We start from the raw sequence: 239,429 nt of genomic DNA on the forward strand, positions 1-239,429 counted from the left end.
TGGAAGACCTGTAATTGATCAATTTTAATGGAAAGAAGGGGCAAGGGAAGAAGACAGGAAAAAATGCGCCACCTGAAGACACATGCTGCTTTTTTGAAATTGCTGTCTGGCTTTATTACAGAGTCATAGAATGGTTTGGGATGAAAGGGACTTTAAAGGTCACCCAGTTCCAACCTCTCTGCCACAGGCAGGGACACATTCTACCAGGACAGACTGCTTAAAGCCCCATCCAACCTGGCCTTGAACACTTGCAGGGATGGTGCATTCACAGCGCCCCTGGGCAAACTGTGCCAATGCCTCACCACCCTCACAGTAAAGAACTTCTTCCCAATATCTAATCTAAAACTGCCTTCAGTCAGTTTAAAGCCATTTCCTGTGGATCCGTCACTGTATCAAAAATCCTTCTCCCAGCTCTCTTTTAGGCCCCCTTTAGGCACTTGAAGGGTACTCTAAACATTTTGCCAAAACTCATTGATTTTCGAAAGATGCCAATAAAGAGGTTTTTATTTGTTTCAACCCCTTGAGAACATCCTGTTAGTATTTCTACCATGCCTCTATCTTAGAGTAAATGAAAACCCGTAAGCCCTTTTAAGTGTCTCATCAAGCAAGTTTTGGGGCCTTACGGGGTCCCAACCGCCTCCTTCTTGCACGTTAGAGCACCTGACTACATGCTTAGAAAGATACTCACCAGAACCTGTCAGTGAGGTAGCAAATGTAGAGAACAGCTCTTCAGGAGAAAGGGGGGAGCTGAAGACACCTGATGGAGTCCCTGCCTGTGTCACAGTCATGGGTCAGACTGCCATGAGAGCTCAAAAAAAAAAAAAAAATAAAAGGAGGGAGAGTAATTAAAATCCCCTCAATATAGTCCTTCTCGTCCTGTGTCAATGTTTTCCACAGGCTTAGGAGTCTGATTCAGCAGCCTGTGCAAGAAGGACTGATGATCAGCATGACACCACCATGCTTACCCTATTCTTTCTCTGTGGGACATTTGAAAAGAGGATTTATCTAATCTCTTCCTGCAACAAAATATTAAGAATATTTTCCTCCAGTCCACAGTGCCCTGCATTCGGACTTTTCCTGAGGCTGTAAGATGCCTCTGCTCAAAAAGGGGCACTGCTGGGGCAAGTGAAAGGCAGCCATCACCTTCCTGCTTACCTGAAACATATGCACACACACACAGAGGGAGGTCCACCCCTCTCAGCCCTTCAGTGAGACAACACTTCATCTCCCAGTCTCCTGAATCTGTGAGCTGGTTATTTCAGCTGCACCACAAAGTCTGGCAACCAAGCCCTTTCCCTGGTCTTTCAAGATCCTCAGCATGGGCCAGTGTGGAAGGGGCTAACAGCGGGCCTGTTAGCTAAAGGAGCGAGAAGAAGCTGAGAAGCAAGAAGAAGCTGATAAGGAGCTCTCTCCAAGGCTGTAACCAAGGAGACCAAGAGAAGTGAGGAACAGAAGAAAGATAAGAACTTCGCAGCTGGATGAAGTATTTTTAGAAAGTTAGTTAAGTCACTGTAACTTTTCACCACTGGTGTTATGTTGATTTATTGTGTCCAATAGTTAGGGTAGAAGAAGCATAAACAATCAGAGAGTGTATAAAAGGTCAGCCATGTTTGATAATAAACAGCTGCCAACTGAGACTGCTTGTGGTCTCTGCTTTGTGTCGCGACCGCCTCGACAGCGACAGGCCAGCACTGCCTAGAGAGGATCTTCCAGAAACCAAGGACTTACACTTGGATAATAAGGATAATTCAACCATAGAACTGAAAAGCTCTGCAAGCCACAGAGAGACAAAATACCCCTCTGCCCCTGTTTTCTTCTTTCTAGATATCACCTAGAAGAAAACTGATCCTCTGTAATGCCGCCCTTTCCTGTTGTCATAACACCTTTTATAAAGGGAGGGTGTGATGCTCTACCACCAAACCCAAAATGTTTTCCCTACTGGTATTGTTCTACACAGCCCCCTTGGGGAGGTACCCCTAAAACTTCCCCATCTCCCTCACCCAAACTTCACATCTCCATATCAGGGGAGGCACACTGGACCCATCATCTCTGTCAGGTGTCCACGCACAGCTGCACAAATGCAAGCCAAGCGCCACATCCCCAGGGCTCATTGCCTGTTTCTTAGGTATGAAGTTTCCTTATGATCCTTAAAGCACATGACTGTAACTCTGCTCACCCCCACACCCCTTTCCAGTGCTGTGTCACATGTATCTGTCCACACTTCTGCCCAGTCCTCGAGGATCGCAAAGCAAAAGTCCCTGTCTCATGCAAGACTGGTGCTGCTGTCACCAAGCCACAGCTTTGTGGCTGGGCTTCGAGGTATGTGGTCATCAGCAGGAAACAAAGTCTGCATCAGAGCTGTGATGATTCAGGGGGTTTTAGGGTGCTTTTTTTCTTCCCCACCAGCCAATAAGAGCACTCACAGAAACACTTCTCTGGCAGGAAGCAGGGCAGTTACTCCTCTGGCAGTCAGGCTCCTCTTCTGGAGTGGTGGAGATGGCAGTGAACTTCCCCTGCAGCTTCACTGCACTTTGCTGTTTGGCACTCTGGAGCTTCACCAGGACTTCAGGTGGTAAGAATGGAAAATAATTGCTGTTTTCCTTGTGGTTTATGTTCTGTGAGTGCTGCTACGTAATGCTGTGGTAAATAACAGCCTTTCTCCAACTGCTGCCCATGCTGGCTCAGCACTGCAGGGCTCAGACTGCAGCTGAAAACCCAACTGCTCAAAAGACTTTCTCCTTGTGTAGTGAACCATGCTATCCAGGGATATCATTTAGGGGTGTTAAAGTCAATTTATGGTTTTAACTCATTTGTCAGTGTTAAAACTCTGCATGACCTTGATTATTAAATCTAAAGGCTGCAGGTAACAATCTGACTGCTAAGTACAGATGGACACTTGAGTGCAGATTAGCTGACTTTTAATGAAGCATTAACCTGTTTCATTTCTTTCTTTGCTGAGCAAGGGAACTCTCTTGATTGCAGCTGGCCTTAAATCTTTAGAATGGGAGCTGCAGACATGAGTGTTTTTCTCTGAAGGTTTTGGTCCAGTACTACTGAATATATTTCAGCATTACTTTGGTTCACATAAATAGAAAGAACTCAGGGATGGTATTTGGTTAGCCAGTAGCTTTTTGTTTCTGCTGTGGTTTCCTTTGGGGGCTGCAGAGGCATGCAGGAACTCTGCCACATCTTAAATGTAAAGATAAAGCCCTAGCCTTGCTAGGGGGAGGAAGTTTTTAAAGGAGGGAGAAATAGGGAAGAGGTTTTTGAAGCATCTGGTGGGGGGGAAAAAAAATCAACACGTTGCAATCTGCTTATTTGTTCCAGTGCAGCCTGGGAGGGAGCAGCCACAGGATTGCTCTCTCACACTGCAGGAACAAGGTCCCCAAAGCAATCCTCAAGGAGGAAAGCACAAGAGAGAGACTCTTAATACAACATTCAACTCATATCTGCAAAAACAGCCCTTGTTTGCTTAATAACAGATGGTTGCCAGTTAATTTTGAGCAAGAGAAAGGTCTAACCCTACTATTGCCCAACAGAAGGAGCAGGAGGAGGGCTGGCTTTTCCATCTCTCTCTTCACGTTTCCAAATCCAGGAGCAAGAATGGGCTCTGAACATGAATGCTCTGGTCCTAAACATCTCTCACTAGAGCAGCACGAGTTGTCTGCTCAGACTGTGAGATCACACGCTCGTGGCCTCTGAGTATTGTAGGTGCCTGGCCAAGTTATGCTGTGCCTCTGCTCCCACACAGCCTGGATGCCTCAGGAATGCTGGTATACCTACAGCCCTGCAGTGCTACCTGACCCTCTGAGCCAAGTCTGCCTTGTGCCTGGAATGGGGCCATCACCTTACACAAATTCTAATTTTTAGGAAATGGCACTCAAGACAAGCCAGAGATGAAATGGTCAGAAAAGGCTGCAGAGAGAAAATCAGAATTACAGGTCCCTAACACCACAGAGTCTCTGGGGTTTGGAAATAGAGTACTACAAACTATTCCAAACACTGAAAGTGATTTCAGACCCGTGTGATTGCCAAGCAGTGACCACCTTGAATGGGAATGAAAGCACACAAAGAAAACCAGATCCTAGCCTTAAGGAATCTAAGTGCCCAGAGGAAAATGGTGGGATAAAGATCTCCCACAAGGGCTCAGTAGATTTTATACCCACTTTGCTCTGGTATGAGTCATTTTCAACACCAAGTTACAACAGGTGAATGAGGTAAAATGCCCGGTACCCCTTAGTGAAAGCTGAGGGAAAACTAGAACCTATAACCTATCCCCTGTTTACAACACATGGTATATTGAGTCTACCTGTCTACAACACCTGTCCAGCTTGCTCACCTCTCCAGGTGATGCATTTCAGAGGCCTGGCCATGTGTGACACTGCTGGATCTCCCAGGCACTGGAGTCAGGAACAAGGGCTCTTGGACTCTGACTCTTGGTTTGAATAACACACGTAATAGTTTTCTTTCCATCCACACAAGTGTGATTTCAGCCAGCCTCATTCACCCCATGCCTATAAAAGACGTCAGCATGACTCAAGAGGTGTTGAGGGTTCTCAAAAGCCACAAAAGGACATTGTGTAAAGATTGAAAGAGGCTGTGGTTATCACCCCCTTCTACAAAGAACAGTATCTGATGTAAACACCCCCACTACTGCAACACCTGACTTTCCAATAGGCGTGAGAGCACATATTCAAGCAAGGTGCTGGGGAGCAGCAAGAAGAGCCCAAGGCAGCAACCTGCTCTCAGCCTGGCAGAATATCCCAGCTGCTAGGTGAGCTCAGGAAAAAGCTGGTCCCTATTGCTGTTGGGTTGGTATTGATGGCACAGGAAAAAGCATGGCATTTCTGAGGAAGAGGACAGCTGGCCTTGTGGACGAACCAAGGCCCTGCTCTGCCTGGAGCTTCATTTCTGCCTGCAGACTGGTCCTGCATGGCCCTCCTCAATCACCTGTGGATGCCAGTGCTTTAAACTCCTGTGAAAAGTTTTACCCATGAGCTGAGCATTGGGTGAGATGTGCTCGCCTGAGAAATACCTTTGGTCCAAGGTTGCATGGTCACAAGCCTCTGTGACTCTCGAGTCCCACCCTTGCTGCAGTGGGAAAACAGCATCCCACAGAGAATAGTCTCACCTACAAGTGGACCTACAAGTGGATTCTGGGCTTTTGGGTGAAAAAAACACCACAACACTTGTCCAGTGCTGGCTGCACACCCATAGTGCCCACACAGACCAGAGCCAGGGCACAGGAGAGCTCATCATCTCCACAGCAGACACAAAGCCACCTGCAGAACATCCACTCCTCTCCAGCACATGGCCTGGGTCTCTCAGCTCCCACCTGCAAGAAAATACAGGGTTCATTAAGGTAGCTGGGGTATCAGCCAGGAAGAGAGATGGATTTGGACATCCTTGGGTTGAGGAGGGATGTGGAAATGAATCTCTCCTTTGCAGGTCAAGGCGTAAATCCCTGAGCACTGTTACAAGTGGGTGCAGCAATTACAACCTGTGAGGAGGATGTGACAGTATAAGTAGGGTGTGCATAAACAACATGTGAGATAAATTTTTGTCACCTTCCATGCTGATGATGTTACATAATTCTGGTTCGGATCATCAAGCTGCCCCTGCAAACTGGCCTATGTGCACAGCCTATGCTCTGTGCAGCTGGCTGGGGGTGAGAGATCTACCTGTGAAAAAAGGCTAGAGGTGACAAAAAGCTTGACTTTCACAGCAGATTTAGTACAACCTCTGTGTGCATGTGTGTGCACGAGCACACCCAGGCTTGCTGCCTGCACACACACAGGGTCACCTCCTGCACCAGCAGCCCTTGGCATCAGCACTGGCTGGATGGCACCTTCTGCAGGATTGGGGATTTTTTCATCTTCTTTGATTTCAGAAGTGGGAAAATGGAGAGGAAGGGAAATGTAAATGGGGGTGAAATAATGACACCAACTGTAAGCTATGAGTTTCTTTTAAATGATTGAAAAATAAGTGATGCATGGGTAAAGAGCTACACAAGCAAGTAAAAATATACAGTAAATGGTTTTATGAACTGCTTTCATGTGAAAGGTTATGGGTTAACCCCCCATACTCCCCAGTTTCCATTTCCTGCACACCTTGCTTCTCCACTCCATGACCTTGGTAATCATAGAATTGTTTGGGTTGGAAGGGACTTTAAAGACCATCTACTTCCAACCCTGCTGGCACAGACAGGGACACCTTCCACTAGACCAGGTTGCTCAAAGCCCCACCTAGCCTGGACTTGAAAACTTCCAGGGATTAAACATGTACCAGTATCTTATCACCCTTTCAGTGAAGAATTTCTTATGAACATCTGAATCCTTCTAACATAAAAATCTCAAGATGCTATCAAAGGTTTAAGGGTGGGGTGTGGGATAAAAACTTGTATCTGTAAGGTAAGATATGCAAATGAAAAGTAGCAGGACTCTCAAGCCAGTGTTTGATATGTTTTCAAAACTATACAGCACTCTGAGCAACATGACCTATCTTTATAAGCAGTTTCAAAGCTGGTCCTTCTATAAACCAGGAGTTATACCAGAGACATTGAAATAATATTTGTGATACTCTGGCTTCTTCTGAGTAATTCTGAGCTCTGCTTTCACTTCTGGCAGCATCTCTTTATGTCACTTCACTTCCTAGGACTGTTTCACCATTTCAGACATGTAAACAAAAGCTACTTTGTGACAGATGTGAGCAGAGACCTTCTGAGGTACAAATGCATTGGACAAGTAAAAGGGCCACCCTTTCATGCCCCTGATGGTTTGTGTTGTTTCAGGTACACATGTTACACCACCCCACTCAACCATAAAACCTGGCGTCCCTGTCCCAGTGAACACCAACAACCCCGAGGTCCGCAAGGCCGCTCGCTTTGGGGTCTACAGATACAACAACAGCTCCAATGACCTCTTTCTGTTTAAGGAATCACAGATAAAGAAAGCCATGGTACAGGTAAGAGCAGCAGGCTCCTGATGGCTCTCCAAATCATCTTCTAAGTGAACCTCCTATGACACATCCAAGACACAACATCCCTGATCCTCCTCAGGGCTGCTAAAGCTGTCCCCTACAGCACTGCTACACAGGAGGGCTCTGTGTGGGTGACACATAGTTCTCAGCAGTAGCACTTGATTCTTAGCCAAAGTTTTGGCATCTCTTTCCCCTGCCCTCACTCTAAAGGAGGAAACTGCTTTCTCTAGATAGTCAGAGGGCTGAAGTACATGCTTCACGTGGAAATCAAACGCACCGTGTGTGAGAAGAGGGATCACCCCAGCCTGGACAGCTGTCACTTCCAGAGGGAAAAAAACCTGCAACGGGTATGTGTTCAATTTATTTGGAGTGCCCAGGAACTGCAGGGGATTCTTGGTCATCTCGAGCTGTACAATCCCTTTTAGACCAGCTCTGCCACGTCTCCATATGTGTACAAGCCTCTCCTCTGCAGAGGCAGGTGGGGTGAGGCCAGGTTATCACCTTTCATGCATCCAGGGCCAGCTCCTGTCTGCAGGGAGTTGAACCAGACTCATCCACCTGGTCCATATTCCTGGGTGACTGAGGAGAGTGTGCAGAAATAGAGTAGGTGCAAAATAGGTTTCCTGGGTGGGAAACACTTTACACAGGCTTTCCCACTAGACAGGATTACTTAGCAAACAGCACTTTTCCAAGGATAAAGTGGGCAGACAAAAGGATGCTGTTTTCTTCTGCCCCATCGCAGCCTGCAATGGCGAGATCAACCAGCAGACACCTGAACTTTCTCACCTATTCCCCTTTTATTCACCTATTCCCCTCTTTTTCACAGACGCTGAGATGCTATTTTGAGGTCTGGATAACACCTTGGACACACAGAGTGCATATCCCTGTTGCCCACTGTCACCAAGACCTTTCCCCATGAGAGTCTGACTTACAGAGAATCTCCTACCCTGAGTTTTCCTTTGCCTGGACTGCTGAGGTCATTACTGAAATGGGGAACAGCTGTACAGAACTGCCACAGAGCTTTTCTCTCAAAGCACATGGTTGTTTTTTCCTTGAGAAAAACACTCAAAAGACAAGGCCTGCCTTGACTGAATGTCTTGCTATCCAGTTGTGTATCTGTTTTTCCAAAACTAAACTGCACATGAACATGTGTTGTCATTCATTTGCCATCCGTCCTCTGGTTGAATTCCCAAGCACTCCCAGGAAGCTCTGTTGCACTTGCTTTGTGATGAACTTTCACAAAGCCATGATGGAAACAAGTCTAAATCACAGCACGTGTGAATGCAACACCTAGCAAGGCTTGACAACAGTGGGGTGGTTTGCCTGGTTATACACATACACACAAGTTTTGAGATTTTCCAGTGCCAGGGAAACGGTCAGACACGTGTCAGGAAGGCAAGAGGGAGAGCTGTTCCTTTTTTTTTTTTAAGATAGAAGTATGGATAAGGATTTCTTGAAACACAGACATCCCAGAAATTACACAGTCCGACGAGTGCTTCCACTTTAATTAAAGCTAAGCCACACTGTGAAAGGGCATCACTGCAAATGCCAAGGCTAATAAATCTAATCATATTCCCAAAGAATAATTCTGAGGTTAAACAGCATAGTTCCATTCAGGTTAATGTACAACATTTAATCTCTGGCAGACCACAGCTTATATTCAGGCTCAGTACAATGATGGTCTTCTCTAGGTGGGCATCTAACCACTCCTTCAAGTCTCCACTCCTCATCCATGGGCTAATTATTGCTTACAGTGGACTAAGATTCCTATTAGGAAGGATTTGGCTAGCTGCTCCCTTAAAACAACCATAAAGTCTGAGCCCATGATCAGTCATACACAGATCAGCACTTCTAAATGGACAGGGCCCTTATCTAAGCCACAAAGAACACTTTTCCACAAATATTCATTTTTTTCTCAAAGCTGTTGACTTTCTGCAGCAATTTTGTAACTCCTATTAGCATAACACTCCCAATTTCAGCCCTTTTAACAACCATTCAGTCAAGAAAGGCCAGTGAATGGCCTGGCTCCAAGCCAAGGTCTGGGGATCTTAAAACAGATTGTATTAATAGTACAGCTGAGTATCTGCTCCAAGTAATCCCAAAGCTGGGCAAGTCTCAAGTTCTGCTTCAGAAACAACACTTGTGATGAACAGGTGGCTCAGCAGCAGCTCAAATTCAGCATCCAGTGCTGGAGAGGCAGCTGTGCTGCATCTTATCTTTGGGAACAGCAGTGTCTTGGCTGGAATTAAAAAAAGAAAAAAAAAAAAAAAACCAAAAAAAAGGAAAAAAAAAAAAAAAAAAAAAAAAAAAAAAAAGCAGTGCTCTAAAGAAAGCTCTAGAAGGGCCACAAGAGGATGTAATGTGATGCTACATTCAGCCATCACCAACAGCCTGGTGCCAAAGACAAGGAGAAAGAAAGTCAGCAATGGTGGCTTGGGCTGTCCACAAAGCAGGAAAGCCAAGCCACAGCTACGTTTGTAGGAGAGCAAGAGAAGCCAGGAAGAGCTGCTCTTTGCATGTCAGAGGGGTTAGGTCTCAAGCCCTCTTCTCCTTCAGCTGCACACTTCACACAATGCCAAGGGCTTCCAACCAGGCTGTCAGCTCTAGGCAGTCTGGGCCAGAACAGGCTGGGCAGATCCACGTTCCTTCCTTCAGCCAGCAGGACAGCCTGGTGTTCAGGAACAGATGTCATTTGCCTCTCACATGCCACCAAGGGGGTGAGCAGGCAGCAAGCTGTCACTTCAGGTCTGTGCAGAGATGCATGCAGGCAGTGAGCATGTCACACAAGAGTGTCCCCTGTGCGACTCTCCAAGCCCCTGACACACAGTGCTTCATCTCAGTCACCTCACCAAGCCCATTCTCAATTTGTCAGAGCAACAAAAGTTAAAGCCAGGTGAACTTGGCACCATGCAGGCTGACAAACCCAACAGGCCTTTGCTGTTCTCCCAAGGAAAATGCAGCATGACTGTTCAGACCTCTCTATCCAAACAGACAAGCTCCTGCTGAGAAAGACAGATCAGCCTTATGTTCAAAGCTGCATCCAAGTGTTCACTGTGACACAGAATTCCAGTGTGCTTTACAAGAAGAAAGGCACACTGGAATTGTAGTAGTCCTCATCCCCTCAGCTACGGTAACAGAGCTTTCATCAGCACCAAAGAAAGGGGCAGAACTAAAGTCCACTGAGCTCTTTGTATCACCCCAGAGGGCTTAACTCAGGAAGGATTTGGGTAATTAAAGAGGAGGACACTGCTAGCACTGACCTAAAGAACTGCACTAAATACCACTTCATCACAATGACATGCAGCAGCCAAAAAGCCAATGTCTCTGCCCTCTGCATCTTGGCTACAGTTTACACCAAGGTTAACAGTTCACCAACTCACTCCAAGGAGTTCATAGCCCTGCAGACCTTGCTGGGTCTCTGACATCTATTTCAGATTACAACGGCAATTCAATAATATTTTTAGTAAAGATTTAGGGCATGAGGTGAGAAGGAAAACTTGTTTCTGCCAGCTCTGTACGTTGAAGAGAAAAAAGGAACAATCCCAGCAGTGACATTAAGAGCTTGTGGGACAACCACAGCCTGAGTTTTACCAGAGCTTCAAAGTGGCCAGCAATCCTCAAATGGAGATCTGCATTTGCTCAAAAGCTCTGCTCTGCAAATATTTCCTCTCATACTCCCACTTTTTAAATTGCACAGGATACAAACTGCCTGCCACCAAAATATAAAGCACTGCTGACTGACAGACTTCCCACTTCGCATTCTCTTGACATCAGCAGCTCCACATGAAGGCCTGGGAGCTCTGCCTGTACCAGATGCACCCAATTTCACAACCTGACTGCCTTTCAGAGCCCACTGACAGCTGGGGGTGTCACAGCTCCATGGAACCAACACAAGGTTTAGCTGGCAGCAGACAGATAAGGAGACACGACAGCTACTGACTGTGAGGAAAAAGCCTTTCACACATAGCTAACTACAACAACTTACTGCTGAATTTTTCAGTCCCTGCCTCAAAAAATCAGCATATTAGCAAAAGTCAGCTGCCCCCTGTGCTCATTCTTTTGCAGCACTGTTCTTGAGCAGGCTACATGAGAAGGCCCGAGTGCCAGCATCATCAGATCTCTGTTGTGATCACTGAGACAGACCCAGAAGCTTAAGAAGTCATTATCTCACCTACAAAGTTTTTACTGGCACAAAGGAAACACAAATTTAAAAGAATAAGATTTATGTAAAGGCTTTGCAATCACTTTGATCAGCTGTTCACACTGAGAAACCAACCTTTGCATAAAAGTGTCAGGGGAACACAGGTTATGTTCCAGCAGCCCTAGTACAGAAGTTTGCTCCAGACAAGAAACAAGGCAATTAACTGTGGAGTAACATTTTAAATACTTTCAGCAAAATCTTCTTGATACTTGTGCCCTGCAGAAACATCTGTTCAACCAACAAGGCAAAACAAAACACATTTTTTAAATGCACAGCTGTGGTGTACTCCACCTCAGTTCCTTTCCTTGGATAGTTTTGCTGCAGGGCCTTACATTAAATCAAAAATTTCTCCAAGCCTTTCAGGAGACAGGGCAACATTCTCTCGTATGCCATAGTCTGTTCCAAAAGAAACTTGGGTAAGACACAGGAAGCAGCCTCAGGCTTCTCTGGGAGTTATGCAAAGAGGACTTCCTCCCTTTTTAGGGAACCACAGCCCCTTTCTTCTGCCACCAGAAGACAATCATGCTCTGTCAAGACCTTTGGACACCTCTGTAAATGCTCTTGCATCCAGTAAGACTTCTCATATGAGAGAAGAGTCAGAGCTCAGAGCTGCAGAGGTGTCGTGTTCCTGCACTCACTGGCTGGCTTTTTCCAAGCCTGACTTGTTCCAGGTTTCTCCTTGCTCAAGGCAGGTGTGTCACCATCCATCTGAAATCAACAAATCACTGACTCAGCCTCTGTGGAAGTGGAATGATCCTGTAAAACCAGTCCTCACAGGAGCATCAAGAGGACTTGATGCCAGTTTGTTTATTTCACAGGCATATTAGTGCTGCTGCTTTACTCTTCCATTTGAAAGCAAATCAAATATTAGAGATTTTTTTTTTTTTAGAAAAAAATAGTTTCTATAAAAATACTGTTCTTAAGCACCCCTTATGCTGAACAATGAGACCTGTGTGTCAGTCAACCTGTTTCATTTGGGTTTTACTACAGATCTCCCCACTTCTGCATACCATGGATGGATTATCAGGATCCAGCACAACACCAGGAGTGGGAGCCAGCTAAAATGAAGTGTTAAGACTCTTAGGACAAATGGAACACCAATGGCCTGGTTAAGCAGCCTGTCACCATGCAAAGTTTGTTGCTTAGCATTGTGCCACCCACTACAGTTGGGACTTTACAGACTTCAGACAGATTTAATCTCTCAGACTGAATAAAGCCTGTCTGTCCAGCCTGCACAAACAGAGGGAGCTTAACGGGTACAAGGCCAGTCAGTCTGCAGCACCCTTAAAAAAATTAACTGAGAACTGCACTCTGTCCAAAGGTTACTTGGTGAAATACTTTGGCAAATAAATCACTAGTGAAAACTGTGTACCAAGAGGCAAAGCTGTGCTTGCCCCAAGGGTGCCAAAGCATCAGCAAAAAACAATCACCACAGCAGATTTGCTTTTCCAACCCCAACTTGAGATCCCATCAAGTTTAAGTTTCATATTCCACCAGAAGAGGACAAACAGCTGCAAGGGCTGGCAGAGCAGTGCTAACTAGCTGGTGCTGAAGCAGCCTACCCTGCACTGGGTTTTCCCAAGAAGAGAAGCCCCTGGCCTGTACAGGAACAGGTCAGCCCGATCCAGCAGCCATCAGCTACTCACCACAGAACTGCTGCAGCCTGGCAGTAACACAGAACAAGGTGACAGAGGCACTGACAGGGAAGAGTCATTTTCATTTGCATAGCCCTCCATTAATAGAAGAGCAGAAGGCCATTGAAATCAGGAGACATTTTTAGCATCACCGTCCCCTTTTCTGGTGCTTTTCGTTATGTATTTATAGCAAATCTCTTTCCTTTCCAAAGGTGAAGAAATGCAGCAATAGTGTAAGTTTAGGTTGGATTGTCACCCAGTGGCAGAAAAGGAGAGAGCAGCAAAAACTTCAATTCCAGAGTATCAGTGCACCGAATCACACAGCTGCTGAAGCAATCCCTTTAGTTCTTCAAGATGCAAAAGCTCTTATTTAAAATTATAGCATGCTTTGGGTTAAAGGGGACCTCAAAGATCATCAGGGACACTTCCTGTGAGACTGGGTTGCTCAGAGCCCCCTCCAGCCTAGCCTTGAACACTTAGCCTAGCCTTGAACACTTACAAGTGTGGGGCATCCACAACTTCTCTGAGTAACATGTTCCAATCTCTCTGCTCCATGATCCTGCTGGGCACAGAGGTGATACTGATAGGCTGCAGTACCCCAGGACTTCCTTTCCTCCCTTTTTTAAAAAGGGGGTTATTTTCCCCTTTTCTAATTGGTGGGAACTTAAATGGACTACCACAACTCCTCAAATACAATGGACAGTGACTTCATCCATCAGTTCCCTCAGGACCTGTAGATGCATTTTAACAGGTCCTGTGCACCCTCATGTTCCTCAGATGATCTAAAATGTGATCTACAGTGGGTGATTCTTCAGTGTCCCAGTCCCTGCCTTTCCTTCTGCAACTCAGGCAGTGTGGCTGGAGCACTTCCTGGTGGAGAAGGGGGCAAAAAACTCAATGAGCACCTCAGCCTTTGCCATGTCTCAGGTAATGAGGTCTCCCCTTTCCTTCAGAGAGGGTCCTCGTTTTTCCTAGTGTTCCTTTTTTATCACCCACACACCTGCAAGAAGCTTTCTTTGTTGTCCTTGATGTCCCTGGCCACATTTAATTCTCTCAGAGCTTTATCTCCTCTAACCTCTTTTATCTTTTCCTTAACCTTTATCTCCTCTCCTCCCTGGCTGCTTGGACAACCTCTCTGTATTCCTGCCAGGCTACAGCTCCTGCTTCCAACCTCCACAGGCCTCCTTTTAGTGTCTAGGCTTGTCCAGGAGCTCCCTGTTCATCTACACAAGGTCTCCTGGCATTTTTGCCCAACTTCCTCTCTACTGGGATGCATCACTCCTGAGCCTGGAGGAGGTGATCCCTGAATATCAAGCAGCTTTCTTGGCCCCTTCTTCCCTCCAGGGCTTTATCCCATGGTATTCTACCAAGCAGATCCCTGAAAGTGCCAGTCTGCCCTCATGAATCCAGGGCAGCAAGTTTGCTCAACACCCTCCTCCCTGCCCTAATGAAGTTGAACTCCACCACCTCATGATCCCTGCAGCCAAGGCTGCCTTTGAGCTGCACATTCTCCCTCCTTGCTGGTGAGCACAAAGTCCACCACAGCCCCCTTGTCCCTGGCTCCTCTACAAAACTTGAGTTCTTGTCTGGAATTCCTTTGTGCTGCCAGCCATTCCAGCCACAAAATGTAACAGCACAGGCCTTCCTCTGCAATAGCTGGCAGCAAAGCATCCTCCACATTTACCAAGCAGAGTATCTGCTAACAGAGGAAGTCCCTGGACATGCATCCATCAGCTACTACTGCATTCCAAAAACTGCCCCCAAAGCTTTCCTCATCCACCACCAGTAGATTTTACAGGGTCTGAGTCCATATCCACCTTCAGACACCAATCTTCCCCAAAATCTTTACCAGTTCTTCATAAAGAGCATGTTGAAGAGGATTCCTGCAGCTAGCCCTCTTCTCCCTGGAATGGTCACATAGATAATGAACAGGAGACTTTCACTATCATCATCATCAAAAGGACCTGGTAAAACATGGAAGAAATACTACGAACAACCCTTTTCAGACCCATTGGAACTAGTCCTTAATAACACAGAAAATGCAACTTTCATTCATCATCTGACCTCAATGCTGTAAAGAAACACAGGAGTCCACAGGTAACGATCTAATTTGATTCTGCATGTTGATTAACAGTTAATTGCAATGTCTGATGTTACTTACACAGGTTGGGACTGAAGAAACCCAATGGCATAACTAGATTCCTAGGCATGTCCTGGATGTTGGTGCCTCTGCCACAGCACCATGGTATGACATTAGAACATGCACCGTAATCACTCCTGGACAGGAGGCACTAAAACAGAAATTAACACATGCAAGCCACCCTCTTCCACCCAAATCACACACAATTAAATTCCATCCATCACAATTCCTTCCAGAGTAAGAGGACACACAGTTGCATTAAAGGCGACATGATGGTGTCTGTTCGAGATGATTCCAAACAAGGCTGGGCACAGGAAAATCAATGGATTTCCTTGGAGGAACAAAGAACTGAACGAAGATGCCTCACCACAGTCCTCAGATATGAACAGTAATACAGGCCAACTCCAGAGCACGAGCAGTCAGCCAAGACAGAGGGCAGGTACAGCAAACTGTATCTCTTCCTATGGCCACAGTGCTCCTGCACCGTAACAGACTGTCTGTCACTTTTTGTCACACTTTTCGTCACTTGGTCACACACTGCCTCAAGCACATGCTTCCTTTGCACCTCTGCAGTAGTACAGGACAGTGGGACTTCATCATGGGTGGGCAGTTAAACATGCTGGAGATCAAGTCTGCCAATATAGGGAGAGCGGAATGATCCCAGGTAAAGGTGCCCGTTGTGCTCGTGTGCCTCGCTGACATAAGCTACTGTCACTCCAGTGGGATCATGGAAGCTTCTTTTGTAGGATCCTGTCTCACTGAGTTCAACAACAAGGCTATATTTGGGTACAAACTTCATCACAGTTTCCTGACTCAGCAACTGGAAGAAAAGAAAAAGAAATAAAATCAGCAAAAGGTTTTGCTCTCCACAATCTGATCTCAGACATTTATACAGGCAAAGACCACTCCACGCTCCTCAGAAGCAGCAGCTAAGAACACAAGGACACATTTTGAGTGAACACTCTCACACAGGGTTAACACATCAATATCTGTAAAGCCAACTTGAGAAGAAACAAAAGGATCAGCAGAAGCTCACTCTACTCCAGAGGCAGGCTGAAAGCCTGCCCACACAAGAGACAGCAGCTTGCTCTGGTGCAGCTGATGCCACGCTCCCCACAGCATCACTCAGAGCTCCTGCACTGCACCAGGAGAGACAGGGACAGCACAGACCTTGTTCAGCTGGAATGAAATCCTAAGCACTGCTTGATCTTTTTTTTTTTTTGAGGACAGAAGTATTTTCAAGTCTTTGCATTGTTTAAAAAGCACCATGCTGTTTCTTTAGCCCTTAAAAAAACCACATTATCCTTGCTCATCCTAAAGCGGGGTGACACAAAAACAGGCAGAAGTGAACCAGAACAAAATGTCACCTAACACCATCCACAACGTACACACTGTCTCCTAGGGTGCCTAGGGCAGTCATGGGAACAGCTCACACTTCCCAAATGCTCTTCAGACACCTGGCAATAAGCAGTTTAGGCACTTCAGGTGAAGTCTTCACATATCCAAATGCAGATCCTGTCTTGCTGCATGGTTAGAGATAGTCTCTTTTTCTTTCCTAAGATCAAGACGGAAGGCAACTTAAGAGATGTGTACCTGCTACTCAAAGAAGTAAATGTTAAATTTTACTACCTATTAATATATAAGGGCTGTTCTACCAGGGGAAAGAAACAACACTTTTAACCACAGCACCTAATGATTTTTTAAATCTTCCTGTGAAGAGGAAGAAACAGAACAAATATTTACCACTTCCATTCCTCTACTAAAGGTGATATTTTTCAAAAAAAAGTTATTTTTAATATTTTTTTTTACCTTAAATATCATCCTTTTAATCCATGTTTTTTCAGATAAGAAGTCCAACATGGAAAATCCAGGATTGGGTCGCACAGCTGCCATAGCTACCCAATATCCTCCAGAGCTGCTTAACCTGATATTGTCTGGAAGACCAGGCATATTCTCAACAAACATATCTGCTCCACCTTTCATCAGCCCAGACACATAATACCTGAAAAGTATAGATAACAGATTAGAACATCTAAACTCAATCAGTTTAAATGATAAATGACAGTCACAATATATAAAAAAAATATTTTCCCCATTATTTTGGTAGAGGGAAACACAGCACTGCCACACACTTCTCCCCAGGAAAAAAAGTCAGCTTACTCTACTGTGCTCAAGGAGACCATGATGGAAAGATTATGCAACCCAGACATTTAAAGTGAAATAAAAAAAAAAAAGTATTGAAGAAGGTCACCTTCTTTGTCATTTTTAACTAGGCATAACTGAAGTGTAGGGTTTGTCATTCCATTCATTTATTTAAACAATCCCTACACAGATTAGTAATAATTCCAAAGTCATACTTGCCTTCTGATTCTAGCCATGGTTGTCTCCTGCACCAGGACAAAGTCTTCTGCAGGAGAGAGCTGCACACCATTGGGAAACCTCAGCCCCACCATTAAGACTTTCACTTCTTTTGTCACTGTGTCATATTCAAGGAGGCTGAAAAGAAACCATTTTTGAGTGAAGACGAATATTTATGCATCTGTGTTTCATTCTTCAGGCATTCCATCTTTTCTCACATGCACCACTTTTAAGTTAAGAAGGCAGAATAGCCAGGAAGCATTTGTTTATGAACACAAGAGAAATAACAAGACACTTGAGAGTGGCAGCATTCATGAAGGATTTGGACTGAACATAATGCTAACACCTTCACTTCTAAAACAAAGCTCCCTGCCAGTCCTCTTGAAGGAAAAAGGGGAAGCTCACTTATTTTGCTGCAGGTCTCATTAGCAACACCCACACAATTCCCTCACCCTCCCCTATGCAGTGCAGTGTTTGCAAAGGTGGGTTTATAAAGAGAAAATATGTGAAGATAAGGAAGTGGTGAATTCCACTCCCACAACTGAGCTGACAGCAAGTGAAATGCCTTGGGAAGGAGATACTTGCCGCCCATCATCTGTGCCTTCCATAAGCAGGAACAAGTAGTCTTGTCTTTGCCATTTACTGCTGGAGTCAGTGAAGTAGATCTTCCTCCCATCCCTGGTCACTGTAAGATCGTTTACAAATGACAACTTCTGGCCTTCTATTGGTGTTTTGGTTGACACAAGCATCTTTGTTTCACCTGGATACAAAAGGAAGGAAAAAAAAAAAAAAAGACACACAATGTAGCTACACCAAAATGCATCTCTCTTTACTTTGTGTAGATTTGGGTTACAGGGAAGTGAAGAGCTTTTCACTATCACAATGAGATCAAGGCAACAAAAGTACAGTAAACATAACAAAAGGTTTTATGTATCAATCTTTTTCTTTTCCTTTTATGAAAACCAAAACAGCTACCACGGAGCTCTATTCATGGATCCTAGGATACCAATTTTAACAACAAAAAACATGTAACACCAGAAGATAAGTCACTGGTAGCTCTGATCCAGACAGCCAGACACAGAGAGTGATTGCTACAGGGAAATAAATATCAAGTTCTTGCATGACTCATTTCATCCAGACAGCTTCAAATCACTTTACAAAAAAAGACAGGCATTGTTTTGCCTGCAGCATCTGGCAAAACTGCAAACGAAGCCCAATCTGTCAGTGGAAGAAAACTTTGGAGAAGAAAAGTCATACCTGTATCAGGATCAACTTCATAGAGTCCATAATAAGCATCTGCCACAAACAGGGTGTTACTTGGCCCCACTCGCATGCCAAGTGGTCTTCCACAGGTTGGCTCATCTTCACGGCCTCCTTAGGAAACAATTTTAAAATGGTTTTCCAAACAGAAATAAATACAAGACATTCAGGGTGCCTATACAGGTGTGTTGGGTCTGGCTGAGATGATGAGCCCTCCCAGTGCTGTGCTTTTCACAGGCAGCTAAAAAGGTGTTTTGGCTACTGCTGAGCAGGGCTGGCACAGCATCAGTGCCCTCTCCAACATTCACCCCTCCAGCAGGCTGGGGGTGGGCAAGATCCTGGGAGGGGACACGGCCAGGACAGCTGGCCCAAACTGACCAAAGGGACATTCGATGCCACATGGTGCCAGCTGAGATATGAAGGCTAAGAAAAAGGAGGAGGAAGGGGAAGCAATTATTATTTACATTTGCCTTCCAAAACAAACTCTACACATGCTGCAGCCCTGCTTCCTGAGAAGCAGTCAGACATCACTGGCTGATGGAAAATAGAGAATAAAATATCTGAGGTTTGGTTTTTTTTTTTTCCTTTGCTTGCACATGTGACCTTTGAGTCAAACTGGCTTACAAAAACTCTATGGCATACATATGGCACATATACATTCATTTAACACGATTCCTACTTTACTAGGTGGGAGTGAAGCAGGTATCCCCACGCCATGTTTTCACCAGTCTAGAGATAATCATAGAATCTGTCAGGCTAGTAACTAACAGCTGCCCAACTTGGGGTAAAACCAGAAAATTGGATTTAACAAAATGCTTTTTCTCCAAAAGAATCAGTTTTATGCAGGTTTGGGGGTGTGTGTGCTCTGTTTTTAAATTAAATAATTTTTAATTTAAAAACCCCTTTCTTTTTCTGAAAAGGTCCAACATTGTCATGAACAGCTAGTTTCTCAAGACAAAGACGTTGAAGATTTCTATATGAGGAGGAAGGGGAATTTTGCAAACCTGAAGAATTTAGATAAATTAAAGGAGATATTTGAGTCCTGAAAGGCTAAGAACTTCAGAACATCAGCAGTCTGAAAACCTTAGCAAGATAAATTTTTGCAGAAGGCAGATGGCTACAGCCTTGCCACTTCCCAATTCAAGGAGCACAAAAGTCCAGGCTCCCCATTACCACTTTGGCCCCAAAGAACCAGGGCAGCACATCCTTCCCACCCCTCCCAAGCTGCTCAAGTCCAATGGAAATGAGCAGGAGAAAGGTGATTCTTCACACCCATTCCCACCCACATTCATACCTAAATCCAGTTTCCCATTAGCTGTCCTACCAAGGCTGTTCTACTTATCAGGCAGCCAAGAGAGTGCTGCCAAATCAGCCCAGAATCTAATCATGTCTAATCATCCACATAAAATTACATAGAATAAATGATGAACATGTCAATGAGAGCTAATAGTGACAGCAACAGTTCCTGACCTTAATTTCTAATATTAATTTTATTTAATATTTATTAATTTACTAATTCTAATATTAATTTCTAACTGGCAATCAGCACAGGGCTGCAGGACCTCAGGTGAGTTTCTGTATCATTGCCACAAACTCCCATCAGTCCCAACAAACATCAGCCAGGCTTCTCAGACTGCCCAGGCACTGCTGAGATGGACATTAAGCTCTTTACAGAGATAGTTCTGTAATAAATAAGCTGCTCCCAGTTTTCCTCACTCAGTTCCAGAAAACCCATTAAATGAAGCAAATAATTCATTCAGAAAGAGGTGTAGAATTCCACAAGAAATAATTGCAATTTTGCAGTGAGAAAACAAAAATACCATGACCAATCAGGATCTCTAAGTGCAGCAACAACTCCCAATGTGCTTACAAACAGAGGAAGGGAAATAGGTACTACAAAATGCAAGGCAAAATTCCATAGATGGGGAAGGTGATATTCATTTTCAAAATTCTCTAAGTTGCTGTCCTTCTGTCCTGGGTAACCCAAAAAGCGTGTATTGTATTCCATACCTTCCCTACTGCAACCTGCCCAAGATGACCACTGTCCTCTTAGAACCCAGGAGCTAGGAGAAGAACTGGGGTGTTTTAAGCCCAGACTCATGGACGCAGGTGACCTGGGGTCCCTCTAAAACAGAACGAACAGGCACAGAGCTCCTCTGCTCTCCCTGGGGCTTGGGAGCAGAGGCTGCAGCTTTTTTTGGCCAGGCTGCCAAGAAAGTTTTCAGGAGCAGGTTCTCTGAGTCAAGGCAGTGGAAGGCAGCCTGGCAGGTTTGTTTAGCTCCAGGCTTTGGAGGATTCTGTAACATCCTTCTGGCTGCTGTTGCCAGGGGCAGCTCCGTTTCTGGGCCAGGGAGGACGTTTCCTTCAGACCTTTTTTTGCTGCTGCCACCCAGGACAGCTCCACCAGCACCATCCCCTCTCTCCAGGAGTCCCAGCCACTGACCCAGTTCGAGCTGCCACTGTCAGGAGAGCTCCTCTCAGGTGGTGTGGAGCAGATGGATTGGCCATATTTGACTGGTTTTGGACAAGATTCTTCTGTTTTGTCCTTGTTCCCTGGTGGCTGTTTTCTGGGGGATGAGGGGGTTCTGTGATCATGGAGGCTTGGTTGCTCTGTTGATTTTTCTTTGACAACAAGACTCAGCACGTTTGTATCTAGTGGCTATTACTGTAATCTTGGTTGCTGCTGTTTTATTTTTTTAGTGAACTGGTATTTTTTCACTTATATCTTCTCACATTTATCTCTCCATAGTGGTGAAAAAGGAAGGGTTAAAAATACAAGGAGAGATAACTCATTTTGGAGTGTCACGTCTGTATAATTGTTTTAAGCCAAGACACTTTCCCAGTCACAAATTAGCTCAAGTTCATTCACTCACACTTGTTTAGAAGTCCTCAGTTTTTACGAGGTGGCCCTTCAGCTCAGAATCTTGGTAACTTCAGCTTTCACAAATATTAGACCAGATTGCTGCCCATTTTTTTCTTAAGATAGATGCTTTTTCTGGATGGACTAACGGGAAAAGGAATGCTATTTGTGATGCACTTCACTCTTGTCTTCCTCCCGATGTTAAGATGCAGGATTTTCCACCAGCACATCATCCATGGTGAAAGCCTGGGAGTCATGACACAAAACCTCCTTGCATTCTCAAATTTTACAGCTGGAAACTGCGTGCTTTGCTATCAAGATCACTCATTACCATTCTTTTGGCCCTCTGTTCTACTCTTCCTTCCAATGTTCCAATATTTTCAATCATACTTCACTGACACAAACACAAACAAAAATATTTCTGCTACAAATTTCTTCAGGCAAGATGTGCACCTGCAATCCAGACTGAACACAGTTTAACCAACACATGCCCTTGACCCAGACATTTTCAGGCACACTGTGCTCAGGAGCTGTCACTCACCACAAGGACCGTGGCCAATTCTGGCTATTGTTTGTATTTCCCCATCTTCAATTTTGATAATCTTCCCATCAGCTGTCCCAGTAAACAGAACATCTGCAAAAACAACTTGTGTGATTAGGTTGATCACAAAACAATACTGGTAAGCATCCTTCATCCTACTAGCATGAAGTAGGGAATAAGGAGACTTCAACATTTATTCACAGAAAACTTATTCCCAGTCAGGTTGATTAATTCACTCATAGGCCAGCTGTCCCTTGCAGGAAGGTTTCCATAAAGAGCTTCCAACGAGACTGATGAAACCAGGCAACATAAAAAAATCAACAGCTTTAGGTAATCCCTTTAGCACATTGTTAATAGATACAGGTAAAAAAGTATAATCTGAGGAAAGAATTTACAGTAGCTTCTTACTGGGTAATGTAATTTCTTACAAATATTTTACTAATAAATGAAAAGATAAAATGGAAGGAAAATAAATTATATGGCACCTAGTGAGCACCTCTTGCACTGAAGGATCTTTCAGTAAGGGTTAAGAGTAGTTCCTAGCCTTACCCCTTCTTCAGGAGGCACAAGAAACAACTCCTGCACAAAACCCAACCTCGTAGGGTTCCCACTATGAGGATCTCATGGCATTAGAAGCACAGGGAACTGATTAAGAAATTGCTCAGAGGTGGCATGGGTTTGTGACTTGGGAAGAACCCACCTGCCACGAGAGGAAAGTACAGGATGGCCCCTGTGTTGGTTAGATTTCTTGCAAGGAGAATCCAAGCTTTTAGAGTTATGAATATGGAATATGAGGGAGCTATGAATATGGGATATGATATTGTGCAACAGCATTAAAATGTAAATAAGCTATTTATCAATTTGAAATTTGTTTTCTGTCATAAAAGCAAAGATCAACATCACAAAATTCAGCTCACTCAGCACAATGAGCTTTAAAAGAACAAGTAGTAGCTCCTAAATATTAATTCCCACTTAAGAGCTAGCCAAATGAAAAATGAGACCACTTCCTCCAAATGTAAGTAGCCCCTGACTCCATTGCTGATGCTCTCAATCCTGGAAGACAGGGATTTTTAATGTGACAACAAGATTTACTTTGAACTCATGAAAGAGGAGAAAAACAGCATAGAGAACCTAGGTTTTTCTGCACAACACAATTACTTTTAGAAAACCTGCACATTGAAAATAACTCCCAGAGTTTGTTATCTAAGAGGGCTACTGCTGAACAAACTCTTCCCGATGGAAAAGGGTTTAAAGAGCCTTTTTTAGAAGCTGGTTTTGTCAGTGCTTACCCCCAATATTGACAATGGACTCTGGTCCAACCAGCTGGTTTTCCCACAGCCGTTCAGCTTTTCGTAACTTGGTGTTGGGCTCTAAAACACCCGTCAGGAGGGGAGGCTCCTTCAAACTACAAAACAGGAGGAGCACGTGATCCTTTGCGCAAAATGCAAACATTCTTGAGCAACACATTTGATCACTTTTTCCCCTAGCTTGCCAACTCCCGCACACCTGACCTATGCTTTACATAAAGCATGGTTCAAGAAGTGTTGCAGCAGCTTGAGCACTTGGCCTTCGGTGAAAATGCAGTTCCTGTCTCACAGAAGGCAAGACTGCACCTGTGTAACCACAAGCTGCACTGGCACCTTGGGTAGCAGACAATAATTTTATAGATTAATGTTTAGAGAAAGTAATTCAGCTCCTTCCATGATCAGCAGGGACACATAACTGCACAAGATGGCTCAGAAACAGACTGGGTGTGGACAATATTGCAATCACTCCCCAATTTCTCAATCCAGATAGAACCACTCGGCACTCTTAACTCTTGTTTTCTGAAACACAACAACAGAGCACACAGGAGAAGTTAGGCTTCCAGAACATCTGCTTCAAAACTTTTACCTTATGGGCTGAGGGTCTATAGGACAATCCAGGAGAACAGTCACTCCAAGCAGTGGCACAGCCACAGACACAGCCAAAGTCAGGAAGGTAACACGGAACACCTTGCTGCTGTAAGTACTGCCAAAACCAAACAAGAAATAGGATTAACATCGTTTTCAGATACAACAGTCCTTAAAATATCTGTAGCAGCCTCTTTTCTTCAGAAAAGGAAACAGTAACACTTTTGCACAACCACCATCCTCACCTTCAAGGTCCATTTTGAACATATTAGGATAAGAGAAAGGTCTCAAGATACTGGTACAAAAGGCTGAACATTTTTATGTGAAGGTTTCATTCATGCTACAAGTTACAGCTAACTAAAATAAAAACAAACAAAAAATAAACCAAACCAAAACAAACCATCTGAGAAACAGGATATTTTGGTTGTGGTTTGGTTGGGGGTTTCTTGACTTGATCTTTAGTTTTGGTAATGGTTTATATCCAGCACAAATTTTGAATAAAAACTTCCACTAAAATAACAAACACAGAGGAATGTGTGCTAAATTTAGTGAGCACTGGTTTGAAACTCAAACCCCAGAACAAAAAAGCAATTACTTGTTTTCTCTTTACACGTTAAAACACACAATAAAATTAGTAAAAATTTCTCCCATGGGAGAAAACCGTATTTTGCTCTCTACAAGTTTTAGAGGAATCAATCAGGCATTGACAGAGAAAAGCAGAGAGCCAAGCCCAACAAATCCTAGCCTTGAACTGGAAAAGCAGCACGTCTAATTTTAGCTGTTCCGAACCATTCACTGGCCCAGCCAGCCAGGCCCCTTACAGGATCAGTTAAATAAAGACAAACAGTGCCTGGTGGTGCTGCACTAATCCCTGGACCACTTCCACTGTTTTGTCCTTCATCAGTCAATCATCCTGACAGTAGGAAATATGAACCACTTCCCAGAGCACAAATATCCCAGCTGGGCAGCTACACGCATGTACTTGTGGTACTGATACCAGCACCAAGGTAACCTTTGGGATTATCAGCGAGAACAGCAAGGACAGAACTAGGCATTGGGATTTAGGCAGGATTTAAGCACTTCCTGCCTTACCAGTAGATGTCATGAGGAAGCAAAAACCTCCTAGTCTGTGTCCCCTTGGATCTGGAATTGAGAGCAGGGTGTTGGATAAAAGACAATCCCCAAGTTTACAAAAAAACTTCAGCCTTTGGCCTGGTCTGTCCACTGTCCTTCAAGAGATGAAAGCTCAACAAAGTAAGATCAAAAGTACTGTCAGCAGACACCTGAGCACCTCTGGGATAGCTGAGAACAGCTCACACAAAAGGAGCTGGGAATGAACAGGAACAGAATGGGAACTCATCTTCAAAAGGCAACCTAATTAAAGCTCCTAAAAGCACGATTTAAGTAAGAGCCATATTTTGGATCCTCAAGCAGACTTGCAAGGAACTGACAATAAAGAAAAAAGGCAGGAAGAATAAGGTGACAAGCAAACTCACACTTCAAGCCTGCAAATTGCAAGACCTAGTTTAGACACTGCTGAAACCACGAGAATTTAAATAAAACCCAAAAGCTTTACAAAAAAAAAAAAAAAAAAAAAACTAAAAAGTCATCTACTCAGAATCCTTCTCAAACTACACAATATTGAATAGTGACAACTGTCAGTCACCGGCAAGAATCACTGAGGGAAAGGTCCACGAACAGTGAAGCAGAAAACCTTAGTCAGTTGTGTCTCTGTGATTAATCCTACATGGCCTACAACCACAAATCTCAGAGATGCTGATGCTCTCCTCCAAAAACAGAGTGCAAGCCATCAGCCCTTCATTCTCATGACCCTGAAGGGCTGAGATAAGAATCTGCAAAGTACTCAAATCAGAAGAGCTACAATAGATGGTGAACAAAAGTATTACAAGCCATCAGCTACCTTATGCAATGAAAGGCACAGCAAACGCTACCACCTCCCTATTGCAGCTACCGCCTTTAATCACAATGAAGAGATTGTTTTTTTGGTAAAATTCCTAAACAGAAAATTGTAAATAGAATATTTTTTTAACTTAGCCACAAACAGACTGTTCGTTAGGTCAGACACGCGCAGATTAGTCGAAAACCTGCAGATTACTCTATAAACTATTACCAAGACATAAACAGACTAACCACAATTACACAGGACTTAATCACACCCACAATAAACCTGCACAAGCCACACTGGGATGACTGCTACTTCTTGCCTGGCAAAAGATGAACAGGAGAGGAGAAGAGAGGAGAAGACAGGAGAAGACAGGAGAAGACAGGAGAACACAGGAGAAGACCAAACCGATTTTTTTCGTTGATAAAAGCTGTTCCTGCGGGTCGGTAGAACAGGTGAGGCGCTGTCCCACCCCTTCCTGACCGTCAGCCCCCTCCAGGAGGAGCAGGAGCACAGGGGTACCGCCGGGCTCACAGCCGCGGGTGCCCAGCACCAGCCAAGCCGCGAAACCGCGGCCCCGCTCCGCCCGCCCGCAGCGGCCCAGTGCCCTCAGTGCCCCCGGTGCCCAGCCCCGGGGCAGCCCCCAGCCCTTCCAGCCCCTCCCCGGGCACTCCGAGCCCGGCCCGCCGCTCCCCCGGCCCGGCCGTGCCTTGCGGGCGGTGTCCGCGCCCTCACGGGGCCCTCCCGGGCAGCGCTCCCCGGGACCGGGCCCAGCCTCGGCCCTGCAGCCGCACTGTCACAGCGGGCGCCCCGCCCGGGTCCCCACCTGCCCTCCTTGGCCTCCTGCGCCGGGCTGTCCTCGGTGATGACCTGCGGCCGGAGCGGCCGCCGCTGCCGCAGCCCCTCCGCCTCATTCATCCCGATCCCGCTCCCGATCCCGATCCCGCTCCCGCGGCCGCCGCCGCCGCGCACCGGAACCGCGGCCCCGCCCCTCGAGCCCGGCCCCGCCCCCCGCCACCGGGCCACGCCCCCACCACCGGGCCCCGCCACCGGGCCACGCCCCCACCACCGGGCCACGCCCTTCAACCTGGACCACGCCCATCTCCCCAGGGCCACGCCCTTCAAGCCGGCCACGCCCCACTCTGGTCCCCGCGGTCATTCCCGTGGCCACTTCCAGCTGCCGGGATGGCAGAAAAGCTTCACAGAAACCCCTTGACCGTGACAGAGGCTCCGCACGCGCCAGAAATTATTTCCTTCCATAGGAAAGTTTTGGGATTTTTGTCATTTGGGTACACTGCCACACATAGTGTGGGTCTCGCTCATGCACTGGGCCTCAATTACAGGCATTTTTTGGGATTTTGGTGTATATCTGAGCTTTTTAAACAGGTTTCACTGGTGGTACAGTGTTTCCTGTCACCGTTTCTTTGTAACCACAAGAAAGGCACGACCAAATTTCCTCTCTAATATGGAAACGTCTCCAACAAAAATAATATGATTTTCTGATTAACTAAACTTTTACTGACTCTCACCATAGTCAAGTTACTTGGGTTTCCTTTTCCTGCTTGAAGCCAAGATTCAGCTTCAGACTAAGGAAGCCCCTCTGAGTGCCGTGACTGGCAGCATTCAGGGCAACCTGCTTCTGCAAGGAGCCACCAATGTACAACTCCCTGCCAGTCCAACAGCAGGGAGATGGGAATGCTGACGTGGGAATGCGCTCAGTAAGTTTTTGAAAACAGCTGTTGAACTGCCTGCACATCTTCAGGTGGAAAAGGCAAACTCCAATGTGGGAAAGAGCTGCTTTTCCAGCTCCCCCGGCCCTGGTCAGTGTTGGAGTCAGGATTCCAGGCTGCAGCAGTTTGCAGGTGGTGTTTGACCAATGCACTGAAGTGGGGGCACAGTTTCACTCCTCATCCTCTGCCCTGGGACATACCATGGCTGCTCTGGTTTTGTGCGTTCTAGTTTTATCTCTTGCTGCACGTGGTTGTTGAAACGTCATTCAGAGCCCTTGCCTTTCAGCAACAGATCTCGACCAATGATAACTTCAGCTTATTTACATGCTGAACTTAATGTGAATTTGATTTTGAAATAGCTCCTTTTAATACAAACACGCCTATGAACTAAAATTAAAATTTTGCTTAAATAGTGCATTTTTTTTTCCAATTCATGGTGGTGTCTGATAAAAAAAAAATTACATTGATTTATCCTATTAGGGACATGTGCAAATTTGATTAAGTTCCTTTTGTATAATTTTGCTTACAGAAAGTTCCTTTCCACTGCTAATAAAAGTTTGCTTAAATTATATTTACCATAGCTCAAGAAAACCCTTTCAGAGACACAGTTCCTGTCTCTTGTGGCATGAAAGCTGTTTCGGGGAGTGGGTGTAAAACCTCCCCAGTGTGAGGATGGAGAACATATTGCACTGTCCGTACATAACTGTTTTCTGCTGGGGAAGATCCTCAGTATTAGAAGAAGATACTTTGATAGTGCTTTTACATCTTTAATATTTCATAAAATCTTAATCGGTGACCTTTTTTGAGAGGTTTTGTTTTCAAACATCTGTTCTGCCTTTTAGCGTATAACAATGAAAGCCATAACAATGTTATGGTATGTCATGAAAATAAATATTTTGTGTCCCATCGTGGGAGTGAGGAAAGATTTAGAAGAAAAACCTGAAATTGCCAAGCTGGATTGGTGATGCGGTTGTGTTTTTTGAGGGGTGTGTGTAGCTGTCATATTCCCATTACGTCAATATATCATCCATCTTTCTCCTCAGAACACCATCCAGCGACGTAGCCAAATGCTTCAAGGAATTTTCCTTTGGTACCTTGAGGCAGTTTGTTCCCCTGCCGCCCGAACCGGGATGGGGAAAGACACGATCCGTTTGCAGTCACGGGCAGAGGGGATTACAGCAAAACCTCTTCCCGTCTTTCCCAGCACTGCAGATCCGATTGCAGACGCCTGGTGGAGCAGGATGCTTACAAGCTGCTTGTCACTGCGCGCTGCTGGCTCTGCCTGTTCATAAGGAACGCCTGGAGGAAAAGCGCGTTTTTTCACTTGTTTTTCTGCTTGCCCTCTCTACAGAAGATTGTAGGAGGACAACGGCTCAGGAAGTTCATGCACCCTTCAGTTCCCTCCTCGCCCAGGGCCACAGAAAGGCAAGCTGCACATGCGGCTGTAGTGCCTTAAAGGACAGCTGCTGCATCATAAGCCCATCCCGGGCACCTGTGTGAATTGCAAATTGAGATGACTTGCAACTGAAAATGGGGAATTTTGAGGCGGTAATATTTCCCCTGTGAAATACTTCTTCTGTGGGAGACACGGTGTGGAGAAAATGTGGCTCTGCTTAGCAGCTGTACTAAATGCCTTTGCAGATGTTCAGAAGATACATTGAACGTTAATGTTAAATAGTTAATATTGATCCAAAGGGGGAGAAACATAGCTGATCATGTATTAACCAGTGGGAAACGGGTCCAACACAAAAACAGGGAAAGATACATGCAGCCCCTCTGCATAACCAGATGTTCCCATGATCCATGTGTCTGGAGATCCCTGAGGATCCCTGAGGACTGTGCATGCATGAGCTTTTCTGCTCTTCCTAGGACAACATTCCCAGAAATCTTCCTTATGGTGCTTGTGTTCTCTGCTGGAGCTATGTATTGCTAGGTTTAGTCACCCTGACGAAGGACCTTCTTTGTCCTGTATTTCGAAAGAATTTCTGTATTTCCCCTGTATTTCGAAGGAATCAATGTATTTCTGTGTTACAGAAAGAGAACTACCTAAACCTTAGAATCAGGTTAGGTGAATTCTGTCAGAAGTACTGTAATACATGGCAGATACTTAGGAATAGAGGTGGAAATTAATGAGCAGAGAAAGGGAAAGAAGTTGAAAGTGGTAAGGAACTTTCTGCAACCAAAATTATACAAAAGGAACTTCAGCAAATTTTCACATGTACTTAATAGGATAACATTTGTAAAATTTCAAACCATTTGCTGTTGGCAACTGTGCTTTTAAAAAAACACGAACCCGTGCTGTAACTATAATAAGAAAGCCTTTATACTGGCAAGAGAGATGATGCTCCTGCAAAGTTCTTCAACTATAACGATGATGCAAGGACCCAAAGCAGAACTATTTCAAGCTCTTTGCAAGTTCTGGTTTTATAATCTTATCAAGACTGTGAAAGCAAAGTGATGCTGTAGACAGAAGATGGACATTGGAGTCTTACAGCAAATTCAGCACATGTTTACATCTGCTTAACACAGCCTTCAGGGAATGCAACTTTGCCAGGCCAGAAATTCTGAATTCCCACCAAAACAAATGAGAATTGCAAGTCTTAGCAGCAAATAAGAATCTGAAAGTGATCAAGAAGGACATTATACCTTCAGCAGTCCTTGATTGTACATCTGTATGGTTAGTCTAAAACTCAGCTGCAGAAGAGCATGAAAATCTACAGCTGAATGAAAAGATGGTTTCAAATGAACATTTGATCCTTCTTGGCCCAATTACAGGAATACAGCTAAGAAATGATCCTGTGGAAATCAATGTGGCTGTAGCAATGCCATCTCAGTAAAGCCACGAAAATATATGAGCCCACAGGATACAAGACTGTCATAAAAAATACAGTCTGTTCTACCTGTTTCAAGGTTCCCTAAGAAACACCGGCCTTTTAAGATAAACTTTGTGTATTCTCACACTGCATTGCAAATAAGGCCTTCCTGGGGGAACGGGATGCTCTGCTGTCACAGGCACATGCCTGAGAGTGTTGGGGGCTGGGGCACAAAACTGCAAAAAGATTCCCCAGGAGATGTCTGATATTTGCAAACCATATCCTGGGCTGCATCAGAACCAGCACAGCCAGAAGGTGGAGGACAGTTGTTCTACCCCTCCATGCCGCTGACATTCCACCTGCAGAACTTCATCCGTCTCTGCCGGACTCCCCAACACAGACAGCAAGAACATGGATGGGCTGGAGCAGGTGCTGAGGAGGGATACCAAGATGCTGGGAGGGCTGGAGCACCTCCTTTCCTGCAAGGAAAGGCTGAGACAGCTCAGCTTCTTCAGCCTGGAAAAGAGACTTAGGCTTAGGCTTGCCCAAACTTTGGCCTTCCACTGACAGCAACCTACAAGAAAGCTGGGCAGGGACTTTGTACAAGGGCAGGAAGGGACAGGACACAGAAGAATGGATCCAAATGGAAAGAGAGTAGGTTTAGATGAGGGATTCAGAAAAAAGACTCTCCTGGAACAGGTTGCCCCGAGAAGGTGTGGATGTCCCATCCCTGACAGTGTTCAAGACCAAGCTGGATGGAGCTCTAGGTAAGCCAATCTAGTGCAAGGGGTCCCCAGCCACAGCAGGGGGTTTGCAACCATGTGATTTTTCAGGTCCCTTCTAAGCCAAACCATGCCATGACACCACGATTCTGGGATACTTCCCCTCCTCATCCTCTGGCAGAAAAACAAACTTGGGACCGAGTTCGACATTGCAGACTCCGTCTTTTGGCAGCCTGCAACTGTCTCAAGAGAGGGTGAAAAGAGATGACATTACTGACACGATTTCCCTTTTCTACCTGAAAATTAAAGGCCCCACTCCACTCTGGCACAACCATCAGGACAGGGAATTCTTCCCAGGGAAATGCCTCATCTCACTCACGGAAGAAGAAAGCTACAAGCCAACACTTTTATTCCTTTCTGTATTGATTTATTCGGTTATTTATTTCATAGATATTTATTTCTTTATTTCTTTCGTTCCACGGGGCTCGAGGCGGCTCCTCCGCTGGGTTCGCGAAGGCAGCAGCAGCAGCAGCAGCGCCTCTCTCGATCGCTCTTCCGCTCGACTTTCTGCTCGCTTTCCGTCCCCTTTTCCCTCTCACACCCCGTTCACTCCCGTGCCGTGCTGTGCCGCCCGTCCGTGTTCCGCCTCTCCCATGCCGCGTCCCGCAAGGCGCCCCTCGGCGGGGCCGCCCCCTGCCCTCCCCGCCGCCTCCGCCGGGCTCTCTCCGTACTGCCGGTGGCGCCGCTGCAAGTGCCGCTCGCTCTGCTGCTGGCGGAGCAGCACGGACTTTTGGCTCCACCTGGTCCGGGCTCTGGCCCCGAACGAAGCCCCGGCCCCGAAGGAAGCCTCTCCCGCGGTTCCGCCCGCAGCCGCCCCGCTGCCGCCCGGCTCCCGCTCCGGCAATCGCCGGGCAATGGCGAGCAGCAGCGGGGCCGGGCAGGGGGTGCCGAGAGCGGCGCAGCCCCGGCCCCGCTGACGGCGTCGCGGTCCCCCCGCAGCACAAGGGCGCCCTTGCGCCCCTGGAGCTGGCGCTGCTGTGGATGGTGTCGAGCCCTGGCTTCCGCGGCGTCGTGCGGCTCCTGGACTGGTTCGAGCTGCCCGACGGCTTCGCGCCGGTCATGGAGCGTCCGGAGCGCTGTCAGGAGCTCTGGTACTTCCCGGACGAGCGGGGGTTCCTGGCGGAGCCCGTGGCGTGGGGGCTGTTCGGCCAGGTGCTGGAGGCCGTGCAGCAGCACCGCACCAGCCGCGGCGTCCTGCACCGCGACATCAAGGCCGAGAACGTCCTCGTCGACCTGGCCACCGGCGAGGCGGATCTCATCGACTTCGGGTGAGGCATGATCCTCCAGGACGCGTTCTACACCTGGATGTCAGGTGAGCCCAAAGCCAGGGCCCAGCCGGGCAGCGGAGGTTCCCCCCTTTGCTGGCACAGGGGAAAGAGAGCGGGAGGGAGACAGGGAGAATCGTCCTTCAGCCGGCTGCAGCCAAGTTGCTTTTCGGTGGGGCAGGGGCTGGCTTTTGTGGAACGGGAGCTGGCTGGGAGGGACAGAGGGAGCTGCCTGATGAGCTGCGCCCGTGTCCCATAGGAACGCCGGAGTACAGCCCACTGGAGTGGATCCTCTTCGGCTGCTACCGTGGCTAGCCAGCCACCATCTCGTCCCTGGGCATCCTGCTCTATGACCTGGTCTGCAGGCACCTTCCTTTCCACAGCAATGAGGACATCATCCACGGCCAACTCGTCTTCCCACCGCAGATGTCTCAAGGTGAGGATGCACTTTCTCATAAACGGTGGCCCTTTTCTATGGGAAAAAAAATTCAACCCCCAGTGTTTCCAGGCTGGGACAGAGAGGGTTTTTGGAGCTCCAAGAGCACCCAAAGTCCTAGTTACTGGACTATGATGTTGATGTTGACAATATTTAGAGGCTTCCTATATGCACGTACTCACAAAAGTTGTGCCTCCCACCCAGAGGAGATCTCCTTCCTCTGAGCCCCACGTGCAACAGAGAGCGGGAGAATGGGAAAAATGGCACTGGCTATGATGATGACAGAAAAAACCCAAAAAACTAGTTGAGTTCAGAGGGAAAAGGATGTAAGGTAAGGAGACCAAGCTAAGTCCTGTATGGTAGATTTTCCGTGGATGTGCTGTAGGCAGAGCTTGGAGACCTTTTCCTGTGCTGTGGGTCCATGGAGCTGAGCCAAGAAAGAGCTCACCTGGACGCTGCACTTCAGGCTGTGTGTCCAGAGTGAAGGGCTGGGAGGTGGCCATGGGGAGAGCAGCCCAGAGCCCAGGCACACGATTGCCTTTGCAGCAGGGCCAGGACCTGCACTTGTTTTGGGTTTGCCGTGGGGTGCCAGGAGGAGGCAGATGAACAACAGCTTTGGTAGACAGAAAGTCCAATCAAGGCTAGGCTACTTGATTTCAGCCTTGCAGAGAAAGGGCCCAAAGCATCCCTGACAGGAACTGACCCTTTCATGAAGTTTGTAGAGGTCCTGGTTTGGCTCTTTAGCTGGGCCAGAAATGATGGGCTACTAAGCATGGGTGTGCATCCGCCCCTGCTGCCTCCAGCCACATTCCTGGCCATGGTGTGGGGACCCTGGAGCAAGTGGGGCAGGCAGAGAGCTTGCAGAGAGCAGCAGGGCAGGGAGCTGTGCTGAACTTCCTCAATGCCATTGAGCATGAGGTGATGGATGTGTGGGAGCTGGAGAGCAGCGAGCATCCTGAGAGCTCATCAGCATCTGGGCTCCAAGGCTGCTGGGGAACTGTAGGAGGGAAGGGCAGCAGCAGAAGAAATGAGGGGCTTGAGAAAAGCAGGGGTTGACCTCCCTTAGAACGGCTTTGTGGGGACATGGCTGGAGATGAGCCCTGGCTGTGAGGTACCTTAGCGTCTGGGAGAGAACAGTGACCTCAAGCCACTGCCATGCCATCCAGAAGGCCAGTGGAGGCAGGGGCGCCTCAGAACATCTTGATGTCAAACATGTGGATGCCAGCTGGGAATGCAGTCCCACTTGCAGAGGAGTGAGCATGATGTGGGAAACAGAACACATCTAGGTAGAAAACTTTTGACCGTACAGGATCTTCTGGATCCATTGTCCCCCAAATATGTCAATGGTAGTCCCGTTGTAATGCCAAGTAACAAAGAGCAGCATAAATGACACAAAGAAAACATGGCAAAAGAGAAAGAGGAGAGCCCAGGGAGGAAAGGATGTGGTGAGACACTGGCATATCGAGTGAGCTGCAATCCCATAACCTCAAGGCTAGCAGGTCATGGTCTCACATTCTCTTCTTGGTTTATGTAAATTTCATTTATTTTTTTAGTTTTTTAAAATCATCAAAATAAAATATATACAATTAAAAACATATCATAAAAATTTAAAAATACAATCAAAACACATTTATTCAAAACTATCAGAACATATGTACATCAGAACATATGAAGCCTAACGCATAAATCCTATTCTTGACACACTCTTTGGACAGTCGTCAGCTTCTTCCTGAACTTGGAGGAAAGACAGCTCTTCTGGACTGGAGGAAAGGACTTTGTGGGTAAAGGAATATCAGAAGTGTCTGGAGAAAGCTTCTTGGAAAGACTGTAACCAGTCAGGCCTGCAAAGTGGAGATATAGTGTAACAGAAGTGCCACGGAAACCTAAAGCAACTGAAGCTCCATAATTCATTGGACACATTTCCTGGAAACTTCTAAACAGGTGCACAGGGAAGCATGCTCCTGCTGGCAGACACTTGAGGCAGACTGGGAGTTTTCCCTGTGGATTTCCTGATGACCAGCCTCCAGAAGGAATCTTTTTCCCCTCTTACCATTGGAGCATTCCATCCTTCCCTTCGGATTTGTTAACTCAATACTGCTAAGAGGAATTGAACACAGGCTAGTTGCAGGAAAAGAAATAACAATGAAATTTTCTCAAAAATTTAACAAACCCTTGAGTGTCACACCCATTAGATGTGTTGTTGATAGAGGTGGGAGCTCACCAAACCCACTTCTTCCTTGTCTCAGATGTGACATTTGGAAAGCTTGGTTAAAATCCATTCTGTTAAAAATGTCTTTAAATTCATTTCAATTCCATGATGGGCTCAGTGGACTCTCCCAGAGCCCAGTCCCTGGGAGTGTTCTCCAGTGGTGCAGTGAAAATTCCTCCAGTATGATGTGTTGAGTGGCAGGAGCTGGACTTGTACCTTGGAGCCCTGGAAATGCTGTGCAGGAAAAAGAAACATTCCTCTCCATCCTTCACATGCCTTTTATCTCCCTGCAGCCTTTCTAGTGTCAAAATGAGTAGAGAAAAGGAAGGCATTTTGCCTGAAATGAGAAATGTTCCCACATCTTCCGCCTGCCCTTGAAGCAGAAAACCTTTCCTTGGGGTAGTTTCTGAGCTGAACCCTATGAGATGTGAAGGAGATTCATGGACATTGCCTGGTTTTGCACTGGCAGAAATAGGGAAACCTCCTGTGATAGAAAGTCCTTTTGACTTTTCCAATGAAGGGGCAGACATCCGAATGGATGCAGCATAGGCGGTGTGCGAGTTTGTCATCCTCTGACAGCACAAGCCCAAAGCCACCTAGGGCAGGTTCCCAATGCCAAATCTCTTCCCTGGCTGTCTCTGCCTGTGTCAGTGTTGCAGGCTGAGGCTGGGGGAGGAGATGCCTTCTGCCTTGTCCCTGTCCCTGCCTTGCCTGATCCCTGAAGAGTGGAATGGTGCCAGACAAAATGCAGTCTCTGGGGCATCTCGGACAGGCCATGCTTTCAAGATGAAACTCCATGACACATATGGCTTCAGACAGGAGCATCTGCAAAGCTGCTGAGGGGAAGGCACAGAGCGAGACAAACCCAGTATTTCTGAGGGAAATTCCTTGACACCAAACAAATCTGAGTCATCAAACAGCTGACCTGATGCTTCAAGACATGGGCCAAAGGGGAAACCTTTCAGTGTGTTTGGTCCAGGCCAGTTTGTGCTCAAGGCAAAGGTGTGTCAGTGCACTTGGCTCCTTCTCTCCTCATTGTGTCTGGCATGCACAGGAGCCTAGAGCTCCTGCAGAAACCATCACAGCACTCAGTGGGAGCAAACTTGTGTCCAGTGATCACACAGAGCTGTGGTGTCCCGCCCTCCAGCTCATTGGAATGAGGAACTGTTCCAGTCCTCTTGAAGGAGCTAAGGAGGTTTGGCCTTCAGATCAGCTCCTTCCTGGCTGTTCATTTGCTGCCCTGGGTGAGCTGCTGCTTGTGGCAACACTTGTTTCCCAGCTGACAGCCCTGCTCCGCTGGCCAGCAGCCATTGCAGGAGCTTGTGCTAGTGACATTGGACCTTTCAGATCTTCCCAAGGAAAGCTCAGGGCAGAACTCGTCCAAAGAGCATTGCCTGGGCAATGCCTTTGACATGAAATCTTTCCTCTGTGCTCCATGCCATGCACAGCAAATGTTTGAGGAAGCAAGTTTGCTGCTTCAGAAATCCCTTAAATCAGTCAGTTAAACTGTAACAGAAAATGATTTGGGATGTATAATCTCACTTTAGTTCATTGTGCAGACAGCTACAGTGAGCTGTGTGTCTTGCCACCAAGAACTTAGAGAAGTGGGGAGAGATGGAGTCAGCAGCGCAAGGATCTGCATTGTGATTCTCCCACAGGCCTGAGGACACGGCCCCCTTCCACTGGGCCACGGCTTTTTACCCTCCATCAAAGCTTTGTGCTTCAGATTGTGGTGGTGAATGGCCCCGGCCTTGTCCGGCCACACGGTGATCTGGGAAGTGCTTGTCAGGCCTCGGCCTTGCTGAACAGCCCCTGGGCTCAGCTCCTCTTGAGCTTCCAGAGACACGGAGTGCTCCCAGGAACTTGTGCTGTCTAACCAGCTCCTGGGCTCTTCTGGGAACAGCCTTAGAAACCACTTGTCTTGCCTGAACGGCATGACATCCTCCTTCTCCCACTTTCAAGGTCAGGCTGCTGACCCACCGTGCGGCCATGACGAAGCATTTTGCGGCTCAGGCCCACTCTCTTGTGGCCCATAAACAGCGCTCCAAAAGGAGGCCTTGGGGCCCTGCTGGACCACAGTGGCTGCCAGCAGCAACCTCCCTCTGAGTGGGGCCTCTCAGAGGCAGCGAGCTCTCAAGTGTGCTGCCCTGGCAGGGTGAGCGATCAACAATGGATCCTGGGCCAATAGCCCCGCTCCTGGAGGCTCCAGTTTAGCCACTGTTAACCGTGAGTGCTGTTAAGCTTTTAGGCCATATTCCTTTTTATCCTTGTCCTTTCTTTTCCTTTGTCAAACGCACCTGAATACACACACACACACACACACACACACACACACACACACACACATATAATTCTCAGAATGTTTCTTGTTTGATTGACTGCATTTTGTTTCTTCTTTTCCCTTGTTGTTCCTTAACCAGCTAGTAAGTAATAGGGTGAAGTTGCCAATTAATTTTCTTGAGCTGTTGCTTAATATTTAATCTGGTTTTTACGGAACCTTGCCTGGGAATTTTTAAGCAATCTTAGATCCTTGTTTGTAACAAGCCTTGGGAGCATGAGGTGCAGGGTTGGCACTGGAAAGCAGGAGAGTCATTCCAAAGTGATGAGTTTAACTATCCATTGGATTACTCTTCTATTTATTTGACTCTCATAAGCCAAGCTTTTCTTGGAGGCAGAATGTGTGTGGGATGCACTACGGCATTGTCCCATAGCTCTGGGCTGAATGGCACGCAGGCTGGAGTGTAAATAGATTTGAGGAACCCTTGTCACTCATTATTGGCCTCACAGTCCACTCATCCTTTTGCAAGGAAGTTGCAAACAACACAGCTGGACTGCTGTCCTGGGTAAATATACATACAGATGACTTTTCCAAAGCAGTGCATCTTTTCCCTGTGAAGTACACATCCTCTTCTTACCAATGAAATTGTGATTGAAGACACCTGTGAGCCAGATCTGAGTGAGATTGCAAAGCAGCAAAGCTTTCCCATTTGGGCACACTTCTCTCTGCTTCTTTGCTCAGGCCTTTGGTGAGCTCAGAACACATCTAGGTAGAAAACTTTTGACCCTACAGGATCTTTTGGATCCAGTGTCCCCCAAACACGTCAATGTGTGGCCCTGTTGCAGTGACAAGTTAAAAACAGCATGGCAAATAACACAAAGAAAACATGGCAAAAGAGGAAGAGGAGATGCGCAGTGAGGAAAGGATGTGGTGAGACACTGACACATCGAGTGAGATGCACTCCCATAATCTCTAGGCTAGCAGGTCCTTGTCTCACATTCTCTCCTTGGTTTATGTAAATTTTATTTATTTTTTTAGTTTTTTTAAATCATCAAAATAAAATATATACAATTAAAAGATGTCAACAACATTTATAGATACAATCAAAATATTTATTCAAAACTACATCTAAATATCAGAACATATATCCATCTGTAACTACGAAGCGTAACACAAAAATCCTATTCTTGAAACACTCTTCGGACCGTTGGGTGCTTCTTCCTGAACTTGGAGGAAAGACAGCTCTTCTGGACTGGAGGCAAGGACTTTGTGCATGAGGGAATATCCGAAGCATCCAGAGAAATCTTCTTGGCAAGCCTGGAGCCAGTCAGGCCTGCAAAGTGGAGACATACCATGTATAGTCATTTCAGAACAGACATGCCCCGTACTTACCTGCATGTTCCGAGGTCTTCTCGTGGCTTCTGCTGCGGGATCTTGGCCTGGAGAAAATGGAGGGCAAAAGAGCATATGAGGAAGTAGAAGGAGAAAGGAGGAAATGGGCGCACCATGAAAGGAGGAAAACCTTCCTAGCATGGTCACTGCTGAAGGAGGAAATGCACATAATAATCCCAACAGGATGCAGAGCTGATTAATTGTTCTTCAGCTTTCAGTTGCTGGAGTCACACCGAGCTGGCCAAGCTCAGGCTGAAATAATAGCCAAGTCCAGCAGGGAACCCATCCTGAGGCACTTTGAAGCCCTACCTCCTCTTACCCACCACCACCTCTGCTCTTGGGGCATTGCTGCTGGGTTTGACATTGGATGGGCCAAATGCTGAATACACAGAGGTTTGCCTAAGTGCCTCGGATAGGTGACTGTGCAAAATCACCACAGGAGATGGGAAGGGTGGGTTGAACAATACACACTGGAGCAGCAGACCCCTTGGCTTACCTCATCTCCCGGGACTCCTGGAAATCCAGCTGGGGAGAGCTGCGCAGAGACCCCGCAGCACTGCCAACAGGGAGACTTCCTGCCGTGCATATTGAAGGGATCAAAGGCAGTCCCAGTGACGCCTTCTTCATTTCCCCACCACTGGGATACAGGAAGGAAGCCTGTAAAGAGGAGAACACAGTGCTCTGATCAATCATCCACCCCTGCCCATTTGATGCCTCAAGAAGTTTATCTATGCTCTTAACTGGCACCTTGACAAAAAGTCAAACTGATGCAGCAGATTGGTTATGGACGGGGAATAGAAAGGGAACTGGTGAGGAAGAGACCATGGCACACATCTGACACCTCTCCCCTCCTGCTCACTCCTCTGCAAATGCGGCTGCATTCCCAGCTGGCATCCACATGTTTGACATGAAGATGTTCTGGGGCGCCACAGCCTCCACTGGCCTTCTGGATGGCATGGCAGTGGCTTGAGATCACTGATCTCTCCCTGACCCTAAGGTGCCTCACAGCCAGGGCTCATCTCCAGCCATGTCCCCACAAAGCCACTCTGCAGGATGTCTACCCCTGCTTTTCTCAAGCCCCTCATTTCTTCTGCTGCTGCCCTTCCCTCCTACAGTTCCCCAGCAGCCTTGGAGCCCAGATGCTGCTGAGCTCTCGGGATGCTCGCTGCTCTTCAGCTCCCACACATTCATCACCTCAGCCTCAGTGGCATTGAGGAAGTTCAGCACAGCTCCCTGCCCTGCTGCTCTCTGCAAGCTCTCTGCCTGCCCCACTTGCTCCAGGGCTCCCATGCCATGGCCACCAATGGGGCTGGAGGCAGCAGGGGCAGATGCACACCCATGCTTAGTATCCCATCATTTCTGGCCCAGCTAAAGAGCCAAATGTGGACTTGATCAAACTTCACTGAAAGGGCCAGTTCCTGACAGGGATGAGGTCTCAGAGCTCTGCCAACAGCACATCAAATGAAAATTTACCCCACTGGATTTGGCTTGGTCTCCTTATCCTCATTCCTTTTCCCTCTGACGTGAGCTCCTCTTTCTTTTGACCCTCCTCATCACAGCCGCTGCCAGGTTTCCCAGTCTTCTGCTCTCCGTGGAACATCTTACTTAACATGGCAGCAGGAGAGCTCCTCTGGATGGGAGGCAGTGGCTTGGAGGGAAGGAGCATGGAGGGACTTGCCAGGGAAAACCTCTTGGCCAGAGGGTAGCCAGTCAGGCCTGCAAAGTGGAGACACAAAATGTATCAGAGCCCGCAGTGCAAACCTAAAGCATTTGAAGCTCCATATTTCATGGGACAGATTCCTTGGAAACTTCTAAACCGCTGCACAGCGAAGCATGCTCCTGCTGGCAGAAACTCGAAGCTAGCCCTGGGAAAACCCTGAGCCACTTCCCCAGAGCTCCCACAGGAACAGCCTGGCCTCTGGGCTGCCCTGGGACAGCAGGGAGCCCAGAGCCCTGTGCTCTCCAGGAATGCCTCAGCTGCACATGCACCCTCCTGCTCTTCTCCCTGCCCCACAGCTGAGCAGCCCTACAGCTGCAGGGGGCACGGGCAGCAGCACAGCTCCTTGCAGGGGACACATGCAGGGCACAACTCTTCCCTGCCAATGTGCACAGCCTCTCTGGGCTGCCACAAGACCCTTCCTCCCAAAAGAGAGTGCCTCAGATTGCTGCTTACCTCTGTGTGAGGCTGGTCCATGCTTGGTCTCCACCTTTTCCACAGTCTGGAATTGCTTATGGCCTCCCATGTTATGACTAGGAAGGGCGATAATTAGAGCAGGGGCAGATGCACACCCTTCCTTTGTATATTGTCATTTTTGGCACAGCTAAAATGTCACGTCCAGAGGTGTCCAACTCAGAACTTGGTCCGCTTTCTGGAGAACACGATGCTTTCACCAGCCCAAAAGGCTGGAGAGGTTGTCCTGCACGTGTGGAGGCTTGCTGGCAGCACAAGTAATTATCTGGGCGCCCATCGCCTCGCAGAGGGCGCAGGCAAGCTTGGTGACCACAGCGCAGACGTTGGCGCTTCGGACAGGCAGCGCCTTGTTCTCCAGGCAGGACCAGAGCACGGGCAGGGCGTAGCGCTGGACCACTTCAGGGCTCCTGGCATAAACCCATTCCACAAGCACTGCCGGCAGAGAGAGACACAGCTTCTTAACCACCAACCTCAATGCAAACAAGGATCTGCCTCTGGTTTTGCTTCTTGCAAGCCTCTCTGGCCAAGATCAGGGAAATAGCACACAGAGCCCCATGACCCAGCAATGGGCAAAGCAGCTGATCATCCTTGAAACACAACCACCAACCCCTCAGGACTGATTTCTCCAACCAGAGCCTTATACCTGTGGCAGACTTTGTACCTTTACTAAATTTTTTCACAATTGGTTTCTGCATGAACAATGAATGAAACGTCAAATTGCCTTCTATTTCCATTAATAAGTTGTCTAAACCCACATGGAAGTTTTGAAAATGCACCCTAGAGAGACAATTGAGAGATTTCTAATAAAAGGAATTATTCTAGTTTTTAACTTTGAAGTCAAGGGCCAAAGGTCTCATCTGGCTCTTCCCTTTGCTCAGTGGCACACAGCAAAGGGCACTATTAGAACACCCTTCAAAATTCCAGCCCACCAGAGATGGCTGCTGCTTGACAGCTGGATGAGAAACATCAGTGGCTAGCTGCTGTCTTTGGCTGAATGCTTTTGTGGCTTCCAACCAAGAGCTGTTTCAAACCTCAAGGTGTCTCAGAGAATTACCCAGACGCCATTGCCTTGGCATTTGAGCATCTCCACATTTGAATGGCATTTTTTCTTACAATGTGCACTGAAATAGGGGCATAGAGAGAGAAGGCTACACAGGGGACTGACATTTAGCCAGAACACGAGTGTTTTCTCACACTGTCTCTGGAATCTGCTCTCTGCTCATTTTCTGAACTGAACTATAGCAAACACAGGCTCCTGAAAGGACCCCAAACCAATTCTGCTAAGCAGGAAAAGGGTATAGGTGCCCATTTTAAAATGGGACTTCATTTGAGTTTAAATGCAATTCAAGACTTTGGTCACTATGGAACTTGAGAAGAGCCCCAGGGAGAGCTCAGCCCCAAGGCCGAGCGCTGCCCCCATCTCAGATGCTGCACAGCTCTGCAGCAGCCCGGGAAAGCCTGCCAAATACACCTGCCTTGGCTATTGGGCAGGAGGGACAAGCTCAGCACCTCCTGATGTGGAGGAGCTCCTCTAGTGTCTGTTCACAGGCATTCCCTGGAAATACTCCCTCAGAGACCTCTTGGCTTAGAAGGGGAGGCCATACCTGTGATCCGCTCCGTGACATCCAGCAGAGCTTCACCACTCAGTTGGCTCCATTGGTGGCTGAGCTCTTTCATCAGTGATACTTCATCTACAAGTGAAACACACGTTTCTGCTCACTCTTCTGAGGCCATAGGAGAAAGAACAGTGGGAAGAGAAACGGCAGGGGCAACCCCATTTTATACAATTCAGTCAATTTCTGCTCCTTTTTGAATCCTTTCCTTCCTTCCTTCCTTCCTTCCTTCCTTCCTTCCTTCCTTCCTTCCTTCCTTCCTTCCTTCCTTCCTTCCTTCCAGCCTACTTGGAAGGGTTTAAAATTCCAATAGAAAAGCTCTCCTTTCACATTTAGAAATCCAAAGTTGTCTGCTGTACCAGGAGCTATGTCAAAACATTTCCCACCAGGGACCTCAAGAGTTCAGTCACATGGAAGCAGCTAGAAGGTTTTGCATTCCAGAGCAAAAAGGAAGAAGCCCATCTTGGGACACAGAAAGGTGCTGAGTCAGGCCGTTCATGACTTCACAGAGCAGCTGAGGTGGAGCAAGTGGAAAGTGCCCCTGAAGATCTGCCTCTTCAACACTCCATTTTTCAGGCGTATTCCCCCAGTGGGGCATTTTCGGAGCTGACATCAATCTGTGTGGCCAAGGAATTTACAGCAGCCCTTGCCTAGGCAGCTATTTGCTATTGCCATCTTGCCCCATGCAAAACAACATGTGGAACAAGGCATGATTGACAGCTGGATTTAGACCCATTTGTTAGAACAAAATTAACTTGGTGAATCCTAAGTTCCTCTTTGGAAAAAGAAGACAAAGAAGAAAGGTGGAAAATAGGCAGTTAATGCCTAAAATGTAGAGCCTTCCAGGTGGCTGCTCTGCAGAAGCTCTGATGGGCCGCTGTCCCTTCATGCCAACAGCACAGCTGTTCATTTTCGGGAAGTCACACGGGGCCCAAGCAAACTCCAAAGCCCCTTTGCCCCTGAATTGCAGCAAAGCTGAGTCCAGGACTTTGTCTTCAGACAAGCGGCACAGAGTCAAGGGCGCCTGGGGAAATGCTGCTACACATTCCAGCCTGCTGGGGACTGGTGCATAAGGACTGCACCTGCGCAGCTTCTGGTGGGGCTCAGCTGCAGCGTTCCACAGACAACAGCAGCTACCAAGGCACTCAGCCTTCTCTTGGAGAGACAGAGACACAGTTGAGGAGAGTCCATGCCGGGGCTCAGCCTTACCTAGATGAACCACAGATTGGTCCAGTGCCTTCACAGCTGCGGCATGAACCCCGGGATCCTTGGAGTTTAGGTTCTTTGTTATCCCTTCAACCAAACGGATCATCACCGGGTTCAGGGCATCTTCCAGGAGTCCTATGATTTCTGCCAGCACGTCCAGCGCCTTCTGCTTCACTTTCTTATGAGTGTCAAATATTCTCAGGACAAAATGATCAAAAATCTGGGAAGAGAACAAAGAACATGAAAGCTGGATTAAAATATGGCCTTGTTTGAAGAGGGGATGTAGAAATGAGCACTTAGCAATGTAAAAGATGAAAGAGATCCTTTCTGTCAGGTCAGCCCTTGCTTGCACAATTTCACCGTTCTCCTGTGGGCCACTCACTGGAATGGCTGCGCAACCTGATGCTGCTTGAAAGGTTGTCATCTCTTTTTAGGAGTTTTGGCTGGGGACAGAATAGTTCCTAGGGTGTTTCTTTCCATCTATAAAATCATGAAATCAATTCCATTTTTTAATTCAAAAGTCTAACTTTGCTTGCAAAGTATAAAAGCCAATATTTACAATGCCCGTTTTTCTAGACAGATGCCTCAAGCACTGAGGGCAATTCTGATTGTGCCAAAACTGTGGCTGTCTCAGAACCTGTGTCTGCAGAAGGGCAGGGCTCTGATCAACTCTTCCAGGATCCAAACCATTTCTCTAACTAACAGGTAGACTTCTGAAATGTAATGTGCTCTACAGCTCTCATTAGAGCACGTTCAGTCCCTTGACAGCCCCAGTATCAGGCACCATATTCTGGAAAAAAGGGGAAAAGCAGCTACTGGGAGGAGAAAGGGTGGGTCTGTCCTTAGCTGTTTTCTTACTCTCCCAAAGAGAAAAATAGGCTCCCCAAGAAGCGTGAGCACTGTCTTTACCAAGAGGAATAGGGCTGAGGATGGAAATGCACAGCCAGAGTTGTGCCTGTGCAAGACAAGATGGAGTTTACAGCAGTATCCTTTTAAAAACATTTTGTTTAAACCAACCCAGCCTGATACTTCTCTTCCCCATGTAAGCTTTTTTTTTTTTTTGTCTAGAGAATAATGGCCATGCTTTCAATGGCTGGATTCCCTTCACATAATTCAACTGGGACTAGGAGACAGCAGCAGTTACACCAGCAGAAAATTCTGCTATCATCTGATCAACAGCAGCAATAGGCACCTGCCAGACAAATACAGCTGGACTGAAATAACTTGTCCTGAAGCCTGGAGCTGAATTACATTTGTCTGGGTAAGAGGGACCAGCCTGTCCCAAACAGACAGGATGTAATGCCAAGACACACTGAATTCACTTTACTTCTGCAGGCTTGGGAGAGGAGCTAAAGGAAAGGAACAATGAAGATACCCGACGTACTTGGACAATGTTAGTGGAGATCAGCTGGGGGCTGCTTTTGCACAGGTCTAGGAGGAGTGCCACTCCTTCCATCCGTGTCTGAAACCCCTTGGCTTCCAGGAGATGGTAAAGCTTCTGGAGCTCCTCCCTTCCTTTCACAGCTGCAGGTGATGTGACCTGGGCTTTTGGGCGGCGTAGGAGGCGTCCAGCAGTGGCAGACTTCACCCTGGAAAACAAAACCAAATTAGGACCTGCTGCTGATAATACCTTCAGTTAATTGTCAGCCAGACATCTTGAGGAGCTTTCCTAATGAGGTGATTTCAAGCTAGAAAATGATGAGGCTCTGAAAACAACGTGGACCTCATGACAATCATTACGGGAGACAATCTGCAAGTAACATTCTCCCCACTGCTCCCTAAGGAAAACCAAGGGTAAGATGCATCTGATCTAGCTTCAGATGGCTTCCAAGGCACACATTGCTTTGTAGGGAAAGAGAGACACTACTTCCAAGTTTAAATGCCTCCTCATATGGGACATGTGTGTCTTATCATTATAAGGAAACTCATCACTCTGAAGAAGTGTCTCTACAACCAGGCATGACAATCTGGAAAAGTAGCTCAGATGCATCTGAGCAGATGAACAGGGGCATCTCTGAAGGATCCAGAAAATCAGTAACAGGGATTGAAATGGAAGCCAGACATGCCAGAACTACACTCACATTTCATTTGCTTCCCTAGAGACCAGATGCACAGCTTAACAAATCCACTGGCAGTAATCCTCTTGGATCAACCTGTCTCTTCCATGAGCATGGGAAGATGCTAGCCATGCTACTGAGGCATGTGGTCACTTTCCTGCCACCGCTGAGCATGACAGAGCTAAATAAATTCCCTCTGTTATCAGAGGAGCAAGTAGCTCTGCCACTGGCATGAAGAGACAGCAAGGACCAAATTCCTGTCTTAAATGCTGATTGCAGCACAGGGGCAAATAAACCAAACATGCTGCCCATCAAGCAAACTATATGAAGGACAGGAATACCAAGACAAAAAGTCCACATTGAGACCCTTGTTGACCAAAACGCCTCAGGAATTGCCTTGCTCCTTACTACTCAAACTTGGTACTGTTTGAGGCTAAGAAAACCATGAATCAGCCAGGCCAAACCACATGGATAGGAACTGCTTCTTTGGGGAATGGCATCTTGCTTCTAGACTGGGACTTCGCATTGAAACACCCATCTGACTTCACTTGGATGAAAAAAACAAAACCCTGGTTGAATGTACTTGTCTCAAGTCAGGCAGCAGAGACTTTGCCCTCTCCTAGCCTCCACAGCACTGCCCTTGCCACTGCACTGGATCGTCTGAGCTGCAACCAATGGGTGTCTTTTTGTCACCCAATTTTTCTGGAAAGCCCTGCAGAGAAGTTGTGTTCAACACTATGCAGAAGTAGACATTTTTTATCCCAGAGCATTTGTAGGGAAAGGAAACAATCTGTGGCCCTGGTCATCTCCACCAGAAAGATTTGCCTGAGGAAGAGGCATGTAAAGCTTGTCTGTGCTTGGTCACATCTGACAAAAGTGCTCAGTACCGTTTGCTTGAAGGCAATGTGTCCTGGGGCTCCTTCGGGCCGTCGTTCCTCTCCTCCACCGGCTCCTTGACAGGTGGGCGTTCACCCTTCTGGCTTTCCATCCCCTACAAAGACATAAAGAAACCCCATTAATCTTTAGAATATAAAATAGGAAATTCCATCTTTGAAACACAAGTCAGAACCAGGATCATTGCTACCAAGGCTTAGGGAAACATTTCCTAACTTACAGAAAGAAACAGACCACAGATTCAGTGATGCCAGCTCTTTGTTTTCAATAGTCCAAGGCAGGTTATGGCTGCTACCATACTGAGCAGCAGTCTAAAATCCCAAATTCATTCATCTTGAGCATAAATAGGAATAATGCAAACTGATAGGCAAGGAGTGGTCTTAAAGGAAGCACCAGAAAAAATTTGACTCTTTGGGGGTTGGCCCATTGTGTTGGAAGTTGACTTGGTTCAGCGCTTACTCTCCCTGCTCCTGCACAAAGACACACTCCCTTCTGTAATGTAAATAAAAAGAACAATATCCCCCCCAAACAAATGATTTTCCACTGGATGCTGCTGAATACACCAAGCTTCTTCCAGCTCCACAGGGCTTGACAGCAGGGCAGTATTGCCAAAAGACAGACAGTAATTGTAGTAACTAGGATTGACCTGGACATCTTTTGTATATTGGGACAATCCCTTGGCACTACTACTTCCAGTCTCTTTTGCAAAGACTCTGTTATCTTCAGGAGCACTATTGTCACATAATTGCTTTACTGGGGGCAGAGTAGGGAGACTGTGGGGGAGGCCTGACACGTGAGTGTAAACCCATTTGCTCCTCTTTTCCCTTTCCTCTTTGTGACCCATATTCAAGGTATTCAAAACCCCACTTTTCCCCTAATAATATCAGTTCCTCTGTGGTCTGCAGATGAGCAGGCTGAGGATTAACAGCTCATTCCCAGGAGCCAAATGATTCAGCAGAGGAGGAATGAGATAAAGAGCCATTGGGCATGTTTGATCTCCTATTAGCAGTGCCAATACTTGCACAAAGGAGCTATTCCTCCTGCCAAGCACTTACTTTCTTCTTAATTCTTCTCAGGATATCTTCCAGGTCATGTGTGGAAAGAGCTTGTTCCAGAAGCTTTTTAAATTTTTGATGGGTCAGTAACATCTTCACCATCTCCTGTCCATAATGCCTAAGGAAGGGAGGAAGGAAACAAAAGAAAAGTGAACAAAGGAAGAGTGTTAACAGAAGAGGCTGATGCCTTAAACTCATCAGGTGCAATCCTTGCATGAGAAGGCATTACCTACTCAGCAAAGAAGGAGATTTACCTCACTTGACACTGCACAGTGCTGTCAGCTGAACACAAGAGGCAAGAGGAGAATGTGGGGCAAGACAAAAATACCATTTCTCTCTGAAATTTGGGGTGTGCTTCTGTGGGATCAAAGGATCCCAGAGAACAAGCAGAACGCATCTGCTTTGTTGTCAGAGCCTACTAGCTGTGTCCTACTGCCACTGCACAGTAATTCACCTTTCTTTAACTGGCAGGAAAGCCAGGAATAAACACCTCATGCTTGCTTTTGATTATTCTATACTACATGTATGCACAGGGGCAGCTGGTTGTTCTGGTGTTCTTGGAAGCTATTAATGGGAATTTCATCATCAAAGGAAGGGGATTTTGGTGGTTTGGGGGGATTTTGCCACGAGGAAACCATGGCTATCTTCAAGAAGAAAGTTGGAGGTCACTGAGCCACAGAAAACAGCATTCTAGAAATCTGCAGAAGAGGTTTAGAAAGACTGAAGGTGTTGCCTAAAGACCTCGGAGATATTTCTAGGCAAATCTTCAGTTAATGTGAAATAGATGCTTGGGATCCTGCAGTGGTGGACATTAGCCAGCACTTTGGCTTTCTCTTGTGTACCTAAGGCCAATCCAAACTGTTGGACTGGCTAATCAGAGCTCTTTGGATCTCAGGAAAGAATCCTTCGAGTCACAGGAAATTGGCAATGCTCCTTCTTGCTGGCCAGCCTCAGGTTACCCAGTGCAGTCATTTCCCCAGGCAACCCAGAGCAGTGGTCACAGCACCAAGCCTGACAGAGCTCAAGAAGCGTTTGGACACTGCTCTCAGGCACGTGGAGTGACTCTTGGGCTCTCCTGCACATGGCCAGGAGTTGGACTTGATGACCCGCATGGGTCCCTTCCAGCTCAGCATATTCCATGATTGGATAACCCTTATCCACACAGTGAGGTCACTTCTTATTTCCTTGAGTTTCCACTCTTGTGTGGTTTTACCTTTCAAGCCAAACACAAAAGGGTTCTCCTGGTTTTGGAGGTGAAATGAAGGTCATTACCTTGTGTCCTTGTGACAGTCCTGAGCAAGCGTCCCTGCCACCTCTGCCAGCCTCTCAGCCTTGGGTGTGCCTGCAAGCTTCGTGACTCCCATTTTCTCCATCAAGGACAGGAGCAGTTCGGCCGCACACTTCCGCACCTGCACGTAGCGGCTCCTGGGAAGAAGAGAGCAAACCCTGGGGCACAGGGAGAAGGAGCAGCAGCAGCACAGGCCTTGGCCAGAGAAGAAGCATTTGGACAACAATCTCAGGCACACGGCGTGACCCTTGGGTCGTTCTGTGCAAGGCCAGGAGCTGGACTCCATGGTCCTCACGGGCCCCTTCCAACTCCCCATATTCTACAGTTCTGTGATTCTGTGACCCAATGGGCTGCAGGAGGGCAGCAATAGGTGACAAGGGGAAAGAAATGAGGTTGATGGGAGAATCAAGTCACTGAATCCACAGAAGAGGCAGGATACAGGACCCTTCCCTCCCAGCATTCCCATTCTCTCTCTCATCCCTTCCCCTGCCCACACACTGGAAGCTGAAGAATATCACTAAAAGAAGAAGAACCTACTTGACTCCCCTGTCCATGAGAACAGTCATTGCTCGTGCAGGAGTCACGTTCTCGACCATCATCCCCAGGCTCTGACAGGCTGCCTTCTGAATAAACTCTGGGGAGTTCCACACCATGTGGAGAAGGACCGCAGCAACCTCATCCGCCTCGGAGTCCATGTCCTTCCTCAAGATGGCAAAGAGATCTCCCAGAGTGACAATTGCAGAGCAGGACACCTTGGACCGCAGGTTGGTCACCTGGGGAAGTCATGAGGGGAAACATAAGAATCATCTTGCAAGGAAAACCAGTTTCCTTAGACAAAACTCCCAGGAAATCACAACAGGTCCCACTGTGTATAGAGGAACATAAAAGCACTGGAAGAGCAGAAGAGCCCAAGCACAGAAAGGCACTCACTCTGGCACCAATTTCTGGCCTCACACCTGCTTACTGCAGGCGAAAAAAAAAATGTTTCACTCAAGTGTTCTACTTAAACTCTCTAGAATGTCAGCTGCTTTGATTTTAGGCCCTTTGATTTGAAAAACAAAGAAGCAAATTAAAGCAAGGGATGCTTTCAAACCATAAAGCACAAGTCAGAAAAATAAATCACTCAGGTACTCCTGTTCCAAAAAGCAACACCTGTAGTTGAAGCACTCAGACAGGAAACAGAAAACACAGGCTCAGGTCTACAGACTCATTTGCAGTGTTCAATTACAGCTTGGGCAGAGATTGGGACTCTGGCATACAATGTCATTAGTGTCTCCGTTTCTGCCCTGCATTATAATGGCACCACAGTCAAAGACAAGTGTCAGATACGCCACCTGCCAGTAACTACAGCTGCAAGCACACACAGATTCTGCAGATAGCTGAGAGACATTAGAAATAGAAGGTCTAAAACCAGAAATGAAGGCAGTCCCTGAGCACACATGGAGATGAACAAGCACATATCCACTCTACAAGCCGGGCATGAAGTATGGGGCACAATTCAGAGCAATGTTCTCACCTCGCTGGTAACTGCCAAGCAAATCTCACGAAGTCGACAAAGCAGGACTTCGGAATGGGACTCAGCCAGGTGTGTGATGTTTAAGAGTCCCTTCTTCTTCCGTTCCCTGAAAGGCAAGTGCCACAAAGATTGATTTTTCTCTCTACCCAAGAATTAGGCAGCACCCTCTGAAATGACCAGGCTGGCAGCTCAGTCAAACCATGGGAGGTGCTTTTCAAGGAGTACTTGATAAAATCGTGGAACACATTGCCACAGAGTGCTGTGGCTCTCAAAAGCATACACAAACCCACAAGGCAAATAGGGGGCTTTCAGAGTCTTCATTTGGGGCCTTTCTGAAAATCTCTGGTATTAAGCCCCTCAGTCACGGCTTGCTAAAAGCTGTGAGGCCCGGCCATGCTGCTGTTTCTTGTCACCTCCCTGGACCTGTCCCTGAGACACGTCCCATTGGGCTGTTACTGGGACATTTTCCTTCTTTGTCAGCCCCAGCAGGCAGTTCAGCACTGAGACTCTGCACTGCCACTCTGGAGCTGAGTGATTCCATTCTACAATCTACACCTGTGTGTCACCCACTCCACTCCACCTCACACATTCCCCAGAAAGGCAGCAGGATGTGTCCTAGAAGATTAAGATTCCACACCTGGGCAAAAACTGTTGAAACTCTGGCTTTTCCCAGAACACTCCTACCTAAAACAACCCTCACAACAGCAACATGTTACTTAAAAGTTGCAAACAACTCCCTCTCTCAGCACTTGCTTTGTGCAGGCCCTCAGCCTCAGGAAGGTATGTGAGGCATCAGGGCTGCAGCACAGGGCTGGTGACCGATCCCACGGGCACCCCTGAGTGTCATCAGGACCCCCCACACCTGCAGAAGCTCTCTGCACCTCACAGGGCACCAAGAGAAATGGGGAAGAGAAAGCAGAAGAGAAAGGGCAAAGCAAAGGAAATGGAAGACACGCTTCTAACAGACCTGAACGCTGAGAGGGACATGGAGGGAACGGGGCCTTTCTTACCAGTCATCGCTGCTGAGCATGCTGAGTGCCTCCTGCAAGGACTGCTGTGGGTTTGAAAAGGCTCTGTCCTTCTGCCCGTGCCCACGCAGCGGCTCCTCTCGGCGCTTGGCACCAGTGGCCGTCTGCGAGGTCACTGTAGGGAGAGGGTCGGCCATGGGCGCTGCAGCCGCGGGCAAGGCACCCCGCCATGGAGCGGCCTGCAGCACCATCTCCCAGCCAGGGCTCCATGTGGCACACACTGCCACTGGCTCAGAGACTTCCCTGCTGTCTGGCTCCTGGGGCTCCTTGCTTGCTCCCAGCCTCCCCCAGCTGGACACAGCTCCAGGCTAAACCTGACAATTGCCCCCACAGCGCCAGCTCCCAAGTGCCACAGCTGCCACAGCCAGCGGCAGGTTCCTGAGGCTGCAGAGCTCCCCCTCCCTGCCAGACAGTGCCGACAGCAGGACTGGCTACCCCAGGAGGGAACCCCTCAGGTGCCTCTCTTGTCTCAGCACCCGGATTTCTCCCAGCCCTGAGGACAGGGGCACTCTGCAGCCCCTGAGGAAAGACCTGCAGCTGCCTCGCAACAGCACCAAGCCAAGCCTGAACAACCCACCCTGCTGGGCCCAGCTCAATCCCCATGGAGCAAGGACCAGGGAACAGCCACACCTGACCCTTCACTCATGACCTCTGTTTCCATTGACTTCAAATGCTCTAGACTATCTAGCTGGAGTAACTCCAAAGTAGATTTGCTGCTCATTTTCAGGACAGACCATGGACCCAAGATGCCAGCTGTGCTGCCTGAGGCAGGAGGCAGTTTGTGCCCCTTGTGCAAAGACAAACCCCTGCAGGAAAAAGCTGCCACAGGGCAGGCTTACCTGAGGAGTTGCGTGGGAAGCTGTCATCCCCAGGGAGGGTGGGCGTACTGGGCAGCAGTGGCACGTTGTCCTGCTTTCTCACGACCGTTTTCTTCATGGCGCTACCAGGGTGTTTTCTCTGCACACTAGGAGCTGTGCCAGTGACAGGTGGGAGGCTAAAGGCTGCAGGGACCAAAGAGAAGCTTGTCAGTGGAGGGTGCTGGACAGGGTGACAATGGAAAGGGCCAGAAAAGTTGCTGGAGCTGAGTAACATCTCTTTGTTATCCCAAAGATCTTCAAGTATAACAATGGCAAACTAACATGGGATAGTGATCACAGAATCACAGAATCCTAGAAAAGCTGGGGTTGGAAGGCGCCTCTAACCACCATCTAGTCCAACCCCTGTGAGCAGGAACATCTTCATCTAGATCAGGTTCCTCAGAACCCCATGTAAGCTGGCCTTGAATACCTTCAAGGATAGCCCAACAGCAGCTTCTCTGGGCAAATCCGGACAGCTTTTCATCCCCTTCCTTTAAAAACAAATTCTCCCTAATATCTAATCTAAATCTACCCTCTTCTAGCTTAAAAGCAAACTGCAGTGATGTTTTTCCTAAGAAACAAGAAAAACCCAGTACTGCTTTGCTTTTGTTCTCCTGTTCCACAGGCTGGCAGGGAAAGTTACCAGAAGAAAGTGCAGATCACCTTGCGTGATGCCCTCAGGCTGAGTGCTGCCCCCTGAGGGCCCTGCTGCCGCTGTCGGGCAGTGCTCACAGCCCTGCAGCCAGAGCCCCTCAGCCGGGATGCAGTCGGGAATGCTGCTTGCTCCTGGGGCTACAACAGAAGCACTGGCTGGGGCTTCAGCACAGCTCTACAGCGCCAGCTCCTCAGCAGGGAGCAGCAGGAGAAGGATCTCTGGAATCTTCATCAGAAGGACGTGAATTTTGTTTCTTCCAGGTTGCACCCCGGTTGAAAAGCATTCTTTTGGCCTCACCTTCCCTGGAGGCTGCTCTCCAGGAGAGAGTCTGAAGCCCCAGTGTACTTTGCAAGACAGAGTTTTCTACTCTGAAAGACTTTCGAGGTAAAGTTGGGAAGCTGATATTCTCTTACTGACTGAGTGAGGCCATTGGCAAGACACTTCATGCCTCTGTATTTTTCTTTGGGAAACAGAATTAAATCCTAGCGCAAGCTTCCACTCAGGTGCAAGCGGAACAGCCCCCCAGTCTGATTGCAACATTGTGCAAAGGGCAAGCAAGTGGTCAAGAAGGACCACCACAAGTGTAGCCACCACTTACTTGCTTCAGCTGCATCCCCAGGCTCAACTGTCTCTGGGGTAATCTTCAAGGATGTTTCCTTTTGTCTCCTCTTCAGCTCTTTTACCAAAAGCTCCATTTCCTTCCACGCTGAGCTCTTTGGAGCCAACTTGCACAATGTAGCACGCTCCTAGGTGCAATGGAAATACAGCACAGACTGTAAGCAGAGACACACAAACCACACACAGCATCTCACCAGCAGCACAGAGTCCAGAGAGTTCCACAGGCTTCCATGCAGCTCCATAGACATTCCAATAGTTTCAGAGGAATGTCTCCCATCCTCACCTTGGCAATTACACACAGTGGGGTGGAACACTTCACTGCCACAACCTTCCACTACTGCAACCACAGCCTATGTCAGGAAGCCCTGCTTGAAGCATGAAACTCATAGGAGTGCTCCAAGACAGATGAAGAGCTCACATGACAGTGAGCAGGCAGTTCAGTTCCTACAGGCCATGGCAGGAGAATGAAAACCATGTGCAACAGCCAGCAAGGAGGGCTAATGAGCTGTTGCTCATTGCTGGCACTGATGGCAAGGAATTGCAGCTGTTTCTCACTTCCTGCCTTCTGAAGGACTCAGCTCTGAAGGACTTGGTCTCTGAGACCAGCAGAGCAAAAGGAGGAGTCCCGTGAAAACAACTTGCAAAAGCATTGATATTCATGAGCAGAAAACTTGAGAATGAGAGGCCTGTGAGATACAGCCACAAGGGTAACCAGGAACAATCAAAGTCTCCCATTTTATTTGGCAGCCTTGCTTACACTCAACATTAGAATCTTTGCTTCTCTGCTGCCAAGGATGTACTTTGCCCACGTTCACTGATGTGAAGCTTGCTCTGCCATTCAGAACTTCTCTAAAACAGCCTTTGCACTTATAGAATGCTTCTGGCATCACCTTAGCAACATCTCCAAGCCAGTGACCTTGGCACCACTGGAAATGGCCAAGCAATTGCCCTGTAGCTTTCAAATATATTCCCAAGAGAACCCCAATTCCCCAAGGAATGGAAGATGATGATTTTCAGGGACATTTTGGGCCCAGCACTAAACAGCCACTGGAAAGGTAGTCTGCTCATCCCTGTCCTTAGCCCTTACCTTTGCAGAGCTGGCCCTCAGCCCTTTGTCCCTCGTAAGACCAGGACTGCTGGGATGGTCTGTCTCCTTGGCCTGGCTCAGTGGGAGGCCTGGGAATGGAAGCAAAGGTTCCTATAAATCTCTGGCAGACTTCAAGCCCCCAAAAATGCCATGCTGCGCAACAGGCAAGACAGGTTCCAGATTGCAGAGCTCTCCTAAGACACAGAGATTGGGATTGAGAGCAGCAAGGTACAATGCCTAGACCCTCTCCCAGGGGATGGGCTACTGACAGCAGACATGACATTACTCTGTTGGCCAGCAGACTGAAACCTGCTGCATGACAAAGGCCTCAGCCCCTGCATGCTGGAGACAGCCTCTGTGACTGAGAGAAGGACAGAGATGGAGATTGCTCTTGACAGAGATTCTTCTCTGCCCTTATTCATGCTGATTTTAGAAAACGTCTTCTTTCCGGTTCCTAAGAGAAGTCCCGGGTTCTAATACCTGGATGCATTTAGAGCAGCATTTTCTTCTCGGTTGGAATATTTTAGAGGACATTCAAAGAAAAGCCTCGGGTTGCCGGAGTGATACCCAAATGTGAATTGTCTTCTTGACACTAGAGAATTCATTTTCCCCAAGGATTTTCCTTCTAAACTGCATGAGACTGGGCCACTTTTGGGACAGCCTGACTAGTGGTTGATTTTCTTAATGCAACTAGGACAATGGAGCTCATTCTGGAATAGTCTCCAACAGATCTGTTCAAATTCTGAGAACTAATCATTCTGTACAACAGCTTCACAGAGGATTCAATCATGTAGCAGCAAAGTAGAAAAAAACAACTTCGTAAATCCAGATTCTTTGCCCCTGCAGAACGGCCAATTAGTAATAAAGAAGAGTAAGATATGGGATTTGAGGAAGAAGAGCAATTCTGGACAGAAGGCAAGGCCTTGGAAGGTAGGAGCATCTGGGGAGATGGCAGGGAAAGTACAGATCCCAGGGTAACCTCCTTGGCACCATGGCAAACAGCCAGGTCTGCAAAATGGACACGCAAAATGTAACAGAGGCCGCAATGCAAACCTAAAGCATCTCAAGCTCCATATTTCATGGGACACATTTCCTGAAAACTTTTAAATAGCTGCACAGGGAAACATGCTCCTCCTGGCAGACACTTCAGGCAGGCCAGGAGAAAACCCTGAGCCACTTCCCCAGAGCTCCCACACGAACAGCCTGGCCTCTGGGCTGCCATGGGACAGCAGGCAGCCCAGAGCCCTGTGCTCTCCAGGAATGCCTCAGCTGCACATGCACCCTCCTGCTCCTCTCCCTGCCCCACAGCTGAGCAGCCCTACAGCTGCACGGGGCACTGGCAGCAGCACAGCTCCTTGCAGGGGACACATGCAGGGCACAACTCTTCCCTGCCAATGTGCACAGCCTCTCTGGGATGCCCAAGACCCTTCCTCCCAACAGAGAGTGGGCCCAGCTCCCGCCTTACCTCTGTGTGAGGCTGAGCCATGCTCCTGGGGCTCCTGGGCCAAGGCCCCCTGAGCCGGCTGGGAGCTGAGACCTCCGTTCCCAAGGCCAGGGTCCGACACTTGAATCTCCAAGCCAAAGGGATCCATGAGTTCCCTTGGGAACACAGGCATCCCAGGTCCTGTCTTACACTGAGAGCTCTTTTCCTTCTTTCTCTGGGTTTCTGTTGAAGATTCAGAAGAAGCTGTTGACCAGGTCCAAGAGAAGAAGTGAGTTAATTGAATGCACGCCTTTAGAATCAGCCCTTCTAATGGGTGAGGAATTCAAAGTGTGTTTTAGTTACTGAAAAGATTGCTTGGTTGTTTATTTTTCATGAAACTAGCATCAGTTTAATTTCTCTGAACAATATGGAGCTGGCAAGCCAAGAGAGAAGGGCTCTACTAATTCATGTGGTGCCCGTTGCCTCCCCACTACTACAGGATCTTTTTCTTCCAAACAGTTGCGAATTACAGTGCTCTCTAGAGTCTGACTCTGGCAAGGAAGTAATTGTTTTCAAAAGTAGTTTTCAAGGCCTTCCTTTTCGTATTTCCCTCTCGATTCTAGGTCGGGTTTTGCAGTTTGGGGGATTCTTTATATTACTCTTTACAACAAAGGAACTTCTGGGACACAAACTATGGCACCACATGTTAGACACAAAAGCAGCTTTGCTTTCCCCATTAGATGTGCCCAATATTCAGTGAGCCTGTGTTTGTAGGGCACAAAGTGCTCATCCAAATGTTCCACTTTTGCTCTACTTACTTGTTCCAGGGCTTTATTCTCTGCTTTCCTTTCAGCAGAGACACCCAAACCCAAATAAACAAGACCTATCTCAAAACAATGCTGACCTTGCTAATACTGACAGTTCCAAACGTCCTTAATGGCAATAGCTGATGGCCGGTCATTCTGAAAGACTCCCCAACAGAGCTACTTGAACTAAGAGAACTAATTCCCAACACGGCTTTCAGGGGATAAAATCATGTGGCAGCCAAGCACTATGAGAGGAATGCCTGTCTCAAAACTGGATTCTTTCACCCTGCAGAATGCATGGGTCAGTAATAAAAGTAAGACAGGAAAGGACGAATGACATAAGTCATTCACCTTACTTACTGAGTAAGACTTCTCCCTAGCTGAATTAAGCATTCCAGCAGCATATCGCAATTAAGGAGTCATTCCAAGGGAGACATACCCAAGATTTGGCAGAAATAACCTTGAGCAAATGGACCAGGTGAACTGACCTCTTTTTCTGAATCAGCAGAATTGTTTTTAAGTCTCATCTTTCCTATCATTACACTGAGAGTCCACTGAGGCCATCAAGGTATTGAAATGAATTTAAAGAAATTTTCAAAAGATTGCGTTTTAACCAAGCTTCCCAATTGTCACCTCAGAGTCAAGACAAGAAAGATCATTTTCAGTCAGAAATGCCCTCTATATACCTGCATGTTCAGAGGTCTTCTCTTGGCTTCTGCTGCTGGATCTTGGCCTGGAGAAAATGGAGGAGTAAAGAACATATCAGGAGGCAGAAAGAGAAAGGAGGGAATGGCCGTACCATGAAAGGAGGAAAACCTTCCTAGCATGGTCACTCTGATGGAAGGATGAAATGCAACACATAAACCCAACAGCATGCAGAGCTGATTAATTGTTCTTCAGCTTTCAGTTGCTGAAGTCACAGAGAGCTGGCCAAGCTCTGGCTGAAATAATAGCCTGAAATATTATTTCAGCTCAGGCTGAAATAATAGCCAAGTCTCAGAGAACCCATCCTGAGATGTTTTGAAGCCCTGCCTCCTCTTCCCCACCACCACCTCTGCTCTTGGGGCATTGCACTTGGGTTTGACATTGTGCTGGATCATCATTGATGGGCCGCATGCTGAATACACAGAGTTTTTACCTAAATACATGGGACAGCTGACTGTGAAAAATCACCACAGGAGATGGGAAGAGTGAGGTGAACAGCACAAACTGGATCAGCAGACCCCTTGGCTTACCTCATCTCCCGGGACTCCTGGAAATCCAGCTGGGGAGAGCTGCACAGTGACCCCGCAGCACTGTCAACAGGGAGACTTCCTGCCTTGCGTATTGGGGGGATCAAAGGCAGTCCCAGTGACGCCTTCTTCATTTCCCCACCAGTGGAATACGGCAAGGAAGCCTGGAAAGAGTAGAACACAGTACTCCGATCAATCATCCACCCTTGCCCATTTGATGCCTCAAGACATTTAGATATGCCCTCAGCTGGGACCTGGCAGGAATAAACAAGTCAAACTGATGGAGAAGATTGGCAAAGGTTGGGGAATAGAAAGGGAACTGGTGAGGAAGAGACCATGGCACACACTTGAAACCTCTCCCCTCCTGCTCACTCCTCTGCAAGTGGGGCTGCATTCCCAGCTGGCATCCACATGTTTGACATCAAGATGTTCTGGGGCGCCACTGCCTCCACTGGCCTTCTGGATGGCATGGCAGTGCCTTGAGATCTCTGTACTCTACCTGACCCTAAGGTGCCTCACAGCCAGGGCTCATCTCCAGCCATGTCCCCACAAAGCCATTCTGCTGGACGTCAACACCTGCTTTTCTCAAGCCCCTCATTTCTTCTGCTGCTGCCCTTCCCTCCTACAGTTCCCCAGCAGCCTTGGAGCCCAGATGCTGCTGAGCTCTCGGGATGCTCGCTGCTCTTCAGCTCCCACACATCCATCACCTCAGGCTCACTGGCATTGAGGAAGTTCAGCACAGCTCCCTGCCCTGCTGCTCTCTGCAAGCTCTCTGCCTGCCCCACTTGCTCCAGGGTCCCCACGCCATGGCCACCAATGTGGCTGGAGGCAGCAGGGGCAGATGCACACCCATGCTTAGTATCCCATCATTTCTGGCCCAGCTAAAGAGCCAAATGTGGACCTGTTCAAACTTCACGAAAGGGTCACTTCCTGTCAGGGATGCTTTGGGCCCTTTCTCTGCGAGGCTGAAATCAAGCAGCCTAGCCTATGATCAGACATTCTGTCTACCAAAGCTGTTGTTCATCTGCCTCCTCCTGGCACTCCAGGGCAAACCCAAAACAAGTGCAGGTCCTGGCCCTGCTGCAAAGGCAATCATGTGCCTGGGCTCTGGGCTGCTCTCCCCATGACTACCTCCAAGCCCTTCCCTCTGGACAAAGCCATGCCAGAGCACACAACTCTCCAAAAGATGATCCAGTCTGGAAATAGCTTCAGAGACAACTGTGCAGAGGGCATGGCTGTACAACTCAAAAGCTGAGACAGCCTGGCTTGCAGGTTCCAGCAAACACCTTTTTCCATCCAAAGCAGACACAGCTGTCAGAAAACACCACCAAGACACAGAGATGCTTCACAAATACATACAGGTTACTAAATGGAGAAGGATTACTTCTCCAGACAGGACAACTTCAGCTGCTCTGACTGCTTGCTGCTGTTTTCTCAGCAATAAGACAGACAGGGAACCACGACAGAGTCCACAAACCACTCCAAGACCTCTCCTGCTATTGATACATGCTGAGGACATGAAGTCTGCACTACACACCCATTGCAAAGACACCCATGGCAAAGAGGCGCAGTGTCCAGCTGAGCTCTTCCTTGCCTCAGCTGCTTCCCTGGGCTCACAGCACAGGAAAAGGTCTCCAAGCTCTGCCTACAGCCCATCAGCAGAAAATCTACCACACAGGACGTAGCTCGGTCTCCTTACCTTATGTCCTTTTCCCTCTGCACTCTGCTCCTCCTGGCTGCTTCTTCTGATGTCCTTGTAGCCAGCGGTAGTTTGCCCTTTGTCTTTCTCTCCATCATCCATCTTGCCTGGCTTGATGAAGGAAGAGCTCTCCCGGATGGGAGGCAAGGGCTTGGTGGGAAGGAGTGAAGAGGGACGTGTAGGGGGAAGACTCTTGGCCATACTGTAGCCAGTCACATCTGCAAAGTGGAGACACAAATGTAACAGAGTCCACAAAGGAAATCAAAAGCCTCTAAAGCCCTCATTACAGGATGACCAACTCACACCCTGCCTAGGCTGCAGCCATTTGGAAGTCTCCTTCTACTTCATTGGAAAAGTCAAAAGGACTTTCCATCACAGGAGGTTTCCCTATTTCTGCCAGTGCAACACCAGGCAATATCCATGAATCTCCTTCACATCTCATAGGGTTCAGCTCAGAAACAGCCCCAAAGAAAGGTTTTCTCCTTCAAGGCAGGCGGAAGGAGTGGGAACATTTCTCATTTCATGCTAAATGCCTTCCTTTTCTCTACTCATTTTGACACTAGAAAGGCTACAGGGAGATAAAAGGCATGGGCAGGATGGAGAGGAATGTTTCCTTTTCCACCCAGAATTTTCAGGACCCCAAGGAACCACCCCAGCTCCTGCCACTCAACACTTCACACTGGAGGAATTTTCACTGCACCACTGGAGAACACTCCCAGGGACTGGGCTCTGGGAGAGTCCACTGAGCCCGTCAAGGAATTGAAATGAATTTAAAGAAATTTTCAAAAGATTGCGTTTCAACCAAGCTTTCCAATTGTCACCTCAGAGTCAAGACAAGAAAGGACATTTTCGGTCAGAAATGCCCTCTACCTACCTTCATGTTCCAACGTCTTCTCATGGCTTCTGCTGCTGGATCTTGGCCTGGAGAAAATGGAGGACAAAAGAACATATGAGGAGGTAGAAGGAGAAGGGAGGGAAGGGCCGTAACATGAAAGGAGTAAAACCTTCCTAGAATGGTCACTCTGGTTAAGGGGGAAATGCAACACATTAACCCAAGAGGATGCAAAGCTGATTAATTGTCCTTAAGTTTTCAGTTGCCGGAATCACACAGAGCTGGCCAAGCTCAGGCTGAAATAACAGTTAAGTCTAGCAGGGGACCCATCCTGAGGTGCTTTGAAGCCCTGCCTCCTCTTCCCCACCACCACCTCTGCTCTTGGGGCATTGCTGCTGGGTTTGACATTGTGCTGGATCATCATTGATGGGCCACATGCTGAATACACAGAGTTTTTGCCTAAATACATGGGACAGCTGACTGTGCAAAATCACCACAGGAGATGGGAGGAGTGAGGTGAACAGCACACTGGAGCAGCACACCCCTTGGCTTACCTCATCTCCCGGGACTCCTGAAAATCTACCAGGAGAGAGCTGCGCAAGGACCCTGCAGCGCTGCCAACACGAGGACGTCCGGCCTTGCATATTACAGGGATCATAGATTTTCCCAATGATCCCTTCTTCATTTCCCCACCACTGGGATATGGCAAGGAGGTCTGGAAAGAATAAAACACAGTGATCCGGTCAAGCATCCAGCCTTGCCCACATTCATGCCTGAAGATTATTTGGAAATGCCCTCAGCTGGGACCTGGCAGGAATAAACAACTACAACTTCACTGAAAGGGTCAGTTCCTGACAGGGATACATTGGGGCCTTTCTCTGTGAGGCTGAATTCAAGCAGCCAAGCCTATGATCAGACATTCTGTCCACCAAAGCTGTTGTTCTTCTGCCTCCTCCTGGCACCCCACGGCAAACCCAAAGCAAGTGCAGGTCCTGGCCCTGCTGCAAAGGCAATCGTGTGCCTGGGCTCTGGGCTGCTCTCCCCATGGCCACCTCCCAGCCCTTCCCTCTGGACAAAGCCATGCCAGAGCACACAACTCTCCAAAAGATGATGCAGTCTGGAAATAGCTTCAGAGACAGCCGTGCAGGGGGCATGGCTGTACAACTCAAAAGCTGAGACAGCCTGGCTTGCAGGTTCCAGCAAACACCTTTTTCCATCCAAAGCAGACACAGCTGTCAGAAAACACCACCAAGACATAGAGATGCTTCACAAATACATACAGGTTACTAAATGGAGAAGGATTGCTTTTCCAGATAGGACAACTTAAGTTGCTCTGACTGCTTGCTGCTGTTTTCTCAGCAATAAGACAGACAGGCAATCATGACAGAGCCCAGAAACCACTCCAAGACCTCTCCTGCTACTGATACATGCTGAGGACATGAAGTCTGCACTACACACCCATTGCAAAGACACCCATGGCAAAGAGGCGCAGTGTCCAGCTGAGCTCTTCCTTGCCTCAGCTGCTTCCCTGAGCTCACAGCACAGGAAAAGGTCTCCAAGCTCTGCCTACAGCCCATCAGCAGAAAATCTACCACACAGGACGTAGCTCGGTCTCCTTACCTTATGTCCTTTTCCCTCTGCACTCTGCTCCTGGCTGCTTCTTCTGATGTCCTTGTAGCCAGCGGTAGTTTGCCCTTTGTCTTTCTCTCCATCATCCATCTTGCCTGGCTTGATGGAGGAAGAGCTCTCTCGGATGGGAGGCAAGGGCTTGGTGGGAAGGAGTGAAGAGGGACGTGTGGGGGGAAGACTCTTGGCCATACTGTAGCCAGTCAGATCTGAAAAGGGGAGACACAAATGTAACAGAGTCCACAAAGGAAATCAAAAGCCTCTAAAGCCCTCATTACAGGATGACCAACTCACACCCTGCCTAGGCTGCAGCCATTTGGAAGTCTCCTGCTCCTTCATTGGAAAAGTCAAAAGGCCATTCTATCACGGGAGGTTTCCCTATTTCTGCCAGTGCAAAACCATGCAATGTCCATGAATCTCCTTCACATCTCATAGGGTCCAGTTCAGAAACAGCCCCAAGGAAACTTTTTCTCCTTCAATGGCAGGCAGATGGAGTGGGAACATTTCTCATTTCATGCTAAATGCCTTCCTTTTCTCTACTCATTTTGACACTAGAAAGGCTGCAGGGAGATAAAAGGCATGGGCAGGATGGAGAGGAATGTTTCCTTTTCCACCCAGAATTTTCAGGACCCCAAGGAACCACCCCAGCTCCTGCCACTCAACACTTCACACTGGAGGAATTTTCACTGCACCACTGGAGAACACTCCCAGGGACTGGGCTCTGGGAGAGTCCACTGAGCCCATCAAGGAATTGAAATGAATATAAAGAAATTTTCAAAAGATTGTGTTTCAACCAAGCTTTCCAATTGTCACCTCAGAGTCAAGACTAGAAGGGTCATTTTAGGACAGAAATGCCCTCTACCTACCTTCATGTTCCAATGTCTTCTCATGGCTTGTGCTGCTGGATCTTGGCCTGGAGAAAATGGAGGACAAAAGAACATATGAGGAGGTAGAAAGAGAAAGGAGGGAATGGCCGTACCATGAAAGGAGGAAAACCCTCTTAGCATGGTCACTCTGATGAAGGGGGAAATGCGACACATAAACCCAAGAGGATGCAAAGCTGATTAATTGTCCTTAAGTTTTCAGTTGCTGGAGTCACACAGAGCTGGCCAAGCTCAGGCTGAAATAACAGTTAAGTCCAGCCGGGGACCCATCCTGAGGTGCTTTGAAGCCCTGCCTCCTCTTCCCCACCACCACCTCTGCTCTTGGGGCATTGCTGCTGGGTTTGACATTGTGCTGGATCATCATCGATGGGCCACATGCTGAATACACAGAGGTTTTGCCGAAATACATGGGACAGCTGACTGTGCAAAATCACCACAGGAGATGGGAAGAGTGAGGTGAACAGCACACACTGGAGCAGCACACCCCTTGGCTTACCTCATCTCCCGGGACTCCTGAAAATCTACCAGGAGAGAGCTGCGCAAGAGACCCTGCAGCACTGCCAACACGAGGACGTCTGGCCTTGCATATAACGGGGATCATAGATTTTCCCAATGATCCCCTCTTCATTTCCCCACCACTGGGATATGGCAAGGAGGTCTGGAAAGAATAAAACACAGTGATCCGGTCAAGCATCCAGCCTTGCCCACATTCATACCTCAAGAATTTTTAGATATGCCCTCAGCTGGGACCTAGCAGGAATAAACAACTCCAACTTCACTGAAAGGGTCAGTTCCTGTCAGGGATACATTGGGGCCCTTTCTCTGCGAGGCTGAAATCAAGCAGCCTAGCCTATGATCAGACATTCTGTCCACCAAAGCTGTTGTTCTTCTGCCTCCTCCTGGCACCCCATGGCAAACCCAAAACAAGTGCAGGTCCTGGCCCTGCTGCAAAGGCAATCGTGTGCCTGGGCTCTGGGCTGCTCTCCCCATGGCCACCTCCCAGCCCTTCCCTCTGGACAAAGCCATGCCAGAGCACACAACTCTCCAAAAGATGATGCAGTCTGGAAATAGCTTCAACTGTGCAGGGGGCATGGCTGTACAACTCAAAAGCTGAGACAACCTGGCTTGCAGGTTCCAGCAAACGCCTTTTTCCATCCAAAGCAGACACAGCTGTCAGAAAACACCACCAAGACATAGAGATGCTTCACAAATACATACAGGTTACTAAATGCAGAAGGATTGCTTTTCCAGACAGGACAACTTCAGCTGCTCTGACTGCTTGCTGCTGTTTTCTCAGCAATAAGACAGACAGGGAACCACGACAGAGCCCACAAACCACTCCAAGACCCCTCCTGCTATTGATACATGCTGAGGACATGAAGTCTGCACTACACACCCATTGCAAAGACACCCATGGCAAAGAGGCACAGTGTCCAGCTGAGCTCTTCCTTGCCTCAGCTGCTTCCCTGAGCTCACAGCACAGGAAAAGGTCTCCAAGCTCTGCCTACAGCCCATCAGCAGAAAATCTACCACACAGGACTTAGCTTGGTCTCCTTACCTTATGTCCTTTTCCCTCTGCACTCTGCTCCTCCTGGCTGCTTCTTCTGATGTCCTTGTAGCCAGCGGTAGTTTGCCCTTTGTCTTTCTCTCCATCATCCATCTTGCCTGGCTTGATGGAGGAAGAGCTCTCTCGGATGGGAGGCAAGGGCTTGGTGGGAAGGAGTGAAGCGGGACGTGTGGGGGGAAGACCCTTGGCCATACTGTAGCCAGTCAGATCTGAAAAGGGGAGACACAAATGTAACAGAGTCCACAAAGGAAATCAAAAGCCTCTAAAGCCCTCATTACAGGATGACCAACTCACACCCTGCCTAGGCTGCAGCCATTTGGAAGACTCCTTCTCCTTCATTGGAAAATTCAAAAGGCATTTCTATCATGGGAGGTTTCCCTATTTCTGCCAGTGAAACACCATGCAATGTCCATGAATCTACTTCAAATCTCATAGCGTTCAGCTCAGAAACAGCCCCAAAGAAAGGTTTTCTTCTTCAAAAGCAGGAGGAAGGAGTGGGAACATTTCTCATTTCATGCTAAATGCCTTCCTTTTCTCTACTCATTTTGACACTAGAAAGGCTGCAGGGAGATAAAAGACATGTGCAGGATGGAGAGGAATGTTTCCTTTTCCTGCACACTGAATTTTCAGGTCCCCAAGGAACCACCCCAGCTCCTGCCACTCAACACTTCACACTGGAGGAATTTTCACTGCACCACTGGAGAACACTCCCAGGGACTGGGCTCTGGGAGAGTCTACTGAGCCCGTCAAGGAATTGAAATGAATTTAAAGAAATTTTCAAAAGATTGTGTTTCAACCAAGCTTTCCAATTGTCACCTCAGAGTCAAGACAAGAAAGGACATTTTCGGTCAGAAATGCCCTCTACCTACCTTCATATTCCAACGTCTTCTCATGGCTTCTGCTGCTGGATCTTGGCCTGGAGAAAATGGAGGACAAAAGAACATATGAGGAGGTAGAAAGAGAAGGGAGGGAATGGCCGTACCACGAAAGGAGGAAAACCTTCTTGCATGGTCACTGTGATGAAGGAGGAAATGCAACACGTAAACCCAAGAGGATGCAAAGCTGATTAATTGTCCTTATGTTTTCAGTTGCTGGAGTCACACAGAGCTGGCCAAGCTCAGGCTGAAATAATAGCCAAGTCCAGCCAGGGACCCATCCTGAGGTGCTTTGAAGCCCTGCCTCCTCTTCTCCACCACCACCTCTGCTCTTGGGGCATTGCTGCTGGGTTTGACATTGTGCTGGATCATCATCGATGGGCCACATGCTGAATACACAGAGGTTTGCCGAAATACATGGGACAGCTGACTGTGCAAAATCACCGCTGGAGTTGGAAAGAGTGAGGTGAACAGCACACACTGGAGCAAACCCCTTGGCTTACCTCATCTCCCGGGACTCCTGAAAATCTACCAGGAGAGTGCTGCGCAGAGACCCTGCAGCACTGCCAACACGAGGACGTCTGGCCTTGCATATAACGGGGATCATAGATTTTCCCAATGATCCCCTCTTCATTTCCCCACCACTGGGATATGGCAAGGAGGTCTGGAAAGAATAAAACACAGTGATCCGGTCAAGCATCCAGCCTTGCCCACATTCATACCTCAAGAATTTTTAGATATGCCCTCAGCTGGGACCTGGCAGGAATAAACAACTCCAACTTCACTGAAAGGGTCAGTTCCTGTCAGGGATACATTGGGCCCTTTCTCTGCGAAGCTGAAATCAAGCAGCCAAGCCTATGATCAGACATTCTGTCCACCAAAGCTGTTGTTCATCTGCCTCCTCCTGGCACTCCAGGGCAAACCCAAAACAAGTGCAGGTCCTGGCCCTGCTGCAAAGGCAATCGTGTGCCTGGGCTCTGGGCTGCTCTCCCCATGGCCACCTCCCAGCCCTTCCCTCTGGAAAAAGCCATGCCAGAGCACACAACTCTCCAAAAGATGATCCAGTCTGGAAATAGCTTCAGAGACAACTGTGCAGGGGGCATGGCTGTACAACTCAAAAGCTGAGACAACCTGGCTTGCAGGTTCCAGCAAACACCTTTTTCCATCCAAAGCAGACACAGCTGTCAGAAAACACCACCAAGACACAGAGATGCTTCACAAATACATACAGCTTACTAAATGGAGAAGGATTGCTTCTCCAGACAGGACAACTTCAGCTGCTCTGACTGCTTGCTGCTGTTTTCTCAGCAATAAGACAGACAGGGAACCACGACAGAGCCCACAAACCACTCCAAGACCCCTCCTGCTATTGATACATGCTGAGGACATGAAGTCTGCACTACACACCCATTGCAAAGACACCCATGGCAAAGAGGCACAGTGTCCAGCTGAGCTCTTCCTTGCCTCAGCTGCTTCCCTGAGCTCACAGCACAGGAAAAGGTCTCCAAGCTCTGCCTACAGCCCATCAGCAGAAAATCTACCACACAGGACTTAGCTTGGTCTCCTTACCTTATGTCCTTTTCCCTCTGCACTCTGCTCCTCCTGGCTGCTTCTTCTGATGTCCTTGTAGCCAGCGGTAGTTTGCCCTTTGTCTTTCTCTCCATCATCCATCTTGCCTGGCTTGATGGAGGAAGAGCTCTCCCGGATGGGAGGCAAGGGCTTGGTGGGAAGGAGTGAAGAGGGACGTGTAGGGGGAAGACTCTTGGCAATACTGAAGCCAGTCACATCTGCAAAGTGAAGACACAAATGTAACAGAGTCCACAAAGGAAATCAAAAGCCTCTAAAGCCCTCATTACAGGATGGCCAACTCACACCCTGCCTAGGCTGCAGCCATTTGGAAGTCTCCTTCTCTTTCATTGGAAAAGTCAAAAGGACTTTCTATCACGGGAGGTTTCCCTATTTCTGTCAGTGAAACACCAGGCAATATATCCATGAATCTCCTTCACATCTCATAGGGTTCAGCTCAGAAACAGCCCCAAAGAAAGGTTTTCTTCTTCAAAAGCAGGAGGAAGGAGTGGGAACATTTCTCATTTCATGCTAAATGCCTTCCTTTTCTCTACTCATTTTGACACTAGAAAGGCTGCAGGGAGATAAAAGACATGTGCAGGATGGAGAGGAATGTTTCCTTTTCCTGCACACTGAATTTTCAGGTCCCCAAGGAACCACCCCAGCTCCTGCCACTCAACACTTCACACTGGAGGAATTTTCACTGCACCACTGGAGAACACTCCCAGGGACTGGGCTCTGGGAGAGTCCACTGAGCCCGTCATGGAATTGAAATGAATTTAAAGAAATTTTCAAAAGATTGCGTTTCAACCAAGCTTTCCAATTGTCACCTCAGAGTCAAGACTAGAAGGGTCATTTTAGGACAGACATGCCCTCTACCTACCTTCACGTTCCAACGTCTTCTCTTGGCTTCTGCTGCTGGATCTTGGCCTGGAGAAAATGGTGGAAAAAAGAACATATGAGGAGGCAGAAAGAGAAGGGAGGGAATAGCCGTACCACGAAAGGAGGAAAACCTTCTTAGCATGGTCACTCAGATGAAGGAGGAAATGCGACACATAAACCCAACAGGATGCAAAGCTAATTGTCCTTTGCAGGAGTCACACAGAGCTGGCCAAGCTCAGGCTGAAATAATAGCCAAGTCAGGCAGGGGACCCATCCTGAGGTGCTTTGAAGCCCTGCCTCCTCTTCCCCACCACCACCTCTGCTATTGGGGCATTGCTGCTGGGTTTGACATTGTGCTGGATCATCATCGATGGGCCACATGCTGAATACACAGAGGTTTTGCCAAAACACATGGGACAGCTGACTGTGCAAAATCACCACATGAGATAGGAAGAGTGAGGTGTACAGCACACTAGAGCAGCAAACCCCTTGGCTTACCTCATCTCCCGGGACTCCTGAAAATCTACCAGGAGAGAGCTGCGCAAGGACCCTGCAGCACTGCCAACACGGGGACGTCCAGCCTTGCATATAACGGGGATCATAGATTTTCCCAATGATCCCTTCTTCATTTCCCCACCACTAGGATATGGCAAGGAGGTCTGGAAAGAATAAAACACAGTGATCAGGTCAAGCCATGCCCCCATTCATGCTTAATGATTATTATGATATGCCCTCAGTTGGGACCTGGCAGGAATAATCAAGTCAAACTGATGGAGAAAATTGGCACAGGATGGGGAATAGAAAGGGAACTGGGTACAGAGAGACCATGGCACACATATGCAAGCTCTCCATGCCTTCTCTCTTCCCTGGAAATGTGACTGCATTCCCAGCTGGCATCCACATGTTTGACTTGAAGATGTGCTGGGGCACCACAGCCTCCACTGGCCTTCTGGATGGCATGGCAGTGGCTTGAGATCACTGTTCTCTCCCTGACCCTAAGGTGCCTCACAGCCAGGGCTCATCTCCAGCCATGTCCCCACAAAGCCACTCTGCAGGACGTCAACATTTGCTTTTCTCAAGCCCCTCATTTCTTCTGCTGCTGCCCTTCCCTCCTACAGTTCCCCAGCAGCCTTGGAGCCCAGATGCTGCTGAGCTCTCGGGATGCTCGCTGCTCTCCAGCTCCCACACATCCATCACCTCAGCCTCAGTGGCATTGAGGAAGTTCAGCTCAGCTCCCTGCCCTGCTGCTCTCTGCAAGCTCTCTGCCTGCCCCACTTGCTCCAGGGTCCCCATGCCATGGCCACCAATGAGGCTGGAGGCAGCAGGGGCGGATGCACACCCATGCTTAGTATCCCATCATTTCTGGCCCAGCTAATGAGCCAAATGTGGACCTGTTCAAACTTCACTGACAGGGTCAGTTCCTGCCAGGGATGAGGTCTCAGAGCTCTGCCAACAGCACATCAAATGAAAATTTACCCCACTGGAATTAGCTTGGTCTCCTTACCCTCATTCCTTTTCCTTCTGACATGAGCTCCTCGTTCTTTCTGCCCTGCTCTTCGCAGCCGCTGCCAGGTTTCCCAGTCTCCTGCTCTCCATGGAACATCTTACTTAACATGGCACCAGGAGAGCTCCTCTGGATGGGAAGCAGTGGCTTGGAGGGAAGGAGCATGGAGGGACTTGCCAGGGAAAACCTCTTGGCAAGCGGGTAGCCAGTCAGGCCTGCAAAGTGGAGACACAAAATGTATCAGAGCCCGCAGTGCAAACCTAAAGCATTTGAAGCTCCATATTTCATGGGACAGATTCCTTGGAAACTTCTAAACAGCTGCACAGGGAAGCATGCTCCTGCTGGCAGAAACTCGAAGCTAGCCCTGGGAAAACCCTGAGCCACTTCCCCAGAGCTCCCACAGGAACAGCCTGGCCTCTGGGCTGCCCTGGGTCAGCAGGGAGCCCAGAGCCCTGTGCTCTCCAGGAATGCCTCAGCTGCACATGCACCCTCCTGCTCCTCTCCCTGCCCCACAGCTGAGCAGCCCTACAGCTGCACGGGGCACTGGCAGCAGCACAGCTCCTTGCAGGGGACACATGCAGGGCACAACTCTTCCCTGCCAATGTGCACAGCCTCTCTGGGCTGCCACAAGACCCTTCCTCCCAACAGAGAGTGGCCCAGCTCCCGCCTTACCTCTGTGTGAGGCTGAGCCATGCTCACAAGGCAAGAAGTGAGTTACGTGAACTCCCACCTATACAATTAATCCATCTCATGGATGAGGCACCCAAGGGGCTTTTTGCTATTCAGAAGATTGCTCTGGTTTTATATTTCATGAACTAGCCTCACTGGAATTCCTCTGAACTCTATGGAGCTGGCAAGCCAAGAGAGAAAGCTTCTACAGCTTTGCTTATGTGTTGCTCCATGCCTATTCATTACTTTGAAATTCCTTTCCTTCTCAACTTTTGACAATCCACAGAGGTCTCCAGAATTTGACAATTACACCTAGGAAGTATTTGCTTTCCAAAGCTAGTCTTCATGGCCTTTGTTTCTTTAACTCCCACTCAGTTCTCGGTTGGCTTTGGTTGGTTCCAAACTCATTCCATTTCTCTTCACAACAAAGGAAGTGCTGGCACAAGAACAGTGGCAGCCCATGTTAGGAGTAAAAGAAAGTTTGCACTCCCCTTACATATCCCCAGCATTCTAGCACCTAAATACGTAGGGAACAAATTTGTTTTCAAACATTCTGCCTTTGCTCAGCATCATTGCCCCTTGGGTTTTTTTCCTGCTTTCTTTCGTTCATGCATTGACCCAAACCTAACACAAACATGACTTGCTTCCAAACATTTCTGATTATGTCACTACATAAAAATTCTTTTTTGTTTTTACTTGAACAGTCATAGGGCAGATCGTAAAAAGAAGACAGTTCTTGAACCTGTGGTACTTTCTCCCTGTAGAATAGCCAGACCATTTATTAAACCACAACAGTCAAGGTTTAATGAGATATGTCAATTCTAGTCAAGAATTAATCCAGAAAAAATTTCAACTTTTTCAATGACCAATATTTCTCCTTAACTGCATGAAGCATTGCAGCTGCAGACCACCAATGAAGGAGTCATTCCAAAGGGGCCATACCCAGGATTTGGCAGAACTAACCCTGAGCCAAGGAACCTGGGGATCTGATCCCTTTTTCGGCATCAGCACAATGATTTCTTCAATCTCTGCTATGATTACACACCCAGAGATGCCAAAGGAACAACAACAGTGTCATTGAGGCTTTCAACTTGAAAGCATGGCCTGTCCCAGATGCCCCAGAGACTGCATTTTGTCTGGCACCATTCCACTCTTCAGGGATCAGGCAAGGCAGGGACAGGGACAAGGCAGAAGGCATCTCCTCCCCCAGCCTCAGCCTGCAACACTGACACAGGCAGAGACAGCCAGGGAAGAGATTTGGCATTGGGAACCTGCCCTAGGTGGCTTTGGGCTTGTGCTGTCAGAGGATGACCAACTCACACCCTGCCTGGGCTGCAGCCATTTGGAAGTCTCCTGCTCCTTCATTGGAAAAATCAAAAGAACTTGGTCGTAGGAGGTTTCCCTATTTCTGCCAGTGCAAAACCAGGCAATGTCCATGAATCTCCTTCACATCTCATAGGGTCAAGTTCAGAAACTACCCCAAAGAAAGCTTTTCTTCTTCAAAAGCAGGAGGAAGGAGTGGGAACATTTCTCATTTCATGCTAAATGCCTTCCTTTTCTCTACTCATTTTGACACTAGAAAGGCTGCAGGGAGATAAAAGGCATGGGCAGGATGGAGAGGAATGTTTCCTTTTCCTGCACAGTATTTCTAGGGCCCCAAGGAACCACCCCAGCTCCTACCACTCAACGCTTCACATGGGAGGAATTTTCACTGCACCACAGGAGAACACTCCCAGGGACTGGGCTCTGGGAGAGTCTACTGAGCCCGTCAAGGAATTGAAATGAATTTAAAGAAATTTTCAAAAGATTGTGTTTCAACCAAGCTTTCCAATTGTCACCTCAGAGTCAAGACTAGAAGGGTCATTTTAGGACAGACATGCCCTGTACCTACCGGAATGCTCCAACGTCTTCTCTTGGCTTCTGCTGCTGGATCTTGGCCTGGAGAAAATGGAGGAAAAAAGAATATTTGAGGAAGCAGAATGAGAAGGAAGGGAATGGGCATATCATGAAAGCAGGCAAACCTTCTTAGCTAGCATGATCGCTCCTATGAAGGAGGAAATGCGACACATAAACCCAACAGCACGCAAAGCTGATTAATTGTCCTTCAGCTTTCAGTTGCTGAAGTCACACTGAGCTGGCCAAGCTCTGCCATAAACACAGCAGTCAGTCTTCAACTTGCATCAGAACACCCCAATTCTGCCGTCTCCTTTTGGAGCCAAGTGGCTCCTACAGCCTCTCTGAAGCTGCAAGAGCTGCTGAGCTGAGACACGAGTCTCTGTGGAAGGCAGCTACTTCTGTACTGCTGCCAAAGCTGGACTTTGCCTGCCCATGCCTTACACTGGTCACAGCCTCGTGCCACATGTGGTCAGAGCACTGCTGTCTCCTGAGAATGATATTACACCTCCTGGCTCTTTCCAGAACAAAATGGCTTTTTCCAACTCAGCTGCTAGGGAAGGATATTCACATTGCACTTTAAAAGCCCTACCAAAGATTTTCAATTGGAATGATAATTCCGACACTCCATCTTTGTGGTTATCACTCAGGTAAACTTCACAGCTGCATTTTCTCACATATATCCAAGCTAATATCTTTCCATCAGGTAGAGTCCTGTAACTTTTCTCTAGTACCTTGCACTCTTTTGAACTTAAGCCTAAATCGAAACATTAAACTTCAATCGGATTATACATCTACATCCCAAAACTAATCAGGGATCTCATATCACAGTGGAGGCCCAGGAACAGAGAAATTACACCTGATGTTTACAGAAGCAGCACCTGAATTTACAGACACCTCTCCAGTGGCCACTATTTGCCCATGCCTTTTCTTCTGGCTGCAGAAGTTATCAGTCCCAGATCACAGCTTTCAAAGTTCTGCAGGATCCAGACCCATGTAATCCAATTCCAAGAGACACCACAAAAATTGCAATCAGAGGGAATGAATAGCCAAGTCCAGCAGAGGACTTGTCTTGAGGTGCTTTCAAGCCCTGCCTCCTCCACCACCACCTCTGCTCTTGGAGCACTGCTGCTGGGTTTGACATTGCATGGGCCAAATGCTGAATACACAGAGGTTTGCATGTCTATGTGGGAGACTGTGGAAAATCACCACAGGAGATGGGAAGAGTGAGGTGAACAGCACACACTGGAGCAGCAGACACCATGGCTTACCTCATCTCCCGGGACTCCTGGAAATCCGGCTGGGGAGAGCTGCGCAGAGACCCCGCAGCACTGTCAACAGGGAGACTTCCTGCCTTGCGTATTGGGGGGATCAAAGGCAGTCCCAGTGACGCCTTCTTCATTTCCCCACCACTGGGATATGGCAAGGAAGCCTGGAAAGAGAAGAAAAAGCATCCAGCTTTGCCCCCATTCATGCCTCAAGACATTTAGATATGCCCTCAGCTGGGACCTGGCAGGAATAAACAAGTCAAACTGATGGAGCAGATTGGCCCAGCCCAGGGAATGCAAAGGGAACTGCTGAGGGAGGGAACATGGAACACATTTGACACCTCTCCCCTCCTGCTCACTCCTCTGCAAGTGGGGCTGCATTCCCAGCTGGCATCCACATGTTTGACATCAAGATGTTCTGAGGCGCCACTGCCTCCACTGGCCTTCTGGATGGCATGGCAGTGCCTTGAGATCACTGATCTCTCCCTGACCCTAAGGTGCCTCACAGCCAGGGCTCATCTCCAGCCATGTCCCCACAAAGCCATTCTAAGGGAGGTCAACCCCTGCTTTGCTCAAGCCCCTCCCTTCTTCTGCTGCTGCCCTTCCCTCCTACAGTTCCCCAGCAGCCTTGGAGCCCAGATGCTGCTGAGCTCTCGGGATGCTCGCTGCTCTCCAGCTCCCACACATCCATCACCTCAGCCTCAGTGGCATTGAGGAAGTTCAGCACAGCTCCCTGCCCTGCTGCTCTCTGCAAGCTCTCTGCCTGCCCCACTTGCTCCAGGGTCCCCACGCCATGGCCAGGAATGGGGCTGAAGGCAGCAGGGGCGGATGCACACCCATGCTTAGTATCCCATCATTTCTGGCCCAGCTAAAGAGCCAAATGTGGACCTGTACAAACTTCACTGAAAGGGTCAGTTCCTGCCAGGGATGAGGTCTCAGAGCTCTGCCAACAGCACATCAAATGAAAATTTACCCCACTGGACATAGCTTGGATTTCCTTACCCTCATTCCTTTTCCCTCTGAATTGAGCTCCTCTTTCTTTTGACCCTCCTCTTCGCAGCTGCTGCCAGGTTTCCCAGTCTCCTGCTCTCTGTGGAACATCTTGCTTAACGTCGCAGCAGGAGAGCTCCTCTGGATGGGCAGCAGCGGCTTGGAGGGAAGGAGCATGGAGGGACTTGCCAGGGAAAACCTCTTGGCAAGCGGGTAGCCAGTCAGGCCTGCAAAGTGGAGACACAAAATGTATCAGAGCCCGCAATGCAAACCTAAAGCATTTGAAGCTCCATATTTCATGGGACAGATTCCTTGGAAACTTCTAAACAGCTGCACAGGGAAGCATGCTCCTCCTGGCAGAAACTCGAAGCTAGCCCTGGGAAAACCCTGAGCCACTTCCCCAGAGCTCCCACAGGAACAGCCTGGCCTCTGGGCTGCCCTGGGACAGCAGGGAGCCCAGAGCCCTGTGCTCTCCAGGAATGCCTCAGCTGCACATGCACCCTCCTGCTCCTCTCCCTGCCCCACAGCTGAGCAGCCCTACAGCTGCACGGGGCACTGGCAGCAGCACAGCTCCTTGCAGGGGACACATGCAGGGCACAACTCTTCCCTGCCAATGTGCACAGCCTCTCTGGGCTGCCACAAGACCCTTCCTCCCAACTGAGAGTGCCTCAGATCCAACCTCCTGTCTGTGTGCGGCTCCATCATGCCCACAAGGCAAGAGGTAGGCTTGGTGAGCTCCCACCTCTGTCATCAACACATCTCATGGGTGTGACACTCAAGGGTTTGTTAACTTTTAAAGAAATTTCCTTTGTTATTTCTTTTCCTGCAACTAGCCTGAGTTCAATTCCTCTTAGCAGTCTTGAGGTAACAAGTCTGAATGGAAGGATGGAAGGCTCCAATGGTAAGGGGGAAAAAACATTCCTTCTGGAGGCTGGACTTCAGCAATCCACATGGAAAACCCACAAAGATCCAACTGGTATTTCTGCAAACAACAAAGACCTCACTGCAAGGAGGCAGGTCTTATTGGTGTTTCTATAGCACCCTAATACCATCCTCAGTATTGGACCTGAGCCGCAAGCAGAGGAAGAACGGGAACCTTATCCGTACTGAGACCCGACAGTGATGGCAGAGAAAGCAACAGGACTTGCATCTCATGACCATGTCCAATTTGGGGTCAGCTGTGGCCACAGTCCCTGTCCTGGCTGACAATGTGAGGGATTTGGCCAGTGTCAGAAAGGAGAAAGCAGCGTAAACTAATGAGACAATGCTGCAATGCCATGGGTGTCCTTGCAGGACCATCTGTAGCTGTCAGCCACCTACTCTGACACAGAGCCAGCACTGACCACCATGCACCAGTTTTCCCTGAAATCTAGGGGGATTTTTTTCCGTTTGGCTCCAGCCTTTCAGCTCCCCTCTATCCTCACCTTTTCTTTCGGTGGGCTTTGCTTTTCCAGTAAAATCCATCTCCAAACCCGTGCTTCTGTCCAGCAGAAGTATCTGGGTTTGAATCTGGGATCGCTCTCAGGGTTCACAGCGACGGGAGCTTGGTACCCAGCCTTAGAGCAAGGTCGGGTGACTCCAATCGCCAGCGTTTGGCACACAGAGGCAGAGCCAGACGCGTCTGCTGCCGCTGTGGCCGTGTCAACCCCAGCCTTCACCAGCCCAGCCTGGGGCTGCCCCTTTGTGACACGCTGCCCATGCTTCTCTCGTTTCCATGGCTGCAAAGCCCCACCCCAACTCCATCCCCTTCCACTCCCTTCCCAAGGGCAGCCAGCCCTAAGCCCAGCCTGGCCAGGCCTGAGGGCTTCACACGCTCTAGGATGTAGACCCTTTCCAAAGCTACCTTTCAAGGCCTTTCATTCTGTAATTCCCACTCAGTTCTGGCTTGCAGCTTGTTGGTGTGGGATTTGGTTTCATTCTCTTCCCATCAAACAAAGTGCTGGCACACAAACAATGGCACCGGGCAGTGGAAGTAAAAGCAGCTTTGCACTCCCCAGTAGATGACCCCAGAATTCAGTTGGCCGAGAGCTGTTGGCAACAAACTGACCATCCAAACGTTCCTCTTTTGCTCTGCTTCATTGTTGCAGGGGTTTATGTCATGCTTTCTTTATTGCAGAGACCCCCAAACCCAACATAAACATCATCTGCCTCAAAACATTCCTGATCTTGGTTAATACTGTCAATTCCAATTTTTCTTAATGGAAAGAGTGGAGCCCAGGTCCTTCTGAAATACTCTCCAACTGAACTGTTGGAAGGAAGAGAACTAATTCTTCACATGGTTTTACAGAGGGTAAAACCATGGGGAATCCAAGCACTATGAGAGGAATGCCTGTCTTAACACCAGATTTCTTTCCCTCTCTAAAATGTCCCAGTCATTAATAAAAGGAGAGATAGGTAAGGATTAATTAGTCATTCCTAGTCCAGAATTATTCCAGAAAAAAATTTCAACTTCTTCAATGACCAATATTTCTCCTTAACTGCATGAAGCATTGCTGCTGCACTTGCCAGCAATGAAGGAGTCATTCCAAAGGGGCCATACACAGCATGTGAACAAATCTGAACCTGAGCCAAGGAACCTGGGGATCTGATCCCTTTTTTGGCATCAGCACAATGATTTCTTCATGTCTCATCTCTCCTATCATTACATGCCCAGAGATGCCAAAGGAACAACAACAGTGTCACTGAGGCTTTCAACTTGAAAGCATTCCCTGTCCCAGATGCCCCAGAGACTGCATTTTGTCTGGCACCATTCCACTCTTCAGGGATCAGGCAAGGCAGGGACAGGGACAAGGCAGAAGGCATCTCCTCCCCCAGCCTCAGCCTGCAACACTGACACAGGCAGAGACAGCCAGGGAAGAGATTTGGCATTGGGAACCTGCCCTAGGTGGCTTTGGGCTTGTGCTGTCAGAGGATGACCAACTCACACCCTGCCTGGGCTGCAGCCATTTGGAAGTCTCCTGCTCCTTCATTGGAAAAGCCAAAAGGCCTTTCCATCATGGGAGGATTCCCTATTTCTGCCAGTGCAAAACCAGGCAATGTCCATGAATCTCCTTCACATCTCATAGGGTTCCACTCAGAAACAGCCCCAAAGAAAGGTTTTCTGCTTCAAGGGCAGGCGGAAGGAGTGGGAACATTTTTCATTTCATGCTAAGTGCCTTCCTTTTCTCTACTCATTTGGACACTAGAAAGGCTGCAGGGAGATAAAAGGCATGTGCAGGATGGAGAGGAATGTTTTCTTTTCCTGCACAGTATTTCCAGGACCCCAAGGAACCACTCCAGCTCCTGCCATTCAACAGTTCACATGGGAGGAATTTTCACGGCACTACCCGAGCACACTGCCACTAACTGGACTCTGGGAGAGTCCACTGAGCCCGTCAAAAAATTGAAATGAATTCAAAGAAATTTTCAACAGAAAGTGTTTCAACCAATCTTTCCAAATATCTCTTCTGAGATAAAATTCCAAAAGGTCATTTTAGGACAGACATGCCCTGTACCTACCGGAATGTTCTGAGATCATGTCTTGGGTTCTGCTGCTGGATCTTGGCCTGTAGAAAATGCAGGACAAAAGAACATATGAGGACACAGAAAGAGATGGCAGGGAATGGGCATATCATGAAAGGGGGCAAACCTTCTTAGCATGGTCCCACGGAAGAATGGGGAAATGCACATCTAAACCCAACAGCATGCAAAGCTGATTAATTGTCCTTCCACTTTCAGTTGCTGGAGTCACACAGAGCTGGCCAAGCTCTGCCATAAACACAGCAGTCAGTCTTCAACTTGCAGCACAACACCCCAATTCTGCTGTCTCTTCTTTTGGAGCCAAGTTGCTCCTACAGCCTCTCTGAAGCTGCAAGAGCTGCTGAGCTGAGACACGAGTCTCTGTGGAAGGCAGCTACTTCTGTACTGCTGCCAAAGCTGGACTTTGCCTGCCCGTGCCTTACACTGGTGACAGCCTCGTGCCACATGTGGTCAGAGAGCACTGCTGTCTCCTGAGAATGATATTACACCTCCTGGCTCTTTCCAGAACAAAATGGCTTTTTCCAACTCAGCTGCTAGGGAAGGATATTCACATTCCACTTTAAAAGCCCTACCAAAGATTTTCAATTGGAATGATAATTCCGACACTCCCTCTTTGTGGTTATCACTCGGGTAAGCTTCACAGCTGCATTTTCTCACATATATCCAAGCTAATATCTTTCCATCAGGTACAGTCCTGTAACTTTTCTCTACTACCTTGCCCTCTTTTGAACTTAAGCCTAGATCTAAACATTAAACTTCAATCGGATTATACATCTACATCCCAAAACTAATCAGGGATCTCATATCACAGTGGAGGCCCAGGAACAGAGAAATTACACCTGATGTTTACAGAAGCAGCACATGAATTTACAGACACCTCTCCAGCAGCCACTATTTGCCCATGCCTTTTCTTCTGGCTGCAGAAGTTATCAGTTCCAGATCACAGCTTTCAAAGTTCTACAGGATCCAGACCCATGTAATCCAATTCCAAGAGACACCACAAACATTGCAATCAGAGGGAATGAATAGCCAAGTCCAGCAGAGGACTTGTCTTGAGGTGCTTTCAAGCCCTGCCTCGTCCACCACCACCTCTGCTCTTGGAGCACTGCTGCTGGGTTTGACATTGCATGGGCCAAATGCTGAATACACAGAGGTTTGCATGTCTATGTGGGAGACTGTGGAAAATCACCACAGGAGATGGGAAGAGTGAGGTGAACAGCACACACTGGAGCAGCAGACCCCTTGGCTTACCTCATCTCCCGGGACTCCTGGAAATCCAGCCGGGGAGAGCTGCGCAGAGACCCCGCAGCACTGTCAACAGGGAGACTTCCTGCCTTGCGTATTGGGGGGATCAAAGGCAGTCCCAGTGACGCCTTCTTCATTTCCCCACCACTGGTGTATGGCAAGGAAGCCTGGAAAGAGAAGAAAAAGCATCCAGCTTTGCCCCCATTCATGCCTCAAGACATTTAGATATGCCCTCAGCTGGGACCTGGCAGGAATAAACAAGTCAAACTGATGGAGCAGATTGGCCCAGCCCAGGGAATGCAAAGGGAACTGCTGAGGGAGGGAACATGGAACACATTTGACACCTCTCCCCTCCTGCTCAATCTTCTGCAAGTGGGGCTGCATTCCCAGCTGGCATCCACATGTTTGACATCAAGATGTTCTGGGGCGCCACTGCCTCCACTGGCCTTCTGGATGGCATGGCAGTGCCTTGAGATCACTGTTCTCTCCCTGACCCTAAGGTGCCTCACAGCCAGGGCTCATCTCCAGCCATGTCCCCACAAAGCCATTCTAAGGGATGTCAACCCCTGCTTTGCTCAAGCCCCTCATTTCTTCTGCTGCTGCCCTTCCCTCCTACAGTTCCCCAGCAGCCTTGGAGCCCAGATGCTGCTGAGCTCTCGGGATGCTCGCTGCTCTCCAGCTCCCACACATCCATCACCTCATGCTCACTGGCATTGAGGAAGTTCAGCACAGCTCCCTGCCCTGCTGCTCTCTGCAAGCTCTCTGCCTGCCCCACTTGCTCCAGGGTCCCCACGCCATGGCCAGGAATGGGGCTGGAGGCAGCAGGGGCGGATGCCCACCCATGCTTAGTATCCCATCATTTCTGGCCCAGCTAATGAGCCAAATGTGGACCTGTACAAACTTCACTGAAAGGGTCAGTTCCTGTCAGGGAAGAGATCTCAGAGCTCTGCCAACAGCACATCAAATGAAAATTTACCCCACTGGACATAGCTTGGATTTCCTTACCCTCATTCCTTTTCCCTCTGACATGAGCACCTCTTTCTTTTGACCCTCCTCTTCGCAGCCGCTGCCAGATTTCCCAGTCTCCTGCTCTCCGTGGAACATCTTACTTAACGTCGCAGCAGGAGAGCTCCTCTGGATGGGATGCAGCGGCTTGGAGGGAAGGAGCATGGAGGGACTTGCCAGGGAAAACCTCTTGGCAAGCGGGTAGCCAGTCAGGCCTGCAAAGTGGAGACACAAAATGTATCAGAGTCCGCAATGCAAACCTAAAGCATCTCAAGCTCCATATTGCATGGGACAGATTCCTTGGAAACTTCTAAACAGCTGCACAGGGAAGCATGCTCCTCCTGGCAATAACTTGAGGCAGGCCAGGGGAACACCCTGAGCCACTTCACCAGAGCTCCCACAGGAACAGCCTGGCCTCTGGGCTGCCCTGGGTCAGCAGGGAGCCCAGAGCCCTGTGCTCTCCAGGAATGCCTCAGCTGCACATGCACCCTCCTGCTCCTCTCCCTGCCCCACAGCTGAGCAGCCCTACAGCTGCACGGGGCACTGGCAGCAGCACAGCTCCTTGCAGGGGACACATGCAGGGCACAACTGTTCCCTGCCAATGTGCACAGCCTCTCTGGGCTGCCACAAGACCCTTCCTCCCAACAGAGAGTGCCTCAGATCCAATCTCCTCTCTGTGTGCGGCTGCACAATGCCCACAAGGCAAGAGGTAGGTTTGGTGAGCTCCCACCTCTATCAACAACACATCTCATGGGTGTGACACTCGAGGTTTTGTTAAATTTTTGAGAAAATTTTTTCGTAATTTTTTTTCCTGCAACTAGCCTGTGTTCAATTCCTCTTAGCAGTCTTGAGGTAACAAGTCTGAAGGGAAGGATGGAAGGCTCCAATTGTAAGAGGAGTAAAAAGATTCCTTCTTGAGGCTGGCCTTCAGCGAATCCACAAGAGAAACCCGCACACCTCTAACTGGTATTTCTGCAAACAACAAAGAACTCTCTGCAAGTAGGCAGGTCTTATTCGTGTTTCTATAGCACCCTAATACCATCCTCAATGTTGGACCCGATCAGCAAGCAGAGGAAGAACGGGACCTTTATCTGTAGCGAGGCCTGACATTAGTGGCAAAGAAAGCAACAGGACTTGCATCTCATGACCATGTCCAATTTGGGGTCAGCTGTGGCCCCAGTCCCTGTCCTGGCTGACAGTGTGAGGGATTTGGCCAGTGCCAGAAAGGAGAAAGCAACGTAAACTAATGAGACAATGCTGCAATACCATGGGTGTCCTTGCAGGACCATCTGTAGCTGTCAGCCACCTACTCTGACACCGAGCCAGCACTGACCACCATGCACCAGTTTTCCCGGAAATTCGAGGGGATTTTTTTCCATCTGGCTCCAGCCTTTCAGCTCCCTTCTATCCTCACCTTTTCCTTCGGTGGTCTTTGCTTTTCCAGTAAAGTCCATCTCCAAACCCGTGCTTCTGTCCAGCAGAAGTATCTGGGTTTGAATCTGGGATTGCTCTCAGGGTTGACAGCGACGGGAGCTTGGTACCCAGCCTTAGAGCAAGGTCGGGTGACTCCAATCGCCAGCGTTTGGCACACAGAGGCAGAGCCAGACGCGTCTGCTGCCGCTGTGGCCGTGTCAACCCCAGCCTTCACCAACCCAGCCTGGGGCTGCCCCTTTGTGACACGCTGCCCATGCTTCTCTCGTTTCCATGGCTGCAAAGCCCCACCCCAACTCCATCCCCTTCCATTCCCTTCCCAAGGGCAGCCAGCCCTAAGCCCAGCCTGGCCAGGCCTGAGGGGTTCACACTCTCTAGGATGTAGACCCTTTCCAAAGCTACCTTTCAAGGCCTTTCATTCTGTAATTCCCTCTCAGTCCGGGCTTGCAGCTTGTTGGTGTGGGATTTGGTTTCATTCTCTTCCCATCAAACAAAGTGCTGGCTCACATACAATGGCACCGGGCGGTGGAAGTAAAAGCAGCTTTGCACTCCCCAGTAGATGACCCCAGAATTCAGTTGGCCGAGAGCTGTTGGCAACAAACTGACCATCCAAACGTTCCTCTTTGCTCTACTTCATTGTTCCAGGGGTTTATGTCCTGCCTTCTTTATTGCAGAGACCCCCAAACCCAACATAAACATCATCTGCCTCAAAACATTCCTGATCTTGGTTAATACTGTCAATTCCAATTTTTCCTAATGGAAAGGGTGGAGCCCAGGTCCTTCTGAAATACTCTCCAACTGAACTGTTGGAAGGAAGAGAACTAATTCTTCACATGGTTTTACAGAGGGTAAAACCATGGGGAATCCAAGCACTATGAGAGGAATGCCTGTCTTAACACCAGATTTCTTTCCCTCTCTAAAATGTCCCAGTCATTAATAAAAGGAGAGATAGGTAAGGATTAATAAGTCATTCCTAGTCCAGAATTATTCCAGAAAAAAATTTCAACTTCTTCAATGACCAATATTTCTCCTTAACTGCATGAAGCATTGCAGCTGCACTTGCCAGCAATGAAGGAGTCATTCCAAAGGGGCCATACACAGCATGTGAACAAATCTGAACCTGAGCCAAGGAACCTGGGGATCTGATCCCTTTTTCGGCATCAGCACAATGATTTCTTCAAGTCTCATCTCTCCTATCATTACATGCCCAGAGATGCCAAAGGAACAACAACAGTGTCACTGAGGCTTTCAACTTGAAAGCATTCCCTGTCCCAGATGCCCCAGAGACTGCATTTTGTCTGGCACCATTCCACTCTTCAGGGATCAGGCAAGGCAGGGACAGGGACAAGGCAGAAGGCATCTCCTCCCCCAGCCTCAGCCTGCAACACTGACACAGGCAGAGAAACACAGGGAAGAGATTTGGCATTGGGAACCTGCCCTAGGTGGCTTTGGGCTTGTGCTGTCAGAGGATGACCAACTCACACCCTGCTGCAGCCATTTGGAAGACTCCTGCTCCTTCATTCGAAAAGCCAAAAGGCCTTTCCATCATGGGAGGATTCCCTATTTCTGCCAGTGCAAAACCAGGCAATGTCCATGAATCTCCTTCACATCTCATAGGGTTCCACTCAGAAACAGCCCCAAAGAGAGGTTTTCTGCTTCAAGGGCAGGCGGAAGGAGCGGGAACATTTCTCATTTCATGCTAAATGCCTTCCTTTTCTCTACTCATTTGGACACTAGAAAGGCTGCAGGGAGATAAAAGGCATGTGCAGGATGGAGAGGAATGTTTTCTTTTCCTGCACAGCATTTCCAGGGCCCCAAGGTACCAGTCCAGCTCCTGCCACTCAACGCTTCACACTGGAGGAATTTTCGCTGCACCACTGCAGAACACTCCCAGGGACTGGGCTCTTGGAGAGTCCACTGAGCCCATCAAGGAATTGAAATGCATTTAAAGAAATTTTTAACAGAATGGATTTTAACCAAGCTTTCCAAATGTCACATCTGAGACAAGGGAAGAAGTGGGTTTGGTGAGCTCCCACCTCTGTCATCAACACATTTTATGCGTGTGGCACTCAAGGGTTTGTAAAATTTTTGAGACAATTTCTTTGTTATTTTTTTTCCTGCAGCTAGCCTATGTCTAATTCCTCTGAGTCATATTGAGTTAGCAAGTCTGAAGGGAAGGATGGAAGGCTCCAATGGTAAGAGGGGAAAAAAGATTCCTTCTTGAGGCTGGACTTCAGCAATTCCACATGGAAAACCCACACCACTCTAACTGCTATTTCTGCAAACAACAAAGACCTCTCTGCAAGTAGGCAGGTCCTATTGGTGTTTCTATAGCACCCTAATACCATCCTCAATGTTGGACCCGATCAGCAAGCAGAGGAAGAACGGGACCTTTATCTGTAGCGAGGCCTGACATTAGTGGCAAAGAAAGCAACAGGACTTGCATCTCATGACCATGTCCAATTTGGGGTCAGCTGTGGCCCCAGTCCCTGTCCTGACTAACAGTATGAGGGATTTGGCCAGTGTCAGAAAGGAGAAAGCAGCGTAAACTAATGAGACAATGCTGCGATGCCATGGGTGTCCTTGCAGGACCATCTGTAGCTGTCAGCCACCTACTCTGACACAGAGCCAGCACTGACCACCATGCACCAGTTTTCCCTGAAATCTAGGGGGATTTTTTTCCATTTGGCTCCAGCCTTTCAGCTCCCTTCTATCCTCACCTTTTCTTTCGGTAGTCTTTCCTTTTCCAGTAAAATCCATCTCCAAACCCGTGCTTCTGTCCAGCAGAAGTATCTGGGTTTGAATCTGGGATCGCTCTCAGGGTTCACAGCGACGGGAGCTTGGTACCCAGCCTTAGAGCAAGGTCGGGTGACTCCAATCGCCAGCGTTTGGCACACAGAGGCAGAGCCAGACGCGTCTGCTGCCGCTGTGGCCGTGTCAACCCCAGCCTTCACCACCCCAGCCTGGGGCTGCCCCTTTGTGACACGCTACCCATGCTTCTCTCGTTTCCATGGCTGCAAAGCCCCACCCCAACTCCATCCCCTTCCATTCCCTTCCCAAGGGCAGCCAGCCCTAAGCCCAGCCTGGCCAGGCCTGAGGGGTTCACACTCTCTAGGATGTAGACCCTTCCAAAGCTACCTTTCAAGGCCTTTCATTCTGGAATTCCCACTCAGTTCTGGCTTGCAGCTTGTTGGTGTGGGATTTGGTTTCATTCTCTTCCCATCAAACAAAGTGCTGGCACACAAACAATGGTGCCAGGCAGTGGAAGTAAAAGCAGCTTTGCACTCCCCAGTAGATGACCCCAGAATTCAGTTGGCCGAAAGCTGTTGGCAACAAACTGACCATCCAAAACGTTCCTCTTTGCTCTACTTCATTGTTCCTGGGGTTTATGTCCTGCCTTCTTTGTTGCAGAGACCCCCAAACCCAACATAAACTTCATCTGCCTCAAAACATTCCTGATCTTGGTTAATACTGTCAATTCCAATTTTTCTTAATGGAAAGAGTGGAGGCCAGGTCCTTCTGAAATACTCTCCAACTGAACTGTTGGAAGGAAGAGAACTAATTCTTTACATGGTTTTACAGAGGGTAAAACCATGGGGAATCCAAGCACTGTGAGAGGAATACCTGTCTTAAAACTGGATTTCTTTCCCTCTTCATCAGATGCCCCCAGTGTTTAGTGGGCTGACATGATCAGTGTATGTGTAGGGTCAAAACTGGCCATGCAAAGTTCTCCTTTGTTTTGGCAGGGGTTTATTCCTGCTTTCTTTTCTGCAGACACACCCAAACCCGACATTACAACACCTGCCTCAAAACAATTCTCATTTTGACTGTCTCTGAGAATTCAAACCTATACTCAGACAGCTTCCCTGTGCCCATGGACAGCCTCCAAGGCTGGGCTCTCACCTGTAGGGGATGAAGAAGAGGTGCTGCACTTGCCAGCAGCTCTGGGGTCTCATGATCAGGGCTTTGAATGCTTTTGTACAGACCCTGCCCCCTGAGCCGAGCAGCATTCCTGGGCTTCAGCTACCAGCACCTCATGCTATGGGAATGGCACTGCTCGGCATACCAGTCTGGGACACCTGGAGGGCATTGGGTGCTCATTTGATGTCAAAAATAAATAGTTTTGTTGTCATTGTCATCATTGAAGCGTTTGTTTCATCCTTTCATCCCAAGGGCAGCAGGGAGGGGCAGCACAGGATGCATTTCCCAGAGCGGGTGGGTGGGTGAGTGGCAGGGAAGGGAGCCCTGGGGAGAAGGGCAGGTGGCCAATGCAGATGGCCAATCGCCAATTGCTGGCTCTTGGAGCCATTGTCAGGGCTGTGAGCTGCCAGAGGTGCTGGGATTTGGTGGGCTTATCCTCTTCAGCAGCTTCTAGGAATTAACCCAGATGCAAGTGTGACACTCACGCCCCTGTCCCTGTCAGCCCACAGGCTCCCAGAACATCCCCTTTGCTCCTTTCTTGGCCTCTGGGTAATACAATGTACTGAGATTTTTCTGTCTTCCTTGCCTGGGTGCTAACGAAAGGATCCTGGGTGTCGCCACCAAGAGTGGAACCACAGATTTTTTAACTCCCAAAACCCCATGTTTTAGCAAGAGCAGGTCAACAGACAAGAGCTGGCTGGAACAAGGGAGCCCCCCAGCCGCATGCTGCCAAGGACTGTGAAAGGCTATTTGTCATCTTGCATAGTAACAAACTGTGTGGGCTTTCCACAGAGAGGGTCTCTAGCCAGGAAAGGGAGGCATGGCAGGAGGGCCTTTTCTCTGATCTCTGGTTGAGTTCAAGCAAAAGGCTCAGCAGCTGTAAATGAGGTTTGCAGCACTGATCCCTTAGGACATCCACTTTCCTGAACAACCAGCTCACCCCAGAACCTTGGGACCTCTCTTCCATGACCCCGTCTAACTGTGCTGTGAGGTTTCATTCCTGGGAATGAAGAAGACCTTGGTCTTCTGCAGAGAAAAGTAAAATCACATCCCCAAAATTCAATTGGTATAAAAAGAAATTTGAGTCTTCTGCATGCCAGGCGTAGCACGAACACTAAAAAGCACTGGGCTCTGCTCTCCCAGCCCCAACATAGCCAAAAGCCAATGTAAGCTGTCAGCTCAGACATGGGGAGTCAAGGCAGATACACAATAGCTATAGAGAAACAGAAGCAAGAGTAAGAACGAACTGCCACAGCAAATTTTATTGCCACTGTTTTGTAGGTTGGTAATTTTTGCACAGCCATGATCATTTCCACTGCAAAAGGTGGTTATGTCCCCAAATCCTTCTATCCCAGACAAAACAGCACTGGGTCACCTTTAGAGTCAGCCAGAAGGCAATTCCCTGTCCAGAACTGTCTGTTTTCTAGGTGGAAAAGGATCATCTGTTCCTGAGTAATTTAAAAACAGAAACCTGTTGCTGAAATCAATTTCTGTGGCTTTAATTGGTCACAGACGCAGCCCTTAAATATAATTGTGTTAGACCAGAGAACAGTCTCCATTTTTACCAGTAAATTATCAGTAAATAGATCAGAGCAGCTGTAGCATTGAGAGACAAAGTGAGGAGATGAACACCTGCTTTTCTGTCTAGACCTTTCTGTGACTTGACAGAGCCACAGTGGCACTGGAACCTTTCCAAAAGCAGCTGCTGGAGATAGGTGGCTAACAGCGTCATCCCCTCATTACACCTATTGTTTTATCCACGGGGGTATGCAGAGGGTGAAACTCAGTCTTTCTCACTTCTCAAGGGACAAGACACCCTGCAGAGGATGTGTTTTGTGTCACAAATGATCCAAGGCACCTGGAAAGAAATTCCTTCTCATCTGCTTGTCTCTGGAACAGCTATGCACTCTCTACACAATGCTGTCTCTCATGTTGCCCACACATACCCTGCTTTCACTCCTTTTCTACTTGTGCAAGGTGTGCACAAAGCAAGGAGCTGAACTATCCATATCAAGTAATGGTAATTAAATATTCCCACTCCTTATTCTCTGCATCACACAGGAAAAAGTGTAAAGCAGTGGGATCTCAGGATTTATAGGAGACATGCAGCTTATTGACATCCAAACGTTCTTCAACTTTGCTTTTTTTGGAGTGGCAGTTTTCTGGCATTAACTCATTTCCTCTGAGCTACTGCTTAGAGAAAAGGAGCAAAGCAAAAGAGCAATTTGGATCACAATTCATTCTGATCTCAAACTCCTTTGTCTTCCTTTGAAAGTTCAGAGAACTGAGGAAGTCCCAGACCCTTGAGAGGATAGATCTGACACATACAATGGAATGCCAACCCATCACACTTATTTCCTTTAATGAAAATATGAATAGAGATCAGTGAAGATACTGGTTTTGGTAAAGGACAAGAAATGTGTTTAAAGCACGATTACAAGGAAACAAAATTCAATTAAAGGCTTAACATTAGACTGTACAAAACATACTTCTAGACAGATGGAGCTTTCCATTTATAGAATTGGAAAAATCATGGTCTGTGTCTCCACCTGGGGGGAAAGCACCATGAGCAGGTCTTACTGGCAAACTGAGTGGGGAAACAAAAGCATACTGGCCTTTGCAATAAATGGCAACAGGTAAAGTTGACTTTGGATCTCTTTTAATGAAGATACAAAGGCAGTCTGACAAACAACCCATACATCACCCATGAACACACAAAGGTTTAGAAAAATTCAACAACTGTGCTTTTCTAAATGAAGCAATTGCCCCCAAGTTTGTCCCATGATTCCACTGATATCTGACCACTGATTAATGAAGATCAGCTTGTCTTAAGAGCCTTGCAGGCCTGGAGTACTTCAAAAACTTCTTCCTGGCATTTCAGGCACTGAGGAAACCAGTGCTAATTCTGTGGGCTGAATCCCTCCCTGAGCCACAAGCCTGCTGCATAGGAAGTAGAAAGCACTGTCACCACACACCAGTGCTGTTGTTGATGGAAATGCAAAGCTCAACTCAAGCTTGCAGTGAAGAGACAACTGCTGCAGTTAGCAGACATAGTGGGTAGAAAGAAGAAATAGGGACTTCTCTGGACGGAAATTTTAAACTCTGGAAGGAAACTGTAAAAAAAAAAATTCCAATTTCAATTCAAAGCTTTCTATGAGTAGCCTACTCAGCAAAGCACAGTGCCTTTCTTTTCATGAGAAGTGCTCTTTCCAAGCCCTGCCTAGCTGCGTTTTTACCAGACTCAGGGTGCCATTGCATGGGCTGGGCACAGGCTGTCAGCTCCAAGAGCCAATGCTGAGACACTGGCAGAAGTGCAGTTTTACCAAGAGACTGAGGCTGCCCAGCACCAGCTGTGTCCACTGCAGAACACCATGTGGGCAGCACAGCAGCACCACCTGCTCTCTTGGAATACCCCAAGCAGGCCTCTGAGCACATGGGCATCCCAAGCACCACAGCTCAGCTGTGGGAATGAGGTTTGTATGGAAAGGACCTCAAGGATCATCTAGTTAAACCCCCCTGCCATGGGAAGGGACACCTTCCACTAGACCAGGCTGCTCACAGCCCCATCCAACTTGGCCTTCAACATTTTCAGGGAATGCAGGGATGGGGCATCCACAACTTTCCATCTGCACCACAGCTGTGCCAGCTGTGCCAGCTGTGAATTCGTTGTGCTCCTGCAGCTTCCTGGTTAGCCTGGAACATCCCTGGCAGCCATGGTCCCTACGCCCCTGCAAGGTGAGACAAAAGGGATGCAGGAGAGGGAGTGCACTCATCTCTCATTTTCCCTGAGCAGAGGAATTGGATGACAAATGTCCCAGTGCACCAAAGCACATTGTTCCTCACACAGACAGTGTTCGTGAGACAGTTCAGATGAATTAAACCATGGGTCTGTGACCACTGGGACAACACACAGGGAAAATTCAGGTCAACAAGACAAGGAAGTTCTATGTCCATAATATAAGAAATCCTTTTTTGATTAAAGGAAAAGTGTGTAATCTAGTTTAAAAGTAATTTTTCTTCCTCCACACTGTTATTTCAGACTGCGTGGAGACACCTTGTTTAAACAAGGGAGTGTACTTTTTATGTCAAAAACATTAACTCCTGTCTGCTTCCCACTGGAAAATTATTTAAGGGAGCAGGTTGGTTTTGGGGTTGGTTTTTTTTTTTTCCATTGCAATGGCAATAAAATGGTGTCTATCTTCTAAAATATTAACATCCTGTCAAACCTTCAAACCTTCTGATCTTCATCTTCCCAGAAAGTCCACAGGGTGTCTACTTACCTTATGTAAAATGCATTTCAGTCAGAAGGATGGGATATTTAACAAAGCATGGTATTCCTTACTGTATTATTCAGTCCCTAGAGACATTTAATTTTTTTTTTTTAAAAAGCAAATGCAGCTGGTGTCCTCAGAGGAACTCTGGGATCTAAGACAACACACCTGTCTTTGAGAACATAACATACTTCAAGCTGCCTGCTTCCCATTGTGGTACCAGAATCTCTGCTGGCCAAAAAACTCTCCATACCTTTCTCAATCCTACAGATCACCTACTCATTTCCCTCCTGCCTTTCCTGCCTCCAGTCAGGTGCACAAATTGTCCTTCTGTTACACAGTCCCCCTGGAAAAAGCAGTGTTGCTCCAATTAAATTCAGGAATAAGGAGCCCTACTTGCAAATTCTTCTGTACAGGCCAAATGTCAGGAGCACTTCAACTGGAATGTGGTCGTGATAAAATGAATCCAGAAATAAAACACTGACTACATTAATTGCAATTTTGAAAGCATAGGAAAGACAAAGGCTTTTTTTCCCTGCTATTCTGACGTTGCTGGTCTGGAATGCTGCTTCACTTTCCAAAAGGCAAGAGGCACTTTTTTTCATGGACTGTGCAGTTTGTGGGTACCCACATGGCACTTAACTCTTTGGTAAATCAGCATGGCAGCAATGCACTGAGGATATGGAGGAAGTCCAGTCATTGGGGGCTTTGTGGCTCCTTTTTGCAGCTGCAAGTGCTGGTGCTGGGTTACCTAGGTGGGACATGAAGGGTGACAGGCTCACCATCTCTGGGAAGTCCCAGGACACATGGTGGCAGGAACAAATACATAATAGGAAAGCCAAAGGAGATATTAGAATAATGGGTAAAGTCAAGGAAGAATTATCAGAGTGGCCGTGTCCTTTTCATGTCCCTAGTAAATAATGCACATGAAACATCTACTAGAACACCCAGAATTGCTGAAAAGGCACCAGAGTTGCAGTGAAATACAGCTGCTTAGACTCAGATATCCAAGCTGAAGGAAAACATTGAAGAAGTGTTTTCCAGGGCCTTTTTCAAAACAGCAAGAAGTATTGTGTAAAAAAACATTTACCTGGACAGTAACATTAAAAAGAGGAACATTAAAAAGAGCATCTTGCTTTAGCTCATGTTAAATTTCAGCATAGCTCATGGAAACCACCAACAGCTGCTCTACAACAGCCCTGAGCACAAGGAAAAGGAGATCACTGACGGTGGAAAACTGCAGACTGCTCCTAGCCCTGTGCCATCTCAAAAATGTTGCGAGTGGAAAATCTTGTTCCCCTAGAAGGAAACAGTTGTTTTTAAAAACACCAAGAGAGAACTATGTTGTCCGCCTGGTTATTTGAGACCTTCCACATTTCTGAAGGAGAGAAATTCCAGAGCCGCCTTTTACGAGGAATTCTTCTCCTTGTATTTCTGGTAAGCATCCAGTATCTCCTTGACAACATTTGGATCATCAAGTGTGGTGACATCTCCCATGTTGCTTGATTGTTCAGTGACCACTTTCCTCAGCAGCCTTCTCATGATCTTCCCTGATCGGGTTTTAGGGAGGCGCTTTACCACCTGCAAAGAAGGGAAGGATGCACCTTTAGTGGAACTTGAGTCCTGCTGGAAACCACAAGGAAATCTGGCTGGACTATCCTAAGCCTGGCACACTATTTCATGGCCACAGCTCCTTTGAGGCTCCTGAGAAATAGATCATGGAGCACACAAGATTACATCCAAGGAAAGGAGTGTCACTAGTCATACATTTTATTCTTATTTTAAGTGGATTTTGTTCCCCGTTGCCATGTCCAGACTGAGTGCTGCAGGATGCACAGCTCTTTTAAGAATCAGGTCCTAAATATGCTGTTAACTATTAAAATCTAATTACACATGAAAACTTAGGCACAAATGGGGACACAAATCTCAACACATTACCAGAACAGACAGAAATATATCTATATTCAGCTTTACAGAGCAGGAATATAAAGCAACACAATTCTGCACATCAGCTGCAGGGTCTCCTACTCAAGGGATATCTCCTGTCTGCTGACTTTTCTCTCTCCCTGGTATCTGTCAGCCTACACACCTTCCTTCATAACCAAAACAATCTTAAATGCCTTGGCTATGCCTCCTGGGAAGGACTTAGGAGCAAATTCAAAGGCTTTAGTGTAAATGTGAGCCTGATGAAGAGCTCTCAGACACTGAGCAGAGACACCAACAGGTCTCACATTTTGCTACACAATCAGGCCAGTAGGCTACAAATTTCTACAGCATTAACTGATATGCAAGGAAAGAGTTAGAGGACTTCTCTGCAGGACTACCCCTAAACACAGGGAAATGGAGGCATTCCCCTGCACACCTGCAAGTTCTGGAAGCTTCTCCAATCCCCTGAGGATATCCTGGGGTGTTCCAAGTTAAAGGAGCCGCTCTTGGCTGCTCCTGTTGTATTCTGCTGCCTGTGCCTTGGTGTCCACCTTACATGCATGTGGCTAAAGCAGAGCCCCTCAAAGAAGTATCTGGTCACTGCCTCCAAGAAGAGAGAATGCAGGCAGACCTTGGGGGACAGCTGAGGGGCAGCTTTGTGAACTCTCCCCTAGCATATAAAGGGAGCTGCCGAAAGGTGAGGAGGCTTGAGACAGAGCTTGGAGCTCATCAGTGCTTCCAGGGCCAGGCCTGTTGTGCAACAGAAACAGTCAGTGCTTTGAGGTGCGATGTTGATGCTAATCATCCCTGCAAGCTAGCTGGGCAGTGTCACTGCCTCTCAGTGCCTCTCCCACATGCAGACAGACCATCGCAGCTGCCCACCCCCTCCCTGGATCCCTCCAGCCAGTTCTGTTTTCCTGCCTCTTTATCCTGCCAGAGCAGGACAACAGCAGCACTGCAGGCAGGACAGTGAGGGTTGCTTGATGTGACCATTTCCTGTTGCTGGTACCAGTTTCAGTCTCCAACTTACCAGGATGTGGTCAGGCACAGCATACTTTGCTATCTTGGAAGCCACTATGGTTTTGAGCTCTTCTTTGATATGGTCTACACGAGCTGTCTGCTCCTTTAGCACTATGAAAGCAAAGGCACCTGGAAGACACACGAGCAGAAGCCACAAACATCGTATCAGATACAGTCTGGAAAGACCAAGGATGCTCATTTGAATGCCAAGGAAGGTTTCACATCATTCCTATGCACAATCTAGGGGCTGACAAGAAGACCACTGATCTTTTTGACAAGAGCAAGTCAGACTGCACCCCTCAAATGATGGTCCAGCCTTTTCTTGACATCTGAGACTGATGTCAGTGACAATGACAAGTCAACATAAATTACCGAAGTGTTATTGGGATCAAAGGTTGGCCAATGTAAATGAGCCATTTCCATTCTGTTGAAAGCACATTTCTAAGCACAATCCTATTAAAGGAAGCTGTACCATATACATGAACACTATGTATGAGAACAGTTTAGGGAGTAACACCCAGGATAGGAACATGTAGCTATTTTCCTGGCTATCTTTGTCTCTTGGGGCTGCAGTGCCAGTCAGCCTAAGGACAACTGCCCTCCCATTCCCTCAGTAACTCCTGACATGCAGCCTGGGCTAGAATTTAAGAAAAATATGTGCAGATATCATGTCAGGACACTGCTTTTCACATACCTTCTCCTTTGATCTTATGTGGATACCCAACCACAGCTGTCTCAGGGACCTCAGGGTGATCAGCCTTCACAAAAAGTCAAGCAAAAATACACAAATCAGAACTGCTTCAAGCCCTACAGATTTTGTGCCAGCTGCTCTACAAACAAAATAACTTGCCATACCCTTGACAGATCCTGCTGAAAGCACAACAGGAAAGCTGGATGCCAACCCCCTGCTGCAGGGTCAGCTGGTGGCCATGGCCACAGCCACATCTCAGGGAGTAACTCTGTACTGGCCCTGCTTTTATAAACAAAAATAACTACTCCTACATCCACTGCGAAGCCCACTGCACACCAAGCTGAATTTGCAACAGCCGGAAACCCTCCTTCTCTTTCTTTGTGCATGACTGTGGTCCCAGATGGCAAAAGGCCACTGCCAAATGACAAACAAAACCAGTCTTGCAGTGCTCCGTGCTACAGAGAACTGTGTCCAGCAGAGGTAAAAAGTGAAGTTGCCAACACCACAGCCCACACTGGACTTGTGTTTATAAGTGCCCAAAGCACACCAGAAGGCACAGACTCAGATTTCTTCATTCCCTAACCCAAATGCATTTTTGTTACTATGCTACACAACAGTGATTAGTTCTGTTGCACTGCAGAGTTTAATTTAACATTCTTCTGCAGTAAGAAGTGCACAGACCAGAAGAAACCATGCATCTGCATCCCACACCAAAGAATGGATTGTTTTATCTTAAATTAGCTTAAAATATGAAAGTAAACATCATAGAGCAATCTAGGCACATAAATACATTTTCTTTTACACATGCATACATAGATTGCGAGAGGAACTGGATCCTAGAGCTATGATCAGAAACTTGCACAGACAAAAGAATTGCTCACAGAGGACAAAGCAGGATCCTGTGTTCCATGTGAACACTGTTACATTTAAGTGCCATTTGCAAGCAAGGCACGTAATATAGAAATAAATATACAGGTCAAGCTTTAAATATAAACCCTCTGAGGACTTTTTGTTTTCAATTACCAGAGACAATATTATTTTCTCTCAAAATGACAGGCTAGTTTTGCAGCTGACATAAACCAATGTTGCTTTATGTTGACATTGCTGAATTCTCAGGCACACTCAGCCAGTTCAGATAAGCAGGACCCACAGGTTTAGGAAGGAGAGGTCAGCAGAGGGGAAGGAAGAAATTGGAGAGACACTTATGGAGTGCCCACCAGCACCCAAAACGACAACTGCAACAGCACATCACTGAGAGGAAACACAGCTCTGACAGCTCAGTTGCAGGGACTGCCCACAGTGTGGCTCCCCTCACTCGCTCATTTGCTTTCTCCTCAGTAAGGGAGCTGTTTCCTCTTGCAGCTTTGCTATTCATTGTGCATCAAGCTGTGTCTGCGCAGGGGCAGGGGTCTGAAGGCAAGGGACAAAGCTGCTTTGAAAGGGTCACCCTACCCCACAGATATGCCCTGTCAAGGGACCTCCACCTGCTTGGAACTTACCATTGCATCTTCAATTTCTGCCGTCCCCAGCCTGTGTCCACTTATGTTAATGACATCATCCATGCGCCCCGTGATCTGGTAATAGCCTTTGTGGCTCCGGTAAGCACCGTCCCCTGTGAAGTAGTAACCTGCAGAAAGACACAGGGCTGATCAGCAGCAGCAAGTGTGCCAGTGCTGGGCTCTGGAGCAGGACAGACCATGCTGTAGGATGGTCAGTCAGGGCAGGGTGCTTCGGGCAGCTCGCAGGCCTTCGCAAGCTCACAGCTGTGTGATCTGCCTCCCACCATTTCCCACCATTTCCCACCATTTCCCACTTCCCTCTGCCATCCCTGCCCTTCTCTGCTCTAGCTGGGCTGTGCTGGCTCCTAATAAGCACCTGAATAGCACCAAGATGATGAAGCTCAGGTCTCTGCCCAGATGGACAAATCACTGCAGGCACTCAGCAGCAACCAGTGGCTGATGTTCCTGCAGTAAAACCAAGCCCAGCAACACAACCCAGCCACGCTCAGCTGGATTTACAGAACCAAGGGGGCTCTCTGATCTCTCTAAGAGATCATGCCTACATCTGCACAGCAGCTGTGTGCTCACACCTCTTGGTGCACACAAACCCCTTCAAATGTCATTTGCCATCATGCCACAGGCTACTGGTCAAGCTCAGAACTGCTGCTGGCAGCACACAGTGGAAAACTACAGCTGCTCAGCTGAAAGGGAGCAGCTCTATTACATTTTGGACATGGGAACACTGCCAGTTTTTTTTAATCACTTACACTAGGATGGAGGAAAAGCCATTTTCCCTCCCAGCTAACAAAGATTCAGATCCCAGATAACATGTAAATGTGGGAGAAACACTGCTAATCAGATCAGCTAAAAACTCCCAACCACCCCATGATAAGCATGGAGGGTCTAAAACATTTATGGAAACTGGAAAAGGCCCAAGGTTTCCTGGAAACTCCAGTGTCACTGAGGAACATCCTGTAACACAGACTGCGTTGGCTCTTCACCAAGCCCATGTCTGGATCTGAATTGTTCCAGTGGCACATCTGAGAAGCAGCAGGCAGCTACTGCTGTGAAATCTGAAGGTGGTTCTTGCCAGGACCCATTATTGCCCTATTCATGGACTTTCAGTCCCGTTTTCTGCCCTTCCAGATCAATTAACAACTATCTACTAAATACCAACAAGACATCAGATGCAAATGTAATGAGTAATAAGAGACTATGAGGTCATTCAATTTCTTGTATCAGTTTCCCATTCTTATTATCCAGCCCATTTTGTACAATTTTCAGGATTGCCTGTATAATACTTGCCACCCTGTAGCTTTCAAATCCCTTTCAATTTCTTCTCCTAAGTGAAGACAGTAGTCTTGTCCAATCAAAAATGTTTCCCTGCCACTTCTAGTTATTTACCAGACAACCTGACCATATTTTAAAAAGGAAGGTTGTATCACAGGATTACAATTCAGTGATGCATGAGGTATTTCCCATCCAATGTGCCTTTTTCCAAGTGAGATGCAAAGCTCCAGAGAAAAGGTACTTGGACTTCAAAGCTTGGGCAATAATGTTTTATAGAAAATACATCCCTTTTGACAGCTAGAAAGGTCAACACTACCTAAAACCATCAGGGCATGCTTGCAACCTGTGACACACACCCCAAGCCACCATGGTACAGAAATATTCAGTATTCACGCTGAATATTCAATATTCAATATTCATAATTCAATAATTTCGTGCTGAAAATATTCAGTGTGCTTATACTGCAGTGAAACTGCCTTCCCTTGGCCCTTTCCTTACCTGGGTAGGCTTTGAAATAGGCATCAACGAAGCGCTGGTGATCTCCATGGATTGTTCTTGCCATGCCAGGCCATGGCTGGGCAATGCAGAGTGCACCAGACACATCATTGCCCTCTATAACCTCTCCCTGCAGGTTCAAGCACAGGAAGGATGAACAGGTGAACGAAAGAGGAAAAAAAAAGAGCTTCTGTGTCATTGATCCAGCAAGAGTCACCCTGTTGCTCACTGCAGACTGCCAGTAGAGGGTCACAAGTGGAGAAAATAAATGCAAACAACTCTTCTAGACACTTGCAATGCCCTGCTGGCAAATCTGTATGGACAACTTAGATATGCTCTCTCTATATATATATAAATACATAAATATAAACTGCTCATCTATTCTGCCATTTTTAAGGAGAAACAAGCATCCTTCTGGATCCTGTTCCTTTGCCATCCAAATGGTGACCAAAGCAGAAACACACATCAGCTTCTCATCTGGGCACCCAGCACAGCTCCAACTCACATTCTCATCCATGAGCACAGGCACAATCCCAAAGAAAGGTCTCATAGCCATAGCTGGAACAATCTCAGCTTTCTCCTCTGAGGGCCGTGGGGCAATGCAGATGCCACCAGTTTCTGGAAGAAAAATGAAAAAAAAATATATGTAGTCCATCCACTGCTGGGTGAAAGCAAATTCCAGCTCTTCTTAGGTCAAAAAGAAAACAGTGAAGCCACCTTGCAAGAAAGAGCCACTGGGAATGAGTTCTGCAGGACCAAGAAGCACAGACATCTGAGAGCAGCACAGGCCCGGCATGGGCAGTACCCAGCAGCCCCACTTCCTACCCAGAAGTGATTTTACAGGGAAAGCATAAGCATGTCAGGGGATTTATCTCCCTCTAGTGTTTCTACAGCTGTCTACGGTTAGCAAGAAAAACACTTCAGGAGTCTGAATTACTGTTATTACAGAGTATGAGATTAACCCACCCCTTACAGGCAGGTTGAGCTTATCTTCTAGTCAAAATTGAACCTTTTAATCATCCTTTTTCATTCCTGCTGGGATGAACATTAAATCAGACTCCAGCCTTAATGAGATCTTTTCTATTCTAAATCTAATTCGGAAACACAAGAGAGAAACAAAAACAAAGGAGAATAAGGCTTTTAAAAACACAGCTCTACAAATAAAGGCATGTTCTGCCACATGGAGAGTGCATTCCTCTACCAGCTTTGCTGAGCTTGTGAAAACTGAAACCAGGGGTTGGAATGGATGACTTTGACCCTGAATTTGCATCCAGCTCTGAAGAAGGGTCTCTGATGTCCCTAAGCTCTAGATCTGTAGCAAATGCTTTCACATGTGGCTCACACATAGAAGTATTCCCCATTTCATTGATGAGCATGCATTCACTTCATGTTTCTGTACAATTTGAAAAGAGGAGCTTGAACTGTTCCAGGAAGAAGTACCCCAGACACCTGCTGTCCTCTGTTTGCTCAGACAAAACCTGCATCAGAACAGGGACCCTGACTGAACGGAAGGTTGCCCTTGCTAAGCCAGCCCTGATCCAACACACAGCACTGAGAGCTGTGTTTCAGCATGGCGTTTGCCACATCCTCCATATCCTGCAGCCAGCCACACACCAGGCAGTAAAGTCTCACTCCTGAGGGTGCTGCATGGTAACAAGTGTGCCTTAAAAACTATTTGCATGGTGAACACCTATTATAAATTGGTTTAGAAGTACCAGTTTTAGCCACTGACAGATGACATCAAGCAAAACTTCTAGGCTGTACCCTGCCCTTATGAAGCCTTTCTATTCAGAAGCAGAGCTGGCAGAGAAAAGCTGTATTTCCACATTGCCCACACTGTCAACAGGGTACAAACCCGCCCAGACTTTGGGCCAGGACAGCAGAGCCTGAGCAGGGGATGGGTGCTTTGAACGAGGCTCCCCTCTGCCATGGAGAGATCCTGTCTGGCAGCAGAGTAGAGCAAGTGCTCTCTGCCACCACAGACAGGCTGGGGTGACAGCTTTGGGGGAAATGTGCTCCAGAAGCACCAGCCCAGTCTAAATCCATGTGAGACGATGCCAACAACAAAAGCTTCCACAGGGTATTCAGAGATGTCTTTCAAAACCAGCTTCTGTTCATGGCTGTTTTTGGCTTGGTTTTTTTTTTGTGAAATCAGTGACAAAAGTGAAAATACCTAGTGTCTCTTCTGCATCACGAAGAACTCCACCTAAAACTCAAAGACAGCTTTGATTTTATTGCTGCCAATCACAATCTGGTATCTTAACAGCAAGATCCATAGGAATTTTTCATCTGCACACACCACACTATTAAAATTGCTTCTCATAATTGCTCTCTCACTCATTTGCCTCATCCAAAGACTTCAAAGTGGATTCTTAAATCACCATTTGCTGATGCCTGCCAGGCTTTATTAGCTGGCAACAGGTTGCTGCTTTGGAGAGCAGTGTCCCGTGGAGGACACTGCACACAGCAGCACAATTAACCAGCTATTCTGAAACTGTATAGGAAAGGTGACACTGCAGGACCACAGCCAGCATCCATCACATTGCTCCTGTGATCTCTTCCCACGCTCCTTTCATGTTTAAATAGCATATATAATCTTTCCAAGATTAAACTGGCTTCCTCTTTATTAAAGCATCAACTGTAGAAAAAGATTGATTCCACTTTCTAATAAAATCAATGTCATGAATATTTATCATTAATTATGCTTCCAGGAGCTGGTAACTGTTTACCTACAAAACTGTACCTGGTTCAAGGCAAGATCAAGTCCTCTGTACTAACAGACTGTCCAGTGAGTGTTTTTAACCTCTCGCCTGACTAAACCCCAGAAGAGATACAATTTAACACAAGATTTACACCGTACTTTGGAGGAAATAAATAACACAGCATGAGCACTGCGTGCACCAGTTAAACTAACCAAAAAGTGTTAGGGCAAAACTGGGTTCTTCTGAATTACATCAGCACGCAGTAATCAACTGCTTCTCCGTGGAGTTTTCTTTCAGAGCAGTGAGGAAGAAAGCGTGTGATGAGCAAAGACCTAGTCATCTTTCCTTCTGCTCAGCATGTAGGAACCTAAAAGACTTAAGAAATCAGTAGGTGAAGTAGATAGCAGTTAACATTGCTGCTATGAATTCTGAGGTGGTTTTATTTCAAGTCTGAAAATTTAAAAAAAAAGAGCCTGCAAGTCTGGTCTGGATTAAATGGAACTTGGTTGTGTGCCAGGAGAAAATTTATCACACTGAGATAGAGAGCCTGCTAGCAGGAATAAGGACAAAATCAGGAGCAGCTTGACTGGGAAGAGAATGAATATGCTGCTCAATGGTAGTTTAAGACTATTTTTCAGCAGAGGCAGAATGCCAGCAGCTGTGCTCCTGTCTCCATGGCAAACTGGATCTCATGACTTGAGAAGGACATATTGCAAGACACCTCTAGCAACTCCTGAGTGCTGATGCCCAGAAAAGAGAGGACTGGGTGCTGAGGAAGGAGCCAGGAAGGAGCTGCAGGGATCCTTTGAGCAGAGGGCCCCACCAGACAGTACAACTCCACTCTGGGTACTGCTGCTGGCCAGGGAGGCCAGGAGGAGGCCAGCTCTACTCCAGCTGCACTGGAGACAGCAGTCACTGTGTCCAGCAGCTTGTACACAGCAAACAAACCTCAACTGATGCACACAGCTGAGCCAAGCATGTTGCCAGTACTCAAGTGCATCCTTTCTGAGGCATCAGAGCTCCAGGGCCAACGCAACTACAGAACATCAATTCAGTCATGGGAGAAGGTGCTCTTCAGCAGCACTGCTGGGTGATGGCCACTGTGCCCCAGCCACCTGAAGGGCAGCCAGCAAGTCTCTGCTCACTCCTTCCAATCTGCCAGAGCAGTTGCACCAGGTCCCTTTGAGTACACAGCTGAGTTTTCCATCCTCCTCGATCATTCCCAGAAAGGAGAACAAAGCACACCTAAGTACAGACTGTGGCTGTGTGGTGCTTTCAGTGCTTTTGCATGATGAGACCATAACAAGGTTAGTACAGTTAATAAACTGAAAAGGAGCTTTGCAATTCAAGCTGACTATTGCCAGCTTTGCCCAGAAATTCAATCTCTGCCTCGTATTTCTAGCAGCAATTGGCATTTTCCAGTACTCAAAATATCAAAGAACATTTACAGGAAAGCAAAAAACCAACATTGCTTTTACATGTTGTAAAAGACATTCTGCACATAACATTGCTGTTATGTGCAGAAACTCCCCAGTGACTTTCAAAAGCTTATCCAAATCCCAGGAGGGTTTTTTTGACAGACTTGTTGGATCAAATTGAAATGTGTTAATCCCTCTCTCCCCACCAGCAGCCTGTCAATGGTCAGGGTCCCCTGTGCCCCCCAAGGCTGCCTCTTACCTGTCTGCCACCACGTGTCCACGAGGGTACAGCGCCCTTCTCCCACCACCTGGTGAAACCACTGCCAAGCTTCCTTGTTGATGGGCTCTCCCACTAGACCAAAACAAGAAAGAAAACGACCTGAGACCCAGGAGAATGCAGGCAGTTCATTCTCCCTCTTGGTGCATGATGCATGATCTCCAAGCAGAATGCTCACCACACTTTTCCTGGGATGCACAAAGGACTGCAATGCACTCGTGTAACTGAGGACTGACTTTTTCCAGAAGGACCAAAAGGCAAGAAATTAATATCACTGAAAGTAACTAATCAATGCAGGTCATGTAATGAGAACCTCCAGAATAGAACATAATGCAGAAAAATGCTGCTTGGGTCACCTATGCCAGTAAAATTGAAAGTGATGCCCTTTAACATTAGATAAATCTTTTTAGCCAAGAATGTGATCCTGTAAAATAATCTAGGAAACAGGCCATCATACAAAAGTTCAATGGACCCAAAATGTGATTTTGTTGCTTTTTCTGCTTAGAAAATATTTGAAAAGCCAGACACAGAGCCTGCTTTATCATCTTTTTTTCTCATCGCATCCTATGTGATCAGCTGAGCTGCTCTGGGATCTTCATTTCACCAACTAGAACCCTTTGTCTTTTTTAGATGAAGATTTCATGCCCCTTACCTGAACCCAAAACCTTCAAGGAAGATCTGTCATATTTCTTCACCCACTCTTCTCCATAATTCAGCAGCAGGCGTATCGCTGTAGGTGCGCCGTAGAACTGATTAATCTTCAACCTTTGCACCACCTCCCAGTAACGACCTGCAAATCACAAATTGGCTTTTTACCCTTCCAGCACTGACATACTGCTGCAAACACTCAGCTGAAAGGTTAACAGCCAAAGCTGGAGCTGTTACTACTGTGAGTACACAGCAAAAGCAATGACAGCTTTTTTTTCCTACCCTGGATTCACAGATGTTCCTGAGCGTTGCATACACACGATCCAGAGCAATGGAGCTTACCTCTCCTGAGCAGGCAGGTCACGCTGGACAGGTCTCTAAACCTCTTTTGCCACATCTAGCCAAACCTTTTCCCACCACCTCCTCACCTGGGTCAGGGTACACTGGAGTGCTTTCAAACAGGACAGAGGTGGCTCCGTTGCAGAGTGGTCCATACACAACATAGCTGTGTCCTGTGATCCAGCCAATGTCGGCCACACAGCCAAAAACATCGCCTTGCTGGTAGTCAAACACATACTGCAAAGATAAACAGGAGGCCAGCTGATTTCCAGGTGCTCAAAGGAAAGGTGCTGGACTGGGCATCCAGCTGGGAGCAGGAGAGGGCACGGGGCAAGTGGAGCCAGGCGTGTGGGCCATGAAGACCAGCCCAAGGTGAGGAAGCAAGTCAGAGGGACCAGAACCAGGGCACCCAGGTTCCTGGCACATTTGCAAACATACAGGAAGCACAGCTGTACCAGCAGTAGCTCAGCTGGAGCAACAAAGCTCCAACCAAAGCTCAGAGCCTTGGATACCTAAGGATGCCTGCTCCAGGTGGTCCACATGATAAAGCTTATTCTGAGTCACACGTAAACTACAGACCACAAGTCTCAGACCCTTCACCAATATCAACAGATTTCCATGAGAGATCTGGAGGAACTCATAGGTGCCCATAAAACATTTCCTGAGAAATAGTCTTAACTGCTCAGCTTTCCTATATGAGTGCATCACTATCCATCCATCACTTACCCTCTCCTTGCTCATCAAATTCACGATAAAGATCTTGGAGAACTCATTATCTTCTCTTGGATATGGCAAATGCTTCCCGCTGTAAATCTAACTCCTCTACCATATGGTGAAGAGGTTCTGACTCACAAGGAGTCAGGTTTATGGATCAGAACTAAAAAAAACCCCATGAGTGTGTGACAAGAGTGTCACATATGAGTGTGCAAAGACCACAGAGATCACATAGGTCAGCTGATCCCTCTATCTAGAAAAGACAACTCTCACCTTACTTTTCCAAGTGCCTTTCCCTCTCATGCATTCTGCAGGTGGAGAAAATGCACCAGGGTGCAGATTTACCTTCTGTACTAAGAAAGAGATGCCTCGGTGTTTATGCTGTCACTTAGAAAAGCTGACATTAAAAAATGCCCTTCATGCAGAGAAGTCTGACACTTGAACATTCAAATCTTCTAAAAATTCAACCATGTCAGCCTAAAGAAAGAAAACCTTCACATGAATTGTGTGTGATTACAAACAGGGTGATACCACTAAAGCCAGATGAAGATCTTTCACCACAGTCCTCTCCTCATTTCACTGTTACCTTTTCATATGCAGACCTCAGACCAGAAGCTTCAAGAAGCAGTGCCTTGACTCTTTCCATTTTCACGAGAAAGGAGGTTAAAACATTTTCCCTAGATCACCCAGAAAAGCAGAATGGAAGTGCAACCACAAGAGGAGAAATACAATTTTTGTTCTTCAGACAACAAGAGGCTGTTTGAAGAGTCCAGATCCTCTCTGAAATAAAAAAGTCCAGCATCCCAATGCAAAATACTACAATAATATCCACATTACCAATGCCAGTAAGATACTTTCCAGAATCTCCTCAGCTGCAAATTTTGGGCAGCCAACACTGGCACATTTTAAATGCAAGAGCAGCGCTGCCATTTCCTTGCTTTCATAATTCTGTGTTCAGGTTTGCCCAGTATCATATTCCTCAGAACAAATCCTGAAGATTAATTACACAGCTCAGATGTTTTCCAGCTTGTTTACAACCAATAAGCCAACTGGGCAGCAAGCAGAGAACACAGCATTCCTCCCTGATCCAGGTCTCTCTTGTCAGCACAGCTAAAAGGTAAGTGAACCTTTCTCAGAGGAGGCAGCTGAGTTACCTTGTGTGTGAGAGCAGCATACAGCAGGTATCCAGCCTGGGTGTGAACAATTCCTTTGGGTTTCCCAGTGCTGCCTGAGGTGTACAGCATGAAGAGCACATCTTCACTGTCCATGCTCTCTGGAGTGCAGATGGAATCTGCCTTGTTCATCTCCTAAGAAAGAATGGTAATGACAGAAAGACTGGTTATATGGAGCCAATCATCACTCCCCCTGTAAGCAAGGCAATAGTATCCAGAGACAAGAGCCACCATTGCTGTTGCCCCTCACAAATGTCCATGGATTTTTCACAGCTTAAATGGGCTCACCTGGTGGAAAGGGTCCTAGCACAGCATCTAACATTTCCACCAGTACCTCTGCTGGGCAGAGAAGTCAAGGAGAACTGGACAGGTAAAATACCATTTCTGGGGCAAAAAATGGTAAGTCATAGCTGCCTACATTTCAAGCCTTTGCAAGCTGCTGGTAGAAATCCAAAATGTGACTGCAAACACTTGACAGCAGCAGCAAGGCTGGTTGGGCACTGCTTAGTACTTTCCTTTTTCTCTAAAAACTGCAGTGCTACAGTTAAACTGTGTGTTCATCGCCCTTCCCTGGCCCCAGCAGTGGATGACTGTCCTGTCCATTTGATCCTCAAATTCTAATTTTTCTACCCAGAAGAAGAGTGCTTTACTCTCCTGCCTCTGTCACTCTCTTCATACTCCCCTGTTTGGCCAGCTGGGTGGAATCCTCTCCTCACCCCCACAGTCAGAACCACAGGAGGGAAGGATGCAATGCCCTGCTAGGTCAGAGCCTCTCTCGAGCTCTGTACTGTCTTGATGAATAATTCCTGCAAGAATTATTAGGTGGCTCCTTGGAGGAATTCCTTGGTACTGCCTTTTCATGAGAATACACTGTAAACACAATGTATTTACACGTGAACATTACCATCAGTAGGTCCAGCTGTTTAAAAGTGTCTGACAAACAAAGTTTAATAAAATATGAAGAGTTCACCAAATGTAATTCTTAGCCTCTGAGTTACAGTACTGCTGCTCATCTCAGGTATTTCTCATGACATTTCAGCACTGCCAATTTAGGTTGACTCGTAGGTTTTTGAATCAAAGATGGAATCCTCATGTGCTCCATTACAACATGAGCTTAAATTTTGCAGTAAGCCATTGCACGAGAGCTGGAAAGCAGAGCAGCTGTAAAGATCAGTAAGGACAGTTAACACCAATAACTGTTTAGTTCTTGTTTTGTTTCAGATCCCAAAACTGACAATGGGGTGAGCTCAGCTCTTGGATCACTGAAGTACCTCAGGCAGTTTGCAGACCAAGGAAAATAATCAGAACGTCCTTTGTGGAGTAAGGAATAAGACAACTTCTGAGTAAAACTTGTCTTCTCTGTTTAACTTACACTAGTGCTTCTTCCTATCTCGTGTGACCAGCACAGAGACTCTTGAGCAATTATCTTGCCAGCAGATTAGCTTTTTCCAGGCATTATTAGCATGAGTAGTTCCTGTTTACTGCTGCCAGCAAACTGATAAAGCTGCTTCCACATTAGGCTGGAATCCCATGTGTGCCAGCTAAACACATAAAAACAACTGCTGTTTTCTTCCCCAGGAAGCACAGGCTCTAAATAATTCCAAGCCATCACTGTTCTACCACCATGGGACAACCACAACGCTGTTCATGGCTGGATGAAGCCTCTCTAGGAACTTCATTATTTCTGCACTGCCTTTCAGCAGTGACCAGTCTGAGTGCACACGCAATCCACAACGCAGTGTCTGAACACAGTAAAATAACAACAGCCACGATGGTCTCCTCGTCCTCTGGGTCTCAGGAAACACTCCTCAAATCTCAGCACTGTTTGCAAGACTTGTGAAACAGAGCAGCATAACCGCTGCCCACGCTGAGATAAACCAGACATAGATTGAGCTGCTTCGACTCACAATCCTAGCAGACTGTAAATACAGGCAGTCCATTTGAGGATGAAGATCCAGATGCTATAAGAAGCAGAACTCAGGTCCCAAAAGCACTTACGGAGAGAAAGATTACCCTAGCCAACCTCAGACACAAAAAGAGTTATCCAACAACAACATACCTCTTCAAGGGGAATATCACGGTCACCCATGTGGACTTTGTTATCTGTCCTCTGAGCCACAAACACATGTTTGATGCTTGGGCAGTTCTTCACAGCTTCATCCACAGTTGCCTTCAGCTCTATGGTTCGGCCTCCCCTGACTCCCTGGTTGTATGTGATAACTGCTTTGCATCCAGCTAAAAAGAGAAAGAATTAGCAGACATGCCAGCCTGTCTTCCAGGACAGTATGCACACCCAGCTTTCATTACTTTGGGGGTGATGTATAGGACAACGTGTGTGACAAACACTCAGAACCGCTGTCAGTCAAAACCAGTCAGTGTCACTGATGAAAACACTTTAAAACCTGAGACACACAGAGATTAAGGGTAGCTGGGACCCCCATAGGTTATCCAGTCCATCTCCCCCACCTCAAGGCAGGGTCTGCTTCAGCTAAACCACTCCTGCCAGCTATCCCTTCCATCTTCCTAAAACACTCCAATGGCATCTACTCTACCTTCTCCCCAGCAGTCCACTCCAATGCCTATCGTGAATGTGAGGAAGTCTTTCCCAGCACCCAGCCTCAGTGGCACTCACTGCAGTTTAAATCATCCATCCCTGCCTTGCAAAGCTGACATGCAGAACAGCTTCTTCCCAGTTCCCTGTGTGAGGGATAACTAAAACATGTACTCGCTCTCTGCAGATCAACTCCACTAAAAAGAAGAGAAGAACATGACAATTTCTGTAAAACTTATTCCCTCACACTAGCCACAAAGAAACTGATGTGACTGCCAGGACATGAGCCACTGGCTATTTCCCTCTTCTGTTGCTATTTTTAGCATCACTTTTTACCTAATCACAATATACAAGTACTTTGGGGCTGACAACAGCTCTGTCTGCTGGTAGAAGGGCTCACAGAGCAGGGGCAAGCTGCCAACACTTCCAGTACTGTACATAAATCACAGGATCCCAGTTGAGAATGCAGAATTAGCTCTGTCCAAGAGTATCAAAGAAACACTGCAATTATACTGCAAAACAACAAATCGGGCCCTATCCCTAAGCTCTGGTTTTCCTTCCAGTTTCACTGCTGTCAAGCAATAACCCAGTCTACACTGAATGTTAAGCAATTTATTAAGTATTCTGAGGCCAGAGGACACTGCACGTGTCACTCAGGAAAAGGCTCCTCACTGCACTCTTCAGGGGAGAGTGAACTGCCCTGCTAGGCGAGAATGAACCAAGAAAACTCTTTCTGCCAAGAAAACACAGGGCTGGGATATGCCTTGGAGCACTGAAACAGAGGTGTTTGTTCCCCACTCTGCATCTACTCACAGTCCATGATTCTCCCAGCCAAGGACTCAGCACTGAATCCAGCGAAGACCACAGTGTGAACAGCACCGATCCTGGCACAAGCCAGCATGGCTGCCACTGACAAGGGGGACACAGACATATAGATGGCCACCCTGTCCCCTTTCTGGATCCCGTATTTCTTCAGGGTGTTGGCAAGTCGGCAAGTCAGATCCTGAAGTTCCCTGTGGCACAGAAGGAATGTTGTTATGTGACTGCACATCCTGGTTTACACAGGGCGAGCAAAGAAAAGATGACCTTGGGCAGAGTGAGGCTTCATGATCACCTCTGCACCTCATCTCAGCAGTACAGGGCATCTTAAAGAAGCGTGGCCTGGGGCATGCTGGTAGCCAGGCTGCTCCTGCCGTTGCGGAGAGGAGAAGAAAGGGCAGAGTGGTACTTGCTGCAGAAGGACAGGAGAGAGAGCTGCAGGCACTGTCCAGAGCTGCCGGGCTGTAATGTGGCCACGGCAGCCAGCAAGCCAGGTGCTGTCATGCTGCCTCCAGAAATCAGGGTTCATTTCAGTCACTCCTGATGCCTTTTTTACCCACGAGGCTCAGGCAGAAGCCAATGGGAACACAAGTGGGATAAACACAAGATGAAATGGAAGTGTTGTCCAAAGATTTGCCACACTGCTCAAGCTGGGCAACAGCTGGAAGTGCTCCACAACCAGGAGCTTCTCTTTAAATTGCAAGGGTAAGCAACACGTTTGCATGCACAAGGAAAGAAAGGGGAACTCCGGAGGCACTTGTATGAGGGGCAAATTTTACAAGAGTCTCATCGAAGCTGGACCACCCACAGCCCAACAGCCTTTAAGAACACAGGTACTGCTGCCACTCTTGCACAGAGAAACTCAGGAACACCAAAAACAGGAACAAAGTCTCTTTTCATGGGACACTGCTATGACATGGTGACAATAGCAAAAACATTCCTCTAAGGAATGAAAAAGCACTTTGTGGGCACGGGCTTGCACATTCCCTTTTTCTGATGTCTGCACAGGGGATAGATAACACAATTGCAGGTACACCTGGGACCAAGATGCTGTCATGGACTGAACAGCTCTGTATGCCTGCAGTGGAAGGGCTTTGGGAACAAGGGATACTGTGCCAGGTGAGGGTCTCATGCCAAGGGAGGAGGTGCAGCACAGGGTGCTGACAAGGGGCAGCAGAGCACTCCTGATGCCAATCACCAGCTCAGAGGAGATGACTGGCAGAGTCTGCCAGGAATTGTCCTTTGGGTTCACGAACTCTCTGAGTACCAAGGCCCAGAGAAGAGAGACATCTTCTACTCTCCAGCGTCTTCATCATCAACCTGCCACCTGTGAACCCTTAGGGGTTCTAAGCTATACCACCAGAGACCCCTGGTAACTTAACAAAGTTTTAACTTTTAACAAAGAAATTGATTTGGAGGTGGTTGCATTCCCTAATAAGCTGTAAAGCATGAATCCTTATCTTGAGTATCCTCTTCTTCCATAACTGGCAACAGCTGCAAAAAAAACCCCCAATTTTCAACTGGTGGCTAAGCTGCAAATAAAATGAAAAGTTGTTTCTGGTTCATCAAAAATTATTTTGTTCCTTTCTTTAAACCCTTGCAATTTGGAAATAAAAGCTGAACTGCTCTGCTTTGGAAATATCTTATCAAAACTATGGGCTGAGAATAAGTAATTTTTGGAGTGTCCACCCCACAACTTGTCTTAAACCAAGAGAGAAGACAAGGAAAATGAGACAAATCCAAGACACAGCACTTCATATTATTTATTCTAAGACTATTCCTGTAGCATCAAGTAAACAGTCCATTTCTGAACTCGGAGAGGTGGTCAGACATGTTCAGTGCCTGTTCTCTGGCAGTAGCTGGTAACAGCTGCCCCTGCAGGGTGACCACAACCCTGTAGAAAGCAGGGATAGAGCAGATGCACCCCAGACTGAATTCTCCCTAATCTCTTATAGTGGAAGATCAGCCTAAACTCTAAAGCACACCATGGAACACCTTTTCCCAAGCCCCTCATGACCACGGAGGTGCACAGTCGATTAGGTTTATTATTTTGCTTTTACTGAGTTCATGAACTGAGCAACTCTGTGCAATAATGAATTCTCAGCCAACCACTGGTTTGGTGCCTTGTCCTAAAAGGCCACATTTTCTGGTCTGGAATTTATCTGATGCTGCATTAAAGAAAAATTTCAATGTGGATAAATAACAAAGAGGCAAAACAAAAGCTGCTCAACTACAAGGCAAATGAAGGGAAACCAGCCCCAGAGAGACAGCTGTGAGAAAGTAAAATGAAAACTACTTATCTGCAATGGAAAATACTCAAGTGCTTTCTGAGCTGCAGCCTCTTTCTCCTATACAGAAATGCCAAAATATCTCTGTCTAAGGTTTGTTTTCTTAGCAACTCCATGATTCTTCTTGTTCCTTTTGCTTATTCAGGATTTGGTGACCACAATGGCAGAAGCTCTCATTGCTTTTTATGATTAACCCCAATTTGACATTTGCTTAATGAGCATGTGTAAGTAAGGTGATAGACAACATGGATCAGTCTTTACCCATGGATCTATTTGCCTCTTCTTTGTATGCTAAAATGCTGGGATAGAAAGGCCCTGCAGGTCCCTCGGAGCTGCAGCACATGAAGGAATGGACACAAAGGCAAGGAAAAGGTGAAGCCAAGAACTCCAACAAAGGCATCCACAGATCCCTGAGCATCAGGTATGTCTTCTGGCTCCTGTGGCAGCAAGTCAGGCTTGCTCTCCAGTTCAGGAAAGGGAGTTAGCAGGAATACTGTGTCAGGAATCTTTCCCTTGACTCCTTCAAGCACATTTTGCTATCCAACAGGCAGACAGTTGGTACAGGCAGGCAGTGTGTTAGGCACTGTCAGTCCTCAACCCAGACACATCCTGGGGAGGAATGAGCACTGTGCAGAGTCACTGCACCTCAACAAACAGAGCAGGAGGAGACCACGGGCATCATCACCCTCTCCATCTGTGACTACTGCCAAGCTTGGCACTGTAGTTCCTCCATCACACAAGGTAGGAAGAGCCAAGAGTAACTGAAACCCTCAAACCCAGCAGTGCCCCACCCCTGACACAGAGGCAACGGCATGAATGCTGGCCAGAAGGTGTGTTAGTAGCATGGCACATCCACCTGCTGCCTGCATTCCCAAGGATTTCAGTGCAGCCACTCAGAGCAGGGCAATGCACTCAGCAGAGGGAGGCAGAAATAAACACCAGAGAGGAACAAAGCCATGGGGCACACAGAGGCTCCTGGAGCACTCAGCTCCCTCTGTGCAAGCAGGGCAGACAGCAGGAGGATCTCAGCAGAGCCATTGCAGAAGGAAATGTGCTGCAAGCCAAGGGAAGTACCCAGCCCCTCCTGACAGAGGCAGGCAAAAAACCGAGAAACCGCAGAGTCACTTGATGAGGATCCTCTGCAAAAGCAAATTGTAAGAGCTGAGAGCAAATAAGAGAACAAATTGGACAGGAAAACACTGCTCCAGTGGGTAAAGTGTCAGAGCAGAGATGAGAAACAAGGAAGCAGCAACCAGAAGGGCAGACCATTTGCTAAGGAGAAAGAGCAATAGATCCAGACTGTGCATTTAGAACAAAGCAAGCCAGGAAGGTGGCAGAAGCATTAATGAACACAAAGGACCAGAAAGAGACACAAGGATCTGCTGCTGGACAAATGTGGGTATCAGTGGTAACCAACAGGACCTATTTCTTCCTGTATGATTTAGGATTTGAGAAGATTAGAGTGTTAAGAGCTAAAACTAACAATTAACTCTCATGTCTCTCTCTATAAGGTGTGCTTCCATTTTGTCCATAGATAAGGCTTTGAGCCTGTTGTCTTCCAGACTCATCACTCACTATGCAGGCAGCTCCTCAGCTACCACGGCATCAGTCCTAAGCACAAGACCTACAAGGATGGCCCTCCAACAGCCAGCATATCATTGCTCAGTCCAGTCTTTCTGTTTAATCTAACAGACAGCACTCCTCTCCCTGTCCTTACACCTCTGTTCAGGAACTGACAGACCATATTTCTCCCAGATCCCTCCCCAGATACAGTTTCCAGAGCCCACTGCTCAGTGCAGTGTCTGGAACAACTTCTGTAAAACCCATCAGCACCACGTGGCCCTTCTCTGACGCATTTCAGGGATGCTTTGCACAAACAACCTTCCAGTAAGTCTGATGTTACCTTTTGCCACAGCAAGACAGCGCACAGCTTTCTAAACAAATGAAGCCAGTTCCTTTTACATTAAAAAAAAAAAAATTGCAGCAAGACCTTTGGGAAGCAGACTTTTGCAAAATGATTCTAGACTTTTTCTTAATACATTCAATGCCATACACAGGCTTTGACAGTACCTGGTTTAGAGCCTTAGCCCAAGCCATGTTTTCTGCTGTCATGGTACAAAATCTGGGTTGAGTATTTCTTGCAGCAATCAGTTTATTTCCTGGAACCATAGTTTGGATCAGGCTGAAACTGTTTGAAAATTCAGGTCAAGTGTCCAAAGTGGGCACCAGAGCACAACTGCCCAGCCCTCCTGCAGACATCCTGGACCCAAGACAAGGGAAACCCCTTGTAACGTTTTTCAGGTGAGAAAGTGAAAAATCTATGAGCTGTCTTGGATGGGAAAAGCTGCAAGCCTGGGAAAGATTTATTTGCAACCTCAACTTACAAAGGCAGCTCTGGGAAAGAGTTTTGCTGCCAATGGCAAGTACCATCAGGGTACAGTCTTCACTGTGATCTCTAATACAATTTCATCTATTTTAGCTCAGGCTGAGGAACCCATATTTAAAGGCATAGCTGTCATGTTGCTCATGAAGATGTCCAACCACTTCTCTCCCTCCTACCTAGGACCCTGATTTCTGATCCTTTAGCTTTCCTCTCTCCCTACTTTGTATTTTGCATTTTGAACTTTCCCTCTGGCAGCAACATTTTCTGTACCAAAGTGATCACCCTTCTTTTGAGACCTGCAAGCCTTTTGTTAAAAACAGGTTAGCTAATGCATTCTGCTGCCCACTTCCCTCAGCACCCACTGACAACAGCCATGGGATTTTGCAGATCCGCGGGGTCACAGGTGGATAAATTGTAGAGACCATGGTAAACCAGGGAACACCAGAGAGAATAAATAACTCCATGTCAGACAGGGGGAGGGCTGGCATAACTTTAGCTGCTGTCTTCAACACCTCCTGTCGTTGAACTTACAGAGGCTGCAACCCAACAGCTCCAGCCACCAATTCCACCAGCTTTTGAAAGGCACAGTACCTTTAAAAACCCCGGCTCAGCAATGCACTGGGGAATTCCTCTGCAAGGTTTCAAAGGCCCTGAGGCCTGACAACACCCACAGAGCAGGACTAAACACTCCTGGTCTGGTTGGACCCTTCGGACAATAAATTCAGCTGTCAGCTCAGAGCACCACAGTGCTGCTAAGCCACTGCCCTACCAATGAGCTTTTGGTAGCCTCTGGAGAGCCAGAGAGCCTCTTGATAAATGATTTGCATGACCTGTCCCCACTTGGCTGACTGCAGCCACCAAAGCCCAAGAGGTTTGTATTCCCTGTTGTTACAAAGCACTAAAAAAACCAAGTCTCTTGCCTTCTCATTCAAAAGCAGAGATGATTTGAAACTCAGCTAAATTTCTACTTGATAGAAACTAAACCCACAGGGAAGAAAAAGCAAAAAATGGCCAGTGAACATTTTTTTTCCTGAAAGACTGAGTTGCATCAGCTAGAGAGACAGGACAAAACTCAGCAGTGAAAAAGATCATCACAACTGAGCTTGTAAGGGCAGCCATCATCTCCTGGTGCAAAAGTGAAATGTTTCACCGATGGCTTTGGGTATCTTTGCCCCCCAGCAGATGTTTGGATTCTTCCTCTAGCACAAGGCACTTGAACTCTGCTGCACAAATACAACCCACCTTGGTGACAAGTGTGCACAGGGATGTGGGCTGACTGACAGCATGGCCCAGCTCTTTGCCCACAGCAGAGGCAAATTGAGGCTTTTATTTCCGCCAAGGATGAGCTAGCTGGGACAGCACTTTTCAGTGCAGCTGTGTTTCCTGCCAGTGCATGGAGGACATCCCACTGATGAAGGTTTTTCCCTTCCTAGGGAGGAGAAAGCCTGTTCCAGCCCTTTTCCTGCACATCCACCTTCTTCCTTTGCAGGCTTCAACGGGAACAAGGCCAGCACTCAGCTGATTTCTTGTCCCTGACAACTCCCCAGAGGAGAAGGCAGAAGACCAGGCCAGCAGCTGCATCTTTCCTTGTGTTGCCCAGGGCTTATCTCTGAGGAGAAGCAGCTCACAGCAGCAAGCTTTGCAAAGTAGATAGTGCAAAAAAACAGTGCTTGCAGTATGTTGCACATAAGCCCTGGACAGCTCTCTCCCAGCTGAATCCGTGACCTGACTCAAAGCTGGTCCATAAAGCAGTGCCCAAATTAAAGTCTTTGTTTTCCTAGAGTGCTAAATCCTTACTCTAAGGCTGCTGTGCCATTAACAGGGCATGCAGATCCTAAGGAAAGGGGCATCTCTCTTCTGCCAAGACATGTCCAGCATCCCTTTCATTCCCCCTTTATGCTGAGGCTGATATGCTACGGAAGGCTCACCAAGGACTACCAGCATCCCAGCTCCTGGGCCACTTCCTTCTCTGACAGGCTTTCCTTCACAAAATTTCTAGCTGAAATAAGGCACGACTGCAAAAGGTTTTCAACTAAGCTCTGTCTCAAAGAGAAGTCAATGCCAACACACTGTGGGAAAAGCTTCCTGACCCGTTTAAAACCTGTAAAAATGCAGCCCAAAGATCACAGAAAAGGCAAAATACTCAAAGAGTATTGCTGCTTTCAACAAAGCTATTCCCGCCTTAATGAGATAAGCAGAGAACCAAGTGACCTGTTTTACCACGTAGTAGGACCAAAGTCTCTTGAGAAACTCAAATGCAGTCACACCTGACCCAGAGTATCAGGCAGAAACGTGGCTCTCAAATACAGGCAGAAGTTTGAAAATAGAGATTGCCAATATGTCTTTCTCCTTCCTGGTACCAGTTACTGTATCTCTGTAAGGCTGCACAAAGAAGGGTTCAGTTTTCAGATATGGGTTACTTGTCTTCATGTCACAGCAATCACAATTACGCAGGTTGAAAATATACATTCTTCCAAATGCCCAACTTGGGCATGGCCAGGAAAAAAACACCAGTCCTGTTGCTGTTCATAAAGGCTGTCCCTTATCTCCAGAGAGTGCAGATAAGATGTTTGAGTGTCTGCAGCAGCTCAGTATATTTTAAGTAGCAGCCTGAGGGGGTAGGTTAGAGTTGCCTTGAATGAGGCTGTGTGCTGTCTGTTGGGCTGCTACTCTTATCAGGTTGATCTGAGCACAATTGTCACCTCTTTCTTACCCCTAGTGTTCATGCCTGAGGCACAAAGAGAGAGGTGAAAGTGCACAAACCTGGGAGAAAAACATACCATACATAAACTCCGGGGGAAACCTTAGGTTCCATCTCCATGTTTACCACCCGAATGGCAAAATGCAAAAGCACTTAGCCGAGCTACCCATCTCATTGCAACATATTTATATCACAACAGGCCCAAACATCCTGCCAAGTAACAATATCAAGATTAAACCAATGCACTCCTTTCACAGCTTTATATCAGATAGTTTTCATCTCTGTTGCATGGAGCACTAACCTCTCAAAGCTATTTTCACACCCACTCCTCCCTGCTGACCACCTTCCTCACTCAAATAAAGAATGTTTCCAGGAGCTTTAATAAATTTTGGAGATGAATCAGACCACTAGAACCTATTCAGACCCAAGGAGCTCTAGGAATCCAAACAAGTTCCAGAAAACATTCTGTAAAGGTCTGATGCTAGGGACATTCTTCAACTCCTCTGCTTTCTGATCTAGCAGAACAAACATCTGGCTCCCTGAGATTGAGCAGCTCAAACATTTGGCTTCTTAAAACATGCACTGAGGAACCGTACAAGTCTGGGAAACATTTAAATCTCACTAGAGACAGAGATGATGTAAAAGGCAGGACCATCTCCTAAATGAGGGCACATAGCAAGGAGAAAAGAAATATGCTTAAACCTGCCATACTCTAACAAACCCTGCAATTTATAGCATCGATTACAAGTCAGTGTCACTCAGAGCAGCCTCAAGGTTGCTCTAAACTGCTCTGAGGATGGGAAAGAGAAACATGGAGAGCTTTAAATCCCCTCCAGCCAGGGCTCAGTATCAAGCTGTTGACCATCAAACTCAAGATGTTTGCACCAAGACGTTTTCTGCTCTGCTGAAACCAGAAGCTACTCACAGAAATTTTCCCGTGTGTATCTCCAGCAAGCAAACAGGAAACTGTCAGGTGAAAAAAATCCCATTTCCTGCTCCCCACACTGCCAGGCATAGTGAGAAGGTGCCATACCTGTATGTGACATGCACTGCAGTGCCAGGTTCATCTCTCTCCCAAATCAAAGCCACTCTGTCCGGAGACTTTTCGACGTGCTGATCCAAGCAATTTACTGTAAAAAAAACCCCAAAGGTTTAAACAAAGCCTGAACATACAAGAGGTGCTTTGTAAACCTCGCTTGGTCAAGTGCAACAGCAAGCAAGTGCAAGATGAAACATCAGGTTTTGGGTTGCTAGACACACACTATTGTATAACAGAGGAACTGAGAACATTTGCAGCTCCAGTAAAGCTATACAACAAATTCTACACTTAATTGGCACAGCGGCCTTAGAGATGGATACCCATGAGAGGCCATGGCAAATTCAGACACGGGCTGAATTCATGGCTCAATTCAGCCATTTAACTCCACTGGCCAAACTTAAGCCAGCCCAAATCCCTCCCCTGCTCCCAGCAGCACAAAGGCAAGACACCCTTTTGATGTTTTTGCTCCCCAGAGCAGCATTTCACTACAGAATTCGGACAGTCTTCCCCAGCTGGCGTATTTAGCACTGCACCATTTGGATTTTCTAATTAAAGCTCATGTGAAACATTTTTGTTCCAGGGTATAACAAAGAGCTGAACCTCAGCTAAACGAAAATGTCTAAAACTGTAGGATCTATGGTAAACTCAAAGTTCAGACAGCTACAAATTTTCAGACCCATGGGAAAGATTAATGCGTCTCAAGCCGTGTATTCCACCTCCTAAAATTTAAAGGTATAAAATTCCATTTTAAAGATGCATCTCTCCCCATCAGCAACTTGAAATGGAGGACTTAGGGAGAGCACCCAACCTGAAGAAGAAATTTATAGAATCCACAAAAGAAACCTGCCTGCATGTCCAGTAGCAAGTTGCCTGATAGTTAGAGAACATCCTTGTTAAATATTAATTCCAAGCCTATATGACACTTACTTATTGCACTGTAATCTTTCAAAGGCAGTTACTTCATTTCAATAGGCAACTAGTCAGGGACACTGCTGTATAACTCAGAGAAAACCTTTTTTAAAATTGCTGGATTTCAGGTCATATTTCCTGGAAATAATAATACTGATGGGAAAGGATTTAATTTTTCCACACAAATTTTTAAAAGCTGTGTGCTATAGTAGCTTTGGCTGTTCTGTGATCACACCACCACACAGGGTGGAAATGAGCCCCTAAAGTGTACAGAGAAAGAAATTCCTCAGAATTTAACACATTTCATTGCAAGACCAAGTGTTAGTCTCAAAAATTTGAAAAAGCGTTCTTCAGCTGTTTAAAGTCTTTTCTTTTTAATGCAAAACCCTGCAGCAGTACTATAAAAATAACACAAAGCCATTTCTTAAGCCATCCAAATAAGATACAAGAGGACAAGAGCTCCAGTGGGGGATTTTTTAAGCACTGGTTTCCTCTGCCTGTGTCCATTGCTGTGGCTTGGTCCACAAGTAGCAACTCCCACCTCCAAGCTCCTCACAGCTACACCCTCACATAATGTGCCACACTACACCGAATCACAAAATGGCTTTCATTGCCCAAACAACTTTTCTTACTCATGAGCAGCCACAGCAGCCTTCAGAGGGAATTTCTGCTGCAGAAAGCCCTGGCTGAGCCAAGTGGGAGATTTAGCTCTGTGCTCAGTAAGAGCCAGCAGGTGAACCAGAGCCAAGTGCTATTATTTCCTTCCTGATCTTAGGTTTACATGAACCTTTTGCTCATTTTACAAAATAGAATTTAGTGACCTTCCCCTTACTACTACACCCTAGTGGTTTCTCCATACATTTTCTTGCTTCCTTGACTGCTCAGAAACAATTAATCTCAGTAAGACAAGCTCCTGAGAATGTGTCCTGGTGGGAAATGCAGTAGTTTGCCTGGTTATTCTCCTGGCCAGGAGTTACAGTGCAAGAAATCCAGAAGCCCTGAAGCTCACAGGTCCCCAAAATCCTTCTGCAAGGGCCCCCAAGCAAAGAGCACCAGATGACTCAGTTGCTCATGGTTGAGCTGTGCTGAGAGACGTGCACACAGGATGTTCTGGATCAGGGACCTGAACTGTTGCCATGTTTCTGCACAGACAGTGTTCAAATCAAGAGGTGAAAAGATAAAATCAGAGTCTTCTAACAGAAAAACAGCCACTTGGCTGTGGCAAAGTACTGAAAAAAAACCCACTTCCTGTGTCCCCCATGCTTGTAAACAAAACAAGCAACGGCAAACCTGTTCAATTCTGTGAATCTGTTTCAAAGGCCTATGTTTTCCTTTAATGTACGAAGAAAAAAAAAAATTAAGTGGCATTCTCTGTTTGCTGAGGAATCAGACACAAGGCCAGGCAATATCTGGATATCAAAAATCCAGAGGAAAGTGTTGATCCCTCTCCAGAGAGGAAAGAAATAGATCCCTGATAGGCTGTGCTCAGACAAGATCTTCCTTTCAAGGAAGGAATTAATGCCAACAGAACTCTGGCTAAAATCCTCTGATTGCTGGGTGCTGGGCACGGGGCTGTACACACACATCCATAAGCTTGGGATCCACCACTGGGCATCATCTCCTGGGAGAAGACACTCTCTTATGCTCTCTGGAAGACCTGAGGAGGGTTTCCTCTTTTGACTGTTAAAAAAAAGTGACCAGAAATGTTACGGTACTGCACTACTGAACTGGTGCCCTCCCCGAGGAACGGGAAACGAAGGTCAGAAATGTTCATCCCTGTTAAAAGGTATCTCCACTGAGTGGTACCCTGGATGGGGCTGGGGCTCACTCCCACTGGATGAAGCACAGCCGCAGGACACAAGAGCCTTCGGGGCAAGACATGGCATGACGAAACTCAAAGGCAGCCAGGGCAACCACAGCAAATTTTACTCTTGTTTCATGTTGAGTGGTGAAATTGGAGGAAAAGACCAAGATCCTCGTGTAAAAGGAAAATAAATCCCTGCAGCTTCTGCCATAAAAGCCTGGGACCGTTCCCCACCTGTGGATCATCCTGAGCCACCACGGGGCCGGGCAGCACCCGGCGGAGCCCAAATTGGGCATCCCATCCCGGGGCCGATCTTCCGCAGGTCGAAGGCCGGCAGCCCGCAAGGCAGCGCCCGGGCAAGAGGCTTAGCCAGGTTTATCCCGGCTTCGGATTTTCTCCCCGCTTCCAGCATTTCGCAACTCCTGGCTCGTTTCCTCCCAGCGCCGCCCAACCGAAATCCTCGTTTTCACCCCCAAAGACGGGCGATGGCGAAACTTCGCCCCGCGGGGACGCTTCCCGTGCAGCCCGGCGGCAGCAGCGGGGCGCGGGGGATGCGCGGCCGGGGCCCCTTACCCGAGACGTTGAGGCGGCCGCCGAGGAACCAGCGGGCGGAACCAGCGGTCTCGCCGGGCTGGCAGGCCGTGTGGAAGGGACTGTCCCAGCGCAGCCACCCCCGCGCCACGTCCGCCCAGAACCCGGCGGGGTCGCGGGCCGCCCGCTCCCGCCAGGCCCGGTACCCGCCGGGCGGCAGCGCCCCGGGAGCCCCCGCCGGGCTGCAGCAGCTCCGGGCCGCCAGCCGGACCCGGCCCGGGGGGAGCGGGCGGCTGAGGGCGCGCAGAGTCCGCGCTCGGGCGGCCGCCAGCGCCATGGGGACGCAGCCCTGCGCCCTGTCCCCGCCGCGCCCGCCCGGACCGGGAGAGCGACAGGGAGCGACCGAACGAGCGAAAGAGAGAGACCGCCTGCGGGGAGGGGCTGCCCCGGCGGGGCGGCTCCGGGAGCGCCGCACCCCGCACAGCCCCGCACCCAGGGACACCCCGCACCCGCGAGCATCCCGCACCCCCGGGAGCACCCCACACCCAGGAGCATCCCGCACCCCCGGGAGCGCCCCACACCCGGGAGCATCCCGCACCCCCGGGAGCACCCCACACCCGGGAGCGCCCCACACCCGGGAGCGCCCCACACCCCCGGGAGCACCGCACACCCAAGGACACCCTGCACCCGGGAGCACCCCGCACCCCCGGGAGCACCCCATACTCTCGGGAGCACCCTGCACCCAGGGACACCCCACACCCCCGGGAGCACCCCGCACCCAGGAACACCCCGCACCCCGGGGAGCACCCTGTGGCCAGAGACACCCTGCACCCCCGGGAGCACCCATCCCCAGGGACACCCTGCATCCCCGAGAACCCTGCACCCAGGGACACCCCGCACCCCGGGGAGCACCCTGTGCCCAGGGACACCCCGCACCCCCGGGAGCACCCTGGCCCCGGGAGCATCCCGCACCCAAGGACACCCTGCACCCAGGGACACCCTGCCCCCCTGAGAGCACCCTGAGAGATGCGCCTACACCCAGAGGAAGAGACCCAGCACTTTCCCCTGGGGGATCACCTGCACGGGTGTGCAGGCAGGGGTGCGCCCCTGTTCACATCCTCACCGCCACAACAGGGGTGCCCAGGAAAGCCAGACGTTTTAGCATAAAAAGCAGCTCTTGACGCACACTGTCATATCTACAGCTGGTGTCCAGCACCACACACCCGGACACTGAGCACGAAGTGAGCGTGGCCAGTGGCACAGTCCTCATGCACACTCAGTACTTGTGCTCCTGGGTAGGCGACAAACACATTGTGCCCTCGTACACCACCATACACACAGCAGTCATAACCCTGTCCCCTCTGCTTGAAATGGGGTGGGTGTCTCCAAGCGGGGTACTCATCCATTTTTTACTTGGCAGCACTGCCAGCACCATCATTACCATAATGTGGAATTCCTGGCTTTGGTATCACAACACTTCTTCCTCCACATTAATCTAGGGACCAGATTTCACCCTGACTTCATGGTGCAAACCCTGAACAATGAGTAGCAAGGTTTCACAGCAGGCAGCACAGAGCTTACTCCTTGTGTATAGCAGAGACACTCTCTTTTCTGACACAAATTCTTTCAGATAGGTTGGTCCAGCCTCCCAGCAGAGAGTCTGAAAGCTCAGAGTGGAATGGTCTGGGAATCCGAAAGAAGTGCCAAACTACCTGAGCACCAACTCTTCTCACCCCCAGGGTTTGGGTAGGCAAAGCACATTTCCTGTTCAAGATTAAAAACTTGAAATAACTCTATATGCTATGAAACTTCTTCTGGCAGTGGTAGAAACAAACGGTGTTTTTCTGTTCTAAATATATCACCAGGCACTTTTTTGCAATTTTTGTGTGAGATTTTCTGACACTGCTGAACTTTTCTACCGTGTTTTATAGGTAACAAGCAAGAATAAATACAATTTAGATTTACAATTTACAAAGTTTAATTTCCTTGTGAAGTTGGCATTAGTTCATGGCTGCTGTAGTTCGATATTGCAACCTTTTGTTTTGACTGTCACTTTCGGTTTGCCCAAGCCCTAAATTCCAAGCAGCAGCACGTGTGCCACCTGGTGCCAGACAGGGGCACGGAGAGCACTTCAGCTTTCACTTGGTTTGCCCAAGGATTGCTCAGAAGTTTCCTATCAAAGATGACTCATACGCAAGTCCTACCCCTTTCAGGATTTCAGAGGAATGCTTTTTCACAAAACAAACAAACGAGTTGTCAAAAAAAAAAAGAAAGTATGAATTTGAATATTTGGCCTTAAAGCTTACCTGCTTCATTTGCAGCCTTTGAAATCTGGGAACCCTTCTCTGGTTTTCTTCCACCAAGGCTGATTTTCCTTTTCTACCAGCAAGTTTTGTTTTGTTCAAACAGAACAGCCCCTGCTCTCAAATTCTGGCTGCCTTTTTCCTCAGAGAAAACCATGGCCAGCAGCAACACAACCCAAATCCGGTCTGATCACCTCATTGAGATGGGTTGCTGAACCCAAGCACAAGCCGAAATCTCCTTTCTTGCCTCAAAAAGAGATGAGGAGAGAGGAAAAGAGTCCCTGAGATTTTGCAATGCCTACTTGTTCTACCCATGACTTTCTGAACAAGGGAGTGAAGGCTGGCACATCAAGCTGTTGACTTTTTGAGGACCAAGGGGTGTTACAGCAATTCTCATTTTTAAATATTTTGAGTGTGCCAGGAAAGGCTGGTGCTGGATAAAAGACAGGTCACAGAATTGCTTCCTGCATTTACTGTGTCTCTCTCCATTCTTAGGGCCCTCTGGCATTATGGAGTCCCAACAGGAATGCTGGCTCTGGAGGAGCCTGGTGACTGTCATCTGGAAATGCCACCTCTGTGTGGCAGCTTCCAAAGGCTTGTGGCTGCCAGGGCAGAAGAAATCATTCCCTGCTACAGCCGAGCCTCCCGGCACAGTCTCCCAGAGCAGCCAGGCAATCTCACTGCCCTGCAGGAGATTTTAGCAGGTAGTAGGCACAGCTGCTGAATAGCTGCAGATCTTGGCCTGGATTAAAGGTGCTCTGTGCTGGTGTTGTGGCAGGCACTGATGAGCAATGCCACTAGTGGGTTGAGTAGAGCTGAGATTTCTGCTGACAGAATTATAGCAAAAAAAAAAAAATCTCAAAAAACCCAAACCCAAAACCCCCCCAACTTTCCACATCTTTATTCTCCTATTCTTAACTGCTATGTGCAGTTACTTATTGGCCTTATCTTTGATTCCTGTCCGTATATAAAAGACTTAATGAGGTGTTACGTTTCTCAATTGCTCATCCCTCTGTTTTCCTGGTTTTTAATACCTAAAAAGAAGAATAGTAAAGTTGTGGAATCCAGGACTGTCACTTGGTTATCACTGATCTGCTCCCAACTGTCTTTTCCAATGGTCTTCTCACACGGTGTGCACACAGTGGATATCTGACTCCACCAAGAAATTCAGGGCCAGGCAAAAACACCACCACAGAGCAAAAGTACACGCTGGTCTGTGTTAGAAATTCTCCCAAGCCACAATTAACCCAGATTTTAATAAAATCTTTTGATCATTTTCAGCTGCATTTCTGCCTGCAGATTAAATTGTACATGTTCCCAGGTGGCTGTTCTAGCAGGTTTCTATGCCCACTCAGCTCCAGCTGCAGAAGAGCGGGCTTAGAGGGAGGTTTAGACCAAGGATGAAATAAAGCTAAAATGCAGTTGCTCAGGTACCACTTTAACAGATGAGCACAGAGCTTTTGTCCAAAGCAACAGGAACTGCAGCGGGTTTGAAGGAGCTGAGTACCCGAGCTAATCTGGAATGTGAATCTTTGTCAGATCTGCTCACATCTAGTCACACCTGAAACAAAGGTCAAAACTGTGTGAAAAATGTAGATTTACTGCACTTCCTTTTATGAATATGTAATAAAAATGCCCAATGAGTGACAAGGGAGAAAAACAATACTTAAAAATATCCAGATAACTAGACTGCTTTTGTACAGGCCAGGCCATCAGCTGTCCCATTCTCAAGAGTTTTCTGCTCAAGGCTGGATTTCAAACCAAGAGGATTCAGTACTGCTGCTGACACCCATCAACACAGAACTTCCCTCCCCATTTGGCTCCTCTCCTGCATCAGCAGCCCACACTGTTCCAGAAAGTCCTTGCTGATGAATCTCCACATCTCCCCTTAGGCAGCTCTTGGGGCTGCCCAGCCTGAGGGTGGAATAAAGGCTCCAGCATCAAACCCTTCCATCCCCTCCAGCTTGGTACTGTTGCTCAACCCAGTTTACTTTTGGGTCTGTGCTTGGTGCTCCAGCAGCACTGTGAAAGAGAGACCTGAAGGATACTGAGAAGTAAAGACGACCTCTTGGGGAAAACCAGCTCCCTCACCTGGTTTTGCTTTGCCCACTTCCTTTGCCTCTCCAACTCAGCACCATGAACCAGTGCTTGGGAATGCAAGTGGTGGGGTCTTGACCTGCAGCACAGAGAGCCCACATGGCAACTGCCAACCACCTCTCAATCATATACCTGGAGTGACAGGAACCTTGGCATGAGGTGCAGCCGAGGGTGTCTTAACCCCTGGGACTGCAGGATGAGCTGCCACAGGGCTAGAGATTCCCTGGAGTCTCTGTGGAATGCTCCACGGAGCAAATCCTCAATGCAGGGGGCTCCAGCCAGTGGAGGAACATTGGGGGGCTGGTAGCCCTGTTTTCCCTGATCCTAGTGGCTGGGGGTGACCAGGGTTGTGCTGGGTCTGCCTTGGCACAAGCATGTCTGCCTTGTCACAATAAATTCCCTTTATTACCACCCTGGCCCCAAGGGATTGCTCTGGTGGGGGGAAAAGTCTTGGCTGGGAGGTATGTCCCACAAGAGATGGGGGAGCACAGCAGCCCTGTGGAAGCTGGGACAGATGGGAACCTCCATCTGTGGATCAACACCAGGCTGGGTCTGACGGGGACACTTGATGGGGACAGTGAGAAGGCACCAGTGTGTTGCAGGGAAGGTCTGGCAGCAGCGTCCCTTGCAGCATGTTTTGTGAAGGTGTATAAGACACAGAACAGTGCCCATCCACAGTCTGGGACAGAGGCATGAATATGGATGATTTGCAGGGAAAAGGGAACAAGAAGGCACAGCCATGAGCGTTGCACAGCACATCTGTAGGAGCCACGTGCTTATCTGTGCTTCAAGTACAATGTGATTCGCAGTGAGCTGGAGCAGGGAGAGTGGCACCTCTCTGGAGCAGGGAGAGTGGCACCTCTCTGGAGCAAGGGCACAGCTGTGCCCCTCAGGGTAGCGGAACAGGGAAACTGCCCAGGGACAGGCAGCAAGGGCACAGCTGTGCCCCTCAGGGCAGGGGAACAGGAAACTGCCCAGGGACAGGCACACTGCTCAGCTGCATGCAGGGACAGGCTCACTTGGCTGAGCCTTTTCTGGGTGCTGCACCCAGCTGTGAGCTGCTGGGTTTGCTCCCAGCCCTGGCAGGGCAGGATCTGGCCCTGTATGGATGGGGAATGGTTCTGATCCTGGTGGTGCAGTCCAGGCCAGTGCCACTGGTGCTGGTCCCAGTGTAGTGTCCTGGCCAGACTCTGGTGATGCTGCCACTTGCTGTGCAGTGTAGTGCACCAGTCCCTTCTTGGCCCTGGCCCCAGAGGAGTAAAAAGCCGCAGGTCAGCACAGGGCAGCACCAGGCCCACAGTGGTGACGCTGCCAGCCCCTGTGCAATGCCAAGTCCAGCCTCAGGCAGATGTGCTAGCTCTGGCCTTGGTCCCAACAGTGCAGTCACCCGGCCCTGTGCAGACTGTGCCAGCGCTGGCCCCAGTCCCAGGGCAGCGCAGTGCCCAGGGCCATGCTGGCGATGCCAGCGCTGATGCCACCAGCGCAGAGACGGGCACCGGTCCCCGTCCCGGCAGGGCCCGCGATCGCGCTGGCACTGCCGATGCCGGTCCCGGTCCCGGTCCCAGGGCGGGGCAGCGCCGTGCCGTTCCTGTTCCCGGTCCCGAGCCGAGCGCCACGCCAGTGCGGCTCCCAGCCCGCGGAGCCGCGGCGCGCTGCGGTGCCCAGCCGCGTGTGCCGCCAGCCGGTGCCCGGCGCCGGCTGACGGTGGAGGCGGGCCCGGGGCGGGCCCGGCCGGGCGGGGACGGCCCGCGGGTGATGTCAGGCTGATGCTGTCGGTGCGGCGCGCGGTGCATTGTGGGCGAATCCCGCCGCCCGCCGCGGCTCCGAGGGGGAGGATGCGCTCGGGGCCGGCCCGTCCCACAGCCGCAGCCGCAGCGCGCCGGGCCGGCGGCACCGCGCCCGACGAGCCGCACTGAAGGGCGTGGGGCATGCGCTGCCTGCGCCGGCCGCAGCGGGAGGCGCCGGCGGCGGCGGGGCCAGGTGAGCCGGGCCGGGCCGGGCCGCGCCGCGGCGGGCACGGGTGGGGAAGGGAGGGACGGAGGGACCGTCCCGCTGGCGGCCTGCGGGATGCGGGACCGGGCACCGCACCGGGCCGGGCCGGGCCGTGCCGAGGCTGCGCGCGGGGCACTGCGGGAGATGTAGTTTGCCGCCCCACCCGGCGCCTCCAGCCGAAGGGAGAGAGTCCCGCGCGCGGGACTCGGGTTCCCAGCGTGCCCGCGGGGGTGGGCGGGCCAGCGGCGGAGTGACGGCCCGGTGCCGCCAATGAGAAGGTGGGCCGGGTGGGGCGAACCAACTGCCGAGAGGGGCGGCGGGGAGTGGGGGGGGCGGCGTGCCGGCAGCTGCAGTGCAGGGGCGGACGCGGCCACCTCCTCGGCGGGGGGAGGCGGGACGGCCCGAGGTGAGGGCAGGGCAGGGCGGGGGCCCGGGCGCGGCCGCCCCTCAGCGCCGCTCCCGCCCGGGCCGGGGGTCGCGGCGGTGCCCGGGGCTGCCGCCGCGGGAGGGGCGGGCAGTGGCCTCGCTGCGCTGTGCACGGGCCGGGGCGGGGGCGCCCCGAGCCCCGAGATGCTCCGCCGGAGGGAGCGGGGCCCCGCCGGGTGGTACCGGGGGCCGGCGCCGCCGGTCCCGGTGTCGGGCGGGGGCCGAGGTGCGAAGGCAGCCAGGGCCTTGTGGCGGGCCGGGCTCTGGGGAAACGCGCGGAGGGTGGCGGCCGCCTCGGGAGGTCAGGTGCCGCCCGGGGCTGGGCACGGCATCCTGCCCGGGGCCGCCGGGTGCCGGTCCAGCCGCACGGGAAGCGCCAGCCCGCTCCGTGCAGGGCTCTGGGGAGGGAGCGCTTGTGTCGCGTTACGTTGGGATAACTCCGTGGTGTTCGGGTTTCCAGGCAGGAGGCTGAGAGTTTCTCCTTTTTGGCGGGGTGGAAATGGTGCTCCTGTGTGCGTGGCCGCGTCTCCCGAAGGTTTGGGGCTCAGAGTCTCCTGCTATGGTGTCGGTATTGCTCGTGGCGCCCAAGCTGGCATTGCTGGATGTGTCCATAGCCATTGTGCTTTCCCTGCATTCCGCGAGAGGAGGTATCCGGTAACCTGGGTCTGACCCACTGAGGACTCTCGAGATGAACGCCGTGACCTTGACGTGCATCTAGGATTTAACAGGGAACCAGAATGCTGCACGAAGCACTGAAGTCACACTGTCGCTCTGACAGCTCAAATTCAAGACCCGCTGTGTGTTTTGAGGGGTGGGGACTTCAATACCTGTTGGTATCATGTTTCTGAGCAGTTCAAAGCAAACCTGTTTTGGATTTTCTTAGGCTTGCAAGATGGTTTGATTGATAGAAGGAAAGGTTTCCTAATTCTACCGTTTCACATGGATTTCTTGTAGTCTCACTGAAAATGTTGCCTATTAGCAATAAACTTCCCAGTGAGTCACAACAGAGATTTTCAGCCTGGGGACTTCCTACGAGTGGAATTTTTGTAGGTGCTGTGCCTGTAGAGGTGCTCTGACTGAAGAGCATCAGTTCTGTTTCACGAGTGTCAGTGTGTCACCACATTTCAGTGTGCTGCCTTCCTTGGAGAGGATAAAGAGGGGCAGAATATGATGTGTTAATGTTATGGCTTTCTTCCTTTGCGTGCCAGTGATCATCCCGCTCACAAGGAGCATCCTCCTGGTGGTATAGGTGGAAACAGAAACTTTTGAGATGTGATGCTCATGAATGGTGTGTGTGGTATTCACTGCTGTTACTGCTGTGTGCCTTTGCATGCTTTGTGATAATCTCATTCCTTCAGGGGCAGGCTGTGTCCCTCTTCTCTGGTGAAATAAAACACTGGGATCTCTTGTAGGACACTTTTATCACACCTTAGGGACACTTGCCTAAGCTTTTTTTTTTTTTTTTTTGGAGTAGTCCTCAAGGGAGAAGTCAGATCCCTATCAATGCTCTTGGTCCTCCAGAAAGGAGTGTCTCTAGTGCTAGGAAATCTATTCCATCAGCCCCCAGCCTTGGTGCTAATCAAGTGGTGCTCACGGCCCAGTGTTTGGGGCCCAAACATCTTCTTCCCTCTCCATCCCCAGTGTTTGTTGGTGAAGGCAACAGGCAGCCTGCAGCTCTCCTCCAGTGGAAGCAGTTGGCTCTTGTTTTCCAAAGCAGGAATGATCAGAAGATCCAGGAAGAGCCAAATCCATCCTTCTTCTCTCTCTTCAGTGTGGGAATCCCTTTATGCTGTTTCTTGCTCTCTCTTATGGAGAGATTGACTCATCACTTTATGGTTTATCAGGTAGCACACTCCTCTTACACGGGTCTTGCTGTGGGCTCATCTCTTCAATTTTGTCCTTTCAGTTTTTTTATCTTGTCTGTGTGTGTATCAATGTGCAGGGTCTACAGAAAACACTTCAGGAGCGGTTCCTCATCCTGAGAAGATCCTAGGTTAGGTTTGTTTGCCAAAGCTCCCTAGTGACCTTCCAGTAACATTGTTTCACTTGGAGAACAGAGCAGAGGACTGAAAATAGGTCCTTACGGAGGGACAGGTGTTTATAAAGTCTTCAAGGGCTTTGTAAACTTCCTTCATTTTTAAGGATGTGTGGGCTCTGTTGGTATCTTCCACTTGGAGTATTGCAAGGCACGGCTGAATATTTGCTGGAGCAATTGTGGAAGCATCTGCTAAAAAACTGTTTTAGTTCTGCCAGTTTACTGAGCAAGATACAGAGTGGACACAACCAGTGCTTCCCTCCCCTTCTTCCATTAAAGGTAACAAAAAAAAATGGGTATTCCTTTGAAACATCATGAAATCCCCTTAAATGTCATTGTGGGACACAGTCCCTTTGGAATAAATGTTAAGATTGCTTTGAGAGGGAAGAATAAGAAGGCCAGCTATGAGACCTCCCTCCATAGTCCAGAGGAAGAGTGGGAGAATCTGCTGGGTATTTGTTGAAACTTCAGGAATGAGAGGTGAGGGAGATGGTGTGGCTTTTACATGGTGCATCTGAAAACCGAGACTCCCTGGCATGTGAGAGTTTGCCCAGCTATGAACGGGACAGTGGCAATCCTTGTCGGTCAGGCCAATCCATGGTCTTCTCCACAACAGTGCCCAGTGCCTGTGGATCACACTGCTGAGAGCCACAGCAGTTATCCCCAAAAATATAGAGAATAATCTAGCAATGGCAATGTGCCTTGGACGTTAATGCATCAAATGGTTTTTCACATGAACTTTTCTGGTTTTTCGAGACTGGTGGATACATCAATATATTAAGACTCAATGGGGTAAATATAAAACTGCCACAGTAGGTTTTTTTCATGGGATTCACAATCCCTTGGTCCCTTTTGGTCTTACCCAGTCCCACACTGTTTTCTGTTGGGCCTTCTCCTCTACTCAAGAGCTGCACACATGGGAAAGGATCTTTTTTTTGTAGTTGAGAAGGAAGATGTTGACAGTGTGACGGACTGTAGAGCTAATCAAACAAGATGTGTTTGGAAACCCCTTCCTTTTGGTGTCAAGCTGTGTCATCTTTAATTTGGTGAGCAGTATGAAAGGAACAAACTGGATCCTGGGCTGGCTCCAGCCGGATAGGTGTAATGGAGCGCAGAGAATGCCTGTGGGCACAGGTTTCCTCTTAGGAGAAATGAGGCACCCCAGCCTTCAGAAAGAGATCTGGAGTCAGCTGTGGCAGATGGAAGTGGATTCCTCTCTCTCTGTGCAGCAGGAGATGTTGTCAGGCCCACTGTCAGCCCAGGAGCTGCCTGGGTACGAAGCTTTGGTGGTCTCCCAGTCAGACAGGAAAAGACAAAGGGAGGCATTGATGTCTGGGGAAAAGGTTTTGATTACAGGATCATATCCTCAGCTGCTCAGGCCAGACCCCTGGATTGCTCCAGTCCTTTCTCTACCAGTGACCCAGGAAAGGCTAAGAAGATGGGCACACTGTGCTTGCCCTGGTCACACCCCTTATCACCTGGGGGGTGCAGGATACAGCTTTTCAGCCTTTTTATTTGTTGGCCTAAGTAATTTTCCATGTTCACAAGGTGTGACCTGTGTGCTAAGAGCACTCTGTTGTGAAACCTAGCTCTGCATTCCTATGTGTTTTCCTCTCTTTTAGCCAGTTATTAGTTTTAGAGAAACTTTAGTTTTATCCTGGAACATCCTAACTTCCAAGGCCTTTGGCTGATACCACACATGTGCTTGTTGAGTCTTCCTAAAAGCACCTCGCCTATCCTAATAGATCTATAAATCAGGGCTTCTCCCTTCTGCCTGCCACTTAGTTTCATTTTTAATCTTCAGTTTTCTAAACATGTCTGTTGTGGAAGACTGATTCTCCAGATCCTCTGCAGAGCTCTTCAAAACAAGCAGCAGCCAGAAATCCTAGGTATCTTCTTTCTGATCTTTCCTTCAGTCTTTCTATTTCCTATCTGTCCATCATTTAGCAGACTGGCTGGGTGGCCTCTCATCACATATGGGTAGAAAATATGTAGATTTTATCCAGAAGAATTTACTTAATCTCTTCTACATCATCAGGAAAAAACATCATCACTTTGAATAATTTGTACTGTTTTCTTTTTTTGCACTCATCTTCTATTCTAAAAACCTTCTGTTGGCCCAATAAGTTGGAATTAAAACAAAGTAGAAGTTGCACTGACCAAAGATTTTCTTTCTTTTTCCTTTTTTTTTCCTTTTTTTTTTTTTAAGGTGATACATTTCTCTTCAACAAAGTGGAATTATTTGTCAGTTATATTTAAAATTTCATCTTGGTAATATATCCTCATCTGCATGAGGAAACTGAAGTTCCCCATTGCCTCCTGTTTCCTAAAGGCACAGGCCATCTGTTCTCACGTGCCAAATCACTGTTGCTGCTTTATTCTGGTCTGATGGGGTAGCTTTACTATTACATTTTTCCCATTTAGCCTTGATACAAAATTATTTCTTTATCTCCTGCGAGTCTGTCTGTTTATTTTGTAGTGTGTAGTACTCTTTCTCCCCTGGAGTGACCTGGGCTTTTTCTGTGTAACTTTTCATGTGTGTGCGTGTGAATGTGCCTGGGTAGCTCCATGTTCACCCTCGAATCCATTCATCCTTGTTCCCTACCATACCTCTGAAACCTGTTGCATCTCTTTGGTTTTTTGGGTTCCATTTAAATATCTTATAATCCTGAAACTACTCTTTGTGTGTGTGTGTGTGTGATGTTTCTTCTAAAATTCGGCCCATTTTTTCCCTGAACATGTAGTTCTTCACGAGAATCTGCCTCCCAGCACCTGCTGTGCCACTCCTACCCCAGACTGATCTATAGCTTCTTGACATGCAGCTTAAGTTCTTGGTACCTGTTCTGCTCACTGAGACAAGGGTATGGTGTAGCTGCCCAATACTTTCACCTTCATAGAGGCATCAGCACAGTGCTTCTCTTGATTGGACACTCTAATAAATTGTCTGGCTTGTTTCCCTCATTTCATGAAAGTTGCTTGTTTGCTTCCTGTAGCACTTCAGCTAGAGAATAGAAGTCACCTTTGTGGTGACATTGTATTAGGAAACTTAGACTTTGCGGTCTAGTTATGTCTTGAATTATTCAAACAGAATCTAGCTGCATTAGACTTCTAAAATTTACTAGTTTAGGAGTTGTGCAAGTAATTTTTTCAAAACTAACTGATTTATTTAAATTTTGTTATCTTTGGGGAAAAAAATAAAAAAGGTCAGCCTCAGGCAGAGTTACTCCAGTAACTCCAGAGTTGCTGTTTTTAAGCAGAAGGGACTGAATCTTGTCATCTCACAGAAGGCCAAGAGCTTCCTGCTGTGGAGACAAACACAGAGCACAGCTTGACTGAAGCTGAAATGGATCTGAGGTCTGCTCCTCTGTTGTGCTGCCGCTTGCGTTTGACTGACCCTACAGTGAACCAATTCGGGAAGCTCTAAGCCAAGGAAATGCTCTTATTTATTAGGAAGAGGAATAATTTTTCTGCTAGTACAGGTCACTGAACCCATGGTGGCCCACTGGCCCATGGTGGAATCCTACATGCATGAGTTCTGAGCTGGAAGGAGAGAGGATAACTGTTTCTCTTCATTTCAGGCAGATTTTTAGATTCGCCAATTAGGAACCTGAAGCTGTGGATCCAGCACTGGGGTCTGTAGGATTTATGGGGTAGTGTAGGTAATATGGTGTAACAGCGCTCCCATTAATTCTCACCTTTCATTCATTAGCATCTAAGTACCCAAAATGTGATTTTGGGGTGGGTTTTGGGTTTGGGGTTTTTTTTTTGTGTTTTTGCTTTTAGTAAAATTGATAGTAGCTAAAGCATGCCTTCTTAGAGGTGCCCAACCTTGGTCTGAAGAAGAGAATCCACCCTCTTTTTTGTTCCAGATCCTGTCCTTAAAGAAAACACCCATGAAAAACTAATTTGCCGTGGTCAGGTTTCTTCTTCTAGCAGAAGGTGAGCTAGAATGTCAGAGCCCTTCAGTTTCTTAAATTTTCATAATGGAGAAGTACTTCTCCACTACATTCCCTTGCTTTTGGGGGTTTCTTTGGGCTAAGTTCCATGCATTTTAGAGAGTTTAGTTTTCAGGTGGAAAGCACTTAAGACACCTTCCAGCGTTTTTTTCTGATTCAGGATTTTTAGCAGCCATGAGGCACGGATTACTGGACTCTACCAGTCTCTGCTGTCTCTCACCAATAGGCAAGGACAGAATTGCCTCCCTATTTTTTTTTTTTTTTTTTTTTTGTTGTTGTTGTGCTTCTCTCTGTAGCAGTGCTCTGCTCTGTGTTCATGACCTCCATGGCTTATTCATAGATGCCTAAGCGTGAGTTTGGTTGTATTAAGAAGCATTTTGTTGAAGATGCACTTTTTTTCTTTCTGCTCTTCCCCATTTCTGTGAAGAAATAAGGAGTGGTTTCTTCTCAAGCAGAGACAAGGCTTATGGGGCTTTGTCCAGTGAGCCCACAGGACAAAAAAGAAAATGTAAAAGGTGGAAATGCAAAGGGCAGGTAGTCAAGTAGTTTGTCACTCTTGTGACAGTTATCTGGGGGAAATGACAGGAGCTATTTGGTTTCCAGGGCTCAGAGCTATCTGGTTGCATAGGTCCTGCAGCTTCTTTTCAAGTCTGGTGGCAGCTCAGAAGCTGGTATTTCTGGTGTGTTTGTTGCTTCTTTTGCAAAACGCATTTTCTTTAACCTTGCTGTCTGTGTTTCTGATTGGGATGAGATTATATACATTTTTTCCCCTTCCAAACATCCCAGGCTGGACTTGAACCAGTAATTGTTCTGTCTGTGGAGTATTTATTATTAGAAGCATTCACCAGGAGCCAGCTTACTCTGGCAAGCTGAGCACAGAATGCACAATTACTCATTTCAGGTTGAGATAGGTTTGAAGAATTGCTATGAGCATTGACCAAGTCACGTACAAAATTTACTTTTCCAATACTTTACTACAGCTATGAATAGAAAATCATTTTTACATTAAAAGATGGCATAAGGTTTATGATGCTTTTTTATAGAAACAAGTTCTGACCATATTAGTTCTGTAATAGGAAATTCTCAGAATCCAGTTACTTGGCATATCACTGGAAAATTAAGGATCAAAGTATAAATGTTGTTTGTGTCAATGAATCAGTCCAGAAGAAGAGATTTTAAAGTTTTGTTGGGGATTTTACTGGTGTGTTTTTGATTGTTTGTATTGGGGGTTTTGTTGGTTTTTAGGGTTTTTTCCCTGACTCAACAATATGGTGTAAAATCTGATAGCAGAAGGAGAAGGCATAGAGCTCAGTCATAGAGCTGCCTAACTCCACAGAGAGGAAAACTCCTGGATGGGAAGCAATTGTTTGCATGTTCTGGGAGAGTGCAGGCAGGTACTGACAGTTGTGAACTAGATGGCATTCTCAGCACATGGGGAAATGGTTTTTATAGAATCAGCCCTGACCAGCTTGTAGAGCTCTCCATAATCTTGGCAACCCTTGTTCCTTGGAAACTGACTCACACAAAGCAGTGCAGAAAAGAATTAAACAGACCACGCTTGCACATACAAGAATTTTTGTATCTTTAACTAGGATGTTCTTGCATAGACTAAATACCACCCCTGGAAGCAGTGCACAGACTGTGAGGGTGCAGTATCCCAGGGATTCCTTTGTTGGAGACTCTTCCTCAGAGGCACCAGCTTGAGCTGTTACATTATTCCTGCACCAACTCTTTTCAAAGGAAAATGACATCTGTATGGACTCTCGGTGTGCTTTTGGGTTGGGTCATGCAGCAAGAGTCTTATGGAAAGAATGGGGGTTTTCCATATCAGCAGGGAAGAGTGTATAGTGGAGAGGAAATATGCAATTTGCTAGAGTCAGTAAAGTTACCTGCAGAAATTGCTGTGATGCGTTCCCAGCCCACACGAGAGGCACTGTGGGAATCTGTAGGAATTACCCAGCCCAGTGCTGCTGTAAAGGCTGTGGCCAGGCAGCCTCTGGGACAAGGTGCTGTTGTGGCAATGACCAGAGTCAAAGGCCAAATTTGACAGACTCCAGGACTATGTATAAGAAGGACTGCTCAACAGAAGAAGAGAGACGGTGGGAAAAGTGGGAAGCAACCCAAAATGGTGATGGAGAGGGACAATTGAGGTAAAACTGATTCTGCCAAAGAAATATTTAATCATTCTGGCTGGATGGTTTCATGAAAAAGCCCCAGGGGGAGCAGAGGCAATAGCTAACAAAGTACAAAAGGTATGGATGGCTCCAGAGAATCACAAACTCTCTTTGGAAGGCGTTTAGCTAACAGGAACTTAAATTCCAGTGGTGTCCAGCTTACTGGATGTGTGTGAACACTTGATGCAGTATCTTTTCTGTATGCACAGAGTAAAAAGAGCAAAGTCTGCTCAGTGGTATCACTCCCCCTGAAGTGCAGGTACATTATATACAGCCTGGAAGTGAAGTGTTAATTGAGGCATTCTTTAGGAAATCCAAATTGGAACCTGTGCATTGAAGGTCCATGTACTGTTTTATTGTGTTCTTAGTTTGCTGTTAAAGATTTAGGTAAGGAAAACTGAATATGCCATTCTCACATCAAACAAGTAGTGATGATCAACCAGTTGATAAATAACTGGCTTCTGAGAATCCTTCATGATTTTGTGTGGGGAATCATTCAAGTATTTGTGCATGGGAATCTATAACCTTGGACTCTATGCTGTGGTAATCTTGTTAGTTTCAATTCTGCTAAGTTTGTTATTTGTAATAATGTTGTAGAAGGACAGTGGTTCAACACCTCAAAATTGTTTTCTTTTTCCTTTTACTACATTAGCAGGTGAGATGAATTAAGATCAAGGAAGAACTCTTGAGGAACACGCCTGGTGCAGGTGTGCGGCTGCAGTGGGAGCTGCAGGTTGTGCTCTGGATGGCAGGAAATGGCCCCCAGCCAAGGGGCCATGAACTGGTGCCACCCCTTTGCCAAAAAAAGGGCATGGGGACATGTAGGGCTGGCTGGCTGGTTCATCCAGAGACTGTGGAGCCCACATAAAACAGGAGAAAACCCCAGACCAAATATCCCCATTTACCAAGAGGCACGTGCAAGGGGCACTAAGAGCACGAGAGGAACACAGCCTGTAAGGGCGCAAAAGTCCAGTGGTGCCAGTGTGACTCCCAGAGTGGTTCCTGAATGCTCAAGCTGGAAAGTTTCCTTAGCCAGCTGTCGGCAAACTAAAAGGGATGAGACAGAAGATCAGAGAACGAAACTGTAGATTTGCAGGCAGCAGAGGAAAGATGAACCTGCTTCCCTGAGCATGCTCCAACTAGGGAGAAGAGTTCCTTACAAAAATGGGGAAATGGGCTGTAGAAGGATGAGTTAAGTGACTAACAGTTGGCGTGATTTGTCATGTTTTTGTCAGTCCCAGGAAACCTCTTCTGTGTAATAACAAATAGAATATCTGTTGTGATCAGCATTGGGCTTGAAGACTGAAAAAATTTTGTCCCATTTAGTCTGATATGACATCAGTGCAGCAAGTGGCAGTTGCCCCACTTATGCTAATTTTTATTATGAAAGTGCTTGGTAACATGAAGTCTACATGGCAAATCTATAAATACATGAATTTTCCTAGCAAAATACTCTGTCTTCCAGAATTTGAATCAAATTTTAAAATCTCTCATCAGGAACTTACTGTTATAGTCCTAACCTCTAAAGGACTTTTTGACAAGTTTATTTAATACTTGATGGTTATGGTGACTGCATCTATCATAAAAATTTTTGAGTGGGTAAGATGAACGCAGCTTTCTCTGGAATGGAGGTTTAAAATGTTTGATCTTAGGCTGTGGGCCCTTTAATAACCTGATACAATAGGTTATAAGAAGACCATTGAGCAACAGATGTTATCAGTTTGCTGTGTGCCTGAGTGGTTTTTTCAAGATAAAATCCTGCTCTTCAAAAAAAAGGACTCGGGGAAGGTCCTGTTGACCAGTCTGAAAATTGTCTTGGGATGGCCACATTTGATGGAAGATGAATAAAAGGCTCTGCACAAAAGCAGAGAGAAGGAAGAGGATGTGCCTAATGAGACATTCTGAATTACCTGAGGATCTGGTCACACTCTGATCCAGGATCAGATGATGACAACATACCCTTGTGTGTCCGGTGTAGGTTGAGTCTGATATCATAAGTACAGCCTCTGCTTAGTTCTTGCTTTTATTCAGATATATTTGTTTTGGCTGCCAGCAGACTACTCAAGCTTTTCAGTAGTGATTTATATTGATTTTGCAGGTACAGATACTTAAGCTGCAGTTAAATGTTCATTGTAAGCAAACCATAATGCTTGCTTGTTAAATTAGTGGAGGTTGAGCTGGTTATGATATCAGAGGGATTTCCTGGAGTTGGATTTAATATTCTGCTTGTTTCAAATTTGGAGCAACTCTATCAAGGAGATTGGTGGAAGATAATAATAGACTTTCCTTTCAAATTGTCCTGCTCCCCATTGTTTTGCTTTGACTGCTGAGATGTATTTGGGGAGGATTAGGATCACATAAACCCCTGGCAGTGTAGGCGTGCTTATCTGGTGTGTGTTTCTAATGATTTGTTGTCATAATTACCTGTGCTGATTCTCCCTGCAGATAGGTGGGTTTGGCACAGAAATGACTGGTGTGTCTGACTGCTCTGTAACGTGTGTGAATGCAGTCTCTGGCAGTGTGGTGGTGTTTGTTTGGGGGTTTTGTTTGATTTCCTCTAGTCCTATGCTGTTACTTTCACTGTGCAGGCAGTGATAATTCAGTTAGCTGTGCAACTGGGTAGCCATAATAATGCTGTCAAGGTGCATCTGTTACTGTGTTTAATATGTATGTTCTGCTCAGTGCAGCCTCGTGTTAGCAGAGAATCTGGACCTTGATTGATTGCAATCTGTCTTGATTGCAGCTTTTTTTGTTTGTTTTTCCCAGTTACTCCCTAATGGTCATAAACCACTCAAAGATGAAAAACAGTCCCAGAATCTTGCAACATCACCTTTAGATGTTTTGATTTTTACAGAAGTGAAATGCTGTGAACAGCAAGTCCAGAATTTCTAAGGCTGGTGCCCTTCCCTGCCTATGAGGAGAATATGTCACAGAGGAGGCTTTAGGCTGCAGCTGATAGGAGTTGAGCCTGCTCTCTAAGTGGGGTTTGCTGCAGCAGGGGCAGGCAGTGAAGGGAGATGTCTTCAAGGAGTAATTCAGAACCTTATGAGCTCCTGCTGTCAGACCTACCCTAACAGTGTATGGCTTGTTTTTCATTGCTGTTTCAAGTTCAGCAGGGAGTATGGTGTATTCCGGGGCTGAGGGGCTGTTAGTCCAGTGCACTGTATTTTTTTAAATCAGCTTATTTTCCTGTACTGTTATACACATTCCTACCCTGATAACCGAATGCTAGTGCATGGTACAAAGATGTAAGGGCTTTTTGTTTGTTTCAAACAGTGATTTAATTTTTATGGTTGGTATTGTGTGCTGGATGGAGATGATGTTGGAAAACAGTGAGGGACGCTGAGTCCATGCAGCTACTGGTGCCATTAACTGAGCCCTCGTGCTGCTGAGCAGTGGGACTTGGAAACCCCACTGTTTTTTGTTTCCTTCTAAGCATTCTCAGCCCTACTTGTTATAGTCTCATGTTATTCCCCAGCCCATCTGTTTCATTCATGTTCATATTGGGAACATCTAAATTATGCTTAAATTTTATTTGCAACTATTTTTTGGTTGTTCCTCTCATGCAGGTATTGGACAGGGAGATTGACCTGATTTCTAGACTGCAGTTGATTTGGCTACTTCTTTTGGTTTTGCAGTTATCCAACTTTGTCTCACACAAAAAAGGCTGGAGTTTACATCAACGTTCCATAACACCTCTGGGATCCACTCTTAGGGTGGATCATGCTCCTGAGCTGGTTCATGGTGGGGAATTTGATCAAGTAAAAAGGGTCATGGGTTACAGCAGTCTAAAGTGTTCTAATTTATAGACTTCCAGAAGTAAGGATGTGTCCTTATGAAATGAAGTGGGATATTGCAATTCCTCCACAGTGAGATTAAGACCCTTAGGTGGTGAGAGACAGAATTCCATAACTTTGTTCTGCTGTTTAATAACCACCTTGTGTCTGATGAGTTTTGAGCTTGGTGTGAGTGGGTTGTATTTTGAGCACTCCAACTGTGGTACACTGGGACTGAAGCAAGCCAACATAGCAAAGATCTCATATATTCATTAGGAATTCCTACAGGGTGTGCTTGGTATTTATAAGTTTAGGAATGCTATAATCCTGTAAAATTAGGAAATATTTTTATTCCAATAAAGCTGTTTAAAAATTTGCTTGTATGAAAGAGAACCTTGTAAAAGTGGTTGGGCTGTGTATATGAGACTTTTTCCCATTGATTCTTTATTTTTTGTTCTTTGGCCACCTTGAAGAGCTAAAGAAGATGTATATATTATATATACACTCCTTCTGCTGAAAGTACCTCACCAAAACACAAGTCAAGCCGTACTGAGTCATACCACAGATCCATCTAGGCCAGTATCCTGACCTGAGTTGGCTAGGAATGGGTATCTAGGATAGAGAATAAAAGCTGGAAAGGCATATAAAACGACTCTTTAGACTGTTCTCTGCCACTTTAGATAAACTGGTGAACATGGGTTTTTTTGCATTTCTTTTATTATAAATGCCATGACTAAATTTATAAAGCTATAAAGTTTGTGTGTTTGTAAAGTTTATATAGTTGGCTGAAGGAGATATCAGTGTGGAAGAGCTGATTTCACACTTCTCCATGCTGAGGTTGGCCAAGAGATGGAGTTTGGTCCTACTGGTGTCACTGTTTATTTCTCAGCTGCTTTCCTTGGTGCTTCACTTGCTATTTCTAGGAAGGCAGTTTTAGAGTATCTTAGGCTTGCTCAACTCCCTTGCATGATTTCATGGGACAGGGGTACAAGAATTTCTTGACATCTTGTCCATTTCCTACAGGAAAAGACAAACTGAAAGTTCTTGTTTTCACAGTCACTGTACTTTAGCTTAGGGCTCTTTATATTCAATAGTTGTACATTTCAAAGGTAAGGAGAGTGGTGCAGCGTCGGGGTTTAAGATGCTTGGGTAACATTTAACATGCAGAAATGATGCTCTCTGCTGTGTACTGGGAAGGAGAGGTACTTCCTTACCACTCTCCCACTGACCATCTCTTGCCTCTTCCCTTTTGTGCTGCACAAAAGTACCTTCATTGCTTCTTCTGCCCCTTGTGACCCTCCTGGGTTTTTAGGTTGATGTGTTGTGTCTTGCTATGGATGTTGGTAGTGCTTGGCCCATAGGCCTGAGCATGTATCTGCAGTATTTGTTCTACCTCAGGAATAAGGTTTAGATTTGTGCTGCTACTGTGGTCTAAAACAGCTTGGAATTCATTTCAGATTATAATTAAATTGGCATTTGCTTTGGCTGAATTACTCTGGTGATACCAGAGCGTATCTGTAAACTTAGTTCTGTAATTCCATATTGCCAAATGGCTGCTATTCATGGTATTGCCCAGGAGGATTTTATTCTATTTCAAAGCCAGATTCCTTTAAATAACAGACATGATATCTTTGTACACATGTATTAAAATTGTGATAAAGGAAAGTGGAATAGTGCACCAGGGAAAGCGATTGTACCTTGCCTGGCTTTGAGTGCTCATGGACTTTCATGCTCAGTCTCTCCTCTAAAATTATTCCTTGGGATTACTTTCAACCACAGTCACCAGACTGAAATCTTACTATGCAGGTGCATCACTAAAGTGATGTGAGACCTTCGAGAGTAGGGAGAGGATACTTATTTCTGTGTCTTATTATTGTTTGTAATGTTGAAAGTTTGGGGCAATCTATAATCAACTAACTTGTCCTTAAATACCAGAAGAAAAGCCAACATTAAGGGAGATTTTTGCAGGGGTTCTCTGTCCTGTGGCTCCTGAGGAGATGTGCAGGGAGGTTGCGTGCTCAGTGCTCACTGGTAGTTTAGGGATGGCTGGTTCAGGTGTTCTGGTGAGCATAAAGGAACTTGGGAATGGCATTCCACTTGCTCATTAGGAGAAGAAGCACAAATGTTGTGCTGCCAAACACAGCAGGTACTTTTTCTTTCCAATTTCTTACTTCTGTACCCAATGATTGAAAGCACAACTACCCCATACAGATGCAGGACTCTTTCAGTGAGAATTTGGAACATTTTGCAGCACCTTTCTTCTGAATCTCTTTAATACCCAGTTTTTTCTTATTTCTCTTCTATTATTTTGATTGTCCTTTAGCAGATGTTGGATTGAACATTTCTCAGCAGCCCTCTTGCTGAGTTAGTCTGCTGCTCTTTTTTTCATGTAGTTATCTTCTATATCTGGAATGAAATTTTCTTTTGTGAAGAGTTTTATAAGATCTCTTTGAGATCTTTTGTTCATGTTTTTTTGATCATCCTTTGTCTTGCACTTTTGACATACTTCTGTCTGCTGCTTCCTTGTGCACACTACGTGCTGGCCCCTTCACAGCCTTCCCTCTCAGTCCTTTTATTGCTAGGGAATGAGTTATTTTTTCTGCTTGAGTTCACAATTAACTGGTAACTTTTTTTGCCTTTTTTTGAACCTGAAGAAATACGATGGTTGAGTGACCAGCTCTAGTATTTTTTTTTAATTTGGTATTTATGTTATTAATCTAAGTTTGCAACCAAAGTGCTACAGTAGCACTCATTTTTAGAAAGGAAGATATTCATATTTTTAGGGAATGACAATAGAATTGCCAAGATCCATGCTTAGTAAAAGATACAGCCTACTTCTAAAGCCAGTAACATATCTGAGCAAGATCTTTTATTAGGCCTGTTTCATTCATTTTCTTCTAGGAAAGTGGAGTTAATGTGTTTCTGAAAGTAATTTTTGCTGAAGATTTATAACAAAAGACCCTTAAAATTAATATCAACATAGGCTATCTGGAGCTCTATATAAAGGCGGGAAAAAGGGGCAAGATGAACACCACAGGCACAAGTTATCTCTCTGTATTTTAATTTGATCATCTTTAGCACTGTGTGTAGGGTATGAGGAGGACTAACTTGTGCCTGGCTGAAGCCTTTTCTAACGTTCCCCATCTGCTCTGCTTGGCTGTTCATTACAGTGATGTGTCTGTAACCCTGGCCCTGTACAGTCCTTCTCCCCTGTTCAGACTTTTTAGGCTTATTGAATGCAATACCTGGCAAACCTTTCTGATTTGTGTTGGATGTCATCCAGTGCAAGCCATAAAAGCTGCTGAGGTAGCAGCTGCTCTGCTAAAGCAAGACTTCTTTGCCTGGTAACAATAAGAGCCCTTGTAACATTCTGGTGTTGGATTCTCATTGCACTGTCAAGCCCAAGAGCCCTGGACTCCTGCACGGTGTAGCTGGTGGTTGTCACCCTTTGGTTTGTGCTGCTGACTTGGAGCAGGGTTGTGTCTGTCAGGTTATGCGTGGAGTGAGCTCAGGTGTTTGCAGGGTGAGTTTACCTTCTTTCCTAAGAGGCTGTTCCGATTGAGTCATAAGCAAGACCTGTGGAAATGCAGCATGTACTTGTACCGCGACCTGTGATAATTTTGTCATTCATTCCCCCTGTCCCTTTTTTTTTTTCCCCAGATAAATGGCTCATATAAACTGGGAGCTACTGAAATACTCTCTGGCTGGCAAATGCAGTGCCTAGCAGCAGTCATCAAGGACGAACCAAACATGAGTGGTGGAGGGGAACAGGTCGACATTCTCCCGACCAACTACGTGGTCAAAGATCGCTGGAAAGTGGTGAGTAGCTCTGGCTTTAATGGCCCAAACAAACCTCCTCCTTCTCCTCCTGAAGTGGTACAGCAACTTCCCTCCTTAATCCTGGCCTCTGGCAAGGAACAGTGGAGTGGTAGGGTTTGACATGTCAGCAAGATACTGCAAGAAAAAGGGTTTTAGAGTGGTATTTTCAGAACGCTAAATCTGCCAAGGATTTTTATGTAGGATTGAGCTGTTGCAGCAGATTGAACAGTGTTTTAGTAGGAAACTTAGATTTCAAATTATTGTGGCAAAGAATACTACAGACATGACTATAAATAAGTTGCGTTACAATAAAATAATGTAAAACCAAATGTTTTGGGTTGGAATGTCAGCTACTTCAAGAGTCAGAAAGTCCATGATTAACTAGCTGGTCATTTTAGCTCGTTATTAGCTGGTGTAAATTTATTGGGATACTTCTTAAAATTGTCATCATATGGTAAGAGTTTTAGTTCTTCTTATCCATTGTGCAAGCTGGACAGTCTTTGCTTTTAAAATGCTGAAAAAAACATTTCAATCCCATGTATGCCATTGTCTCAATTTTTAACTGGGATTACCAGCACTCTCTGAATTGTTACACTCCCAGCAGAAGCCTCACTAGTTTGAACTACAAGTGATTTGCAGTAATAGCACTGAGTTGTTCTTTATGCTGACTGGCTGTGGTACAGTGGCCCTGTGAGTTTTGCAGTGGAGTGTGGACAGCAGAGGACTAAAGAAGCTTGGGACTCTGAATTCACTTCAGTTCCAGGCTGTGGATAGGTTATTTTTCAATAGCCCACTTCAAACAAAATATTATCCTTTCATTAGACCCAGCCCTGTTCTTGTTGCTCCCCATTGCCTCTCTTTCACTTTGTTCCAGCATTCTCCTCAGACTTCACTTTTCTGTCAGGCCAATTGCTGAGCAGCCTATTTATATTTAAGCAATTCAAACTGTTCTTCATTCTCCTGGATTCTTGAGAGCAGATGGAGAAGCTCAGTTTTCTCTGTGATTAGACACCAAAATGGAGACAACCCCTTTGCCCCTCCCAAAGCTTTCTGTCATAGCTGAAGGAAAGCTTTGCTGTGCTCCTGCAGCTCTGGACTGGAGCACATGTACTTGTTTTGGAGGGATGATCCATGGACAGGTTAACTGATGTATGGGACTTGAAACATGCCCTGTGCTTACCAGTGTCTCAGAAAATAATGATTGCAGCTTTTATCTGTCTCTCCCTGCACAAATAGAAATTTCCCCAGAGCCTGAATTTGGTCAGATTGGTGCATGTTCTTTGCCAAGCTGAATTTCAGCACTCTCCTGATGCCTTTGCTTCAGGTGCTCGATTGCTAATACTCATTCCTCCTTAACATGAGGAGGAACTCGTTTACATTGAGGGTGGCAGAGGATTGGAACAGGTTGCCTAGGGAGACTGTGGAGTCTGCATCTCTGGAGACATTCCAAACCCACCTGGATGGGTTCTTGTGTCACCAGCTCTAGGTGACCCTGTCGAGGCAGAGGGCTTGGATTGGGTTATCTGCAGAGGTCTCTTCCAATCCAAACAGTTCTGTGATTCTGGGATTCTCTGTTCTCCTTTACCTTGGCTAACTTTAGCTTGTACCATTCCGTATTCATCAATCCTGGAGTTTCTCCTTCATAGAGAGGAGTGCTAAAACTTCTGTAAATGATGGGAGTATTTTTGTAACAAAGTCTAAACAAAGTAACTTTGTTCTTGGCAACAGCAGAACTCTTACAAGCATCAAAAACTCCAAATAAATTCTAAAATAAGCTCGGTGATGCTTACAGGGAACATTTCAAACCAATTTTTAAGTTGGTAGAGGCACTAAGGGTGGGATTCAGTGCTTCTTTGTTGCATGAATCTGTGACTGGCGCCCACTAGAAGCTCTACCCACTAACTCTGCCTTAGAAAAGATAGAAATGTGCAGCTGTATTGCCAACAACAACTACCTCTAATTAGAGGAATAACCTTTTATGTTTCATAATGTCTCACAGTAGCCTTAAATACTGCAGTGAGGTCATTGCCCCACTTGAAGGCTCTGAGAAATGACATGACTTGCTAAAGGCTGTAAATAGCAATGAGAAATCCTTTTCCCCAGCTCTGAGTAGAGCTGGGAATTTGACCATGTGCTAGCTGATTTGTACATTGTGAACCTTCATTGAACAGTCATTCTCCCCACCCCAAAAAAAAACAACTGTGAAGTGCAGACCCTTTCCTTTTAGGCAGGCCTTCTGTGCCCTATCTCTTTCTTTAAGCTGGTGTGGGACCAGTCAGAACCATGAGCTGGGGGAAGCTTGTCATAATCTGGAAAATCTCTGAAAATACTTCTGGTGGCCCAAGGAAATGGAGAGCTGAGTATCAAGTGACCAAGGAAAAAGGGACTGTACTTTAAAGTGAGCATACAGCTGTAGTATCAGGAGGATCATTTTTTTCCTTTTGTCACAGATCTTTCTGAATCTAGCCCAGAATGTGCCAGCTCTATGGCCCAATCTTTGCTGTGGGTGATGGATCCTGCTCAAGCAGGTGTGTGGCATATTTATGTGGTGCTGGGGTGCAACTGCCAGAAGGTCTTTTGTGTAATTTGTCCTCCCAGTGTCTCCGACTGTCTCTGGCTGGGCATCTGCTTGAACCTTGTAGCTCTTAGTGCTGGCATACTTCCATTATTGAGCCAATTTCTAATTTTAGATTGGTGTAATGTATTCCTTGAATTCCTTTCCTTCTTTTCTCCTTTCTGCTGGCTGACAAAGCTTTGACAAATGAAGATGCTCGTTCTCTGCAGTTAGCCTGTTGGTCGTTCATTTTCCTGTCACTTGAAGTCAGTAAAGTTTGGCTGTCTGACAGCAGTAACATTTTTGTTCTTATTTATGAAAAAAGACATGGACAGGGTGTGCTTATGGTTTTTATCAAAACTTGGAGATTTAGAAGTATTCTTTTTAGTCACCATTCTTTACTTGCAGATACTTTTGATGCTTTGACTAGATGAAATTTACGCAGTACTGGAACCACATGACTTTTGCTGAGCCCCCAGAGGGTCTTGATCCACGTGTGCTCTGAATGATGTGAACAGTTTTGTTCAGGGGAGGGAACAAAGTGAAATGTAACTTGTACTTGCTTTGAACTAGGTATGGATGTTAAAGCTGAATTTTGATGTATCTCTTTATTTCACATAAATGCCTTTTACTGGGGATTCACAACTGACACTTATTAGCAAGACAGAGTTGGCAGCTCCTGCACTGAGCTTTGAACACAAGTGATGACTCCTGTACATGTGTATGTTCTTTTCCTAGGTGCAATCCATGTTTTGTTTTCTTTCAGGTTTCTGAGCTTCTTGATCTGAAGCTCTCCAGTTTATTTTGGAAACCTGGCTGGAAACCCCACAAAACTTTAGTGGATTCTGTACCTTGTCTTGTTTAGAAAGGCAATTTATTATTCCAAGAGGGAACCTGGGACAAGGAAAGTTCTTTGTCAGACTTAGGGCCTGTTTTGGTCTCACCCTGAATTGCTTTAAGTGGGCTTTGACAGGTCTTCAGATGATTTAGAATGTGGCTGGCTGAGTTCTTGATTGGCTTCTCAGTTCATACCTGTTTTACATGAGTTCATTTCCCTTGAGATCAGATCCAGTCCTCTTAAGCAAGTGGAGTAGACTCTGAAGAGTTTGGTGAACAAGAGTCAATTCTTCCTCAGCTGTTATGTCAGATGAGGCCTACTGGCCTTTTCTGGATCAAGTAGCCCATTGAATTGGGCTGCAGGAGTTGCAGGCTTGGCTGTACAAGTGCTCCTAGAAGACAACCACAGTGGTCACTGTTTGATCTTGTCAAATCTTTGAAGCCTGTGGATGACAGCCTTGACCCTGGCTGAGTTCACTAAAGGTTGCTGGCTTTCCATTTGGTCCTTTGCCCTGCATGTAGAGTGCACATTTCTTTACATTGCCACCAATCCTGACACCAAACCATTCCTGCCTTGGTCCTGGAATGTTACCCTGGCAAGGTCTAGTCTTTATATAATATCCTTGGAAGGCAGACTTTGTTCAGAGCAGTGGTGTCATATATGCTTCTGGAATAAAATATTAAATTTGTATTCAAGCTTATTTTTGGCTGGGGTTGTGTGTTGCCTTGGTATTTTGACGTGTGTCTGAAAGTACTGATTTTTGCTTAGTGAGAAGGCTGCGTGTTGTTGTTGTTTTGGGTTTTTTTTTTAGTAGGCTTTGGAAGATTGTGCTACAAGAGTCTTTTTCAGGATAAATCAAAAATATTTCAGAATATTTAAAGGAGACTTCAAAGGGAGCCGTCTATGTCCTGTGTAACTCCTGATTGTCTGTGTCCAAGTCCGAATACCTACCTGTTTGATCAGATGAGCTATTCACTTGATTCCACAGCCTGGATTAGACACCTGGACACCCAGCTCACCCAGGAGCAGTTAGGTGCAATGAATCCTGCTGGTGTTAGCAGCCTGTATCCCAGTCATAACAGTAAGTAGCAGGACCAGAAGAGAATATCCCCAAGGCAGTGAGGCTTAACATGGGTGATGACTCATGATTACCACTTAGGTGATTCTAGTTAGATGTTTCATTCCCTTCCTTGACTTTGTGTTTGCAGTTTCATTACTAGTTTGGGGTTTTTTGAGTGGTATCTGCCCATCTCTCCTTTGTGTGCAACAGAAGGCTATCCCAAGTTCACCTAAGAAAGTGAACTCCTGTGGAGCACCCAGACAATGAGGCAGTGGATTTGACAAAAGCTTCTGACCTCAGCCAAGACCTTGACTTACAACAGCTTGCTCTGGAACAAAGCAAAGGAAATGGCTGCTGATGCCCTCTCAATGTTGCTTAAAAATCAAGAAGTATGGCAGTGCTAGTGGTGATGTTGAATAGATGGTACCATCTGGTGTGCTGGGAAAAGTATGCCAGAGAATAATTTCCATAAGACTGGAAGGATGCAAGGAATCAAGGGCAGCTTTGACAGCCTTCCATTGGCTGGAATGAGTGTATAAAATCAGTTTTCTGATTCAGCAAAGCTTTGGTCTTGATCTCATGTGATCTCCCATTTGTTTCTCTGTAGACCTTTATGGTCTGTCCTCCAGTTTGGCTGTTTTGCCAGGTGTGCAGTCTCAATGTTGTCCCTGCAGTTCCCAGTTTACCTTTTTGCCTTCTGTAGCTTTTACTGTCCCTTTCCCTTTCTCATTAATATATCAGACAACAGAAGATCTTGTGTACTAAATCTTGAGGTATTAGCTGACGTGTTGTTGCTATGCTGAATGTAGCACTGTTTCGAAAGAAAGATTTTTAATAGCCGGCTCACTTAGTGTGAATTTCCAAGTGGAAGTAGGGCTGCACTGTAATAATTTATGAATAGTCTGTGGCGACCTAGTTATTGGCTGTTTACTGCATGAATATGCCTGTTTAGCCCCTTGGAAGGTCATGAGGAAAAATGACAAGAAATTGCTCTGGACAGCAGCTTTCAAAGGGTTATCAAGTAATAGCTTCAGACACAAGCCTGGCTGTCAAGCTGTTAATATGGAAAACACTTCCTTCTTCATGTGGAACTGTTTTTCTTGACCTGGGAGCCAGAAAAGTAAATTATTTTGGTCAACTTTAGGAGGAAAAAAAACCCTTTCCTTGGTAGGCAGGGCCCTTTGTTCAACAAACTGGACAGATGCACAGGACAGGCCTTTGGTGGTACAGAAGACACTAAAATGTCATCTAAACCTCATTAAACATTGTGTAAGATCCGTCTTTGACTACCTGCCTGACTGAAACTTCTTTTCCTCTCTTAAGTGTTACTGCTGCTGTTGGAAAGAAGTGGCACTCAGGACTTGCAGAGCAGTTGTTGACAGAGGGAACACAAAATGCTGAAGGGAAGGGCTGCAGCTTGGCTCAATGAGAAAGTGCTAAACAGATCAAGGGAGCCCTGATCTATCTCTGCTGTAAACCTGAATTTCCTTCTGGGCAGCACAGTAGGTTTTAAATATATCTAAGAGAAACAAATATAAAATTATTTTCCTGGCATAGACATTGACTCCTGCAACACATGAGGAGTCTTTAGTATACATGATTATATATAACTATGTGCACATATGCTGTCAAGTCTCAGCAGAAGGAGGATCAAGGAATCACCTTCCAGGAAAGGCAGAGGATCCTGACTTGCTCTCTGAATGGGAGGCTACTCTAGAACAGGCAGACAATCTATCTCTAGAAGGTACATATCAAATATGCTGGAACTTAGACATCTTTAGCTTTGAGTTTATGTTGACTGAAGTGATGGATTGCTGTTGTGGAACATCTTTAATTTTGCTCAGAGACACAAAAAGCATAATTTGGTTGGGTTTCAAACTAAAGAGAAAAAGAGACTGCGAAAGAATGGAGTTGTACTGGTGGCTTGTACACAACTGTTCTGAGGTAATGCTGTTAGCAGCTCTTTGAAATGTGACACTGAAGTAACTTCACTACCAGAGCAGGTAAAGCATCTTGTAAAAGATTCCAGTGGATGTTTTGTTCTGTTTTAAAAATCCTTTGAATGAGATGTAAACTTCATTCAACTTATTTCTTGAAAGATTAGCTCCAACTACCATAGTTATGTTTTACTGCAGAGATGTATTTGTTGGGGGGGAATGGCAGTTTGCATCTGTCATGGTCTGGACAGCGGTTCTGCTATCTCCTTGAAGGGTCTTTCCTTGAATTCTGGCAAGAACATCATAGAGGCAATAGGCATTACCATTTGCTTTTAAAAGTATCACCTGTCATTGCTTGCTAGGCTTGTTCTTTTTTGCTAGAGCAAAGTATTTATACATAGCACTGTCAAGTGGGTAGCTGGACTTTTGCCAAGCTGTGCAGTGAAGGGATTCAGGCACAGCACAGATTGGGAGCTGAGCTTGTTCTCCCTACGCAGTCAAGGAACTGGCTTCGTGAGAGGCAGCTTGCTGATCCCTCTGGTGTACATTGTACCAACCCCTTTGTACTTTTGCAGCTGAAGAAGATTGGTGGAGGTGGCTTTGGGGAGATCTATGAGGCAATGGATTTGCTGACCCGTGAGAATGTGGCCTTGAAGGTGGAATCAGCTCAGCAGCCCAAGCAAGTTCTCAAGATGGAAGTGGCAGTCCTGAAGAAGCTGCAAGGTAAGGCAAAAAGCCCTTTGGAAGTACTACAAGTCACTGTGCATGTTAACTATTAGAATCCAAAGTTGCAAATGGTTTTTATAGTTTTCTCTCCGACTTCCATTTATATGTGATGTCATGTCCAGCTCAGAAAGTTTTACATTCTGTAGCTCAACTGAGATCCAACAACAGGGACTATTTTGTCTGCCGAGATACAAGGACAATGAGGACCAATAGACTGAACTATTGGTCCACGGTCTGTGCAATCTAGTGATACTGATTAGAAAATAAGGAATAGAGGGAGCAGCATCTGACTGAAAAAATGAGGTTGCCTCCCAGAGGACATGGAGCACTGAAGCATGACAGAGTCTCCAAGTAAAATGGTTGACTAATAAAGAAATGGAAAAAGTGGACAACAGGAGGTATAGGGAAACTGACTATTAGCTAATTTTTCATGTACCTCCCTGTCCTGAAGGCAAAGCATGAAGTGATGTGCCTGTTCTTAATGAGGGTGGAAAGGAGCTGTCTTGATGCAGTTGTTCCTGGCTGAAGGAAGGGGGTTTCTACAAAAAAGATTGCTATGGAGGGATGTAAACAAGGAATTTCTAAATCTGCCTTTGAGGAACTGAGAACTGCTGTTGGCTGAAGGGCATCATGCATGGATTTCCTTTTCAAGGCAAAGCCAGCTATTGCCAGGTACAGTTTATGTGTTATAGTATAATATACATTTTTAGGGATGTTCCTTTCTGCAGGATTCCCATTTGGGCTGAGGAAACACCTGCTGAAGCAGTGAATAGGATCCTTATCAGCATGGCTCATGCTTCAGAGATAATGTTGTGGCCCTATGATTCTGTACCTTTGCCTTTGTACAAAATCTCCAGAGATTGAATTGAATTCTAGGGTGAGACTGTTGCAGGCCTTGTGAAATGAGTTACTCAATGTTTGTGACAGATTGCCTCTAGGTAAAAGCCAGGGAATTATTTTTGAAGGTCAAATAGTTTCCCACATTTTAGCTCTCCCAAGAGGAGGACTCATAAGGCCTCTTTTGAATACTCTGGATTGTAAAAGATGAAGCTGAGCTGTGTAAAGGAGAAACCAGCTCAGGTCATTATGAGGACTTGTTGATCTGTGAAAGGCCTGGATACACAAGCTCCCAGAAAACAGCAGAGTGGGTGTCTGAAGTCTGAACACACTGCCATGAGGGCAAGTAAGGCTGTGATTGAGATTTTTTTTTGTTTGGTTGTACACTTCAAACTGCTCTGAATTGAGGGTAGGACTGTGTGGAACAATGGATTTTAGAGTACCACGAGACAATGCTGTCATGCTGGCCAGTGCCACCCCAGGACTAGCATCAGAAAATGTGCAAGGAGTTGACTAATACTTGTGTTTATTTCTGGAAGATTGTTGAGAATACCAAATGCTTGAAAAAACACCCACGTTTGTGTACAGGATGATGCTGGTAACTGGGGAGAGGGAGTGGTGGTATATGGAACTAGGAAAAACCCCTTGATAAAGTAAATATTCAGGGAAGGGACAGAACAGACTGAAGAAGCAGAATTGGCTGTGCATCTTGCATGCAAGAATGACACATTACTTCAGCCATGTCTTTACAAATCAAGCTGTTCTGTGAGGAATTTATCTTTTTTTGGTTGAAGGTTAATCCCCAAATGCTTTACTGAAATAAATGGTAAAGTTAAAATAAGAAATTGGGTTGAGAGCATGGGGAATCACGTATTGTGTATGTTTTCGCTGGGAGTGTTGCAAAGAGGTGAGAAACATTTCAGAAAGGGAGATACTGCCTTTTTCCAACAGTTGGTGGGTAGAGTAAGTTTTTGGTATTATCATAGGTGATACAGTCAGTTCATGGATTTCCAGATGAAAAGCAAGGGAACGATATTCTCTAAAATTCCTATGTACTTTTCGGGTAGAATTGAAAATTGCAGTCCCTCTCAAATAGTGCAACTTTATTATTTTCTATTTAGGCGTCACACCAACCTTAAGGGACTAATGAATGAGCTGCTCTCTTTCCAGAGCTTGTGATCAGAATCTTGCAAGTTACTAGAGTTCAGCAGTTTGGGATAGAGAAGGTTGGCCAGTGGCCCATACTGCAGACCTGGTTTGGGTACAGCCTGACCTTCGAGGGCTGTAGCTCCTGGTTGGTGTGGACTGCAGGCTGTTGCCAGCAGTTAGGCTTTCTGGGACAGTTTGTGGAATAGCCACATGGGGAACACAGCTGCAGGTAGGTCCCTCAGAATGTCCTTCCTGCACTAGCAATCCACACAGAGCAGCTGGGGAGCCAGTCAGGTAATGACTCCTCTATGTCTCTGAATGTCTCTGAACCTTCTGATAAAAACCATGCGTAGTTTTCTGCTGTGAGGGTGGTCATGTGCTGGAACAGGTTACCCAGAGAGATGGTTGGAGATACTGAAAACCCAGCTGGAAGTGACCATGGACAACCTGATCTAGCTGTCCCTGCTTGAACAGGGGCATGGACTGCATGATCTCAAGAGGTCCCTTCCAAAACAAATGGCTCTGAGACAACTTGAGCTTGGCTGTGTGAGATCACTGCCATGTCAGTATCTCTCACCTGCTCTGTCGAGTCATTTTGTTCTGCTCACACTTGATTTGAATTTTCTGGACGTATAGTGAGTTTTCTGCATCTGTTTAGATATTAATATGTTTCCCAAAGGCAAAGTTCTTTCTAACTTGCATTGTTACTTACAAGGATCATAAGTTGTCTTCTGATCAAACTTCCAAATCTGTTCACTGTCTTAGGTCTGTGAAACACCAGCAATGGTGCCCTTTTATGCTTTGGATGAAACACAATTGAGAAGTCAGCTTATGGAGTTTCTTGCTCCAGCAGGTGATAAGCTGAAGCTCTCAGTTTCCTGTTGTTGCAGCATTTCCCAATAAGTTTTTAGCAACATTTGTGTCTTTTTCTAGCCTTCCATAGACTTTATTAGTCAAAATCAAAACCTTCTGGTCCCACAAAGTTGCTGTAGAATATTTCCTTGTCCAGGCTGGACTTGCAGAGCTCAGGACATTCTGTCTGGTGCTACTCTATCTGGCCAATCCTAAGCAGAGCACCACAAGATAGCTTTTTATTTTAATCCTTGTGAAGCAGTGTTTGCCTTACATTGTCTTGTTGCTCCTAGAGAAGCTAGTAGAGAATTACACTACTAGGGTTGAAAATCTTACCAATAACAAATTCAGAAACTGTTTCAGGGATAGTTAGGGCACATCTGCACTGTGAATTTGTGCTTGAATACAGCTTCTCTGTCAGAATACTATTTTTGTGCCAAGCCCTCATTTTATTACCTTAACCACTACTGTAAAACTATCTTTAAGTGAGGTGTGTGTGATTGTACCATTTGCACACAATTTTAACATACTGGGATTTTCTATTTTGCAGTCAAGCATTTTGAAACCAAGCCTAAGCTGCCCTGACAAAACTCTTCCTGCAGGTTGTCTCCAGCAGAGGAAGTTGCTGTTTAGTTGGACCTGCCAGTGTTTTGCTGTGTAGACAAGCCTTTGGATCACATACATTAAAAAGTAAATGGAAATAAGATCTTTTATGGCTAAGTGGAGGAGTAACTTGCATATCCAGAGAGCAAGAACAGCTTTGGCTGGGTTTTCTGTGTTTCAGCTTCTTAAGCAATGTCCCCATTACTGAGCAGTGCAGTACCTGCAGATCATTGAGTAGCAGCAGTTGGTCATGCCTGTACATCTCCAGCAGATATAGCTTGGGGATTTTACGCTAACCTTCATCGGTTTGGGGGATTTTGCTTTAGGTTAGTTCTTATCTGCCCTCCTGTCTGAGGGTGCATTTGTTGGTTTGGACTCACATTTAGGGTTTGGGGACTACTTGGTGTGCTCCTGAAATAGAACTTCATGGTCTGTTTGCTCAGAGAAAACCTTACATGACCCGAAGCTGCTCTGGGAACACTGACACGTGGTAGTTGGGATGATTTAAGGTAGTATGGGGGCTTTCTTTAAAACCTCATTGCTTCTGTAAACCAGGACTCTGAGGCTCCTGGTTTTTTGAATCATGAGGAGAAAAAATGTGATGGTTTCCTATCATTGAACATATGGAAAGGAGAGTACTATCACATCTGGATGAGCAGATGCTTTTCCATTTCTCCAATGATTTTCTAACCCTTTGAAATACAAATGGACAGCGACCTGCCTGCTCTCTCTGTGATTTTTTTCTCAGTGCTGGATTTACTGTGGAGCAATATTCAGATGGCAAATGAGCATCAGTACTACCTGGACTCAGTTTCCTGTCTCTGAGATCTTTGAGGTTAATCAAAATGCCACATCTCTGTGAGACGAGCTCTGGCATAGCTTTTAAGGTGCTTGGCTTGGGCTGTCCCTGTCAGTCTGCCTTTCTAACAGAAACCTTAATTGCTGAAATTGTAAACCAGTGTCCCTGATTAAATCCAGCGGGCTGCTGCAGAGAGAGGTTTGGAAAGTACCGTAGGTGCCAAACCAGGAATTGTGTTCTCTCTAGATGCTCAGCTGGGGCTGTGTGAGGCTCAGAAGCAGATGTCTTGAATTCAGAGGTATTCTCCCTGTCCTTACCCACTTCTTGGTAGGTGTCTCTGGGAGCACCCTGGGGACCTGTGAGACCAGAGCACTGCAAAGGATCTCTCACAAGGAGTGCAGTTTGTGTGCCTTCTGGTCCACAGGCTCTCTAAATATGGATGTGGCCACAACATTCAGTTTCCTATGCTCGGGTTCTCTTTGGAGCAGCCTAGCAGATTGTAATTTAAAATGGCCAGATTATTTTTGTGCTGAGCAATGTTTTCTGTTTATCTGCAGTGGCAATGTTGCCCTGGTGTGAGGTTACAAGGCCCTGAGTATTTGCTTTTGATCTCTCTTGGCTGCCAGATATTGCTAAGCTCTCTTCAGTGTGTTTTTTTTCTTTGTAAATGCCTTCTTTTCAGTGTAACCAGTTTCATTGTGTAGGACTCTGATTAATATTATTCTGCAGTGCAGAGATCTTCTGCATATTGAGTAGTTGTGCAAGATGCAGCCTGGTCACAGGCAGTGTAGTTTTTGAGTACTTGATTTTGTTACAGCAGATCCTGTACTGCTTGTTCCCTCTTTATTGCTGCTGTTGGACAAATAAGAGTTTGCTAGCAAAATAATGGAAGAAGAGGAGCCTTGCTTTTCTTACTTACTAGTCCTAGGGAGTTTTTGTTCTTATTACATGTGAATTACATTACTTTTACTACATGTGAGTTTTTTGTGTTAAAGTCATGCCTTAATGCTCTGTGATTCAGTTTCTTTTACTTTTGTAGACACAGTTTATGTGCTTCTACAATATTTTTCTAGGTGGATGTAAGCAAGCTATCTGCAAAGACTAGACAGAAAGCAGAGTAAATTGCCCTTGTCAGGCTTTTAGGCTGTCACAGGGTGGCAGATTCACAGACTTGCTGTAACTTGAGCCCCTCTACCCGTGACAGCATTTTTCCATGTGGAAGTGCTTGAATGAACTGGCATTTGTTACACACGATTTTTATGCTAACTATGGTGCCATTGGGTGGGGGAAGGTCATGGCAGGGCTGAAAAAGGATTTAAACCACACTTTTCTGAGATTATGTAGAATTGTTGGTCCAGTAGTATTGTGCCTTGATCTGTGTGGGATCTATTATCAGTATTCCAAGTTGTTCGTTTGGGAAACAACTAGAGGAAATTATGCTGTGCAAGGTCAGGCAGTTTTACCTTAAACTGATTAGGGGACAATGACCAACCTTTTGGGTTTTGTGTCCATTAGTTCATTAATTTATTGCAGAAGCACTATCAAGCTTAATCCAGTTGGATAAATCCTAACTGATTACTGTTGAGTAATGTAGTTATTTAAGCCTTACTTCCAGCAGAGAATTTGTCTTCTTTCATGTTCAAAACTCCTTTGTCCAGCTGAGTTGACAAGTCCCTGAAGTCTGGTTGGTTTGTCTGGCCAGAGATGAAGCTTGATAACTGCAGAGGAAAGAAGTCTGTGTGAGCCAGCTCTGCCAAGCTAAAGGCAGCATTTCCAAGTAAAGTTAGATGATGAAAATAACTCTCATTTCATTTTTTAGTCCTGATGAATCCTCCATTTCTTTACAATATTTGCACAGAAGTGAATTCAATATACCCCAAATACAAAAACCTGTGATAAGCTGATAAGCCTGACACTGACAGGCAAATAAAGAAGAGGATAGCTGTAAAATGTACATATAGAACATTGGGAAACAGCTGCAGCTTTCCAAATACCAGTGAGAGCAGTTGTACAACTACATGTCCATAGCTGTGCATATCATAGAGACCCCAGCAGTGTGTTATGGTTAGTGACCTAAGCACTTGGGCTTTTCCCAGTATGTGGCACAGATCCAGAAGAAAATTTAGGCTCTCAGGGAGGACCTCTGGAGGTCTCTAGTACAACCTCATGCTCCAAGCAGAAAAGAAATACATCTGTTTGCTCTGGGCTTTTGTCAGTGAAGTTTTGAATAACCTCCAGAGATGGAGATCCCACAGCCTCTTCAGGCTCCTGTTCCAGGGTTTCATCATCCTCATGGAGGAATAAAGAAATAGCATCTAATAGGGACTTCCCATATTGCAGCTCTTGCCCAGTGCATCTCTGTGTGTTTCTCTCATGGGTCAACCCTGGCTGGCACTAAGTGCCACTCAGCTGCTCACTCAGCACGCCTGCCCTCATGGCATGGGGAGGAGTGCAAAAATATATAACCCATGGGCTGAGATGAGAACAGTTAATTAATTGAAATAAGAACAATAACAGTAGTAATGAAAAGGGAGATAAGAAAACAAAAGGGGGGAATAAAACCCAAAAAGTACAAGCGATGCACCACCCTCTGAGCAACGCCCAGCACATTCCTGAGCAGTGGTCTCTGGCTCCTGGTGAATCAGCCCCAGTTTTTATACCCAGGATGACATCCCATGGTAAGCAGTATCCCTTTGGCCCATTCAGTCAGCTGTTCCAGCTGTGCTCCTGCAAGGCCTCAAAAAACTCTCTCAATGAAGCTTTTAGCAGGGCTTATGGTTGTTCATGCACTCTTGAGTTAGACACACAGGAGAAACACCAACAAGATCCTCTCAAGAGGTCTAAACAACAAAATAGCTTTACTGGTAGCTTTAGAAAACCAGAGAACTTTGGCAAAAGGCTAGGAGCAGCATTCAGTCAAAACAAAACACTTCTCAGAGCATTGGCTTAGGCCACTCAACTTCACAAACTCAAAGCCTGTTTGATTTTAAGTTACTCAAAAAGAGGGAATTAGAAGAAGAAAGGGAAGGACAGAAATGATACAGAGAAGGACACATACAGCTGCCAACTCCTGGGTTCCAACAATGTTCAGCTGATAGAAACTCCAAGAGGAGATAGGGTCAAGACATGTGCTTGTCACATATTGAGCCTTAAATATCTCTTGGCCTTCCTGGGCCCTTCCCCCAGGTGGGACTTCTGGTCATTTGGCCACTTAGGAGCTGGGTTAGGGGCTCCAGGGATGGGGTGTGTGACAATTGGCAGCTCTGTCAGGCTGGGATGCTGGCTCTAGGGGTGCACTGCCAGGGCAAGGCCCAACCTGCCCTTGCCCCACACATGTGCACCCTAAAATATCTTGAGACATCAACTTTTCCAGTTTCTCACAGCTCCCTCCTGGCTTCTTGTGCAGCTCCTCACTGGCAGAGCAGGGGAACACTGAAAAGTCTTTGACTACTAACCAAGAGCCTAAACACTCATGTGTTATCAACACTGTTTTCATCCTAAATACAACACCCAGCACTATAACAGCTGCCAGGAGTAAAATGAGCTCCAGCCCAGACAAAGCCAGGACAAGCTCTGAGGAAAGTCAGGCTTCATCTTCTTGGCACTATTGTGTTAGGTGGCTTGGACCAGTGTCACCATCATATTTTCTGGAAAAATCCCCTTGCCCAAGATTCTTCTCCTGGGAGGCTGAGAAGCCTCAGAGAAAAAGGAAAACAATAATTATCTGATTTGCTTCTCCTGTGTTTTGCTGCTTTGGAATGTGTTTGGAGATTGTTTATCCAACACATGGTTGTTTCATTCGTTTCATGTGAACTGTTTTGACTTAATGACCAATCACGGTCAAGCTGTGTTGGGACTCTGGAAGGAGTCACGAGTTTTCATTATTCTCTTGTTGACCTTCTATAAATATCCTTTCTGTATTCTTTAGTATAATTGAGTATAGTATTCTTTAATATGATATAATATCATGAAATAATAAATTAACCTTCTAAGAAGATGGAGTTGGAATCATCATTCCTTCCTCCGTCTGGGGAACCCCAAAAATACAAGAAACCAGCAGATAGTTTTCCTTCTATTGCCTTCCTAAAGGTTGAACAAACCCAGTTCTCTGGCACTTTTTGTTAATGTTACATTTTCCTTTCCTTGCCACCATCTTGGTGGCCCTGCTGAACTCGTGATGTTGGTATTGTGCAGGAGAAAATGCAAGAATTGGTAAGGTAACAGTAATAAGAGTAACAATTGCTATGAGATTTATGATAATTCATGCAGCAGAAGTTACTTCAGTGTTTTGGGTGAACTGATAGGAATGAGACAGCTACTCTAGGGAGATGAATCACAGAATTTTAGCATAAAATTAAAAGATTAAATTTTTAACTTCTTTGTGGAAAAGAGTGGTTATTGGTTTTCTGGTGAAAACACAGGAAATATGGAGTCTGTTACAAAAAAAAACCAACTTCAAATTGCAGCAATAATGTCACATATTTCCTTCTTAGTATTTATTTGATTCGTTTCATTGCTGCATTGAAAATACATTAGGGATATTTAAGAACTTAAATGAGTAGAAGATTGGAATGAATATTTGTGTCCACCAGTTTGAAATTGATCCTTGTGAAAAAATAGACTCAAAAAAGGATCATAATTTAGGTTCTTTTAGGGGCTTTGTAATGAAAGCTTTTCATGTAATGAAAGTTTTAAAGTATTCAAATGGGGACTTTAATCATATCTCTACAAGGTGATGAATATCTCTCCAAGGGTTGAAGGGGTTCTTATACATGAGAACATAATTATTGACTGTAATTTTTAAGTTTCTTCAGAAAAAGGGTGGTGAAGACCATTTCAGTGACTGAAATCTTTCTTACCCCATATTATATGGGGCATTATTATAGTCATTGTAGTTAAAAGACTGCAGTAGAAAGAATATTTTTCTATGGCTGAACATTAAAATTTTGCCTTAACTAAATGCTTGTGAACAAAATAAAACACTCTGAAATTTTTCTCAAGTCAGTGCTTATGAACATTGGGCCAATGTATTCCTCCAGTGTTAGTTAATTAACTGGCCAAAACTCTTTATATATTGCCCTGTTTTTTGCTTTGTTTTAGTAACAAACAAATGCAGATACAGAGCATATTTTCTATGGTATAACTTGTGACCCTCTGGAATATCTGGGTGACTATTGAGCAGAGCAGTCTAAGGAGCAAGTGTCATCTGGTAGTTAGTGCAGTAAAATGGTTGTGAGGCTTCCCATACCAAGTATACCTTGGGGGGAATAAAAAAAAAAGCATTCCCCTCCCCATCCCTTCTTTCTTTTCTGGGTTAAAATATGCTTTGCTGCTCTCTGCTATGATCTCCATGCTTGAGGAGGGCATGTGTGAGAAGAGAGGGCTATTTCCTGCTGCCTTAAAGGGAATTTTATGGATGGAATGACAGTTCCAGCATCCTGTCTGCACAGGAGGTTATTAACATGATTGTTCTTGTGTGCTTCATAATTCTGATCAGCCTCAGGACTGAGCTGCAGGAATCCCAAAATCACACCTGACTGTCAGCCTCCATCTGCTACTTCAGCATGGCATGAACTGCTCCAAGAGAGCAAACAGTTGTAATCTGGTGCCTCCTTTAGATGACAAATGAGTGAAAGGCTCTTGGACCCAGAGGGGTTTGATGCTGCAGGCATTCATCCCACCTGTGTGATTGGCTGGCTGTAGATGCAGCACTTCTAAATGTGGCCTGCCTTTCCTACATTCTATTATATTCCTTTTGTTTCATGCAGAAATGGGCACAGTTTTCCTTCACCTCCATTCTTCTGTTTTCCTGGTGTTGCTTGTGTTGCAAGACAGTGCATGGCAGAGCTGTTCCAGGCAGAGGCTAAATTCCCAAGACCAACTGGTCAGGTTCAAGCCTGTTGTAGACTGGGAAGGAGGATTCAGTATAAAATCATGTCAGTTTGGGGATGCAGGTAATCAAGAACTGTCAGTCCATTCATCATTTTCAAAAATTATAGTAAGCAGAAACATGTTGTCATCCTAAACAAGCAAAAAATTCTCAAAAATAATAAAAACTAAAATGTTTTTTGTTTCTGTAAAATTTTGTGATCCAGAAAATAATGGTGTTATGGAGGAAACGGACTAAAAAAATTTTTTTAGAAATTAGCAAGGATGTGTCTTAAGTCATACCACTGGATACTACCCCTCTGGTTTCACTGAAATTAGTGGTTTAGGTTCTCCCTGTCAGAGGGCTGGTTTTTAATGCTCTTGTCTGTAGTTTTGCAGCAACAAAAAGCATGTGGTGTCCATGCTTAGCAATTATTTAAAACAATAAAAACAAGTTTAAAAAAATGAGTAATTTACCCTTTTCACCACACAATAGCTCTCATTGTCACTAGAAACAGTCACTGTGTTTTGGCTTTTGCCTCAATATCCATCCCCTGATGCTCTGAAAGGTGAACAAAGCAAAGTGGGACTCAGAATGTGTCTGTGCAAATCGGTGAATCATGCCTGGGATGAGTCTGGGCTTGCTCCTGTCCATCCTCTCTGCCACCTGTGTGGGTGGCCAGTTTGCTGAAGCATAGGAGTGTCACAAGATCCTAAAGAAACAGAACTGATTCTTTCTGAGGTTGTCCAGATATGTTGACTTTGTAGTGACAACTCAGGCACTGAGGGTCCCTTCACATTGGCAGGCAGCACAGCCATCCCTACTGGGACACGTGGCACAAAGGTGGGTGGGACAGCTGAGGTTTCCTGGTTGCTCCTTCTTGGTAATACCCACACAAGGATGTGTTCTATATCCACACAGTATCTCAAGGGCTTTCCTCAGAAAACCAAAAGCCTGTCAGAATCAACACTGAATTTGCAATGAGCTTGTCAACAGCAGAAAACCAGGGGCACCCAGTATCTGTAGCCACCCTCAGGCCGGGGGCCTGGTATGTGAGAAACAGGGTCGAGGAAGAGCATGTGCCCAGTGGGAGCAAGGTCAGGTGACAGGGGAAAAATACAGAGATGCTGCTTGCCGCTGTAGGGAGAAAATTCATGCAGCCAAAGCTCAGCTGGAGTTGAAGCTGGCCAGAATTGCGGGGGACAATGAAAAGGAGGATTTTCAAATATCCTAATGGAAATAGGCAGTGTAAAAATAACATCAACCTCTCACAGGATGGGGATGGTCACCTCCCAAACAGGGACGGGGGACAAAGCAGAGGTGTTTAATTGCATTCTTTGTCTCTGTCTTTAATGTGGCTGATGGACCAAGGGGGTGTCAGTGCCCTAAACTTGGAGGATCTTGATTGTGAGAATGATCGATTCCCAGTTGACCCTGAAATTGTGCAGAATCTGCTGCTCCAGGTGGATCCCTACAAATCTATGAGGTTTAATGGGATCCGTGCAAGAATACTCAAAGAGCTGGCTGATGTGATTGCAAAGCCTCTCTCAATGATTTTTGAGTGGGCTTGGGAATCCAGAGAGGTCCCAGCTGACTGGAATCTGGTGAACGTTGTCCTGATTTTCAGGAAGGGAAAGAAGGAGGACCCAGAAATTAGAGGCCTGTCAGTCTCACTTCAGTGCCTGGTGAAGTTATGGAGATGATTCCAGGAGGAATTGATAAACAGCTGAACAGCTGGGGCAACCCTGGATGTACAGACTGGAGAATGAAATGCTGGAAAGCAGTGCCATGGAAAGGGACTTGGGGATCCTGGTTGATGGCAAGTGAACATGGGTCAGCAGTGCCCTGGCAGACAGGAGGGACAACCCTGTCCTGGGGGGCATGTCACGATCCGCCCTTACGGACGAGATTGTGATGGTTCGTTATCTGATCTCAGGGTACAAAACACCAACACGGCAAGGGGGTTTGCAGCAACAAAATCAATGTACTTTATTGAACAATCACAGCAAAATGCATTGGAGGGAATTGGGGAGAGAGAGAGAGAGAGAGAAAGAAGAACCCTATAGGAAAGGAAGGAAGGACAGAGTAGGTATATCTACCAACATAGAGGCGATGCAATTCTTCGAAGTCCAGTCGATGTCCAGTCGAGGAGTCGCCTTTACGTTGGGGAAGATCTTCAAAGGCTAGCTGACTTGAGGGGCCTTTTATGTTAAAAGTTGGGAAGGAGGGGGGGAAAGAGCACAATAGTCTTGTAATCTCAACAGTAGGGAGAGCTATTGTTTTCCTGGTTCACTGCCTGCAGGCAAACATGATCAGTTCGGTTAGCTGTTCTCCCCACACACACTGCCCTACTCCCCCCAGATTACAGGTTTCAGTCCTTGAGGAGAAAAAGAGTCTTGTCCACATAGGGATTTCATGTCTCAGTCTTAGAGGGAGTGGTTTCTCCCATCTCAGTCCATCTGCCACGGTGGTTGTAGAGTCTTCTGTGGAGACCACCAAAGGGTAATTCCAGAAGAGAGTCCAGCCAGGCTTGGGGGTGGAAAACTCCAGGCCATTGTTACAGAGCGGTGCAGGCGAAGGAAGGTCAAGATGCTCCTCGTCCTTTTCACTGGGAGCAGTGTAGCGTGAGGTACAATAACTCAAGTTCCAGTCCCGGGAACTTGGCGAACCCCCACCAAACCAGGATGTAGGATCCTTTTTCTTTCGGTGGTCTCAGTCCTTTTTTCTCGACGATCGTGAGGCAGATGAGAAAGCAATTTTGGGCAGAGTCTTACAGGGCATCAGGCACAACATCAGCTGGGCAAGGGAGGAGATTGTCCCCTCTGCTCTGCACTGGGGCAGCCTCACCTCGAGTGCTGGGGGCAGTTTTGGGTGCCACAATATAAAAACAATATAAAGTGTCCAAAGGAAGGCGATGAAGATGGTGAAGGGCCTTGAGGAGAAGGGCCTTGTGAGGAGCAGCTGAGGGCACTTGGTCTGTTCAGCCTGGAGGAGACTGAGGGGAGACCCCACTGGAGTTACAACTTCCTTGTGAGAGGGAGAGGAGGGGCAAACCCTGATGTCTTCTCTCTGGTGACCCGTGACAGGACCTGAGAGAGCAGCCTGAAGCTGAATCAGGGGAGATTTAGGTTGGGTATTAGGAAAAGGTTCTTCACCCAGAGAGTGGGTGGAACAGGCTCCCCAGGGCTGTGGTCACAGCATCAAGCCTGACAGAGTCCAAGAAGCATTTGGACAATGATCTCAGGCACGTGGTGTGACTATTGAGGATGGTCCTGTGCAGGGCCAGGAGCTGGACTCAATGATCCTTGTGGGTCCCTTCCAACGCAGAAAATTCTGTGATATACTGAAGAGAGTACTTTCCTAATCTCTGAATACCTTTTCCTGAAATACGGTGGTTTGTGACATTCCTTGATTGTTTCAGCGTGGTCTTGCACATTCAGTCCTGAGACTGGATAATGTCCATGCCAGAGTCATGAAGGATCTGAAGATACATAACATTCTTCTTCATCTAACCAGATGTAGGGGGATACTAGGACTGGTGTTTGTTTGTCCTAAAACTGTTCTTCCAAAGGTATTAAGGAGCAGTCAGGGTCTCTATTCCTCCTGTTGTAGTTGCCAGCAGCTCTTTTACCTCCTTGTGGCAGGAGAGAGAGTGTGGTTGTTCTGGTGGGATGCTGCTGGGCCCTAAAGGGCAAGCTCTTGATGCTCTTACTGAGGGTCCTGGCATGGAGCTCCATATTCCACAGCTGTATGTACTGCTCTGGTCAAAGCTCTGGTTCTCCGGTGAAAAAGCTGCTCCTTTGTCTCCTGCTGCCCTCCACGTCCCTATTCTGTCATGTCTTGCTGTCCCCAGTAGTTTCTCATGCCCCAGGCCTGTGGTGCACACAGTGACAGCAGTAGCAGGGCCCTGAGTGTGCTACAGGCAGTGCAGTTACTCATTACTCTATGCGTTCATGAGTTCTCATGTTCTTCCCTTTTTTCTTTAAAACTGGGAATTTTCAAACAATAAGCTTTGGTTTAAAAACTAATTCAAATCACCATTGCTTAAGTGGTACAAAGAAACATAGGGCAAAGTTATGCCATGATACTCACACCCTTCCCTGCTTAGAAGCCCCACCAGGAACCAAGAGTTCACCATTGTGGCATGCATCAGCCTTTACTCTGTTATCAGCAGTCTGCTATTAGGGGAATTCATGCCTCATCCTTCCCCTTCTGAGAATCCAGACAGCAAACCATCCCAAATCCTTTACGGGTCAGGGTCTGAAGCCACAGCCTCCACTCACCCCCTGAGGACCAGCTGAGTATTGTGGGCTGGCTGAGTTAGTTTGATTTTGCCTGAATAGGTATAGTTTGTACTAACATCATGCCAGAACTTGACACTGAATGGCCCCATTCTTTTTTCCTTCTGTTGTCATGAAATTGATTTAATGTTTCAATGGAGTATTTCCATAAACATCTTTGTTTTCCAGGTGTCTCTGACTATAAAAATCAGGGTTTGTTCATGTTGAGGTAGCATTAGATTAGCTGTTTCAGGGTAAGCAGTGCTAGTAGGTAAGTGTGGTGGTGGTGTGTACAAGTCAGCTTGTACTGAGTAAAGTTGGCATAATGAGCCGAGCTCAGTTTTTTATGTATAACTCCTTACCTGATACCATTTCATGGGTACCAGCCCTGAATCAGAAACCATTTCTCTAAACATCCTGATCACAGGGTTGTTATCTTGTGTTCTATTCTGTTCATTTCTGTTTCTTTTCAGGGAAGGATCATGTTTGCAGATTTATTGGCTGTGGAAGAAATGAAAAGTTTAATTATGTGGTCATGCAGCTTCAGGTGAGTTCTGTCCTTCGCCTCTCCTGTCTGTCCAATAGAGGTGGCATCACTGAGGAGGATTTACACTGAGAGAATAAGGCCAAGTACTGGTGTAAACACTTGGTTGTACACAAAAAGAGGGTGGAATGGAAGAGAGTGAGAAGGGCTGGTGTTGCTCTTGCTATCACTTGGGATGGCTCCAGTCGTCAAGATATGCTAAAATATTTCTTAGCTCTGCTTTTCTGTTTAAGATGGCTTTCTGTCAATTTTCTGGGGAAAGCACTCAATTCAGAATGCTCACAGGAGCAACCCACAGCATTGTGCAGCAGAGGCAGCTCTTTGAAATGCCTCCTGCTGAGCTGTGATGGAGCATTCAAAATATGCCTTGTATGAGAGCTCAGAGTGAGCCATGGTGTCACAGCAGCAGCACAGTTTCTCTGAAAGGCCATGATCTCTGGCTCCCCTGTCTCTCCCAAGCTCAGCAGTAACTCAGCTTCTGCTGTGGAAGTGTTTACTCCTGTTTGAACACTGCTGATATCAAGTCAATAAGAGCAAATACTTGGGTAGCTACCACATGGTGACTGCACTGCTAGGCAGTAGGTGAAGTAAAGCAGGTACCAGCAGATCCCAGTACTTCTTTAAAATAAAGTTCTGATTCTTTTGCAGTTCTGCTTTGCAAGGCAGTTGTATAAATTCCTGGTGCTTGGGTTTGCCTTTTATGTGCTGCTGGCATCCCAACTGTTGTTATGGATAGAAAAAAATCCTTTAACTTTCTAAACAACCCTGGCTACTGCTGCTGCTGCAGTGTGGGTATGAATATGATTCATGAAAGGGCTTAGCCTGGAGCTCATGGAAGAACAAGGCTTCTACCCTCCCAATCCTGTCCTTACCAAGCCTGATAAAAGAGACTTTACCTTGGAAAGAAATTTCTCTGCATGAGTTCTCTTACTTTCTAGCTAGTTCTTGACTATGTAACTGAGCTTGTAGAGTAGGCAGAGCTAAAAATAATTTTATTATTTGCAGATGAAGATGTTGATACATAAGGCATTAACTAGTTCTGCACCATCACTGTTCAGGCTAAAACTCTACTTCAAGACCTGCTGAGACATGGTTTATCACGTGTCCGTCTGACTGTTGTGTTCTGCAATTCTCCCTTTCTCTTCAGTCACAGGACTGAGGCTTCCACTCTCAAGCTTTGCAACTCATTGCATCTGCACTGTGTTCCATAATCAGCCTGACAGTGTTTATTTGGAAAATAATGCTCATTTTATGTCTTTTCCTGGCTCCACTAGCAGCTGGGGAAACTTATAGCACATTTCAGCATGCAGCCCTGAAAAAAATGAGCCTTGCTTTCCATGTTACCATTGGATAAGAGAGCTGGTGTTCAAGGAGCAGCTTTACAGTGGAAAGCAAGATCTCCTGTCAGTTCAGTAACTTGGATGTTTCAGAACAGCAATGACAAAGCTGTGCTGCCTCTAGTAAAGTGTCACAGAAATTCAAGAAGATAAGCACTAGAGAGGTGGTTTAGTTTGATTTTGTTCATGTTAAGGAGCAAACCTGGGTGGACTGCTGTGGCTTGGCTGTATCTGTGAGCTGGCCTGTGTCAGGTGTGATTCTTCAAGGGTCCAGAGCCTGAAGTGAGACATGGCTCAAAACAATTTGAGAGACTTGTTATATGCTGTATGAGCCAGCTGGCACCTTGATGTCTGTACATAACTTCAGAACTGGAAATAAGTGGGTGAAGAGATGCATTTGGAGAGCATTCTCTGTTTTCTTCTCAACTGTTTGGAATTTTTTTATATATTTGCTGTTGGGAATTTTGCTTGAATTCATGTGGACTTGTATTATAAGCATATGTCTTCTATAGATGCTAGATGTCTTCTGTATATGTCTTTACAGAAGCAGAATCAAGAGATTCTAAAGCATAGTAGTGAACAGCATGTCCCTATAGCTTTTGCTCCTTGTGAATGTTCTCTGAAACAGCAGGCTCTTGTTCCTGATGTTTTTAATGAGTTAGTAAATGCATTAGTTCTGTGGGTTACAAGAGCACTCTGCCATGGAATAAAATCATTTTAGTAGCTTCTCTTTAGAAAGCTAAAGAGGTATAGACAAAACTGAGATGACAGACATCAAATAACACTGGGATTTTTTTCTTGCATTTACTCTGTCCTTTTTTTCTTTTTCTTTCCTAAATTGTCTTGATTTTCATGCATAGCTGGTAGCCCTTTTGTTTTTCCTCAGAAATTTAATTAACTGGAGGTAAATTAGCAATTTGTTTTGATAAGTAATAAGTCAGTGGAAAAATTCTTCTCTCCTGATTTTGGGTATGATTTTATTGATAGACAACTTTCCCCATTGTGGTGTTGCCACAACAATGCTTGTTTGAGCTTGAACCAGACAATATGTGCTAGGAAGTTTCTGATGAAACTGCAGCATCATGACCTGCTGATCGAATTTGTACTGCTTTAATCTTTAGAAGGCTCAGAGAGCAGTCAGAGGTTGTGCTAAAATCAGCTTCTATATGGTCTGGGTTTAACAGTAAGGAGATGCTGGTCTCTCCAGTCTGAGGCACTGCTGTCCGTGCCGTGCCTAATGTACAAATAGTGACCAGCTGACTTCCCAAGACAGCAATCTGGCATCTTCTTATCAGCAAATGCATCACTTAGCAACTAAAATGAACTACTGGAAGACCTTACACGACATGACGTGAGCTCCTCTCTGAGTAGCATGTCTGGTTTTTTGGGGTTGCATGTTCGAGCTCACAGCTGTGAAAGGCTCTGCTTTCCTGTGATGGTTTAAGTGTTCTATTGACTGTTTCAGGGCCGAAATCTTGCAGATCTCAGAAGGAGTCAGCCTCGAGGGACTTTCACACTGAGCACGACGCTGCGATTGGGCAAACAGATTCTGGAATCAATAGAAGCCATTCACTCTGTGGGATTCCTTCATCGGGACATCAAGCCTGTATGTTGTTTTGGAATTTTTCCTTTTGGTTTTATGTCTGTCTGCTCTGCTTGAGTCAATAAAGACAGTCTGAGTATGGGCAGGTCTCAGCAGATACATTTAGGCTTCCCTGCACACTCCCACTGTCTGACATGTTTGGTATTTTCTATAGGTACAGAATAGTAATACTGTATTGTCCTTCCTTTAAGTGCATAAGAAACCAGCTTTTATTGGCAGAGGCTGCTCCGTGGTGGGTTGGTAGCTGTCAGTCATACTTGCACCAGTCAAGATCCCATGATGATGCAGTCTAGTTCTGAATGGTCCTGTCAGTCATACTTGGACCAGTCAAGATCCCATGATGATGCAGTCTAGTTCTGAATGGTCCTTTGGAGTCCAGCCAATTGTCACTGTAGAAGTTGTTCAGAAAGGAAGTCTTGTTCTGTGACACATCACTTAAATAAATGTTAATTCATGTATTTGACTTAGCTAAATCATGCTCTTAATCCTGTATGAGTGATTGCCAAAAGAATTGGAACACAGTTTCCAGTGTCAGGAACACAGTCACATTGTTGGTCATCTGCCTAGGCAAAGCACAGTAATTCCAAGTCTCAAGTTAGTGTAGAAGCCAGTCTTCTTCCTACAGCTCTTTACTACTTGACCTGAAGACTTGTTGCTGTGTCATACCTGTGACCAACTTCTTTCTAGCAAACTCATTTGCTCCTTTGAAAATCAGCTGCTTTTGGCTGACTGGATTCAGCTGAAGACCAGTCACTGATGTGATTGGCTACAAATCCTTTAGCAGCCACCCATTATGGTAAAGGATGGAACTTTAGGACTGAGGTTAAAAGAAAGAGTTGCTCCATTTGCTTGTTATTGGTTTATTTACTAAGAACCAAGCCTGGTGGTTTCTATATACCTCAATGTTCAGATAGATCTAGGCAATGCAATGCAGTAAATGGAGATCCTGGGAGTTAGGGTAGAATAATTCATGCTAGCTGCTGAACCATGAACAGAAGCATTTTTCTACAAGAACTCCAGCCTGTTATGCAAGTCCTGGAGTTCTCGCTGCAGAACTAGTGGTGTTAAATGTAGCTCTTTCTCAGAGCAGCAGAAATTTAGCTAAGCTAATGTGAATTTTAGCAATTTTGAGACTCCTTAGTCTCACATCTGCAAAGCAAACTTCTTATCAAGGGCAGTGATTCTCTAATCACGATGTTTAAGGTGCATCTTAAAATTAATCTCTTTGACTTGTTTCTACCAGAGGCATGCAGAGCTACATGATGAAATTTTGCTAACAAATGGCCACTCTTACCCAAGCTGCTGGAATCAATTTGACTTTTCTTTCCTTCTTTGTCCAGTCCAACTTTGCCATGGGCCGGTTACCTTCAACATACAGGAAGTGCTACATGTTAGACTTTGGTCTGGCCCGCCAGTACACCAACACTACTGGGGAAGTTCGACCAGTAAGTACATTTGAAGCAGTGTTTTTCCATTTCTGCAACTGATTAGGAATGGAAAGGTTTTGTGGTTCTGTTTGTTTTGTTGTTGTTGTGCTCGGTTGTTATATTGCACTGCATTTTCTGCAAGGTGAGAAGCACCAAGTGACTTCAGCTGAGTTGGGGAACCTAGGAAGGGATGATAGATCTTGTCTTAAAAGATGTATGTGGCTTTTTTTTTTTCCCTTTTATTTCCTTTAGGATAATCATGTTTTCCACAGGCTTGCAGTATTTACTGAGTACCATGTGGACTAACAAAGAGGGTGAGCCCAGTGCTGGCCATATAACTTCTGTAGCCCCAGGGGACTGGTCTAGTTCAGTTCTCTGTGGTCTGGGGAAACAGGTTGGTGTATTCTTAAAGCTTTTGATGGAAAAGTGTGGTAGAAGTTAGAGGCTGACCTGATATCTTGGGCTGAGCTTACTGTGAGCTGCAGCCTGTAAAGCTGTTCTCACCCTTCCTGGCTTTGGTTTTATGTCTACTGCCCATCTCCAGATTTCCTAGCAGGGATATTTCAGTGTGCCTGCTTGGAGGGGAGGTAAGGGCAGGGAGCATGACTTGTGCCATGTAATATGGGTTTTATCTTCAGTTCTTTTACCAGCATGGTGTTATCTGGGGTCACTCATAAGGATTTTTAAAGCTTCAGATATTCTAGTATCTGTCAGAGAATTCCTAGATTTATTTCAGAACACAGAGCAAGCACAGAGAGCTCATACAATATCTCTGTTTATCATCCTAGGCTTGCAGCTTCAGATCTGCACACTTTTTCCACCTGCAAGATAATTGTTGTTCTGGAAAGTGTTGATAATGTGCTAGCTAAATACAGAGACTCTGTAGTGCAGGGTATGGTTGGGGAGTGGGAAGAAAGCAAAGGCCAGTGAACAGATTTTGTGTCTTTAGCAGATGAATATAGCTGGGGAATTTTTTTTTCTTTCATAAGTCTTTTCAGTTTTCCTTTTTCCCTGTAGTTGGGAGCAGCTCCAAAGGTTGTGCCTGCCTCTTATTCTTAGAAGGACACACATTACATACTACTGGACTTGCTTGTCAATGCTTTTTAGTTTGGGGATAACCCTTCTCCATATTGCCCTTCACAAAATGTAGTCCCATTCCTTTCTTCTTTTTGCAGTCAGAATTCAAGTCCATTACAGCTTGAAGCTGGCATTTGATTTTCTGCAAAATTCCTTCATTTCTTAATGAAATAATTCTTTATGTCTGTATTTCAAGTCCCATTATTTGAACACTGTTCTTTCTTTACAATTAAAGAAATTAATTTTTCCAAATGTCTCTTCTTTTGAATCCTCTGTTGTGTTCCTTTCTCACCATAATTTAAAATTACTTCAATTTTAGTTTGCTCCTAGCTGTTTTTAGAAAAAGCTCTACATCCACCTTTTTCAGGGGAAAGATTCTTCAGCTGTGTCCTGCTTGTATTGGTGTGGGTGAGGGAGGCTTTGTCAGAGTGCAGGACTCCGAGAAGGTTTGTTTTCATTCTGCTCAATCTGGTGGTTCATTGCTTGCTTGCCACAGCTGGGTCTCATAGAAGGATGAATGGCATATGATCTGTTCCTGAAAAGATACATGCCATCCCCAGAGGGGTGGGAGTGTGCTTTCCTGAAAGTGGTGAAAAGTCTCCCTTCATTTGGGATATAGGGGGATCATACAGGGTGTAGTCTCATATACCTAATGTACCTATTCTCCCACACCACACTTCAGGGGGCCAGGCTTTTTGACAGAAATTATACAGCAAAAAAACACATAAATATTCACTTCAGTGCCTTTTAACATTCTGTAATAGTCACTGGTTTCTTTGATCCTTTTGTGTCCCTCTGAGTCCCACTCTGATACCACTCTTGAGTCCCACTTACCAGACCAAGGCATTTGTCTGGAGAAGCACAGAGTGATTGCTGCCCAAGTAATGCACTGAGGATTAGGAAGGAGATGGAGGTGAAGGGTGGTATGAAGGCAAGAGAAATGAGACATTTTGTGGTGGTTTTGCATTTTTTTTTAATAAGAACTTTATAACTTGTTTCACTGAAGAGATTATTTCAACCCAGTAAGGTAAATTCTTTTTTCTCCTTTCTCTTTCCATTCATTTATCCATGGAGAATACATTTTTCAGATTTATAACATAACCATCCTGAGCCTAGTATTTCTGTGGTTTGGTTCTGAGGTACAATACACAAGATAGGTGAGGGCGGGGGCTCACTCCCTTTTTTTGGAAGCATGTCTCCATTTTGCTTTCAGTCATATTCAATTTTTTAACAGAAGTTTTCTGCTCACGTAGGTTCTCTGCAGCTTCCTGCAGTTTCAGAAGCATTGTCATACTTTATGAATAATACCATAAAAGTATCAGCTGGTTTCATATCCTCTGAAATTCAGAGCCACAATCTTATTATCACCTTTTCAGAAAAACTCGGAATGACTTTCTAGTAATACAGATAATGAGCCAGGTCTTTAGGATGCTGTGGATTTGTTGGGTTTTGGGGTTTTTTTTAACTTACCTCTTGCCTCTTACTTTCTAGAGACTGATTAAAACTTTGAAGTGGGATCATTTCAAGGGCTGTCCTAGCAGCTTTTACGTAGGGAGCTGTTACTCTCCTGAGCCTTTGATGAGTGTTATGGATTTGATCTCTGTGTCTCTACAGAGGATGGCTACTTGACAGTTCAGCTTGATAGATCAGCATTTGTGAAGTTATGACCCACTTGACGTAACTAAATCCAGATTTATTCTGAATCTGAATTTATCCTGTGCTTCTAGGAAAACAAAACTGATCTCCCTTGTGTAGGATGCTAATATTAGCACAAATGCTAGTCCTTGGAGAAGAGCTGTTGTGGCACAGATTTGCTTTCATAGGAATGGTCTCACCCCTCTACTGCTTGCCCATTGCCACATGTTACAAAGTCTGCTGGGCAACAGCCTGCAGGAACTCACATTGCTCTATAAAACAGAAGATGGTTGGGACCAGAAGGTGTGCAAGGAAGCATCAGCAACCTTTCTTCCCTCTGCTGACAATCAGGGAAGCTCAGCTGTTCTGAACAGTCTCATTATTTGATATTTCTTCGTGGGCTGTAGAAGTCAGGCTTTGATAGTTACTCCTTTGGAAGGCAGAGCAGAAGTGCATTGGTCACGTAGCCACGTGGTGTCCGTGGTGTGCTGGGAGCTGCTCAGGGCCTGGCTGAAGGCTCTTCTTTGGCTACCAGCAGCATTTCTGGCATTTGCATCACAGCCAACATCCTGGCTAGCAAGGGGACTCTGGCTACTATGAAAAACAGGATAGACTGCTAGTGGACAAAAAAAAATTTAAAAAATTAGTATTTTCAATGTATTTTGTTTTCAAACACTTGCAAGGACAAGTTTCTGAACAAGGAACAGCCAGGCAGCTTGCCAGGACTGCTAAAGGAATTGCTGATTTCTTACTGCTCTCCCTGCCTCTCTAAGCCATATTCTCTCCTGTTTAAAAGGTGACAAATTCTGGTTAGGATCTGTCATCTGTATTCAGCAAGGTATGTTTGACCTGAAATTTTTAATGTTTCAAGCATGTACTGTCAGTGATAAATTCACAAAGTATTCCTGGTTCATTAGGCTTAGTAACATCTTTTGGTGCTCAAGACTTATGCTTTCTGACAAAAGACAGAGAAAAAATTACTTAGTCACAGTAAACAGGGCCTTCTGCAGGGCTCTGAGTCTCCCAACACCACTTTTCTAGGGAATATATCTTAACTTTGTGCACAGCTATAAAGCTTAAATGAGAGACATTTTAATGCCTGTTGCCATTCTGCCTGTGGATTAAATACATGGTGTTTGTGGTATTGCTGTCAAGTGAGGAACTCCTGTAGGAGAGGAAGCTTTTGAACCTGAGACTTCCAAACTCTGGGTGAGTGATCTCATGCTGGAGAGAAGAATCACACACAGATTCACAGAATGGGTGAAGTTGGAAGGGACCACAGTGGGGCATCTGATCCAGCCTTCCTGCTCAAACAAGGTCATCCCAGAGCACATGACACAGGATTGCATCCAGATGGTTTGACTGTCCCCAGTGAGGGAGACTGCACAACCTCTCTGAGCAATCTGTCCCAGTGCTTGGGCACTGCACAGGGAAGTTCTTCCTCATGTTCAGGTGGAACTTCCTGAGCCTCAGCTCCTGCCCGTTGCCTCTTGTCCCATTCCCGGCACCCCGAGCAGAGTCTGGTCCATGCTCTGGCCCCTCCCTGCAGGCACTGGCAGACATTGATGAGGTTCCTCTCAGTGTCTCTGAGCAGGCCCAGCTCCCCCAGCCTCTCCTCAGGACTGAGGGGCTCCAGTCCCTTCATCATCCTTGTCACCCTCTGCTGGACCCTCTCCAGGAGCTCCACGTCTCTCTTGTCCTGAGTCCCAGAACTGGACACGGCACTCCAGACTGGCCTCACCAGGGCTGAGCAGAGGGGCAGGATCACCTCCCTGGACCTGCTGGAAGTACTCTTCTTAATGCATCCCAGGATACCATAGGCCTTCTTGGCTACAAGGGCACTGCTGGTTCATGGAAAGCTTGTTGTCCACTGAGTTCCCCAGGAAACTGTTTCTCCTCAGTGTTGTTCTTCCCTTATAACTACAAACCTCCGTTTTTTGTTTTTCTGGTTCTGCTCAGTGCTCACAAGAAAACTCCTGGATTGCTTCACCATGCCATGTTGTCTCTGCAATATGTAGATGCAGAAGCAGTAGATGTAGGAGTAATCCAAGCCCCATGTGAGTACCATGGTTTGAAATTGCAAGGCTTTCCTCAGTTTTCTCAAGAAGGTTTCATTTGTTTTTAAGTCAGTAGCAGGTGGTTACAACTAATTGTGCTACCTGTACTGATCATTTACCCATCAATACTGACTGTCCCATCCCCTGCTCCAAGGAAAGCTTCATTCAAGCCGTTTCTGTGAAAATGCACCTCCTTACCTTCCCAGTCCTTTTTTCCATTCATTGCAGCACTCAAGCCATGCAAACAGTGCCACCAAGTCTCTATAATCCCAGTGAGATCATAGATTTGCAATGGCACACAGAGCACTATCTGCTCCTGTTTGTTACACACGTAGGAGGTTTTGGACAGGCACTCGAGGTGGACCCTCTGTTGTGCTGCTTCCCCAAGAGAGATGTGGAAGCTTCTGTCATCCTCTCCTGGGGCACCTCCTCACAGTCTCTGTTCTTCTATTTCTCTTCAGGTTACAGTAATCCTGTCCTGCTGTACCTGCTTTAAGTCCTCCTCACTGATTAGCAAGATGAGATGCCAAGTCTTTGCAAAGATGCTCTTGCCACTGTGTCAAACGAGTCTCTTCTTCCACCAACAGTTCTTTTTCCCCAAAGAGGGAAAAAATTACCTTTGGTCATAGAAGCCAAAGCCACATCTTTGACAGCTTGGTGTTGACTTGCACAATACAGCTGCTGCTGCCTAAGCTTCTCCCTGGCAGGATTTAGGAGAGCACCTAGACCCTCACGCCTCAAGGTCTGTAGTCACTCTTAGAATATTCAAGGTCATTGCTTGAAAACCAGGCACTTTTGGTGTTCCCATGAATGAGCTGCAAGTGTTAATAGTCAGATGGCCACACAAATGTGGCAGTCTGTCCTTATTATCCCATATCCAGGTTCCCAACAAGCCACAAAGCTCTTGAGACATCAAGTTAGGTCAGTAGAGGGGGACTTCTTTTTCCTGCAGGAAGGAATCTTCAATGACCATCGCTCACCTTTGCTTCCCTGTACAGACATTTGATTGAGGCTCAGGTAGCTCTCTGGCAAGGTTTTGTTCCTCCTTGCCAGTTCCCAGGGTACTTAATCTATTCTGCACCTGCAGATCTGCATGTGGGGCAGCAGCCTCCCTTCTGCTGCCAGCTTTCCCTTCTCGTGGGAATATCCGTTATTCCTTTGAGCATTACTGCTAGCTGCCCTTTTTTCCTTGCATTGCTGGGTTCTTGATTTTCCCTTCCAGAGGCTCTGTGAAGATTCTGTTGATCTTGTTCATGTGGGGAACCAGGCCCTGTGGCCCATCACCACCATGACTGCAGGCCCAGTGAGGCCCACAGTGTCTTGAGCAAAGTTCCTGGGCTCTGTCACATCCTTGCTTTAAGTGGTGTCACAGCTGCTGCAGCTCTGTTAGTTATCAGTTTACTGTGCTGCTTATAAATGCCATAAAGAGAGGGGGAAAATGAAATCAAAATTTTCATGCCTTTCATGCCAAAGTTTTTGTTAAACATTAAGAACCGGCCTCACAGTTAAACTTTGATATAAAGGAAATAATGTTCTGAATTTGGCTGATTTCAAAACTCCTTGTTTATTGCCTCTTTAGAGGACAGCTATAGTTGACCCCAGTCAAATGAGAGTGTTTTGCAGTGCAGTTTCTTGTAGGGTGGACCTTTTGAGAGGCTGATGTTTTTGAAAACTCAGCTGTACTGTATGGACTAGCTTGCCCTTGCCTATATGCACAAATACTGCAGAGAAAACTGTTGGTGATGTGCTGCTTTCCCTTAGAAAAGCTTTGTAGACTTTTCCTAATTAGAAAGGTAGCTATCCCAACTAGTTACATTTCTGCTGATTTTGTTCTTTAGAAGAGTGTCAAATTTTCATTCTAGCATGTGGGGCCTGAACCATCATTATGCCTTTTAAAATTAGTATTGCACATGCCAGATGGAACAGAATGCATCTGCCCAGCTCCCTGTGACCTTACCTGTAGCATATCCAGAAGCATCTCCTTTAGAACTGGAGGTGGGTTTCCTGAAATGAATAGAGCCAGTGATGCAATTGTTATGGTCCATATGGAATAGACCGATGAAAACTACACCACATTTTTAGTGCCTTTGTACAAATCTAGATGAGATAACAGTTGCTGATGCACAGGATGCCACCTGTCCAGTTTCAAAGCAGGTGTTGCAGATCTAAGGTGTGTGCAGAAGACAGTGATGACAAACTTGTGTGAAGTGGGATTGAAAAGATTGTGATTGTAACATGCGCAAGAAGATGAATGAAAGGAATTTTATTAAAGTCTGTAAAATACTAGTCAGTAAGTGCTTGCAGTTGCTGAGGATGCTCCTCTAAGAAACGAGTCCAGTTTTTTCTTCCTGATTTTCTCCTCTTCCCTTATTCCCTCCCACCGAAAAAGTCTATTTTGTGGAGAATCCCAAGACCTTTCATAACAAATTTGATATTACAGGATGTAGTGATCTATTTTAAGGATTTAACTGTTATTTCCCCTGGATGCAGCCTTATGCTGTGGTTCAGATAGAGACAGGAGCAGTTTTATTCACCCTAACATCCTGGTTGTACAACCCATCTTTGCCATGCAGCAGTATCAGTAGTCAGTGGTAAGATAACAGAACTAAGCAACTGGGGAATGAACTGAAAAAAATTTGGCTTCTTTAAATATATAGAATTCTCTTCTTTAGAATGTGCACAAGTCAAATTTTTCATCTTGCATTAATTTTTATAGCAGAGAGCTGGACTAGCCGAATCTGTTTGATATGGAGAGCTAAGGCTGAAAAAAAGATGAACATAAACATTGTTATGCAGATGATGAACAACATATGCTTATGTAATGGAGGTGTTCTGAGTCATGAAGGTCTTCTGTGCTAATGTAGGTCAGGTTTTGGACAAGAACTCCTTGATCCTTGCTTGGCTCTGCCTGTTTTGTCACGTGCAGTACAGAAAGCATTGTGCCTTTGCTCTGTCTGTGGTACCCTGACTTCAGAAACACGTTCCCTGTGGCTCCACTAATATTAATTGGAAGCATTCAAGGGTTTAGCAGCTTGATCTTAATTATTTATTTGAAAATAAAGGCTATGTTTTTCCTGAAGCCCCTCTCCCGTTGCAGGATATGACAGAGGACTGTTCTGCTCAGCAAGCATTTTATTTTAGCTTAGTCAGCTGCAGCCCATTGATTAGATCTCGATCTCCTTGTGGCTCAGACTGCACTGCAGTAGTTTGCAGTGCATTGCTGGAGAGACTGCACATGCACGAGGGCGGCTCTGGGAGTCAGTGGGCACAGGGATGATGGTGTAGGCAGGACAGTGCACAGCCTGTGCAGAAGAACGTGAGGAAGGCTGAAGAAATGTGTCAGCTAATTGAGAAAAAGGTATTTATTTTCCAAATGTCTGTGCATAGTGTTAAAAATAAACTTTGCTGCAGTGAGCAAGGTCTTAGAAGAGGAGATGGTGGCATGTTTTTCTACTAAGTAGTTTTCCCCCCACTGGAAAATGAGTTGTAAAAAACCACAGAGGACAGGAACTTCTACATCCTAATACCCCAGTATATGCTTTGTACTTGAAATACATGGAAATCTGTAGTATTACGTAAGAAATGAACATTTTGGAGTAGAATAACAGATTTGTGGAGCTGTAATACTATATTAGCCTGGGTGGGAACATAATTTTTGTCTCAAACTTTGCATTGTAAAAAGGCAGTCACAGGAAAGGCTGAAAACACAGCACAGTCACATTTGTTCAGAGATGAGGGAAAGGAAAAAGAGTGGACCTAGGTCTTAAAAACACTGTACATTTAATATATAATAGAAATGCAATTTCACTGGGAACGGGTTAGTTATAAAACAAATTTTCACAAAAGTTATGCTATTGTTCTCATTGTTACTTTAACTGCTGGAGTAGCAAATTTGGACTTGAGAAGTGAGATTATGTTCTGATTTAAAGTGCCACTGTTAGAGAAATCCAATGCTGTTGAAATTACATGTATGGAAAGCAGACTAGGTGATGGATTTGAAACTCTCTTAGCAAGCAGGGAATCTGGTATCTTGCTACATGTGGCTGTTTCTCTGCTTTCCTCACTGTAAAGCCCAGGGTCAACCAGGGTGACCTCAGATCATCTACATCAGGTTGTTATTGGTTTTATTTTACACAGCAGCTGCTAAAGGGGTGAGGGAAAAGGAAGGACAATTCAGGCTCAAATTTTATCTATACCTGCAGGGGACTGAGATCCCATTTTCTATCTCTGAGTGCTTTTACTACCAAGCTGCAGGGGGGATATACATTACATCTGAATGTGTCATTTCCTTCTGGTTGATGCTATTCCACTTGAAGCTCTGATTATTCTTCTCACTGGAAAATGGAGGGAGGAATAGAAAATTCTTACTGTGGCCAGTGATGAGGGAGCAGAGGCTTTGCTCCCTAGGTGAGTGAATGTTGGATTTGAGTTAGATTACAGTTTAGATCTCCCTTCAGTCAGGTAAGTGCATTTGCTGCCAGGTCATACACTTCCTCCCTCTTGGTACTAATTATTCATGTATTCCTTGCAAAAGGTATCATTTCCAACCTGTGTGTTCTTAAACTTGCATTTCAAAGCACCCTGTGGCTTAGGGATGCGAGTGTACTCTGGAAGGAGGGAGATGGGGTTTACATGTGGGGAGGTTTGAACTTCAATGTGCTGAACTCGGTGATTGCCACAGCTGCCTTTTGTCATCTTCCTTTTCATAGAAAAGAGTCATCATCTCCATCTGGTTCCAGGAAAGTGTTTTGAGCTCTAAATCCCAAAGGAGATGTGACTCCAAAACATTTCCATTTCAGTAGTTCCCTTGGTCTGTTTCAGTACATGAAAAACTTATCTTTCTTACTTAGCACTCTTTTGTTTCTGGGGGGATATGCTGTGCTGCTTTTTGCCTTATGGGACCTTGCATGTAAGAAACAAGTGCAGCTCTGAGGCCAAAGCTCTCTTGTTAAAAATCATGATAACTGAATAATAGGATTAGAACTGAAATAAGCTTTTGACTAAAAAAAATACTTGTTCTTTGTTTCTACTGTGAGAAAGACATTCTCATCTTCAGCACAAGTTCAAGTGCTGTAATCATGTGATGCATGGTATTTAAAAAGAAAATACCTTGGTCTTTAATGATGTTAAATTCATTGAAAATTTTGAACTTTCCCAAAGTAAAGTAGCAATGATGGCATTTTAACTCAACTGATTTGTGTGTTTTGATTTGGAAAGAATAGCAGGAGACTTAAATAGCTTTCTTAAAACTAAATTTCATGCAAAATTTATGGAATTCTTAGGATTTGCATGTTTTTAGGAAAGGGGAATAGTGAGACTCAAATAAGAAACTCCATTGTGTAGATTGCTTTTGATTACTTGGTTTCTATTGGAATAAGTATCTCTCAGTCAAGGTCTTTCCTGAGGTCACTGAATTGAGTTTTAAGGTTATATAATATATTATAATATTAATTTTTGCCTCCGGTGAGGATGTCCCTCAGATTTCTCTACTGTGCCATTCACAGATACTATGACTGCTCATGTGACCTAAAAGCAGCACTGAGTTTCCTCCTGCTCTCTCCCAAACCACCATTCTGCATCCCCCCATGGACAGTGGAGCACGGCAGCAGTCACCAGGGAAAGGGAACATGCCTGAAGTTGGCAGCTGTGAAACCTCTAAAGTTGGCAAGCCACTGTTTGTATGGAGATTGATTGTGAGAAAGCAAGGTAGTGGTTGCAGAAAAAAACCCAAATATCTTGGATGAGGACCCATAACAATTCAAATAAGAAAGGGGACATTGCTGTTGATTTTTAGAAACTTAGTGCTAATGTTAGAACTTGCTCTGGATGAAAAGGGCAAGAAATGAGGGAGCAAATCCCCTTGTGGGCTATTTGATCAGTTTGGTTAGGGGAGGAAAGGAGGAGCACACATCCGATAATTGTAAGAAGGAAAAGCACAGTAGAAGCCTACAAGTGACCTGTGGTAAGGGTGTCTGCATGGCTGCTCTCAGCTTTGCTTTTCCAGTTACTAGGTGTGATATGCAGGCAGGGGAAGGTTTTCCCTAGAGGGCCCCCTCTCACCACTTACAGAGCACTCACAAATCACACAGGGTCACAAAAGGCTTGGTGTCTTTCGTGTCTAAATGAAACTCAGCAGAGGATGGGCCAACAGCCCTGGGAAGGGTGATGGGAGATGGCAACAGCTGAACAAGACACAGGTTTCTGTTGGGATACAATATTGAATGTTTTTTAATTCATTTCTGTTTAATTTTTTTCTCATTTTGTTGGTTTTTTTTATCATGTTTTTCTTTGGGTTTCTCTCTGTTTTACAGTTCTTTTGGGCTCTTCTTTTGAGGCTGTGTTTGATGCGTTGGCTTCCCATCCGCTGCTCGTAACCATCTCTGCTATGAGTTGTGAGTGAGCCATCACCATGCTTCTGGGTTTTCATTTTGGTTTGTGCTTTTGTTATATATGGAAGTCCAAATTACACCTGGTTTTCTTTTTTCCTTCATGATCTGTTTGTTTTTCAGCAGGATTGTGACAGCCACCTAAATGTGATGCAAAGGCCTAGAACACTTGGGATTCTCTCTAAGGGGCTGGCAGATATTTGGGTGGTGCCAGACTGATTTTGTCAATTCTGTGGTTTCAGAGACAAGGGGAGGGGAGTTTTCTCATCTCACTTTTCTGTCTCCAGCTTCCTCTAGTCATTTCTGACTCCCTGTGGACATAAAATATAATGCAGTCATTAATGATTCTACAAAATGCTGCTGTTTAAATTAAAAAGTCAAAATGCATATAAGAAGTGTGGATTTTGTCCCCACCAGAAGAGGTGGAGAGGCATCTCCTTCATGAACCTGTCTGAAGAAGCAGAAGGTTCCTAGAGGTCACAGGGATACTTCCTTTTAGTTCAGTTAAAGCTTTCTTTCACTTTTCCTTCTTACCACAACCTTTCAACACAAGTCATTTCTATCCAAGATATATGTCCAAATGCTTTCCATGATCTGTGGCATCTCCTCTCTCACTACCACCTTCTCTTCAAACTGTGCTAACTTTTTTTCCCACGTTCTTACTGCTGAAAGTCCTTTTCCTGATTCCAGGAGAAATATCCTAAGTGACAGCAGGCCTGCCAGGGGCAAAGGTTGTGCATCTCATGTGGTGTCTGCACAGGCTTCCAAAAAGCTGGAGAGGAACCAATGGTCGTGGTCATGAGAGCACGACAGTCACAAGAAACAGCAGGAGGAAAGTACTGGCATCCAAATACAAGTTTTTAGGAAGGCACATTCAAAACATCCAGTTTCCTTTTGCTGGTGAGGCAAAAGGAATAATTTTAATCTCTATGAATGAACATGGTGTGAGGAGCAGGGATTCACATTAATGAGAAAATATGAGCACTCCTCAAATAAAAGGGGAGTGAGCAGGAAGGACAGACTTCATGTGAATCATGAGGGGGACACTGTTGGCACTTGAAATACAAATGATCCTGAGTGTTTAACCTGGAGAATGATGAGTGTATAAGAGCACAGTTTGGAAAACGCATCTGCTTCATACAGGATTTTGTTACTTAGTTCTCTCTCTGCTCATGAGGTGGTCTGCATTGCTAATGCAGTGAAAGGAACACAGAGTATAGGTTTTGCTCTGTGGTGGTGATATAACACATTGTCCCAAGCTGAAACTCATTTTTAACCAAGTTTCTAACACAATGCAGCACTGTGTAGTAAAGTGCTTTAGCTTTGTGGCACACACAATCTCAGTGAAAGAAGAGATAATGCTTTGTAACATTTTTTATAGTAACACTGATGTGTAAAAAAAGAATCACCTATGGTTTAAATTTATTTCAACTTTCTAGCTTATTATATATTCATAATTTTGGGGATTCAAATAACTTGGATTATGTATTACTCCATTGTCTGAAGCTCCTAAGTGTTGCAATCTCAATTCTGTCTCAACTGTGGGCTGGTCTGGACAAAAAGGATGCTTTATCTGGGTTCTTTTCCATTGCTGACCGGTGCAGTGGTGGGATGAAGTTTATTAACTGGAAGAAATGAAGTCTGTAAAGGAATCATCTGGAAGTTTAATGTTTATGAATTCAGAAGAAAAGTCAATAATAGTTGGGTCTGCAGCATGTGCTACAACAAATGCTCAGGGAAGAGTTGTTTGTTTGAATGGAAAACAAGATATCTCTACAGCCTGGGAAATACTTGATTGCAGTGACGATTCCTTGTGACTGGCAGGACAGGCAGATATGGTTAAAAGAGGTGCAACCTTTATGAGCAAAAGACACCATTACACAGTTAGCATCTGCCTGTTTTATTCAAAGGACTACAAAGGTCCTGTCAAAACAACTGCAAAGTTTTACTCAGTTGCAGTACTCTCCCTTCCCTGAGGTCCCACGTGAGAGAGGAGTGGAGGAAAAACCCTCTGGGTTCAGCAGGGCCTCCCTGCTGGGAGCAGCAGGTCATGTTGGCTGTGGGACAGGTGCAAGGTTAAAAGCCTGCACCAAAAGCTGGGCTTTGCTTTGCTTCTGAGAGAGGAGAGGTTTGCTACCAATGCTTGCAAACTGCCTGGCATTGGTTTCAGAACCGAGCTAAATAAAGACTGCACAGATAGCCTGTCTGCCAGAAATAGTAAGTATTGATCTAAAACAATTTTTAGAGGCATTGCTGACATACTGAAGCCAGCACACGTGGTACTTGGTTCAGTACTTGCATGGACTGCAAAAATTGAATAATTTTTGTTCCGAAAACATTACAGGTTACATGTTAGAATTGTTCACAATTCTAAGAGCCTTATGGCTCATGAAAAGTATCCAAACACATGATCTTCTATTCATAATGGAAAAGAGGAATATCTTCTTTCTTAATGTGTAGAACAAATTTATGGTGATGGCTATATTCCAGTGGCCAGTATTCTGCTTTTCAGGAACTCACATCAGTGAATTCTGTGGAATTCTGAAAAATATTTTGCAGTCGTTTGTCAGTGGGAATCCTGAATTGCACAGTTCTGAGAGCAATGAGGTACATGATCACAAATATAATATCTCTGCTATTACCTGCTGCTAAATAAGTATCTTGTAGCTCAAGCTGGTGTAGTGCAAGATAAAATGCTGGATTAAGTGCATGGGATATGCATATGGGTTCTCTTTGGGGAGTATTTGATTGGCATAAAAGAGCTGTAAGATAGACTTGCAGCTTTTTTTTTCTTTTTTGCTTAGAGTCATTATAATTTAAGAGCTGCACTGTACACCATACAGGTGTGGGTATGTTACATGGTGCTGGTGAACTTGTTAAAAAATATTTGAAATTTTATTCTTTCTGAGAATTTCAAAATTCAGGGCAACTTCCCTGTACCCCAAAGGAAGCAATTGAATTGTACATATTTGAAGTGACAGAAGGGTGCCCTAGAATAAAAGTACAGAGTTTTAGGCCTAGTTCTGGAAGTACAGGCACAGCTGAAAGAACAAACCTGAATCCACTGACCTCTGTGGGATAAGTTACTCAATTAACTTGTTATTAATATGCTCAATTTGGAGTAGGAACTTCATTTTGAATATGTTTAGTTCTTTGCCCAAGCTTAGCCTTATGATGGAAGAAGTCTGAACCTGGTTTACTACAAGAATTTTGAAAGCACTGCTGTTAAGTCTCGTTAACTCTGGTGCTTCTAGTTCAACTAAGAGAATGTGGTGGATGTCATTATTTAAACGCAAGTGTTTTCAGAATGACATCTGCATTAAGTGAACTCACATGGTCTAATGTTCTTGTGGAGGCAGCAGTAGAAAGAGTTGGAACAGTTGCTCAGCCCCCAAAGCAGAGAAAGCCTCCAGATGGGACAAATAAGTCACAGGAGGACTGCCTTTCCACACCCACTGTATCAAGCCTTTAATTCCCAAGAACATGAAAAAGAGAATCAGGGACGGAGAAAATAAAGATAGGATTATACTGGGAAGAATCTGGAAAAACAGGAACTCTGAAAGTCAGAGGTTCGTGATTTGTTGAAGTCTTACAGAAGATGCTTACAGCAGTGTCAGCAAACATTTATGGTCATCTGTCAGAGTAGGTGATCCCCATTTCCATCCCGACCAGGCCATCTTCAGGCTCTGCTTAGCTCATGTTACTCATGACTCAGTTTTGCACTTCTTTACTAGCTTTTCCCTTGACCTGGAGTTTAAAAAGGAGAATCTGATCCTGGTTAATGTTCTTCTCTCTCTGCCTGGACTGTTACTGTTCTAACATAGCACTGTAACCGCCTTGCCTTCTCTGTAGAGTGAGCTTTCCTAGAGATGCAGAATCGGAGAACGCTCTCTGGGTAGCTGCTAGAGCACAAGAAGGCGTTAAGAGCCTGCTGTTCCTTGGGTGCATACAAAATAGCAATTTAGACCAGAAGCTCTCAGGAGATGGCTTCACAGGGGATTCAGTCATCCACTCTGTTTCTGAGATATTTCTCTTGCCTCCCTCCAGCCTCGCAACGTTGCTGGGTTCCGAGGAACCGTCCGCTATGCCTCCGTGAATGCACACAAAAACAGGGTGAGTATTTTGGAGTTATAAGGAGTTACCAGTAAGACAATTTCCCCCCAGAAACCTGTTTTCAGGAGTAAAGGAGCAAGAGGTGAGAGTTCTGGTTTGTTATCTGTGGAAGTTAGTATGTCAGGAGATTTCCATTAGGGAGTTAAGGCTGTTGACTTCAAAATTATGCTTCACTGATTGGGTCCTCTATAGTTGCCAGACTTTAAAATTGCAATTATTGCATCTCTAGACACTTTTTGTGGGCAAAAGTAAGCCACACCAGAGGAGAAATCTGTTGAAGCTCCAGGCTGCTTGCTGCTAGTTTGTAGCAGAACTTGGCCAGGAATTGCCAAGTGCCAGGTCTCCAAATCCATTCTTGATCTGTAATTTTTAATATTAACATCATACTATCAGGAGAAGAGCCATCTGGTGAAAGCTAGGGGTTTTTTTTCCTGAAAATAATAATTGTTTAGATAGTGTCTGGCCTGTTTCATTATAAATGCTTCTAGAAGCATTTATACATTCTAGAAGCATCTAACATTCTTCTCAAAACACTCCTCTCCCCTATTTCAGTAGTGTTCCTTTGCAGACAATAAACAGTAAGTTTGGACAACACTCTCAGGCACAGGGTGTGATTCTTGGGGTGTCCTGCACAGAAGTTGGACTGGATGGTCCTGATGGGTCACTTCCAACTCAGCATCTTCTGTGGTTCTAAGTTCTGCATTTCTGCTGCTAAGTGCCTGCCAGATGGTAACTGTCAGCCCTCCTGCATTACCTCCAAGTTTCTGGCATTGCTTGGAATGAGACTGTAGAATTGTTTGTGACATACAAAGAAATGTCAGGGTTTTTTTAGGGAAGGAGCAAGTTATTGTCTACAAAAGATGGAAAGTGTGATGTGGGGAGGGCAGCTGAATGCCATCATGAATTCTTTCTCTTTCTTGAGAGACCCAGAGAAACCTGAGGTATAATTTTTGCAAGAGCTGAGTAGGCCCAGCTGTAGCTGGCATCAGCTGAATGTATATTTAGACACAAAAATTGCTGTATAATGCAGGCTATTTTGAGAAATCATATCCTAGACATTGGAAGTTGAGCACCAAAAATGAGTCCATGTGCTTTGACAATTTCAGCCTTTATCCCCATGTTTCCATTTCCCATTCACTAACCCAGGAGGAGAGTTGTATGTAGAAATGTTATAAATTTGTAAATTGTTGTGGTGCGTGATGGTGAGTCTTCTGCAAAAACTCTTGAGCAGATTTTAATTACATTTAGGCTTAAAAATAAAAATAAAAAGTGTGTTGTATATACAGTTTGGGATTTTTCTTAATCTAAATTATTCTGTGTCCCATTAGTAAATATGTATCATTAGCCTTTAATTTGGCTTTGTTAATCATTGACTAGGAAGCATGACTTCTCTTCCTGCCCTTTAAAATGAGGTAGCTCATCTGGAGAGTACACCTGGACCCTTTGGGGAACTTGGCTCCTCAGTCTTGGTCTCTCTTTTATCCAGGAGATGGGCAGACACGATGACCTGTGGTCCCTCTTTTACATGTTGGTGGAGTTTGCTGTTGGTCAGCTTCCGTGGAGAAAGATCAAAGATAAGGTAGGAAAGCTGGTGTCTGTGCTTAAGACAGGGTGCTACATTTTAATTATTATGACTTTTTATTATTCCTCCTGCAGCTCAGTGCAGCTTTTTTTCTGGAGTCAAGCCAGAATCTCCTTTTCATCAGGTCTTGCTGCAAGATGCTAACCTGCTTTAGTGTGGTCTGATACACAGGGTGGGCTTCTCTTATTTTGAGTAATCAGACATTTTTTAATGCATATTGTTAATCATATTTGATCACGTGGTTTTTACTTTTTTCTTGCAAAGTAAACAATACAAGTGCAAAGACTGAGCTGTCCTTTTGACAAATAAAATGAGCCTTTAGAAAGACAGGAGGGTAACGCCTTTGCTGTGCCAAACAAGCCAAATGGAATTTGAAATTAGAAAGCTAAACAGAATAAAGCTAAGTATTCATGTTGTCTTGGAAATACTTGGTGCTAAAGAATAAAATCCCTGGAAAGAAGTAGGTCACCTGTGCAGCAAGCTTCTGACTCAAGATTCCCCTTTGACCTCTGCCTGCAGTGCTCAACCTCCTTGTGCCTTGAACAGCAAACAGGAGTAGTGTGTAGACCCTGTGCTGGGTCTAGGAAGAGTCTGTGTTCCAGGAATGATAAGTCTTTATAAATGTGAAGCAATGGAAGAGATTCTTGGCCCTGAATTTTTTGGTTTTTGTTTTTGTTTTTTTGGTTTGTTTTTTTTTGTTTGTTTTGTTTTGTTTTGTTTTGTTTGTATTGTTTTTTTTCCAGGAGCAGGTTGGCATGATAAAAGAAAAGTATGAACACCGAATGCTGCTAAAACACATGCCTTCAGAGTTCCACCTTTTCCTGGATCACATTGCAAGCCTAGACTACTTCACCAAGCCAGACTATCAGGTGGGAGCCTGTCTTTGTTACCCAGTGGGATGAATGGCACTCTACATTGGCATTTAGATTTATTAACATTTCCATGAATGTGTTTATAGCTGTCTGAGTATTGGTGAGGGAGAGAGATGGGGAAGACTGACTGGTGGTGATCAGAATCCAAATTTACTGTGGACTACATATGCTTATATACTATTCTAGGAAGGCTACTAATTTTTTACTGCAATGATTGGGGTAATCATCACAGAACAAACTTATATATTTTGCAACATCTCTTGCTTGTAGAAGTTGATTCAATCTTTCCTGTCAGCCAGTCTTGATTCAATCTTCAAAGCTCTGTTTGTTCTTGACAAGGCATCCTGATTGCCAGATCCCTTGTGCTAATCAGGTCTAAAGTACTCTCTGTCTTGTGTGCCCAATAGCTGAGGAATACCTTTCCTAGAACCAGGAAAAAGAGGCTGGACCTTACAGTTCTTCAAAACCTCAAAAGTTCCTTCATCTCCTTCCATCACCCTGTCCAAAATAATCCTGAACTCCACACCAGATAGTTCCTCCCAAACAACATAGTACTTTTGGCTTTCGTTAAGACACAGAAGTTTTGAGGTACCCCAAATGTGGCAGAATTTTGGCACAGCATGCCAAGGTCTAAGAGCCTATACTGGCAGCTCAATGGTGCACACCAACCCCTTTGATTTTTTGCAGACTTATATAGGCCTTGGCCATTATTATCTCTTCCTTTAATATTCATCTAACATAGGGGTTTTTCCTCCCATTCAGTGTTTGCTGTCAGCGTATATGTGAGTAACTCAGACTAACACAACAGAACTGAAGCAACTTGATTCTGTGTTGCTTTTTTTTTATCACAGTGGATTTCTCTGTACATTAAAGACAGTGATGGAAACAACATTTTATAAGCAGATCTGTGCAGTCTTATCTGAGTGCCTGGTCCTGTTGATAGTGCATCAAATGGGTGGGAAAGTGGTAGGAGGGTGTTCCAACAAACTCTCTCCAACAGTGCCTTTGTGGTTTAGCCATGTACATGTTGTAACATAGCAACCACACATTTTTTAAAAATTAAAAGGAAAAGAAAAGGCAAATACTTTCTGGATAGTGCAGTAGAAAAATAACATTTGCCACTAAGAGGGAGAGCTACAGAGGGATGGAAGTGGACTGATGAGATGCAGAGGAAGCTGGATTTGTCCTGGAGTAGAGAAGTCAAAGAGGGGATCTGATTGCTCTTTCACTGCCTTAAGGACAGTTGTGGGGAGAATAGAGGCAGCAAGGGAAATTGTGACTAAATCCAGCAGGGGGGTGGAAAATTCAGAGTGTGGGTTCTTATATACAAAACAGGTACTTAGAAAAGCTGTGGAATTTACATCCTTGGGGATTTCCAAAGATTGGCTGAATAACAAATATGATCTGCCTTTTAATTAGCTCTACTTTGAGCAGATGGTTGGATTAGAGATTTCCAAAGCTGCTTTTGAACCTACATGCTCCTGTATTCTATTCCAGCTTAAAATAGTTGTGTCCTAATGGTACCAAAAAGCCATCCTTGAGGCTGAAATGGAAGGAGGTGTTTCCAGACAGAATTCAGGCAGTACTAATCACAAACAGCTCTTTCACAGTAGGGCATTTGACTGAAGCTGTGAATTGCCTTTTTGCCTTCAGTTTCTTGCAGGTGCAGCTTGGGCAAGAAGCCTCCAAAAGGGAACTCCCCACAAAAGTCTGACATCTGCAGCTTGCCACCTAACACTGACTCTTCTAGCTTGACTTGGAAACCTATTCCAGACAGCAAATTCTCATCATCTCAGCTTCAGAGATGTCTTTATGTTGATTTATCTGGATGTATTACTCCGAAATATTAAAAACTATGCCAAAGGCCATTTGAATTTGTCACCAGTATCAGACCCACAGAGTAATAAAGGAAATTGGGAAAGTGTGTTTACAAATATATAAAGTGATGGCTTAATTAAAAATATGAATTGAATTTGAAGTTTTAGATTCTCCTAAGCACATGTCATGCTGAGTGGCAATTTTATTACAGCTGTGGGCCCCTGAGATGATGTCTCCAAGAGACACATCAGACTGTAACAGGACACTATGTGACCAGAGATCACTACTCTCTGCTGGGTAGATGACACAAGTTTGCCTAAGCAGGAGAGAGGAAAGTGATGGTAGAATAAAATAGACTTGAGCTGTCAGGTGATGGATCTTATACCGTATGTTTTTGTACTTCTTGGGCTCATGTCCTCAGATGTCAGGTCTGTCCCTTTAATGGATCACTGTCAGTGTTGGTTCGTGGTTAGGATCAAACTTTCAGCACTTTCACAGCAGGAGGATGTGGGTGTTAGAGCAGCATTTTGGGGTTTTCTGACTCATTTGACAGCAAGAGGTATGCCTGTTCCCTGGAAAAGTGCAAATAGGATGTAGTAGAAAATTTCTTGTACTACACTTGCATACAGTCCAGCTGGTAGAAGAGTAGTTTCAGGTGTGGCTGGCTTCTGTCTTCAAAGATCTTTCTGCAATGAGTATCAGAAAAGTAATAGTGACCTTTGCTCCTGGAAGATTATAGGAATTTAAAGTGCAAAGGCAAGTGCATTTGCCTGGGAATCCATCCTATTCCTTCAGCTAGGGCATTGTGAATTGCATTTCAGTCAAGGAAAAATGATCACATCAGGTGTTATTGTATGGGAGAATGGCTGTCCCATACATATCCTGAGCAGGTATGGAAAGGTGAGTTTTCTGTATGAACATCTTCCTTTAGATTCAGTCAATACCAGATACTGTCAGAGCAATTGGGAGAGACTCCCTGTGAACAACCAGTGCTGGTTTGAGTTCTCTCATGCTGACCCAGTGTGGTGGTTTAGCTCCAGCTGGCAGCTGTGTACCAGGCAGCTGCTCACTCACTGTACCCCCTGCACAATGGGATGGGGAGGAGAATCAGAAAAAAAAGAGAAAAAAAAGAGAAAAAAACAAAGGTTCAGACAAGGACCATGCAATAATTGAAACAAGTAGAATGTAATCATCATAGTTGTAATTAAGAAAAAAGGATAAAAATAAAAGAAAACCAAGTGATGCAAAATACAATTGCCTGATGCCCAACCAGTCCCCAGGCAGAAATTGGTCCCTTCCAGACAACTTCCCCAGTTTATATACTGGGCATGACACTCTGGGGTATGGAATATCCCTTTGCCCAGTGTGGGTCACAGCTGTCCCAGCTGTGCTCCCTCTCAGCTTCTTGTGCAGCTCTCCACCAGCAGAGCATAGGACACTGAAAAGTCCTTGAATGAGGGTGGGCACAACTGAGCAACAGCCAGAACATCAGTGTGTTCTCAACACTGTTCTCATCCTAAATGCAACACACAGCACTGCACCAGCTATTGGGAATAAAATTAATTCTATTCCAGTTGAAAACAGGACAGCAAATATTAGTCCTAGTGTTTTTCCCCTAGAAATTCTTGTAGGACTTATAAACACAAATCAGCAGCATTCCCTTATCAAAAGGGGACCTCTGCCACTAATGAGGTGTGCCTGGTATTTATTTTTAAATACTGTGTTGTAGATTACAGTGCAGATTAGAAACTTGATCAAGAGCAATTTGCTATGCCCAAAGTTTCTGCTGAAAGATTCCATCTTCTTAGATAAACCCCAAAGAATTCAAGGCTTGAGCACCTGGACAATTCGTAACTGTTTTGGCACATTTTACGTGTGATATTTCAGGATTGATTGTGATTCCTTTCCTGAGCCTTGGCCAGGAGAAGCCATTTAGCCATTTGACAAGATGTATCGTGGCAGCTTAGTGGGTAATTTGTGCCCCGTTGGCTGCTTCTCTCTCATTCTCTGGGCCATCAGCCCAAAACATGGCATGCTACTACATAATGTTCAATTAAGCTTTATATCCTCATGGACAGTAACATCTTTAACAGAGAAACTTACTGGATCTCTTCTTTATCCCGCTAGTGGTTTTGATACTCAGAGTTGGAATTGCACATTGTCTTGTCCAGCAGAAGGAAACTCAACATGGGAGGCTTGCAGTGACTATGGAAACTCTTCTGATTCTTAATATTCTGTCTGTAGGCAGAGGATCCCTGGACAGGATCCAGTGACTTTTTACATGGCTTTCCAGGAGCAGTGGTTGTTGCTGGGACTGTTCTGTGCAGTTTTCTATTCCACTTCTCTCCTAGTAAAGCTTTGACCTTTCATCAGAAGTATAAAGGTTTCAGAGAAAGCTGAGAAGACTCAGTAAGTCCATTAAATAGCTTTAGAATAATGGCAGATGAAGATACCTGTATCCTTCAGCCATGGAAAAGGATCCTACAGGGAGTACAGTAAAGGTCTGTAAAATCCCTAATGGCCTGCAAAGTCAAGTGCAAGAGTTACAGAATAAGTTATAGCAGAAAGTAACAAAAGTTGTTTCAACTGAGTGAGTCCTTAAAGGAATGCTAAGAATAAGACAGCTGAACATCTAATTTTATCATGTGGTTTCTTACTTCAGACTGCTTCAGTGTCAAAGGAATGGAAGGTGGCAGAAGCAGTACCAATTTTTAAATAGCTTCACAAGATACCACTCCCTGATACTGACATGTCCATCACAAAGAATCAAAAGCTGTGATAAGACTGGCATTAGTGGACAGATGGGTGAGGATGATCTAATGAACAGAAGCCAGTATGGCTTTTATAAAGGCATCTGTCTACAAATGTGTGGAGCTCTTGCAAGGCGTCTTTGAGTTTGTGAGGATATTAATTTCTAAAAGATACTTGACAGTAATCATTTCCAAAGTAGCAGTCAGAAAACAAATACAATCCTAAGAATTTCCTGTGCCTTGGTCTGACTGACAGCCAGCTCTGGAAATTCTGTTAATCAAATGTAGCATTACCACAGGAGTGTGCTTCTGATTCTAGGGTTCTGGGTCTCAGAAAGGAGGAAAAAGTTGGCTCATTTGAAAGCTGCAAATAAGCATTTTTCTGCAGTTTGGAAGGTAGTGGGAAATGGCAGGCTTTCCTGTCCTTCTGATCATGCTGATAAACAGAACTGGAATATAGTTGCAAAGAGGATGTTTGCTCATGCTAAATTTTATTCATAACTTAGTGTTGATTCTACACCATAAGCTGAATGTTTTTGGCATCACATTGCCTCTTCCTGTAGAGGGAAACTGACAAGCTGAATCCTGTCAGTTCTGCATTATTTAGCTAAATAATTTTATTAGAAATGTAGTATCTCACAGCTCTGTTAGCCTACAGCATCCAGTTGCCTTTTGACAGCAGAACATCAGATTTCTCTGCTAATGCATTGATGCATGGAGAACTATTGACAGTAGTTTCATTCTCTCCTAGAGGATACCAGTTCTTAGAAAAGGAGCAAGCATAGAGCACATCAGCCATGAGCATTTGGACCTGCCATCTTATAAAGAAAATTGTATCATCCTTTCTAGAGTTTTGTTTTCTTAGGCAGCCAAGTGTGTCAGGCCACATCGTGCACACTGAACACAACGTAGGGCTCCTGACTAAGCCATATTTGAGCCAGACACTGCAATGAGTCTGCATCCTAGGACTGCCTTTTCCTGTTCTGTTTATGTCTTCTGGCAGCCCTTGAACTCTGCATATCAAATGTACTGTTCTGCATAATGTACTGTCTAATCTAGAGGAAAGCTGAATTGAAGTTACGGATTTATAGTTGGAGTAACAAGCTAACTGCAAGATTTCATTGAATCAGTGTCAAAATGTTGCATGCATTTCTTTTGTAGGTTTGAAGAAATTTTACTTATGAAGCCAAAACCAACCTGAGAAACAACTGCTGCAATTTCATAAGTTTTCCTTTCATTTTTAATACTTTTCACAGGCAAACTGGAGATTATAAGATGCACTTGGTCCTCGTGCACATACTTCAGATTTTTGGTTAGAGCCACTCTCACATACTTATCAGAAATTGTTCATGTAAATCTATTCCAGCTAATCATGTCGGTTTTCGAGAACAGCATGAAGGAGAGGGGCATCACTGAAAATGAAGCCTTTGACTGGGAGAAGGCTGGTACAGATATCTTGTTGTCCACTAGCACCTCAACTCCACCACAGCAGAACACCAGACAAACAGCAGCCATGTTTGGGTGAGTGTTGTAGTTGTACCAGTCAAACAGTGGACAACAAGCTCAGTTCTTTTTTTAAAGATTTCAAGGCCGTTATGATTCTGGGAAGTTGGAACAGCTTGGGAGGCACCACTTAATCTGACTTTTTATATTAATTTATGGCTGTGGTGGTGGATAGTGAGCTGAGTACAGCTGAGTGCTTGCACTGCTCACACCTCCAACACAGCTCCTCGGCCTGTTTACAATGTGTTTCATGTGCTGCTACAAAGGTACACAGAGACTGATGCTCAGAGGTACAGATGAGTTCAAGTAGAACAGGTTTGATAAGGCCTGGTTCGCTGGTCTATCTTGGTACTTTTGGGGGGCTGACATTAGGGGATAACAATAATCCCTAGTAATGTTATGGAAGATAACATAAGGTAATGAGGCCTAGTAAGCCTCATTTGCTTATGCAAAAGAAGAGATTTCTTCACAGCTCAATGTGGTGTGATGGACACTTGTGAAGAAGTTTTCAGCCTGTGTATCAAGGGTCCCAAGATGCTTTCACTGATCCATCCCACTGCCTTTGTAATTTTCATTACACGGAATCCTCCTGTTCTGATTCAGGATGTCACATCTGGGACTGCCTGTTTTTCAACTAAGTAATAGCCTAAAATCTGCTGAGGAATTCCTGAGGGGTGGTGTAATAAGCTGCCTTCTTTATACAGATAATTTTACCTTTCTTTTGTCTCTTTTATAGGGTGGTTAATGTCACTCCGGTACCCGGGGACCTGCTCCGTGAGAACACCGAGGATGTCCTGCAGGGTGAACATTTGAGTGATCAAGAGAATGCTCCTCCCATCCTGTCAGGGAGGCCCGTGGAAGGCCTTGGTCAGGCTCCAAACACGGCTTTCAATGAGGGTGAAGTTTGGGAAGAGACAGATGTGAATCGCAACAAACTCAGGATCAGCATCAGCAAAGTAAAGAACATTTCCTTGTCTCCTGTGACTGTTGGATGTAGGGCAATGGTTTCATAGACTGCTGGAAGCTACTCAGATCCACTGATGTAGCATGCTATGTAGTAAGCCCAAAAAGCATTGAAGAATTCTCCTGTGGCAAGGGGAAATTACAAGGAATTTTTTCGCAGAGTAAAAGCCATTGGGATTAATTTAGATCTTTATGCAAGTGAGATTTCGGGGGCCAGTAATGCTAAAGTGAATCTTTTTTACCATCATATCATTATCTAGGATTTTGATACTTCAATCAAGGAAATTCTAGTCCTTGCATAGCTGGTACAATATCAGAAATGTCCCAGGCATGAAGATTAAAAACGAAAATTTTATTGTGTCCCAATCTCTTGGATAAATAAATGTAATCAGAGATGTCTTCATAAGCTGTATTTTTCTGTACCTTGAATCATCAGTCATTTTTCTCTTCCTTTTTTTAACCTTCCTTTTTAAGGGTAGGAAAATCTGTAGGGAGCATCTAACGATGGTTTCACCCCTATGAAAAGTGAGAGAAACCATTCCTTAATATTCTTATATTTCTGCATTCCAAGATCATATTAAGCTTTTTTAGCTTACATAAAATGTATGCTTCAATTGATTTTCCTTATAATCTCTAAGGTGTTTCTCAGTCCTTTCTTTTAAATGTTACCTAATTTCTTGGAGGCATCCCCAGCGAAGGTTGACTCCATGATAAATGTCAAGTATAAGAATCTGACAGTTAGTTTATTAATAAGGTGAATTTACACATTGCAATTAAATTAGTATTAGTGGCAGGTCATCAGATACATACATACAAGAATCTGTTAGCAGAGAAACATTCATCAGACTTAAAATGTTGTCAGGGCCTGTCAGATTCACATCACAAACCTGTCTTTAATGGACATTTGTAGACTGGCATGTTAAGTCTGTTAGTTTTCTGGGGCTGACCAGAACTCACTCCAGTCTCTACTAGTACAAAGTTAGTCCTTATTTCAGCAATATAGGTATCTCCACTATCCTTAGTCTTATTAGAAAACATTTTGCATGGACAAAAAAAATAATCTAATTTACTTAAAATTCTCCAGTGCAAATAATTCAGATCAATGTGTTATCTGTATGAAACATCAGCAGGGACGTTCCCCAACACTGAGAAATCATGAATGAAGTTCATATTACTTCATCTCTCACTGGTAACTCTGCATTCCCACAAGTTTTCATTTGAAGGTGTATGAAATAAGAAAAGCCTGATAGAGAGGGATAGTTCTGTTCACACAACATATATATATATACATCAAAAAAAGAGTACTACAGAAAAATCCTAGCAACTTTTGTGTGTTTTTCTTTGCATTTCTACCACCAGGTGCCTTGATGCTCTTCAGTCAGACTTTACACAGGGGAGTCCTTTCTGCATGCTAGTTGTGTGTCATGTCTTAGGTACCTTATTCACAAGTCCTGTCATAACAGCAGCTAAAGGCAGGAGAGGTTCCTAGAAGCTCCACAGCACAGCCAGGTGACTTTCGTGCCAGGCACTGTGCAATTTGTGGTCAGGTTGCTGCCAAAGGAGCTTAGGGAGTTTCTCAGCATGGCAGTGAGCACTTCAGCTCTGACAGGTTCTGTAGCTACAGCAGCCTGTGCAGCAGAGCCCAGGGCAGCAAGCTCTCCAAAGCTGAAGTCCTTTCTTTGAGGGTTGTTATCTTTAGTTTGACTCTTGCCTGTTCTTTTGCTTTGCTAGACTTACTATCTTTAGTGTGACTGTTCTCTGAGAGAGGATTAGTTTTTATTTAAGTAACAGTCACTATGTGAGAAAAGAAGGATGCTTCCAATTTGATACCTAAGGGCACAGCTCTACCTCTTCTTGTAATCTGAGGCATGAGAACCACAAGGGCACTGGTGTTTCAACACCCTTCTGCTATGCACAGCATCACATCCTTCATCTTCCAGTCTTGTAGCACTAGAAATAACTGGCTCTCCCTGTCTTGCTCTTTGTATTTAGGAGATGAGTGGAGCTTGCCATGTTTTTTCCCCTAATAACTGTCTAAGATCATCCTTACTTCTCCATGTAAACAATTCAGATCTCCTTCTGTCCCACTTCTCCCATGTCTGTGTTAAGGACAGAATTACTGTCACTGTTCTCCCACACCATCCCCCAGTTCTCTGCTCTTGAATCTTACCAAGTTGATGCTACCCAACAGTTACATCAGCACTTTGCTCCCTTCACAAACACATTTGACCTTTGTTTGTTGCTAACCTTCTCCTGGCCATGACTGGATTACAGATTAAATCATTATCATCTATTCTGCTTTTCCTCTAATGCTTGAAAGTTCTCCTCCACTCTCCTTAGCTGCAAAAGCTCTTTAGTTATGCATTCCAACTCCAGCTTGGGTGGTTTAGGTCTGCTAATTTATGGGCACTGACTGACTTGCCATGTACACATCACATGCACGAAGGCAACTGTCTGGATCAGCAGTGTTTTACTGAGATGCTGCTTGTGTTCAGACCCTCTGGCATTAATGAAGGACAAGGGAAAGTAGGGCAGAGAAGGGTAAGCATTCTCCATACAGTTCCCCACACACAGGCAGTGTGTAGCAGCTGATGCTGCATGACTGGCAACACAGCAGTGTTGAATGCAAATCCTGTGCTGCTGCTGCTGTGCTTTTGCCCCTCTCTTCCAAGGAAAATCAGCACTGTGGAAGGCAGAGGGCAGCTGTGTTGGTCGCCTACTTTTGCTGTTTTGTTTGCTGCTAAATTTTAAAAAATCAAATTTAATAAGGCAATATGAAAGAGGAAATATGGAATGATAGAGTGTCCATGAGCAGGTTCAGCACCCTGCATGACCTTGGCTCTGTGGAAAGCTCTTACAGATGTTGTGGTTGAATGGATATCATAGAAGACTTTGTTTAAAGGACCAAGATTAAAACAAACACACAAAAAAATACAAACAAAAACACAAACTACCCTGGTAATTAGGAGATGCTTTAGTAAGACCAGATGTAAAAGTTTGTACATTGCAATGTAATGCATGGCCCCTGCTTAAATGAATGTTGACAAACAAGGCTCTTGGACATCTTGGATAAGCAGTTAGGGTTTGTGTATGCAGTAGGTTAACCCATGAAAACTCCTTTGGATCAACACTGAGGGTAATTGAAATGGATAGGCCACCTTGTAAAGATGTTTAAATATTTGAATTGATTTGAAATCCATACCTTATTTTAATACCAGCTGATTGCCAGGGCAGAGGGACCCTGCCTCCCTTCAGACATTGCTTGTGTAGATTGTGAAAATACAGCTGAAAGTGTATCCTGGGACAAAGTCCAGAGCAACAGTGTTGCTAATGTCTTTGGCCAGATCTTGAAGTTCTTTGTGTTTACCCCCTCCAGACTCAGTGCATGGTGGAAGAGGAGCAGAGAAACGGGGTGTGCCCCAGTTCCCCTGTCCGAGTGCCTCCAGAGTCCCCGACCGCACAAGTGCGCTCCCTCCGCTACCGCCGCGTCAACAGCCCCGAGTCAGAGCGGCTCTCCACAGCTGATGGAAAAGCAGATCCGCATGAAAGAAGGTTTGTTCACCCTCTGTAGCCTCCTACTGCTTTTAGCAGAGTCTTGAGGATTGACTGTTGAGACCAACCTAATCATTAGATCAGCAGCCAATGCTTGCAACTTTATCTACATTGACTTTCGGTTCACCTCTTTCTCTACTTCCCCTTTCTTTGTCAAAAATTTTGATCTCTCACACATGGAAGGCTTTCCCCAGAAGAGTCTGCAAGGCTTCTGGATGATCCTTGTTGAAAACACACTGCAGTTGTCCTAAAATCTGGGCAGCAGATGCAGGCCAAATGAGAAACATTGATCAGAACATGCTTTGAGGTTTTTTTCACAAGCGAGTAGAACTTAACAAAGGGGAAAAGTGTTGTTGGGGGAAATTATTATCATCCTGTCTACAGGGGTACAGAGGAAAGAAATGCTGAATTGACTGTCATACTGAAGCACTTCTTCACACCATTGCAGGTTCTAAAGAAATATTTTTGTTTAAGCCTTTCTGAAGTGTACCAAGAACTGAGTAAGAAAGGCCTGTACAGGTGTTCTCTTATGGTCCCTGTCGTTACCCATAAACCCGATGTGTTTTGAATGGCTTCTTGTTGTGTCCCTAGGTCTCGAATGGACATCCCTGGCTCCCCCTCACGGCTCGTGTGCTCCTCGCAGCCAGCCCAGATGCTGTCCATCGATACTGGCCAGGCTGACCGGCAGGCGAGCGGCAGGATGGACGTGTCCGCGTCCGTGGAACACGAAGCCCTCAGCAACGCTTTCCGCTCGGTGCCGCTGGCGGAGGAGGAGGACTTTGACAGCAAGGAGTGGGTTATCATTGATAAGGAGACAGAGCTGAAGGACTTCCACCCCGGTGCTGAGCCAAGCACCTCTGGAACCACGGATGAGGAGCCCGAGGAACTAAGGCCTATTGAAGATGGGGAAGAGAGAAGGCGCCTGGGGGCAGATGCTGCAGTGAGGCCGAAGACTCATGATGGGCGAAGTCGGGGTATGCTGCCTGTGACTGAGGAGGACAGTTCCCATAGACATGAAGGACCTTCTCAAACAGTGTCTGACAGTAGACATGAACAGCAGACAGGAAGTCCAGCCCACTCCCCCTTACATTCAGCACCAGCTCTCCGACAAAGGAGACGAGAATCTGAACCTACTGGTCCTCAGAGACAGGTAAGATGCCTGGGTCTGTACCTTGTTGCCTATCATAGCATCATCTTAGGAAACCTCAGCTGTGCTGGAGAAGTCTTTGATTCCAAGCATGGATTCTCTTGTAAAACTCTTCTGACAGTGCTGGCAAATGTTGTGAACACCTTAGAAGTGCTCCCAAAAGCCAGTGATGTCCTTCTGAGGACACACTGTTATGAAGATCTTTCAGCCATTTTGGTACAGGGACAAGAGGAGAGCACAGTTGTGATTTGGGTATCTCTAGTCACCCCTCTTATGCTCTCCCACAGAGTTTTGTTAGTAACTGCTTAGCTGTATGGAGGTGTTGCTAGCAAATCTCCACATAGTTTCTCAGCAACTATAGGAGTGTATTGCAAGATTATGACCTCTAATCTAATCACACATCAGCACTGCACAGCCCCAAAGCAATGCAAATCATAAACTAACTCTCTAAAATTAATCTTTCTTCTAAATACCTAATAAAAAGCTCAGAGTAGCCAGCACATACATCTCATCAACCTTACTTCAGTGAGAGGCATTGCTGTTACCATGTATTTACTCAAAGAAATGTTCTTTACCTATTGTGTTTTTTCCATAGAGTTGTAGAGGGCCTTTTTCCTTTCAGTTTTGCTTTTTTCCTATGGTCTTCTGATGCTATAAAGTAGTTCAGTTTTTAGTGGGAGGTGATTTATTAGATTAGCTGAAAAAATATGATACACTAGGCACAGAGTTCCTGTCATACCTAATCTTCTTTTTTAAGAAGAAGGCTGTCCCAGAGTGTTCAGTGCAAGAGGCAATCAAATTGTTCCCCTGAGAGCTTTTTGTATTTATGTGTTGATGAAGATCTCTCATGCGCATGGGATCCATAAGCAAAGCAAAGAGCAGGCAAGTTTTGAGTCATGTACACAGGGATACCCTCCTATGACAGTGCAGTCTGCCTGTTCCTGTCTGGAAGATGATAATTTAGTTTCTGCTTTCCTCTTGAGCTTATTCTCCAAGGAAGTGTTCACTGGACCTGGAGCATGTAAAAAGAACATCCTTCTGTTCAGGTCTTGCCTAGAATCTTCTCTTCTCTGGATCCCCAAGAGATACAAGAAGAAAACCATGAATGAGACAAGAATCTATGTAAAAAGAATCAAAGCAAATCTTTGCAAATCACCAGGCAAGCTGTTCCCTGTTAAGGTGTATGAGCATTTACAGGAAGGATAGAAATGCTGACGGTAGGCACGAGGGCTGTCCTGCTGAGCATGGAACAGAAGCAGCATGTGCTTCTCATAGAGACTGCATTCCAGTTGCAAGGTTCCTAGGTAGAGGTGTTTGCTGTAGAAAGCCAATATGTTGAATGCTCCAGGTATCTAGAAATTGCATAAGGCAAGATTGGCAGAGTTGGAAGGGTCGGTGTCTGAATTTGCTGTGGTCTGTACACTTTGGGGGTTGGTCAATGCAAGATCTGCAAGATCTGCAAGATGCAGTGAACATGGTAAGAGCCAGCTGATAAGAACCAGCTGTAAACAACAGCAGGGACACTTCACTGACATATTTAGTGTGGCTCAAGAAGCCTGGAGAGCCTTCTTGTCCACAGCACATACACCCCAATGTGAAATGACTGGGGGAGTTGGATATGATGCAGCACAAAGTCTTCTTATCACTGCACAGTGATATTTAAAAAGCAGGCAAAAAAGGTAAAATAATGGGATTGGGGGTGAATATTGCTAATATATTAGGCAGCCTTTGTTCTCCAGCAGACTGCATTTTTTTTGTTCTTATGTTCTGAAATACCCTCTATTAACTCTGTGGCCTAGCTTTGTACACACAGACCAACACTGGACTTCTTTAGCTGACTGGGGTTTAGTGATTCTTCCTTTGATGTCTGAATCCTTCAGTTACCACTGCAGCTGTGCAGTGATACTCATATTTTTCCATTTGCTGTCACAAAACTAGCTATTAACTCTCAAAGGGACTTGGTGCCTAAAGGAAAGTAGAAACCTGTTTTCCTTAGGTGCAGCAAATATGGAGGGACAGATGGCTGGGACACTAATAAGAAGTTGACCAAGGACTTAACTAGTGAAAATACTGAAGGCCTCATTAGCATGACACATGTTTCCTGTAGGCCATGCTTGTGCTTCTCTGGGTTTGATTAAAACTGTGATTGTGTGTGTGTGTGTTTGTGTGTGTGTGTATGTGTGTGTAGGTGAGTAAATCTTCCTTATCTTTAAATATGAACTGAGCCTGTAAGATAGGTAAACATTTCACTGAATGCTGAACTACCATGACTGAAGTCGTAGGCTTTATTGTACCCATCTGTAACCTCATTCTGGTGTCCCAAAAGCTGGTGATCATCCCTTGGTGTCAGTAGCATACTCACTGAAAGCAAATGGGGGATCCCTGCTCTAATGCTTCCTTCTGTTTCTCCATTCTCTGGCTCCAGTCTATGAGCCATCACTTGTCACTGGCAGAAAGAAAGTGACTTCTGGATTGTCATAGAATCACAGCATGCCTGAGGAAGGGACCTCTAGAGATCATCTAGTTCTACCCTCTGCTCCAAGATGGAGAACAGATTGCTAAGGACAGTGTCCAGTCAAAGTATCTCTGGGGATGGAGACTCCACAACCTCTCTGGGCAATCTGTTCCAGTGTATAATCACTGTTTCGGTAAAAAACTTTTTTAAATGTTGAAATGGAATTTCCTGTATTTCAATTTCTGTTCCTTTCTTCTTTTACTTTCACTGGACATCACTAAGAAGAGTCTGGATCCATCTTCCCATCAGGTATTTATAAATATTGTTAAGGACCCCCCTGAGCCTTGTCTTCTCCAGTCTAAACAGTCCCAGCTTTCTCAGCCTCTCCTCAAATGAAAGGTCTTCCAGTCCCTTTGTCATTTTTGTCACCCTTTTCTGGACTATCTCCAGAGTGTCCACGTGTCTCTTGTACTGGGCAGCTCAGAACTGGAATATAGCACTCTAGGTGTGACTCACCAGTGCTGAGCAGAGGGCAAGGACCATTTCCCTCAGCCTGCTGGCTGCACTCCTGACACATCCTGAGGAGCCGTTGGCCCTTTTTGCCACAAGGCCCCTTACTGGCTTGTGTTCAGCTTGGAGTCCACCAAGACCACCTCCAGGTACTTTTCTGTCAAACTGCCTCCAAAACAGGTGGCCCACAGTGTGTTCTGTTCCTCCCCACTTCCCTTTGTTGAACTTAGTGAAATTCCTTTTTTGCATTTCACCAGCCTATCCAGGCACCTCTGAATGTGAGCAAAACCTTCTGGTGTGTCAGCTACTCCTCCCAATATGATGTCATCTGTGAATCTGCAGAAGGTACACTCTGTCCCATCACCCAGGTCACTGATTAGGTTGTTAAATAGTAGTGGCTGCATTATCAGCCCCTGGCTACACCATTAATGACTGGACATTTTTTCTCCAAACACGGTATTTTATGACCAGGAGCCCACACAGTTTTCAGTCTAATTCACTATCTACTTATCTAGCCCATATTTCATTGTTTTGTCTATGAAGATTTTATGGGAGACAGTTCAGAAACCTTACTAAAGTCAAGATCAACAACCTCCCACCCAGTCCTCTCAGCACAGAAAGCTCTTGGGCTCCTCAGACATGATTTCCCCTTCATATATCCATGTTGACTGCACCTTCTTCATATGTTTGGAAATGCCTTCTTCCAGGAGGATTTGTTCCGTGTCCTTTCCAGGCTGACCAGCCTTTAGTTCCCTGAGTTATCCTCATTTGGAACTGAGATGTTTCTTCAAATATGTCAGTCTTTTGGAAGACAGATATTGTAGCTCAAATGTGAGAGATGGTGCTGTCCTCGTTAAAACTCTGTGGGTGTAGGAGGGAGCACAGCATGATCAGATGCTGCTGTGAGGAAAGGGAAGTACAGAGGAGGCTCTGAATAGCCTGGGGGAGTTTTTGACCCAAATATTCTCACATATTAGGTATCTCCCAGTTTCAGATGACAAGAAAATGGCTGCAGTGGAGCGCAGATCTCATGGGAAGACCTGGTATAAAGGGAGAACAGAAACTGTGTCCTGTTCAAGCCCTTCTCTCTGTGCTCCACTCAGTACATCTGTTTTAACAGAGCTCTAAGGGTTTACTTTAATGCATGAATTTCAGGGATGACCTAATAAGACTCAGGGGTTTTTTTTAGGCACTAGTGTGCAGATAAAGCTATAGAAATAGATAAAGAATGACTGGAAGAAAAGATTGAAGCTGCACTTCTGTTTACCTATTAATCCTGACATGGGGTTGCTGTTACTGCTGGAAATAATTTAAACCCTCGCAATATAATTTTAAAATCTGTCAAGTTCTTAAGTATGCTGAATAAATTCACTGATATTTGACAGGGATGGCAACTTACTGCTGCCTTCTGCAGTGAAAAGACTTACAAGTGTTCATACATGTATGAATTTTAGAAACTATTTCTGACTATGCTCAGGTCTGTGCTCATAGGCATTCCTTGACTCTCAGTCTCCCCTGCTGCTAATGCAGCTGGCATTGTACAAAATGTTTGGGGATTCACCTGCCTAAAACATGCCTGTCCAAATGATGTCACATCTGAAAAACCACAAGAGAAGTGAAAAATTAAAGCGGAAGATGATATCTACTCTGCTTTACCTATCCTTGAATATATTCTTCAGGGTTTAGAGAGCATTTTGCTTAGTCTGATTCTTAGAGTCCTAGAGTTCATCTGTTAGAAAAGGTCCCAGTGTGAAGAGGCACTAGTATATTTTTCCTCATCAGTCAGCTGTGTAGTTAAAAATCACTCTTTAAAATCATCTTGATGCTATCTTCAGTCTCTTTTCTCACACAGCCAGGAGAGTGCCACAAGTGGACTTGCTTAAAATTGTCCGTGTCTCGAGCTTGCGAGGGCAGCAGGGGAAAAGCAACTGTGTGTCTTGGTTTCCTTTGCCTTCTACAGCATCCTCTGTGGGCTGCTCTGAGGGGACCTGAGGGACCATTTCTCAGTGGTGAGAAATGGGCATTGGCAGAGGGGAAGACTCATTGCTCCTCACCCAGTGTAATTCCCACTTGCCTGCGTTTGATGCCTGTTGTAGATGATGGGATTCTTCGACAGTCAGCTCCTCTGTCTTTCCTCCACATGAGAAGAGAAGCTTGTCAGCTGATGGAGAAGGATGAATGTAGAGTTGGCCTCTTACACTCTTTAGATTCAGGGTCCTTGTCCATTCACGTGTTAGTAATAAAGGATCAGCAAAAGGTGGTAGTGGAAGTAATATTCACATAGGTTCTTTATATATAAATATCTATCAGGTAATAGCAATCAAAACCTTAAGCTCAGCAGACATTCCTAATTACATTTTATATCTGTAAAATATATTGAGTTCTATCAACATCACATTCTCCTGGGACTTCACATACAAAGTGTTCTACTGACCCTGTCCAGACAGAGCAGAATAGGCCTGATGGAAGGTGGTCCAGCCTGATTGCTGCAAAGGGATAAAGGGGAGCAGCACCTTCAGCATTGACTGAGCAATGTAAGCATTAGAGCATCAATGAGAAAAGGTGGCATGTCTGTAAGCTCAGCTTCATCCTGGAGGCAACAATACTAAAATGCACTTAGTGACAGGGTGTTGTAATTGCTTCTTTGTGGCCTGGGCAAGTTCCTTGGTCCTGTGCTGTAGAGGAGGTCTCTCTGGGTAGCTGGAATGATCCTTTGAGATCTGAGAAGTCTTTACCATATTGAGATTATATATACCTTGGGAGTAATACAATATGCCGAACCCAAACATTGAACAAAAATTAGGAATAAAAATTCCAGTAATGCTTAGTTGTGCAACTTGCAAATAGCACACCCAGGGCTGAATTTCTGCACTATCTATGCACAGAGAAGATGGTTGTCTTTTTGAGAAATTAGAGCTGCTGTCTAGATTTTATTTGTCTCTCTCAAGTACTCTGTATGACAGCATTACATTGTTATTATCTGAGACTCTGATCGATGCAGTGACATGCAGTACATTTAGGACTGTGAATAATTGCTTTTCACATTTAATGCCAACCACAAACTGAGTAGCTCTCAGGCGCTTCTGAAGATAAGATATCTGCCTCAAAGCACTGCAGAGATATTGAAGGTGACAGGAAAGAGATGACACTGGATGACATTGAGCTCTTTTTCTAGTGCAAGGGCAACATCTCCATAAGGTAAGGAGAGCAGTTTTGGCTTAAAGAAAATCCAATATTGCCTTTCCATATTTCACCTGCAGAGACTTCCTGGAAAGAAATTCAGCACAAGGAAGGGAATGCATTTCCCATTTTTCCTTCCTTCCCTTGAAGGGAAAAAAGTGATTCCAGGGAAAAAAAGTCTGGTTCTGGAGATTGAGACTGATGACCTTTGTGAAAGTTACATAAAAGAGGTAGAAAGGGAAGGAAGGGCTTAGCACTTTCAGGGTGAAGGATCTGAAGTCATTCCTTTAATGCCTCTCTCTTCCATTCAGAGCATAAAGGGAAGGTAGGGACTGCAATCTCATCCTGACACAAACTGTCCTCAGTGGGTGTACTTCCTCCCTCTCCTGGCTATCCCAGGATCACAGAAGCAGAAAAGAAACCTAAGAGTGCATCTTCTCCTCATGTCCTCCTATGGTCCTTAGTTTTAAATTTCTCACTGAAAGGAGAATTATACTCTGCCTGCCTGTCCAGCTGCTGTCTATCCACTGCTTACCAAAACTGGAAGCATTAACACTCCCCCTGCAGGTACTCAATATAAAAATGTATCAGGAGGCCAGCAATGTAAGTGTGAGAAAAGAAAAGTCTACTAACAGCCCCCAAAGTTGCTTTTTCAAATCTCTGGAGTGAGTTTTAGTAAGAGTCATTGAAAGAGCCCCTGAGAATTCCTCACTTGCATATACACATAATCATTTTAGCACTGTTTCACCTTTTATCATTCATGCGGTTTCCAGATGTGTTCAGAGTTTGACTCTTACCTATTTGCAAGATGTATGAATAGCCTAGTGACATGCCAAGATGAGCACTGCCAGTGGAACAGAGAGGTGAGGCATGTGGCCTGAAGAGCCAGAGGAGGGGACAGGTAGCAGAGCCTGGCGCTGCTGGTGTCACTCTGGTCCGCCTGTGGCTGGGGAGAGCATGGCAAGCCCCCTGTAAAGGCAGGCTTCCATGGTGCCCATAGCATCCCTGGGAACTGATAGCCATAGAGAGCAGTAAGTAAGGCCCTGTGTAGAGCAAAAGCATTTTTCATCCGCCAGCGAAGATGTCCGCAGCATGCGCATCACAAACCAGGGGCGAGTCAAGTCTTTGCCTGACACCTTTTCCTCCACTCTTCTTGGTCTTTTTCAGTTGGAGGAGGACAGGCCTTCTCAGCACTCCCTCCCGAGGTACAGCCCCCTGAGAAGACTGGCGTCCTCCGTTTTCTCCTCCTCAACCCTGGAGACAGAACACTACCCTCACGTTGGTGGCACTTTCATACAGCGCAGCCGTTCGGCGGAGAGCAGCCCCGTGCGCATGCCCCACCGCAGGCACATGCCCCTCACGGCAGGAAACCACAGACTCATGCCTTCCGTCCTCCGCATTTCCAGGTCCCAGCTCCAGCAGGTGTGGGCCCGCTTCACACACAAAACATAGCCTGTTCAGGGAAGCAGCAGCCTCCATAATGCAATAATAGATCCCACCCACCCACAATGTGTCACCAATTAATGCAATATTGAATCCCAGACAACACTGGCCTAAGGTACTGTAACTTCCAAAGCCCCTGCAACCAGACCCCACAGAGACTGAAAAGATCTGCCTTTCTAAACCTCCCAGCAGCCCGAGCGAGGGGCGGCAGCAAGGCCGAAGATGAGAACGCAGATGGTGAACGTGTGGTGCGTGAAAGAGGCGGGTGCCAGGGCTCCTCTGAAAAACCCGCTCGCGCGTCCTGCGGCCTCGGGGTAGGAAGTGCAGGGCTGCCTCACTGAACACGTGCAATCCAGCGAAAAATGTTGTCAAGTTATGACTGGAATGGAGAGACTGTGGAGGTATCAGCAAGCGTTACCTTCCTCAGCAAATCGGTTCAAGCATCTCTGTTGGTGTCTTACACTGGGCCGAACCTGTAGGCGGTTTTACTCCATCTAGATATAGGCAGACTCCCACTCAAAGCTCACCTGAGGCAGGACCTCAGGTTTGTCCCTCTTGTGGAGTTACAATCATGTATCTCTTTGTTGCTTTGGCTTTGGAAATCCCCTTGCTTTTGTTGCAGTTTGGTTTCCATACAGTGACCACACATTTCTGTCTCTCTGGCTGTGCCTCTGTTACATGACAGTGGGACTGTTTGTCTGCTCTCCACTCCTAAGCTGCTCCAAATTTTCCTACCTGCCCCTAGAGGCACTGACTGTCAAGTTGGATAGCAAAGATTTTCTTACTGATCCAGCTGTAAATTAGGCTGGTTTTAAATTCCAGAAATTTTAGGCAACTGCAGCTTTTCAATGGCAGAGCAGTCCTGCTTCTTGGCCTTGCTTGGAAATGCCTGTGATAACAGATCTCATTTGAGAAATAAAGTGGCCTCAGCTCCTGGTATACAGAGCCCATGAAGCCCTTTGCTAAAACTGTGAATCTGAAAACAAAAGGGAGATCAAAGTTAATTTAAATTGTCATAAGTATCCTTACTTCCTGTGTTTGCACAAATATGTTGCCCTTCTCAGCAGAGTTGCAGTGTAAAACACCAGACTGTATGAACACTTTCTGTGGTCAAGTGAATGTGGTAACCGTCTTCTATTGCCATGAGCCTTTGGTCTCATCTTCTGGGAGAACAGGCAGTATGGATGTTAAGGTGGAGGAAGAGGGGGTCATTGCTGGTGCTCAGGGCTTTAAGGAAGTGCAAGTCCAAAGTAAAATACCGTGCAGAAAATATACAAGCATAGGATACATGCAAGAAACCATGCAGAGAGCTCAGGCAGATGCGAAAATGGGTTGGAGTAAGTGGGTGTTGGAAGGAAGTTGTGGCATGGAGGTATCACTGCATAGGTAGGGTGTTTCCAGTGGGCCTTCAAGGAGCAATTCCTCCCAAACAGGGCTTTCTGTAGGTACATCTGCCCTACCTGAAGCTCCCTTAATATTAGATTCACCCTCACATAAGCAAGAGCAGATAGTGCAGCCCCAGACAGGGTGGGGGGTGCTTTCTGAAGTTCCTAGCACCTGGCCCAGTGTGTCTGCATGGACATGGTTTGACAGGCTGACATGCTGACAGAGCATCCTGGGGGGTGCAGGGTTGGAGATGGGGGGGACAATATACCCTCCTTGAGAAGATTTGGCACAGGTATGACCAGCCTCTTCCCACAGTCATTCTTAAATCAGTAGCATCAATTTGTTTTGATTTGCCCCAAGAACGTGTGTGAACAGGACAGTTTACTGATCAGACAAAATTTTTATCTGCAATTTTTTTTTTGTGAGCTTTATTTCTTAAAAAGGTACTGGCATTGCCAAAAATACTTGGGTTGAATTAACCACTAGCCTGATCCTATTTGGCAGTTCCCTTGTCAAGGACAGATACCAGAAAGAGCAAGGATTTGCTCTTCTCAAAGTGACATGAGAAGGGATGATTTCCTTAAGTAGACTCTACTCTGATGTTATTTTTTCCATCTTCACTAGAGACTTTGATGGAAGAACAGATTCCAGAAAAAATAGAATTTGTGAAAGCACTAGACTTAAATACTTAAATCAGTAACTCTCAATAATTTATGTTCATGGCATCCAAAACACTGATGTTCACTTTTCAAGGTCAATTTTAGGAATTAAAATTACTCTTGTTCTATTTTTAAAGAAAAAATCAAACAATTTTTAGTTGTGCCAGTCAGAAAAGGGAACAAATGGGATAACTGAGTATTTATAAACTCTAAGCCTTTTGCTCAGACAAAAACAATGACTAGCCAATAAGTAGCTCCATACATAAATTTCAAAGGTCAGTAATCTGTCTAATGCTACTCACCATAATGCTGCTCACATGAACTTGATACTGCTTTTCTAAGTTCAAAACTCTGATTTATAAAGTGGTTGATTTATACAGACTTCAGTAAGACTTTCTTCCAGTTAAAATTATTAATAAATTGAAAGCCAACTAGACAAACAAAATATGTTTATATGTTGCTATCTCTTACAAGAGGGGCTATTTCTCATTAGGACTCCTGACCTCCTACCCTTAACTCAGCACTATTCCATGCCTTTAGTGGCTGTCAAGAAGAACAAAGAAATCACTGAGGAGAAGGTTTGCAGTGACAGAAGGTGGGTTGTTTGATAAAACACTACTGACAGAGCAGCTCTGCAGAAGGATCTTGAATTGCTTGATAAATTACTTGTGTTCAAAGTGATGATTGCATCCACACAGGGACAAGGTCATGTTTGGAGTATGAAAGATGTAAGTCACATGTACAGAATGAGAGAAAGTGTGCCCTGGGAGGTGCTGTCTTCCAAAATGAGGTGGCAGTTAAGTGAAGTAATTAGATGCATCTAAGTTCTCACTATGCTGCTGCAGAAAAAAAAGAAAAGAAAAAATAAATAATTCTTCAGTGTATCAGCAGGAAAATAGAAGATGTGAATAGAGGGAGATCTTTTGTGGTGGTGAGATCACTACCAGACATATCCAAGTCTTGTATGGAAATTTTTGTAAAAGATTTTCAAAACCTAAAAGAGAAGAAGTGATACAAGAATGCTTCTGTAGAACCTGCCTTGTAGAATAAGCAGGAAGAAATGCAGTCTGTCATTAAATACAAAACTAAAAAGTGACGTGATTGCTTTTAGGTGTCTCTGCCTGAATAGAGCAAGAGGTGTTTTAACCTGCCAGGCAAAGATATGAGTCTAAGTGCTGGAAGACAAAATAGCAAAGGTAAACCTAGAAGAAAGATGCTCATTTTAAAGACATAGGTGTGTGGTAAACCACTGAAATACATTTTTTAAAGACACTGAATTCTTTGCTGTTCAGTCTCTGTAAGGTGGGATATTGGTTTCTAAACCAATCCTGTTAAACCATCAAATTTGGGCTCTATACCAGAATAATTGGACATGTTGCTGTTACCTGGGCTTTATGGGAAGTCTTATTTCATGATCAATATGTCTTTTACAATTTAATTCTGAACAAATTAATTGGTGCTAATGGCTGGAATCCTGATGTTAAAGTATTATGCAAAAAGTATTAAAAATAATCAATTTAAAGGGGTTTTTAAACATCTTCATCTAATGCTGTATTAATTACTATGGAATCTACATATTGTTGAGGAACAGTTGGCAAATTAAAGAAATGTGAAAAGAGGTCTTTTTATATATATGGAAATGTAATAAATTAATATTGAAACTAGTTGCAGTGCAATTCTAAAAAAAAACAACTTATGTAGATTACATTTATATTGCATTTATTTATTGTGTTTAATTTATAATGACTGCAATTATAAATGTAAATATATCCAAAATCAGTCGGCAAAAAACCCAGCTGATGGAAGGCTGTTGACATGAAAATTGATCATGGGGCTGTGGGCTGAAAAGTTAGTTGCCCTAGTTATTTGTCCTTTTATGTTTGGTAGGGTTTTTTTTAGTTCTTCAGATAGAATAAGCCAGTGGTAATCAACACTAGTGAAATAAAATTCCCTTTCAGCATCAGACTCTTAGGCAAATTGGGTTCATCAGAAGGGCCGAAGAACGGGATTTGCATCCTGAGGGAGATACTCTTCTTTTACTTCCCATTGTACATAGCACTTGTTCTCCTCAGAATCCAAATTGGAAATGAGCATTTGCCACTCCCTCACAGAGATCATTGGCATCAGGACAGGAAGCTGTCGCTGGGATCTCATGATCTACTTCAGTGAGCAAATGTTCATCACTTGTATATACATATAAAAGCCATCTTTTTATATCTTGGCCTCTTGGCTCCTTTCACTTTCTTTCTATGCAGAATGGGAGATGTTTCCAATTTATTGCTCTCTCTTCAGCCTCCTACCCTCAGGAAGGAGCTAATGAGATATGATTTCTGTGAAAATGTTACTGTAAATGCTTGGGTTAAGCTAGCACTGGGTAAATGTGGTTATGCCAGCACGCATTCACTTTCAGGGGAGAAAGTTCTGGTGGGAGGGGGTTGACTGAAAATAAGTTGCACTGACACAGGTGCAGTTCTGCAGATGCCCGTTTTCATTGGAAGTATCCTCTTGATACCCTCATGATGACAAAGTTCCTGGTGGGAGCCTGACCTTGTCTACCATTCCCATTATTTTTTACTACTGTTAGAGGGCAGGCATGTGAAAGAGTTACAGTGCATCACCTCTTTCACTATTGAAAGTCTTTTTTGTTGCAGTGATGACAGAAAGTAGGCTAGAAATGCCCTGTAAAACAGCCATATGGGTGATAAAACCCCATCCTTACACTACCTCTTCATGATGAAGTCGCTCCTGTCCTACCACTCCTTCTCTTTGTAGTGTGTCTGAACCTGGGCACTGTGGTGGTCAAGGCTGCTGCAGGACTGTTACTGTGAAAGGGACAAGCTTGTTCCGAAGTTGTGTTTGTTGGGCTGAATGGCAGCTGACACCCCTCCCACCCAGGATGGAGAAGCTGTACTTGGACAGTGGCCTCCAGGCTGGATTGAGATAAGGCAGAGGATGCTCTCCTCTGGGATCTTGTAGTTGTACAGTAAGCAGAGACATTGCTCAGCAGCTGCCACCCAGCTTCTGAATCTGAATCTGGATGCAAGAACAGCAGCAGTTGGCTATAGCCCCAAGCTCCTGGTAGATTTCACATGCAGAACCCCCTCACCTTCACCTCACTGAAGTTCTCTTAGATCTGCTTTCCTCTTTGTTCCAATTTTCCTCTCCCATCTCTTCCCCATATGACAAAGTCTTTTTGCTCTGCCTTGGTTTCCTGTGTGTGTCCCACTCCACGCATTGGTAAACCCCTGGTTTACCTCCATTCCATTCATGGAATCTCATCCGATGCAATCCTTATTGCATCCCTGGATACCTGCACTCCCTTCTGCCTTTGCCATTCCCAAGAACCTGCAGAGCATGTCTCCTGCACCGCTTTCTTATGCATTTCACAGCTCATGGTGCCCCATGCAATCCCTATAGCACTTTGAGCAGCCAAGAGGCCTTCCCTCCCTCTGACTTCTTTGGAGGAAGTTGCGAAAAAAATGGCATGTTTTGGCAACTGAAGCAGTTTCAGCTCTACATGGAATCTGTGTGAAGATCAAACTGTTTAAAGGCAGGTTGATTTCAAAAATGAGAATGGAAGATACCTTCCATTTTCAGGGCAGTTGCATGAGTTTCAAGTCCTGGAATCTTTAGGACTTAGCAGGCTCCCCCCAGTTATTGTCTGCCTCAGCAGCTAAATTTAGACAGCTGGCAATGGTCTTTCCCTTAAGACACAGGTACCATCTGCGTTTGCAAACCATGTAAATAGCTGGCTGAACACCACTTCTGGTGTTGTGACCATGTCTCCAAGTTCCGCTTAAATCAGTGCCTGGTGTCTGTGAGTGAGAAAATGACGCAACTCCAGTTGCAAACTCTTCAAGTTCTTCCAAATGGACATTTTTCTGGGCTGGCAAATTGACTGTCCCCATTCTCCAGCCTAGGAGCTGGGAGAGTCAGGAGGTTTCAAATCAAATAGGGTGTTTCAAGCAGCCAGGAGAGGGCAATTACAAGTGCAACAGAGCTGACACTCTCCATTAACTGTAGACTTTAACACACCAGTATTTCCTCCTGCTCCTGTCTTAAACTGGAGATCTCACAGACTGGTGGATTCTTTCTTGAGGATTGGTGTTCTTTACTTTGCCACGTGTAGTGACTGTTCTTCCCTTATCAAGCCTGTGCCACTGCCATTAGGCCACCAAAGTATCTTGTTGTTTTAAACAAGCTCTTTCTTTCTTCTGTGATTCCATTTGACACCCAGCTCTCCACAGCCGTGTAACACCAAACCCAGGTGTTACACAAGAAGGCAGCATGCCTTTGAGAACCAATCAACAATCTTTTCTCCTTTTTGCTCTATTTTTTAGATATAGAACCTCTGGGAAAGGGCCTGTTGCTTGAACTGATCAGCCATAATAAGCAAAGGTGTTTTCAGCACCTTCCCCAGCCCATCCACGGGCACAGAGGTTGAGTGGCTCTTCAGTTGCTGGGCTGTTTCTTTTCCAAAAGTGGCTCTAAAGCCAGTGAACACACTGTTCTTCTAACTCACCTAGGCTGTGAGCACTTGAGATTAGAAACAAAACAAGTGTCATTTGGGGCACTTCTCTGCTCTGTTCTTCAAACATTTCTTCCAAAGATTTCACTTTGGAGTGGTTATCTACCTCATTTGTCTTTTATTTCAGTAGCATTGCCAGGCTTTGATACCATCTTTGCCACTGACTACTTTGCCCCAACGTGTGCAGCCTCTTTTGAGAGTCTTGGTGATTTGTTTTGTAGTAGAAGCCTTCTGCAGTCAGAAAGACCCTTCTGCAGACTGAGAAACCAGAGCAAACACCTCAGTTTTGCCTTTCCCAAGTTCATTCCGAAACACACTTGTGGTATTCATACCTTCCTAGGGGCTCTTAAACTCTAAGGATCCCCAAGTGCTTTATTTTTCCCATTGAGTCACTTCCCTGCTGTTTTACATGGGGGAGTCAGCAACAAAAAAAGCCTTTTCAGAACATGTCAGGATGAAGCCAGATGTTTGGTTGCACAAAGGGAATTTCAGGAGGCTGAATATTTTTTCATAATCCATAAATTGTCAGGACAGTGGGTGGGACCTATATACCAAATACAATAAATATCACTGAGGCATTTCTTTGACTGCAAATCACCAGGAACTTCCCTTACTCTCTCATGGAAAAATGCACTATTTGAATCTGGTGCTGTGATCCTTTGTAAATAAATTAAGGCAAGAAAATACAACCATTGCTAGTTCACTCCTCTCTTGTAAAATAGCTCAACAATAGGATGCACCATGAGACTGAAGGTCAGAAAGCATGGAAAGATGTGTTCAGTCCTTTTCCTGTTTTCTAGCGTCCTTCCCTCTCACACCACCATCGATCTTCCATGATTTGTATACGTGGAGCTTTTAAGAGCTTGACAGCAGCACAAGATTATTCTTGAAAAGAGAAGATTTTCTACTGCTTATCTGGGGGGGGTTGGTGACAGATACCAACCATGTTTGTCCAGTGGGTCTGGCATCTCTTCCTTAGGCTACATGGAGTGTCTGTGATATCCAGTTCCATCTGTATTACAGCCACATAGTAACTGACACAGCTCTGCGTCAATGTCAGAATTTATTTGCGTTGTCGACTGCTGGGTTATATGAATGACACATTTTATTAATGGTTGTCATTAGAGGTTTCTTCATGGCACTCTCAGAAGTTTACCTGAAGCTGAGACCATTTTGCTACTTTCACATTGAATAAGAAAGGGCTCTTTTATCCCAATCTATTTCAAAAGAGAAGCTTTTGTTTTTATTTTTGCTTTTCTTGTTTCCCTTTGGTAAAAATGGGAAAGAACAATTCAGAGATATCTATCGTATATTTGTCTAGCTCTGCTTGGCAGTAACAGATGGGCTGCAAGAGGCTAGTTAAAAAAAAAAAAAATTTGCATTTCCTAGCAGACAAGGTCTGAAGCCTTTAAAATCATGGCTAATTTGCAAACCCCTAAAATCCTGTTAGTGTTTATTGTGAAAAAATTGCCTCAGCTATTTCTCAGCTGGAGAACATGGAGTACCTTTTTCTTGACCTGCTTCCCTGTTGAGAGTTGCCAGCTCTCCCCAGAGTGACTGGAAGAGAAAATAATTTCTGGGGAGGCTGACCAAAGTAAGCCAGATGTGCTTCCTGATTTCACTGCTGTCCCCAGGATGGTGTTTTGGGATGCTTTACGCTGGAGCTTCCATTTCTGCTTGTCTGTGTGTTTGTGTGTGTGCGTGACCCACGCCTGGCGTGCAAACGGTCACACGTGGTCCTGCCTTACAGAAGAGTTTCTGTGCCAGTTGTGGGCCACTCGGCACACCCCCAAATGCTGAAAAGGATGTTGCAAAGAACAAATCTCAGCCACTTAGAGAAAGTACCTTTATGGCATCTGGTTCAGGGGGTACACTCGGCCTCCTCTGCGTGCTGCAGGTCTGATTTCAGCAACCTGGCCCAGCCCAGGTCTCTTCATTCAGTGTGATGTTCATAATGACACATCTCTCCTTTTGCTGTCAGCCAGTGGCAGAGTATTCTGGTGATGGGAACAGTGCTGGCACTTGGGACATAATTTATAGTATGCAAACACCTATTTTAGGTAATATTAAAACATGAAATAAAACACATAAAGGCTGATCATTGTGGCACTACCTTGCTTTTTGTTGCGTTTTTATGCCATGTGTTTTGTGTTTGGGTCACTATAACACAAACCTGCATTGGCAGTTCCAGGGGACAGCGCAAAGATTAATTTCTGGGAAATGTTTCTAAGTGTTATTTGCTGTATTGCAACTCCTTTATATCACACCTGCCATTGAAAAAAAATGATGTTACGATGAATGTACATTTTGAACAAGCTGCTAACCATGTAACCTGGGGATTGGAAGCAATCCCCATTTTACATTCACTTGCATGTCTTCTAGTGTTCAAAAAGAAAATTGCTTTATGTTTGGAGGTTTTATTTTTTCATATGCAAAGTGGTTCAATGAGTTACCTCATCTAGTGCACTTGCCTCGTAAAAATCCCCAGGGTTTCCTTCAACAACTCCAACAAGTTTCAGTTTAATTATGAGTGCAATTAATTATCTGGCAACATGAAACACAGTAATGGCAAATATCCTCCGAACAAGTCAGATAAGGAGGATTTCCGTGGGACTCTTGCCCCTTCAGCTTGGTCCTTCCTAGAAAACCCCTACCAGATCAGGTTCTTATTCAGCACTGCTGACTTCTGGTTATTTTTATGATGTAGGGAAGATGTTTAGCTTTCAGAATATTCTTCTTCTTCTTTCTTGCTGCTATTAAGTTGCCTTTACAGTTAGGGACTAGAGGAATTTTTGGATTATCATTTCCTTCCACTTTGCTCACTATTTCCCAAGTCTCCAATGAGTGATACAAATGAAGTGTTCCCCATGTCTGCTCAGACAGGGAGCTCTGCATTGGCTCTCACTGGAGACACTGGTGGGTGCAGAGTTGGGAAGCTGAGTGGCAGGCATCCCACCTTTACAGAGCTTTTGCTTCCATCCAAGACGCTAGGAAAACTGGCACAAACCTAACACGTGAAAGCACAAACAGGGAGGAGCAGAGCACTTATCCAGCACAGGACTGGATTGTCCTATTCACCTTGGTAAAAAGAATGAAGAAAAAGGCTGTGGAGCATTGATGGTAAGATGCTGGATTGAAGAACATCTCTAACATTTATGGTGCTGATTCTTGGAACACGGAGATCCTGCAAGTAAGCATGGCAGCTCTAAGACCCCTGCTACTTTTACCTCATCTGATGCTGGTTGAAGAAAGAGCTGCTTCAGAAACTCAGACTCTAGGTTTTTTCCACACACTGTTGTCAATCCTGCCAGATCTCCCAGTCCCGATCAAGCTTAGTCTATGTTGGCAGAGGATAATGTCACTTCCAGGATATGCTAAGGTCCTGATAGTATCCAAATAAAAGCTGTTACAGGGAAGACTGGACTGTGTGCCATCTGCATCTCTCAGGACTAAGGCCTCTTCCCATTCCCAGTGGAACAATTAACATCGTTTTGAGAACTTGATTTTTGCTTCTCAGACTTTTCAGCTCCCATAAAGAATCTCAGGGACCAGCATATCCTTCCTTTGCATTACCTTGTGTCACCTGTTAGACTTCTGTTGCTGCTAAGCAGGAGAGTCCAAACCATATTTAACCAACTGCTACTTGAGTAGGAGGTGAATGTGGGTTTCTGTGGTCGTTGCTACTGAGAGGAGACAAAAGCTGTAGGGAACCTGTTGTGCTTCCTGGTTTGCTTGAGAAACTCCATCTGCTGGGACTTGAGTTTGCTTGAAGCAGTGGATCTTAGTGCAGTCCCCTTCAAGCAGGTCTCCAGGATTAAGAGGTCCAGCAGAAGGGATTCCTCAAGCTGCCAGGAGTCCTCATGGACTGCTAGGGACAGAAGGTTTGCAGAAGCTGTGGAAGTTTGTCTCAGGGGGAAGGCAGCAGGGAGATGGAGGGGACGCAGCCTGCTGTAGCTTTAAAGGCAGTACTGTGTAGGGATCTGTTTGGAAGGACGTCGTTGACTAAAGGGATCCAAAGCTTGTTTTCCTTGAGTCTTTTTATTCTTCCTTATCTAATCCCTTTAGAGCCTAAGGTCAACCCCTTTTTGTACTGCAATAAGACTGTAATATATGCTTGCACTAATTCTTCTGGTATACCAAGCATGCAAGACCAATTCAAAGCTTTTTTTTCAGAAGAAAAAGACTGTATTATTGTGTATATAGAAATACTGAGAGAGAATTTGAATTCTGTCTCCTGTATAAAAGCATGCATTGATTACCTGTATGTAGATCATGCTGTAAATGCTGCAGAGTACTGTAAAATCCTACACTTGAAACCACAATGAACAGGCAATGTCATCAAAAACAAATGAAACAGAAGCTGTGCAATGGATTTTGTGCCTTTTTTAAATCCATGTATGTTAATCCAGACAATCGGGGAAAAAAAAAAAAAAAAAGAAAAACTAACAAACAAAAAAAAGCTTGTATACTACCAAAACCTTATTAAAGAATCAAAGGCAGCATCTTGTTGATGGCTGGGTTTTTTATTTGCTTTCTTTCTCTGTTTTTCTACTTCCTTTGATCTGGGAAGGTGTCCCCTGCTCATCCTTGGGTACATGGGAGCAATGCACAGGGAGTTGAAGGAAATCTGATAGAACAGTGAGAGTTCCATTATTGCTACACATGTGATCACTAAAAACTTGCAGTTAAGACACATCCGGGAATAGAAACAAAGTTATGTGACTGTTAGAGATGTGTTTTATGTACTTTGGGGAGGCCTCAACGTGGCTTCAATTCAAGGCATGTGAAGGCTCTGGTACCTGTGGAAAGGGTGGTGGAAATCTCCCTCATGCAGAAGAATCACAAGACTCCAGCTGCTCAAAGGCAGAGAGCAGTTTGTGCAGGCAGGTGACAGTCTGAAAGAAAGAGCCTGGATAAGGCTGTGGTCTCAGACTTGGAGAGTTGTACAGTGTGTGAGTCCCCTTTTCTCCTGGGAATTCTGTGGAGGGTCAGGCAGGATTCTTCTGAGTCTGCCTTTAGCAAGGTCCAAAGCTTATCTTCTCCATGCTTCAAAGTGCATTTTAGTTTGTGCCTGAGAGGCTGCTGGTGTGTGGCAGATGTGTATTTCTGTCAGGCTCTGCAGAAGGATCCAGTGGTGCCATGGTCTGAAACAGAACATGCTGTGGTCTGAAACAGAACAGTGGGTAGAAGTGCATCATTTCTTGAATTTATGTGAGATAAATATTGTAAAAATTTTTTTCCTATACCTGGTTGATTTTTGCTTACAAGAGATGGGAGAGAAAAAAATCCCAAATTTTAAAGTAAAAGGGAAAATTTATTAGGCTTATATGGGAAACTGTTCCTTTTGCCCACATCAGGGCAGAGCTACTTAGGAGAACAGGCTGTTCTGGAGGACATTGAGCCCACTCTGTACCATGTGCTGCATTAAGGGTATAGAAATTTTGACAGAAAATAAACCCACTTGTTCTCAGGTCCAGCAGGTCCTCAGTGATCAGGGGGCCTGGATGAGGCTGGGCTTAGTTTCTATTTATTCCCAGTTCAGCACTGTGAGTGTAGCTGAGTTCAAGAAGAACTTTCACAGGCACAGAGTCACAGAGAATGTGGTCTTGACACTGGGTCTGATTGTGTTCAGTAAGAACTCAATCACAAATTCACAGATCACGGATTCACAAATAATGCAATTTATCAATACTATAGATCTGGCCAAGTTAGAACTTCCACCATTCAGACTCATGGATGGTACTTTTTCTTTGTCCCAATGCTCCCCTTCTTTTATCCAATAATTTTTGGTGCTTTCCAGAGGGGTAGAACAATCACATGTCAAAGGTGGGATTTTGGTGACTGTCATCATGTATGTAAGGCATGCCCTTTATCTCTTCATTTGCATTCTAAGGTGTGTGAAAGTTAATATGCAAACAAGGCTTAATGAGGGTCTTGGTTACTTTCGGTCAGAATTTAAAGTTGATACAAAAGCTGAAAGAATCACTTTAATCCTCCTCCACCCACTGAGGCAGCAGTCAGGGTGCTCCACGGAGTCTTTGCACACATCCTAATCTCCTTAATGGACCAGAGTTATAACGCAGCTTGTTGTGGAGGGTGAAGGGGAAGGCTGATGGCTGGTACGGAAACAATACTGGGTTGTGAGGCCTCCACTTCACCCCAGACAACATCAAGGGGTTTGGCTCGAGCCATGTGCAGGGTCAGTGAGGGGCCCTGCATGGTCAGTTTGTCACCAACATAAACCAGCACTTAATACTCATCACATTATTCACCCCATGGCTGCAGCCACACAAACAACAGCCATAACGTCCTTGCACACTGAGGGACATCATGGCCTGCTGATTTCTTTTTCTTGGCCACAGGGGGCATTGTAAGGTTCATTTAACTTCATATAATTGATTTTTGGGGTATCTCTCTAGGGGGTTTCCTTTTCCTTCTCTTCCACATCTTTCATTTCCATCCCTACAGATCTTATGCATACATATCATTACACATACAGATCATTACCTGGCTTATCATTCGTAATAATCCACAAAATCTAACAATTACAATAAAAACTAATAACAAAGATTGTGATAAGCTCTGTAGCCAAGCAGCAAGTGAGAAACCTAACCCATGCAGGAGCTTGTTTAATGTCCATTTTCCATACTACATCCAAGATCTCTATTTACTCTTGCTGTATACTTCATATGATCTAGTTGTTCATGAAGATCCTTAGTCACATTTGATATCTGAATGGAGCAGGTATCATCAGACAGGCTCACACATCCACACACTCCATTTTCAGGCCATAATAAAAGTCTAATTTTAGTCGGTTTTGCAAAGCCATTTTTGATGTTTGCTCCAAGTGTACCTTCTTCCAGTGCCACACGAGTTGCATTAGTCAATGCTTTGATTTTTTCAGTAAGGTTATATATCATTTGATCTTGGAATGCCATCAGTTGGGGTGTGAAAATAGCTTCCAGAGCCCACCCCACCACAGGTCCACTTGTCACAAATATCTTGTTGGTAAAGACAAGGTGGTGGAGAAGCCCCTTCTGCTGATCACATGGCCAAGAGAGAGGACAAAGAAAAGAAAAAACACAACATAGCAACTGAGCCTTCACGATAACAGAGTTCCCTCTCCCCCTAAAAAGTGACCAAGAGGGAACAGGGACGAAACCAAAAAACAGGAAAGTACCATTTCTTATTGTCCAAAACCAAAAGTCAATGCTGCTGGGTTGTCTGCTCTACACCACCCGCCAGGGGCTCTCCTGGCAGTGGCAGTTCCATCAGCAGTGCTGGCTGGAACTGGGGCAGTGGCTGGAACTTGTGGAGAGAGAAGGGGGATCTGACTTCCTGGGATGTGCTGGGCAGCAGCATTGAAAATGTCCAAGGCAAATGTTCTCCCCAGCTCCAGAAACAGGGATTGCTTCCAGCAAGAGCAGCCAAAATGGTGTCAGGAAATTCTCTAAAGCCCAGAGAGAAAGGGACAGTGATAATCTTGGGGAGGTTGGCATAGGAAAGATACAGAATACAAGGCACATTTTTTTGATTACCCAGGACACATGTATTGCCATTGGTCTTGTGACTCCCTTTTGATTCATACACACACACGCTGTTGAAAGAGGCTGCTTCCTCCAAAGGTGACAAAGTGTCAACAATCCCAGTGTGTGCTGGCATCACCATCCCTCTGCAGACCATGTTCCATCACTGCTGAGCCACTTGGTGTGCCCCAGAACTGTGTGCTTAGCTCTGAACAAATAATGTCAGGCCTGGTGTCATTGTTAGTCAAAAAAGACCAGACACTGCATGGTGACACTCCCCACACCCTTGGAATATGCGTTCCTCATGGTGTATTAGTACACATGTCCTGTGGATGATGATAAATTATAGAAATTATTTCCCTATTAGTCACAAATATTAATAGTGGCTCAGGGATGTTGCAGTTCCATGTGGTTGTATTGTTCTTGTGCCACTTCAAACCATATTTTCCTTAGTGCCTCGAATCAGATTTGTGTGTTTTTTCACATGATCTCCCAAGTTTTGGTCAAATCCATAGTTAATATTTCCCAAGAACTGGTGAGCTGGGAGACTGAGGGAGATGAACACGCAGGGCTTTGAGTAATATTGTATGTCCATCCAAAAGTTTGGATTAACTGCAGCATAAGATTTGAAGCAAGACCTGAACTTCCGTCTAGTAATTCAACCCCTTGAAGCATTTGACAGGACAATTATCTTGGGTATATTATGGAATGTGAAATATCCATCAGATTTCTTCCTCTTTGGACCAGTCTTGAACCATCATGGCTGTGAAACGTGAGCCATTGCCACTCTGAATTTCCAATGGGAAGGGGAATGTGCTGAACCATTCTTTCATAATTCTACTGATACCTCCCAGACAGACAAACCACTATAGGTTCCTGAGCAGTGCCTGCAGGTGACACTGTACCCTTATGAACTACATCTGGGAGGTGGGAAGATCCCCTCATGATCACACTCTATCCTCTGTTTATCTATTCTGCCTGTTTCACAGGGAGACCAGCCCTTTTCAAGATCAGAGCACTTCATTTTGGGTGTCACTGAAAGAGTGGGAGCCCAACTCCACCCCTCCTGGCCCCTTTTGCCATAGATTGCAATGAGACCCATGCCCACTGAATCCCCATTCTATGTGAATAAGGTCTATTGGGTGTATGGGATGGAGTTGTTGGAACAATCTCAGTTCACTTACTAACAATTCTAATACATTCATGTGGACTTACATAATTCCCATGATTTTCCTTTCCTCAGTAGTTCATAAAGAGTAAATAAAGTAGTTCATAAAGTAGTTCATCTAGCAGTAATTAAAAGAAAACATGGTCAAGGAGGGGAGTAATGAAAAGCATGTCCTTCAGTTCTAGGGCAGTCATCCAAGTATGAGCAGACCCCGTGGCAGTGTCACCATCTCAACAATGTTTGGAACTGCAGGAGTTGAAGTTGCAGTATTAGCAAAAAACAGTTGACAATCCATGGTGAAATACCACTGTTGGTTTGTTTACTGGCCACATTGGTGAATTATAAGGCCAGTCATGCCTCTTTTTTCCAAATCTGTCACCACCCAGTCCTCATGAGTGCTGCTGTTGGTAGGGGGCATTCCTTTACATACATGAACTTGGAAGAGGGCAGTGGTATTGATGCTTTTAATAGGTTGGTAAGTTTTGCAGACCTTGAACTATCCCACATTCTTTCAGATTTTATTTCTGTCTCTGGCAACCCAGTTGCCTTTTGTTGTGAAACTCCACAGAGTTCCACCTGGGAGTTTCTAGGTTTGACCATAAAGTAGGTAGAGTCCTAAAATATTTGTTTGGGCAGCACTCACAAGCACTTCAACCTTAGTCAATAATCTAAGACAAGTTTTATTAAGAGACAGAGTGGTAAAGAGGTGAAACGTGCAGACTTTGTGGTAAACACATGCTCAGACCCATGTAATGCCACAGGCATTCCTGGACAAGTGACTGACAAGTCAAGAGAGAGTCAGGAGTGGAGATCTGAGGTCAAACAGGCAGGAAAATGTGGCTGCCTTAGCTCATGGCATGGTTCCTGCTCACAGGAGAGTGAACCTGACAGAGGGCTGCCAAGATGACCAGAAACTAGAAACATCTGACATGAGGAGAGGCTCAGAGATCTGGGTTTGTTCTGCCTTAAGAACAGGATTGCTTGTGGCATCCTTTTTCTTCCTTGAACTGCCTGGTGGAGGGAGATTCCATACTCTTCTCAGAGGTGCACAAAGGAAGGATGAGATGTTATGGACAAAAGTTGCATGAAAGGAAGGTTAGATATAGGAATTAGATCCTAAACCCCCCAATGTTTCACCACGAAGAGCCTCAAGCTCTAGGAGGGGGTCCCAGAGAGGTTGTGAGATTTCCATACTTGAAGTACTAAAAACTCCACTGGATGTGGCCCAGCATAGGCTAAGTTGGTCCTGCTTTGAGGGGTGGTTGGAGCAGAGATCTCCAGAGATTCCTTACATCTTTTTTTATTCTACAGTTCTAAGATACAGGCTAAGCCTCTCTGCTTCTGATCTTCTGACACCTTCCCTCAGTTCCTCCCCATTAGTACAGCAGAGCAGAAAAGTTCTTCTCTGACCTTTGGGGAATAATCCTAGAGCAGCTGAGTGGGATGTAGTACAAAAGACTGTCAAGACGGGACCCAAGTTTCTCTAGTGAGGGATTCAAACTGGGAACACCTTGTTCAGCAGAGTTTCTTGTAGTTGGATATTTGTCTTCTTTGGACTTTCTCCACGGTGCATTTACAAGTGGCAAAGCAGCGACTGTCTCAGGCTGCTTTAAAGAATGTGTTCTGGTAGTTTTGAGGTACTGCATGCAGCAGATGAAGCAGTCCAAGTCCCTCAAAGGTAGGTACAGGAAAAGCAGTCACTGTTGTGCTCAGGATGCAGTGTCTGTACAGGAAAGTAAAACATACATGGAGAAATTGAAAAAACAGACAGAAATGCGGTCCATTTCCTAAATGCTGCAAGGAATTTGTCGAGGTGGAAGCACATGGGGGTTAGAAAGTTATCTATAGCATGACTCAGTGGTAGCAGAGGGGCACCAGAGCACAATAAAGAACTACTATTTTTCTTACAGCAACATCCTGCTGTCCAGCTCCATGTCATAGGTTATTGCTTAGTGCAACCCCATCTCAGAAAAACTTTCAATGTCTTGCAAGGGAAAAGCTATTGAGAAAAGAGGATTTGCTGGAGACAGGGCTGCTGCAGGGACAGACTGCAGGGCACAGAAACCATATCTCTGGCCTATGTAGGATGTGTTATGCAGGGCTGGATTCAGCTCACCTTGACCACAAAGAAGAACATATGACACAAGTCAAGGGCTGGGAAGAGCTCTGAAGATCTACACAGGTGCATATTTCACTATGCAAAGAAAAACAGCAATTGTCCATCAACATAATCAAGCACAGCATATCGAAAATGGTGTGAGGTAGAACAGCAAAGGAACTGTTCTTGGGGTTGGGGAACTCTTTCCAACAGGGGGCTCAGCACAAGGCAAGATGTTGGTCAGGTCCCATTCCCGCTGGGGAAGTGCACCCAGATTCCAGGATTAGCACTGTGGATGTATTTCTTGGGAAAAACAAACCCAGCCAACATGCATCATCCCATCCTAGGCTGTTGAATGAACTAATTTCCAAGAAATGCCTGAGGGAAGAAGCCACGTGGGTAATTTCCTTTGCAAAGGGCAGCAAGTGCCTCTTACCAATCCAAGTTCCACATCTGCCATCCTGATACAAAAGGTAGAGTGGGTCAGTGAAGGTCCAAACCAGGCTAATACAGGGCCATCTTCAGGAACAGGCTCCAGCTTTAATGAAAGAAGGGAAGCAGCTTTGGATTCCAGAGGTATTGCCAAAACCAGCCTGTGTTTTAATTTCTAAGATATAAAAATAAATACTAACTGGATAACAACTTACCACCACGCAGAACAGCTTGATGCTGCCCACCAACCTATTTGAAATGTCTCTGTTGTACAGGAGCATAAAAATAGTACATTTTTCAGGCGCAGCACATGCACATTCCCAGAACCATTTTTAATTGTGCCACTGGACTGAAAAGCCACTGAGGGCTTTTTCTCCCCAGTAGAGACAAAAAGATCCATTCCCACGGCCAGGTGAATGTGGTAGCTGTGAGCAGCTCTGGAGCTCACATGGTTGAGTGGGTGCATGTTTAGTTGTGTGGCCTGAATATCCTCTGGTGCTGTCGAATGCCACTGGAAAAAGCAGATGTTTGGAACCCTGCTGTTCATGGTCAGGACTTTTCAAGGGTAACATGTGATGCATTATTGACCAGTTGATTTTATGGAGAGGTTACAGTTTGCAAGCCCTAACAGAAGTGTGCTGTGAATGATTTGGTTTAAAATCCTTTCTGCAGAGTGGCGCTGATGTGATTTTCATTTGCAACTGATTGTTAATTAGGCCATGCTTGACAGGCATTTCCTATTTACTTTGGCCTTGTTTGGTCAAGTGTGTGCATGTGTGTGTGAGCTACTGTTTTTCTGTAGGATCATTTGCAATCATTTCACAGCCTGCTACTGCCACAGGCTGCTGCTGGAGAAACAGTGCCCCCACCACCTTTTCCTGTCTGCCCTTCACTTCTCCTGGCTGGACACCCCAGGGTCTGATCATGACACTTTATGTGCCAGCTTTCATGACTTGCTGATGATTTCAGTGGAAGCAGAAGCCTGTAGGAGACAGAATGAGGAGTTGCTGCAGGGATGTGGGAGCAGAAGAGCGGATGGATGGTGCACCAGGGGAAGACAGTAGTACTACAAGTGTTACTCGCCCAGCAGCAATGGTGGATGCTAATGGAAAGTGATCAGGAAATTTATCTAGCCCAGAGGTTCCCCTTCAGTTCACTGCGGCCTGGGCATAAAAGCAAGTTTCTAAGTGGTTCCAGTAAGGAAGGAATGACTAAGTAAATATATAAATACTGAAATAAATACCTAAACACAGAAGAAGATTGGGAAATGTGAAAAAATCCTGAGGAATTGCTTGAAAACAGTTCTTTTAGGTCCAGGTTAAAGACTGCTAACAAAGGAACTTCTTTGGCATGTTTTGTTTCCTTCATTTATGAGTATCTGTGAATCTCTCTAAGGTTTGTATTAATCAAATGACGGAGTGATGACTGCTCAGGCATGTATTTTGGAAGCATGATGGATTAGATGCTTTCCGTGGATTCTTCCTGCTGCTGTTGGTCCTGGTGTGTTCTGTGTCAATGCTGTTGTCTGAATGCTAACTCACCCTCTTCTTTTGTCACACTTTTCTTCCTGCAGGCATACATGCTGAAGTCATTTGAAATAAACGGCCTGCCCAAGGCAGTCCCTTTAAGTTTGCCTTACCAAGACTTCAGAAAAGATATGTGCAACTACTGGGAAAAGCCTAAGTTATCCCAGCGGATAAAGAAAGTTGATTTTTCAAATATTGTCTTGACTGCTCCTTGCAAACCTCTGGAACCTTATCTGGAAATGAATGGAAAAGAGGAGGAGGAGGAGGAAGAAGAGGAGGAAGACTATGAGGAGGAGGAAGATGAGCAGGATGAGGGGGAGGAGGAGGAGGAGGGCAATGAGATTGACATGCACAGTGATTCCAGCAGCGACCTGAGTCAGAAGAGCACGGAGCGCAGCCAGGAGTGCGCACCGTCCACACTCCTGGCCGATGACCAGAAGGGCTCCAAGGGTCGAGCATCCACTGCTGATGGGGACCTGGAGCTCGAGGAAGGCTCAAAAACATTAGTGCTGTTTTCACCAGGTGATCTGAAAAAGTCTCCAGTGGCTGCAGACTTACCTCCAGAAGTCGATCTGGGCACTCTTGCTGCACTGACACCTCAGAGCGAGCGGCCGCAGCCCATGGGGAGCCAGCTGGATGTGTCTGAGCCAGGCACCCTGTCCTCGGTCCTTAAATCGGAGCCCAAGCCTCCCGTGGCAGTGGCTACAGCTTCCTCCCCGTTCACCAAAGTCGAGCGCACGTTTGTTCACATTGCTGAGAAGACCCACCTAAACGTGATGTCTTCCAGCGGGCAGCTGATGCGGCACGAGGAGTACTGCCCCCCAGGGCAGTTCGAGGAGGTCATCATCGAGGAGGAGCTGGAGGACAACCTGGTGCTGGTGGAGAATGGAAGCATTCATTCCGGGCTGGAAGGGGCAGAGACGGAGAGCTGCGCGCTTTCGGCCAATCACGTCGAAACCACCTCAGAGACTGTGGGGGAGCAGCCGGCCCTTCCCAACGGCGTGCCAAAGCTTCCCGAGGACAAGCCGGAGCTCTCCAGCAAAGCGGTGCTCTCGCTGGATTTGGAAGAGCCTGACAAGGTGGCTACAAGGGAGCCTGGCCTCGAGAAGGCAGCATCAGCGACAGAACACCTGAAGCGAGCAGAGACCCTCGTCGAGACGCCCCAGCCGGGCCCCAGGAGGCCGCTGGGCTCCCGGTATAGAAGTCGGATACCCATTTTGTTCTCTGAGGAGGACACTGGCTCAGACCTTTCAACTTCACTCTCAGCCAAAGAAAGGCTTTATAAGAGGGCAAAGCAACCTGACCTGGCTCGCCTGGTGATGGAGAAGAGACAGAGCCGCCTCCTCCGGCTGGCCTCAGGTGCCTCCTCCTCGGCCTCCTCCAGCGACGAGCGGCGGCGAGCCTCCGAAACCCTGTCAGCCACCGGTTCTGAGGAGGACACCCACGACTCTGATGACTCCATCCCACGGAAGGGAGAGAAGAAGGCTGCGCTGCTGGGGAGAGAAGAGAGAGCCATAAGCACAAGGAGCAGAATTCCTCGTCCCATCGTGCCGGTGAAAACGCCACTGGAGGCGGCGAGGTCGGAGAGCTCCGTGGCCGCTGCGATGGCAGGGCTGGGCAGCTCCCCTCAGGATGCAGCTGCTGCCTGCAGGTAAGACCAAAATGGTGAGAAATGCAAAGAGCTGGGCTTGTTGAGGAGACACATCCAGGGCTTTGCCCACCTCCCATGACTTCATCCTTTACTCAGCTTGAATATATAGTCCATCCTTGTTTCCTGAAGTCATTTCAGCCCACAGGTGTGTGAAATACTCACCTCTCTGTCTTCTTTTTTTGAAGCCTTTCTTTGCTTGCCCTGGCTTTGAGACCTTTCTTTTTACAAGCCCTTTCACTTGGTGTGATAATAGCAGATGCCCCCGCTGTTGAGCTCTCTGTTTGGCAGCACAGCCATGACTCTGCAGGGAGACCTGGCCTCCTGGCCTGACTATTGCAATTAGAGCTGCAAGGGCAGCAAGGCTGCCAGCTGGGATTGCCTCAGTTGGTTTATCTTCCATCACAGTTACCATCAGAGGCCAGCTGGTGCAATCCAACTCATGCCCACATTCCCAAATGGTATGTCCTGCCTTGGAAAAGAGTTGCTGCATCCATTCTGCATGTTAAGAAAAGCCCCAGATACCATGCCTGCGTGTTGACTCAGAGAATGCTGGAGCATCAAGGCCAACACTTAGCAGTTAACTGCATTGAGTTACAGGATGGTGTTCAAACTGGTGCCCCATCTGGTTCACAGCATAGGTTCTGCCATCCTGGTGCTGGAGACTCCTTGTAATTGCCTGGCAACATTCATGCCAATCCTGCCGGGAGCCCAAGAGTCCCTTGCAAAATTCCCCTTCATCCTCCCTCATCTCGCTCTTTTCTTCCTCTGCAGGCTTCAGACACAGAGACCAGCTGGCAGTGTCCCGTACGAGGGCCGAACAACACAGGTACAAAGTCGGCTTCCTTCGTCACCAAGCTCCACTTCTCTTCCTCCACGGAGCAGCTCGCAGAGGTCCAGTGGTGCATCCCCTCGGAGCCCTGTCCTTCCTTCCAGGAACCCCAGTACTTCCCCCAGAAGCCAGCTGCTGCCTCGGAGGGAAAGTCCTTCTCCCTGCCGACAGCATAAACCAGGGACTGCTCCTCAGCGAGTTCCTCCTTCCCCCCGACCTCAGCCCTCAGCTCAGGCCCCGGGGCCTACAGGAGATTCCCTGCCATCTCCTGGCGTGGCCAAAAAACGACAAAGAGGAAAAACCCAGACTCAAAGTCCAGCAACCAAAGGAAAGCAGGTGTCCCTGGAAAGCAAGGCAGCTGCCAGATAATGACCTTCTTCTGCGAGCCCAGCAGACTGGGTAACTTCTGCATATAGTATACACTTGAGATGCTGCAGCACAGCCTTCCATGCTGGACCCACGAGTGTATAGCAGTAGCTGTACTTGAATGCTTCACTCACTCTCACCCCACACCGCAATCAGCTCCCACGGGCCTGGCAGCCTCTGAGCCACGGAGCCTTTCCAAGGGAGACACCCAGCCCGCAGCTCGCGCTTGCTAACGCACAGCACCCAGCCGTGACCCAGGCAGCCTGCCCAGTGCCTGACCTGCCTCCCTCCCCAGGGATTCTCCTCTCTGTTAGCAATACCAGTCCTCAACACCGACTCCAGCTGTGGAAAGAGGAGCAGAGGTGACAAGAGCAAGGCCTGCTAAAGAGGAAGGCTGGTGTCCTTCGGGCAGCTCCTTCCTTTCTCCTTGCTGGGGAAACACCAGCCTTGGTCTCTGCCATCTCCCTGAGTGTTGGCTCACCTCCCACCACCTGTGTTAGCAAGGGATTGCCACTAGCTTATTCAAGAAGGATGGATGCATCCTTGTGTGCTGAGATAAGAGAAGGGGTAAGGAGGAGAGGGCTCTTCTCTCCTTTCCAGAAATGCCTCTACAGGTGGGAATTAGGAGACAGGCAGATCTTGCTGGATGCTCCTACCTGCTCCAGTATGTCCCACAGAGGAGGTTGTCTGGCATTGCTTCTCAGACACTGCTGCTGTTTCAGCAGATGCTTGTGTGGTGGGTACTTAGGTGGAAGTAGGGATGTGTTGGCAGCTTGCTGGGAAATCAAGAGCTCTTGCTAATTAATGTAGAAGGGAGCACACAGCAGCCACATCTGTCACAAATACCAAACTGTGATCTGTGGACATCACATCCCCCCAGCAAGGGTGGTTCCTCTCAGCCTGGGCGTGGTTGGTGCCACAGACCTGTAGTCCACCAAATACAGCTCCATCGTGAGGATGTGAAAAGTCACTGGATGCCTTTAGCCTGAGTGCCCCTTGCACCTGAATTCCTTGTGTTTTATTGTCACGCTCTTGGTGTTTGTGAATTTTGGCACTGTGGTTGAAAGTTCCCCTGCACGGCAGGGTGGGAAATTATTATCCTGTAGTATACCCAAAACCTGCTGCTTTGCAATGAGAGGTTTGCTGGCATGCCATGGCCATGTGCATTTCTATCTGAGGGGACAGTGAGTTGAGTGGCAGAGGTGGGGTTTATGTCTTTTCCTTGGTGCTCACCTCTGCCACACGTTGAGGATGAACAATGTGAATGTAAAAGCAAGGGCTGTGCTCCTCAAGTAATATTATCTGAGCATAAGCTAACAGTCAGCTAGAGCTAAATCAACCAACTGTTTAGCCCCCAGACTAATTAGGAAGGCTTGAAAGTGAAAGCAAGGAGGACTGGTACCTGTCTGATCTTGATGAGATCTTGAAGTAGACAAAATTCTCCCCATGCTTCACAGGATAAAACATTCCAGACCCAAATACTTTGTGCTTCACACCATTGTCATGCCTAAAAGAGGCATTGCATGAGGCAGAACAAAAATACAGCTGCTCTGTACACCTATTCCTGCAGTTACAACTACCTGCAAATTTACTATTTGCAGACAACAAAGCTTGACCAGAGGAATCTGAACAGTAATAACCTTGATTCATTTGAGCATGAATGCAAAGAGTCACACACTGATGGCCATCAAGTTCAAGGGATCCTGAAGCTGCTCATATCTACAGGAGTCCTGGAAAGGAGTATGAGAGCTGTGACAGGGTGTGTGGGAGAAAAGGGTACTCCTTGCACACCTGCACAGGGAAATGTGTAAAAACATGAGACAGGAATTACCTCTTCATGTGACAGTCTCAGTGTTGCCAACACTAAGAATTCATTTCACCTAGCTCAAAGTGTTTTCCATTGATGTGGTTCACCCTGGTCGAGTAAGCAGCACAGCTTAGTCTGAAAACATGCCCTCATCTTTGCACAGCAGCACTGGGAACTCAGAGGGAGCTGAGGCTGTGGTCTGATGGACTGAGCTGATGTTGCCATCAAAAGCAACATCCCTCCAAGTTCCAGCTGTTTAGTTGCACAGTTCCACCACATTTACAGTGCAGCAGCTATTTGATAAATGGCTGGAAATGCTGATCCAGCACGACACAAACTGCTCTGATTCACCAGTTTATTTTTCATCTGGTTCATTTCATCACTCTGGTTCACCATTTGGTCACACAACCGAAGAAGGACACACAGAGACTGTGACCACTTCTTCTGGTGGCACTATAACTTTCTCTGAGTTTGAAGTGTGGGTCAGACTAGAGCCTAAATATGCACTGCAGGTTTAGAAACTAGAAAACAGAATAAACTCAAATACAGATTCTTTCCAGAAATATAAATCATAATGGGAATCCTATTAATTAATTGGAGGTCTATTAATTGTAGAGTGCTCAGATGATAAGACTTGGTTGTGAAGCCTTTACCAGCTGGTCCATCCAGGTCTTAAGGCACATGCCAAAAATGACATTGAAAGAGCATTGAAAGAGGACTACAGGACTATTAACAGGGTTAGCAAACCTGCCTCATCGTGGGAAGCCAATAAAGCACAAGCAGTGTATTTGTTTGGGAAAAAGTTTAAGGGACAGTATTCTGTGGCCCAATGTCAGAAAGAAAGCTCCAGGGCAGACACAAGGCTGGGTGGACAGGGCCCTGAGCATCCTGGTCTAGTGGAAGGTGTCCTTGCCCATAGCAGAGGGCTGAAACCAGATGATCTTTAAGGTCCCTTCCAACCCAAACCATTCTATGGTTCTGTGGTCTTCCTCTGGCACGTGAAAGCAGGGAAGTCAGAACAGCCAAGAACAGCAGATGAAGAAATCAGGCACGCTGTTAATTGTGAAGCAACCATCCAGTGAAGTCTTTCACAGCACTATGGGGACTTTCTTATTAAAAGGTTTCTGTGAAACTGAGCTGTCTTCTAAGAGATCTATCTACCATGACCCAACCACAAAAATCAGGCAGGATTCTGGTGGCACAAAGGTATCATCTCTCTCTGCGATGCCGTAGATTCCTGGTCCCACTGGGATACATGCCAAAGCTGCCATATACTGGAGAGCCACCTGGCAGGTCCCACAGGTTTCAGAAAGCAAGGGAAAGATGGCCAGCACAGAAAATAAAAGCTGTTCACAGTGTTGTTTGACAGGGCTGGGCTGAAGGTGCAGCTGGGTCCGTAGAGATCTGAGATCAGGCTGACTCATCTCTCCTCATGGTTGTGCTACCAGACTCCCTGCTCCCACACAGCCCTGATTCCCAGCTGTCCCTGGCATGAAGGGCAGCAGGAGAGTGCATCAACAGCATGGTGTGCCCCAGGTCATGTCCTCCTGGATGGAGGTGCTCCCACCCAGGGGAACAGCACACACAGAATTTCCTCTGGGTCCTCTCCTGCTGCCCTGCAGGAAACTTGGAAGGGCACCTGCCATAGCTGGAGCAAACAGAGAGCATGTCTGGGGACAAGAGGGGATGAGGCCTGTGATGTTAGGGAGAAGTTAGGTGGTTGAGGAATGCCAGAGGATCTAGTCTGCCATCACAGGACATGGTGGGCTGTCACATCCCAGAAAGGTGGGAGAGGCAAGACCCTGTTGCTCTCTGCTGTGAGTCTCTGTCAAGCTCTGTCAAGCTCAAGGGCACGCGGGGCTGCTGTGTCCTTGCAGGTCCTTGCAGGACCTTGGCTGTGTCCTTGCAGGTGATTTTGCCCGTGTGTGTTTTGAGGGAACTCCTGGGACAGGCCACCCCTATTCCTTCATCTGTGTGTTCATCTGCATGGGTAGGGAGAGACACGTCTTGCTCATCTGTGTTGGGACTACAAGAGTCTTGGGGACTGCCTGGTGTCGTGCTGAGTCCTCACTCTGCAGGGGCCTTGCCCACCAGCCAAGATGCCACCCTGGCTGGTGAGAAGGAGCCAGTGGCTGCTGGCTGGCCAGGAACTGCCTGCAAAGAAGCACGGATACAGGGGGGATGTGCCACGAGGGGAATCTGAAAGGCAGTTCTCAGCACTAAGCCAGTGTGGCAAAGGATTATATAAGCAGAGGGAGAAAAAGGACAGATGGCACCAGTCAGACTGATACTGGGGAGAGGTTCAAACACACGGATGGATGGAGCTGCTTAGCTGATTTGTCTGGTTGGCAGCACAGGCGCTTCAGTTTGCCTTGGTGCAAAAGGTGTTTTGGTAGCAAATATCTCTGGGTCAGTTGTGCTTGGAATCAGTGAGAGGCAGGAGACTTTGCTTGCCCTTTTTTAAGTAAAGAATATTATAATATATATATATATATATTGTTACAACAATATAAGTAGTGACCATTATATATAGTGACTAAAGGTTAAAAAGGGTCCTGCTACCTTCAGAGAAGTCTCATCTGTGACTTCAGATGTGTGCAGGGCTGACTGCTGTGTGCAGTGAATGTGGATGGGGGAACAGGATACCACTCTACCAAAGGGCATGTCAGCTGGGAGGCTCCACCTGCCTGAGCACAAAGCAGGGCTGAAACACACCAGCCGGGTGGCTGACAGCTGTCCTGCTTGCCACCAGACCTGCAACAGCTGCTGGACTGACACACAGCTCTGTGGGGGCATGGATCAGGATCTGGAGCATTGCTGTTCACATGGCTGCCCCTGGCTAACACAAGCACTGAGAGTTTGGTGGTGAAACATTTTGATCCAAAGCAGGTTGTGTTGGGGCATAAAAATCTTTCACATTTCTCCTTTCCAACACGGAGGTGTTTTCTCACTGCAGATCCTCTGTAAGAAGATGATCACTGATAGCCTGGGCAGCTGCAGTAGCATCTCAGTGGTCCCTCAGCACACTGCTTTCTTCTCTGTATAGTTTATTGACCCACAACTATTCCACGTGCACTGGCACCAATGCCCACCTAAGGCCTTGCCCCACACATCAGTCACCTGCAGTTAAATTAATCCTCTGAACACAGTAAAAGTCCCATTGTGGACAGAATGAGTTTGGTATCAAATGAGTTTCTTCTGGCTGAACTGAAACATGCCCATGCCCCAGCAGTGCTAGGCTGGTTTGATAAAGTCCACAGGGACCACCTGAGAGTTTGCAAGCACCTTTGGTTCCATCTGTTTGCCAGCTACTCCTGCACCTCCACGTGAGGAAGAGAGCTTGGGCTGCTGTTCAGGCCCTTTCCTCGTGTGGCAATGTGCCTGCAACTGGGCTGCTGGGTGGGAGCCCATGGGCTCACAGTGTGCTGGCTCCCAGGGTCCTCTGCAGACCCCCAGTGGCAGTGCCCTTCAGCAGCAGCAGGTGCTGCATGCCAAGGGGCTGGGACTATTCTGGCAGTGGCAGCAGAGCCAGCTGATGTTAAGACCTCCATGAGCATTGGGGTTGGTAGTTTTGCAAGGCCAGGGAATAGCTCTGCCTGCAGGCTGAGGTGAGCTGTGATCCCAAGTACAGCCAGAATCCCAGGGAATGGCAGTGATTTATACACCATCACTCTCCTGTCACTTCATTCCTAATGTAGCTCCTCCAGCAAATCTTCTCTTCAAAGTAACTGTATGTTCCCTCCAGGTCAGTCCCTTTTTGCCTAGGGGGTTGAAGCCCTCCTGGATTCTGCAGAGCCTGAGGCAGACTTGGCCATCAACCTGTGCAGCAGGCCCTGCCCCATACAGGCCATATGCTGGGCCATAAGGAGGAACATTATCCCTTTTATTTCTGGAGCTGCAAACGGCTGGAAAGCAGGTTTAAAGTAAACACTGATGCCCTCTGTGCTGAAAGGAGGAGGGGAGCTACCAAAGCAAATCCAGAGCTGGGTTCCTTGTGGGGACCAAGATAATAATTTCTCCTGCTCTTGCTCCTGAACCAGAGGGGCCTCAGGGGTGAGAGCTCTGCTTTGGTGAAGATGCTGCAGGACTGCACAGTGCTCCTCAGCAGCTGCTCTGCCTCTGGCCTGGCCCACGTTGCCCTGCCTGGAGCGCAGGGAGCTCTGGCACAGGTTCCCTGGAGGAGGCTGGGGCTGACATTTCCTTGGGAACCCACAGCACAGGCTTGGGACCGTCCCTGCGAAGGGTGGGACGAGCTCTGCAGGACGTGGGGGTACCCCTGGGTGTGAAACCAGTGTCAGCAGGACTGCTGTGCTATGGGACCTGCTGCTTCTTCTCCAGACAGGAATTGGAGCTGGAAACACAGATAATTTTATATATCTCCTTTTAACACGATAGCATGTGACTCTACACTCAGACGTTGTTCCTGGCGCACCGACGTTTTCCTTCGCCTCTGGCACACTCTGGAGACAGGACTTCTGCTCCCTGGTACTGCCTGCCTGGAAATGTGACTGAATCCCAAGGCTAAATCTCTCTACATATCTTCTTTGCATTCTTTAGGAAAGCAGCTGGAGAATGTTTACACACTGCAAACAGAATGTAGGACTCCGACTGAGGAACCACAATCTGGTTCAACTGCATGGCAAATTTCTTGGCCATAAAATCTGGCATGCATCACAGAAGCCCTGTCTGTGTACAGACCCACCTGGCATTTGTCTTAATTTCAGATCACATCTTAAAAAAAATAAACGATTATGCCATTTCTTGTTCATATCAGACACAGTTGTCATTAGATTTGTTATTACAAGGGGATTCTGGATCATGCCATTAAAAGCCTGTCTACCTTTTCATTGGTGTCTTCTCCCATTTATTGATGCTCCTTCCTGAAGACATTATCCTTCACCATGAACCTTGTTTACACCCACACTGCAGGCAGCAGGCTCAGCCATCCACTCCCAAAACAGCACTTGTCAGAGAGAAAAGCCTGCTTTTTTAACAAAAACAGAATAAAAAAAATATGCTTCGCAAAGTCAAGATGCCACAGTTAAGATGCTAGATTTGTAGACATGTTGGACCTGCACATTAATATGTGGGAAGTGGAGCAAAAGCAAACCAGTAACTTGGCATGGTTTGACTTTTAATACTCTCTGACCATCTGATCTTTAAGCTGAGGACAGCTTTTACAACATTCCTTTTACCATGCTCAAGTTACCTCATGCTTATGGTGTGCAGACCACATCCAGGGGTGTGTAGTAAGAGTTTAGTACCCAGCTTTAGGAGGGGGTGGTGGAAGAAGGAACAGGAAAGAATAAAAAACCCTGGTCCCTTGGAAAGTTATTCCTGTGATGACAGATTTTATTCTTTCTCCTATAGCCAAAAGAAAACACATTTGACTCCAGTGTAGAATCCAAAATGATAAAAATAAACACTGGGACATAAAAGCTCCTAAAAGTCTATGTCAGGAAGAGGCAGATGAAAATTAAAGCTGAGCACCATAAACTGGGAAATTGAGAAGTATTTCAGAACTGCATGGATCAACTGCCAGCGGGGGGTTTGCCAGAGGGGCTTCATCACCACCCCTGGATGGCAAAACGAGAGCTTCTCTGGAGGCAGGTTTGTCAGGAACAACGTGCTGGATTTAGCCTCTGCCTTTGTCAAGTGAGAAGACAAGTGGAGGTAGAAACTAAACCAGGCTGCTCATGTTGGAACAGCCTCACAAAATAGGAAAAGACAGGTTTTGCAGGAGGCGGCAGAATCTTTACTCTGAGCAGATTTTGTTGTATCTGGGAAAGCCAAAGAAACTGTTGGGCTCAGGGATCTTCCTTCTGCAATCACCTTGAGGTATTTCAAGACAAGAAAAGCCCCAGTGCAGACAAAGCAAGCCACAAGAGTGCCTTAACACTGCCGTGGAAGCCTGCACTGCAAGGAAATGCTTGTTGCTCCCAACCTTGCATTCATCTCTCTAATGTCAGAGGGATGCTGCCATGGAGCAGCCCTGGGGCTCTGGAGTCAGCTGGACCCAAGGACCCTTCCTCATGCCAGTGAGAAAAAGTCCTTCAAGCCTGTAGCTTCAAGGAAGCTGTCTAAACTTCGTTGAAGTTGCAGAGAGTACCTGGAGACCATGAGAAACTAACAGCATCCGCACAGGTTTCATCGTGTAAAAAAAATGTCAAAAGAAAATAACATCATTGAGTCCAGCTGTTTAAATTCACTAATTCATGTTTGAAACAGAGGTAAAGCCTCAGATTTAAAATAAGAGGTTAAACAAGCCCAAAACTTTGTGGTGTAATGTCCATAGGCTCATGGGATAATACAGGCTGGAAGAGACCTCTAATATTACACTGGAATTTTAACCTCAAAGCATAAATGTAAGTTGAAAACTGTCAATAAGCAATCCATTTGGGACAGTGCATCTCATAGGAGTGCTCACAAAAACTGCATCCTCAAACAAGGAACAGGCTAGAGGCAAGAAGACCACCTGGAAAGTAATACCAGATGCCCTACTCTCTTTGTCATGTGTCTTGTTAATGTTGGAGATGGAGTATTGAGTTTCTTATTGATTCAGGGGAAGCCTGAGTCAGTTCCTGTATTGCTGAAACTGCAAAATGCAAAGGATCCCCGTTCAAACACAGGGCAGAAAAGTGAAAATTGAAGTCTTGGTCACCCAAGATAGGAGCTAGGAGATGCTTAGATTAAATGAGAAACATGGTGGAACAAGATAATTAGTAGAGGAAGGTGATCAGTGAAGGGAGACAGAAAAGATTTAACACTGAAGGTGTGGTGCTGTATGGAGAAAGCAGCTTCCCTGGACACCGCAGCTTTTCTTTACTCCCTCTGGAGAGGAGCCCATTGGGCAGGAGAGGAAATGCAGGATAGAGCTGTGGAGCTGTTGGGACCTGACAAGCACATGGCCACATTGGCAGAGAAACACCGTCAAGGTGAGCACTGGACCTTGCTTCACCCACTCAGTAATTCCCTACAAATCACTCTCACCATCTCCCCATCTGTGCTTTTGATTACTGTGTGTATTTTCACTCCCCCACCTTTACTGTCTGCACAGGCTTTCCAAAAACACACTTCCAGCCAGTGCTAAAGCCTTCACCATGCTCCTCATGCAGCATTCCCTGAGTTTTTGATGTAAAGCCCTGGCCCTTCAGGGAATCAGGGCCCCAAGGGCACTAATGGCTGTTACTGCCCTGCCCCTGCCACCAAGCACCTTCTGCTTACGGCCCAGGACTTCATTTCTGCTCAGGACTGTGTCTCCCATCCATCTGAGCTGTCAGATGTGTTCCTGCCTCCTGCCCTGGGTGCTGCATGGATCGTGCTTTGTCTTCAGCCCTTCTCCTGCTCCACACCAGGCTCTCTAGAGGGACTCTGATCCTGGTTCATCCTCTCGCTGTGTCTGGGGCTATTGATCAGCTCTGTCCCACCCCTGGCCATGCTGAGACTCTGGGTCTGTGCCCAGTTGAGGAGGACATGGCCAGTCCTGTAGTCTTCCCAGCTCCTGGGTCATCATTCCCTGCTCATGCTGCTCCCTGAACCAGTGGGTTTGTTTTGAGTTCCCTGGCAATGTTTTACTTCACACAGGATTATCCTGTCTAAGTGAGAGTGATTTAATCAGATGGAATCTCACCCCTGAAAACATGTGGTCCTGTCTGGACTTCCTATTCCTGCTGTGTCTTTCTTTCCCTGACCGAAGGAGGAGTTTGGATTTGCCCTTTCCTCTGCAAAATGCAGCCAAATTATTTGGGCTGAATCTCTGCCCTGCTACGGTTTCCCAACAGCACCAGTTAGAGGAAAGTGACACTAAATTAGTTCCATGAGATAGGGAAAGGGTTAAGAAGTGGCATGAGACAGGTCTGGGGGATCTGTTTGGGAAGCAGGGAGCATGTAAGTGCTGGCTATGGATCCATGATCACACACAGACATGGAAGTGGCTCGTGTCCTTCCACACTAAGGTAAAATCAATGTTGTATTTTTGACAGGCAAGAAAAGAACCTTTGGCCAGACCCAGTCTACTTGCAAAACATTTGTCATTTGTGCAGTCGAGTAAAACAGCTGCACACAAGACAACTGCAAGCAATGGAAAGCAGAGTCCTGTTAATGTGGCACCAAGTCAGAATGGCATAAACTCCCTTTCTTCTATGACCAAACAAAGACCCTCAGGGGCCCCAGGACCTCTTTGTTGGCTGCATCTTCTCTTTCTCCGACCGAGCTACAAAATCTGGCGTGCACACATCCTGCCAAGAGCGTTTGGACACGCTGCTGCAGCACAGTGCACCTTAGACTGACACTGCAGGAATCCTCAGCTGACACTGCCAGCTCTGTGGATCTCCCTGTCTAAACTGCCTTTACAAATCAGAGAAAAAATGGAGCCTCTCTCTGTGGTCACATCTCCCTCCTGCAGGCGTCAGAACCCGCACAGAGCTGCAGTGAGAAGGGGACTCTTCTGCCCTCTAAAAGCAGGTCCAGCTCAGCAGCTCTGGTGGACACAGATTTTCATGGCATTGAGGCATAACTTGGAGAGAATGGAGAAAATTACCATTGAAGCACCAGCCTGCAAGCACTGATCAGGTCTTCAGCTACTCTGCAGCAGTTGAGAAGCCTGAGGGGTGGCTCCAATTGTTAAAGGAGCAAATCAATCCTTCTCTCCCTGCACCATCCAGGCTATTACAGCTCCACAGAAGGTGTTCGGAAATTACTGCTGGAAACAGAAAAGCTAACACCTTAGTGGCCAAATAATTGAATAATCCACCCCTCTAAACAAGAAGTTGGCATCCTGAAAAGGAGCAGAAAGAAAGACTGCAGAAGAATGTGGTACATGTGTGAAGTAAAAAGTAAACTCTTCCTTCCAGCAGTATGTGTGACAGCAGCAGCACAGGAGTCTGGCTGCTCTCACCAGGCATGTTCAAGCCATTTGAGCCAGATCTAATTAACCAGGTTGTTAATTCAGTCAAGTCAGTCACAGCCCTTGCACATGTGTTGGCCATTAACTAAAGCTGGTGACTGGTTAAAGGAGCACATTTGGGTTAAAGAAATGGAGCAGTGTACATTTCAAGGAATGCAGCACGAGCAGCAGAGCCCTGGGAGTTGCAGAACAGTGATCCATAATCTCATTTCTGATGGGGAGGCTGGATCTGTTTGCAGTTAAAATATTTAGCAGCACATCTATTGGAGTTTCTCTCCCTTGCTCTTAGAAGACTGCTGATGAAAAAAAAAATAATTTGTCCTTCAGTTCAACTTCAGCTTAAACTGTAACCCTGGAGGCACAGCATTGTCAGGTGTCCCTACTTCACTCCTGTGTGCTTCCTTTGTGCCTGTCCCAGGATGAGCACTGGAATGGCTCATACCATGGCACTGGGGCAGCACATTAGTGAAACATGGGTGGCCAGGTATGCTGCTGAAAAGGGAAAAGGTCTCTTGAGGTCATAGATTGTGGTGTTATTCTGCTCTGTGCCCTCGCAGCCCTTATTGTCTAGGCGACACACAGTCTGGGCCATCAGCCACAGCAGGAGTCCTGTGAAAAGCTCTTTTGGATCTCCTCATTCCTACCTGCTGCTCTACAGCCTCTTGTCCCCAGCCCTTGGCTGCAGGGCAAGGAAGTGCAGACAAGGCAGCACCTGGCAGTCAGCGCCACTTCCAACATTCCCTGAGCACAGACCCTTGCTGTGCCTGCATCCCAACACCAAACGACCCTGTTCTCATGGTGAATGGCCAAACTGGAGCTGCTTTAAAGCAGAGCGTGTCCCGGGGCAACAGCTCGGAGAAAGGTTGGAGATGATGCATCAGCACCTACCAACACTCAAGAGTGCAGGGCTGGAGGAGGAGGGAGGGCACAGCCAGCAAGGAGAGAGATACAGAGGGTGAAAATGCAGTGGAAAAAAACTCAGAGCAAGCTCTCAGCAGCTCCACTGCTCTACTTCCTCAGCTGTAGCCTTTGCAGAGTGCTGCCCCTGCTTGCTGAGTGATGCTCTGCCCCCTGAGCTCAGGACGCAACCTTGTGGGATGTGTTATCCCCATGGGCCCGGAGCACCTGCTGCAAGGCAAGCAGGCTCATGTCTTGTCCCCTGGTGTGAAGGGACTTGCAGGAGAAGGTCCTGCAGGGACCCCAGGCAGAGTCAGCCCCTTTTCCCACTGCTTTTGATCTAACTGCCCCAATCTCATCCCCATTCTGTGCAGCAGAGGCAGCAGCACCTGTGGCCCTGTCAGGTGTTGCACATTCACTCCTTTGGCTGTCACCTCAGTCCCCAGAGCACACCAGCACGGGGCTGGACCCTGCAGAGTGTGTCATGGCCCCCAGCATGACAGGTGCAGCCTCTCTGCCTGCCAGCACTGCAGCTCTCATCAACTCCTTGCCTT

At 46.1% G+C, this 239,429-nt stretch overlaps 8 protein-coding genes and 1 long non-coding RNA gene across 15 annotated transcripts; 3 read left to right on the top strand and 6 right to left on the bottom strand.

The window, feature by feature from the left end:
• The first annotated feature begins 265 nt into the window (after positions 1 to 265).
• CST7 (cystatin F) lies at positions 266 to 8,799 on the top strand. 2 transcript variants are annotated; one of them, XM_038132791.1, is made up of 4 exons: positions 266 to 2,569; positions 6,791 to 6,963; positions 7,209 to 7,325; positions 7,805 to 8,799. In XM_038132791.1, the coding sequence occupies exons 1-4, from the start codon at positions 2,497 to 2,499 to the stop codon at positions 7,895 to 7,897; spliced, it is 456 nt and encodes a 151-aa protein (XP_037988719.1). In that variant the 5' UTR covers positions 266 to 2,496; the 3' UTR covers positions 7,898 to 8,799. The 2 variants fall into 2 exon arrangements, with proteins under 2 accessions (XP_037988719.1, XP_037988718.1); XM_038132790.1 differs by having other exon boundaries at positions 279 to 2,572.
• Positions 8,800 to 14,911: 6,112 nt separating this feature from the next.
• Positions 14,912 to 26,774, bottom strand: LOC119699390 (adipocyte plasma membrane associated protein). The gene is made up of 9 exons (XM_038132789.1): positions 26,594 to 26,774; positions 23,866 to 23,982; positions 23,262 to 23,377; positions 21,973 to 22,065; positions 18,569 to 18,685; positions 17,897 to 18,071; positions 17,315 to 17,449; positions 16,763 to 16,955; positions 14,912 to 15,773 (listed from the first exon to the last, which is right to left on the bottom strand). Exons 1-9 carry the CDS (start codon positions 26,683 to 26,685, stop codon positions 15,564 to 15,566), a joined length of 1,248 nt encoding a protein of 415 aa, XP_037988717.1. The 5' UTR covers positions 26,686 to 26,774; the 3' UTR covers positions 14,912 to 15,563.
• Positions 26,775 to 30,974: 4,200 nt separating this feature from the next.
• LOC119699144 lies at positions 30,975 to 33,192 on the top strand. Its single transcript, XM_038132194.1, has 3 exons — positions 30,975 to 31,077; positions 31,553 to 32,404; positions 32,617 to 33,192. The coding sequence occupies exons 1-2, from the start codon at positions 30,975 to 30,977 to the stop codon at positions 32,362 to 32,364; spliced, it is 915 nt and encodes a 304-aa protein (XP_037988122.1). The 3' UTR covers positions 32,365 to 32,404; positions 32,617 to 33,192.
• Positions 33,193 to 40,253: 7,061 nt separating this feature from the next.
• Positions 40,254 to 43,924, bottom strand: LOC119699836 (TOG array regulator of axonemal microtubules protein 2-like). Its single transcript, XM_038133831.1, has 4 exons — positions 43,686 to 43,924; positions 42,468 to 42,554; positions 40,846 to 41,295; positions 40,254 to 40,388 (listed from the first exon to the last, which is right to left on the bottom strand). Exons 1-3 carry the CDS (start codon positions 43,786 to 43,788, stop codon positions 41,060 to 41,062), a joined length of 426 nt encoding a protein of 141 aa, XP_037989759.1. The 5' UTR covers positions 43,789 to 43,924; the 3' UTR covers positions 40,254 to 40,388; positions 40,846 to 41,059.
• Positions 43,925 to 44,424: 500 nt separating this feature from the next.
• Positions 44,425 to 52,496, bottom strand: LOC119699145 (TOG array regulator of axonemal microtubules protein 2-like). The gene is made up of 9 exons (XM_038132195.1): positions 52,360 to 52,496; positions 51,503 to 51,635; positions 50,493 to 50,598; positions 49,514 to 49,749; positions 48,961 to 49,113; positions 47,689 to 47,806; positions 46,627 to 46,730; positions 45,067 to 45,271; positions 44,425 to 44,472 (listed from the first exon to the last, which is right to left on the bottom strand). Exons 1-9 carry the CDS (start codon positions 52,454 to 52,456, stop codon positions 44,425 to 44,427), a joined length of 1,200 nt encoding a protein of 399 aa, XP_037988123.1. The 5' UTR covers positions 52,457 to 52,496.
• Positions 52,497 to 59,983: 7,487 nt separating this feature from the next.
• LOC119699837 lies at positions 59,984 to 61,375 on the bottom strand. The gene is made up of 3 exons (XR_005256562.1): positions 61,284 to 61,375; positions 60,772 to 60,818; positions 59,984 to 60,115 (listed from the first exon to the last, which is right to left on the bottom strand). It is a non-coding gene; the product is annotated as an uncharacterized LOC119699837 (long non-coding RNA).
• Positions 61,376 to 67,089: 5,714 nt separating this feature from the next.
• Positions 67,090 to 79,993, bottom strand: LOC119699146. The gene is made up of 10 exons (XM_038132196.1): positions 79,224 to 79,993; positions 77,952 to 77,998; positions 74,466 to 74,680; positions 73,467 to 73,627; positions 72,194 to 72,240; positions 70,306 to 70,317; positions 69,634 to 69,848; positions 68,628 to 68,788; positions 68,131 to 68,177; positions 67,090 to 67,468 (listed from the first exon to the last, which is right to left on the bottom strand). Exons 1-10 carry the CDS (start codon positions 79,424 to 79,426, stop codon positions 67,233 to 67,235), a joined length of 1,344 nt encoding a protein of 447 aa, XP_037988124.1. The 5' UTR covers positions 79,427 to 79,993; the 3' UTR covers positions 67,090 to 67,232.
• Positions 79,994 to 88,211: 8,218 nt separating this feature from the next.
• ACSS1 (acyl-CoA synthetase short chain family member 1) lies at positions 88,212 to 119,480 on the bottom strand. The gene is made up of 14 exons (XM_038132662.1): positions 119,104 to 119,480; positions 115,812 to 115,908; positions 107,401 to 107,600; positions 106,096 to 106,271; positions 104,019 to 104,171; positions 102,240 to 102,387; positions 101,816 to 101,953; positions 101,146 to 101,238; positions 97,272 to 97,384; positions 96,770 to 96,896; positions 94,982 to 95,109; positions 93,486 to 93,549; positions 92,802 to 92,920; positions 88,212 to 91,426 (listed from the first exon to the last, which is right to left on the bottom strand). Exons 1-14 carry the CDS (start codon positions 119,396 to 119,398, stop codon positions 91,253 to 91,255), a joined length of 2,025 nt encoding a protein of 674 aa, XP_037988590.1. The 5' UTR covers positions 119,399 to 119,480; the 3' UTR covers positions 88,212 to 91,252.
• Positions 119,481 to 125,245: 5,765 nt separating this feature from the next.
• Positions 125,246 to 230,932, top strand: TTBK1 (tau tubulin kinase 1). 6 transcript variants are annotated; one of them, XM_038131482.1, is made up of 16 exons: positions 125,844 to 125,859; positions 126,340 to 126,414; positions 141,481 to 141,639; positions 148,604 to 148,751; positions 163,617 to 163,690; positions 166,490 to 166,630; positions 167,968 to 168,072; positions 183,257 to 183,322; positions 184,809 to 184,901; positions 185,648 to 185,773; positions 191,711 to 191,865; positions 192,584 to 192,803; positions 196,187 to 196,362; positions 196,954 to 197,512; positions 224,468 to 226,071; positions 226,843 to 230,932. In XM_038131482.1, the coding sequence occupies exons 2-16, from the start codon at positions 126,379 to 126,381 to the stop codon at positions 227,267 to 227,269; spliced, it is 4,089 nt and encodes a 1,362-aa protein (XP_037987410.1). In that variant the 5' UTR covers positions 125,844 to 125,859; positions 126,340 to 126,378; the 3' UTR covers positions 227,270 to 230,932. The 6 variants fall into 6 exon arrangements, with proteins under 6 accessions (XP_037987411.1, XP_037987412.1, XP_037987410.1 ...); XM_038131483.1 differs by lacking the exons at positions 125,844 to 125,859; positions 126,340 to 126,414 and adding an exon at positions 125,246 to 125,441; XM_038131484.1 differs by lacking the exon at positions 126,340 to 126,414 and having other exon boundaries at positions 125,777 to 125,859.
• Positions 230,933 to 239,429: the final 8,497 nt, after the last annotated feature.

Source organism: Motacilla alba, chromosome 3, assembly GCF_015832195.1.
Source record: "Motacilla alba alba isolate MOTALB_02 chromosome 3, Motacilla_alba_V1.0_pri, whole genome shotgun sequence".
In the NCBI taxonomy this organism is placed as follows: domain Eukaryota; kingdom Metazoa; phylum Chordata; class Aves; order Passeriformes; family Motacillidae; genus Motacilla; species Motacilla alba.

What these genes read in the sequence shown, in the direction of transcription:
- LOC119699836 (XM_038133831.1), bottom strand. Translation starts at nt 43,788, where the DNA reads ATGATCCGTTTGGTTGAAGGGATAACAAAGAACCTAAACTCCAAGGAT. An exon ending in CCAATCTGTGGTTCATCTAG is followed by an intron (nt 42,555 to 43,685) that starts GTAAGGCTGAGC and finishes TTTCACTTGTAG; the next exon opens with ATGAAGTATCACTGATGAAA. An exon ending in TGTCACGGAGCGGATCACAG is followed by an intron (nt 41,296 to 42,467) that starts GTATGGCCTCCC and finishes CTCTGCCGGCAG; the next exon opens with TGCTTGTGGAATGGGTTTAT.
- LOC119699390 (XM_038132789.1), bottom strand. Translation starts at nt 26,685, where the DNA reads ATGAATGAGGCGGAGGGGCTGCGGCAGCGGCGGCCGCTCCGGCCGCAG. An exon ending in CAGGAGGCCAAGGAGGGCAG is followed by an intron (nt 23,983 to 26,593) that starts GTGGGGACCCGG and finishes TGGTTTTGGCAG; the next exon opens with TACTTACAGCAGCAAGGTGT. An exon ending in ACCATGGCTAGAATCAGAAG is followed by an intron (nt 16,956 to 17,314) that starts GCAAGTATGACT and finishes TATACTTTTCAG; the next exon opens with GTATTATGTGTCTGGGCTGA.
- LOC119699146 (XM_038132196.1), bottom strand. Translation starts at nt 79,426, where the DNA reads ATGAATGGGGGCAAAGCTGGATGCTTTTTCTTCTCTTTCCAGGCTTCC. An exon ending in CAGAGGGAAAAGGAATGAGG is followed by an intron (nt 73,628 to 74,465) that starts GTAAGGAAATCC and finishes TTCTCTTTCCAG; the next exon opens with GCTTCCTTGCCATATCCCAG. An exon ending in GAAGACGTTGGAACGTGAAG is followed by an intron (nt 67,469 to 68,130) that starts GTAGGTAGAGGG and finishes TTCACTTTGCAG; the next exon opens with ATGTGACTGGCTTCAGTATT.
- ACSS1 (XM_038132662.1), bottom strand. Translation starts at nt 119,398, where the DNA reads ATGGCGCTGGCGGCCGCCCGAGCGCGGACTCTGCGCGCCCTCAGCCGC. An exon ending in TCCAGTGTACCCTGACCCAG is followed by an intron (nt 101,954 to 102,239) that starts GTGAGGAGGTGG and finishes TGTGATTTGCAG; the next exon opens with GTCGTTACTGGGAGGTGGTG. An exon ending in CTGTGCCTGACCACATCCTG is followed by an intron (nt 91,427 to 92,801) that starts GTAAGTTGGAGA and finishes CCTTCTTTGCAG; the next exon opens with GTGGTAAAGCGCCTCCCTAA.
- TTBK1 (XM_038131482.1), top strand. Translation starts at nt 126,379, where the DNA reads ATGGTGCTCCTGTGTGCGTGGCCGCGTCTCCCGAAG. An exon ending in ATGTGGTCATGCAGCTTCAG is followed by an intron (nt 163,691 to 166,489) that starts GTGAGTTCTGTC and finishes TGACTGTTTCAG; the next exon opens with GGCCGAAATCTTGCAGATCT. An exon ending in CTACTGGTCCTCAGAGACAG is followed by an intron (nt 197,513 to 224,467) that starts GTAAGATGCCTG and finishes TTCTTCCTGCAG; the next exon opens with GCATACATGCTGAAGTCATT.
- LOC119699144 (XM_038132194.1), top strand. Translation starts at nt 30,975, where the DNA reads ATGAGGGATTCAGAAAAAAGACTCTCCTGGAACAGGTTGCCCCGAGAA. An exon ending in CAAGCTGGATGGAGCTCTAG is followed by an intron (nt 31,078 to 31,552) that starts GTAAGCCAATCT and finishes TCGCGAAGGCAG; the next exon opens with CAGCAGCAGCAGCAGCGCCT.
- CST7 (XM_038132790.1), top strand. Translation starts at nt 2,497, where the DNA reads ATGGCAGTGAACTTCCCCTGCAGCTTCACTGCACTTTGCTGTTTGGCA. An exon ending in TAAAGAAAGCCATGGTACAG is followed by an intron (nt 6,964 to 7,208) that starts GTAAGAGCAGCA and finishes TGCTTTCTCTAG; the next exon opens with ATAGTCAGAGGGCTGAAGTA. An exon ending in GGGAAAAAAACCTGCAACGG is followed by an intron (nt 7,326 to 7,804) that starts GTATGTGTTCAA and finishes TCTTTTTCACAG; the next exon opens with ACGCTGAGATGCTATTTTGA.
- LOC119699145 (XM_038132195.1), bottom strand. Translation starts at nt 52,456, where the DNA reads ATGAAGAAAACGGTCGTGAGAAAGCAGGACAACGTGCCACTGCTGCCC. An exon ending in GACTGTCACAAGGACACAAG is followed by an intron (nt 47,807 to 48,960) that starts GTAATGACCTTC and finishes TCCCTTCCTTAG; the next exon opens with GCATTATGGACAGGAGATGG. An exon ending in TCTCCACTAACATTGTCCAA is followed by an intron (nt 44,473 to 45,066) that starts GTACGTCGGGTA and finishes CCTTTTTTCCAG; the next exon opens with AATATGGTGCCTGATACTGG.